The sequence below is a fragment of the Aotus nancymaae genome, unplaced genomic scaffold (assembly GCF_030222135.1).
Source record: "Aotus nancymaae isolate 86718 unplaced genomic scaffold, 86718_ANA_hifiasm-v0.15.2.pri h1tg000007l, whole genome shotgun sequence".
NCBI classification, from domain to species: Eukaryota; Metazoa; Chordata; class Mammalia; order Primates; family Aotidae; genus Aotus; species Aotus nancymaae.
Window position 1 is genome coordinate 9,321,213 of NW_026988418.1, and position 243,325 is coordinate 9,564,537.

The 243,325-nt window shown below is 40.9% G+C and overlaps 1 protein-coding gene and 4 pseudogenes across 12 annotated transcripts; 2 read left to right on the forward strand and 3 right to left on the reverse strand.

The window, feature by feature from the left end:
* Nucleotides 1-8,771: 8,771 nt before the first annotated feature.
* MAST2 (microtubule associated serine/threonine kinase 2) lies at nt 8,772-241,348 on the forward strand. 12 transcript variants are annotated; one of them, XM_012434554.3, is made up of 30 exons: nt 8,772-9,230; nt 41,004-41,151; nt 46,250-46,392; nt 114,339-114,370; nt 168,569-168,660; nt 206,220-206,295; nt 210,090-210,110; nt 211,908-211,986; nt 214,886-215,040; nt 216,952-217,027; nt 219,357-219,566; nt 224,466-224,567; nt 227,109-227,241; nt 228,069-228,130; nt 228,395-228,480; nt 228,930-229,138; nt 230,831-230,969; nt 232,828-232,960; nt 233,883-234,048; nt 234,574-234,675; nt 234,941-235,063; nt 235,235-235,344; nt 235,709-235,863; nt 236,107-236,390; nt 236,490-236,684; nt 237,286-237,512; nt 237,704-237,826; nt 239,014-239,150; nt 239,282-239,475; nt 239,758-241,348. In XM_012434554.3, the coding sequence occupies exons 1-30, from the start codon at nt 9,054-9,056 to the stop codon at nt 241,290-241,292; spliced, it is 5,424 nt and encodes a 1,807-aa protein (XP_012289977.2). In that variant the 5' UTR covers nt 8,772-9,053; the 3' UTR covers nt 241,293-241,348. The 12 variants fall into 12 exon arrangements, with proteins under 12 accessions (XP_012289977.2, XP_012289971.1, XP_012289972.1 ...); XM_012434548.2 differs by lacking the exon at nt 210,090-210,110; XM_012434549.2 differs by lacking the exon at nt 210,090-210,110 and having other exon boundaries at nt 239,285-239,475.
* Nucleotides 21,029-22,383, forward strand: LOC105705015 (Y-box-binding protein 1-like; annotated as a pseudogene).
* LOC105705016 (SAP domain-containing ribonucleoprotein-like) lies at nt 99,426-100,164 on the reverse strand (annotated as a pseudogene).
* On the reverse strand, nt 190,734-191,200 carry LOC105705017 (multifunctional methyltransferase subunit TRM112-like protein; annotated as a pseudogene).
* Nucleotides 194,724-194,801, reverse strand: LOC135273550 (small nucleolar RNA U3; annotated as a pseudogene).
* Nucleotides 241,349-243,325: the final 1,977 nt, after the last annotated feature.

Consider the following 243,325-nt stretch of genomic DNA (forward strand, 5'->3'; position numbering starts at 1 on the left):
ACTCTGTTGCCCAGGCTCAAGTGCAGTGACATGATCACAAATCACTGCAACCTCAAACTCCTGGGGTTAAGGGAGTCTCTGCTTCAACCTCCCAAGTAGCTAAGACTATAAGTATGTGCCACCATGCCAGGCTAATTTTTAAATTGTTTGTAGAGACAGAATTTTGCTATGTTGCCCAGGCTGGTCTATGAACTCCTGGCCTCAATTTCTCCTTCTGCCTAGGCCTCCCAAAGTGCTGGGATTATAGGCATGAGCCACTGAGTCAGCTAGGAAATTCTAAAAGCCATTCTTTTTATCTTGTTAGAAGCTACTGTCTTTGTTGCCATGTCAATAAAATCTTTCATCTTCATAAACATACTATCATTTGATTGGCATTTGTTCCATCTTAACTCTTTAAAACATTTATTTATTTTTATTTTTTATTTTTTTTTGAGATGGATTTTCGCTCTTGTTACCCAGGCTGGAGTGTAATGGCATGATCTCGGCTCACTGTAACCTCTGCCTCCTGGGTTCAAGCAATTCTCCTGTCTCAGCCTCCTGAGTAGCTGGGACTACAGGCATGCACCACCATGCCCAGCTAATTTTTTTTTTTTTTTTTAGGAGAGACAGGGTTTCACCATGTTGACCAGGATGGTCTCGATCTCTTGACCTTGTGATCCACCCGCCTCGGCCTCCCAAAGTGCTCGGATTATAGGCGTGAGCCACCGCGCCCGGCCTAAAACATTTAAAAAGGGTTTTTTGCCTTTATTATTATTATTATTTATTTATTTATTTATTTTTGAGATGGAGTTTCGCTCTTGTTACCCAGGCTGGAGTACAATGGCATGATCTTGGCTCACCGCAACCTCCACCTCCTGGGTTCAGGCAATTCTCCTGCCTCAGCCGGCGCTTTTATTTTTTTTAACTAACACACAATAATTATATATATTTATCCGGTACAGTGTGACATTTCAACACATGTACACAATGTGTAATGATCAAATCACTGTAATTAACATATCCATCACCTCAAACATTTATCATTTCTTTGTGTTGAAAACACAAAATTCGCTCTTCTAGCTATTTGAAAATACACAATAAATTGTTGATAATTATAGTCACCCTATAGTACTATTAGATATTTTTTCCACCTGTCTAGCTGGAAGTTTGTATTGGTTAACTACCCTCTGACTATGCCCATCCTTCCCAGCCTCTAGTAACCACTATTCTACTCTCTACTTCTATGAATTCAACTTTTTTTTTTTTTTTTTTTTTTTTTGAGACAGAGTCTCACTCTGTCACCAGGCGCCAGGCTGGAGTGCAGTGGGGCGAGCGACCTCAGCTCACTGCAACCTCCGCCTCCCAGGTTCAAGCAATTCTCCTGCCTCAGCCTCCCGAGTAGCTAGGACTATAGGCACATGCCACCACGCCCAGCTAATTTTTTTGTATTTTTAGTAGAGACGGGGTTTCACCATGTTGGCCAGGATGGTCTCGATCTCTTGACCTCGTGATCCACCCACCTCGGCCTCCCAAAGTGCTGGGATTACAGGCGTGAGCCACTGCGCCTGGCCTGAATTCAACTTTTTAAGCTTCCACATTGAATGAGAGCATGCAGTATTTGTCTTTCTGTGTCTGTCAATTTCACTTAACATACTGTCCTTCAAACTTACTCATATTTTCACAAATGATAGGATTTTGTTCTTTTATGGATAAATAGTACTCCATTGTGTGTGTGTGGGAAATTAAGTGTATGTGTATATATATATGTGTGTGTGTGTCTGTATATGTATATTCCATTTTGTGTGTGTGTGTATATATATATAGTATTCTACTGTGTGTATATTTATATATATTCCATTGTGTGTGTATATATATAGTATTCTATCGTGTGTGTGTTTATCTATACATATTCCATTGTGTGTGTGTGTATATATATAGGATTCCATTGTGTGTGCATTTATAGATATTCCATTGTGTGTGTGTGTATATATATTCCATTGTGTGTACTATATGTGTGTAGGTATGTATATTTACATACACATATATACATATGTATATCCATATACATATATACATACATGTGTATATGTGTGTATGTGTGTGTATATATATATACATACACACTATGGAATATATATATACACACACACAATGGGGTTATATATACACATAAAGAAAATGTGATATCTATATATATATCTGTATATAATATATAGATATGCATAGGCTGTTGTGAATAGTGCTGCAATAAACATAGGAGTGCAGATAATACCATTTCCTTTGGATATATACCCAGTGAAGTGCAAATTGCTGGCTCATCAGACAGCTGTGTTTTTCATATTTTGAGGAACCTCCATACTGTTTTCCATAATGGCTGTAATAATTTACATTCCTTCCAACAGTACGTAGAGTTTCCCTTTCTCCACATCTTCTCCAGCATTTTTTTTTTTTTAATCTTTCTGCTAATAGCCATTCTAACTGCAGTGAGATGTTATCTCATTGTGGTTTTGATTTGAATTTCCCTGATGATTAGTGGTGTTGAGCATTCTTTTTTTTTTAAATTTATTATTATTTTTTTCTTTTTTAAGACAGGGTTTCACCATGTTGGTCAGGCTGGTCTTGAACTCCCGACCTCAGGTGATCCACCCGCCTTGGCCTCCAAAGTGGATTACAGGTGTGAGCCACGATGCCCGGCCGCATTGAGCATTCTTTTAGGTACCTGTTGGCCATTGTATGTTTTCTTTGAGAGATGCCTATCCAACTCATTTGCCCATTTAAAAAAGTTGGATTCTTCTTCTTTTTTTTTTTTTTGCTGTTGAATTGTTTGTTTCTTGTATATTCTTGGTATTAATCCCTTGGCAGATTAAAAGTTTGAAAATATTTTCTCCCATTCTACTGGTTGTCTTTTCACTCTGTTGGTAATTTCCTTTGCTGTGGAGAAGATTTTAGTTTGATATAATAATCCCTTTTGTCTATTTTTGCTTTTGTTACTTGTGCTTTTGAGGTATTATCCATAAAACATTTGCCAAGACCAATGTTCTGGAGTGTTTCTTCTACATTTTCTTTTAGTGGTTTCATAGTTTCAGGTCTTAATATTTAAGTCTTTAATCCATTTTGAGTTGATTTTTGTATATTATGAGAGATAAAGTTCTGGTTTCATTCTTCAGCATATGGATATCCAGTTTTCCTAGTACATTTATTGAAGAGCCTTTACTTCCTCCAATGAATGTTCTTGGTGCTTTTGTCAAAAATCAGTTGGCTGTAAATATGTGGATTTATTTCTGAGTTCTCTATTCCATTCCATTGGTGTACATATCCATTTTTATGTCAGTACCATTCTGTTTTGCTTACTACAGCTTTGCAATATATTTTTAAGTCAGGTAGTGTGATGTCTCCCGCTTTGTTCTTTTTGCTCAGGTTTGTTTTGGCTATTAGGAGTCTTCTGTAGTTCCAGTGAATTTTAGGATTATTTTTTCTATGAAACATTCTGAGGAGAATGTCATTGGTATTTTGAAAGGGATTGCATTGAATCTGTAGATTGCTTTTGGTAGTATGGTCATTTTCACATTACTGGTTCTTCCAATCCATGACCATGAGATATGAGATGTCTTTACATCTTTCCATTTTTTTGTGTGTCCTCTCCAACTTTCCTCCCTTTCTCCCCCCTCCCTCACTCCTTCCTTTCTTTTCTTTTTCTTTTTCTGACAGTCTTGCTCTGTCACCCAGGATGGTGTGTAGTGGTGCAATAACAGCTAACTGCAGCCTCCGCCACCCAGGTTCAATTAATTCTTGTGCCTCAGCCTTCCAAGTAGCTGAGACTACAGGCATATGCCACCATGCTTGGCTAACTTTTGTGTTTTTAGTAGAAACGAGATTTCGCCATGTTGGCCAGGCTGGTCTCAAATTCCTGACCTCAAGTGATCTTCCTTGGCTTCCCAAAGTGCTGGAATTACAGGCGTGAGCCACTGCACCCAGCCTCTTCAATTTCTTTCATAAGTGTCCTATGGTTTTCCTTATAGAGATCTTTCACTTCTCTGGTTAAACTTATTCCTAGGTATTTTACTTTTTTGTAGCTATTATAAATGAGATTGCTTTTTAAATATTAAAAAAAAAAAAATTTTTTTTTTTTTTTTTTTTTTTTAAAGACCGAATTTGACCGTGTTGGTCAGGCTGGTTTTGAACTCCCGACCTCAGGTGATCCGCCCGCCTTGGCCTCCAAAGTGCTTGGATTACAGGCTTGAGCCACCGCGCCCGGGCTCAAGCCTGTAATCCAAGTATTTTGGAGGCCAAGGCGGGCAGATCACCTGAGGTCGGGAGTTCAAGACCAGCCCAGCCTGACCAACACGGTGAAACCCCGTCTTAAAAGTAAATAAATAGTCGGGCGTGATGACTCACGCCTGTAATCCCAGCACTTTGGGAGGCCGAGGTGGGTGGATCACGAGGTCAAGAGATCGAGACCATCCTGGTCAACATGGTGAAACCCCATCTCTACTAAAAATACAAAAAATTAGCTGGGCACGGTGGTGCATGCCTGTAATCCCAGCTACTCAGGAGGCTGAGGCAGGAGAATTGCCTGAACCCAGGAGGCGGAGGTTGCGGTGAGCCGAGATAGTGTGCCATTGCACTCCAGCCTGGGTAACAAGAGTGAAACTCCGTCTCAAAATAAATAAATAAATAAATAAATAAATAAATAAATAAATAAATAAATTTCTTTTCTGTTTGTTTGTTATGTACAGAAATGCTATTTTTTTGTATTTTGTTTTTGTATTCTGCAATGTTACTAAATTTGTTTATGAGTTCTAGGAGTGTTTTGGTGGAGCTTTTAGGATTTTCCATGCATAAGATCATGCCATTTGCAAACAGGAACAATTTGACTTCTTTCTTTACAGTTTAGATATCCTTTATTTCTTTTCTTGACTAATTTTTCTAGCTAGGACCCATTTTGACTTTTTTTTTTTTTTTTTTTTTTTTTTTTTTTTTTTTTTTTTTTGAGACGGAGTTTCGCTCTTGATACCCAGGCTGGAGTGCAATGGCGCGATCTCGGCTCACCGCAACCTCCGCCTCCTGGGTTCAGGCAATTCTCCTGCCTCAGCCTCCTGAGTAGCTGGGATTACAGGCACGCGCCACCGTGCCCAGCTAATTTTTTGTATTAGTAGAGACGGGGTTTCACCATGTCGACCAGGATGGTCTCGATCTCTTGACCTCGTGATCCACCCGCCTCGGCCTCCCAAAGTGCTGGGATTACAGGCTTGAGCCACCGCGCCCGGCCCCATTTTGACTTTTTAATCCAATTTGGAACAATTACATTTTAGGCCTGTCGTAGTGCTAAATCTTGGTATTTCTTTTCATTGTACTTTTATATTAGGTCCATTGTTTCTACTCATATCAACCTCTTTTTTTTTAAGATTTCTTTATATATATATAAAAATATATATATATTTATTTTATTTATTTATTTTTTTAAAGATGCGGTTTCACCATGATGGCCAGGCTGGTCTTGAACTCCTGACCTCTGGTGATCCACTTACCTTGGCCTCCCAAAGTGCTAGGATTACAGGCATGAGCTACCGCGCCCAGTTATTTCTTTATATTTTTTGCTGGAATACACACTTGTAATGAATTTTTTTTTCAAGAAGAGTACTCCATAGTGTTGGCTAGGGTCTCATCAAGCTTCCACCAAGTTGTGTGGGCTGTGTTCCCATCTGGGTGCTCAACTGGAGAAGGGCCTGTTTCCAAGCTCAGTCTCATTTTTGGGAGAACTCATTTCCTTCTAGTTATAGGACTGGACACTTCAGAGTTTTTCATTTTGTTTTGGGGTTGTTGGGCCTGAGGCTGTCCTAGAGGTTGTCTGTAGTTTTCTGCCACAGGGACCTCTCCATAGGCAGTTTAGAGAATGACAGCTTGCATTGTCAAGGCCATTAGGAGTGTGAGAGTGAGTCTTCTAGCAAGACGCAGTCTTAGGTAGTGTAACGTAATCAAGGAAATGATACCGCATTACTTTTGTTGTATTCTATTGGTTGGAAACAAGTCACAGGTCTCATCTACATTCATAGGAAGGGATTACGCAAAGGTGTAAAATACTGGGAAGCAGGTAGAGCAGGAGGACTAGCTGAGAGTCTGTCTGACCAATGACTCTCGCAGTCCCAATATGAAAGGTGAGAAGGTAGAATGGGTTTTGGTCTTTAAGTTACCAACACTGAGTCAGTGGATTCTCCTGCCAGAGACTGTGTTGATCTGTAATGGTGATGCAACTATGAAGAGAGGGTTAGAAATACTTTGCAGGAGTGCACAGTAGCAGCACAGCACATTGCCTGGTGTTTGTGATGGCAGTGTCCTGAGATTGTCCCTGATGTGGAGTCTGTGGGGGCTTCTTGTTTCTTCCAGTTTCATAAGCCTTTTTCTCCTATCTATGTTTAGCTCTGTGATCCATTCTATGTAGCCTTCTAATAAATTACCCCTGAGGCTTGAGATGGTCAGAGTGTGTTTCTATTGTTTGTAACCAATGATGTGACAGACCCTGTAAATGTAACTGGTATAATTGTAAGTAGTTGTCACAGCATGGATTAGTAAGAGAAGGAGAGGGAGGTAGAGGCCAGATTTGGATGGTCTTGCCCCCATAGTAAGTTTACACTTCATCTTGAAATTCATTTAACTGTTTTAAGCAAGTGAGTAACATATAGCAAGATTCTTGTGAGGGCTTTTTGAAGGATGAGTTTGAAGACAATGAAACTGGGTATAAGTGAAGCAGCTGGAAGGCTTTGCCAGTCAAGTAGGTGAGGGAAGATGAGACTTGAGGTGGTGCCAATGGGATGGAAAGAGGAGGCAGATTGAAGAGATAGTGAGGTTATAGAGGCAATAAGATTTGTTCATTTATTGGATGTGAGGGAAGGAGGACAAGGAAGGAGTCCAGGATGATTTCCAGATTTCTGGTTGAGGCAACCAGATGGATAGTGAGGAACTGGGATACGGAATTGAGGAGCAGGCTGGTGACAGGCTGTAAAAGTACATTGGTTATGTGTGTCCTCTTCTCCTCCCAGAAGGAATCCGTCACTTTTTCCACTTTTATAGGAATTTCCACACTGTCTTACTGTCTGGATCTGACAGACCTGGGTTTGAGTCCTGGCTCTGCACTTATAAGCTGTGTGATATTGAACATATTATATAACTTGAGCCTATTTCTTCAACTGTACCTCTTGTGTGTATGTGAATTGAATGCATAGTGTGTGGTATCCAGTGGGTACTCCATAGTGTTGGCTAGATTTTTTTTGAGATGGAATCTTGAACTGTCGCCCTCGGCTGGAGCACAATGGTGCAATCTCGGCTCCTTGCAACCACTGCCTCCGGGGGTTCATGCAATTCTTCTGCTGCAGCCTCCTGAGTAGATGGCATTACAGGCTTACACCACCACACCCAGCTAATTTTTTTTGTGTGTGTGTTTTTAGTTGAGACAGGGTTTCACTATGTTGGCCAGACTGGTCTCAAACTCCTGACCCTGTGATCCACCCACCTCGGCCTCCCAAAGTGCTGGGATTACAGGCATGAGCCACCACGCCTGTCTAGTGGCTATTACTACTACTCAGAAAAGGGTCAGGGAGGAGGCCCAGGACAAATGGGTGAAGGCTTTAGGCAAGGCTTCTACGTCAAAAGAGGAAAAATACAACATGTGGCAGACCAGCTGAAAGCCAGAGGGAGGCCAGGGCTGAGCTACCACCACATGTTGCTGAGCAGATGAGTCACTGCAGGCAGCAGGTCAGGCTACCCAGGCCATAGCAGACTGGGCTGGGCTCTACGCGATGACTTCATTGTATGCCTTTTTTGTCCTTCCCTTCTTCCAGAAGGAATCCATCACTTTTTCCACTTTTATAGGCGTTTCCACACTGTCTTACTGTTGGGAAAGAACAGACACGGTGGAAAGGAACAGAAGAGCCAGAATTCCATCTAGTTTGATCTCTGATTTGCTGAGTGACTTGGTGCATTTCATTTCGCCTCAGTGTCCTTATCTGTAATATGAGAATGCACAGATTTGCCTCCTAAGTGTGATGTGAGAATTAGGTGAGGGTTGGCAGGCACTAAATAAAAAGGCATGCAATAGCGTTCTATTCTTTTTTGTTGTTCTACTCTTAGCAAAGATCTCATTTATAATAGCGTTCTTTTTTTTTTTTTGAGACGGAGTTTCGCTCTTTGTTACCCAGGCTGGAGTGCAATGGCGCGATCTCGGCTCACCGCGACCTCCGCCTCCTGGGTTCAGGCAATTCTCCTGCCTTAGCCTCCTGAGTAGCTGGGATTACAGGCACGCACCACCGTGCCCAGCTAATTTTTTGTATTTTTAGTAGAGACGGGGTTTCACTATGTTGACCAGGATGGTCTCGATCTCTTGACCTCGTGATCCACAAAGTGCTGGGATTACAGGCGTGAGCCACCGCGCCTGGCCCTATAATAGCGTTCTATTCATTAGTTGTGTTATTTTGTCTCCTTCCTGATCCTGGCCCCTCTCCCCCTAGTTCCTTGAGGACACTGATCTACCTGAATTCAGTTTTGGGTCCTCAGCATTGAGCTTCGCCCGGCACAGTTTCATGAATGGATGAATGAAACAATCAGTGGGAGCCCGCAGCCGCTGCCGGCGCGCCGAGAGCCCCGCCCGCTTCTGGTCCTCGGACCGCGCGCCAGGGCCACGGGCGGGTACTTCGCGACCGTTCGCTGGCGCGTGCGCGGGAAGCGGCGCGCGGCCGGAGGTGGCGGGCAGGCTCCCGGTGCGCGCGCGCGAGGGGCGGGGCCGCCCGGAGGCGGGCTGGAGGCAAGCGGCTCAGCCGGTGGCTGGTGACCGGCCCAGCGTGTGCCGGGTGGGAGAAGGCGAGGCGGTGGCGATGCTGTCGCTTCCGTGAGGAGCGCCGAGGAGGTCGCGGCGCCCGAGGCCCCAGGAGGCTCGAAGGCGCCGCAGGCTGGGGTCGGTGGCTTCGGGCGCCCGCCCGGCCATGGTGGCTGCGGGCGGTGGTTGGCGCGGCTGCCCTGCGGCCCGGGGCAGTGCGGAGCCGGGACAGTCGCGGCCCTGACGCCCGCGGGGCCCAGCTGCAGATATGAAGCGGAGCCGCTGCCGCGACCGACCCCAGCCGCCGCCGTCCGACCGCCGGGAGGATGGAGTTCAGCGGGCGGCAGAGCTGCCCCAGTCCTTGCCCTCGCGCCGGCGAGCGCCACCCGGGAGGCCGCGGCTGGAGGAGCGGACGGGGCCCACGGGGCCGGAGGGCAAGGAGCAGGTAGGGCGGGTTGGGATCCGGGAGGGGGAACCTGAATGGAAGCCGTGGGGGAGGGGATCTCCAGCTGGAGGACCCGGGCTAGAGCGCTGGAGGGGTGGGGTCTGAATAGTTCGCGGGGAGGAGTGGGAGGTCTGGGGAGGCCGAGAAATGGGGAGTGGAGAAATGGAAGTGGTGGCCTGGGGTTGAATTGGAAATGGGAGAGTAGAAGAATGAAAAATTGGTGCAAGGGATAGTCAGGGGTTTTGGTTGGGGCGAAAGGAAGCTGGAATGTGGGCTGAGTGTGTGAGCTGCAACGAGTAAGCTTACTAAAGAGGCATTGAGGAGTTATCCATAGGAGTAAATAGTGTAAGATGGGGAAAGTCAGTTTGATATAGTGTTATTCTGTTTCCTAGAGGTTGTCTTTAAAATTATAAAAACGGATGACACTCCCAAGCATTCTCTGATTTGGTCATCATTATACTTTTGTACCAGTGTGTTCAGAATCATTGTTAAGGCTCCCTTTACTAACCATCTATTTCACAAGAAAGCACTTTTGAAACACCTGCATGTGAGCAATCTTAAGCGCAATTTTGTGAACAGAATTCGCAGGTCTAGGGTCTGCCTTTTAGTTTACGACTGAAAACACATTATTGGGAAAACACAGCAGCATACAAATATTCATGGAGTTTCCGAATGAACAGGATGTGTTTATATAACTTATTAGTCAAGAGTAGGTGTACTTACGAGTAGGGGATAAAGGTCAGTTTTATCAGGTAGGAGAAGCTGCCACTAATAGCGACAGTAAGTTTAGTGAAAGGAGAATAAGTGATCCTTGGTCTTGTTGGGTTTACAGAAAAGCGTTCTGTGGTAGTGAACTCTAGTTCCTCCTCCGCTTTCTTTTTGTTCACCTCTATTCAGGATCCTAGTGACTTCATCCTTGAATGTTTTAAGACTTCTTATAGGTCTCTTATCTCTTTCCTCTCAGGTAAATTAGCATTTTCTTTAGACACTTTTTTTTTTTTTTTGAGACGGAGTCTGTCTCTGTCACCCAGTCTTCAGTGCAGTGGCATGATTTCGTCTCACTTGAACCTCCACCTCCTAGGTTCAAGTGATTCTCTTGCCTCTGCCTCTCCAGTAGCTGGTATTACAGGCTTGCATCACCACGCTTGGCTATTTTTTTTGTAATTTTAGTAGAGACGGGGTTTCACCATGTCGGCCAGGCTGTTCTCCAACTCCTGACCTCAGGTAATCCACCCACCTCGGCCTCCCAAAATGCTGGATTATAGGCATGAGCCACCATACCCGGCCCTTTAGACACTTTTAAAATTAAATACCATGCTAGGTACCTAGCCCTTGGACTTTTTCGTTTTGTACTTCGACCTGTTATTCCTCACTGAGCCCTGAGGAGATTGCAGACTGCACCATTGACCATCTCTGCTCCTGCTTCCGGCTCCTGAGCATTGTCCTCTTGCTGTAATTTACTCCCCCATGTGCCTAATATTTGTCTTTTACATTCTCTACAGTATCATCTAGTCAAAACTTGTAAGGTGAACTTCAAGTCTAGATCCTTTCCTGTCTCAATTTACCTGGTCCAGTTGATCTTAATGCATATTTCACGGAAGAGTTCAAGATTACTCGATTTTTTCTTCCTCTTTATTTTAGGATTTTTGTGTTTCCTCATCCTTAGCTTCAGTCTCAGAGAAAGAAGTACTCATCCTCCTCTTCTAGGCTAATTTCTCTACTTATGTCTTTGATTTCATCCTCTTTTGTTTGCCTTAGACCCTTGTTATTCTCTTTGTTTTATATCACAAATAAAAACAAAGCAATATTTGCCTGAATTGTGTAACCTACCCAAACTACTTTGTTATCTCTTCTTTGCTTCTCCAGCAGCCTACTTGAAAAATGAGTTTGTATTCAGTCTTTAAGGTCACCAAAACCTTTTTTTTTTTTAAGAAGAAAAAAAAAGGAAGAAAGAGAAAGAAAAAAAAAAGAATGAAGAAGAGGAAGAAAAAGGAAGAGAAAGAGGGAGAGAGAACGGGAGTATTACTTTATTGCCCAGGCTAGAATGCAGTCTAAAAATGGGAATTGAAAACCTCTTTTTATGCCAATAATTGTGCTTAACAATGGAGACAGGAAGGAATAAGGGAAGAAAATAACAAGCAGCCAACCAATATTTCATTTAAACCTATGAAATGCTATGCAATTATTGAGGAGTGATTTACTTCCAATTATGTAGTCACTTTTGGAATAGGTGTGATATGGTACTGATAAGAATGTGTGTTTTACGTATTTGAAGTGGAGAGTTCTATAAATGTTTATTAAGTTTACTTGTTCTGGGTCTGAGTTCAAGTCCTGGATGTCCTTGTTAATTTTCTATCTCGTTGATCAGTCTAATATTGACAATGTGATGTTACAGTCTCCCACTATTATTGTGTGGGAGGCTAAGTCTCTTTATAAGTCATTAAGAACTTGTCTTATGTATCTGGGTGCTCCTGTATTGGGTGCGTGTATATTTAGGATCGTTAGCTCTTCTTGTTGCATTGATCCTTTTACCATTACATAATATCCTTCTTTGCCTCTTTTGATCTTTGTTGCTTTAAAGTCTATTTTATCAGAGATGAGAATTGCAACTCCTGCTTTTTATTTATTTATTTATTTTTGCTGTCCGTTTGGTTGGTAAATCTTCCTCCGTCCCTTTGTTTTCAGTCTTTGTGTGTCGTTGCATGTGAGATGGGTCTGGATACAGCATACCGATGGGTTTTGGCTTTTTATCCAGTTAATAATATATACGAGTTTCATACTGCCATTTGATGCTAGCTGGCTGTTTTGCCCATTAGTTGATGTTAAGTTCTTCATTATGTTAATGCTGTTTACTTTTTGATATATTTTTGGAAAGGCTGATACTGGTTGTTCCTTTATATGTGTAGTGCTTCTTTCAGAAGCTCTTGTAAAGCAGGTCTGGTGATGGTGAAATCTCTAAGTACTTGCTAGTTCGCAAAAGATTTTATTTTTCCTTCGCTTGTGAAGCTTAGTTTGGCTGGATATGAAATTCTAGGTTGAAAGTTCTTTTCTTTAAGGATGTTGAATATTGGCCCCCACTCTTTTCTGGTTTATAGGGTTTCTGCTGAGAGATCTGCTGTAAGTCTGATAGGTTTCCCTTTGTGGGTAACCTGACCTTTCTCTCTGACTGCTCTTAGTATTTTCTCCTTCATTTCAACCCTAATGAATCTGACGATTATGTGCCTTGGGGTTGGTCTTCTTGAGGAATATCTTTGTGGTGTTCTCTGTATTACCTGGAGTTGAATATTGTCCTGCCTTACTAGGTTGGGAAAGTTTTCCTGAATAATATCCTGAAGAGTATTTTCCAACTTGGATTCATTCTCTTCGTCACATTCAGGTACACCTATCAAACGTAGATTAGGTCTTTTCACATAGTCCCGTATTTCTTGGAGACTTTGCTCATTCCTTTTTATCCTTTTTTCTCTAATCTTGACTTCTCGTTTTATTTCATTAAGTTGGTCTTCAACCTCTGATATCCTTTCTTCTGCTTGATCAATTCGACTGTTAAAAACTTGTGCATACTTGGCGAAGTTCTCGTGTTGTTTTTTTCAGCTCCATTAATTCACTTATATTCCTCTCTAAATTGTCTATTCTCTAGGATTTCGTCAGACCTTTTTTTCAAAGTTCTTAGTTTCTTTGCATTGGGTTAGAACAAGTTCTTTTAATTCACAGAAGTTTCTTATCATCCACCTTCTGAAGCCTACTTCTGTTAATGGAACGCCCTCGTTCTCCATCAGGCCTTGTTCTGTTGCTGATGAGGAACTGTGATCCCCTGTAGAGGGAGAGGCATTCTGATTTTGGGTATTCTCAGCCTTTTTACGCTGGTTTCTTCCCATCATTGTAAATTTATCCACCCGTCGTCTTTGTGATTACCGACTTTCAAATTAGGTCTCTAAGTGGACGTCCAGCTTGTTGATTCCCAGCGCTGAAATCTGAGCAATCCACTGTGCCGGCCAAAACAGTGGTGTTAAGATTGATGGTGCTTTTCTGCCCGGGAATCTCCGGTCTAGCTCCCTTCTTGAGTTCGTCCTTCAATCAGCTGAATAGGCGACTCTGTCTTCCCGGAGCTCCAAACAACATCGGCCAAAAGGGGACCCAGTCCTGCTCACTCTGCACCAAGAACTGCCGCGCCGGCCACAAAAGTCGCTCTGGGGACCTGTGGGGGCTCCTCCGCTGGGAATCTCCTGGTCCGTGAGCAACAAAAATTTGTCTGAAAGTGTGGCGTCCTCTTGTTCTCTGCACTTTCACTGAGAGCTACAATCCCAAGCTGCTAGTGATCAGCCATCTTGGATCTCTCCTCCAAAACCTTTTTTTATGTGGCATTACTTTTTTTATTGAGGTTTGACAAATCAAAGGTTTCAGTCCATGAAATATTACAGAATGTATACCTGTGTGATCACAACTCACATTGGGATGGAGAACATTCCCATTACCCTAGAATGCTCCCTGTGCTTTCTCCTAGCACTACCCTTTTACAGATATAACCACTCTTTCCATGTCTGTCACTATAGATTTGTTTTGAACTAATACTTCATATAAATGAGATCATAGTTTGTACTCTTTTGTGACCAAATTCTTTTATTCAGATCATATCTTGAGACTCATCCATGTTGTTGCTTGTAGAAACAGTTCTTTTTCATTGCTGTGTAATTTTCCATTGTGTGAATGTACCGTGATGGTTACTAAAACTTATTTTTATTTTTGAGACAGGGTCTCACTCTGTCACCCAGCCTGGAGTATATTAATGCAGTCATAGCTCACAGCAGCCTTGAACTCCCAGGCTCAAATGATCCTTCTGCCTCAGCCTCCCAAGTAGCTGGGACTACAGGCACATACCACCATGCCTGGCTAATTTTTTATTTATTTTTATTTTTGAGATGGAGTCTTGCTCTGTCACCCAGGCTGGAGTGCAGTAGCACATTCTCAGCTCACTATGACCTCTGCCTCCTGGGTTCAAGTGATTCTTCTGTCTCAGCCTCCCAAGTAGCTGGGATTATAGACATGCACCACCATGCCTAGCTAATTTTTATATTTTTAGTGGAGATGGGATTTCACCAGATTGGCCAGGCTAGTCACGAACTCCCGACCTCAGATGATCTGCCTGCCTTGGCCTCCCAAAGTGTTGGGATTACAGACATGAACCACCACGCCTGGCCTAATTTTTTTATTTTTTGTAGAGGTGGTATCTTACCATGTTGCCCAGGCTAGCCTTGAACTCCTGGGCTCAAGTGATTTTCCCATGTTGACCTCCCAAAGTTCTGGGATTACAGGCATGAATGCCTGGCTTGTTTTTGAAATTAAAATATAGTACATGGCTACTTGTGAAAAGTTGTAATTGTGAAATAGTTATTGAGAAAAATATGTAAAAGTCCTGGGAACCTTTAAATGACTAAATCTGATAGCCTCCCTCCCTCATCTTCTCCGACCTCTGTGAACTACTTGTCACTGTTGATTGTATGTTCCTTCTTGACTTTTTTTTCTTTTTTCATGTTATTATATCCAATCTGTTACTGCTTCTCTGACTGCTCTCTTGTGTGTCTTTGTCTGTTTCCTCTTCCTGTTCCCTAAATGTTCCTTGAGGACATGTCCTCTGTCCTTAGCTTGATCCTTTATTGTACTCTATTTAGCAGGCTCACCCTATTTGTAGATGCTGAGGACACAGAACAAGGGTCTACAGTCCTCTTTATGGCATTGTGTCACAGAACATCCTTGTAAAGTGAGCTGAGTCTCTTTAGGTATAACCTCTTTCCTTAGCTCTGCGTTTCCATTTTTTCTTTTTCTTTTTTTTTGAGACAGAGTTTTGCTCTTGTTACCCAGGCTGGAGTGCAATGGCTCAATCTCGACTCACCACAACCTCCGCCTCCTGGGTTCAAGCAATTCTCCTGCCTCAGCCTCCCAAGTAGCTGGGACTACAGGCGTGTGCCACCACACCCAGCTAATTTTTGTATTTTTAGTAGAGACGGGGTTTCACCATGTTGACCAAGATGGTCTCGATCTCTTGACCTCGTGATCCGCCCGCCTCGGCCTCCCACAGTGCTGGGATTACAGGCGTGAGCCACCGTGCCCGGCCGCATTTCCATTTTTGTACAACATTTCCACCATAGACTCTCATCATTTGTGTTTTTTTTTTTTTTAACTTTTTTTTTAAAGACAGGGTTTCATCATGTTGGTCAGGCTGGTCTTGAACTCCTGACCTCAGGTGATCTGCCCGCCTTGGCCTCCAAAGTGCTTGGATTACAGGTGTGAGCCACCACACCCGGCCTATTTGTGTTCTTAACATTTGTGATTTTTTTTTTTTTTTTTTTTGAGACAGGATCTCATTCTGTCACCCAGGCTGGAGTGCAGTGGCACGATCTCGGCTCACTGCAACCTTTGCCTTCCAGACTCAAGTGATTCTCCTACTTTAGCCTCCCGAGTAGCTGGGATTACAGGTGCCTGCCTAATTTTTGTATTTTTTTAGTAGAGACAGAGTTTCACTATGTTTGCCAGGCAGATCTTGAACACCTGACCTCAGGTGATCCGCCTGCCTCAGGCTCCCAAAGCGCTGGGATTATAGGTGTGAGCCACCACTCCTGGCCTAACATTGGTGGCTTTCATAATTTGATAGTGACCTTGAAAGTTCATAACTTGTAATAATCTATGATTTTAGAAAGGCAAAAATTTTTATTGTATGTGTTGAGGCTGGTTGAATTCTATTTATTTGGGTAGTAAGAGCCCAACTGATCAGCCAGCATCTATATCTCATACATGACTTTGTTTTCCCTTTCTCATGACATGGAACAGTGCTTGTTATACTTTATATTATACTGGTATTTAGGAATAAGTTCTTATCAGGATGTAGGACTTGGATCTCCAGAAGGTCAGTGGTTTACTGTATGATTAAAATAGAAAAGAATAGAGTTATTTGTCTGTTGAAATATATTTCTCTCTGTATCTTTCCTTTTTATCAAACATGAAATTACATCCATGAACTTTTTTTTTTTTTTGAGTTGGAATCTCACTCTGTCACCCAGGCTGGAGTGCAATGGTGCGATCTTGGGTCACTGCAGCCTCCAACTCCCAGGTTCAAGCTATTCTCCTGTCTCAGCCTCCTGAGTAGCTGGGATTACAGGCGCATGCCACCATGCCCACCTAATTTTTGTATTTTGGTAGAGATGGGGTTTCCCCGTGTTGCCCAGGTTGGTCTTGAACTCCTGAGTTCAGGCAATCCACCTGCCTTGGCCTCCCAAAGTGCTAGGATTACAGGCGTGAGCCACCGCCCCCTGCCCACATCCATGATATTTTACTTATCACTCTCCTTTGACTCAGCCAGCCTGGCATTAGGTTCTCCTGATACTACCTTAATGAAATCTTTTTTTTTTTGAGACGGAGTTTCGCTCTTGTTACCCAGGCTGGAGTGCAATGGCGCGATCTCGGCTCACCGCAACCTCCGCCTCCTGGGTTCAGGCAATTGTCCTGCCTCAGCCTCCTGAGTAGCTGGGATTACAGGCACGCGCCACCATGCCCAGCTAATTTATTTTTTATTTTTTTATTTTTAGTAGAGTCGGGGTTTCACTATGTTGACCAGGATGGTCTCAATCTCTTGACCTCATGATCCACCCGCCTCTGCCTCCCAAAGTGCTGGGATTACAGGTGTGAGCCACCGCGCCCGGCCCAATGAAATCTTTTAAACCATTATTCCCATTGTCAATGTATTTATAAGCTTTAGTCTTCATTCTTGCAGTATCTTAATAGTATTTTCTCAGTCTTCAGTCTTAACCTCTAACATATTTCATGTTCTATTAACAAAAGATTGGAACTCATTGCCTCCCTGGCTAATGGTAAGTGCTGTATAAATATTTGTTAAGTGTTCATTTCAGTTCTCTATGTTCATATACGTTCATTAACTTATTACCCATGGAATTAAGCCTGAAGATATTCAAGATCTACTTGATACTTAGCACTTTTTTTTTTGAGACAGAGTTTTGCTTTTGTTGCCCAGGCTGGAGTGCAATGGCACAATCTCAGCTCACCACAACCTTCGCCTCCCAAGCCATTCTCCTGCATCAGCCTCCCAAGTAGCTGGGATTATGGGCATGCACCACCATGCCCGGCTAATTTTGTATTTTTAGTAGAGACAGAGTATCTCCATGTTGGTCAGGCTGGTCTCGAACTCCCAACCTTAGGTGAATTGCCCGCCTCGGCCTTCCAAAGTGCTGGGATTACAGGCATGAGCCAATGTGCCCGGCCTGCTACTTAGCACTTCTTGTTAGAAGAATCAAAGTTAGGTGCCCCTTCTCTTGGTTCCTTAGAACCCTCAGCTTTTCTTGATCATGGCATACATTACTGAAATTATCTTGTTTCTCTCATTAGTAAGTTCTTTGAGACTCAGACTGTCCCATTTACTTCTGAATACCTAGGACTTAGTATAGTATTTGAAACATCGTTATTTATTTATTAGAAGCATAGATATTTGCTCAATGAGTATCCTAATTGATTGCAAGTCAATCAAATGAATTCCTCTGAGGCTGTCTTGTTCATGGTATCGTCAGCCTCTAGTATTTTAACTGGTATGGAATAAGCATTCGGTAAGTATTTGTTTATTGTTAGGCACTTTGTTATACTTTAATTAGTCATCAGTTTGAAAGCTCTTTATTCTCTGCCTCTGCCTATTAAAATTCTACTCAGGTTTCCAGGCCTAACTCAAATGCGACAGAAACTTCTGTGAGGCCAGGTGTGGTGGCTCATGCTTGTAATCCCAGGACTTTAGGAGTTGAGCAGGTGATTGCTTGAGCTCAGGAGTTCAAACCAGCGTGAGCAACATGGTAAAACCTCCTCTCTACAAAAAATACAAAAATTAGTTGGGCTTGGTGATGTGCGCCTGTGGTCCCAGCTACTTGGGAGGTTGAGGTGGGAGCCCAGGAAGTCGAGGCTGCAGCACGCCAAGGTCGCACCACTGCACTCCAGTCTGGGTGACAGGGTGAGACCATGTCTCAAAAAGAAAGCAAAACAAAACAAAAACAAAAACAAAAACAAAAAAAGAAACTTTTCTGTGAAGTTGTTTTTCCACATGGGATCCTTGGAGGATCCTTGATTGGGCTTCAGGAAATCTGTGAATGTCCTGAAATTCCAATTCTCAAAATTCTGTGGTTTAAAAAGTGAAAGCTTAGGTTCCAACAGATTAAGTGCAAAAATGATTGGAAAACACATAGTAAGTATGTGCTTAGTAAGTAGTCTTATCTCATTTTGTTTCTGCAACACATTGTTTGATCCATTCCTGGGCATAAAGTAGATGCTGAATAAATACTTGCTGAATGAAAGGATGAGCCACCAGGCCTGGCATCGTGGCTCACACCTGTATTCCCAGCACTTTGGGAGGCCAAGGCAGGCAGATCATGAGGTCAAGAGACCAAGACCATCCTGGCTAACATGGTGAAACCCCGTCTCTACTAAAAATACAAAAAACAATTACCCAGGTGTGGTGGCACGCGCTTGTAGTCCCAGCTACTCGGGAGGCTGAGGCTGGAGGCTGAGGTTGCAGTGAGTCAAGATCGCGCCACTGCACTTCAGCCTGGCAACAGAGGGAGACTCCATCTCAAAAAAAAAAAAAAAAAAAGGATGAATCAGTGTTTTAGCACTTTCATCTTTCTGTGTTCATTTGTATTATTTCATTTCTGCTTTTAAGTTGCATGTTACTGAAGGTAAGAACTATGTCATCTACTTGGATAACTGTGGTATTTCTAGAAAAAAAAAAAGAAAAAAAAAGGAACTATGTCATCATTTTATCTAGCAGTGCAGAGCCAAAGGCTTTGCTCACAGTAGGTGCTCAGTAATTATTGAATGAATGGAGAATGATTCAAATATTTTCAATTTTGATAATTTGAGTAATAATGGTTATATAATAGGAGTAGACAAGTAAAGGAAATGGAATATTGTTGGGAATGGGAGAAGATGAGTTCAATTTTAGTTCCAAAATACCCTCAGTATGACAGAGGAATTAAAAAAAAAAATAATGGAAATCAGCACCTCTTTCCTCTGCATTGTAAGGTTAGCACATTGGGAAAAGCATAGGGCAGAAAGCACATAGAAGGGAAGCTGCATAATGTGTATAAGGAACTATAATCAGTTTGATGTTGCTAGTCTCAGAGCTTTATGTTGAAGGCATAAATGCTAGGTTAGAGACTAAAGAAGACTTGAATGTAGAGGGTCTTTAGTATAATGTAAAAGGATAATAGGCCGAGAGTGGTGGCTCAAGCCTGTAATCCCAGCACTTTAGGAGGCCGAGGTTAGCAGATCACGAGGTCAGAAGTTTGAAACCAGCCTGACCAACATGGTGAAACCACGTCTCTACTAAAAATACAAAAATTAGCCAGGTATGGTGGCACATGCCTTTAATTCCATCTACTTAGGTGGCTGAAGCAGGAGAATTGCTTGAGCCTGCAAGGTGGAGGTTGTAGTGAGCCGAGATCGTGCCACTGCACTCCAGCTTGGGCAACAGAGTGAGACTCTGTCTCAAAAAAAAAAAGATAATAAGCTGGGCACAGTGGCTCATGCCTGTAATCCAAGCACTTTGGAGGCCAAGGCGGGTGAATCACCTGAGGTCGGGAGTTCAAGACCAGCCTGACCAACATGGTGAAACCCCGTCTTTTAAAAAAAAAAAAAAAAAAAAAAAAGGATAATAAATACAGGAGCAGTATATTTGTGTTTTAGTTGGATTACTCTGGCATCTGTGTGTAGGATAGGATCCAGGACATGCTGTTTGAGACATGGGCATTGAAAAATATTCCAAGTTTTCAATGCAAAAGTTTATCAGACCTTTCCCTCTTATCCAGGGTATGGGTAAGGGGTAACTCCTGAAGAGCTGTTAACTTTGAAATACTTAGTTTCATTAAAAGTGCCGGGAGCAGAGAGCCTACAGTGGCTGAAGCAGGTTGGCAAATGTTCCCTGATGAGGGTAGGACACGTGCTGGCAGAGTTTTCCCATCTTTGTTCAACTGGATGTCTCTTGGCCTAAAGATCAGTCTATAAGCACTTTATTTTTTCAGGCCCATACTGGCTGATTTTTTTTTTTTTGTAGATGGAGTCTTGCACTGTTGCCCAGGGCTGAAGTGCAGTGGTGCGATCTCTGAATAGGTGAGATTACAGGCACCCACCACCTTACCCAGCTAATTTTTGTATTTTTAGTAGAGACGGGTTTTCACTATGTTGGCCAGGCTGGTCTTGAACGCCTGACCTCGTGATCTACCCACCTCGCCCTCCCAAAGTGCTGGGATTATGGGCGTGAGCCACCATGCCCAGCCTTTTTTTTTTTTAACCCCTAGGCACTCACAGTTGGTACTATGAGAGAAAGCCAAATATTTCAGTCAGTATGTCTCCTGTATTGCTGGTCTTAGCTGCTGTTTCATTCTTTGGTAAATTTGCCACCTAGCTTTGTACTCTCTAGGTGAAACTCCTACGGTATCTTTGTAATTATTTCATCAGTAGGTGTTGTTTTTCATTCTTAATACACATACTTGGGGTTCCAAAGGAGTTTGAAAACTGGAGTTGTTGGATCAAGGGCTATCCTTGGTGGAAGAAGAAAAAGTCCTCAAGGGAAATGGTGAGGCTAGGAGTGAAGAGCAGAGGCTAGAGGCTATTGAAAATAAGGACTTGGATTCTTGCTAGTTCGATCCGGAGCGGAGAGCGGACCCCAGAGAGCCCTGAGCAGCCCCACCGCTGCCGCCGGCTTAGTTACCATCACATCCTGGGAGGAGCCGTAGCTGCCGCAGCCGGCCCCAGTCACCATCACTGCAACCATGAACAGTGAGACCGAGACCCAGCAGCCGCCCGCCGCCCCCGCCCTCAACACCACCGACACCAAGCCCGGCACTATGGGCAGCGGCGCAGGAAGCGGTGGCCCGGGCGGCCTCACATTGGCGGCGCCTGCCGGCGGGGACAAGAAGGTCAGCGCAACGAAGATTTTGGGAACAGTAAAATGGTTCAATGTAAGGAACGGATATGGTCTCATCAACAGGAATGACACCAAGGAAGATGTATTTGTACACCAGACTGCCATAAGGAAGAATAACCCCAGGAAGTACCTTGGCAGTGTAGGAGATGGAGAGACTGTGGAGTTTGATGTTGTTAAAGGAGAAAAGGGTGCGGAGGCAGCAAATGTTACAGGTCCTGGTGGCGTTCCAGTTCAAGGCAGTAAATATGCAGCAGACCATAACCATTATAGACACTATCCACGTCGTAGGGGTCCTCCACGCAATTATCAGCAAAATTACCAGAATAGTGAGAGTGGGGAAAAGAACGAGGGATCAGAGAGTGCTCCCGAAGGCCAGGCCCAACGCTGGCCCTACTGCAGGCGAAGGTTCCCACCTTACTACGTGCGGAGACCCTATGGGCGTCGACCACAATATTCCAACCCTCCTGTGCAGGGAGAAGTGATGGAGGGTGCTGACAACCAGGGTGCAGGAGAACAAGGTAGACCAGTGAGGCAGAATATGTATCGGGGATATAGACCATGATTCCGCAGGGGCCCTCCTCGCCAAAGACAGCCTAGAGAGGACGGCAATGAAGAGGATAAAGAAAATAAAGGAGATGAGACCCAAGGTCAGCAGCCACCTCAACGTCGGTACCGCCGCAACTTCAATTACGGACGCAGACGCCCAGAAAACCCTAAACCACAAGATGGCAAAGAGACAAAAGCAGCCGATCCACCAGCTGAGAAAGTAAATGCGGGCTTACCATCTCTACCATCATCCGGTTTAGTCATCCAACAAGAAGAAATAAGAAATTCCAGCAATAAGAAATGAACAAAAGATTGGAGCTGAAGACCTTAAGTGCTTGCTTTTTTCCTGTCCCAGATAAATAGAACTATCTGCATTATATGCAGCATGAGGTTTTTATTATTTTTACCTAAAGATGTCTCTTTTTGGTAATAACAAACGTGTTTTTTAAAAAAGCCTGGTTTTTCTCAATACGCCTTTAAAGGTTTTTAAATTGTTTCATATCTGGTCAAGTTGAGATTTTTAAGAACTTCATTTTTAATTTGTAATAAAAGTTTACAACTTGATTTTTTCAAAACAGTCAACAAACTGCAAGCACCTGTTAATGAAGGTCTTAAATCATTGAAAAAAAAAAAAAAAAAAGAAAATAAGGACTTGGCCGGGCGCAGTGGCTCACACCTGTAATCCCAGCACTTTGGGAGTCCGAGGCGGGCGGCTCACAAGGTCAAGAGATCAAGACCATCAACATGGTTAACATGGTGAAACTCCGTCTGTACTTAAAATACAAAATTAGCTGGGCATGGTGGTGCATGCCTGTAATCCCAGCTACTTGGGAGGCTGAGGCAGGAGAATCGCTTGAACCTGGGAGGCGGAGGTTGTAGTGAGCCAAGATGGTCACTGCACTCCAGCCTGGGCAACAAGAGCAAAACTCCATCTCAAAAAAAAAAAAGAAAATAAGGACTTACACAAAGTGTACTGTTAATGAGATGTAGTTTAACACCTTTTTATTTTAGTATTGTACCTCATTGCTAACTCCCAAATAATACTCTTTCCTTTTTTCTGTACTAGAGCCATGTATACAATGGATGTGCAGTAAATAATTGGTGGGAAAGTTGATATCAACCTGAGCCTCCTATTTCCATGTTCATTAGGTACATTTTATCTTTACCAACAATTGTTCCACTAATAAAATCTTAGGGTTTTTTGAGACAGAGTCTTGTTGACACCAAGGCTGGAGTACACTGGCACGATCTCAGCTCAATACAACCTCTGTCTTCTAGGTTCAAGTGACTCTCCTGCCTCAGCCTCCTAAATAGCTGGGATTACAAGTCTGTGCCACCATGCCTGGCTAATTTTTGTATTTTTAGTAGAGATGGGGTTTCACTGTGTTAGCCAGTCCCATCTCAAACTCCTGACCTCAGGTGATCTGGAGTCGGTGATCTGCCCACCTAGGCCTCCCAAAGAGCTGGGATTACAGTTGAGCCACCATACCCGGCCTGTTTTTTTTGTTGAGACAGGGTCTGGCTCTCTTGCCTGTGCTGGAGTGCAAGCTGGAGTATAGTCATGCTATCATAGCTTATTGCAGCCTCAAATTCCTGGGCTCAAGTGATCTTCCTACTTTAGCCTCCTGAGTAGCTAGGGCTACAGGCACGTGCCACCATGCCTGGCTGTTTTTTTTTTTAAGTTAGAGTTAGTATCTCACTATGTTGCCCAGGCTGGTCTCAAATTCCTGGGCTCAAGTGATCCTCCCACCTCGACCTCCCAAAATGTTGAGATTACAGGCATGAGCCAACATGCCTGGCACTAAAAATCTTAGTTTTGAGCTTGCCACACTCTGACTGTCATATTATCTCCTATCTCTCCAGCTTTTACTCCTTTTAGAATTTTTTTTCAAAAATTGTGCAAGCTCTTTTGGACCTCTAGTTTATGTATAGACTAGAATACATATATATGTATATGTGTGTGTACATACATATAACATATGTATATATATATTCTAGTTTATATTTATATCTGATCTCAAGTGATCTGCCCTCCTTGGCCTCCCAAAGTGCTGGGATTACAAACGTGAGCCACCGTGCCCAGCCTGTACCCATATTCTTTGCCCTCTTAATGCTCTGGATAATCTATTTCTAATTCTATACAAGGCCAACCCCTACATCTAATTAAGAGTTTTATTTTTTGACTGGGCATGGTGGCTCATGCCTGTAATCCCAGCACTTTGGGAGGCCAAGGTTCATGGACTGCTTGAGCCCAGGAGTTTGAGACAAGCCTGGGCAACATGGTGAAACCCCATCTCTCCAAAAAATACAAAAATTAGTTGGGAGTGATGACGTGCACCTGTAATCTTGGCTACTTGTGAGGCTGAGGCAGGAGGATTGCCTGAGCCCAGGAGGCAGAGGTTGCAATGAGCCAAAATCACATCACTCCATTCCAGCTTGGGTGACAGAGTGAGTCCCTGTTTCAAAAAAAAAAGAAAAAAAGAACTAAAAAAAAATTGTGTTTTTGCAATTATCCCTCCATAACTCTTACGTCATGAATTTTTTCTATTAGATTATTCCTGTCAATTTACAAATATACTATTCTATTTCCCATCTTAAGAAACCATCATTAATCTTATACCCCTCTCATTCATTCATTTGATTCAACAAGTTTTTTTTTTTTTTTTTAACTGGGGGCAGGTGTTGGGATTATGGCAGTGAAAAAGACAGATCCCTGCCTTCATGAAGTTTCTATTTTAGTGGAGGTAATTAGTTGATAAGATAAATGAGTAAAATATGTAGTATATGTTGATGAATACTATGAAGAAAATAAAGCAGGAGGGGAGATTTTGGTTTTATTTTTTATTTATTTATTTTTTTGAGATGGAGTTTCACTCTTGTTACCCAGGCTGGAGTGCAATGGCGCGATCTCGGCTCATCACAACCTCTGCCTCCTGGGTTCAGGCAATTCTCCTGCCTCAGCCTCCTGAGTAGCTGGGATTACAGGCATGTGCCACCATGCCAAGCTAATTTTTTGTATTTTTAGTAGAGACGGGGTTTCACCATGTTGACTAGGATGGTCTCGATCTCTTGACGTCGTGATCCACCCACCTCGGCCTCCCAAAGTGTTGGGATTACAGGTGTGAACCACCGTGACCAGCGAGATTTTGGTTTTAAATAGCTGGATCAGGAAAGACATGTCTGAGAAGGGGATATTTGAGTAAAGGCCTAAATTTAGGGTGTGACAAAGAGGCATTTAGACTATTTATGGAAAGAGTGTACTGGGTAGAGCGAATAGCAAGTGGCCTAGGCCAGAAGAGTACCTCCACCTCTGAAGTTCATGTTTGAGGAACAGCAGAAGTCCAGTGTGGCTGGAGTGGTGTAAGAAGAATAGTAAATGAGCTCAGAAGGAAAGTTGGGTAGAGGAGAGCTGGATTGTGAAGAGTAATTGTGAAGGGTCTTATAGGCTGTATTTTGGTGATTACAGTTGAATGAGATAGGAGGCTATTAGAGAGTTTTGAGCAGAGGATTCACATACTCCAACGTTTTAATCTGATCTCTTTGGCTGTTGTATAGAGAATTGACTGGGAACGTGGAAGCAGAGAGAACAGTTGGGGGGCTATTGCAGTAATTCAGGCGAAAAAGCAGTGGTATGAAATAATTGTGTAAAAATAGGAGAGTGCTCTTCTTACACCTTAAAAGAGTTGTCTGTGTCTTCTGCTTTTGTTTCCTTTCCCTCTTTTTTTTTTTTTTTTTTGAGATGGAGTCTCGCTCTACTTCCCAGACTGTAGTGCAGTGGTGTGATCTTGGCTCACTGCAACCTCTGCCTCCCAAGTTCAAACGATTCTTGTGCCTCAACCTTCCTAGTAGCTGGGATGACAGGCATGTGTGACCACGCCCAGCTGATTTTTGTATTTTCACCATGTTGGCCAGGCTTGTCTCAAACTCCTGACCTCAAATGATCCACCTGTCTCGGCCTCCCAAAGTGGTAGGATTACAGGCGTGGGCCACATGCCTGGCCTTTCCCCCTATTCTTGAACCCATTCCAGTCAGCCTTTTCTTCTCCTTCTACTGGTTGCCAAGGTCAGTGCCACATTGCCAAACCTTGTGGTCAGTTCTCAGTCTTCATCTCACTTGATCTATGTATTTGACATGTTTGATTATTTCATCATTTGGCTTTTGGGATCATGCTCTCTTGATTTTCTTACTGTCTTGCTGGAAGAGTTTCAAAGGTTCAGTATTCTGCTTCTACAGCTGTTCTCCTGCTTTATGTGATTTCATCAGATTCTATTGCTTTACGTTCTGTGTGCTGACAACGCCTACATTTATTTTTCTGAGCTTGACCTTTCTCCTGAGGTCTATACTGTCTTTTTTGTTTCTTGTTTATTTGAGCGGGAGTTTTGCTCTTGTTGCCCAGGCTGGAGTGCAATGACAGGATCTCAACTCAATGCAACCTTCGCCTCATGAGTTCAAGTGATTCTCCTGCCTCAGTCTCCTGAGTAGCTCGGATTACAGGCATGTGCCGCCACGCCCAGCTAATTTTGTATTTTTAGTAGAGACAGGGTTTCTCCGTGTTGGTCAGGCTGGTCTTGAACTCCCGACCTTAGGTAATCCGCCCGCCTCGGCCTCCCAAAATGCTGGGATTACATGAGAGAGCCACCGTGCCCAGCCAGTCTATACTCTTATTATTTTTGAGACAGGGTCTCACTCTGTTGCCAAGGCTGAAGCACAGTGGCATGAACGTGGCTTCCTGCATCCTCAACCTCCTAGGCTTAAGCGATCCTTCCACCTTAGCTCCCAAGTAGGTGGGACAACAGGTGCTGGCCACTGTGTCCAGGTAGTTTTTAAATATTTTGTGGAGACAGGGTTTTGCCATGTTGCCCAGGCTGGTCTCGAACTCCTGGGCTCAAGCGATCTGCTTGCCTTAGCCTCCCAAAGTGCTGGGATTACAGACATGAGTCACTGTGCCTGGCCCTACTCCTTTTTGAATAGTCTATGTAACATTTTCATTTGGATAGCTCAGCGACCTCTCAAACTTAACATGTCTAAAAATGAACTTTTGATTTTTGCTTTCTAGTCTGCTTCTTTCCCAGTCTTCCTCATGTCTATAGATGGCACTACCATTCACTCATTTACCGGAACAAAACTTGAGGTTGTATTTGATTTTTTTCTTGACCTCTCCTTTATTCTACATTTAGTCCCTCAGGTCTGTTTGCTGCTACAGTCGTCCCTCAGTATCTCTGGGGTTTTGGGTCCAAGACCCCCTGCAGATACCAAAATCTGTGGATGCTCAAGTTCTTTATATAAAATGGCATAGTATTTGCATATAACCTATGTATATCGTCCCATATACTTTAAATCATCTCTAGATTATAATACATAATACAATGTGAATGCTTTGTAAGTAGCTGTTTTACTGTATTGTTTAGGTAATAGTGACAAGAAAAAAAATCTATACATGTTCAGTATAGATGCAACCATTCATTTTCTTTTTATCTGAATACAGTCATGTTCTGCATAATTATGTTTTAGTCAGTGATGCACCACATGTATGGTGGAGGTCCCATAAGATGATGATGGTGATGTTTTTTTTTTGAAACTATCTTGCTCTGTCGCCCAGGCTGGAGTGCAGTGGTGGGATCTTGGCTCACTGCAACCTCCGCCTCCTGGGTTCAAACGATTCTCCTGCCTTAGCCTCCCAAGTAGCTGGGATTACAGGCACCTGGCACCACACCCGGCTAATTTTTGTGTTTTTAGTAGAGATGGGGTTTCACCATGTTGGCCAGGCTGGTCTCAAACTTCTGACCTTAGGTGATCCACCCACCTCAGCCTTCCAGAGTGCTGGGATTACAGGCATGAGCCACTGCACCTGGCCAGATTATTATTTTTTCATTTAAAAAACATTTTTTTTTGTAGAGATGAAGTCTGGCTGTGTTGCCCAGGCTGGTCTTGAACTCTTGGCCTTAGGGGATCCTTCTGCCTTGGCTTTCCAAAGTACTGGGATTACAGGCATGAACTATTATGCTTCCTATAAGATAATAACAGAGTTGAAAAATTCCTGTTTCCTAGTGATGTCTAGCTTTTATAACGTTGTAGTGCAGCAGGTTACATGATCATGGTAATGCTGGTGTAAACAAACCTATTGCACTGCCACTGGTATAAAGGTACAGAACGTATAGTTAGTGTATGCACAGCACATAACACTTGATGATAATAACCAACTATGTTACTTGCTTATGTATTTACTGTACTTTTGTTATTTTAGAGTGTACCCCTACTTATTAAAAAATGTTAACTATAAAACAGCCTCAGACAAGTCCTTCAGGAGTTATTCCAGGGAAGGCATTGTTACCATAGGGGATGACATCTCATTTCATCTCCATTATTGCTCCATTATCGCTCCTGAATACCTTCCGGTGGGACAAGATGTGGAAGTGGAAGACAGTGATATTGATGATCCCAACCCTGTGTAGGCCTAGGCTAGTGTGTATGTTTGTATCTTATTTTCTAACAAAACAGTTTAAAAAGTAAAAAAAAGAAAATTTTTTTTTAATGGAAAAAAGATTACAGAATAAGGATAATAAAAGAAAATATTTTATATAACATGTTTGTATTTTAAGCTAAGTGTTATTACAGAAGAATCATAAAGTTAAAAAAGCCTGGGCATCATGGCTTGTGCCTGTAATCTCAGCACTTTTGGGAGGCTAAGGTGGGAGGATCACTTGAGCCCAGGAGCTGGAGACCAGCCTAGGCAACATAGGAAGGCTGTCTCTACCAAAAATAAAAAAATTAGCTGACTGTGGTGGCTTACGCCTGTAGTCCCTGCTATGTCGGGGGCTAAGGCAGGAGGATGGCTTGAGCCCAGGAGTTAGAGGCTGCAGTGAGCTATGATTGTGCCACTGTACTCCAGCCTGGGCAACAGAATGACACCCTTTTTTAAAAAAAAAATTAAAAAGTTTATAAAGTAAAAAATTATAGTAAGCTCAGGTTAATTTATTATTAAAGAAAGAAAAATATTATATTTTATTTCATTTTTGAGATGGAGTCTCTTTCTGTTGCTCAGGCTGGAGTGCAGTGGTGCAATCTTCGCTCACTGCAACCTCTGCCTCCCGAGTTCAAGTAATTATCTTGCCTCAGTCTCCCGAGTAGCTGGGATTATAGCTGCCTGCCGCCATGCCTGGCTAATTTTTATATTTTTAGTAGAGATAGGGTTTTGCCACGTTGGTCAGGGTAGTCTTGAACTCCTGACTTCAGGTGATTCACCTGCCGTGGCCTCCCATAGTGCTGGGATTACAGACATGAGCCACTGTACCCAGCCTAAAGAAATAAAAATATTTTAAAATAAACTTACTGAAGCCTAAGTGTACAGTGTTTATACTAGGCCTTCACATTCAGTCACCACTCACTCACTGACTCACCCAGAACAACTTTCAACCCTGCAACCTTCATTCATGATAAGTGCCCTATTAGGGTATACCACTTTCTATCTGGGACTACAGATGTGTATCACCACACCTGGCTGATTTTTGTGTTTTTTTGTAGAGGTGGGGTTTGCACTGTGTTGCCCAGGCTGGTCTTGAACCCCTGGGCTCAAGTGATCTGCCACCTCAGTCTCCCAAAGTGCTGGGATTACAGGTGTGAGCCACTGCTCTCAGCCCATTTTAAAATCTTTTATAACATTTTTACTGTACCTTATCTACATTGAGATATGTTTAGATACACAAATACTGTTGTGTTACAGTTGCCTACAGTATTCAGTACAGTAGTATGTTATATAGGTTTGTAGCCTAGTAGCAATAGGCTATACCATATAGTCTAGGTGTGTAGTAGGGTATATCACATAGGTTTGTGTAGGTACACTGTGACGTTCATATAACAACAAAATTGCCAAGGGATACTCACTTCTCAGTATATGTCTCCATCATTAGGTGAGGCATGACTGTATTTTTGGTCTGAGGTTGGCTGAATCCATGAATGTGAGGCCCACTGTATTTGCATAAACCCTACATACATCCTTCTGTATACTTTAAATCATCTCTAGATTACTTATAATACCTGATACAATGTAAATACTATGTAAATAGTTGTTATACTGTATTCTCGATTTTTTTCATTTTTTTTTTTGTTGAGACGGAGTCTTGCTTTGTTGCCCAGGGTGGAGTGCAGTGGTGCAGTCTTGGCTTACTGCAACCTCTGCCTTCCGGGTGCAAGTGAGTCTTCTGCCTCAGCCTCCTGAGTAGCTGGGACTACAGGTACGCATCGCCATGCCCAGCTAATTTTTGTATTTTAATAGAGACGGGTTTCACTATGTTGGCCTGGCTGGTCTCAAACTCGCCCACCTCGGCTCTCAAAGTGCTGGGATTACAGGTGTGAGCTACCACGCTTGGCCGGTTGTTATGCTGTATTCTTAAACTTGCATTATTTTATTATTATTATTTTCTTGATTAGCATTTTGTTGAATCTGTAGGAGAACCCGTGCATATAGAGAGCTGACTATACATTGATGTTGCATGTGACTTCTTTACCATCTCCACCAGTACTCTAGTTCTAGCCTCCATTATTTTTCATTTGGATTACTGTAAAAGTCTCCTAATTGGTCTTCTTGATTCTATTCTTACTGCCCTCCTCCTCTCCCCTGTAACATTTTACACGAGTTATCCTAAAAAAGCTTAAGTCAGAGTTTGTCATCCTCCCCCCTATTCAAAATCCTACAGTGGCTTTCCATCACAATTTAGATTCAAATTTAAAATGCTTACTTTTTCCTACAGGATTGTACATGGTCTGGCCCTTGGACTTATCTCACCTCATTTTCTTCATTCTTCGTCTTGTTCACTGAGCTGTAGCCACATTGGCTGCCTTGGTGGTCCCTGAATATGTTAAACATGCTCCTGGCTGAGGACATTTAAAAAATCATTATTGAGGACTTTTACATTAGTTTGTTTATTTTAACTTAGATATTCTTTTTCCAGATATATGTATATAGCAGGCTTTCTCATTTCTCTCTGGTCTCTCTTCAGAGACCACCTCCTCAAAGAGGCTTTCCTTGACTAGCCTTTCTAAAGTAACTTTTTTGTTACTCCTTTTCTTTTATTATTCTTGTTCTTTATTCACCTGTTATTGTCACATACTGGTTGTTTATTGTCTTTCTTCACATTAGAATATATTCTTGAGGACAGGAATTTGGGTTTGTTTTTTTCACTGCTATATCTCTAGTTTCCAGAATTGTTTCTTACACATAGAAGATGCTAAACAAATATATCTTGACTGAATACGTAGTGATTGAGATTGGGTCAAATTCTCTGAGTTCAGATTCCAGCTCTGTGACCTGAAACAAGCTACTTAAGTTCTCGAAGCCTAATTGTTCCATATTTATAGAGGAGATACTATTATCTGTTTCATAAGGTTATTGTGAGGGTTTAGTTAATCTCTGTAAAACACTTATTATGAAAGCTGATGATAATAGGAAGCACTTAGTAATGATTAATTATATTTTCAAGGTACATGCACAGAATGTGTGAATATAGAGTTCATATTTTATAGTGTTCTCATCTGCTTTTTAGAAATAAATATAATAGAAAAAGATATATTGGCTGGGCATGGTGGCTCACACCTATAATCCCAGCACTTTGGGAGGCTGAGGCGGGCGGATCACCTGAGGTCAGGAGTTTGAGACCAGCCTGGCAAACATGGTGAAACCCTGTCTCTACTAAAAATACAAAAATTAGCCAGTCGTGGTGGCACGTACCTGTAGGCTGAGGCAGGAAAATTGCTTGAACCCAGGAGGTGAGGTTGCAGTGAGCTAAGATCTCGCCATTGCACTCCAGCCTGGGCGACAAGAGCAAAACTCCGTCTAAAAAAAAAAAAAAGAAAGAAAGAAAATGATATCTTGACCTTTGATTTGTTGGTGTTACTAAACTGTTCTCTTACTTTATTCAGCTTGAATGGAGGCTTTAATTTGTGCATTTTCCCCTTTGGGCAAACTTTTATGGATTTCTGTATTAAGTAAGTGGCTTAGAAAATAGAATAGTCTCCCTAGGTTTTAGAATGTAATTAAGAACAAATTCAGCCCGAGGGAAACATGTGTTAAAATTCTGTGATACCATCTTAGTTGTACCTTTAGTGTAGGTTTCTTAAGGGTAAACCTGAGTAATAGATGCACATATCCTTTAACCATTAATTTGTTGGAGATTAATAAGCCGCATAGTTTCTCTGACATTATTTCAGCAAAGCACAAGTAATATAGTTTTGTCAGACTTTTTTTTTAATAACGGAGTCGCACGCTATCACCTAGTCTGGAGTGCAGTGGTACAATCTCGGCTCACTGCAACCTCCTCCTTCTGGGTTCAAGTGATTATCCTGTATCAGCCTCTGGAGTAGCTAGGACTATAGTCGCACGCCACCACACCCAGCTAATTTTTATATTTTTAGTAGAGACGGGGCTTTAAGTTTCTGTTTAGTGTCCTTTCATTTGAACCTGAAGATGCCTTTTAGCATTTGGTTGTAGAACAGGTGTAGTGGTGATGGATTCTGCTTTTTTTTTTTAATCTGAAAATGTCTTGATTTCTCTCTTTATTTTAGTTTTTTTTTGAATTCAGAGTCTTGCTCTGTTGCCCAGGCTGGATGTAGTGGCACAATCTTGGCTCACTGCAGCGTTGACCTCCTGGGCTAAAGCAATTCTCCTGCCTCATCCTCCTGAGTAGCTGGGACTACAGGCACATGTCACCATGTCCAGCTAACTTTGGTATTTTTTGTAGAGACGGGGTTTTGCCTTGTTGCTCAGGCTGGTCTTGATCTCTTGGGCTCAAGCGATCTGCCTGCCTCTGCTTCCCAAAGTGCTGGGATTACAGGCATGAGCCACTGCATCCAGCCTTGATTTTTTTCCTTATTTCTGAAGGACAGTTATGCTCAAGGTAGAACTCTATGTTACCCTACTCACTTCTGGACTCCACAGTTCTGATGAGATATGAGCTGTTCGTTGATTGAGGATCACCTGTATTTGACAAGTTGCTTTTCTCTTGCTGCTTTCAATATTCTTTCTTTGCCATTGGCTTTGACAGTTTGGTTATCATAGGTCTCCATATAAGCCTTTTCGAATTTAACTGGTTTAGAAGTCACGGAGCTTCTTGGATGTGTAGATTTGTATCTGTCATCACATTTGGGAAGTTTCTGTATGTGATTTCTTCATATGTTCTTTTTTTATTTTTTGAGACAGAGTCTCGTTTCGCCACCCAGGCTGGAGTGTGGTGGCACGATCTTGGCTCACTGTACCACCCTTCCTCTTGGGTTCAAGTGATTCTTGTGCCTTAGCCTTGTGAGTAGCTGGAACTACAGGCGTGCACCACCACATCTACTGATTTTTGTATTTTTAGTAGAAACAGGTTTCACCATGTTGGCTGGGCTGGTCTCGAACTCCTGACCTCATGATTTGCCCGCCTTGCCTCCCAATGTGCTGGGATTAGAGATGTGAGCTACTGTACCTGGCCTCTTTCCATGTTCTTACTGCCCCTTTCTCTTCTAGAATTCCCATATTTATATATTGTTTGTTTCACTTTTTTTTTTTTTTTTTTTTTTTGCAACAGAGTCATGCTCGTCGCCCAGGCTGGAGTGTAGCGGCGCAATCTTGGTTCACTGCAACCTCTGCCTCCCAGTTTCATGCAATTCTTGTGCCTCAGCCCCCTGAGTAGCTGGGATTACAGGCATGTGCCACCATGCCCGGTTAATTTTTATATTTTTAGTAGAGATGGGGTTTTGCCATGTTGGCCAGGCTGTCTCTAACTCCTGACCTCAACTGATCCGCCCACCTCAGCCTCCCAAAGTGTTGGGATTACAGGCATGAGCCACCAAGCCTGGCCTTATTGTTCACTTGAAGGTGTCCCACAGGTTCCTTAGGCTCTGTTTACTTCTCATTCTCTTTTCTTTCTGCTTCTTAGAATGTATAATTTCAGTAGTCCTCTCTTCAGTATCGCTGATTATGCCTTTGCATGGTCAGATCTGCTGTTGAATCCCTCATCTGAATTTTTTCATTTTAGTTATTTTTCTTTTCATTTTCAGAATTTTTTTTTTTTTTTTTTAAATTTTCTGCTGGGCACGTTCCCTTTTTTGGTGGGGGTCTCACTATGTTGCCCAGGCTGGACTCAAACTCCTGGGCTGGAAAGATCCTCCCATCTCAGCTTCCTGAGTAGCTGGGACTACAGGTGCACACTAGCACACTTGGCAAGATCTTTATATTTTATGCTAGTCGTTTATGAGGTGTATTTTGCAGATACTTTTCCTCTTCTTTAGTTTCTTCTCATTTTTTAGCATTATCTTTTGGAGATAGAAGTTTTAAAATTTGATGTTCAATTTATAAATTTATTTCCTTTAAAATTGTGCTTTATGTCTTATCTTAGATCTCTGCTTGACTCAGTTACTCAAGTTTTCTCTTGTATTTTACTATGGAATTTTTTTTTTTTTTGAGACGGAGTTTCGCTCTTGTTACCCAGGCTGGAGTGCAGTGATGCGATCTTGGCCCACTGCAATCTCCGCCTCCCAGGTTCAAGTGATTCTCCTGCCTCAGCCTCCCGAGTAGTTGGGATTACAGGGATGCACCACCATGCCCGGCTAATTTTGTATTTTTAGTAGAGATGGGGTTTCACCATGTTGGTCAGGCTAGTCTCAAACTCCCAACCTCAGGTGGTCCTCCTGCCTAAGCTTCCCAAAGTGCTAGGATTATAGGCGTGAGCCACCACGCCTGGCTTGGAAGTTTATACTTTTAGGTTTTATTAGTGATCCATTTAGAGTTAATTTTTGTGTATGTTGTCCATATATGCCTGAGGTATGGGTTGAGGTTCATTTATTTTGTGTATGGAGAGAAAGCAGAGGCTTTCGATATTGAGAAAGAGAATAGACTTTGGCCGGGCTCGGTGGCTCATGCCTGTAATTCCAGCACTTTGGGAGGCCGAAGAGGGTGGATCACGAGGTCAGGGGATCAAGACTAGCCTGGCCAAGATGGTGAAACCCCGTCTCTACTAAAAAATGCAAAAAAAAAAATAGCCAGGTTTGGTGGTGGGTGCGTGTAATCCCAGCTACTCAGGAGGCTGAGGCAGAGAGAATTGCTTGAACCCGGGAGGTGGAGGTTGCAATAAGCTGAGATTGCGCTACTGCACTCCAGCCTGGGCAACAGAGCGAGCCTCTGTCTCAAAAAAAAAAAAAGAGAGACAGAATAGACTTTGATAAGTGTGGCTGGGTTTGACTCTTGGTAGGGTGGGTCAGGAAGAATCTGCCGCAAGGTATAGAATTTCTGTACCTACTGGATTGCTGGTATATGGGGGAAGACAACCCCTAATGAGAGTTAACCTGTTTTTAGCCTGACAGACAAGTTTTTAGTGTGTACACTCCTGTTTTTGGCTGTGAATTTTTTGCCTACTTGGAATCCTATCCTTAATAGCATAGTGCAGAATAAGCACAAAACTTGCATTTTGGGTTAGTCTGAGTCTGAGATTTGTTTTGGTATTGTGGAGGAGGGAGATAGTTCTGAGTCAAGAGAGGGAGGGCTCTTGAGGACTTACCTAGGGCAATAGGAAAAATAGGCACAATTCTGTAAGCTGAATTAAAAGAGAAAGCAGTAAGCTCTTAAGAGTTCACAGGAACACGTAGAGATTGTGTAGTCTAGCAATTTTCAGTCTATTCTTTTTTTTTTTTTTTGAGACGGAGTTTTGCTCTTGTTACCCAGGCTGGAGTACAATGGCATGATCTCGGCTCACCTCAACCTCTGCCTCCTGGGTTCAGGCAATTCTCCTGCCTCAGCCTCCTGAGTAGCTGGGATTACAGGCACGCACCACCATGCCCAGCTAATTTTTTGTATTAGTAGAGATGGGGTTTCACCATGTTGACCAGGATGGTCTTGATCTCTTGACCTCGTGATCCACCCGCCTCGGCCTCCCAAAGTGCTAGGATTACAGGCTTGATCCACCACGCCTGGCCTCAATCTATTCTTAAAGACGAAATTTATGTGGCATATATTAGATACTTTATTGCTACAATAGAAAAATACAGGTTATATGTAATTTCTGGCATGTTAGCTGTAATTCCACCTTTAAAAAAACCTCACTTAAGAAAGAATATTATTATATCAATGAATTGACTTTATTATAGTGTTTACCAAGAACTTGCTGTTTAGTGTATTTAGGTTGCTGTAATAAAATACCATAAACTTAGTAGCTTATAAACAACAGAAATTTATTTCTCACAGTTCTGGAGGCTGGGAAGTCTAAGATCAAGATGCCAGCACATTAACTGTCTGGTGAGAAACACTTTCTGGTTCGCAGATGGTGCCTTCCTGCTATATATCATCACGTGGTGGAAGAGGTTAGGGGTTTCTCCTGAGGCTCTTTTATAAGAGCTCCAATCAATTGTTTAGAGCTTCACTTCCGTGACCCATTTATCTCCCAAAGTCCCTACCTTCTATTGCCATCACCTTGGGGATGAGGATTTCAACATTTCAATTTTGGGCGGGGGCGGGATGTAAACATTTGGTTGATAGCACCTGCTTTCATTTAATTTAGAAAGTAAACCATTTGCAGACTTGAATACTTTATTATCAATTTCTTTCTTTCTTTCTTTTCTTTTTTTTTTTTTTTTTTTTGAGATGAAGCCTTACTCTCTTGCCCAGGCTGGAGTGCAGTGGTGCGATCTTTTTTTTTTGAGACGGAGTTTCGCTCTTGTTACCCAGGCTGGAGTGCAATGGCGCGATCTCGGCTCACTGCAACCTCCGCCTCCTGGGTTCAGGCAATTCTCCTGCCTCAGCCTCCTGAGTAGCTGGGATTATAGGCACACACCACCATGCCCAGCTAATTTTTTGTATTTTTAGTAGAGACGCGGTTTCACCATGTTGACCAGGATGGTTTCGATCTCTTGACCTCGTGATCCACCCGCCTCGGCCTCCCAAAGTGCTGGGATTACAGGTGTGAACCACCGCGCCCGGCCAGTGGTGTGATCTTGGCTTACTGCAACCTCCACCTCCCAGGTTCAGACCATTCTCATGCTTCAGCCTCCCGAGTAGCTGGGATTGCAGGTATGTGCTACCACACCTGGCAATTTTTTTTTTTTTTAATTTTTAGTGGAGATGGAGTTTCACCATGTTGGGTAGGCTGGTCTTGAACTCCTGATCTTAGGTGATCGGCTGGCCTTGGCCTCTCAAAGTGCTGGGATTACAGGCATGAGCCAGTGCACCTGGCTGTTATCACTTTCAAATAATTTGTGACACAGTTCTCAACATTTATAAACATATCTTTGTTGGCGGCATCATATGGAAAGCTGTTGAACTAGTTTGATGGTTCTCAAACTTTAGCATGTTTCAGAATTCCCTAGAAGGCTTGTTAAAACATTGATTGTCAGTGCCCACCCTTGGAATTTCTGATTTAGTAAATTGGAGGTGGGGCTTTAGAATTTGCATTTCTAATAAATTCACAGCTGCTGCTGCTGCTGCTGGTCTGGAGATCACACTTTGAGAATCACTGCCTAAAGCAGTTTTTCAGAACCTACTTTTCTTTTTGTTATTTTCCTTCAGTAACCTGTGAAGTAAGAAGTTTTACTCTCCTATAATGTAGGAGATATCCCTTGTGTAGTTGAAGAGAGCTATTCATGTCTCCTTCAGTTTTCTTTGAGGCTAAATACAGTTCCTCTAATAGTTGTTAGAAAGTGACTGTAATTTGTGGTTATGCTAATATTTACTATGGCCATAGCAGTGTTTTGTTTGTAAACTTGTGTGTCCTTCTGTATTCCATGACTGTTAAGCGTACCACCCAAACCAGAAACCTGAAAGTCATCCTAGATTCCTTCCTGTCCTCAACTCTGTATTTTGCTTAAGAATTATTTGATTGCAGAAATAGTAGAGACCAGTTTGATCTAATTTAAGCAGAAAGGAAGAGGTTATTATAAGGGTACAGTGATATCCCATTGAAACAAAAACCTGGAGTTTGGCTGGACCTCACAAGGGAGTAGAAATGGGAACTAGAAAACTGCAAGAAGTAAGTTAGTGTGGAAGTTGGTAAGGAAGTTCTGCTTCTCATGCCTCTTTTCTTTCTGTGTAGGACTATATGTGATGCTGTCTTATTTGTGTCGTTCTCCCATCCTTATCCTTTAATGATTTCCTGAGTAAATTCAGTAATGCTCTGCTGTTTTAAAAAGTCCAGTCTAGGCCAGGCATGTGGCTGACACCTGTAATCCCAGCACTTTGTGGGGGCTGAGGAGGGTGGATCACTTGAGGCCAGGAGTTTGAGACCAACCTGGCCAACATGGCGAAAACCCATCTCTACTAAAAATACAAAAAATTAGCTGGGCATGGTGGCGCACACCTGTAATCCCAGCTACTTGGGAGGCTGAGGTACTAGAATCACTTGAACGTAGGAGGCAGAGGTTGCAGTGAGCTGAGATCACGCCACTGCACTCCAGCCTGGGTGACACAGTAAGACCCTGTTTCAAAACAGACAAACAAACAAGGTCCAGTCTAGCTGAGCAAAAGAAGCAAGACATAGAAGAGCAGAAGAGTCCACACTGACTGATTTCATTCATCCATGTAAAGTTTTTTGCACTTTATATGATTATGCTATTAGAGGTCTGGATAATGGTTACCCTTGGGGGATCGAGGGTAGTGACAGAAACAGTGCAAGGAGGCTTCTGGGGTACTGTGTATTTTCTTTCTTCCTTCCTTTTTTTTTTTTTTTTGAGACAGTCTCACTCTGTCACCTGGCTGGAGTGCAGCGGTGTGATCTCGGCTCACTGCAACCTCTGCCTCCTGGGTTCAAGCAATTCTTCTGTCTTAGCCTCCCGAGTAGCTGGGACTACAGGTGTGCGCCACCATGCCTAGGTAATTTTTGGCTTTTTAGTAGAGATGGGGTTTCACCTTGTTGGCCAGGATGGTCTCGATCTCTCGACCTTGTGATCTGCCCTCCTCAGCCTCCCAAAGTGCTAGGATTACAGGTGTGAGCCACCACTCCCGGCTGGGGTACTATGTATTTTCAATGTTTTAATCTTGATGCTGCTTAGTGGATATGTTCAATTTGTGAAAATTCATTGAGTCTATGCTTAGGTATGTGTACTTTTCTAAAATGAGTAATATACTTCAATAAAAGTTAAAAATCCTAGCTTAAACATTTACATTTCATATTTAATTTATATTTCCTTTCCTTTCACAGGTTTTGAATCAAAGAGACTTGGGATAAGCAGGGGTGTGAGCCTCTCTTTCTTTTCTCCTCTCCTGTTTTCTAGTTTCTTTCTTTGGTGTCTTGTGGCAGGGAATAGGGAGATTGAAAAGTATATGTGTTTCTCTTAATTGGTACTGATCTAATTCTTTTTTCATTGTTCTTTCTCTGGCTAAAACTGATTATTCATCCATACAGTGTAGCAGGCATCCAAATGCTTGTTCTCTCATGCAGCTGGTTGTAAGTTTTTTCTTTGGGGATGGGGTATTTCCCTCTCTACATTGCCTTCATAGAGGATATCCACTTTAGCTTGATGTCTTCCAAGTTCTCTTGATGCCTTCTTAGTTCTCTCCACCTAGAGCTTCTTGCTGTGCTTGTCACGTTTGTGCGTGGCCAGCTCTTTTTAATTGGTTACCAGCATTAGTCCAAACTCTGCTTCCTTCCCTGGTTTCTCCTTGATTCATAGGTACTGTTTCATCCTTGACATACCAGATAGCGCAAATATAGGCTGTTCCCTTGCTACCTTCTATTTTGCATTAAGTTCTATTTCCTGTTCCTTCTGTCTCACTGCTCACTCCTGCTACACTTAGGTGCCTGGACACATCAAATGTTTGATGATTCAGTGCCTCACTATCCTCCTTTATTCTTTTATTCATTTACTACCATGTTTTGAAATTGTCGTTTTTTTCTTTTCAGGTATTTTTTCTTCACCAACTTCACTCTTCTTTATATGTTTGGGCATTTGTAAATCATGTTTTGGGTAGTCACAACCAACCAATATTAGTAATTTCCCATTTTGTTTTGAACTCACTAATCACAATATAACTGTAGAGAATTTTTTTCTTTCTTTTATTAATCTTAGAGATCTGGATATTTCCTCCTTTTTTTCCCCTTGTGGCTTTTAGTATTGCCATAGTGCCAGTTACTTGAATCTTGTTTTTCAAATGGCATGTGACATGGGATCAGTTATTTTTTTATACTTCTTGTCTCTGTACTGTCTAGATCAGTTTGATGTGTTACTTATCTGTATTTTTTATAGCTTCTTTCATTGACATATAATAGATATACCTCATTGCCTTTGTTTTTTTTCTAAAGTTTCTTATTTATTATAATACTCCTGATTAGGTGGGTGTTGGCTTAAAGATGTCTACATGTTGATGATATTGTTGGACACTGCTTACTGAATGAGGAGAAAGAGGTGTTGGAGTAGAATGGAATGGACTAGACTAAAAGGAAAAGGGAAGGTTCTGTCAATGTTTCATATTGCCTGTATTTTTTCATAGCATTTTATACTTTTTATTTGAAAACCTGTATTTAGCTCCTCTTATAGGCAAATAAAGAAAGTTGTAAGATTAATTTTATCATTAATTGAATGTTAGAGGTATTTCTAGTTTTATATGACAGGTAAAGTCTACCATTCAATGATTTTCTTAAAAACTAAAATATGCGGCCGGGCGCGGTGGCTCAAGCCTGTAATCCCAGCACTTTGGGAGGCCGAGGCGGGTGGATCACGAGGTCAAGAGATTGAGACCATCCTGGTCAACATGGTGAAACCCCGTCTCTACTAATACAAAAAATTAGCTGGGCACGGTGGCGCGTGCCTGTAATCCCAGCTACTCAGGAGGCTGAGTCAGGAGAATTGCCTGAACCCAGGAGGCGGAGGTTGCGGTGAGCCGAGATCGCGCCATTGCACTCCAGCCTGGGTATCAAGAGCGAAACTCCGTCTCAAAAAAAAAAAAAAAAAACTAAAATATGCTTTTCTTTATTGGATATAGGAAAGGTATAAATAAAAGGAGAAATATAAATAAACTTAACTAAAAAGTGTACTCATTATGAATAATATATCCTATCAAAGTGTCTGTCATCCTGTGACCCTTCTCATCTATTTTTCGTTTGGCATTTTATAATCAATATCCTGTGCCCTTTACAGCATACCCAGCTTTTACTAAAAAGTATGTTTCTGTCTTTAGCTATTGAGGGGGAAGTATAATATGTTGGCATTTTTAAACTGTAATGAGTGTTGTAGAGATGTTTAATATAAAGTTCTTATACTTCAAAAGAGATATTAAAGACTTATGTCTTACTTTTTTCTTTTTGAAGGATGTGGTAACTGGACTTAGTCCCCTGCTCTTCAGGAAACTCAGTAATCCTGACATATTTTCATCCACTGGAAAAGTTAAACTTCAACGACAGCTGAGTCAGGATGATTGTAAGTTATGGAGAGGAAGCCTGGCCAGCTCTCTGTCGGGTAAATATCTGATTTTTTTTTTTTTTTAAAGAAATGTGGGACTGTGTGGTCAATATTTAAGGGTGTATTAATTAACTTGGCATCTTGACAGTTTCTTTTCTGGTAGTAGTCTTGTGTAGAACACTTATGGTAAGGCTGTCTTTCTCTCCTTCTTCTTCATGGAATCTCTGATTGCTAACCTGCAGGACCTGATAGATATTTCTTGGTTGATCACCACTACTGGTTACTCTCTCTCATTCTGATTTTTACTCTCTGCCCACTTCTGTAGACTTTACATTCTTTGCTTCTGTAGATTTTCTTTTTTTCTTCATTCTCAAAACCTAAAAACTCACAGTGGCCTCTCTACCTCCTTCAAAGAAAAGATACTTAATTAATTTAAGGGGAAAAAATTATACAAAGAAGGCACAGTATAAAAGGAAGCAATTACATTGTGGCATAATTCTGGTCAGTCAATAGAGTTTTTAAAAAAGAAAACCCATTTGATCTCAGCTAAAAATATGAGATTAGTAGAGAAGAAAATGTAATCTCACCATACTCTTCTACCCACAAATAAACAATTTTCAGTTTTCTTTTTCTTCTTGTTCCTTTCAGGGCTATTCCATTGGCCTTATTTTCCTACTCTTATATTGAAATTTTTATTTTTGCTGGTCATATATTTAGCCACATAGAGCCATTTCTTGTTTGGTTTTTGATAGCATTCTGTTCCTCTTTTAAAGGGATGTGATTATCTTTTTTTTTTTTTTTTTTCGGAGACAGAATCTCACTTGTTGCCCAGGCTGCAGTTTAGTGGTGTGATCTTGGCTCACTTCAACCTCTGCCTCCTGGGTTCAAGTGATTATCCTGCCTTAGCCTCCCAAGTAGCTGGGATCATAGGCAAGTGCCACCATGCCTGGCTAATTTTTGTATTTTTGGTAGAGACAGGGTTTCACTATGTTGGTCAGGCTGGTCTTGAACTCCTGACCTCAAGTGATCCGCCCATCTTGGCCTCCCAATGTGTTGAGATTACAGGCGTGACCCACCATGCCTGGCTGGGATATGATTATCTTCTGATTGTCATGAGTAAATTAGATTTTTGATTTTAAAATGTGGCTGAGTGTGGTGGCTCACGCCTGTAATCCCACCACTTTGGGAGACCGAGGCAGGCAGATCACTTGAGGTCTGGAGTTCAAGACATGACAAAAGCCTATCTCTACTAAAAATCCAAAGATTAGCCAGGTATGGTGATGCATACCTGTGATTTCAGCTACTCAGGAGGCTGATGCACAAGAATTGCTTGAACCTGGGAGGCGGAGGCTGAGTGAGCATCATTATACTCCAGACTGGGCGACAGAGCGAAACTGTCTCCAAAACAAAACAAAACAAAACAAAAGGAAAAAGTTTTCTTACCTGGATCAACTCTTTCTTTTGAGCACCTAACAACCAGAATATTCAGTGTTTTGTTTTGAAATGCTAAATTCCTTTTATCCTGTGAAGTAATTGCATGGATACTGGGTACATTGTTGAAATGTGGTTGTGTTTGTTCTTTCTATGGAACTTTCCAGTTGTCTGATTTTAGCCCATATTTTATGCCTTTTGGGGTGTTACTCATTTCTGAGTGCTCAGCCTAAGATTTTGCAGGGTAGACTGGTACCCCACCTTTTTTTTTTTTTTTGAGACAGAGTCTCTTCTGTCGCCCAGGCTGGAGTGCAGTGGTGCGATCTCAGCTCACTGAAACTTCCACCTTCTGGGCTCAAGTAATCCTCCTACCACTTCAGCCTCCCAAGTAGGTGGGACTACAGGTGTGCACCACCACGCCCAGCTAATTGTGTATCTTTAGTAGAGAGAGGGTTTCGCCGTGTTGCCTAGGCTGGTCTTGAACTCCTGAGCTCAAGCAGACCTCCCTCAGCCTCCCAAAGTGCTGGGATTATAGGTCTGAGCACCAGGCCAGGCCAGATACTCCACTTAATTGCAATCTGCTTCATGCTTACTATACCTTATGCCTTTCTTTGCCCAGTTCCATTGGTTATGATCCACCTATCTGCTTTAGATTTACCCCTAGTTTTTTCAGTCCCTCATTGTCAATGTCTGTTCATTTCTGTCATTCTGGCCTTTGTTTGCTTACTTTTTTTTTTTTTTTTACGACAGAGTCTCTCTCTGTTGCCAGGCTGGAGTACAGTGGCACCATCTCAGCTCACTGAACCTCTGCCTCAGCCTCCTGAGTAGCTGGGACTACAGGCGTGTGCCACCACGCCCAGCTAATTTTTGTATTTTTAGTAGAGATGGGGTTTCACCCTCTTGGCCAGGTTGGTCTCTATCTCTTGACCTCGTGATCTGCCCACCTTGGCCTCAATTGCTGGGATTAGTCACAAAAATACCCAATGTAGTAAAGATGTGAAGAAAGGGCTTAGGGGATTACAGGCATGAGCCACTGTGCCAGACCCTTCTTTTTTTTTTTTTTTTTGAGACAGAGTTTCACTCTTGTTGCCCAGGCTGGAGTGTAATAGTGTGATCTTGACTCACTGCAACCTCCACCTCCTGGGTTCAAGCTTTTCTCCTACCTCAGCCTCCTAAATAGTTAGGATTGTAGGCATGCACCGCCATGCCTGACCTTTTTTTTTTTTTTTTTTGTATTTTTAGTAGAGATGGGGTTTCACCATGGTGGTCAGGCTGGTCTTGAACTCCTGACCTTAAGTGATCTACCTGCTTCAGCCTCCCAAAGTGCTGGGATTACAAGCATTAGCCACCGTGCCTGGCCAGCTTACTTCTTGAGTCTCTTTATTTTATTTTATTTTTTATTTTTGAATCTCATTTTTATGGTGTTTCCTGGAGGACAAAAGATAAAAGCATGTGCTTAGTCTGCCGTCTTTAACTGGGAATGTTTTATGCAGCAGCCTATTGAATTATTGTAAGAGTAGTAATTAGAATTTTTAAGAGATTTTCTTTTTTTCTGTATTATTTATTTACTAAAGGACTTGTTATTCTGTTTGTTTATGTTGTTCCTTCTGTCTTTTTTCTTTTCCTCACCTTGGCAGTCCTCGGTATGCTTCATTCCTTACTGATGTATACTCAAATAGGTTTCTTCTACAGTGTTCCCTCAGGCCTCTTTATTTTGAAGAGAGAGATGATAGTAATCTTTGTATGAATAGGGTAAGTTAAGCTGACCTTCCTTTAGAATTAATAGGAGAGAAGTAGGCAGGTCATCTGGAGAAATGCACATTTGCAGAATGAAGGAAAGAAGGCAGACAGGCAGGCTCTACTCTGGGCTTATGGAAGTTTTGAGTAGAGAACCATCATCATAATCATTATTATTTTTGTGGAGGGCTTTATGGAAAGACTTTCCAGTAAAAGGGACATTTGAGTGAGACTTGAAAACTTAACTAGATTTTAAAAACATATTGTAATTTTCTAGTAAAATATGCTAGTTATAAAAAAATTCACTACAAAAATATGCATTATGTCAAAGTGAAGTCTTTCCTTTTTTAATTTTTTTATTTTTTGAGACAGCTTCTCATTCTGTTTCCCTGGCCAAAGTACAGTGACGTGGCCATGACTCAGTGACGCCTTGACCGCCTAAGCTCAAGTGATCCTCCCCTCTTCTCCTCAGCCTCCTGAGTAGCTGGGACCAAAGGCACACACCACCATGTGTGGCAAATTTTTTTCTTGGAGATGGGGTCTTGCTTTGTTGCCCAAGCTGGTCTTGAACTCTTGGGCTCAAGCGATCCTCTTGCTTTGGCCTCCCAAAGTGCTGGGATTACAGGTGTTAGCCACAACACCTGTCCTGAAATCTTTCCTTTTTTTTTTTTTTTTTACTTAGTAGCATGAAAACGGAGAAATCTTTCTTAATTTTTACTTTCTTCTATGTCTTAATTTTCTTCTATGGTTAGCTTTGTTAAATTGTTCTCCAAATGAATTGTTATCATATTTTGTTAGCAGCAAAAACAACAGTATCCCCTAAGCCCTTTCTTCACATCTTTACTACATTGGGTATTTTTGTGACTAAGATTTTGCCAGGCACAGGAAGTAGTTTCATGACTAAGATTTTGCCAGACACAGGATGTTTTCAAGTGAGGTGAGTGATTATGATAAAGCCAGGGGAAAGTACAGGGCATAATATGGAAGTGAGTGAGTGAATAAGTATGGAAAAGAGTGGAAGGAGATGAGGTCAGAAAGATAATTTGGGTTTATGGAGGGTCTTTTTCATATGCTAAAACGTTTGGCGTAATTTTTTCAAATAATAAGGAGCCATCAGAGGCTTTTAAGGAAGGAAATGACATGAACACATTTTTGTTGGTTAGATCACTAGCAGAAGTGTGAAGAATGGTGTGAATAAGGGGAGAAATAAGACCTTCACCTCAGAAAGTCATTGCAGGCTGGGCATGGTGGCTCACGCCTGTAATAGGCAGGGAGTTGGAGACCCGCCTGGCTAACATGGCAAGACCCCGTCTCTACTAAAAATTTAAAAAATCAGCCGGGTGTGGTGGTGCACGCCTGTAGTCCCAGCTACTCAGGAAGCTGAGGCAGAAGAATCGCTTGAGCCTGGGAGGCAGAGGTTACAGTGAGCTGAGATCGAGCCACAGCACCCCAGCCCAGGCGACAGTGAGTGAGCCTCCACCTCAAAAAACAAAAAAAAAGTCATTGCAATTCTCCATACTCAGTCTTTATAAGTGACTCTCTCTCAATGAGATTAAGGCAAACAGTAAACCTGAACTGAGCACATGGAGTCTGGTGAGAGCAGTATAGATTCATTGTTTGCCTGCTGGAAACTTGCACCACTAATGTTACATTGAGTTGATGAGAAACTATGTAGGCTAGAAGGGATTGAAAAACTCCTAGACTGCTAGATTGGGTGTCAGAGTGGAAGGCTGGCATGTGATGAATATTATTGAGAACATAAAATAGTTAATCCATTTTAGTGTTCCACTTGCCATTATCCTCACCACCAAGACAATCAGAATTTTTAGTGGATAGTTGGAAATTTTAATAGATTCTAAAATGGATGTGGAACAATTTTACTTTGTATCAGTATGATTTTATCCACTTGATAGCACTGTATTGGTATTTTTTCATTCATTTATAAATAAATAGTTACAAGTATATTTTCCAAACCTTGTGTTTGAAGGAAAGCAGCTGCTCCCTTTGTCCAGCAGTGTACATAGCAGTGTGGGGCAGGCGACTTGGCAGTCGTCAGGAGAAACATCAAACCTGGTTCGAATGAGAAACCAGTCCCTTGGACAGTCTGCACCTTCTCTTACTGCTGGCCTGGTAAGTGTTCATAAAGGTGGCGTTTTGCTCTATAAAAATTCTTAGTTGTCATTTGTCATTGTGACATCTGTTCTTTTTCCTTTTTAGGATTTGGAGAATTCAATTTCCCAAAGTGAAGTATGGAAAAGAATGACTTTTTAATTTTTTTGTTTTTTTTTTTAGAGATAGGATCTTGCTTTGTTTCCTAGACTGACTTCAAACTCCTGGGCTGTAACATTCCTGTTGCCTCGGCCTCCCAAGTAGCAAGGACTACAGGTGCATGTCATGGGATCAGGCTAAGAATGAATTTTTTTTTTTGAGATAGAGTTTTGCTCTTGTCACCCAGGCTGGAGTGCAATGGCATGATCTTGGCTCACTGCAACCTCCGCCTCCTAGGTTCAAGCAATTCTCCTGCCTCAGCCTCCTGAGTAGCTGGGATTACAGGTGTGTGCCACCATGCCTGGCTAATTTTTTTATATTATTAGTAGAGATGGGGTTTCACATTGTTGGCTAGGCTGGTCTTGAACTCCTGACCTCAGATAATCTGCCCCCCTTGGCCTCCCAAAGTGCTGGGATTACAGGTGTGAGCCACTGCTCCTGACCTTAAGAATGAGATTTTAATTGAGTCTATTTTGATTGCCCTCTCATCAGTGGTACTAATTGTATAGTGAGGGTCAAGAAAAAGATTCCATATGGTTGTAACTTTAATGAGTAAATTTTCCTGGGAAAGAACATTCTTTTTATAGAAATGATTCTAAATCCGGTAAAGTTGTGCTGCTTTGGTTTATAGCTCTGTGGTATACCTATTTGGTATGTGAGGATAGGGAACATGTTTGGCACATCGTGGGTACTTAAGTATATATATATAAGAATAAGGGCCAGATGCAGTGGCTTATGCTTCTAATTCTTGTACTTTGGGAGTCTGAGGCAGGAGGATCACTTGAGCCCAGGAGTTTGAGACTAGCCTGGGCAACGTAGTGAGACCTTGTCTGCACGAATAATAATAATAATAATAATAATAATAATAATAAAAAATTAGCTGAGCAAGTTGGCGCGTGCCTGTGATCTCAGTTACTCAGGAGGCTGAGGTGGGATAATTGCTTGAGTGTAAGCAGTTGAAGCTGTAGTGAGCTGTGATTGTGCCACTGCACTCCAGTGATAGAGTGAGACCTCGTCTGGGAAAAAAAAAAGCCTTTTGTCTAGGCTTTGTATGATAGGCAGGGCCTTACAAAATTTAAGCTGTGTACATTGGGTAGGTTGTTTTGTTTTCTGCCTGTTATTACAAATTCTACCCTTTTACCCTCAAACCTGCCTGGGTACTGAAGGCAGTCACTGGCTTTCTGCTCATCTCACACTGTTTCCTCTATCTTTAGGTCTAGGCACACTACTAATTTGTAGGGTACAATCACAGAAACATGTTCCAATTAAAGTCTCATCTAGACTTGAAGATATAAGCCTTTTGGTCAGCATACATGGAGTAGAAAACTTTGTCCATTTGTTCAGTATGGGAAGTGGGAGCAGAGGGGAGGAAGTCTTTGTGTAGCAGGTGGGAAGCTAATTTTTGGATCAAAGGATTTCCTTATAATACCAAAGTTTGTGACTCTTAGGCCACAGAGAGAATCAGGATCATCTGTGGAAATTCCCACTTCCTTGATTTTTTATTTTGAAATTTTTGAATCTACAGAAAAATGGAAAGAATGGTACAGTGAACACCCATGTAAGCTTTACCTAGATGGACTAATTTGTACATTTGACCATATTTTTTTTCTGTGTATATATATGTATTTTTTCCTGAAGCATTTCAGAGCAAGTCACAGACTAATTACTATGTCTCATATTTAAGTATTTCTCCTAAGATGAAGGACATTCTCCTAAACAGCTACAATATATTATCAGATCTAAGATGTTTAGCATTATTATTATTATTATATATATTTTTTGAGATAGGGTCTCACTCTGTTGCCTAGGCTGGAGTTCAGTGGTGCAATCTCGGTGCACTGCAACTTCCACCTCCTGGGTTCAAGTGCTTCTCCTGTCTTAGCCTCCCAAGTAGCTGGGATTACAGGTGGGTACCACTACACCTGGCTAATTTTTGTATTTTCAGTAGAGACAGGGTTTCACCATATTGGCCAGGCTGGACTTGAACTCCTGACCTCAAGTGATCCACCTACCTCAGCCTCTCAAAGTGTTGAGATTACAGGTGTGAGCCATTGTGCCTGGCCACATCATTTTAATAGTAACGTCTAATAATATAAAGACCATATTCAGATTCTCCTACTTGGTCTCAACATGTTTGTTAAAGCCTCACCTCCTTCCCTTTTAACCTCTGGAACCTAAAATAAACAAACAAAAACGGATGAGTATACCCTACTAGAGATTTTGATCCAGATGTCTCGAGTTAGTCACAGGCTTCTGTATTTTCTTTTCTTGTCTTGTCTTTTCGTTTCATTTCTCTTCTCTTTTTCTTTTTCTTTTCTTTTCCTTTTTGTCTTGACTTCCCTTCCCTTCCTTCCCCTCCCCTCCCCTCCCCTCCCTTTCCTTCCCCTTCTCCTCTCTTCTTCTTTTCTTTTTCTTTTTTTTCTTTTCTTTTGAGACAGGGTCTTCCTCTGTTGCCCAGTCTGGAGTGCAGTGTCATGATCTTAGCTCAACTGCGCCCTCTGCCTTGGGTTCAAGAAATTCTCATGGCTCCTGAGTAGCTGGAATTACAGGCATGTGCCACCTTGCCTGGCTATTTTTTGTTTTTTCAGTAGTGACGGGGTTTTGCCATCTTGGCCAGGCTGGTCTCAAACTGCTGAACTCAAGTGATCTGCCTGCCTTGGCTTCCCTGAGTTCTGGGGCCATAGACGTGAGCCACCATGCCTGGCCTGTATTTTCTTTAAAGTATTATCCTGATTCTAGCATGTACCTCTTTGAGAACTACTGCCACCCTGATAACAGCTGAATGTTTCATTTTAAAGTGGTATGTTGCAGAAAGGATTCCTGGACTGAGGTTCCTGGAACCTAGGCCAAGTGAACTAGAATATTCCTGAATTATTATTATTATTTTAAATTAACAGTTTATTGAGATATAATTCACCCACTTAAAGTATATAGGTCAGTGGTTTTGGTGTGTTTCACAGACATGTACAACCACCACTGTAATCAATTTAACAGTATTTTCATTACTTTAGAAACTGTATTCTTTAGCTATCACCTCCTCATTGTTCCATCCCCCTGCCCCCAGCACTAGGCAACCACTAATCTACTTTCTATCTCTATAGGTTTGCCTATTCTGTATTTTTTATATAAATTGAATCAAATATGTGGCTTTTTGTGGCTGCTTCTTTCACTTAGTCTAATATATTCAAGATTCATCCATGTTGTAGTGTGTCTTCCTTTTTATTGCAAAACAGTATTTTGTTGTATGTATATATTATATTTTGTTTATCTGTTCATCAGTTAATTCATTTCTTTCATTCTTCACCAACTTCATTTTTTTTTTTTTTCTTTTTTGAGTCGGAGTCTCACTCTGTTGCCAGGCTGGAGTGCAGTGGCACGATCTCAGCTCACTGCAACCTCTGACTCCCTGGTTCAAGCGATTCTCCTGCTTCAGCCTCCCGAGTAGCTGGGATTACACGCATGCACCACCACACCCAGCTAAATTTTGTATTTTTAGTAGAGACGGGGTTTTACCATGTTGGCCAGGATGGTATTGATCTCCTGACCTTGTGATCCACCCACCTTGGCCTCCCAAAGTGTTAGGATTGCGGTTGTGAGCCACTGTACCCGGCCTTCACCTTCATTTTCTAATGTCTATTGAGAGGATTTATCTGAGTGCTTATTTTTCCCGTATATGTAGAAATTATGATCCTAATTAGTGATTACCAGGGCATGTTCTAAAAAGGATCATACAATCATATCATTATATGTTCCTAGGGTTGGAGAAGAACTTACGTGGCGTCTTGTTCAAGATGAATTATTATTCTTAAAAAAAAAAATTATATAGAGTGAAAATCTGTTTTTGTTTTCTCTTGTGCTTTTTTTTCCTGAACTATTTATTTTTCTACTGTAACTTCAAGCTGGCTCTTCTCTTTCCATTCTCCTGCCTAGAGATTTTCAATTGGATATTTTATGTTGGGTGGCACATTTGCTAGTTGATATTGAATGCCTGTTTCTGCTTTGACCACCCGTACTGGAATAAATTTCAGTGTTTATCCTGCTGTGACATTTCTGAAAAATCTTAACTAGAATGTATTCTCTTTGGAGTAATGGGCCTCTATAGTACATGGATCCAGCCTCCAAAGAACTTCTGGGTTTGCAGAACAGGATCCACATATAACAGGACAAGCATTTAAAAATAATAAAACATAATATTTAAATAAATATTGTATTGATTATGAGTTAAATGGTAACAAAAAGGGGATAAGAAGTATGCTAGTTATAATTGTTGGGAAGATAACTTGTAGGAGGTTGGACTTAACCGGAGTCTGGGGAGTAGATAAGCAAAAGCCTTAAAGTTGCAAGTATTTTCATTTTGAGTCCATCTAGATGAGGTTTTTATGAAGAGATTTTTGTACTTCTTCATTTTCTAGTGTCTACTGAGACGATTTCTCTGAGGGCTTATTTTCCCCGTATATGTAGGAACCATGATTCTGATTAGTGGTTACCCAGCCATATTCTAAAACAGATCATAGAATCATATTTATATGTTCCTAGGGATGGAGTAAAACTTACATAGTGTCTTGTTCAAGATTAGTTATTATTTGTGTTCTTAAAAATATATATACAGTTAAAATCTGTTGTTAAAACTGGCATAGGAGAAAAACCTGCATTAGAAATCAGAAGATAAAACTCTGATACTGCTATGTGAATCTGAATAAAGACTAAACATATTTGAGCCTCCATTTTTCTCATCTGTAAAATGAAGTTAATTCCTGCTTTGCTTTATTCTGAATGTGTTAACTAGTATCTAGTTTGGATCTTTGCTTTCTGTATCTCTGATGTAAATCCACTTGCTGTATTACCATTTCTAAGACTCACTCTACCTGTCTACTGTCTTTCCATCCCCCAAGCCATTTCTTCCTTGTTCATTTCCTTTTTTTTTCCATAATTGAAATTTTATTAGTAGTGTTGATCAATATACAGACATTTCCATTTGTACACGGTTCTTAACATATCTACTGAAAATCTAAAAAGCCATGTATTGTAATTGTTTTTTAAACAGTTATTTTATTGACATTCCAGCTGAAAATTTGGAGGCAAATTTTCCTTAGGAGGCCATCAAGGGGAAAGTACCAGTATTGTCAAGTGTTACATACATCCTACCAATTTATTAATTCATAATTTAGTAGTATATGTACTACATACTCAAATGTTCAGTCTTTTGTAGCACATTAACAAAATTATCAGGAAAATAAGATTACTTTGAGTAAAGGTGTTACAGAGTGCACACAGTTCTGACAGGAAGAGCCCATGAACAAGGAGTGATTTTTGTTAGGAAACAATTCTTCTAAAAAGCAACATGAGGATAGAAGTAATCTAAAATGTTCAAGCCATGATTACTGGTAACTATTCTAACATGATACTGTGATTATAGCAAACTGGTGTAATCTTAAATTGAATTGGGAATATTTCTTTTCTTTTTTTTTTGAGATGGAGTCTCGCCCTGTCACCAGGCTGGAGTACAGTGGCTCGATCTCGGCTCACTGTAACGTCTGCCTCCTGGGTGCAAGTGATTCTCCTGCCTCAGCCTCCCGGGTAGCTGGGACTATAGGCACATGTCACCACAACCAGCTAATTTTTTGTATTTTTAGTAGAGGTGTGTTTTCACCGTGTTAGCCAGGATGGTCTCAATCTCCTGACCTCATGATCTGCCCGCCTCGGCCTCCCAAAGTGCTGGGATTATAGTTGTGAGCCACTATTCCTGGCTGGGAATATTTCTAACTAAAACAAGAGATATGATATTCTGTTGAATATTTTATCATTAGTTCTCATGTTGAATATGATATATCATTTTGGGTGCCATCTTGTTACTGAATTTCGTTGAGGTGAGATTTTCACATAACATAAAATTAACCATTTTAAAGTGTACATTTTAGTGGCATTTTGTGCATTTGCAATGTGTGCAGCCACCTTTATCAAGTTTTAAGACATTTTCACCACCACACCCTGCAAAAAAAATCCTATACCCATTAAACAGTCATTATTCATTCCACCCTCATTCTAGTGCTGGCAACCACTAATCTGCTTTTCGTATCTGTGGATTTACCTATTCTAATATTTCATATAAATAGAATCATAAAATATGTCATGTTTTGTGTCTTTTTTTTCACTTAGCCCAATGCTTTCAAGATTTTTCTACATTATAGCATGTATCAATACTTTATTCCTTTTTTTTGGCTGAATAAGATTCCATTGTATGGATAAACCACATTTTGTTTATCTGTTTGTCTGCTGATAGACATTTGGGTTGTTTCCACCTTTTGGCTATTTTGAATAGTGCGCTGTGAGTATTTGTGTACACAAATTTGTTTTGAATATTGGGTTTCAGTATTTTTGGGTATATACCTAAGAGTAGATTTGTTGGGTAATACAGTAATTCTTTAACTTTCTGAAGAACTACCAAACTTTTGGTTTGCTACACCATTTTATATTCTTCCCAGAAACATATGAGGGTTTCAATTTCACTACATCCTTGCCAATACTTTTCTGTGTTTTTGGTTATAACCATCACAGTGGGTATTAAGTGATGTTTCATTGTGGCTTTGATTAGTATTATATTTTAAATTTAATAATATTTTAGAACGGTCTGTTGAGGTGACATGGAGTATGCTTTTAAAGGAAATAACAAAACTCCAAGACTTTTATTAGAACCTTTTCTCATCATTAAAAAGATTCTTATTTTAATTTATATTATTTTTAGTTGAAAAATAATTCCATCATTCTTAATTAATTTTTCCATAGATGTTTGTTTTACCTACATCAGTGTTATAAAGAGATTCCAAACTCAGCCACTTCCCCTTTCAGTATTACCTTTCTGCCGCTGTGGTTTTGCATTGTCTACTGTGAAAGGTGGAGATATCTATGTCTATATATTAGTTGGCTTTATTGAGGTATAGTTTACATAGAGTAAAATTCACCCATTTTAAGAGTTCAATTTGATAAATTTTGGCAGATGTATATAGTTGTGTCACCGCCACAATTATGATATAGCTATATATGAATTATAGTACAGAATAGAACAGCATTCCTCAACCTTTTTGGCACGACAGACTGGTCTCATAGAAGACAATTTTTCCATGGATGGGGTAGAGGGGGCTGGGGATGGTTTCAGGATGAAACTGTTTCATCTCAGATCATCAGGCGTTAGCTAGATTCTCATGAAGAGCATGCAGCCTAGATCCCTTGTATGCGTAGTTCACAATAGGGTTCTCGCTCCTTTGAGAATCTAATGCTACACTGCTGATCTGACAGGAGGTGGAGTTCAAGTGGTAATGCTCGCCCTCATGCAGCTCATCTGCCATGTGGCCTGGTCCCTAACAGGACATGGACCCGGTATAGAATATGTCTGCCACCCCAAGTTCTCTTGTGTACCTTTGCTGTCTGTTCTCTCTCCCCAGGCCCAGCCCTTGGCAACTATTGATGTATTTTTTTGTCACTGCAGTTTTGCCTTTCCCAGGATTTCATAGAAATGGAATCATACAGTATGTAGTCTTTTGTGTCTTTTTTTCACTTAGCATAATCCTTCAGAAATTCATCCATGTTGTTTTGAGTATCAGTTTGTTCCTCTTTATTGGTGAAAAGTATTCTATTGGCATGGGTATACAGACTTTCCATTCCCCAGTTTATGACCGTATAGGTCCAGTTTTTGCCTATTATGGAGAGAGCTGCTATAAAAGTTCATATAATTTTTTTTTTGTTTTTGTTTTGGTGTGGAATATGTTTCTATTTCTCTTGGGTAAATACCTAGGAATGGGACTGGTGGAATGTATATTTACCAGTGTAAATTTATCTTTATAAATGTATATTTACCACTGAATATTTGTCTTTTTAAGAAACTGCCAATCTGTTTTTTTTTTTTTTTTTTTTTGAGATGAGGTCTCACACTGTCACCTGGGATGGAGTGCAGGGAGTACCTGGGATTACAGGTGTCCGCCACCATGCCCAGATAATTTTTTGTATTTTTAGTAGAGACGGGGTTTCACCATGTTGACCAGGATGGTCTCGATCTCTTGACCTCGTGATCCACCTGCTTCGGCCTCCCAAAGTGCTGGGATTACAGGCTTGAGCCACCGCACCCGGCCCAATCAGTTTTCTAAAATAGCTATACCATTTTTGCATTTCTACCAGTAGTTGCTCCACATCTTGTGAGTACTAGGTATTATCTTTTTTTTTTTTTTTTGAAATGGAGTTTCACTCTTGTTGCCAAGGCTGGAGTACAATGGTGCAATCTTGGCTCACTGCAACCTCCACCTCCTGGGTTCAAGCCATTCTCCTCCCTCAGCCTCCCAAATTGCTGAGATTACAGGTGTATGCTACCAGTTAATTTTTTAGTAGAGACAGGGTTTCACCATGTTGGTCAGGCTGGTCTTGAACTCCTGACCTCATGATCCACTCGCCTTGGCCTCCCAAAGTGTTGGGATTACAGGTGTGAGCCACCGCACCTGGCTATCATTTTTTAAATTTTAGCTATATTAGTGGATGTGTAGGAGTATCTCATTGTGGCTTTAATTTGCATTTCTCTAATGATTAATGATATTGAATATCTTTTTGTGTGTTTATTTGCTAATCATATATATTCTTTTTTTCTTTTTTTTTTTTTTGAGATGGAGTCTTGGTCTGTCACCCAGGCTGGAGTTCAGTGGCACGATTTTGGCTCACTGTAACCTCTGCCTCCCAGGTTCAAGACATTCTCCTGTCTCAGCCTCCTGAGTAGCTGGCATTACAGGCACTTGCCACCACACCTAGCTAAGTTTTTGTATTTTTAGTAGAGACAGGGTTTCACCATGTTGGCCAGGCTTGTCTTGAACTCCTGACCTTGTGATTTGCCTACCTCGGCCTCCCAAAGTACTGGGATTATGAGCGTGAGCCACTGTGCCTGACCACATCTGGCTAATTTTTGTATTTTTTATAGAGCCGGGGTTTCACCATGTTGCCCAGGCTGGTCTTGGACTCCTGACTCAAGCAATCCTCCTGTCCTGCTCTCCCAAAATGCTGGCTTACAGGCATGAGCCACTGTACCCAGTCTAGAAAGACTCGTATCATGAAGATGTAAATTCTCTCCATTAAGCTATAGATTTAATGCAATCCCAATCAAAACCCAGGTGGTATTTTTCAGAAAATATCAAGATAATTTCAAATGTATGTTGAAATGCAAAGGACCTAGAATAACAAAAACAATATTAAAAAGAAGACCAAAGTTAGAGGAATCAACCTTATTTTATGATTTTGTATAAAGGTACAGTAATCAGGTCAGTATGATTATTGGTGCTATAAGGATAGATATGTAGATCAGTGGAGTTAAATAGACAAATGCGCCAAGGCAATTTACTGGGGGAAAAGGTAGTCTTTATAACAAATGGTTGTTGAAACAATTTGCACAAAAATATCAGCCTCAATACTTACCTCATGCTATAGAAAAATAAATTGACCAAATGTAAGAGCTTAAGTCATAAAGTGTACAGAGGAAAACAGGAGAAAATTTTTGTGATTTTAGGTGAGGCAAAGGTTTCTTGGAGTAAAAAAACCATGACCTATAAAAGGAAAAAGATTGGCTTTTATCAGAAAAAATTTTTTTTGCTCTTGAGTATTCATTTATTCATTCTTAATGGGATAGGGACAAATTGTAGTTTATCTACAAGGGGGTGGAATGATGAGTAATACTTGTGTTAAAGGATTATTAAATAACAGATTTTGTTGTCTGTTTGGGTTTTAATATGTATTACTGCCTTCTACCTTTGGAGGTAGAAATCTAGAAGTCATGATGAGTGATATTTGCATATACCTCTGGTGGGTTTACCCATTAATTTCTACTTTTTTATTCCTACTCAATAAAATATATTTAAATGAAATCATTCTGAATGCCTTCTACTTTATAGAAGTAAATACAAGCTAGGCTGTATACTTGTGTTCCACATCCTACTCCTGTCACTTAGTAATCATATGACTCTTTGCAAATCACTGCACCTCTTTAAGCCTCTGCTTTCTCATCTTTAAAATCAAAATAATGATAAGACTTTCCTCATAAATTTTTTAGGTTGAGATGAGACAATCCACATAAAATAACATAGTGCCAGATTTGTAGTTAAATTTAGAGGCAGCCTAAAGCTGCCTTCTACATAGTGAACTATAACCTAATTTAATATGTAAACTACCTGCAGCCTAACCTGAGAGTATATTCTTGTAACAAATAGCTGAGTCTCAGTCAAGCATAACAGCCAAATTTTCAGCCAATCATATAGACTGTGTATTGCCAAAACATGTTCAAATAAGGCAAACACCTGAACTGCAGCCAATCAGTCTACTTCTGTATGTCATTTCTGTTTCTCTGGCTATAAATATAACCTGCATGCATTAGGGGATGAAACATTCTGAACTGCATTTAGTACTGAGTGGTAACTGGTTCATTAATCTCTTTGTTTTTTTGAGGCAGGGTCTTGCTTAGTCATCCAGGGTGGAGTGCAGTAGCACGGCTCACTGCAGCCTGGATCTCTGGGGCTCAAGTGATGTTCATGCCTCAGGCTGCTCCCTCCTCTATCTTTCCCAGTAGCTGAGACCACCGTTTTCATTTTCTTATTATTTGTAATGGGGGCGGGGGGTAGGGGCTCCCTGTGCTGCCCAGGCTGGTCTCAAACTTCTGGGCTCAAGCAGTCCTCCAGTCTCTGCCTCTACCTCCCAAAGTGCTGGAATTGGAGGGGTGAGCCACCACACCTGGTGAATCTGTCTTTTGCTCAATTAAATCATTAAATTTATCTTAGGTTTTTCTTTTAACAATATGAATAAAATATGTATTTTTTTCTTTTTATTAGGTACTTCAAGTAGTTATTAGTAGCAGTGATACCATAAGAAATATTTTATATATTTCTTACCGTATAGGCCCGGCGCAGTGGCTCATGCCTGTAATCCCAGCACTTTGGGAGGCCGAGGCAGGAGGATCGTGAAGTCAGGAGATTGAGACCATCCTGGCTAACATGGTAAAATCCTGTCTCTACTAAAAATTAACTGGGCGTGGTGGTGGATGCCTGTAATCCAAGCTACTTGGGAGGCTGAGGCAGGAAAATTGCTTGAACCTGGAAGGCAGAGGTTGCAGTGAGCTGAGATGGTGCCACTGCACTCCAGCCTGGGCAACAGAGCAAGACTCTGTCTCAAAAAAAAAATTTACTGACAGCGGTATAGGTTCAGAAAGAAAAGTTTTATTAGATAGAACACTGCAGCAGAGTGCAGTACAATGCTTCATTCAGCAAGAGAGGACTGAGTGTGTTGCAGTAGATTTTCCTTAGGGGTATTTATGGACCTTAAAGCAGGACATTAAGGATAATTTGGACCATATTAGTTACGTAGGTCATGATAAATCATTACATTTGTAGACATTTGGGTGCCTTGATGTTGCAAGGGTTGCACAATGAGTTTCAACATGCATGCATTCTGGAGATGTATAGAAATTCTAGTTACTTACAAATTTTGGGGAAAGAAGCCTGGTACCAGATGCTGGCTTTAGATAATAGAGAAGTCTTAATTACTTTTGAATTTTTCAGGTAAGGAGTTTTGCCTCTGGATGATCTGCTTGGTTGCCATTAGGTGATCTTTGTATTCTTCCATGTTGAACTCCCAGGCTCAAGTGATCCACCCTCCTTGGCCTCCCTAAGTACTGGGATTATAGGAATGAGCCACTGGACCTGGCTAGTACTTTTATCTGAAATTGGGAATACAAGAAAAGGAACAGGTTTTGGGGAGAAAATTAATGAGTTTGATTCTCAGATGATGACAGCTAATCTGGTATACATATCCTTTTAAAAATAATTATTGATATGAAATTTACATAACAAAAATCAACCATTTTGAAATGAACAATTCAGTGGCATTTAGTACATTCACAGTGTTGTAAAACTACCACCTCTATCTATTTGCAAAACTTGCCTGTTACTATAAATTTAAACCTTTTATCCATTAAGCCCTTTCTCCTCATTCCCCCTTCCATACAATCTGCATCTCTATGGGTTTCTCTACTCTGGATATTTTATATAAACAGCATTATACATATGTGACCTTATTAGCATAATGTTTGAATGTTCTTTCACATTCTAGCATATATTGGTACTTTATTCCTTCTTTTGGTTGAATAATATCTCATTGTATGCATCCAAAACAACTTTCTGTCCATTGATGGATATTGGGTTGTTTCCACCTTTTGGATACTGTGAATAGTGCTGCTATGAATATATGTGTACATATACTTGAGTACCTGTCTTCAGTTATTTTAGGGATATACTTACGGGTGGAATCATAAAGACATATGGTAATTTAACTTTTTGAGGAATTACCAAACTGTTTTCCATAGTAGCTAACCATTTTACAGTCCTACTAGCAGTGTACCGAAGGTTTCAGTTTCTCTCTATCTTTGTCAACTTGTTATATTCCATTTAAAAAATTATTGTTTAATTATACTATCCTGGTGAGTATGAAGTGGTATCTCATTGTGGTTTTGATTTGCAGTGCTGTAATAACTAATGATGTTGAGCATCTTTTAATGTACTTTTTGGGCATTTATATATCTTATTTAGAAAAATGTCTGTACAAGTTCTTTGCCCATTTTTAATTGAATTTTTTTTGTTGTTGAGTTTTAAAAGTTTGTTATATATTCTGGATATTAGACCCTTAGTTTTATGATTTGGAAATATTTTCTCCCATTCTGTATGTTATCTTTTTAGTTTGTTGATAATGTCCTTTGAAGTTTAAAAACGCCCTTGATGAAGTCTAACTTATCTGTGTTTTTCTGTTGTTGCTTATGCTTTTGGTTTCATATCTAAGAATCCATTGCCAGCTCTGTTTTCTTCTATGAATTTTATGGTTTTACCTCTTCTATTTACTTCATTGACTCATTTTGAATTAGTTTTTATATTCAGTGTGAGGTAAGAGTTTATTTTTTTTGCATGTGGATATCCACTTTTTAGGTGTCTTTTCAGCAGTTAGATGTCCAGAGTAAAGTAGAACAGTTTAGGGCTATAGTTGCAGACTTGGAAGCTGCGGATTAAATCACCATGAGAGAGAGTACAGGGAAAGAAAAGGAATGTAGGGTAGCATGAAAAAATTACATGTGAAAGGGTAAATAGTGTTAGACACCGAAGTATTCAATTTAGTAAGAAGTATTGCAGTTTAGATAAAGTACCTTCACTGCCTATTAACTTGAGAACTGCTGTCCTTTTCACTCTTGATTTTTCTTTTTGTAAGAGGAACTTGTTTCTAATGCCATCTAGTGTCTTTCTAAAGGTATATGAGTAATGTTAAGAGGTTTTAAAATAAAAGTTGTGAAATTTCATGAGACTTGAGCAGTTTATTAGCAGTCTTAGCTTACTCTCAAGAGCATTCTTAAGAGAGAAGTAAAAGAACACATTAATTACTTTGCCTGAACAAATTTGGAGCTGAATTTCATCTCTTTTGTGTTAATTTGTAAAGAATTTAAGATATATAACCTTAAAAATAGTAGCATCTGAATTTTTTTTCTTCTCTTGAATTTGTCTTACAAAAATTATAGACAGCCTTACTTAATTTTTTTCTTTTTGAGACAGGGTTTTACTCTGTCACCAAGGCTGGAGTGCAGTGGTGCACCCTTGGCTCACTGTAGCCTTAACCTTCTAGGCTGAAGTGATTCTCCTGCCTCAGTCTCCTGAGAAGCTGGGACTACAGGCATGGGCCACCATGCCTGGCTAATTTTTATTTTTATTTATTTTTAAATTTTTATTTATTTATTTATTTTGAGACAGAGTTTCACTCTTGTAGCCCAGGCTGGAGTGCAGTCGCGCAGTCTCAGCTCACTGCAACCTCCACCTCCCGGGTTCAAGTGATTCTCGTGCTTCAGCCTCCCAAGTAGCTGGGATTACAAGTGTCTACCCAATGCCTGGACAATTTTTGTATTTTTTTAGTAGAGACAGGGTTTCACCATGTTGACCAGGCTGGTCTTGAACTCCTGACCTCGTGATCCACCTGTCTCAGCCTCCCAAAGTGCTGGGATTACAGGCGTGAGCCACCGTGCCTGGCCAGAATGGCTATTATTAAAAGGTGAAAAAATAAGAGATGTTGCCAAGGTGGCAGTGAAAAGGGAACACTTACACACTGTTGGTGGGAGTGTAAATTAGTTCAACCATTGAGGAAAGCAGTGTGGGGATTCCTCAGAGAGCTTAAAAGCAGAACTGCCATTTGACCCAGCAATCCCATTACTTGGTATATACCCAGAGGAATGTAAATTATTCTGCTATAAAGACACATGCACATGAATGTTCGTTGTAGCACTGTTCACAATAGCAAAGACATAGAATCAGCCTAAATTAGTGACAGATTGGATAAAGAAAATGAGGTCCATGTACACCATGGAATACTGTACAGCTATGAAAAAGAACGAGATTTTTTTTTTTTTAGCAATATGGATGGAGCTGGAAGCTATTATCCTAGGCAAATTAACGCAGGAACAGAAAACCAACTACCACATGTTCTCACTTATAAATGGGAGTTGAATGATGAGCACTCATGAACACAAAGAAGGGAATAATAGACATTGGAGTCTACTGGAGAGTAGAGACTGGGAGGAGAAAATTAACTATCAGGTACTAGGCTTAATGCCTGGATGATGAAACAACCTGTACAACAAACCCCCATGACACAAGTTGACCTATATAACAGACCTTCACATGTACCCACCCCGCAACCCTGAATCTAAAAATTTTTTTAAAAAGTGATTAAGGGTAATTTCTTTAGCTTTACATTAATGGTGGGTGTTGAAAGTTGTTTTATGTGTGATTACTTCAGGTCTTTTCATAGCACCTGAGACAGCCATCTTTTCCTCTGTCACTATTTGCGTGGGAATTGGCATTGTTTGCTTTGTACGTTTAGGATTGTGTGATGGTTAATACTGAGTGTCAACCTGATTGGATTGAAGGATACAAAGTATTGATCCTGGGTGTGTCTGTGAGGATGTTGTCAAAGGAGATTAACATTTGAGTCTGTGGCCTGGGAAAGGCAGACCCACCCTTAATCTGGGTGACCACCATCTAATCAGCTGCCGGCACGGCTAGAATATAAAGCAAGCAGAAAAAATATGAAAAGACTAGACTGGCCTAGCCTCCCAGCCTACATCTTTCTTCCATGCTAGATGCTTCCTGTCCTTAAACATTGAACTCCAAGTTCTTCAGTTTGGGAGTCTGACTGGCTCTCCTCAGTTTGCAGACAGCCTATTGTGGTACCTTGTGATTGTGTGAGTTAATACCTACTAAACTTTCCTTTATATATATCTCTATCATGTTAATTCTGTTTCCCTAGGTAATCCTGGCTAATACAGATGGTATTGCTTCTGCTATGTCCTCTTTGTGTACTTTATGGTTTGTAAAGGAGGTTGAAAGAACAAAGCTCTGTTTTCTTGGCCTGTTAACTCCTTATATCAGGTCTTATGTTCCTTGTTTTCACTATTTTTATGCAGTTAATATTAAATGTGAGCCCACCATTTTAAAGTATTATACTGGTAACTGTACATTATTAAAAAGAGTAAGATACATACCTCATAAGTTGCTTCATCTAGATCTGTTTCTTCTTTTTTTCCTGTACTTTGCCTAAGCTTAATAAGTCTGCCTTTTTTTGTTTTCTGCCTCAGGATTTCCTGATTGATATTTTATATTTGTGAATACATTTAACAGTTTAGGTACTTAAAAAAAAACTCTCTTAGAGTGTTCATCTGATTTCTCATATTTGCAAAATTGTTTTACCCTATAAAGTGACATCTTTTTTAGCATATACTGTGGTGTCTTTCAGAGAGAGAGAGAGACCAGAGAGAAATCACAGTTTGTTACTGTGTTTAATGAGAGAGAATTGTCGGAAGAATTGTGAGTTAAGATATTCTGTCATTAATATATGTATCATATATATAATAAACAGTTTATTAGTAATGCAAACTCTGAAAGGTTAAACTGAATTTATTGTAGTTCATTTGGTTCTGTGATCCATTTGAAACCAATTTGCAAATTTTCAGCACAAATTGCTTATTACATATAAACATTTATCTGTTTTCAGGACCTGGGAAATAATCTTGCAAGAATGTTGTAAAGTCAAAGGTAAATTGACCATAGATAGTACCAGTTCTAAAAAAGTTTTAAAAAGTAAATAAAAAAAGATAAAAGAGGCCAGGTGCAGTGGCTCACGCCTGTAATCCCAGCACTTTGGGTGGCCGGGGTGGGTGGATTACCTGAGGTCAGGAGTTTGAGACCCGTCTGACCAACATGGTGAAACCCCATCTCTTAAAAAAAATAAAAGTTTCAAAAAGTAGATAGTACCAGTTCTTTGGCAGAGAGATATAAAAGGGAGATAACATCAATATAATTGTAATTTTGAGGATAATATTATTTAGATATACCTTTAAATTGGGGCCATGGCATCTCTGGGCTGTAGGGTCCCTTTCTAAATCTTACCTGGTTTTAAGTTAGTAATGAGAAATACTATATCCACATTGTTGTCTGGATTTATATTCATTTAGCAGACATATTTCTAGTTCCCATGAGGTATCAGTAATTGTGGTGAATGCAGGAGAAATTAAAAAATATAAGACATTGTTCTTGCTCTTAGGGAACTACTTAACTAGTAATTGTATGATTGCCATAATAGAGAACTGTATGAGGCATAATTTGGTCACAAAAGAAGCAGTAATTAGTTCTGGATGTGGGTGTGATTTAAAAGCTCAATAATGATAATGCTTAAGCTGAGTTTTAAAGAATGATTAGAAGTGAACAGGGATGTCAGGAGTGTTTGTGAGGGAATAAATAACTTTTTGTAGGAAATGAAGGAAACCTTCGTGGAAGAGGCAGCATTTGAGCTGGGCTCTAAAGGATAGGGAAGATTCAGAGTGGAAGATTGAGCCTGGGTAGGGACTTGGCCTTTCTGGAGTAGAGAACATGCAGTAAAGGTATGGTTGTTTAAAATCTTAGAAACAGCATGTAGTTCATTGAGGCTGAAATATGGAGTTATTTACTCATACTGTATATGGCAGTCATTCTGCCTAGTGCTGGCTGAATCTCAGTAAACAAAACAGACTCAGTCCCTGTCTTCATGGAGCCTCAGGGAAGGAGTGGAATGGTAGATAAGATTGTGAATAGTAGGTTGAGTAGATAGGATTAAATAGTAAATGAGTTTGAATATTAAGTGGAGGCGTTAGGACTTAATTTTTAGGTAGTGAGGAGACATGGAGGATTATTGAAATGGTTGAGAACGTTTGACTATGGCACTGAAGAGAGAGTAGAGTGGAGGGAATCTTGTTTAGATGTGATAGATGGAGTTAAAGGATAGTGTGTAAATAATAAATAAGTTGGGCCAGGCGCGGTGGCTCACGCCTGTAATCCCAGCACTTTGGGAGGCTGAGGCGGGTGGATCACGAGGTCAAGAGATCGAGACCATCCTGGTCAACATGGTGAAACCCCGTCTCTACTAAAAATACAAAAAATTAGCTGGGCATGGTGGCGCGTGCCTGTAATCCCAGCTACTCAGGAGGCTGAGGCAGGAGAATTGCCTGAACCCGGGAGGCGGAGGTTGCGGTGAGCCGAGATAGCGCCATTGCACTCCAGCCTGGGTAATAAGAGTGAAACTCCGTCTCCAAAAACAAAAAAATAAATAAAAAATAAATAAATAAGTTGGCTGGTGAGGAGAGAGATCCGTCTGTTTAGTGCTCAGAGAATGTTTTTTTTTTTTCTTCTTTTAAGACCGAGTCTCACTCTGTCAGGCAGGCTGGAGTGCAGTGGCGCAGTCTCGGCTCACTGCAACCTCTGCTTTCTGGGTTCAAGTGATTCTCCAGCCACAGCCTCCTGAGTAGCTGGGACTACAGGCACATGCCACCACGCCCGGCCAATTTTTTATATTTTTAGTAGAGACGGGGTTTCACCCTGTTAGCCAGGATGGTCTCGATCTCCTGACCTTGTGATCTGCTTGCCTTGGCCTCCCAAAGTATTGGGATTACAGGTGTAAGCCATCGCGCCAGGCCGAGAATGTTTTTTGATCTGATGAGGGCTTTTGTGTCTGCTGGTGTTCTTTACTCTCTGGTTACCTTTCTTGCTTTCCTTATCAGTTGTCTCTTTCACTTTCATTTATTTACCCAGCCTTATTCTGTCCCTTTTTCCTAATTGACTTATTTATGAAATTTATTTTAGATTATTATCTGGGACTAATTAATAGTTATCTTTTGCTTAGAAACCTCTAATGACAATTATGCTTAAAGTCTTGATGTATCTCAGAGAATGATTCCATTAACCAATAAACAAGAATGTGGTAGTCAGGATAGATCTGGGAGAAAAAGAGCTCTAAGTTTGAGGTGTCTATATATTATACAGATGGTTGACCAGTAAGCATTTGTATTTAAGAGCTCAGGAAATTTGTGCTAGAGATGTAGATTTAAGAGTCAAAGATTCATCACGTATGAAAATGGTAGTTGAAGCTATGAGTGTGGATGAGTTCACTCAAGGAAGAACATGAAGGGATTAAAAAACAAGGACACACCTTTGGGGGAACCCTTCTTCTGTTAGATGGTGATCTTCTTTAGGACAGAGATCATGTGTTTTTCAATTTAATAAACCTTTTTTGACTCCTATATGCCAGGCACTGGGTGCACAGAGAAGAATAAAATGTGATCTTTGTGCTTAGCAAGATCCCAGGCTTTCAGGATGAAGAGAGATGTGTAGTCAGCAGTGCAGAGCAAAAGATACTCTAGGGGATGAAGATAAGCTGCTCTTGATTCTTGCATCTTCAATATCTGTCCCGTTACTACCATCAGTATGATTGGATAGTTAGCTTTTTTGCTCTTATAAGGAGTGTAATCAATTTGTGGAATGTTTTATATTGCTGTATTTAAAGAAGAAACCAACTAGTCCTTTCAACAAATTAGTTGCTTTATATGTATATTGTCCTTGATTATATTTTTTCTGTAGACTAATAGTATCAAATGGAATAAAAAGCATGTTTGCCACTATGCTTTAAATGAAAATGCCTGGAGAATTGTAAGTAGGAAGATGTTTATTGAAACATACCATATAATTGCTTTTAATGGGTGATAAGAATTGATTCCCCTGCCCTCTTTTATTCTTTTGGCAACATTATTTAGCAAATATTTATTTAGTACTTCTTACTAGCGTATATGGGCATTGTTGATTATAGAGGGGTTTGTTTCCCTTGTGGAATTTAGAGCTTCATGGAGTGTCAGATATTAACTCATTTTCTAAGGAATAAGTTATAGTCAGCGTTTATATAATTATATAGCTGTAAATAGCAATGAAAGATTGAAGTTATATCAATGATATCAAAGAACCACACAGTGTTTAAAATGTGTTATACTACAAATAAAATGAATCTGGGTGTTTTGTTAAACTGGTATTTCTGTATGAAATTATGGTCCATCTCTTCTGTACAGCTACTTGTGTTCTGCATTATTAATATTTATGACAGTAAAACTTTGAGACATTTTATTGTGTATTCTATAGTTTTTCAGTTTAGGTTCCTGATTATGAATGCAAATATGAATTGCTATATTGTGCCTATTAAAGAAATTGATGGGTATCTAATCTAGCCTTGTCACTTTGACTGATTCTAGCTCCCATTATCAGCTTGTGGTAGCAGTCTGTTAGCTGCATTGTATTGAAGGGCCTCAGCTGTTTTCCCTTTAGCACAATTGTTGATGTAAATGAGAAGCATGGCTCATTGGCATTTTAGAATATCAGTTTCATGGAGAAAAGAGTAACATGCCTTGAACATAGGATACACAATCCTTTTTGTGCTTAAAGTGTCATATTAGAAAACTCTTTAGATTTATATTTGGTATTGTTTTACTTGGCACTTGCCTATTTGTATAGAGAATAGCTTAAGAATAGTCATATCCTTCCCTTAGAAGTAATGAAGACATTCTCTAGTATTTCCATATCAACTAGCATTGTTTGTAGTAGAACCAGCTGTTTATGGCATGAGTAAAAGTGTAACATTTGTGAGGTTATATCCTATGTGCTAGGGACTATGCTGAGTATTTTGAAATGTAGTAATTGATTTACTGCTTTTATTAGCCCCATGAAATAGGGTTGGTTACTCAATTAATGTGTAAGTGGAGGAAATGGAGGTTCAAAGAAGTTATGCAATTTGCCCAGGTTCACACAGATGGTTCATGATAGAAGTATGGTTTCAGTCTGAATCTCTTATACAGAGACAGTGCTCTTGATCCATCTGATGATATGTTTGTCATTATTTTGTAATCACTTTATCTGGGAAACTTCTGTCTTGATTTCACTTGAACTATTGTTGAGAAATTGTGGAGACACTTCTTCAGTGTTCTGACAACCGCTTTTTTCATCTGAAACCAGATAGAAAAAAGATAGAATGTTAGAGCAAAGTGGATTAAACTAGGCATCCTGTATTTTTATTTGCCAAACCTAGCAACCCTAAACAGGAAGGAACCTCAGAGCAGTAGAATCAAGAGACCTGGTTGGTGTTCAAATTTTGCTGCAAATTGGAATCATCTGGGAGTCTTAAAAAAAAAAATACTGATGCCTGACTCCCAGTCCCAAATTTAATTGGTATGGGGTGTGTCCCAGAGATCAAGATTTTTTTAAAGCTCCCTAGTTTGATTCTCATGTGCAGTAAAGTTTGGGAGGCTTTAAAGGACTTTAAAAAAATCTGTACATCATAGTTTATTTACCTCTTTCTCTCTTAGTAATACTACAAATATGCTGTTATAAGTATCAGTGTTCACATATCATTACATACTGATGTTTATGTCTAAGACAGAGGCTCTGAAATGGGATTGCTTTACAAGGCTGCATTCATATATTATTTTAATAGGTACTGTTGTTTTTAACAGTTTACCTTCCACCTGCAATACCTAAAAGCATTTCTTTCTTTTCTACATTATTAGATATTAAAACTCTTACGATTTTTGTATTTCTTTTTAAAATCTTGGCTGAGTGTGGCAGCTCATGCCTGTAATCCCAATGCTTTGAAAGGTGAGGCAGGAGCATCGCTTGAAGTCTACCAAAAATAAAAATAAAAAATAGCCAGGCATGGTGTCATGTGCTTATAGTCCTAAGCTACTGAGGAGGCTGAGGTGGGAGGACTGCTTGAGCCAAGGAGTTCAGGGCTGCACTGAGCTATGATTGCACCATGGCACTAGAGCCTAGATGTTAGAAAGCAAGACCATGTCTCTAAAACAAGAAAACAAATTATTTCATTCATTTAATACATTTAGTCATCTATTAATAGTCTGAAAAAACCCTGTTTTTTTTTTTTTTTTTTTTTTTTTTGTGACGGAGCCTTGCTCTGTCTCGCAGGCTGGAGTGCAGTGGCCTGATCTCCCCTCACTGTAACCTTCGCCTCCCAGGTTCATGTGATTCTCCTGCCTCAGCCTCCAGAGTAGCTGAGACTACAGGCGTATGCCACCACACCCTGCTAATATTTGTATTTTTTAGTAGAGGTGGGGTTGGCTAGGCTGGTCTCAAACTCTTGGCCTCGAGTGATCTACCTGCCTCGGCCTCCCAAAGTGTGGGGATTACCGATGTGAGCCACTGTGCCCAACTGAAAATCTATATCTTAACTGGGGTATTTAGTCTATTTACTTATTTGTGCTTACTGATATATTGGGATATTTATCTGATGTTTTATTTTGTACTCTTTGGCCTGCCTTTTCTGTTTTCTTTTGTATTGATAGGTTATTTTTCTTTTGACTTCCCCAACCCCAACTAGTTTAGAAATTATACACTGTTCCTTTTCTTTTAGTAAGGTTAACCTACTACTTGCAACATGCACATTATAGCTTGGATATTTTTGTTGTTTCTCTGTTATATTTAGGTCAAGTTTTATTTTATATATTTGTGTCCATAGTAGACTCAGTTTGTGATGTTGAGATGATATGGTTTTAAGTCACCTGCACCAGATATGAAATCATCCATCAAGTATTTTTTATTAGGTGTCAACTATATTAAGTCACTATAGTTTTTGCAAAGAAAGGCTAAGAGGAGAATTAAATATTTATATCTTCATTTAGATTATAATTTCTAAATTGGAGTATGTGATGAATATACATGGAAAGCTAATCAGCTGTTACTGGTACCATGGAGTACAACATGGTAATAGGGTTCCCCATATCCTTATTTGAAAACCTTGGAGGGAGATATATTTTAGAATTCAGAATTCTTTTGAACTTTAGAAATAATGAGGTACATATACAATATATTGCTTAACACCTTTAACAGGCAGTAAGGCAGTACCAAGTCATCAAACAATGGTATTTCTTAAGCAAAATATACGAATATTTATGCATAGTGGGATAAATATTAAATAGTCTTAGGTCAATTTTGTTGCTAAATTTATTTCAGCATCAAAATTGCTTGAAAAAAAGATTTTTAAAAACAGCTTCTTAGATTTTGGAATTGGGGCTAAAGGATTATGAACCTGCATATTGCCAAATGACTGGTTACATAGATTATATAGTATACTTAAAGAATTTGGAAAACTAGAAATCTTTGGGGTACAACAGGTAAGGAAAAAATGGCATCAGGAAATAACATGAGCTAGATTTTGGAGAATGGACAGGATCTGAATAGCTAGAAGGAATTCGAGAATATCTGTCTTGTGAGAATAGCTAGGATAAGAACAGGGGGCTAAGAGGAGATAAACCGAGTTTTGAGACCTGATTTTGTTCCTAATAGTTTTGTGACCTTGAGCATACAGGCATTTCTTTTTTTCTTCTTTTTACTTCTTTTCCTTTCTTCCTTCTTCCTTCTACTTCCATCTTATTCCCTTCCCTCCTTTTCTCTCTTGGTTCCATTCCCTGCTTTCTGCTTTTCCTTCCTTTCCTTTTCTTCCCTTACCACTTCATGTTATTCTTTTATAAAAGAAATATGATGTTTGTGAAGTACCTTGCACACTATTAGGCATGGAGGGTCCTAGTAAATGGTGGTTATTGTTTTAAAGGCACTTGACATTTAAAAAAGGGTTTCATGTAATTTCTCTTACTTATTCTTCAAGGCAGCTTGCTAAAGAACATACTTAATTGTTATATCTGATTTATAAATGAGGAAACTGTGACATATTGAGAATGTATTATTCAATATGAAATTACTCATGAGTCATAGAATTGGGATGCCAGTGCTTTCTGTGTTCTGTCACAAATCCCTGGACAAAGTATTCCTTTCCCTTTTTCATCTATCATTTCAAGAGGTTCTCAAAATATTCTTTGGCATCAGCTGGGCAGGGCTATGTGATTATGGTAATATTAATATTGGCTGTTGACTAGAATTTTCTCATTAGATCACCCCTGCATAGGCAGGCTTCTGTCTTAATGAAGGTGGTGTCAGTCCTTAAAGGCAGCATTTGGAGGTTAGAAAGTGAGTCTAGGAAAGAATCAGGATATCATGTAAAAGTGTAAAAGTCTAAGTTTCACCTCAAAACTAGATTTCATTGGATAAAGATGCCAAATGATAGCCATCAGCAAGTATAAATGGTTCTGATATTGTTTGAAATTCTAATTATGTATACTTTTCTGATCCTGCTGTGGGCCTGAGTTTTTGAAAGCAGAAAGGAAGATGAATTCCCTTCATAATGAAAAAGAGTACACAGTTTATATCATAGGAGCTCACTGTGCTGGAAAGACAGTTTTCATGTTTTCACTAAGTAGATTTAGAGGCTTCTGTAGCTTCAGTGCCCTGTTAGGGTTGGTGCTGAGGCTTAGGTGGCTCACAAAGCAGTATTTCCCACCATTCCTCAAGGCAGATATACCTAACACTGTCATCAGCTTTCCAAACTGTGTGGATTTACATATGAAGAATAGAAAAGTAATTTCTCTAGCCTGAACTGTTCTAGTAGCTGCTGCTTTTTTTTTCCTAGTAGCTTCTTATTTAATCTTTCCACATCCACTTGACCTCTTTGCAAATCATTCTCCACAACATAGCCATTTAGAAAACTGTATGTCAGATCACATAATTCTGTTGCTTAAAAATACCCAGCAGCTTCCCTTTACACAGACTGTAAAATCTATACTTGGTATAATGGCCTACCAGGTACCACTATGATCTGGTCTATATTTACTTTTCTGAATTCATCTTATACAATATGCTCCCTTCTTACTGTATTCTATCAGTATTAGTCTCTTGTTTATTCCATGAGTATTGCATGCTTGCTCTCACCACAAAAAGTCTTTGCAGTTTATTTTCCCCTATAACCTGATATACTCTGTTTCCTCATCTTTTCATGACTGATTCTACTTTTCAGATTTCAATTGAAATGTCATTATTCCTCCTTCCCTGTCACACAGTTTTCTTCATAGCAGTTATCAGTATTTGTACTTATATTTTTATTCACTTATCTTTTTATGTTTATGTTTGAAAGAGGTCTTATATTTGTCTTGTTTGTATCTTTACATTTCGCAACCAGTATAGGATCTGGCATTGAATTAAGGGACATTTTAGATTTTTATATTAAAGCATTTTATTAAAATAATTTGTGCTGACTGTGATGGCATATTTGAAACTCCGTCTCAAAAAAAAAAAGAGGATGCTATGAACATGCATGCACTATTCTTTGTATGGACATTCAATTTGTTTTCTCTTAGATAAATACCTACGAGTGGAATGGTGGGATCCTATATATGGTAGATATATGTTAAGTTTTTAAGTAGCTGCCAAAGTGTTGTCAAGTAAATTTTATTTTTCCAATGGCTAATGATCTTGAGCTTCTTTTCATGTATCTGTTTGCCATTCAGATAACTGCTTTGGAGAAGTGCTTGTTTAAATCTTTTGCCCAAGTTTTAATTGGGTTGTTTATCTTACTGTTAAGTTTTGAGAGTTCTTTGTATATTCTGGATGCAAGTTCTCTTTGTCAGATATGACTTGCAAATATTTTCTCTAACACTGTGTGGCTTGTTTTCATTTTTGTAATGTGTTCTAATATTGAAGTTCAATTTATCAGTTTTTTTCTTTTATGGATTGTGCTTTTGATATCGTATCCAAAAAATCTTTGCCTAATGAAGATCACAAATGTTTTCTTCTAGCATTGTTATAGTTGTAGGTTCTATATTTAGGTATATGGTTTATTTGGAGTTAATTTTTATATATGATGTGAGATGGGGATTTAAGTATATATATATATATTTTAAAGACGAGGTTTCACCATGTTGGTGAGGCTGGTCATGAACTCCCGACCTCAGGTGATCCGCCCGCCTTGACCTCCAAAGTGCTTGGATTACAGGCGTAAGCCACCACGCCCAGCCAAAGTTTATATTTTTTGCATGTAGGTATCCAGTTGTTCCAACACTATTTTTAGATATGTATGTATATATTTACTTATTTTAGATACAGGGTTTTACTTTGTCACCAATGCTGGAGTGCAGTGGCACAATCATAGCTCACTGTAGTCTTAAACTCCTGGTCTCAAGCAATATTCCTGCTTCAGCCTTCAGAGTAGCTAGGACTACAGGCACCTGCCAACACACCTGGGTAAGTTTTTGGAAATACCCAGCATGCCTGGGTATTTTGTAGAGACGGGATCTCCCTAGGTTGTCATGGATGGTCTCAAATTCCTGACCTCAAGTGATCTTCCCACCTCAGCCTTCTAGAGTGCTAGGATTACAGGTGTGATCCACCATACCTGGCCCCAATACGATTTGTTGAAAGGATGGTCCTTTTTCACTTAATTGCACCTTTGTCAAAAATCAATTGACTATATAGTGTAAAGGCCTACGTCTGAATCTTTATTTTGTTCCATTGGTCTATTTGTCTTGATGCTGAAATTATGCTATTTGATTATTATAGTTCTATAAGTCTGGAAGTCAGTAGTTTAAGATCTCCAACTTTATTTTTCTTTTTCAAAGTTATTTGGCTATTATAGGTTCTTTGCATTTCATATGAATTTTAGAATTGACTTGTCAATTTCTGCCACACACACACACATAAAAAAAAAAAGCCTGCTAGGGTTTTGATTGGGATTGCATTGAATCTGCAGATCAATTTGGGGAGAACTGACAGTATTGAGTCATGTGATCTGTGAACGTGGTACATTTCTCCACTGAAAAAGTCTTTAATTTCAGTTATATTTTGTAGATTTTGGAGAATAGGTCTTATGCATCTCTTATCAAATTTATTCCTATTTCATTTTTTGATGGTATTTTAAATGTCATTGTTTTAAAATTCTTAGTTTCTGATTGCTTGTTGCCAGTGTATAGAAATATAAATATTTCTTCATACTGGTTATATAGCCTACAACCTTCCTAAATTCACTTATTAGTTCTAGTAGCTTTTTTTTGTTGATTCCATTAGATTTTTTTAATGCAGATGATCATGTCATCTGTGAATATAATTTTACTTTTTTCTTCCTAATTTAGATGCAAATATTATTTCTTTCTTTTCCTTGCTTTATTGTAATGTCTAGAAGCTCCAGTGCTGTGTTGAGTAGAAGTGATAAGAGTTGGCATTCTTGCCTTGTTCCTGATCTTAAAGGGGAAAATACTCAGTCTTTCTTTTTTTTTGTAGATGTCCTTTATCAAGTTGAGGAAATTCCTTTCTTAGCTGTTGAGAGTTTTATCCGGAATGGATTACGTGTTTTGTCAAATGCTCTTTCTGCATGTATTGAGATAATAAGATTTTTCTTTTTTAATCTGCTAATTTGGTGAAATATTGATTCCTCCCCGCCCCACCCCATTGGCTGACTTTTAAATCTTCATCCAGCCTTACATTTCTGGCATTAACCCCCTTTGGTCTCAATATATCATTTTAATGTATTGTTGGTTCCAATTTGCTAAGACTATTGAACGTACGTTCTTGAAGGATATTGGTTGGTAATTTTCTTTTTTTGTTATACCTTTTATCTGGTTTTGGAGCCATGATAATGCTGATCTTATAAAATGTGTTGGGAAGTATTCCCTCCTCTAAAATATTTGAGAAGAGTGCATAGAATTGTGTAGTTTTTTTTTTTTTCCAATATGTGGTAGAATTAATTATTGAAGCCAATTGGACCTATAGTTTACTTTGTGGGAACATTTTAAAACTGTAAATTCAATCTCTAGTAGATATTAGGAAATTCAGACTTTCTGTTTTTCTTGATGAGGCTTTGTAATTTATTTCTTTCAAGGAATTTATCCATCATCTGAATTGTGAAATATATTGATTTGAGAGATATTGCTTATCTCACCTTTTTTTTTTTTTTTTGGCGGGATCGGGGGTGGTGTCTCACTCTCTCAGCCAGGCTGGAGTGCAGTGGTGTGATCTCAGGTCATTGCAACCTACGCCTCCTGGGCTCAAGCTGTTCTCCTGCCTTACCTTACCGAGTAGCTGGGATTACAGGTACTCACCACCACAACTGGCTAATTTTTGTATGTTTAGTAGAGATGGGGTTTCATTGTGTTATTCAGGCTGGTCTTGAACTCCTGACCTCAAGTGATCTGCCTACCTCGGCCTCCCAAAGTGCTGGGATTACAGGCGTGCGCCACTGCGCCCAGCCTCACATTTCTCATATATGATATTTTTCTTCTTTTTTTTCTTGATCAATCTGAACACAGGTTTATCAGTTTTCTTGAGATCTAGCTTTTGGTTTAATTGATTTATCTAAAAATTTTTACTATTTTATTTATGTACTTGTTTATGTGATTTCTGTTGTATTGATTTCTGCTGTCTTCATTATTAATCTCTTCCCTCTGTTTACTCTAGATTTCATAGTTTCTTAAGGTAGAGGCTGAGGTCATTGAAATAAGTCCTTTCTTTTGCAGTATAGCTGATTAGTGGTATACATTTCTATGTACTGCTGCTTTAGCTGGTTCCCATGTGTTTTGACATGTGTGTTTTCATTCTTATTCAATTCCTTTTGATTTCTTTGAATCATGAGTTATTCATGTATGTGTTATTTAGTTTTAAAGCATTAGGGAATTATTCATATCTAAACTTTTGTTAGAAATTTCTAGTTTACCTCCATTGTGGTCAGTCACATATATGACTTTAGTCTTTTTAAAGTTATTGATTCTTGTTTTATGGCCCTAAATATGGTCTGTCTTGGTAAACATTTTATATGCACTTGAAAAGAATACACATTCTTTTTGTTGTGTGAGTGTTTTACAAATGTCACTTAGGTCATGTTGGTTGATGGGGATGTTCAAGTATTTTTTGTCTTTACTAATTTACTATTTACTATATCAGTTGTTTAAAAAGGTTTAGAATCTCAGGAGGAACTGGATGTGCTCCTTCTGTTATGTTTTTATTTCTTAAGTCATTAATGTCCTAGGTTTGATTTTACATTAACTATATCACTTGAAGCAGATTTTACAATAAAACTCATTTTAATTTTAAGTCTTCTAGCCTTTTAAGACAAAGGAGATGTGTTAGGAATTAGAATTGAATGATAGAATTGTAGTTTCTATAAATGTTTTGAATTAATTATGTCAATATTTGGGTTAAAAGGACTCCTTTGTCTTTTCGGGCATTGGAATGTGACTGTGTGTCTTTAATAGGGTTTTAGTTTTGTTCATTAGCAAATGATGGAGAAAACAAAACCTATTCTAAAAGTAGACTACAAAGGGATATAGAAGTGATTTTTTTTTTATTTTTATTTTTTGAGATGGAGTCTCACTATTGTCATCCAGACTGGAGTGCAGTGGTGCAATCTCAGCTTACTGCAACCTCTGCCTCCCAGATTCAAGTGATTCTCCAGCCTCTGCCTCTCCTGAGTAGCTGGGACTATAGGTGCATGCCACCATGCCCAGCTAATTTTTGTATTTTTGGTAGAGACAGGGTTTTACCGTGTTGGCCAGGCTGATCTTGAACTCCTGACCTCAAGTGGTCCGCCTGCCTCAGCCTCCCAAAGTGCTGAGATTACAGGTGTGAGCTACCGTGCCTGGCCAATGTTTTACTTTTAAAAGGTGTTTGGATTTTTTCTTGTGTGTGTTTTATTTTTCTAAATAAATTAAAAACAATTTTTTTTTTAAGAGACAGAGCCTGACTTTGTCACCCAGGCTGGAGTTCTGTGGCACAATCAAAGCTCACTGCATACAGCCTGGAACTCCTGGGCTCAAGGATCCTCCTGCCTTAGCCTGCCAAGTAGTCAAGCACTCCTCCTGCCTCGGCTTCCCATTGGCCTCCCAAAGTACTATCATTACAAGTGTGAGCCACCTCACCTGGCTGGGAATTTTTTTGTTTTAATGTCATAAAATTGACCCAGCAATCCCATTACTGGGTATATATCCAAAGGATTATAAATCATTCTGCTGTAAGGACACATGCACACGAATGTTCATTGCAGCACGGTTTACAATAGCAAAGACCTGGGACCAACCCAAATGCCCATCAATGATAGACTAGACAGGGAAAATGTGGCACATATACACCATGGAATATTATGCAGCCATCAAAAACGATGAGTTCACGTCCTTTGTAGGGACATGGATGAACCTGGAAACCATCATTCTCAGCAAACTGACACAAGAACACAGAATCAAACACTGCATGTTCTCACTCACAGGTGGGTGTTGATCATTGAGAACATATAGACACAGGGAGGGGAGCACTATACCCTGGGGTCTGTTGGGGGGAAATAGGGGAGGGACAGCAGGGGGTGGGGAGTTGGGGAGAGATAGCATGGGGAGAAACACCACATATAGGTGAAGGGGAGGAAGGCAGCAAATCACACTGCCACGTATGCACCTATGCAACAATCGTGCAAGTTCTTCACATGTACCCCAAAACCTAAAATGCAGTAAAAAAAAATTATATTATAAATGAAAGACATAAAAATGCTATTAATTAATTTTCCATCTATGATTGTTTATAACTTTTTCCTAGATTTTATTTTTTTCAGCTTTTATTTTAGTGTTCAGGTTTGTTACCTGGGCATATTGCATGATGCTGTTGTTTGGATACAAATGATCCTGTCACCCTAGTACTGAGCATAGTGGTCAGTAGTTAGTTTCTTAACCCTTGCCCTCCCCTGACTCTGGTAGTCTCCAGTTTCTGTTGTTGCCATCTTTATGTCCATGAATGACCAGTGTTTAGTTCCGACTTGTAAGTATTTGGTTTTCTGTTTCGGCATTAATTTATTTAGGATAATGGCCTTCAGTTACATCCATGTTGCTGCAAAGGACATGATTTCTTTGCTTTTATGCCTGTGTAATATTCAATAGTATATATGTACCACATTTTCTTCATCAAGTCCACTATTGATGGGCACCTAGGTTGATTCCATGGCTTTGCTATCATGAATAGTGCTGTGATGAACATGTGAGTGCATGTATCTTTTTGGTAGGGTGATTTGTTTTCTTTTGGATATATACCCAGTAATAGGATTGCTGGGTTGAATGGAAGTTAGTTTTTAAACTCTTTGAGAAATCTCCAAACTGCTTTCCAGAGTGCTGAACTAGTTTACATTCCTACCAACCGTGTATATGTTGTTCCCTTTTATCTGCAGTCTTGCCAGGATCTATTCTTTTTTGGCTTTTTATAATAGTCATTTTGACTGGCATAAGATAGTATCTCATTGTGGTTTTGATTTGCATTTCTCAGATGGTTAGTGTTGTGGAGCATGTTTTCATGTTTGTTGGCTGCTTGTATGTCTTCTTTTGAGAAGTGTCTGTTCATATCTTTTGCCCATTTTTTAATGGGGTCATTTGTTTTTTGCTTGTTCAATTGTTTAAGTTCTTTAATAGAGTCTGGATATTAGGTCTTTGTCAGATGCATAGTTTGCAAATATTTTCTCCCATTCTGTAGGTTAACTCTATTGATAGTTTATTTTGCTGTGCAGAAACTCTTTAGTCTAATTAGGTCCCACTTGCCAATTTTTGGTTTTGTCGCAATTGCTTTTGAGGACTCAGTCATAAATTATTTCCCAAGGTTAATATCTAGAATGATGTTTCCTAGTTTTTTTTTTTTCTAGGATTCTTATAGTTTGAGGTCTTATGTTTAAATCTTTAATCCATCTTGAGTTAATTTTTGTATGTGGTGAAAGGTAGGGTTCCAGTTTCATTCTTCTGCATATGGCTATGCAGCTATCCTAGCACTATTTATTGAATAGGATTTCATCTTGCCGTTGCTTATTTTTGTTGACTTTGTTAAAGATCAGATGATTGTTGGTGTGTGGCTTTATTTTTGGGTTCTCTACTCTGTTATATTGGTCTGTGTGTCTGTTTTTGTACCAGTACTATGGTTTTTTTTTTTTTTTTGAGACGGAGTTTCGCTCGTTACCCAGGCTGGAGTGCAATGGCGCGATCTCGGCTAACCACAACCTCTGCCTCCTGGGTTCAGGCAATTCCCCTGCCTCAGCCTCCTGAGTAGCTGGGATTACAGGCACGCACCACCATGCCCAGCTAATTTTTTTTGTATTTTTAGTAGAGACGGGGTTTCACCATGTTGACCAGGATGGTTTTGGTCTCTTGACCTCGTGATCCACCTGCCTCAGCCTCCCAAAGTGCTGGGATTACAGGCGTGAGCCAAAAACACTGTAGCCTTATAGTATAGTCTGAAGCTGGGTAATCTCTGCAGCTTTGTTCTTTTTGCTTAGGATTGTTTTGGCTATTTGGGTTCTTTTTTGGTTCCATGTAAATTTTAGAATAGTTGCTTCTAGTTCTGTGAAAAATTACATTGGTAGTTTGATAAGAATAACACTAAATCTGTAGATTGATTTGGCCAGTATGACTATTTCAACAGTATTGATTCTTGCAATCCATGAGCATGAAATTTTTTTCTTTTTATTTGTGTGATCTGTGATTTCTTTTAGCAGTGCTTTTAGTTCTTGTTGAGATCTTTTACCTCTTTGGTTAGATGTATTCCTAGGGTTTTGTTTTGTTTTTTGTAGCTATTGTAAATGAGACTGCATTCTTGATTTGGCTCTCAGCTCGAACGTTACTGCTATATAGAATTGATACTGATTTTTATACATTGATTTTGTATCTTAAAACTTTATTGAAGCCATTTATTAGTTCCAGAAGCCTTCTGACAGAGTCTTAAGGGTTTTCTAGGTATAAAATCATATTGTCTGTGAAGGTAGTTAGACTTCTTTTGCTGTTTGGATACCTTTTATTTCTTTCCTTTGCCTAATTGCTGTGGCTAGAACTTTCAGTACTCTGTTGAGTAGGAGCGAGAGGAGTGGGCCAGGAGCGGTGGCTCACTTCTGTAATTCCAGCACTTTGGGAGACTGAGGCAGGTGGATCACGAGGTCAGGATTTCAAGACCAGCCTGGCCAAGATGGTGAAACCCTGTCTTTTTTTCAAACAAAAAAAAGGAGTAGGAAGAGTGGACATCCTTGTCTTGTTCTAGTTCTCAAGAGGAATGTTCCAGTTTTTCTCATTCAGCATGATGTTGACTGTGGATTTGTCATAGGTGGCTCTTATTTATTTTGAGATATGTTCCTTCGATGCCTAATTTGTTGAAGGTTTTTAACATGAAGGGATGGTGGATTTTATTGAAAGCTTTTACTGCATCTATTCATCTCATTTCCTTTTTTCTACTTGACCTAATAGAAAAAATTTTCAGCCCTACTTGAATTGAATTACCTGAGCTGAGGGACTGAGATTGCTCCTGGCAAATAGAATTAATGGATTGTTTTTTAAAGGTGGCAAAAAGCTCCAAACAGAAATGTTTCTGAGATGTCGGGGCATTTTGGAAATAAAGTAACGTGCATTTATAGGGAGAAAGTAAAATGAAAATATAGGGATTTACTTTTTTGTTCATTTATTTAGCCTTTTAAAAAAATACTTAAGGACGAATAGGAAGTTGCAAAAATAGTTCAGAGTCCTATGAACCCTTCACCCAGCTTTCACTGATAGTGTCATCTTGCATAGCGATAATACAACGTCAAAACCATGAAAATGGCATTCATAAAATATCATTAACTAGATTATAGCACTTATTTGAACTTTACATGTACTTGTGTATGTTTGTGTTTTGTGTGTGTATACCAGTCATACAATCTCATCCCATGAATAGATTTATATAATGGCCACCACCACAATCAATATACAGAACAGTGCTGTCATTACAAAGGAACTCACTTGGGCTGCCCTTTTATATTTGCACTCTTACCCTGTCTTAATGTTCTCGCAACCACTATTGTGTTCTCCTTCTCTATGTGAATATTATATATATTTTTTTCTTTTTTTTTCTTTTGAAGCAGGGTCTCACTCTGTCACCCAGGCTGGAGTATGGTGTTGCAGTCATAACTCCCTGCAGCCTCCACCTCCCAAGCTCAGGCGATCCTCCTGCCTCACCCTTCCGAGTAGCTGCGATCACAGGCACAAGCCACCATGCCTGACTGATTTTTTTTTTTTTTTTTTTTTTTACATTTGTAGAGATGGAGTCTCACTATGTTGCCCAGACTGGTCTTGAACTCCTGGGCTCAAGCAATCTTCCTCCCTCAGTCTCCCAAAGTGTTGGAATTACGTGTTGAGCCACTTTCCCTGGCCTTTATGTGAATATTATATAAATGGAACCATACAGTATATAACCTTTCGAGATTTGTGTCAGTAAGTATAATGTTTTTGAGAGCCATCTAAATTGTTGCACACAGTTCTTTCCCTTTTTGTGTGTAGTATTCCATTGTATGGTCACATACCATTTGTTTATTCACTCACATGTTAATGGATTTTATATATTTGTTTTTTGAATCTGCATCACTGGCAATGGATTTTTTTCTTTTTTCTTTTTGAGACGGAGTTTCGCTCTTGTTACCCAGGCTGGAGTGCAATGGCGCGATCTCGGCTCACCGCAACCTCCGCCTCCTGGGTTCAGACAGTTCTCCTGCCTCAGCCTCCTAAGTAGCTGGGATTACAGGTACACGCCACCATGCCCAGCTAATTTTTTGTATTTTTAGTAGAGACGGGGTTTCACCATGTTGACCAGGATGGTCTCGATCTCTTGACCTCGTGATCCACCTGCCTCGGCCTTCCAAAGTGCTGGGATTACAGGCGTGAGCCACCGCGCCTGGCCCTTTTTTTTTTTTTTTTTGTGAGCTGCTGCGTCCTGCCTACCCAGCATCCCTTCCGCCTTATTCCGTTAGTCAGTAACACTCTTGAAAGCCCAACCAGCTTCAAGGGGTGAGGATGTAGACCTCACCTTTCAATGGGAAGAGTGTCAATGAATTTGTGGACTTTATTTCAAAACAGCCACAACTAAGTCCTGATAAAGACTCAACATATGATACAATAAAGCTTTACCCACCCCCATGTTTGTTTGTGTGTTTATGATTTGTTTCCCACACTACAAATTCAGCTTGATGAGGGTAAAGACTCGGGTATTTTGCCTACTGCAGTGTCCCTGAGGCCTAGGACAGGGCTGAAGAATTACGTAGTGATTAGATCAGAGGAAATATCCCCCTCTCCTTTCCTCCTGTCTAGTTTAGGGCGAAGCTTCCTTCAACACCCAGCTCACACCTCTCCTCTGCGGTTTTCTTTTTTTTTTTTTAAAGAAGAAAAAAAAAGGAAGAAAGAGAAAGAAAAAAAAAAGAATGAAGAAGAGGAAGAAAAAGGAAGAGAAAGAAGGAAAGAGAATGGGAGTATTACTTTATTGCCCAGGCTAGAATGCAGTCTAAAAATGGGAATTGAAAATCTCTTTTTATGCCAATAAGTGTGCTTAACAGTAGAGACAGGAAGGAATAAGGGAAGAAAATAACAAACAAGCAGCCAGCCAATGTTTCATTTAAACCTGTGAAATGCTATGCAATTATTGAGGAGTGATTTACTTCCAATTATGTAGTCACTTTTGGAATAGGTGTGATTACTGATAAGAATGTGTGTTTTGTGTATTTGAAGTGGAGAGTTCTATAAATGTTTATTAAGTTTACTTGTTCTGGGTCTGAGTTCAAGTCCTGGATGTCCTTGTTAATTTTCTATCTCGTTGATCAGTCTAATATTGACAATGTGATGTTACAGTCTCCCACTATTATTGTGTGGGAGGCTAAGTCTCTTTATAAGTCATTAAGAACTTGTCTTATGTATCTGGGTGCTCCTGTATTGGGTGCGTGTATGTTTAGGATCGTTAGCTCTTCTTGTTGCATTGATCCTTTTACCATTACATAATATCCTTCTTTGCCTCTTTTGATCTTTGTTGCTTTAAAGTCTATTTTATCAGAGATGAGAATTGCAACTCCTGCTTTTTATTTATTTATTTATTTTTGCTGTCCGTTTGGTTGGTAAATCTTCCTCCGTCCCTTTGTTTTCAGTCTTTGTGTGTCGTTGCATGTGAGATGGGTCTGGATACAGCATACCGATGGGTTTTGGCTTTTTATCCAGTTAATAATATATACGAGTTTCATACTGCCATTTGATGCTAGCTGGCTGTTTTGCCCATTAGTTGATGTAAGTTCTTCATTATGTTAATGCTGTTTACTTTTTGATATATTTTTGGAAAGGCTGATACTGGTTGTTCCTTTATATGTGTAGTGCTTCTTTCAGAAGCTCTTGTAAAGCAGGTCTGGTGATGGTGAAATCTCTAAGTACTTACTAGGTCACAAAAGATTTTATTTTTCCTTCGCTTGTGAAGCTTAGTTTGGCTGGATATGAAATTCTGGGTTGAAAGTTCTTTTCTTTAAGGATGTTGAATATTGGCCCCCACTCTTTTCTGGCTTATAGGGTTTCTGCTGAGAGATCTGCTGTAAGTCTGATAGGTTTCCCTTTGTGGGTAACCTGACCTTTCTCTCTGGCTGCTCTTAGTATTTTCTCCTTCATTTCAACCCTAATGAATCTGACGATTATGTGCCTTGGGGTTGGTCTTCTTGAGGAATATCTTTGTGGTGTTCTCTGTATTACCTGGAGTTGAATATTGTCCTGCCTTACTAGGTTGGGAAAGTTTTCCTGAATAATATCCTGAAGAGTATTTTCCAACTTGGATTCATTCTCTTCGTCACATTCAGGTACACCTATCAAACGTAGATTAGGTCTTTTCACATAGTCCCGTATTTCTTGGAGACTTTGCTCATTCCTTTTTATCCTTTTTTCTCTAATCTTGACTTCTCGTTTTATTTCATTAAGTTGGTCTTCAACCTCTGATATCCTTTCTTCTGCTTGATCAATTCGACTGTTAAAAACTTGTGCATACTTGGCGAAGTTCTCGTGTTGTGTTTTTCAGCTCCATTAATTCACTTATATTCCTCTCTAAATTGTCTATTCTCTAGGATTTCGTCAGACCTTTTTTTCAAAGTTCTTAGTTTCTTTGCATTGGGTTAGAACAAGTTCTTTTAATTCACAGAAGTTTCTTATCATCCACCTTCTGAAGCCTACTTCTGTTAATGGAACGCCCTCGTTCTCCATCAGGCCTTGTTCTGTTGCTGATGAGGAACTGTGATCCCCTGTAGAGGGAGAGGCATTCTGATTTTGGGTATTCTCAAGTCTTTTTACACTGGTTTCTTCCCATCATTGTAAATTTATCCACCCGTCGTCTTTGTGATTACCGACTTTCAAATTAGGTCTCTGAGTGGACGTCCAGCTTGTTGATTCCCAGCGCCAAAATCTGAGCAATCCACTGCGCCGGCCAAAACAGCGGTGTTAAGATTGATGGTGCTTTTCTGCCCGGGAATCTCCGGTCTAGCTCCCTTCTTGAGTCTGGACATCCTTCAATCAACTGAATAGGCGACTCTGTCTTCCCAGAGCTCCAAACAACATCGGCCAAAAGGGGACCCAGTCCTGCTCACTCTGCACCAAGAACTGCCGCGCCGAGGTGCCGGCCACAAGAGTCACGCTGGGGACCCATGGGGGCTCCTCCGCTGGGAATCTCCTGGTCTGTGAGCAACAAAAATTCGTCTGAAAGTGTGGCGCCCTCTCGTTCTCTGCACTTTCACTGAGAGCTACAATCTCGAGCTGCTAGTGATCAAGCCATCTTGGATCTCTCTCTCTGGATTTTTTTAAAGCTGTTAACTATTTTTTTTAATTGGAAAAAAAAAATTTTTTTTTTTTGAGTTGGAATCTTTGTCACCCAGGCTGGAGTGCAGTGGTGTGATCTCGGGTCACTTCAACCTCTATCTTCTGGGTTCAAGTGATTCTTATACCTCAGCTTCCCGAGTAGCTGGGATTACAGGCACCCACTGCTAGCTCCCACCCAATAGAGATGGGGTTTCACCATGTTGGCCAGGCTGGTCTCGAACTCCTGAGCTCAGGTGATCCACCTGCCTTGGCTTCCCAAAGTGCTAGGTTTATAGGCATGAGCCCCCATGCCCTAAAGCTATAAACTTTTAAGGGTTTTGTATATTTTTTAAATATAAATTATTTGTGGGATATGTGGTTTGCAAATAACTTTTCCCAGTCTGTTCTTTGTTTTTTTTTTGTTTGTTTGTTTTTTGTTTTGAGACAAAGTTTCGCTTTTTCTCCCTGGCTGGAGTACAATGGCACGATCTTGGCTCACTGCATCCTCTGTCTCCTGGGTTCAAGCGATTCTTCTGCCTCTCAGCCTCCTGAGTAGCTGGGATTACAGGCACCTGCCACCACGCCTGGCTGATTTTTGTATTTTTAGTAAAGATGGGGTTTCACCATATTGGCCTGTCTGGTCTCGAACTCCTGACCTTGTGTCCTCCCACCTCAGCCTCCCAAAGTGCTGGGATTACAGGTATGAGCCACCACGCCCGGCTGGTTTTTAATTCTTTTTAACAGAGTGTTTTGCACAGCAAAAAAAAGTCTTTAATTTTATTAAAACATGTTTTTCTTTTTTCTTTTTTTTTTTTTTTTGTCAGAGTCTTCCTCTGTTGCCCAGACTGTAATGCAGTGGCTTGATCTTGGCTTACTGCATCCTCCGCCTCCTGGGTTCAAGTGATTCTTTTGCCTCAGCCTCCCAAGTAATTAGGATTACAGGTTCATACCACCATGCCTGGCTAACTTTTGTATTTTTAGTAGAGACAGATCTTCGCCATGTTGGTCAGGCCGGTCTTCAGCTCCTGGCCTTAAGTAATCACCCACCTCAACCTCCCAACGTTCTGGGATTACAGGTGTGAGCCACTGTGCCCATCCTAAAATTGATTTTCTGTTTCTTAAAAAAATTTTTTTCATACTACCTTTATGTGTACAGTCTCTTTTCGTTTTCAGTTGCTTTCTGAGGTTGAAAAATGTCTTTAATTTTGATGAAGTTCAGATTGTGTTCTTGGTGTCACGTCTGAGAACTTTTCACCTATTCCTAGGTTTTCTCCTATGTGTTCTTATAAAAGTTTTTTAGTTTTATATTTTATATTTAACTCATGATCCATTTTGATTTAATTTTTGCATATGGTGTGAGGTATAGGTTAAGCTTTTTTTTTTTTTTTTGAGACGGAGTTTCACTCTTGTTACCCAGGCTGGAGTGCAATGGCGCGATCTCGGCTCACCGCAACCTCAGCCTCCTGGGTTCAGGCAATTCTCCTGCTTCGGCCTCCTGAGTAGCTGGGATTACAGGCACGCACCACCGTGCTCAGCTAATTTTTTGTATTTTTAGTAGAGATGGGGTTTCACCATGTTGACCAGGTTGGTCTCAATCTCTTGACCTCGTGATCCACCCGCCTTGGCCTCCCAAAGTGCTGGGATTACAGGCTTGAGCCACCGCGCCCGTACAGCTTATTTTTTTTAATTTAGCTCATGGATGTCCAGTTGTTCTAGTATAAGTTATTGAAAAGTTCGTCCTTCCTGCATTGAATTGCTTTTCCACTTTTGTCAAAAATCAATTGGACATATTTAGGCCAGTTGCGCTGGCTCACGCCTGTAATCCCAGCACTTTGGGAGGGCAAGACGGGTGGATCACTTGATGTCAGGAGTTGGAGACCAGCCCGGCCAACATGGTGAAACCCCATCTCTACTAAAAATACAAAAATCAGCCAGGGATGATGGTGCATGCCTGTGATCTCATCTACTTGGGAGGCTGAGGCAAGAGAATCACTTGAACCCAGGAGGCAGAGGTTGCAGTGAGCTGAGATCACACCAGTGCACTGCAGCCAGGGTGACAGACTCTGTTTAAAAAAAAAAAAAAAAAATCAATTGGACATATTTGTGTTGTGTATTTCTGGGTTCTCTTTTCTGTTCAGTTCACTTATGGGACAGTCCTTCTGCCAATATCGCAATGTCTTAATTACTGCTGCTATGTAGTAAGTCTTAACATTGGGTAGAGTGATTCCTTATACTTAACCGTTCTTTTTCAAAATGGTTTTAGTGATACTTTTTTTTCTTTCTGCATAAATTTTAGAATAAGCTTTTTTGTATCTACAAAAAGTCTTGCTGGGATTTTGATAGGAATTACATTAAACCTGTAAGGAAATATGAGATAAAGGAAAAACTAAACTTATACCTGCTCTCACACTCACCACAACACAGGACACATCTGACACCACATTTGTGGGTTTTTTTCCCCCTGTACACGAAACAGCTCTCCAGCAGACACAAGCTGGGTATCTTATAATTTAACTAAACTTCAATGCTGTATGCCTGGAATAAGCATCAGATCTCACAGGCTAAGGCTCTGTCCTACAGGATTGCCCCTACTTCAGATCCAGTTTCATTCCTGGAGTGGTTTTACCTGTTCTTTTGACTGACCAAGTATAAATTGGATACAGATCAACAAGCAGATGAAGAGGCACATAGGGCGAGGCATATGGGAAGGAGCATGGAGCTTCTTCTATGCCCTCTCTGGGCTCACCATCCTCCAGGTACCTGCATGTGGTCAGGAACCTGGAAGCTCTCTGAACCTTATAGTTCACTGATTTTCATGGCGGCTTTATCACATAGGCCTGATCCCCTTCCCAGAGGATTGAGGGATGAGGTGGAAAGTTCCAATTTTCTAATGATGGCTTGGTCTTTCTGGTGCACAGCCCAGTTTAAATTCACTTCGTTAGAACAAAAGGCATTTCTGTCACCCAACAAGTTCTAAGAGACTGGGAGCTCTGTGTCAAGAACTAGGATGAAGACCAAAAATATATGTATTTTTATTATATATCACAGTATCACAATATGTTTCTAGGAGAATTGGCTTTTTTTCTATTTGATTCTTCTGACCTATGAAGATACTATATCTCTCCATTTATGTAGATTTTAAATATTTTTCATCAGTATTTTGTAATTTTTAGCATACATATCTTGTATATGTTTTGTTGGATTTCTATCTTAAGCATTTTATCTTTTTGTTTTTTCATGCTCTTTGCCAGGAACAGTCTCAGTCCCTCAGCCCTGGTAATTCATTTCAAGTGGGGTTGAAATTTAAGAGGTCAAATAGAAGTGAGATGAAACTTTTTTTGCAACTTTAAATGATGCTGTGTTTTAAATTTTAGTTTTTACATGTTTGTTGCTACTAGTATATAGAAATATGGTTGGTTTTTATGTGCCGATCTTGTATCCTGTGAGTTTGCTGAACTCATTTACAAGTTTTTCTTGTAGATCGAGTTTTTCTACATAGGCAATCATGTCATCTTCAAATAGGACAATTTTATTTTTTCCCAACTACATATTCCTTTTCTATCCTTTTGTTACTTTATTGCTCTGGCTAGGATTTAGTTAAACATTGAATTTTTTGTTCTGGTAGTGCTGACTTCAGGAGCCTAATTTGGGACTAGCAAATGCTAGTTTCACTCACTTTATCATTACAGTTTCAGATCTTCGGCTTCTCTTGGACTTCAAAGTTTAGCTTGGATTGATCTTGAATGTGATTGTATTTGCCTCTGCTGAAAGGAGGAAAAGCTCTATGTCCTGAGCATGTACACAGTGCAATATGATTTTTATTTATTTGTCTCCCTTGAGTGTGAGCTTCTTGAAGAAGACAGTTCTGAAGATACAGGGCTTGGTACACAGCAAACTTGTAATTAATGTTTGAGGCCAGGCATGGTGGCTCACATCTTTAATCCAGTGCTTTGGGAGGCTGAGGTGGGAGGATTGCTTGAGGCTAGGAGTTCAAGATCAACTTGGGGAACCTAGCAAGATCCTATATCTAAAAATAATAATAATAATAATAATTGTTTGTTGAGCAAATATTTAAATGAATAAGTGGAACAGGTATGTGGCTTCTCAAATAAGAAGTCTAGGGAAAATCTTTTCAGACAAGATAAATTGTAACTCAAGTTGAAATGACAAATGTGAGACTATTTACAATTGCACGTGCAGTTGCACATGTGACTTTGGTATCAAACTTTTTGTTTCTTTTCGTTTACTTGCATGCTTTGTAAGTTTCATGTTTTACTGACAAGACACTTTATTCTTTGAGGGTTACATATCATTTGGTTTGGTTTGCTTCTGTATGTTGAAAAAACATGTTCTGTCTTTTGAAAATATACCATTATCTAATTGGTTTTAAGTTAGGAGAATTCTAAATCATAGGTCACAATAAGTGAGCAGTTATACTGAGGAAGAGCAAAACAAACAAACAAGAATCCTGGAACCATGTTTTGTATATAAGTGGAGTGGAGTTATCCTTTAGATCTGGTTTTTTTATGTGAGTATGCTTGAATGTGTATGTCAAGAGGTTAGTGGGTTGGGCTGAGCTGGGGAGGAGATGTGTATCATGTGTAGGGAGTATAGTTATTTTAAATAATACTTTAGCAAGGGAATTAGTACTTGTTTAAATGTTCATATTGCCTTAATGTTAGCATAGCTTTTTCATCAATATGTTCAATATCTCAAATATCAAATTTGCATGAAAAAGTTCTCCCAAACCTCTAATCCTTCCCTGTTTTATTTTTCTTCATTGCATTTACCATCTTCTAACATAATGTGATTTTATGTATTCTTTTTTTTATTTAATGCCTGGCTACATACACTTGAATGTAAGCTTTAAGAGGTCAGGGATTTTTATTTATTTCTATTAACAGTTGTATATCTAGGCCCATGATATCATCTGGTACATAGAGAATACTTAATTTGTAAATGAATGAAAGGATTACTTTTAAAAGCTAGTGATTTCTAGGAGATTGGAATGAGGAATCTTAATCATAAGCCTAGCAAATGATAAAATAAAAAGTGATTTCTAGGAGATTGGAATGAGAAATCTTAATCATAAGCCTAGCAAATGATAAAATATGATCCCTATGGGATAGCAGGAAAATCATTGTCTTTTTACCCAGAGGAGCATATTTGTCTTCTGTAAAAGGCCTTTCTATTTGGAAGGAATTTTATTTGATTGACTCTCTGTTTAAACAACAAACAAAAAAGAATCCTTTGTTGATAAGCTACATAGGCTGTAAAGGTTCTAGGTTCTGTGCTTTGTGCTGGATGGAGCACCACTGTGATGGGCCTGGTGGGTCTCCTCTGAGACTGTGCAGGACTTAGATTTTGTAACTAAAGTGTTTTTTTTTATTTAACTTATTTTTTTGAGATGGAGTCTTGCTCTGTTGCCCAGGCTGGAGTGCAGTGGTGTGTCTCGGCTTACTGTAACCTCCGCCTCCTGGGTTCAAGTGATTTCTTTTCTCTCAGCCTCATGAGTAGCTGGGACTACAGGCACGCACCACCATGCCTGGCTAATTGTTATATTTTTAGTAGAGATGTGATTTCGCCATGTTGGCCAGGCTGGTCTTGAACTCCTGGCCTCAAGTGATCCGCTCACCTCGGCCTCCCCAAGTGCTGAGATTACAGGCGTGAGTCACCGTGCCAGGCCTAAAGTTGTGCTTATTTTGCTTGGCTTGCTTATCGTGTGAAGAATCTTACAGCTTTCCACAAAGGGCTAGTTATATTTTACTCACTTACTGATACATGAAAGGATAATTTATGTTAAGAAAATGTATAGATGCAGCCTATTCTGAGAATTTATGTATTTACTTATATTTCTGCAAGGTATTCGACTTTTTATCTAGTCATTGGCTGATAGTCTTCTCATACTAATAATATATAGTAAAGAAGTTGATGAAAATGTTTTATTCATCTGTTCTTGGACAAGAAACCCTATTGTATCTGTTCTTTTTAGTTAAAGCTGAATGTTCTAGTAGGAAACATTGGTTCAAGTTTCTACTGTACTGTTTCTAAGCAGGTTATGTCTCCTTCCTGGGTCCTAATTTCTCCAGTTGTAAAATAGGGCGTTTGAGGTAAATTAGCACATTCACTTTGATAAAAATTTATCTGGGCTGGGCGCGGTGGCTCATGCCTGTAATCCTAAGGCAGTGGGATGCTGAAGGGCACATTACTTGAGGCCAGGAGTTCATGACCAGCCTGGCCAACATGGTAAAACCCTGTCTCTACTAAAAATACAAAAAAAAAAAAAAAAAAAATTAGCTGGGAGTGGTGGCAGGTGCCTATAATCCCAGCTACTTGGGAGACTGAGGCAGGAGAATCACTTGAACCTGGGAAGCGGTGGTTGCGGTGAGCCGAGATCACACCACTGCACTCCAACCTGGGTGACAGAGTGAGAATCCATCTCAAAATTTTTTTTTTTTTAAATCTCAAGCAAGAATCAATGCATATATGGCCATTAGGGTAATTTTTCTTGGTAGTCCTTATGCCTAAAACCTTCCCTTCCTATCTGCTGTTTACTAGCTTAATTATTCCTCCTGTTTCATATTAGATTCTATCATCAAGTATAAATTTTACTACTCCTGACCAGGACTGTGGCAGACACCTGTAATCCCAGCACTTTGAGAGGCCAAAGCGGGCAGATCACCTGAGGTCAGAAGTTTGAGACCAGCCTGGCCAACATGGGGAAACACCATCTCTACTAAAAATACAAAATTTAGCTGAGCATAGTGGCAGGTGCCTGTAATCCCAGTTACTTAGGAGGCTGAGGCAGGAGAATCGCTTGAACATGGGAGGCGGAGGTTACAGTGAGCCAAGATCACACCATTGAAATCCAGCCTGGGCAACAAGAATGAAACTCAGTCTCAATAAAATAAACATCTTACTACTCCTCTCAACTCCTGCTATTGTTTTTGTTACTTTCAGCAACTATGTAGAGGGATCCATTCAATAATATCCTGGTGTAGTTGTTTGACCCCATTATCATTTCTAATCCACTTAGCTCTCTGCCTTGTCATACCTCTGAATTAGTCCTTCACTAAAATTGTAACTCTAGGTAACCTCCTCACTACAACATGATAAATTTTTTAGCTTCCACATTTTTATTCTTAAAGTATACCAGTTCTCAGACTTATCAGCACCTCTATTAAATCTTTTCTTCCTGTCTTTTAATCTTTATTTTCCTCCCCTTTTAGCTTAGATTCCATTGTTACTCTTTCTAGTCGATGTCATAAATTGTTTGCCCCATTTTTCGGTCAATTTATCTGGTAAAGCTGTCTGGTAAAACTTTGCCTTTGAATTCCTGTAGTCTACTGAAGAAAGCCACACAATGGAGCAGATTGGTGGGCCTATAAAATAATGCTAAATGATGTCAGTCAGTCTTCAGCACTGCTTATCAATTCTACTTTTTGTTCAGCATGTTTTCTTGTTCTTTCCATTATCTCTGTCAGTTTTTTTTTTTTCTCAACTCAAATTTGGAATCTCCTTGCTTTCTGCTGATTTCCTTTTCATTTCATGGAGAAAATAGCTATAATATGGAAGCTTCTTTAGCTTCTTTACTACTAAAGTTACAAATATTTTGTTACCTGTACCTGCTTTTTCTTTTTCATCTGTTGTTGTGGAGGAAATATTCCTTCTTCTGTCACTGTTCATGCTCTGAATCCCCTCCCTTCCTTTTCAAGAATAACTTTTTTTTTGAGAACTTTGGCTGCAAAGGGCATGGAGAGTTAAACCAAAGCTAGAAGAGTTGTCTGGATTCATTGTCTTTATTTTCTCATCTACTACTCATTGGAGTTGGGCTTCTGCTCCTACCACTCCTTCACTCCTGAAACCATTCTTACAGAGGGTACCAGTAACTCCAAGTCGGTTAAATTGGACGGCATTCTTATTTATTTATTTTTTTTGAGACGGAGTCTTCCTCTGTCACCCAGGCTGGAGTGCAATGGTGTGATCTTGGCTCACTGCCCCCTCCACCTCCTGGTTTAAGCTATTCTCCTGAGTAGCTGGGAGTACAGGCGCCCGCCACCACGCCCAGCTAATTTTTTTGGCATTTTTAGTAGAAATGGGGTTCACCATGTTGGCCAAGCTGGTCTTGAACTCCTGACCTCAGGTGATCCACCCACCTTGGCCTCCCAAAGTGCTGGGATTATAGGTATGAATCACGTACCCGGCCCAGATGGCATTCTTTAATGATGGGCCTCCAGGCAGCATTTGTTCAGTTCCTGACTATTCTTTTCTTGGCTTCTTGAATAGCGTTTGCAGTCTTGATTTCCTTTTACCTCTCTGGTTACTCTTTTTCTGTCTCCTACAGTTTAATCAGTAACTACAAATATTGTTGTAACATTAAACAAATAAAGATTTATTATCTTACAGAGAAAAATGCAAAATTTGTATAAATTTTTAGAACAAAACAAGCTTTAAGGAAACCAGGTTGTGGCAGGAAATTTTGAGCAGGTCACACACTACTGTGTTAGAGATACTGAAAAAAGTTGTATCTCATTCGTGCATGTTTCATAAATTATTATTTTCAACAACCTTCTAAGGTAGATGGTTATATTCTTGTTTATCCACAAAGGATTTGAGGTGGGGAAGGATGGGATGTGTTCAGGAAACAGTGCCTTGTTCTTTCCAATTGGAAGGCTAAGTTACAATAAGGTATTATTGAAGATAAAATCTATTGTTTCCATGTTATGGGGTGCATTGAATGCCAAGGGGAGAAGTTTTTTACTTAATTTTTTGGATAGTGAAGACTGATTGAAGATTTTTTTTTTTTTAAGATAAAATCTTGCTCTGTTGCCCAGGCTGGAGTGCAGTGGCACGAATGGTACTTCCACTTGAAACCTTTTTGTAGGCTTCCTAATGTAATGGATTGAGCCTTCCTTGACATTCCTGTAGCACTTTGTCATACCTTTGATGTAGCATACTTCTCATGTTGTGTATCATAATTACTTGTTTATATTTGGCTTCCCCATTGGATTTGAGCTCCCCTAGAGTAGGATTATTAGTTTATGGGTAATGTTGATTTTGATAATTTTTCCTTATCCCTATCTCAGTGGTTGACATGATAGGTGATTCTTGAATTAGTAAATGAATAAAGAGTTTGCATTTTGAATTTTTTGTCTGAATAACTTCTTAGAAAGCATCATTTTTATGTTTTTACTGACTATAGTGTTGAATAAATTAGAAACCATTCCTACTTCCTCTCTGCTGATACATATATTTTAGTTAGTTAAACCTATTTTGATAGAGGGGTTCTATGAATATAAAGTCCTGTTACTTTGCGGACACTCATACAGTGTATAGCATACCCTGTGCAAATCAGCTGTCTGTTCAGGTCTTGTGTTTGTTTTCCCCATAGACATAATCCAGCCGTTAGTTGTTTAAAGCAGCAGATGGGAGAAGGAATCCGTGGAGATGTGGATTTATTAGCTCTCACAATGAACGACCACACTGGTTATGCTAAGGATTAGAAGATTTCTGCTGAATGAAAGGGACATGGATCCTGTTTTTTTGTGTGTGCAGTTTTCAGCAGTATAGCAATCTCTTATGACTATAATCGTTGTAAGAAGACCAGAAAAAGATCTTGTAAATAGACTTTCCTTCAAGCCCTAGACTGTTGGTTGCGGCTGTCATAATTATAGGAGGGACAGTTTTTCTTCCTCGTTGGGTGTAGACTGAATCTGGCCTTTAGTTATTGCTATATTTACACCTTAGGTAGTACAACTGGCTGATTGTGTTCTTTATACATACCTTTATCTGTCATATTAGGAAATTTGGATTCATATCTCCTGAATTTTGTTGGAGAGTGAGTAATTATTATAGCATGTCTTATAGTTTGGAAAAAATGATTGTATTTAATTTGTTTAACCCATTTCCTAAAAATACAGTGCTGCCTTCACAAACAATTTTGTGTGTGTGACTTATTAGAAAGATTAGCAACTTTCCTTTGTGTTTACTAAGATTCTGACAATTACCATGAAGTTGTAAAGTTTAAATGTTGCTTATGGAGTGTTTAAGGGACAGAATCGTATCATGAGAACAATCTTTCACTCTTAAAATCTAAAAGATTATATATTTTGCGCCATGAATTAAGAGACAGAAGCATCTTTAAACTTGACTGAAGTCCTACTTTAAAAATGGCAGCCAGTAACCAAAGAAACAATTCTTGAGATTATTAAAGCTTGGATAAAACTAGACTTTTTCATGCTTTTAGAAGTCTGGGGAAATGGGGAGCGTTTCCTGTGACAGCACTGTAAGTGATGAATAGATGAATGAATTTGTCCATGCTCAGAACTCACAACACGTGTACTAGCCCCCTCCCACACATAAAAGAGCAGGGAAACCGACCTTAGCAATGATTTAGCTCCTGAAGAAAGAGGCTTTCGTTACTGTCCAAGAAGTGAAGACCAGCGAGTCTAGCGATAAAGAAACAAAAGAGCCCCTGACAGTATCAAAAGAATCTGACATTTGCTTTGTCTGTACAAAGGATGAAAGGAATTTTGCCGACTTAGTCAAAACAATAACTGGTTTTATATCAGTTTGAGTCTAAAATACAGGCATCAGAATAATGTGTTTTTCTTTGTATTTCTGAAGAATTGTCATCTTTTTAAAAACGTATGTGGAGTGGTTTTGTTTCTGGAAAGGAAAACGTGACATGGATTTTATAAGCTTAGCTGTAGGTGGAGACTCTCTTGTTTGCTAAACCTTTTTAATAAACAGCGAAGTCAGAATATCAAAGATTGGAATTTTTCCCCCTGGAACCTTTTGTTCTTTTCTTGGTACTTCAAATAATTTCAACCAAAGGGGCATGCATGGAAATGAAAACAAATATGAAGTCTTTCCGCTATTTGGCAGTGCTTCAGATAAGACGTACCTGTACTCCTGTGAAGAAAGACGTGACTCCAATATGAGGCAGTGATTGTATACTTACGCTGGACTGAGGGAGAACTGGTTTAGTGGAACAGTGGGTTAGTGGTGTACTGAATGAATTGTTTGCCTCTTTATCCAGCAGTAAAGAGGCACTAGTAGTTGACTGTCTGGGGAGTGGCTTTTTTTTTGTCTGATATCTATTATGGATGATTCCAGTATTCTGAGAAGGAGAGGGTTACAGGTGAGTAAAAGAAAACCTTTTTCACTGGTCTCCTTCCTTTTAGTGTCTCTTATAAATGTACTGAACAGGTTGTTATAATTTATTTAATTCATTTGAAGTAGGAGGCAGGGTGGAGTGCAGCTAAGTTCCTCTTTATTCTTTGAGGTATAGTTATAATTAGAGAACTTGTCTAAAATCTTGCTGTTTTGATAGAAAAATGCTGCTTGGGCTTATTTACACTGTATTTAGTGAACAGAGCAATTAAATCAGACCTGTATGGGATATAAGCCTAATTTAGGACATTAGACATTACTGCTGACAGATTGTTTACAGTGAACATATTCTGTTCCTGACCACCATGCTGGGCTGCCCCTCATTAAGTCACGTGTATGTGTAGTATATGCTTGATTCTATATATAGTTTTAAGAACTTTTCTAAATTATAACTTTGCATATATGCATTCCATCCACCTATTGTCTGTCTGCCTACCTACCTACCTACCTGCCTACTTATTTACCTACCTACCTATCATCTTTTCCTTCTTAAATCTGAGGTAGTTTGTTAGATGAAGATGTATGTAAGATATAACAATGAGTGAAAATAGACTGATAGGCAACCTTCAACTGAGTTTTAATGAATATCCTTAGCACTAAAAGGACGCATTCCAAATTTGATGATTATTATTTTCATGCTTTGTGAATTATCTCATCTTAGTCTTATTAGCAAAGAGCAAAGCAGCTTCTATTTAGTCTATCATTGAATGTTTTTGAGAATTGACATAATGAAGATTCTAGTGTAAATCATTGAGCTAATCAGTCAACCTGTGATGTTCTAGTCATGAAATGTAGTTATTTTTCTGGTTTTGTTTATATGACATTATTTATAAAGCACTTTTTTTGGTACAAAGCACCTAAGGTTTTTAAAATTATCATGAATTAACATTATTTTAGTTTCTTTAAAGTTCTCAGAAAGAAAATTTATAGGATTAATAAACTTTAAATTTAAACAAATTGTATTGTTTCTAGTTATTGTATGTACTTCTTTTTGATAGTGTTTAAACATTTAGAGCCCATAGGGAGCACCCACTGAGTCTTTCACAATTGTCCAGTATGACCAGAGCTTTAAAAGTCCATAACATAAACTCCAGTGCCTTATACTGATTTCCCCTGTTAGCACAATTGATTCAATGAGACTCCTCACTTGATTTCTTGGGGTGATTTTGAGAAGTATTTATACAGTACTGTACTCAGATGACCTCTCACAAGTAGTGATACATGTTCAAGTAACTGCTAATTAAAAATGGCTGGCTCTATAAGCCCATTTAGTTGCATTGCTTATTTATATCTTTGTTTCTGTTTAGTTGCCAGGATTCAGAAAGGGAATCCTATTTGTTGAATGGGAAATATTTCCCGTTTTGTGTTAAATCATTCATTTTGTCCCTGGGGCCTGAGTCAGTCTCTAATATCTGCTACCTTGTTTACTGATGCTCTTCCTCTTGAGTCTTTGTTTCTATCTAGCAGGAATTCTAAACTGCCAGATTACACAGCACTAGAGGATCTTTTCCTACAGGCTTATACTTAAAAAAATTCTCTCCCTATTTATTTTATCTTTTTTTTTGAGATGGAGTCTGACTCTGTCGCCCAGGCTGGAGTGTGCAGTGGTGTGATCTTGGCTCACTGTAATCTCCACCTCCTGGGTTCAAGTGAAGAATCCAGGGGATTCCTGGAATCCCCTGCCTCAGGCTCCCAAGTAACTGAGATTACAGGCACGTGCTACCACAACCTGGGTAATGTTTGTATTTTTAGTAGTGATGGTGTTTTACCACGTTGGCCAGCTTGGTCTTCATCTCCTGACCTCAGGTGATCCGCCCACCTAGACCTCCTGAAGTGCTGGGATTACAGACTTGAGCCATTGCACCCAGCCTATTTTTAAAAAATAAACATTAAGGTTCATTCTCCAGAAGATTGCTTTGGAACATTCTAAAACAGAGCTAATACTTGAAAAGCAGCAGTTTAGATTGTTTTAAATGGTTATATTATAATGTAAAGCTTTAAAAATAAGTTTTATTGATAGATTTACGTAAATAAACACACAAGGTAAAGTGTGCCTGGTAGTAAAGGTAATCTACTGGGTAACCTCAGATTTGAAGTCGAAAATCCATATAAATGTTTCGCCTCACTAATTGCTTTTTGGTGAAATAGATTTCCTAAAACTTTTCCAGAAAATTAGCCAAGACATAGCCTACTTTGATACCTCCAAGTTTCTCTGCAGAGTTTCTTGGGAGGTGGCAGAATAGTAAATAGTACATTTAGAACTAGTTCCATGAGAGCAAAGACCTTGTCTATTTTGTTCAAATTATAGTTCTGCCATGTTCTAGTCATATAACCATGGCCAAATTTTATTTCATTTCTGTACTTCACTGGTATATTGAGAGTAGACAGTGGACGCAGGGACTGCAGCAAAAAGACAAATTATGAGACTGTTGTGGTCAAAAAAGGCAGGAAATAATAACAGATTGGATGGGTGATGGCAGTGGAGGATGTGGAGGACTTTTATTGGCCATTTTTACAGATATATGAAACTCAGTAGCTTCCTCAAGGACAGACAAGTAGGTGTATTGGCAGGCTAGGTATATAAGTTAGGGTACTCTGAACTACAAGTAACAGAAATTTTGATTCTGAGTAGTTTAAATATTAAGTAAATGTATTGACTCACAACAATGAAGTCCAGAGGTTGGATGAGTTTCAGAGTTGGGTAATCTGGTGTCTTTGCTCAGCTTCATTGCTGTTGTGTCTTCCTCTTGTTTTGGCCTCATTCTCAAGCTTGCTTTCTATGTGGTAGAAAAAGAACTATGGCAGTTTCAGGCTGCACAGTCACACGCTACAACATCCCTACATCTTAATGGGAAAAGGACATCTGGGAGATTATGTGTGAGCATCTTTTCTTTGCACTAGAAGAGACTCCTTTGGTGTAGGAATTGATGTTGTTTTGCTTGAAAAGCTGTTCCAGTTGGGTCTTTTTTTGTGGTAAAAATTGGCTTTCATCTTACATGTACTTTTGAAGCATCTACACGTGGAGAGGCATTCGAGATTAAGTTCCTTGTGAATTGAAGGAGGTGCTTTTATATTTGCCCTATTTCCTAATCAGTTTTATGGGGGATGATTTTCTTTTAACTTTGAAAGGTCAGGGACTGGTCACCATAAGCAAATTTTTGTTATCAACTCTCTTAGTGCCATCATTTCCACATTATTTGCCCATAAAGCAGATGTAATAATCAGTCTTCATTGTACAGAGCGTGGAATTTCCCAGGTTCTGAATTGAAAATATTTTTTGTGCTGATAAAATTATTGCCTTCGGGCAAAAACTAAATTGTATAATGTTTTTGTGCACCCCCCATCCCTGCTTGCTTTTTGCCTTTGCTGTTCAAAAATGAGAGTACTTAGAGTGTCATCGTTTAGGGGTACTGAATTATTTTGGAGGATATATGACAACATAATGCGTTCTGGGAAGCATTATAATTCAGAAAGCCTTCTTGGGACTTTTTTTATTTTGCAAATTTTGACTCATAAATTATGATCATCTTACAAAATGTGATTCAGTTAATTTTTAGTCTTTAAAAACAAAATCTTCAAGAGCCAGGTAGATTTCAAACATTCCATTTCTTGAAAATTTCATTTTTAAAAGGATGATGACATGGATAAAAATATAACCTAATTATTTGCTTCTGTTGATCTACATTTGATTGTTCTTTTCTGTGGGAAGTTTGATAAAGGAAAAATTTCAGTTTGTACTCTTCGGTTTTTATTAAGATATTTTCATCAAGTCAATAAATTAGATGGCTTTGAAGGTTAAGTAATTTATCTCACTCATCCCTCTTCTGTGCCCTATCTTATATATATATTCCTATTCTGTGTTGCAGCTACACCAGTCTTTTACATTTTTTGTTTTTTTAGTCATTTTTTTCTGACATTCCCTCATTCATGAATATTTCTATCCTCCTATCAATCTTCTGATCATCCCCATGCAGTTAAGACCTGAGTACCTAATTTTTCAAATATTATAGTCATTATGGATGACTCCAGCATCTTTGCAGACAAGGATAATCAGTCCAGCCTCAGATCTTTAGAATTCCTTGACTATCTGGAGTCTGTTTTAACAACATATTCCTATAGGCTCCAGGTATTCTGTAGAGGGAATTGCTTGATTCAGAAATCTTATAGTAATTTACAGTTACATCCCTTGATCAACTCTGAATTAAATTCTGGTGGTCTCTATGTAATCCTAGATTACAAATTGATGGTCTGCGGACTACTTCCTATAGATATATTTTATTTAGCCCTTTGGAGATTTAAAGAAAAATTGACCAACACAGTCTCTACCAGTCCCCTTTTGTTTTATTCTCTGCTGCTTTATATATTTACTGAATTTCATCGATTCTAAGGTTTACAACTTTTTAATAGCTTTGAAATAGTGGGGTTACTCTTCATGGTGTGTTATACTTTAATTGGCAGGGCTTATTTTTGTTTTGCATTTTTAAAAAAAGTTTCTTACTGTTACATAAAGTAATAGTATCTTTTGCAATTGATAGTTACTCAACTTTGATAAAGTACAGCATATTACCTTACTGGCCCATTAAAGCATTTGAGTTTGCAACACTTATGTCTCAGTCTAAAGACCTCTACCTTTTTTTTTTTTAATAGCTCTCTCCCTTTTCTTTTTCTAAAGTCTCGAAGATCTCTGTTCCTTTGATCCTTTTTTTTCTTTTTTTTTTTAATTAAGCAACATAATCAAAAACAGAAACACAACAACCTTAAAGCTGAAACAGCAATAAGTCAAACTGCTGCTGCAGTTCACGGATGTACCTGGGGTACATGCTCCCTCATTGCGAGGCAGGATGTAGGCACGTGACTGTGCATTTAGGTATATATGTGACCAAGAAGAATCAGAGAAATGGAAAACACTGGAGAACAGAAAGTAACAAGAACTCTTCATCAGGCAATCCCAAAGTGCTCTGCTCTTTTCCTCTTCTTTGCCTCTGTATCCTCTGTGGTTCCAGTTCCAGCTGAACTTGTGACGATCCCAAATTGTTCCTTCCTCTTTTTCAGTTTCTCATCATCTTCAGACTTTCTGGAGATTGAAGAGACATTCAGACCAAATCTTTGAGCTCTTTCCTTCAGCTTATCCAAGTGAACCATAGGTTTGTTATCAGATGACAGACCTTTTGTTGGAACTGAAGAAATCCCAAACCTAGCTGCCTGAGCAGCTTTCTTACTCTCCAAGCTCACAGGTACATTGAATCATTGGCCGCCTTCTGCATTCTCTCAGTCTGTGGTATTTCAGATGTAATTTTCACCACTTTCTTCTCTGCTGCCACATCAACAGTTTTTTCAGGGGATTCTTCCTCTTTGACAGGGAGCTCTATAGGCTTTGTTTCTTTTTCCTCTGTTTCATCTCCCAGTACATCTTCATTTGCCTCCTCTTCAGCATGTTCTTCAAGATATGCCTGGAGTCTGTGGATAAGATCTTGCTTTATTCCCTTGGTCTCCAAACCATGAGCAAGACATTCTTGCTTTAGTTCAGCAAGCTTCAGCTTATGGAGCTCCACTGTCTCAGTCGCCATCTTGTTACCCCTCACTCCACATTTTTTTTTTTTTTTTCGAGACAGTTTCGCTCTTGTCGCCCAGGCTGGAGTGTGATGGTGTGATCTCGGCTCACTGCAACCTCTGCCTCCTGGGTTCAAGCGATTCTCCAGCTTCAGCCTCCTGAGTAGCTGGGGTTGCAGGTGCCCGCCATTATGCTTCACTAATTTTTGTATTTTTGGTAGAGATGGGCTTTTGCCATGTTGGCCAGGCTGGTCTCGAACTCCTGACCTTAGGTGATCTGCCCACCTTGGCCTCCCAAAGCGCTAGGATTACAGGCATGAGTCAGTGCGCCTGGCCTTTGATTCTTTTTATACCTATTTGAGGTGCCTTTCTGTATCATCTGATATTATTTTATTTTTTCTCAATTAATTTATTTGAGGCATATAACATTTGTGAATTTTTTATTATATAACCACTTTCACACATTGTAGGTAAACCGAATTCAGGATTCAGTTTTTTAAAATGTTCATGTATATAATGTAATTTTCTATTTTTCATCTTGTATTTGGTGAGGTATATATTTTTAAGAGTTTGTCCATTTTGTGTTATTTTGTTACTTATTGAGAACAATTCGTTTCTATATATATATTTTAAACCTTTGCTGAATTTGTTCTTCTATTCCTCTTTGGATTTCTAATATTGGGTATTAAGACTCTTTTTTTCCATGATCAAATATCAGTGGAATGCCGGGTACAGTGGCTCATACCTATAATCTCAGCACTTTGGGAGTGCCAGGTGAGTAAATCACTTGAGCCCAGGAGTTGGAGACCAGCTTGGGCAGTATGGTGAGATGTCTCTACAAAAAAGTTTTTTAAAATTAGCTAGGTATGGCGGTGCACACCTGTAGTTCCAGCTATTTGGGAAGCTGAAGTGGGAGGACCACTTGAGTCTAGGAGGTTGAGGCTGCCGTGAGCCATGATTGTGCTTCTGTATTCCAGCCTGGGTGACAGTAAGACCTTGTATCAAAAAAATGAAAATAACAACAACAACAACAACAAAAATTCAGTGGAAGATTTTTGTTATTGTTGATAGTTTTTCTAGAAACCAACTATGCCTTTATTTCAACTTTGTCATATCAATTTGCTTTTGGTATATTTTACAAATGGCATATAGTAGGTTTTCTTAAAAGAAAAAGTCTTGTTTGTAATGATAAATTTGTCTCTTTACCTTTATTATGATTAATGATATATTTGGACTCGTTTCTGCCATATTATTTTTTGTATTCCATGTCCTACATATCCATGCCTTACTTTTTTTTTACCCTTTAAAAATATTGGTAGAGTTTTTTGTTTTCTTATTTTCTATCTCTACTGGTGTGTTAGAACAAATTCAAACTTTAACCCTCTCCTAAACACTACAAGTACTCCTTATCTCTTATTACCTCCCCAAACTTATTTGGCCATGTAATCAAAGCGCTGAAACAGCCCAGTTTAAAAAATAACAGCAACAAAACTATGAAATTCACAGCAACCAGAGGTGACCCAGTTTTCCTGAGCCAGCATCATAAGAAAGTTCTGTTTTAACCCTATAAGGAGAATAACTTTGTAATGAATAATCAGTGTTTTGTTTCCTATTGTGCCTTCTTTCACTGTTGTAATTTGGTCCTTTGACAATGGTGTTATCATCAGTAATGGATTCTGAGTAGGCCCTAGAATGTTCACCACTCTTACCCTCACCCCAAGCAGTGTTATGTATGTTAGTTACACTATGTGGGTTTAATTATGAGTTATATAAAGAGACATATAATCTTTTAGTGGTAGAGAATACCTTTTTTTCCTCCTTGATTCTTTTTTTTTTTTTTTTAGACAAATTCTCACCATGTTACCTAGGCTGGTCTCAAACTCTGGGCTCAAGTTAACCTCCCGCCATGGCCTCCAAAGTATTGGAATTACAGGCATGAGCCACTGCATCTTGCCTCCTTGATTTTAAATGTTAATTGAAAAGTTATTGTCTCCAAAACCCAATTCTCTATCCATTTCCAATGGGGTGGATTATTGGGTTATGTTTCTTAGAGTTTGTTAATTTCCTTCTCTGGGAAGAGTGCCGCTATTACAGTGGGGATCAATATATATTATGTATAGTGTGAGAATTCAATAGAAAGGGAGATTCAGAGTCCCAGGGAAGGAGCTGCCTCAGACAGAGACAGCTTTGACCCATAGTCATCTCCATGCTGGTGACTGTTGACATAAAGGACAAGGACCAGCCTTGTGACTCTTGGCTTGCATATTTACTTGTGGGGGTAGCAGTTTGGACACTTGGCCTTTGTCTTTTCTTTGGAAATATTTTTTGGCTTTAGTCATTGTGAATAATGAGTAGTACATATAGGCGGTGATTCCCCATCTGTGTGAATGGTACCATTTTGTGTGTGTGTGTGTTTTTTTTTTAGATGGAGTTTTGTGCTTGTTGCCTATGCTGGAGTGCAATGGCGTGATTTTGGCTCACTGCAGCCTCCTGGGTTCAAGCGATTTTCCTGCCTCAGCCTCTTGGGTAGCTGGGATTATAGGCATGCACCACCACACCTGGCTAATTTTTGTATTTTCAGTAGAGACAGCATTTTACCATGTTGGTCAGGCTGGTCTCGAACTCCCGACCTCAGGTGATCCGCTCACCTCAGTCTCCCAAAGTGTTGGAGTTACAGGTGTGAGCCACCGCATCCAGCCATGAATGGCCCCATTTCTTGTTTTATGTAATGCCTTTAGAAGTTTGCTTTGTGGTCAAGTGAAAGAGAGTGACTGGTTATTTCTCTAGGATTTAGTATGTACAGCCTTCTTTGTAACTTCAGATTATAGTTTAGTATCTTTTATTTTGTTCAGTATAGTCAAACATTACTAAAGCTCTTTGGGAAATATCATCTTTGGCAGAAAGTATCAAAGTGTATAGATTTGAGGGATCCAAATGGTAATAATGAAATTTTAGAGACTATTAAAACAATAGACATTGAATATTTGGGGTGGAGTGATGGGGGTGGGGTTAGTTTTTAGAGAATAGCGTCTTATCACTTAGCTTTAGAGCTTTGGTGGGTTAGATTAGAAAAGTGCAATTTCTTCTTCTTATTTTTTTTGAGACAGGGTCTTACTCTGTCACCCAGGCTGGAGTGCAGTGACATGATCTTGGCTCACTGCAACCTACACCTCCGGTCTCAAGTGATCCTCCCACTTCAGCCCCCTGAATAGTTGGAACTGCAGGTGTGCGCCATCACTCCTGGCTAATCTTTCTGAACTTTTTTAGTAGAGATGAGGTCTCATTGTGGTGCTCAGGCTGGTCTTGAACTCCTGAACTCAAGTGATCCTTCTGCTTTGGCCTCCCAAAGTGCTGGGATTACAGATGTGAGCCACCATACCTGGCCAATTTATTGTTATTAATCCAAAGTGTCTGTCTTTAAACTTTCAAGTGTATTTTTTTAAATTCAAGCCTAGGAATAACTTTTGTGAGAAAGGCAGACTAGGTATTTTTATCTCAGATGAGCAGGTAAGAGTAATGAGGTTTAGAAAGGTTTAATGACTGACCAAGATTTTATAAGGAAGTAAGTAGCAGAATTGTGTTTATATCTTTTCCTGGCTGAGTCCTAGGTTCTTTATACCATGTAGAAGTATCCTGTTAATATCATTAAGCTGTTCATCAAACGCAAATGAGAATATCACATTATTTATAGAAAAAACTTTTTTTGTTTATTTGTTTTTTTTTTCTTCTTGAGACAGTCTCTTTCTGTTGCCCAGGCTGGAGTGCAATGATGTGATCTTGGCTCACTGCAGCCTCTGCCTCTTGAGCTCAAGTGATCCTCCCACCTCAGCCTCCCAAGTAGCTGGAACCACTGGCATATGCCAGTATGCCCAGCTAATTTTTGTAGTTTTGTAGAGATGGGGTTTCACCATGTTTCCCAGTCTGGTCTTGAACTCCTGAGCTCAAGCAGTCCTCCTGCCTCAGCATCCCAAAGTGCTGGGATTACAGGTGTGAGCCACTGTGACTGGCCTATTTTCATACACATTACTTTATTTGACCTTTACAACTGCTGTATCTAAGCCTTTGAGGTAGATGAAATCCCAGGTCACACAATTACATGTTTTTGAGCCATGACAGAAACCTTGTTTTCCAAACTTTAAATTTTATGTTCTTGGCCAGGCATGGTGGCTCACACTTGTAATCCGGCACTTTGAGAGTCTGAGGTGGGCAGATCACTTGAGGTCAGGAGTTCAATACCAGGCTGGCAAACAGGGCAAAGTCCCATCTCTACTAAAACTACAAAAATTAGCTGGACGTGGTGACGCAGGCCTGTAGTCCCAGCTACTCAGGAGGCTGAGGCATGAGAATCACTTGAACCTGGAAGGTGGAGGTTGCAGCAAACCAAGATGGCGCCTCTGCACACCAGCCTGGGTAAGAGAGTGAGACTCTGTCTCCAAAAAAAAAAAAAAAAAATTGTGTTCTTTCCCACATTTCTTAATATTATTGTAAAGCATAAATACTTTATCATTGTTACCAGTTTTCAGGGTGATGCCATAGGAACTTAATGGAACAAGGAACAAGCAAATGATTAAGAAAAGTAAAATATGGCCGGGCGCAGTGGCTCACGCCTGTAATCCCAGCACTTTGGGAGGCCGAGTCGGGCGGATCACAAGGTCAAGAGATCGAGACCATCCTGACCAACATGGTGAAACCCTATCTCTACTAAAAATACAAAAATTAGCTGGGCGTGGTGGCACACGCCTGTGGTCCCAGCTACTCGGGAGGCTGAGGCAGGAGAATTGCTTGAACCTGGGAGGCGGAAGTTGCAGTGAGCCGAGATTGTGGCCACTACACTCCAGCCTGGCGCCTGGTGATGGAATGAAACTCTGTCTCAAAAAAAAAGAAAAGAAAAGAAAAGAAAAGTAAAGTACATTAAGATTTCATTGGAGTATCATAGCTACATATATACTGGTTTCCCCCTGGTCTTGAACCTCTAGATAGACTCATGCTCAAGTGTGAGTAAGTGGAGATAAAATACCATAACACCCAAAACAGTAGTAAAGGTGAATTTGCTACATGGGAAAGGCATAATTTTTTCCAGCAGATTTATTTGCTGCCAGAGCTGAAAAGGATTTTGTATTTGGAAATAATGGTCCTTTTAAGACTAGTTAGTAAATGGTATTAGCATAGATTTTCTTCTGGGTAATATTTTTCTCTTCTTAAAGCATTCTGACTCTCCATGGAGTAACTGCCAGCCAGGAGATTGTCAGTAAATAATATGTGATAATACAGCATATTCTTCCCCTAGTAAAGCTTCTTGCTGAAATTATTGCAATTGATAGTTTTCATCAATGCAACTCCAAACTGGTAGACAGGACCCTATTGTGTGCCTTATAATGATAATAACAATAATAGTATGAACCATTTACTAAGTTGATTGATTCATAGGTTTTTTCATCCGTTATTCATTTGGTGTCTACTAGGCTAGGTATTCTACTGGGTGCCAGGAGTATCCTTGTGAGCAAGACTAATTCCTACTCCCCTGGAGCTAACAGTCAAAGAAAACAGATAATTTAGCCAATAATTATAACAATGAGTAAAGTAGGTTTGATTAAATAATTCAAGTAATATTTGGGTAATATATGGAAGGAGGCTAGGGAAACTGTGTAGAAAAACTTCCCAGAGGAAATGAAGTTTAAATTTAAGCCCAGGAATATATAAAAAGAGATAAGGAAAAGTAATCCAGGCCAAGAGAACATAAGTGTGAAGACCTGAAGGTAAGAGAAAGCATGGCAGGTCTGAGTCCAAAACTCAGAATTGTGCAGATGATGCTGAGGAGAGAGGCAGTGGGAGCCAGGTAGTGCCCTGTAGACTACAGGAAGGATTTTAGACTTTATCCATTGCAGAATTATAAGCGAGAAAGGACCCATTTAAAAAAGTTATTTTTGACTTCAGTATTTATTTTATTAAACCCACATGGGTTATCACTTAGAAAACGGGTACTACATATGATATTTACACTGTTACAACATTAATCAAGGGTGTCAAAACTGAATGAAAGGGAGACCAATTAGGAGGATGTCATAGGATGATGGTGGCTTGTGCCAGGGGAAGTAGAAGTGAATTGACAGATTAAAGATAGGTATTTTGGAAGTAGAATTGGCAGAGCTAGATGAATAATGGATGTGGAGAGTGAGAGAAAGTGAAAAATTAAGAATGACCCTGGGTTTGGTAGTACCATCATCAAAATAGAAAACAGAAGAGGAGAGAGACTGAGTAGAAAGGTAAGTTGAGTTTTAGATGTATTAAGGACAGGGTAGTTGTATGTACAACTATAGAGGTCAGCAAAAAGATATGGGATAGAGATACAAGTTTGAGATTCATCTGTAAAATATATAGAGAAAGGAGAGTATACAATCAGAACTTTAAGGACAGTTGACATTTAAGGGTCTAAGGTGATGAAGGATGAGCTTGGAAAGATGTTTAAATGGTGTTTGGCAGAGATAAGAGGAAAAACAAGAGATTGTGGCTTCATGGCAAGAAAAGTCTTCCAGGACAGAAAAATAAATGGCACTATCAGGTGCTGCTGAGCAGTGGAGCCAAGAAAGGTGGGTGGACTAAAAATGCAGTGAAACTTCATTATACATACACTACTGGCAATGTGGCAGGAATGGTTTAAATGGGGTGGTAAGGTCTGGGGATATTTTTAGAATGTTGAAGATTGAGTAGGAAGTGAGAAATTAGAGACATTGGATGTAAATAACTCATTCAAGAAGTGTGGTTTTGAAGGGAATTAAAATTGATAAGGCAATGTTGAAGAGGGATGTGTAGTTATTAAGGGAATTTATTTCCTTTTCTCAAGCTGGAATAGATTTGAATGTGTTGAGAAATCAGGAAGATCATTAAGAACATGAAGAATCAAGAGATAACTAGTAGATCAGAGAAGGCTGAATGGAATGGGCTTCACCTGATATTGTAATGTATTGTCAGATATTACTAGCCTAGTTGCTAGAAGGTTATGAGTAAAATAATTTATGGTTATCTGTCTAAATGGGAGTGCTCTTACCTCAGCCAAGCTTCCTGATTGTGTGGCTTTTCTCCCCAACCTGCTGTGAATATTCCTTGGGAAAAGGAGGATTGGGAAATCATTGCTCCTTGGACTACCTTTATGTGGTTGGAGGCCACTTCTCATTCCACTGTGCCTTAGTTGGTACAGAATGTACTGATCTGGAGTCCTGGACATCAAATGAAGGCTTTTGTATAGGTGTAAGGAAGGCAGAAGAGATGAATTTCCACAGATGCATTTCTGTGCCCCTTAAGAGATACAGAGAGTGAAATACATGCATTTTATGAAATTTTATTATTGTTAGTCAAAACTATAGTCTACCATGTTACCCATTTAAACTATTCAAGAATTCAGAACTGTCACATAGATTCAAAGAATAAATATTTCCAGTTTTATATAGATTGTTTCAGAAAGTAGAAAAAGAGGATATATTACCTTAGTACATTTTATGAATGTCTTCGTCTGTTCATGCTGCATGAAAAAATACCACAGATTGGGTAATTTATAAAGAACAGACATTTATTTTCTCACAGTTCTGGAGACTGAGAAGTCCAGGATCAAGGTGCTGGCATTTGTCTGGTGAGCCCCTTGTTGCTGTTTCCTCTCATGGCGGAGAATGGAAAGGCAAAAAGGGCTGAAAGCTGTGCGAAGCCTCTTTTAAAAAAATACTTTTTTTTTTTTTTTTTTTTTTTGAGATGGAGTCTTGCTCTGTTGGCCAAGCTGGCCTCAGACTCCTAGGCGTAAGCGATTCTCCTGCCTCAGTCTCTTGAGTAGCTGGGACTACAGGTACACAGCACCATGCCTTGGCTTAAAGCCTTATGCAGTCTTTAATCCCATTGGCAAGAGAGGAGGCCTCATGACCTAATCATCTTCCACAGGCCCCACCTCTTAATACTATCACACTGGAATTTAAAGTCCAACGTGAATTTTGGACGGGACACAAACATTGAAACCTTAGCAATGAGAATAATATGATGTCAAAACTGGACAAGAACAATTTGAGAAGAGAAGGTATATTGGCCCATTTTACTTATTAACATACAGGCAAATATCCTAAATAAAAGTTTCTAGGCCTAGATACTTTTATTAGTGAAAACTATTAATATTTAAGGAAGAAATAGCACCCATCTTACACAAATTCTTTCAGAAAATAGAGAAGTAAAGAACAGGTCCCAGCCAGTTTTAGGAGACCGGCATAATTGTGATACAAGAATATGACAAAGACATTATAAGAAAATTAGAGATTATTACCCCTTATGAAAATAGGTACAAAAGTTATTAATAAGATACTAGCAAATAGAATCTAGCAATGTATTTGATGGAGTTAGCCCAGGCATGATGGCTCACACCTGTAATCCCAGCACTTTGAGAGGCCAAGGTGGGTGGATCACCTGAGGTCAGGAGTTCAAGACCAGCCTGGCTAACATGATGAAACCCTGTCTCTACTAAAAAATACAAAAATTAGCCAGGAATGGTGGCACACGCCTGTAATCCCAACTACTTGGTAGGCAAGGCAGGAGAATCACTTGAACCTGGGATCAGAGGTTGCAGTGAGCGGAGATTGTGCCTCTGCACTCTAGCCTGGGTGACGGAGCAAGACTCCATCTCAAAAAAAAAAAAAAAGTTGAGTTTAACTCAGAAATACAAAATTAGTTTAATCTTAGAAAATCAATCACTGTAATTTGCCACATTAACAGAAGAGAAAAACTATGTGAGCATTTCAGTAGATGCCGAGAAAGTATTTGGCATAATCTATATCCATTTGTGATAAAGACTATGAACAAATTAGGAATAGAAGAGAACTTGATCAACCTGATAAAAGTTATCTATGAAAAACCTATTACTAATATAATATTAAATATTCAAAATGTTAAATGCTTTTCTGTTAAGATCAGATGAGAAACAAGGCACGGATGTTGAGAAACAAGGCAAGGATGTCTACCACTTCTTTTTAACATCTTATAGAAAATTCTAGAAAATAGAAAGAAGTAAAGCTCTATTGATAGAAGATATAGTTCATATAGAAAAATCTTAAGGAATGTACAAAATGGTTATGATTAATAATGAATTTGCCAAAGTGGAGGATACATGGTCAGTGTATAAATTAATTACATTTCTATATATATGCAAGCAATTGTAAAATGAAATAAAAGTTTTTACTTATAATAGCTTTAAAAATCTACTTGGGGATAAGCTTAATAAAAGGAATACAAGGTGTTTTTGTTAAAAATGATAAAACATTGCTTAGAGTAATTAAAGAACTGGGTAAATGGAGAAATACTATGTTCATGCACTGTAAGACTTGATATTTTGAGATATCACTTCTTTCCAAATTGATCTATGATCCCAGCAGGCTTTTTTTTTTGGGTAAAAATTAGTAATCAGATTTAAAAATTCAAATTGAAATGTAAGAATCTAGAATATTTAGAGCAATGTTGGAAAATAACAAAGTTAAAGGACTGTACAATCCGACTTATAAAGATACATAATCATGACAGTGTGGTGCTTGGGTGCGGCAGAAAAAATAGATCAACTCGATGCAATAGAGATCCCAGAAATATTTCAAAAAATCTGTTCCTAACAGATTTGTTTTCAGTAAATGGTATTGAAACAAGTGGATATCCATATAAAAAAAAATGAAGCTTAATTTCATCTCACATGTTACCTCAAAATTAATGTGAAATGGATCAGATCATAGGCCTAAACCCAAAAGCTAAAACCATAAAACTTCTAGAAAGGAAATATATGAAAATATGATTGTTTCCTTGGGGTGGGTAAAGTGTTTCTTAGACAAGATAATGAAGGTATTAACCATTAAAAAGAAATCAGCAGGTGGACCTTCATCAAAATGTAAAATTTTCACTCATCAAAAGGTACCACTGGCCAGGCGTGGTGGCTCACACCTGTAATCCCAGCACTTTGGGAGGCTGAGGCAGGTGGATCACCTGAGGTCAGGAGTTCGAGACCAGCCTGACCAATATGGTGAAACCCTGTCTGTATTAAAAATACAAAAATTAGCTGGGCATGGTGGTGTGCACCTGGAATCCCAACTACTCAAGAGGCTGAGGCAGGAGAATCGCTTGAACCCAGGAGGTGGAGGTTGCAGTGGGCCGAGATCATACCATTGCACTCCAGCCTGGGCGACAGAGCGAGACTCCATCTCAAAAAAAAAAAAAAAAAAAAAAAAAAAAAAAAAAGGTACCACTAATAACTTCAGTAGGCAAGCCACAGAGTAGAAGAACATATTTACAAAACATATTTGACAAAGGACTTGTATTTAGAAGATTATGAAGAACTCTTACAATTCAATAGTAAGAAGATAGCCCAATTCTTAAAAAGGTAAAAAAATTTTAAGATACTTCACAAAGGAGTATATACTGATGGCTAATAAGCACATGAAAAGATATTTAACATCATCAGTCATCAGGAAAATGATTAAAGCCACAATGAGATACCTCTATACACCTAAATGGCTAAAATATAAAAAACTGATATCATATATTGGCATGAATGTAGAACAGTTGGAACTTTCTTATTAATGTGAGCGTAACATGTATTAGCTAGAACGTGAAGCAGTAGAAACCCTCATACATTGTTAATGGGAGTGTAACATGGTATAATCACTTTAGAAAAAGGTCTGGTAGCTTCTTATTATGTATCTACCCTGTATCCGAGTAATTCTACACTTTTAGGGATTTACGGAAGACAAATGAAACATAGCTTGTCAAAAGATGGTTATAGGAATGTTAATAGCTGAAAAATGGAAATGGAGAAAGAATAAATTAAGTGGGGTATATTCATATTGCTATTGTTACCTGCAACAACATGGATTAATCTCACAAATACTATGCTGAATTGAAGAAGCCTGTGTAAAAAGTTTTATATTTGTATCGTTCCATTCATACTAAGTTTTGAGGAAGTAAAAGTAATCTGTGGCGACATAATGAGAATACTATTTGCTTGGGGCAGGAAGATAGTGGTTTGTTGGATTTACCAAGAAAGGACATGGTAGAACTTTCTGGATTGATGGACATGTTCTATATTTTGATAGAGATTTGGGTTATCTGAGTATATGTACTTATCAGACTTATCAATTGGCATACTTAAGATTAAGTAACTTAAGATTTGTACAGTTGAGTGTTTGTAAATTTACCTAGAAAAACACTCAAAAAATTGTAATCAGATACTGAATTTAGCAAAAATAATTTTACAAAATAAATGACTTTTACAAAAATAAGGCATATTAAACTTATTGTGAAAAGTAAACTGGCTGGGCATGATATTTCACATCTGTAATCCCAGCACTTTGGGAGGCCAAGGCAGGAGGATCACTTGAGGTCAAGAGTTCAAGACCAGACTGGCCAACAAGGCAAAACCCTATCTCTACTAAAATTACAAAAAAATTAGCTGATGTCAACAAAAGAATACATCTATTATAATGTTGAGAATAGACTGTAGCGGGCCAAGGGTAGAAGCAGGAATGGGATACCAGTTAGGAGACTGCTGGGAGGCCAGGGAAGAGACCATGGTTACTTAAATTGCAATCTCAAAACCCAACAGGTTTAAAAAGAAAAAACAACACAAAAAAAACTCCTTTAAGCAGTCTAACCTGAACTCTTCTTGTGGCAGAATTGAACTGAGACTCTGGAGATTTTATCACATTTATTGTGACTATTATACATTTTGCTGCAGAATTTTAATATACTTAATGTATTTTGTTGCTGTCCCCATCCTTGTTGGGAATAATTTTATATACTATTACTTTATTTATTTAATTTTTTTTGAGACGGAGTCTCGCTCTGTTGCCCAGTGTGAAGTGCAGTGGTGTGATCTTGGCTGACTGCACCTCTGCCTCCTGGGTTCAAGTGATTCTTCTGCCTCAGCCTCCCAAGTAGCTGGAGTTACAGGTGTGTGCCACCATACCTGGTTAATTTTTGTGTTTTTGGTAGAGACAGAGTTTTACCATGTTGGCCAGGCTGGTCTCAAACTACTGACCTCAGGTGATCTGCCTGCTTTGGCCTCCAAAAGTGCTGGGATTATAGGCATGAGCACTACACCTGGCCTGAAATATTACTTTAATAAAACCCTCCAGGCATTTCAATTTCTGAAACATGACCAGAGTTTTTGTTTAAGGAATTGGAACCGGGTGGGGTGGCTCACGTCTGTAATCCCAGCACTTTGGGTGGCTGAGGGGGGTGGATAGCTTCAGCCTAGGAGTCTGAGTTGACCAGCCTGGCCAACATGGTGAAAGCTCATCTCTACAAACAATACAAAAACTAGCCAGGCATGGTGATGTGTGCCTGTAGTCCCAGCTACTTGGGAGGTAGAGGTAGAAGGATCAATTGAGCCCAAGAGGCTTAGGTTGCAGTGATCCGAGTTCGCACCACTGCACTCCAGGCTGGATGATAGAGCAAGACCCTGTCTCAGAAAAAAAAAGGGAGAAAAAGATTGAGTTCAGAAGCATGTCTGTGGAGATAGTGAAAAATGGTTGGATTCTGGATGGATTTTAAATTTAGAGCCATTAAGTATTCCTGATGGATGGGAATATGGGCTATACAAAAAGGAGTCTAGCTGTCCAGAGCTTTGGTCTCAACAGCATGAGTAGCGATCATCTTGAGATGAAGAAAGGCTGTGAGTAGATAAGTTTTGGTGGAAAGGACAGTTTAGTTCAGTTTTGGACATGCCGGTTTTGAGATGTTGAACAGACAGTCGGTTATGAGTGTTTGGAATTTAATAGACAGGTTTGGGAAGAACAGCACAAAGTATTGGAGGTGGACTGGGTGCCCTGGCTAATGCCTATAATCCTAGCACTTTAGGAGGCTGAGGCTGGAGGATTGCTTGAGCCCAGGAATTTGAGACCAGCCTTTGCAACATAGTGAGATGCTGTCTCTATAAATTTTTTTTTTAAGTGTTGGAGGGGGAGAGTGAATTGGTACAGTCATTTTGGAGAGCAATTTGGAATATCCAATACTTTATGACTCAGTAGTTCAACATCCAAGAAGCTTTTTCTACATGCGCACTACTAGGAAACAACTACAAGAATATTTACAGGAATATTGTTTTAATGGAGAAAAAAAAGATGGAAAGAAAATTAAATTTCCATTTACTAGAGAATAGATAAATATTGATATATTCATAGACTGGATCACTATCTAAAGATTAATGAACTGAAGTGAAATATATCCACTTGGGTGAATCTCCCAGTTTTCATAATGTTGGCTGATGTCAGCAGAGGAATACATATAATATAATACCATGTATACACAATTTTAAAACATTTGCTCTTGTTACCCAGGCTGGAGTGCAATTGTGCGATCTTGGCTCACCACAACCTCCGCCTCCTGGGTTCAAGCAATTCTCCTGCCTCAGCCTCCTGAGTAGCTGGGACTAGGGGTGTGTGCCACCATGCCCAGCTAATTTTTGTATTTTTAGTAGAGATGGGGTTTCACCATGTTGAACATGATGGTCTCGATCTCTTGACCTCATTATCCACCTGCCTCGGCCTCCCAAAGTGCTGGGATTACAGGCGTGAGCCACCACGCCTGGCAACAATACTAATTTTTTATGAATCAAGAAACACATATGGAAAATATAAAAAACAAATTAAGAATGTTAATTTAGGACTAGTGGGTGGTGGGACTTGATACACTTGGAAAACAAGTCACAGGGGCCCCAACTGTTATTGTAAAGGTTATTTTTTATGCCAGTGGTGTGCGGAGTCATCTCTTTGTTATATTATTTCCTATACTACTTTATTTGTCTAAAATATTTTCTAATTATCACCCACTGCCCCTAATCCCATTTCATTCCTTCTGTATGCTTGTCACTATGTCCTTTACAATTTAGCAGCAGTTAACGGCTGGCCTAGAGTGCCTGTAATCTACACTGGGGAGATGGTTCCATCTAGTGGGAAAAATGTTGCACATATTCCATGGGACATTTGTTTTAGGAAGGAAGAATAGAGTTAATAGTTTCCTGAGTCCTATTTATTTCACAAAAATTTAAGAGACAAAGAAAGTTTTTATTTAGAAATAAAAGGCCTTTTCCATTATTAAGATAATGCTGTGGATTTCCTAAGAAATTTAGGTAGAACAACAGGACTCAGATGGGTTCTTATTTCTAACTTGCATATGTTTTATTTTTCAGAAGGAGTTGAGCCTTCCAAGAAGAGGCAGCTTGTAAGTAGATATTTATTGCCATTATGACCATGATCTCCTGCTTAGGAACCCCTCTTGGGAACATTTCCCACTATCACGTGGAGGAGTCCCGCTTAGGAATATTTCTTTCTGTGTGCTCCTGTCTGAGCTAGGGAAGCCAGCAGGCCAGCTGATTTCTCCCAGTAGGTCAGATATTCCCCTGTCCCCATTCCTCCCAACCTCCAAACCCGTTCCCTGTCTAACATAGCATTTTGGGAAAGTTACAACTTAAATATTCATCACAGTCTTATACTTGTGCTTTGGGATTTATTGAGTTTTAGTAGACTCAAGCTAAGAAGGCAAGAATATTAAAATGGAAACCCTTTGGATTTACATCTATCCCATAACATGGTATGAGGAGGAGACCAGCTTTTCTGATAAGTTGAGGCAAGGGCAGCTAAGTTTGGAGACTACGTTGAATAGAATAGGTCCCCAACCTGTTTGGTTTTTTTCTGGCTTCATGGTTAGGGGAGATTAATAAACAGTCTTTGTCCCTGGATTTTAATTTCTTATATTTTCTTGAACTGCGTTTCCTCTAGGAATTCTATTGGGGCAGTATTAGAAATTTGGCTAATCAGAATTACCTGGAATGCTTGTTAAAGTGTGGAGCCTGAACTTAATGCATTAAAATCTCTGTGTTGGGGCCCAAGAACCTGCACTACAACATACTCATATTTACCATGATTTACTAGTAAAGTTACATCTGGAGAACAGTAAGGAAATAGAGCGATGATAAAACAATGGCTTTTAAATTTTTCCTTAACAAAAAAAGACGTAATTAAGGAGGAGGTCACAACAGTATTCATATTTATTTATTAAGTATACTTTACATACACATTATATGCAGTTTTTAAATGTATGAAACTCTAACTGCCTTAAAAATGTTTAATTAATAAGCATCAGAAATAGGTTTTCCCTCCTCTTTTTGATAAAGTAACTCACATTTAAACAATTGATCACTCAGTAAATACACATTAATACCTACTCTGGGCTGGGCACGGTGACTCACACCTGTAATCCCAGCACTTTGGGAGGCTGAGGCAGATGGATCACCTGAGGTCAGGAGTTTGAGACTAGCTGAGACTAGCCTGACCAATATATTGAAACCCCATCTGTACTAAAAATAAGAAAAGTCAGCTGGGTGTTGTGGTGTGTGCCTGTAATCCCAGCTACTTGGGAGGCTGAGATAGGAGAATTGCTTGAATCCAGGAGGTGGAGGTTGCGGTGAGCCAAGATGGTGCCACTGCACTCCAGCCTAGGCAACAGAGCGAGACTCCATCAAAAAAACAAAAAACAAAAATTCCACTCTGTGCTGGGCAGAGTGATCTAAATTCTGAGCCTATAAGTTCAGTTAGATAAATTCTTCTCTTTGGAAGAGCTTAAGTAAGTCAGAAGTTCTTCAGTTCTTTAATATTAACAATATCCTTTCTTATCTCTAATATTGGAGGAGTAGAAAAAAGTTTTGTTTTGGAAGAAAACAAGGAAACATGGGTACTAATATAGGCTTTGCCGCTAAAAAATTATGTGTGGCTTTAAAACAGGAACTCCTGCTTCTGGACCTGAATTGCCATACTTGTGAAATGAAGGGATTGGCTACCTGATCTCTATGCTTAGTCATCTCCCCAAACAATTGAAGTTCCATGGTACCTCTTGTACATGGAGCTGGGCAAGTCTTTGCAGGGAGTATGCAATTGGAGGCAAAGTATTGCTTAGCATTTGTAGTAAAGAAAACAGAAAGGTAAGAACCACAAAACAGATATTTGAATACGTTTAATTACTACAAAATTTGTTGTGTGGAGAAACTGATGTTAATAAAATGAGTGACTTACTATTTGCCCCATTGTTTCTTGTCCTCATAGCCTGATCTTGAAATTTTTAAAGTTTCTATACTTGTCCTTTAAGTCTTGGTCAGAAGGAGGGGGCATTATATTTGCCCTGTTTGCCTCTTTTTAAGTATACTTTTATAATGGCTCCACAATTGCACTCCAGCCTGGGTAACATACTTCATAATGGCTCTCCCAAGAGCAAATCCTATGGTGTGCTCGTTCCAGGTTATGAAGGCCCATATCCTTTGACATATCTTTCATGTGCATAGAGAAATTTAGAGTTTGCCTCTAGTTTGGTGTTCTTGTCCTTTGAGAGTATTTTTGTTAATTAGTTTTTGAGGCTCTCAATTGCTATGCTTTTCCACATAATATGTTAGTTGCATTAAAACAGACAGGAACTCATCAAATATGGGTGTCTAGACTTTTGTGATAACTTGGCATTATACAAAATACAAATTCTTCCACCCAACAAGTAATTCCTCCAAAGTCTCCAAATCGGTAAGTGGAAGTATAACATAAAAATTCAAGCTTGGGTTTGTAAGTCAGGCAGATGTGGGTTTCAGTCTTGGCACTATCACTTACTAGCTATTTTTTGGTAAAATAAGTTACTATATTTTTGTCTTTTTGCCTCCATTCACTTTATCATTTGCTCAAATTTGTCCATCCATGCATCCATCATACTATATTATTTTAGTTCCAATTATATGTAGGCACTATGCTAGATACTGGAGATAACAAACAGTAGTAAATAAAGCAGACAAAGTCCCTGCATTCATGGAGTCTCCATTCTACTTAAGAGAGACAAAAACATATATTGTATGTCATGTGGTACTGAGTGCTCTGAAGAAAAATAAAGCCAGATACAAGATAGGAGGATGTGTGTTTCTGTAGGGGTAGGGGTTGAAATTTAAATTTTAAATTGTATTGTCCAGGCTGGGTTTGGTGGCTCACACTTGTCGTTCCAGCATTTTGAGAGACCAAGGCGGGAGGATTGCTTGAGTCAGGAGTTTGAGACCAGCCTGGGCAACATAGTGAGACCCTCTCTCTACAAAAAAAATTAAACAACAAAAAAAATTTGGATTGTCCAGGAATTAATTTTCTCATTAAGGCAACATTTGAGCAGAGAATAGGAGTGAATGGAATGAGTGATGTTGAGATAGAGATAGATCCATAAATATATATGTATATATTTATATATGTATATGTATCTATAAGTGTATATACACACACACGTTTATAGTAACATTGGTCAGATTAGGGAAGAGAGCTGTTGAATTCCAATATGCAATATGCAAACATCATCCATGCCTGCCACAATAAGGGCTTTGTTGGGGCAAGATGATTATGAAAGTTCTTTTGGCCTGGCTCATAACATTTATTTCAGACGTAGCTTCCTGAAACTAAATCATTTTCATTTTTAGAAAGCTATTTCATATTTAAACCCATCTGGGTATTTTTTTAATGCATTAAAAAATCAAGTTTGAATATCAGACCTAAGGGAGTTGATAACCTTGTTCAAAGTATACATATCTGTGGAAAGAAGATTTTGAAGTTTGAAGTTACTTGTATCTGTTTACCCAAGCTAGAGGAGTTTTATATTTTGCTTTTTTATAATTGAAGCAGCTCTGAATGGCTTTTCTTGCCCAGCTCTATGGAGGGAGCCTCTTTTTGGCGATTCCTTTCAAATAGGATTGTTTCTTTTGCTGTCGTTGTTGTTATTTTGTTTTTTTTTTTTGTGATAGGATCTCATTCTGTAGCCCAGGCTGAAGTGCAGTGGTGTGATCTCGACTCACTGCAGCCTCGCTCTCCTTGGCCTCAGGAGATCTTCCCACCTCAGCCTCATGAGCGGCTGGGACCACAGGTGCCTGCCACCATGCCTGGCTAATTTTTGTATTTCTTGTAGAGATGGAGTTTCACCATGTTGCTCAGGCTGGTTGGAATTCCTGAGCTCAAGCTATCTGCCTGCCTTTGCTTCCCAAAGTGCTTAGATTACAGGCATCAACCACTGTGCCTGGCGATTGTTTGTTTTGTTTGTGAATTTCAGCACAAGTATCTAGACCGTACATTTGGGAGCTTAATGTAAATAATGCTTATGTCTCCAGTTACCCTGAAAGTAAAGCTTTTCTAATACTCATTACAATTAAGATAATTTTCCTCATATTTCATGAAATGTCTTGCTTTATTTCTTAGAGGCTGTGAGTAGTCAATTGAGATAGGAGTGGAGAGGTAGCTGTTGGTTGCATTCATGGGGTATATGTATATGTGTGTGTGTTGATATTATTGACATTGCTGGCTTGTAGTCTTTAGAGCCGTTGGGGATAGTTAACCTTTTGTCAGCTTACTCATGTGGGCAGTGGACTTGGATACCAGATACTGGATGAAAGTAAATGTCTGGTGTCTGCAGTGATAGGCACTGCACAGTGGGCAGAGAGGAGTTCTAGGCCTCAGGGATGCGATGTGTCAAGCTTTGCCCCTATGAAACTGACAGTGTCGTGTACTTTCCCATTCTGATGCAACTTGATGCCTGGATCAGTACTTCTGGAGAATGTGCTAAAAAGAGATACCACCTGCTGCATACACATAGTAAACCCTTTGTTGAGGTATCAGTGGTAACTGATATAGGGCTTTAGTTTTTTTGTGGGGCTTTGAAAATCAGGAAATTTTGCAACCATTTAGGACTCTAAAGGCCATAGTAATAGCTTTGTGTTAACATTTAAGACATGTTTTTAAAAAATTGGTCTTATATAGACCAATAAAAATAATTTCTCTTTCTTTCTTTCTTTCTTTTTCTTTGAGATGGAGTCTTGCTGTTGCCAGGCTGGAGTGCAGTGGTGCGATCTTGGCTCTCTGCAGCCTCTGCCTCCCAGGTTCAAGAGTTTCCCCTGCCTCAGCCTCCTGAGTAGCTGGGACTACAGGTGTGTGCCACCACACCCAGCAAATTTTTTGTATTTTTAGTAGAGACAGGGTTTCACCATGTTGGCCAGGACAGTCTGGATCTCCTGACCTCAGGTGATCTGCCTGCCTTTGCCTCCCAAAGTGCTGGGATTACAGGCATGAGCCACTGTGCCCAGCCTTCTTTCTTTATACTACCACTAGTATGTCCAGATAGTCCCAGCCATTGTAATCTCCTGCCTCTGCTACTGCCATAACCTCCTAATTGGTCTTTTTTTATCTGGCATTGCTCATCCTCAGTCTACCTATCTATCATACAATAGTCAGGAAAAGCTTTTAAAATGTGGATTTAATTATTAGATGTTAATTTAAAATTCTTTGGTGATTTTTTTTTTCTTTGAAACAGAGTCTCACTCTGTCACTCAGGTTGGAGTACGATGGTGCGATCACAGCTCCCTGCAGCCCCAACCTTCCTGGGGTCAGGTGGTACTCACACCTCAGTTTCCCAAGTAGCTGGGACCACAGGTGCACGCCACCACACCTAGCTAAATTTTGTACTTCTTGTAGAGATGGTGTTTTACCATATTGCCCTGTCTGGTCTTGAACTCCTGGGCTAAAGCTATCTGCCTGCCTCGGCCTTCCAAGGTGCTGGGATTACAGATGTGAGCCACTACACCTGGCCTTTGATGAATTTTTTCTTACTGTTAGGATCACACCTGACTATACAATGTGGTTGCTATATTTGTCTTCATGTTTTACACAATATGTTCTCTGTGCCTGGAAAGTTCTTTTTCCATCTATACCAGTCTAGTTTCTACTGATCTTTCAAGTCCCAGCTTATATTTCACTTCCTTATGAAAGGCTTTCCTGACCTCACCCAGACATTGCTGATTGTTGACTAAGTTGGGTTTCCCAGAACATACTTTCATTAAACCCTCTACTTTTCCTTCATAGCTCTTACATCAGTTGTAAATAAAGAACTGTTTATCTGCCTTCTCCCATTGTGTAATATATTAGTATTAGCTCAGAATGCTATAATACCACGTTTAAATAAAAAAAATTTATTTTCCCCCAATTATGCAAACTAGGAGTCCAAGAAGGTGACAGCATGCTAGGTTTCTGGTAAACCTCTCTTCCTGGCTTGCAGAGAGTGGCCTTCTTGCTGTGTTCTCACATGGCCTTTATGTGGTACACCAGCCTGAGGATAGGGGGATGGATTTATCTCTTCTTTTCTTCTTCTTTCTTCTTCCTTCCTTCCTTCTTCCTTCTTCCTCCTTCTTCCTTCTTTCTTCCTTCATCTTCAAGGTCACCAGTCCTATAGGATTAGAGCCCCACCCCTATGACCTCATTTAACCTTAATTACTTCCTGAAGAACCTATATGGAAATATAGTCAGATTGGGGGTAAAAGCTTTAACATGAATTTTGGGGAGATGCAGTTTAATCAATAGCAGATGGTAAGCTCCTTGAGGTCAGGACCATGTACATTACAGTATGCTGACTCCAGGGCCTACTATAGAGTTTAAAACAAATTGGCAATCATTGGAGCTTGTTCCAAACATTGGTATGGTCTGGCACAAGCATATATAGAGAGGTATACATGTTTAATCGTTTAGAATAGAGCTACCAAATTGTAAAAGAAAATAAATGTCTTATCCTCCTACCTCTAGAAATATAGTTGCATAATAGCATTTTGAAATATGTGTAAAGCTATTGATTTTTTAAAAATAGGCACATGTTGGCTGGGTGCGGTGGCTCACGCCTGTAATCCCAGCACTTTGGGAGGCCGAGGCGGGTGGATCACGAGGTCAAGAGATCGAGACCATCCTGGTCAACATAGTGAAACCCCGTCTCTACTAAAAATACAAAAAATTAGCTGGGCATGGTGGCGCGTGCCTGTAATCCCAGCTACTCAGGAGGCTGAGGCAGGAGAATTGCCTGAACCCAGGAGGCGGAGGTTGCGGTGAGCCGAGATCGCGCCATTGCACTCCAGCCTGGGTAACAAGAGCGAAACTCCGTCTCAAAAAAAAAAAAAAGGCACATGTTAAATATTTAACTCATTATTAGTAAGGAAATCTAGCAGATATATCCCAGTTCAAAGAAGTGAAAGAAGCATACAGTGATGTGTGTTGTGTGTATGTGTAGTGTTGAAATAAATTTATTAATTATTACAAAATTGAATTTTTCTTTGGAGAGAAGGGGAGTCAGTTGTACCTCCACTGTACAGAACTCACCAGCATGTCTATAGATAAACATTATTTTGTGGACCAGATGTATTGGCTCACACCTATAATCTCAGCACTTTGGGAGGCTGAGGCAGGAGGATCACTTGAGCCCAAAAGTTTGAGACCAGCCTGGGCAATGTAGTGAAACCATGTTTCTGCAAAAAAATTTTTTTTTAATTAGCCAGATATGGTGGTGACTGCCTGTAGTTTCAGTTACTTAGGGGGCTGAAATGGGAAGATTGCATGAGCTTGGGAGGTTGAGCCTGCAGTGAACCATGATTGCAACACTGTACTCCATCTTGGGTGACAGAGAGAGACCCTATTTCTGTATATATATATAAAATTTCACATAGCATCAGTTACCTACAACTTACAGAGTTGTAAAGTAGCTCAAAGACCGTAAAAGACTAGAATCAAACTGGAAGAGTATTCTCTTAACAATGCATAGGTTTTTATTGGGAATATCCAGTAACCTTTTTTTTCTTTTTAACTTTTCCATTTTTTTTTTTTTTAAATAATCTCCTACCTTTTCATCTAAAATAATCTGAAACATTTTTGGTCACAAAACAAGGGTGGTCTCATTAGGCTTGGCCTGATTATTTGCATAGTGTAGCCAGAATATTAATTTACCATAAGGCCTTCTTAAGTTTGCTTTGCTGAAAATTTTTATAAAGAATCTCAGATTGGACTTTTAAAGGCCTCTATTATTTGTATTTTGAGGCTAGGAAGGCAAGCCTAAGAAACTCTCGATCATATTTCACCTGTAATTCTTATAACTTTGGGTGAATTCCTAAGGGTCCTGGACCTTCCAGGAAGTGACTTCCTGGAAGACAGACTGTCTGTAGATCACAGACAACCATATGTAAGTCTGGACCCTGTAAAGCTAGATAACAGGCCAGTTTCTTCAGGAAGATTTTGTTAAGTATTGGCTCCATAAAGTCAACCATAATTCCTTAAAAGTGATTTGTTATACCTGATCAAATGAGCATGATTTTCAAATGTCACCTTTCAGGCAAGCCCTTTGTTGCACAATCATTTTTTACAATTATATTCTGGTCAAATGGAGAACAGAATCTTGTTAGCCCTATTCAAATAACTATATTACCTTGAACTGTAAGGAGACTCGGTAAGACTTTCTTAGTTCTGGGTTAGGGGAGGGTCAGTGAGAATCAGATGTGATTTAGGAATGTTTCATTTTACAGGAGCAAAGTCTGTTTAATTGTTAAAGGTTATAGATAGCCTAACAAGGAATACAACTGGCTCCCTTGCATATTAGAAAATGGACATTAAAATAATATTTCAAACAAATTATTATAATCATTTCTTATAGTTCATTCAATTCTGTGTACATAATTCTCATTTCACTGGATCTTAGGTTAGTAGTCAGCTTCTTAACTAAAAAAAGTTATGGAAATTCTGACTCAGTTCATTGGTATGGTCTGAAAGTTGTCCAGTTGTCCAAGCAGTGCCATTGGAAGCCTCTCTATTCTTTAATGTGTCAGTAGTTTTAAAATACTTGCTGCAGGCCTTTTCCATGGATCACTGGGACAGCTCTTCTTTGTTGAAGACACAAACTTTGGCTTCTAGTTGATTGCAGAATCTTCAGACAAGCCTTAGCACAAAACAGAATTGGTCTGTATTTGACAGAGACTCATATCATAAGAAAAATGCTGGTGGCTCATGCTTGTAATCCCAGCACTTTGGAAGGTCGAGGTGGGAGGATCACTTGAGCTCAGGAGTTTGAGACCAGCCTGGCCAACATGGTGAAACCCGTCTCGACAAAAATATACAAAAGTTAGTTAGGCATGGTAGCGCACACTTGTGGTCCCAGCTACTCGGGAGGCTAAGGTGGAAGGATCCCTTGAGCCTGGGAGGTGGAGGCTGCAGTGAACTGAGATCATGCCACTGCTCTCTAGTCTGGGTGACAGAGTGATACCCTGTCTCAAATTAAAAAATTAAATTACACTGAAAATTTTATTTTAGTATTTTCTACACATAGGATCTGATTTGGGAAGACAAATCTTCAAAGAATTACTAGTGGAAACACTTAAGATAGGATTGTTGTGCTTGAGAAATAATATCTGGTTACTTATTTAACCTAAGTGACAGTAAAACATTTATAAACAAACATAGAAAGTAACACAATTTTAAATAACTGTAGTTTTTTGTATGAAGAGTCTTATGCTTGCTTGATTAATTAAGGACATAAGTCAGCATAAAGCACAGAAAATTTTTCTAGCAAGACACAAAAAATTGCTGTCTAGGCATATTACACAGCATAAAAGAATACATTTTAATATTGTAGGTAATGGCAGTAAACAGTAAACCAGGGACATGGACTCACCAAAATTGAATAAATTATTTGCTAAGATTTTAACTAGTTTGTAGCTTTTCAGACTCAAGTATTATAAACCATGACAGTCAAAATTCACAGTCCAAGTTTTGTCCTTCATTAGTTTTCATATCCTGGAACAAACTTATGCTTTACTTGAGGACAAGTTTTAGGGGTCCTCAAGGTCAGAATTAATTTTATAATGAGTACTAAGATGTTGTTAAGATGCAGTGCATTTTTAATGTTATCACCAAATGAATCAGTATTTTGTAATGTCTCAGTTTCCATTTTCAATACTGTAAGTATTGATAGTTATATTCTATAGAAACAAACACTTTGGGGTCCTTTGTTTTGTTTTGTTTGATGAATTTTGGCAAATGTGTGTACCCATGTAACTACAACCATAATTAATAGATAGAACATTTTTTTACCCCTAAATATTCCTTCTGTAGTTTGGCAGTCAATCCCATCTTTCAGGTCTTGGCCCCAGGCAACCACTATTGTTTGGAATTACTGATTAGTTTTGCCTGTGGTAGAATTTCATATAAATGAAAATAACAAACCACCTGCTCTTTTGCATCTGGCTTCCTTTATGTTTCAATATTTCCTGTGTGACTGTACCACGATTTGATAGATATTTGGATTGTTTCTAGTTTTTGAATATTATGAATAAAGCTGCTATGATCATTCATGTATAAGTTTTTTTAATGGGCGTATGTTTTCATTTCTCTTGGGTGTATACCTGGGATTGTTCAGTCCATAAAATCAATACCCCACTCTCTGCTGCCATAGATGGGAATAACTTATCCCTAAATAAACAAAACAAAACCCTGTTATGTAAAGGAACATTGAAATTAGAAATGTAGAGATTCTGTAAACTTCTGTGTTCATCTGGGAGCCAACTTCAGATTGACACTTCAGATTTACCTGTGGGGACCAAGCGCTGACGTACTTGGATGGTCCACATGAGTGTGACTCACAGGTTAATTCTTTGGGCATTTGGTGGAAGACTTCCAAAACTGTGTAACAGACAGTTTTTCAAAAAATAAAAAATAAAAACAAAAAATCATGGCTTTCCTCCAGATATAAAATGAAAGCATTCAAAGATGAAAGAAAAACAGCACGTCATCAGTGAAGAAAACAGGCAAATATTACAACCAATTTCAATATCAATTTTTATACAGTTGCAAAATCTAAAAAATGATAGTTGAATTAATACTGCACATGTCTAGGGGTTCATCTATTTAAATGAGCAATAAAGTAAAGGCAAATTCATAAATTATTAAAATATCCATACTTTGGCTTTATTTTTTTTAGTAAAATTGTTTATAATCAGTAATTTCTTATAAATTGTATTCTTTTAATAACAATGCCAAATGAAATAGACTTTCTTGAATGTCTATATTTCTTAGATTTTTTTTTTTTTTTTTTTTTTTTTTTTTTTTTTTTTTTTGAGACCGAGTCTCGCTCTGTCGCCCAGGCTGGAGAGTGATGGTGCTATCTTGACTCGCTGCAACCTCTGCCTCCCTGGTTCAAGTAATGCTTGTGCCTCAGCCTCCTGAGTAGCTGAGACTGCAGGCATGGGTGCCACCACACCTGGCTAATTTTTGTGTTTTTAGTAGAGACAAAGTTTCACCATGTTAGCTAGGCTGGTCTGGAGCTCCAGACCTCAAGTGATCCGCCTGCCTTGGTCTCCCAAAGTGCTGGGAATACAGGTGTGAGCCACTGCACTCAGCCTCTTAGATTTCTGTTTTAATGTTTACCGGTTTATAGGGTACTGCAAAGGACAGAGATGAAGAGATGCATAGGGTGAGTTACTGGAGAAAGGGCATGGAGCGTCTATGCCCTCCCCGGGCATGCCACTCTCCAGTAACTTCCACGTGTTCAACTATCCTGAATCCAGGAGAGGAAATGTTATATTGGGGTGTAGGAGGGGAAGACAGGCTTCCACTAGAGAGTGTGGAAGGGGACTCCAGAGGTAAAATCCAGGATAGACAAAAACAGTGTTTGTGGAAGGGAATCCAAACATGGAGTTCAAAGGAGTATGGAAGAAGGGGACTTTTAACCTGGGAGGAACCCCCACCTTCTCTAAGTCCCTAGGCCAATGAAAGGAGTTCCTTAGAACTTCTGCTGGAGTGATTGACTTTTTGTTTCTTCCCATGCCCGTGAAATTTAAACATAAACCGTTAAATCTCCCCGATGGACAGAGATGGGAGAGGGGGCACGGCGCTGGGAAGTTCTTGCGCTTAAAACTACGCCCCCTTGTGGACCCGGAAAGTGAACACATTCCCTCATAACCATTAATTGTTAGTCCAGTACATCATATTGTATGTATGTCTCCCAGGATGAGGCCATTCAGGTTTGCAGGTTTCCTACAATCTTATTAAGTTCCAAAATCGAAATTGGCCTTAGTAAACAGACAATTTCATACTTTCATGCATCTGTAATAATTGAGCTTGAGACAGCGTCACCTCTTTTTCTTAGACTCTTTTGGGTTGTTAACATTGAATTTTCCTCAGTTAGTAACCCTAACTCATTTATTCACTTGTTTACTCTCAGCTACAATTTTTCCTTCTCTCCGTTTGTACCCAAACCTTTTCACATTTGAAAGAGACATTAGAATCTCTCTTGATCTATATAACCAACCTCCAAAGAGGATGGTTTCCATTTACCTTGGAATTACTGTCCATGAACCAGGCAGCTCCTGGTCAGTGTTTTTTGTGTTTTTTTTTTCCCCATTAAATTCTATTTAGAGGATATTTGCTTTGCTGAAGCAATAGAAATAGAATTGGTCAAAAATATTTTCTTTTCTTTCCTTTTTTTTTTTTTTTTTTAAGATTCAGGGGTACATGTGCAGGTTTGTTACATGGATATATTGTATAATGCTGGGGTTTTGGCTTCTAGTGAACCCATCAGCCAAATAGTGAACATAATACCCAATAGGTAGTTTTTCTATGCTTGCCACACCTCCTTTCCCCTTTTGGAGTCCCCAGTGTCTATCGTTTCCATCTTTATCTCCACATGTACCCATTTTTAGCTCTCACTTATAAGTGAGAACACATGATATTTGATTCTCTGTTTCTGAGTTATTTCATATAGAATAATGACCTCCAGCTACATCCATATTGCTGCAAAGGACAGGGTTTCATTCTTTTTATGTTTCATAATATTTCATGGTATATATGTACCACAGTTTCTTTATCCAATCCACTGTTGATAGGCTAGGTTGATTTCATGAGTTTGCTATTATGAATAGTCCTGCAATAAATGTACCAGTGCAGGTGTCTTTTTTGGTAAAGTAATTTCCTTATGATGTCATAAAGCCCAAGGGAAAAAAAGTTTAACAACTAAAAAAATTTTTTTTAAAGATTTATTTTCTTGGCCGGGTGCAGTGGCTTATGCCTGTAATCCTAGCACTTTGGGACACTGAGGTGGGTGGATCATGAGGTCAGGAGTTCAAGAACAGCTTGGTCAAGATGGTGAAACCCCGTCTCTACTAAAAATACAAAAATTAGCTAGGTGTGGTAGCATGCGCTTGCAGTCCCAGATACTTGGGAGGCTGAGGCAGGAGAATTGCTTGAACCCAGGAGGCAACAGAATGAGACTCTGTCTCAAAAAAAAAAAAGATTTCTTTTCCCATGGGTAGATACCCAGTAGTGGGATTGCTAGATCAAACTGTAGTCTATTTTTAGTTCAGTGAGAAATCCCTATACTATTTTCTGTAGGGATTGAACTAATTTACATTCCCACCAACAGTATATAAGCATTTCCTTTTCTCTGCATCCAACATCTGTCATTTTCTATTCTGACTGGTATAAGATGGTATCTCATTATGGTTTAATTTGCATTTCTCTAATGATTAGTAATGTTGGATTTTTTTTCATAAGTTTGTTGATTGCTTGTCTTCTTTTGTGTCTGTTGCCTACTTTTTAATAGATTTGTTTTTTTCTTATAATTTAAGTTTCTTATAGATTCTGGATATTAGTCCTTTGTTGGATGTATAGTTGGCAGATATTTTCTCCCATTTTATGGGTTGTCTTTTTACTCTGTTGATTGTTTCTTTTGCTGTACAGAAGCTCTTTAGTTTAATTAAGTCTCATTTGTCTGTTTTTGTTTTGGTTGTATTTGTTTGAGGTCTTAGTCATAAATTATTTGCCTAGGCCAATGTCCAGAAGAGTTTTTCCTAGGTTTTGTTTTAGGGTTTTATAGTTTCAGGTCTTATATTTAAATCTTTAATCCATCATGAGTAAATTTTTGTATCTGGTGACAGATAGGGGTCCAGTTTAATTCTTCTGCATATGGTTAGCCAATTTTCCCAGCACCATTCATTGAATGGAGTGTTCTTTCCCCACTGATTATTTTGGTCAACTTTGTTGAAGATCAGTTTGCTGTAGATGTACGGATTGACTTGTGGGTTCTCTATTTTATTTCATTGAGCTATGTGTCTGTTTTTGTAACAGTACCCTGCTGTTTTGGTGACTGTATTCTTGTAGTATAATTAGAGTGAGGTAATGTGATGCTTCCAGCTTCGTTATTTTTGTTTAGGATTGCTTTCACTATGTGGGCTCTTTTTTGGTTCCATATGGATTTTGGAATAGTTTTTTCTGATTCTTTGAAAAGCGACATTGGTAATTTGATAAAAATTGCATTGGGCAGTATAGTCATTTTCATAATATTGATTCTTCCTATCCATGATCATGGGATATTTTTCCATTTTTTTGTGTTGTCTGTGATTTCTTTCATCAGTGTTCTTTAGCTCTCCTTGTAGAGGTTTTTCATCTTGGTTGAATGTATTCCTAGATATTTTATTTTGGTTGTGGCAGCTGTAAATGGGATTGATGTCTTGATTTGATTCTGAGCTTGAATGTAGGTGTATAGAAATGCAGCTGATATTGAGCATTAATTTTATATCCTGAAACTTTACTAAAATTGTCTATTGGGTCTAGGAATCATTTGGAGATATGTTTATGGTTTTCTAGGTATAGGATTATTTTGTTGGTAAACAGATATAATTTGACTAACTCTGCTCCTATTTGGATGCTTTTTATTTTTTTCTCTTGCCTAATTGCTCTGGTTAACACTTCCAGTACTATGTGGAATAGGAGTAGTGAGAGTGGACATCCTCGTCTTGTTCCACTTCTTAGGGGGAATGTTTTCAGTTTTTAACCATTAGGTATGATGCTGTTGGCCTGTGAGTTTATCATATATAGTTGTTATTATTTTGAGGTATCTTCCTTCAGTGCCTAATTTGTTGAAGGTTTTTAATCATGAAGTGTTGTTGAATTTTATCAAATGTTTTTTCTGTGTCTGTTGACATAATCATATGTGTAAGGTTTGTTCTTGGGTTCTTGCTGAGTTTAAAAGGAAGAAACTGAGGCCAACACAATAAGATCCAATATAAAGGAATTTATTCAGGCTCCCGGGCGAGGTTCTGCGGTCCGACAGGAGGGGCCGGAGAAGTCGCGCGGACTCCTCTCAGACATGGGGTTTTATAGGGAGTGAAGGAGCTCGATTGGTTGTGGGAGAGCAGGACTACTATTGGGTAAGGTTACAAGCCTTTGTTTGCATACAGGACTTGGCTGCTATTGGTTAGAATTACTCGACTGCTATTGGCTAGAAAGACTTGGCTGCTATTGGCTAGAAAGACTCGGCTGCTATTGGCTAAAATCACAAGACCCTGCTTGCATACTGGGTTCTTTAAGGGAAGGCCAGGCTGTGCGAGAAGGGGAGAAGGGAACATGCCCGTGTTTGTCCGAGCTTTTGGGAAAAAAGCGGGGGTGGTGTGCGTCCGAGCTCCCGGCGAGGCGATCAGCCTTACAATGTGGTTTTTGGTTTTTATTCTATTTATGTGGTAAATCACATTTATTGATTTGTGCATGCTTAACCATCCTTGTATCCCAGGTGTAAAACCACTTGATGATGATCCGTTTATCTTCTTGATGTGTTGCTGGATTCAGTTTGTTAGTATTTTGTTGAGGATTTTTACATTCATGTTCATCAGGGATATTGGCCTGTTTTTTTGTTTTTTGTTTTTTGTTTTTGTTTTTGTTGTTGTTGTTCTGTACTTGTCAGATTTTGGTATCAGGATGATATTGGTTTAGTGGAACGAGTTAGGGAAGAATCCCTCATACTCGATTTTTTGTTTAATGGTTTCAGATTGGTACCAGTTCTTCTTTGTACATCTGATAGAACTTGGCTGTGAATCCTCTGTGAGGCAGAGATTGCAGTGAGCTGAGGTTGCACCACTGCACTCCAGCCTGGCCAACAGAGCAAGACTCTGTCTCCAAAAAGAAAAAGAAAAAAAAAAAAAAAGACGAAAATATATAGCACTAAATGCCTAACATCAAAAAGAAAGATCTCAAATTAACAACTTAACATCATAGCTATAGGAAGCAGAGAACCAAAAACAAGCCAAACCCAAATTTAGCAGAAGAAAAGAAGTAAGAAAGATCAGGGCAGAACTAAATGATATTGAGGCCAAAAATATGACATAAAGGAGCAACAAAACAAAAAGTGGGTTATTTCAAAGGATGAACAAAATTGTTAAACTGCTGGATAGATTAACCAAGAAAAGAGAAGATTTAAATAAGCACAATCAGAAATGACAAAAGTGACATTACAACTGATATCACAGAAATACAAAAGATCCTCAGAGACTGCTATAACAACTCTATGAGCATAAATCAGAGAAACCTAGAAGAAATGAATAAATTCCTTGAAACATACAAACTCCTAAGAATGAACCAGGAGGAAATGGAAATCCTGAACAGACCAATAATGAGCTATAAAACTGAATCAGTAATTTAAAAATCTACGAACCAAAAAAAAGCCCAGGACCAGAAGGATCAAGTGCTCCTCAGCCTCTTGAGTAAGTAGGATTACAGAAACGCACCACTACGCCTGGCTAATTTTCATATTTTTAGTAGAGGCAGGGTTTCACCATGTTGCCCAGGCTGGTCTCAAACTCCTGAGCTCAAGCCATTCTCCCACCTTGGCCTCCCAAAGTGCTGGGATTACAGGCATGAGCCACCGTGCCTGGCCTAAACTTTAGTCTTAACAGTGCTTTTGTTGTATTCTGGAGATTTTGGTATGTGGTGTCTCTATTTTTATTTATTTAAACATTTTTTTTGATTTCTGCCTTAATATCATTCTTTAAAGTCATTCAGGAGCAAATTGCTTAGTTTCCATGTACTTGTGTGGTTTTTTAGAGTTTCTCTTGGTATTGATTTGTAATTTTATTCCATGAGGTCTGAGAAGATGGTTGATATGATTTTGATTTTTAAAAAATTTATTGAGACTAGCTTTATAACCAAGCATGTAGTCAATTTTAGAGAATGTTCTGTGTGCAGATGAGAATGAGTTTAGAATTGGATTCTTCCTGAATTGAGTCTTCATGTGAGAAAATAGCCCAGGTGATACCTTGCTTGCAGCTTTATGAGACCCTGAGCAAGGACCTAGCTAAGCTGTGCTTGAATTCCTGAATCAGAAACTGTGAGATAATAAATGTGTATTGTTTTAAGTGGCCAAGTTTTTGCTAATTTGTTATGCAATATGAAACTAATACATCATGAAAGCCCATTTTCCCCATTTTCTTGCTTACTTACTTGCTTATTTATTTGTTTAGAGACAGGGTCTCAGTTGGGGCTCAATTGCTGTGTGCTACTGTTAGGAATAGTGCACTAAATTATGAGTACCTTTAGAACCTTGAATTAGAACAGGAATAAATCAAATAAATGGATGCTTGACTCTGTTAGGAGATAATACTTTCTTAGGCATGATATCTAGACATTGATGTTATTTGACAGGAAGGATGTAACAGTTAATTTGTCTTGTCTTTTATTTATAACACCTTGTGCTGCTCAAATATTCCATATTCTCAGGCAGAGTTCTCTAAAGTTTGTAGTTTCACAACCCATAAATGGCATTCTGACATAGTTGCCTCTTGGAGTTTTGCTCAGTTGCCAGGCTGGAGTACATGGTGCAATCTCGGCTCACTGCAATCTCCGCCTGCCAGGTTCAAGTGATTCTCCTGCTTCAACCTCCCAAGTAGCTGAGATTACAGGTGTGCGCCACCCCACCCAGCTAATTTTTATATTTTTAGTAGAGACAGGGTTTCACCATGTTGGCCAGGGTGGTCTCAATTTCCTGACCTCGTGATCCATCTGCCTTGGCCTCCCAAAGTGCTGGGATTACAGGCATGAGCCACCGCACCCAGCCAGTTGCCTCTTTTTTTAAGGACATAGGAAGAAATATGTGGACAGACGTTTTCCTGTGGTCTGAACAGTACAAGTCACAAGAATGGATTTTTAGGGTTCTACTTTGCCAGTGTGGAATCTTATGATAGAGGAAACCCCATTTCTTTAATGAATTTGTTTTTTGTGTTTGTGTTATTTTTCAGGATCTCTAAAGTGAGAAGCCCATAGCAGAGGCCTTTCTTCCCTGGCTCTACAGTCAATAAATAGATGTATGAATGAATAAGAGAAGGCAGATGTTTCTTTTGCCATACTGCAAATTATTGAGCCCTGTCACCAGTCCCAGGGAAATGTTAGGCCTTCCTAGTCCTGGCAAAGCTACAGGAATATTGGCACCAATGGATTCTAATGCAGCTAACAAGAGTACTCTGTGTGGGAATGTGTTACCTGGAGGTAAAAGTAATATCATCTTTGGTCAGATAAAGGATGTAAAATATGGCTTTCATTCTCTAAAAATCAAACAAATATTTTCTCACTTTAGCATTGTTTAAGGAACTCCATGCTTTCTCTCCTCCACCCAAGGAATACTGCTTTGCAATAGTACTGCTCTGTAATATATGCAGAGCAGGCTAGAGAGAAATTCTGTTGTCAGAATTTTCTCCTGAAAAGTAGAGCACAGTGATTTATAACATTGGAAGCTAGAGTTAGACTGCTTCAGTTTACCAACTTGGCTGAAGACAGGAACACTTGTGGCTAGTATAATTCATATATATGTAATCAGGCACCCAACATATTGAGGAAATGCTACTTTCTACTTAGCACTGGTATGATCTTAACAATAATTGGAGTAATAGTACATATATCATATGACTGTGATGATTACTACATAAGTATTCATGTGTAAAATGCTTAGAATAGAACCTAATAAATAGGTAAGCACTTAATAAATGTTGGTTGCTGGTGTGTCATCATCATCATCATCTTCATCATTATTGTTATTTATTCAGTAGCCTGGTCTCGGCTTTTAGAGAATTGGAGAATATTGTTTAGAAATTTAGGGTTCAACCGTAACTGCAAGCCTTAGCGGGGGACGGGAGGATAGACCAAGGCTGGGGCTTTTGGCAACTGATCTTGATACTATCTGCTATCACAAGGCTTTCCAATGTGGGATCCAGTACTTGTTTGAGAGCTGCAAGATTTCTGAGAAGGTGTTCTAGTTGTCTTTAGGGCCTGCTACTGAACTGGGGAGGGAGCTGAGAGGGCTGAGTAATTGGACTAATACATGGAGAGGAAAAGTGAGGGCCTGTAGCTACGAGGTGGGGTGAGTTTGCTTGGGTAATTAGAACTATGGCTTTCAAGCTTTTTAGACTTTGACCTCAGTAACAAATAGAGTTTGCATTATGACCCATCACTTATGTGTGCTTTTGTATATTTGTGAAGCAGGAGTGGCCTGCCTCGAGAAACAGACCTCTCAGACACTGAACTAGAAAAGGAAGAGGGAGCAGCAAGGCTTTATGTTTTGTCCAAACGGCCAAGCTCCCATAACGAAGAGAAGCTCTGCCTTTATATAGGCTTATACTCTAGATGTTACATGTGAAAGGATCTTAGGTTTACAGCCTTAGAAATGACAAGTGAAAGGGTCTTGGGTTTACAGCTTTAGAAATCACATATGAAAGGGTCTTGGGTTTACAGTTTTAGGAATTACATGTGAAAGGTTTCTGGTCTTGGAGGAGTGGGGTGGGGGTTTGATCTTGTCTAAGTTAAAACAGTGTCTTCCAGAGAGATTCTCCCATAACAGGCCTGCTATCTTAGGAGCAGTCAACCAGCATTTTCTTCTATTGAAATGCAGTGTGGAAGTCAAGAGGGAGGTGATCCTAGATGCCTGGATCTCCTTCCTCATTTGCATGTATTTCAGTAATGGATGTCATAAACACACATTTCAGAAAACAGTGCTTGCCTTTACTGTGTGGGAATGACTCTGATATTTTCTTTCTATTCTATTTCATTTGTATATGTACTTTTTGTGTGCAGGCAGTTTCCCTTTTTAGAAAATGTTGATCCTGACTTCCTAAATTGATATCATGTCTTAATAAGGAGGTGTGACCTGACTTCTTAAATTGATATCGTGTCTTACTAAAGAGGTGTGACCCGCATTTTAAAAAGCACCGGTTTGCCTATGAATTAGTCCTTTGAACATTACCATAGAAAAAACAGCTTGACATACTTTGTCATCTAGGTGAATGAGAGAAGCTTATCAGAGCAGGGCCTCTGAAGCAGGGGATGAGACTTGCTTCTCTTTGGCTCTCTTAGCTGCCAGTGTTTAGCTCCACAGTTTACTTGATCACTTGGCTTTCTTGAGTCTAGGTTCTTTTTCCCAGATGGCTTTCTATTTGTTGAAACTTATCTCTTCCTTTAGACTGTGAGATTGCTCCAAGAGGGCAAGACCTATAGTAATAGCTAACACTTTATGGTGCTTTCTCTGTGCTAGGCACTTTGCTGTTTTACATATATTAATCCTCACCACAGCCTATATATTGGTACCTTAATGATCTTTATTTTACAGGTGGGGAAACCAAATCATACAGAAGTATGCTTAGCTTACCCTTCAATAGAGGTCTTCTGCAGCTTACCTTAAACATTAATGGATGAAATTAAACTAGTTTCTGGGCTTATTTTCTTAATTTTCCTTTTGGCTTTTCTTACCACAAATATATTCAAATGATTAGAGAGTAATAGAAATTGAATAAAAAATGGTGCTGAACTTTATCTGAAGAAGTACAGTTTACTTAAACTGGTCAAATTCAGCATTTGAATAATAACTGTGCTTTGAGACCTAACATTAAAGCCCTGTCGTCATCCCTCAGGCTTGGGTTTGAGAATGAATAATGTTGTAGAAATGCCCACAGTCTTAGCTCATTATTTTACCAGTTTGGAATCATTAATCTTTCTTCCAGTCCCTTGCCCACTGCAACAGCTGTTTAGCTTTGCCCTTGCCTTCTGGGTTAATAGTATTTCTGACACAGTGTGAGTTTTCAAGTTGCTATGTATAATTTCTGCCAGTCTTTACTGCCACCAGGCCTCAGGGTTGGAAGTTGCAACTGATTTGTGGGGGAGGGAGTTTGATGCTTGTCACTGACGCAGGAACAAGGTGCTTTCTGTAGCTCTGATTTGTTGCTGGCTGAGTGTGAATGATGTCAGGCAGATCAGAGGACAGCTGATTCATTTGGGATCTGGAACTTGTCACTGCCCCACTGCTGCCTCCTGGGCTCTTAGGTCTTTTGTCGGGGGAGGGGAGGGGTAGTCTGAAGATCATGTTTTTAGAGAAAAGTACTTTGATTTTTGCCATAAGTTTGGGAAGCTTTTATAATTTCCTTTGGCTGACAGAACTGCATACCCTTTGTGTGAGAGAACTTCCTACCAAGACTCCAGTATGAGGGCAAAACTTGAGTAGCCAGAATGATGAAACGGAGGCGAGAGAGACTGGGAGCACCATGTCTGCGGATTCAGTAAGGAGGCTGGGGTCTCTACTGGAAACTGGCAGATGTCAGGAAAAAAACTAATGCCAACTAACACAGCTTCGTTTATTTGAATGAAGACTGTTTTGGAGATACTTGTCAGGAAGAGGGCTGAGCTGGCTTTATTAATTCAAGGTCAAAACAGTGGTCCTTGGCAGGGAAGGATTCCAGTTCCAGAAACTGAGTTAAATGTCATTTTAGGGGTTCCTAAAATGAATATTTCGAGAACTGGGTAAAAAAATGAAGACAATTATTTTCTTGCCTTGAAAGCAAATGTTTATTTAAAGTTAGTGTCAGAGCTGCAAATACAGGCCCCAAGAATGTGAGAAGCAAATGGAAATGAAAAGTATCTCCTCCTTTGACTGGAGAGGGTATTGTATTTCTGCCCATGGCCTGTGAGCTCAGGACCTCAGATCTACCCTTGCAGATTCAAGCATGGGACCTTTAGGGTGTGACCTGAACTTTATTTCTATATTGGCCAATATACAAATAAACTTTATTAGGTGAGAATTTCAAAGCTAGGAGTAGAAGGCTTCCACTTCAGGGTAACTTTTCCAAGAACAGCTCAGGCTTATTTAATGAAGAAATGCCAAGTGAATTGATAGTGAATTAGAGAACCAGTGAAAGAAGAGACCTAGAATCCATTTCAGCTCAGTTGTCTGTCTTAAACTGCCTTTGTTTAGCTCACAGGGCGAAGGGAATGTACTTCAGATTTTCTCCCCAAGTAAACTGCTTGCTCTAAGACAGACAGGCTTCTTCAGTGGGCTTCCTTTGTGATGTTGCCCTTCAGTGTCTGTGGATGCTTATTGATTGAATTAATGATTCTACTAGACCTTGAGGAACAGGATGTGTTTGAAGTATATAGTTGGAGTATTGACAAACTTTTAAAAAAACCTTTTATTCCCATACTGACACAAAAGTAAAAGACCATTTAAAAAGAAACTTCATCAACTAATGTGTTATTTAAAGTAAAGTTCACTTGTTAACAAAATTAAAAATTTTTAAATGGAATTTGTAATTTAAGAAAATATAAATGGTCGAAAATCACGGTTTTGTTTTTGTTTTTGAAAGTGTCTTACTTTATTACCCAGGCTGGAGTGCAGTGGCCCTATCACAGCTTACTACACTTTGACCTCCTAGGCCCAAGGGATCCTTCCACCTCAGCAGCTGGGACCATAGGCATGCACCACCAAGCCTGGCTAATTTTTTGATTTTTTATAGAAACAGAGTCTCTCTATGTTGCTCAGGCTGGTCTTGAACTCCTGAGCTCAAGTGATCCTCCTGCCTCAGCCTCCCAAAGTGCTGAGATTACCACACCTGGCAAATCATGCTCTTCAAATGTTAGTACACTGCTGCTGGTAATCATTGTATCTGTTTTACTGACTTTGAGTTAGAAAAATAACCCCTGAGGATCTAATAAGTTGTTTGTATATCACCTTTTCCTTTTTCAAACAATCCTTATTAGACTCTAGACCCATTGTATAACTAGTTTGCAGAGTAATAATTAGGGGAAAAAATAAAATGAAATTTGGTTTTCATAGATTCTTATAATATCAATTGTATGTTCAACAAAATGGCTAAACCTCATTTTATGTGATAAGACTTAAGACTTTCAAAATTTTGTTACAAACATATTATTCAGGTTAACAAATAAGTACTGTCTAATGTTCTAATTAGCTCTCACATATATAAGAGAGAGTTTAACTTTGAAATAGTTCTTTGGAAGAGTAAAAATTCTTTTTGAAAATGAGAAATTAAAATTAATATTTTTACTTCTTTTAACTTTAAAATGTTGAGTTCGTGGAAATGTCGGCCTAACTGCAATTTTAAATAGCTGTCTGCCCTTCTGTTCTCTATCCTGTTACACCCCCATTTTGTGTACCCACCTGAGAAATAAACTGAAGACCACTAGAGTGATAATGACTAGGAAAGTGAAGATTTCCTTTGAATATATGTAAATAAGCAAAAGTGGAAAGTATCCATATTTATAAACAGTCAGAAGTAACAATACAGGCAACTAACAATGTTACCATTTTGAAGTAGATCATGTACTTATGTGATACTTAAGTAATTTTTTACCTTGGAAATTAAATATGGTGTGTGTATAGAAAGCCTTGCCAATAAGGGAGCAAATTAAATATTATGAAACTGTCCATTATTTTTATCATGTGTTGTTTCTACTAATGGCAACAAATTAGAAATCTGTATTTATCACCTATCTGTTTTAAATCTAATGATCTTATTTATTTAATAATCAATAGGACTTAACATATCAAAATGGCTAGATTGTTTTTAATGGGAAAAAATAACCGGGGAATCTAAAATTAAAGTAGAAGCAAAATATATAGTTAACTGACATTATCTGATACATTAATTAGAGAAAAGTTAGCTAAATAAATTGGTATTGTTGTAGATATAATCAATAATTTATAAACTGTTGAGAATGTTTTACTCTTGGGGACATACGCATTTCTTTAGGAAGTTTTAGTCATTCAACATTAAATATTACCTGTTGGCTGCTAATTGATGAGTTGTAGTAAATTTGCAGTGTTTGGTTTGCCCAGAAACCAATTTTAAATACTTTGGGCCGGGCACGATAGCTCACACCTGTAATCCCAGCACTTTGGGAGGCCAAGGCGGGTGGATCACGAGGTCAGGAGATTGAGACCATCTTGGCCAACATGGTCAAACCCTGTCTCTACTAAAAATGCAAAAAAAAAAAAAAAAAAAAAAATTAGCTGGGCCTGGTGGCACACACCTGTATTCCCAGCTACTTGGCAGGCTGAGGCTGGAGAATTGCTTGAACCCAGGAGATGGAGATTGCAGTGAGCCATGATCCCACCACTGTACTACAGCCTGGGTGACAGTGTGACACTCTGTCTCAAAAACAAAACAAAACAAAATTAGTTGGATGTGGTTGTAATCCCAGCTACTTGGGAGGCTGAGGCGGGAGAATTGCTTGAACCGGAGGGGCGGAGATTGCAGTGAGCCAAGATCGTGCCATTGCATTCCACCCCGGGCAACAAGAGTGAAACTCCGTCTCAAAAAATAAAAATAAATAAAGAATAAAAACATTGAATAGCCAAATCTTAAATGTTGTATTTTAATTTTACAGATTAAGTTTTCCTTTGTTGTCATCCTATATCAACATTAGTACTGAAGTATGATATTGGAGAATGATTTTTGACCACTTACTTTTCTTGAGCTTTTGCCTAAACCAAGTCACTTTGAATATGTTTCATTTTGGTTGAAAAGTTATCACTGACCTTCTTTTTTTCCTACTGTGGTACCTTGTCAGTATCTCTACCCTTTGCCGAGGAGCTGAAGTAAACCAGCACATGTTTTCACCCACATTTGCTCCAGCCCTCTTCCTCACTAAAGTCCCATTTAGTGCTGATTGTGTCCTGGCTACCTCTTCTCTTGCCTTTTTCCTGAATCCACGAGCACACAGCAGTCCTGGCAGTCCTTGTTCCAGCCGCCCATTGCAGTGGAGGTAAGAAAACCTGCTGTGAATCTGGGTCTTGACAATTGCTTCTGGCCAAATGGTAAAACCCATACCTTACTCCTTAATAATGGGGAGAAATGGAGTAAGAGTCTTGGTTCTGTCACAGAGAAGAGTAAAATAAATATCACAGATTTCTGTTGTATGTCAGGAGAAAGGAGGGTAGCTTATCAGTACTTGGATTTTTGAAGCTATTATAAGTTATGTGCCCATCCTGATCATCGGACAGCCTTGTGAACTATGATCTGTGACTACCCCACAGCGTGGCAGAATGCTAGAACTCTCTGAAGAGTCTTTTTGTCCAAATCTCACATTTTACACAACGGGAAAATTTGAGTCCAAAATGAGTTAAATGGTTTGTTCAGGTTCTCCCTTCTCTCATTCTTTCTGCCTTCCTTTTTATATATTCAACATTTTTTCATTATGTACTATGTTCTCGGACACTGTTTTAGGCATGGAAAACAAAGCAGTGAACATAAAACAATAAAATCCCTGTCCTCAGGGAGCTTAGATTCTAGTGGAGGAAGAGAGACAAGTTAATGAGTAAATAGATAACATAGCAGATAGCCATAAATACTACTGAGAAAAATACAGTAGGATAAAGAGAGTAGAGAATGTGGAGGCCAGGGCTTGACATTTTATATAAGGTGGTCAGGGATGTCCTCAGTGGTAAGATGACATATAAGAAAAGACCTAACAGAAGTCATGGAACCTGAATGGAGATATTTGGAAGAAGAGCGTTTCAGGCAGAGGCAACATGAAGTGCGAGGGGCCTGATCCAGGATTGCTCCATGTATTCTTTGTGCAGCAGAGTCCAGTGGTGCTGGTACAGAATAAGTTAGGTGGTGAGTGTTAGGAAATGAGGTCTGAGGAGTAGTGGGCAGCCAGATTAAAGAATTTTGAGGCTTTTTGAAATGGAGTTTTGCTCTTGTCACCCAGGCTGGAGTACAATGGCATGATCTTGGCTCACTACAACCTCTGCCTCCCAGGTTCAAGAGATTCTTCTGCCTCAGCCCCCTAAGTAGCTGGAAGTACAGGCACCTGCCACCACGCCCAGCCAATGTTTGTAGTTTTAGTAGAGACAGGGTTTCACCATGTTGACCAGGCTGGTCTGGAACTCTTGACCTCAGGTGATCCACCTGCCTTGGCCTCCCAAAGCACTGGGATTACAGGTATGAGCCACCATGCCCACCCAGGACTTTTGTTTTAATGCTGAGTGAGATGAGTAGCCACTGAAAGGTTTAAATAAGAATGTCATGATCTGATGTAGATCAAAGGATCACTCTGGGCTGGGCGCTGTGGCTTACACCTGTAATCCCAGCAGTTTCGGAGGCCAAGGCAGGCGGATCACTTGAGTTCAAGACCACTCGGGAGATTGAGACCAGCCTGGGCAACATGGCAAAACCCCGTCACTTCAAAAAATAAAAAAATTAGCTGGGCATGGTGGTGTGTGCCTATAGTCTCTGCTACTAGGGTGGCTAAGGTGGGAGGATGGCTTGAACCCAGGAGGTGGAGGTTGCAGTGAGGTAAGATCACACCACTGCACTCCAGCCATGGAGCAAGACTCCAAACAAACAAACACCACTCTGTGTCTCAAATCAAACAAACAAACAGACACCACTCTGATTATAGTTAGAAGACCACTAGGTAAGAGACAATGGTTATTTGAACCCATGATGATTGAGATGCTAAGAAGTGGTCAGATTTGGGGATGTATTTTAAAGGTGGAATTGATAGAGGAGGAAAAGTTATCCAAGGATTGAGCTCTGGGACAAGTTTTAGAGATTGGGACGATAGTAAGGAATTAGACTAAAAAGTATTAGCTATTCAGGAAGAAGGACCAGGAGAAGTATCTTGGAAACCAATTGAAAAAAAAAAAACTATTAAAAAAAAGGAAAGTGTGATTGATCAATAGGTATTTGTTAAGCTTTTTGTTAGAAAATAATAACCGGAAAAACTAAAAATTTAAGTGAAGCATGATGTATCATGCAGATTTAAGTGACATTATTTAATACAGGAGCTTAAATTCCATAGACAGTTTGGGACAGTGATTGACGTAGGACAATGTTAGAGGCTAATTTCTCCCAAAAGGCACCTCTTCCAGAGGTACTAGCCCTTGGCATATGAGGCTGAGAAAGATTGTAGTTGGTAGTCCCTACAGCTTAAGATGTACCCAGTCTTGGCACATGGTTTTGAGTGTCTCTTGATGACACTGGTCTCAGAACACACAACCTGGAGCAACGTCTTACAGTTTTGGGCATGAAAACTTGTTGAATTTCATGTTTTTTTTTTTTCTAGACTTGTTCATATGTTTGATTACTGTATTAGTGCTTCATTCCATTTTTTTTTTTGTATCTATGGTATGCAAAGTGCCAGTTCATTGATATGACAAGATGATTTTAGCTCATTGTTTGCTGGATAGTTTTGTATTCCTTTAAACATTCTCGAGACTCTGGGATGCAGTTATTTGGAAACTGTTTGATCCTTTGAATGATTACTTTTAGGCTTTGTTTGGTGAGACCAGGGCATCACTTGAGGCTAATTTTTTTCTTACTACTGAGGCAGTACTTTGATTACTCTATTTGATGCCCATGTATTGTGAGTTTTTTCCACTCAGGCTGATGGGAACATGAATGATTCTAAGGGTCCTTTGTGAACTCTGAAGAGGGTACCTGCTCATTTTCTTGGATAGTTTCCTTACCCACATATGCTGATAGATACTCATCTAAAAATTCAGAGGAAGTCCTTGCAAATCTCTAGAGTTCCCTCTGTATAGCCCTCTCTTCTCTGGTACCCTGCCTTGAAAATGCTAGCCACCTTAGCCTCTCCAAATTCTCAACTCTGTCTTCTCAACTCAGGGAGACTGCTGGGCTCTTTTTGAGTACCATCTTATTTTGCTGCTTCCTAGGCAGGTTCTTCAGGTAGTAAGCTGGGGCAGTCTTTTTTTTTTTTTCCCCTAATATTATTTATTTTTTTCTTTTCTTTTCTTTCTTTACTATCACTCTTAGGATATGCTTAAGTTACTAGCTAGGGCAGTCTTAGGGCCTACTTTGTGTGTTTCCCCTTCGGTCCAGTGTCTGCAAACTATTGTTTCATATATTTCATCTAATTTTTTTATTTTTAAGGTGCAAGGGTAAATCTGATCTCTGATTTCCCATAATGATCGAAAGCAGAAGTTTAGTCTCGCTAATATTTTGAGCTCATGCTTCTATCATCAGTTGTGATTATTGCTTTATGAGATTATTGGTTGACTGATTCACATGTTGCATAAGCCCAGTAAAAGCAGATTATTTTTAAATTATTTTCTCTTGCTTAGTCAAGAAAAGTTGGAAAATGAAATATCAAAAGAATAAGAATAGGTAACATTTCCTGAGCATTTACTATTATTAATATTTTTAAAATGACATATGTGGTTAAATTTAATTCTCAAAATGCTCTGATGAGGTGGGTGACACATGTTCTTTTTGATGAGGTGGATAATCTGAGTAAATCTATTTTATAGATGAAGACACTGTAGTACAGAGAGGTTAAGGGAGTTATTAATAAGCAGTAGAAACTGGCATTCAGCCCCACAGTATCTTACTCCAATGTGGTCTTAACCCCTTGGCTGTTGTTACAGGATTCTGGGAGGTGTTGCTTTTCTAGCTGGAAACCTCTGTGGCTGGTGGCACCTTTGCCTGAGTTTTGCTCAGGCCTGCTGGGCCTACTTGGCCTGGCATGCTGCACTTGGCTTAAGCTACCAGCCTGGATCCCTCGCCTCTGAAGAGACTGGTGCAGAATGGTAAGGGGTGTGTGAGCAAGTGAGTGTAGGGTCTGGCCACTGCACACAGTCAGGCATACCAACTTCTGCGGGCAGCCAGGTCCAGGGGTTGGCATGGGTGCCAGCTCACTATGAGGCTGCATCGGAACCAGGTGCACTGCAAGCAGCTTCCACAGCTGGCACCGGGGAATGCAGTGGTGCCCAGAAGCTTGAAGACTCTAGGAACCATCGGGCCCCAAAGGGAGAGTCTCAGCTCAGGCTCAGGGAGCTCTCAGTTCTGGTCTCTCTGAAGGGCTGCAGCTCTTCTCTCCTTCTCTCTTCTCTCCTTCTTGTCACCCACAATGTGGGGACCAAGGGACGTGTTTCAGCTCTGTTTGTATTACAGCTCTTTTGGCCCTGCCATTTGGCAGGTCCCTAGTTCTTGTCCTTCATCCAGAAGGAATGAGGTACACAGACAATTAGAGGGTGAACAAGACGAACGGGAGCTTTATTAAGTGACAGAACAGCTTAGAGGGGACCTGTAGTGGGTAGCTCCTATCTGTAGGCAGGTTCTCCCATTGAGTGTTCAGCTCTCAGCAGAGAGGAGGCCCTGGAGTGGGTGGCTCCTCTCTGTAGGCAGGTCATCTTGTTATCTCGCTATGGTCTCTCCCTCCTCTCCCCAAGTCTGGCTGAGTCCAGGGGTTTTTCTGGGCTCAGGGAAAAGCACCACAAGTTCCCCTGCGGTTTCTGGGACTGGCGACCCAGCCCCCAGGCTTCAGTACACCCCTCAGCCTCCTTCCCGTGCTTGTCAGTGCCCAAAGTCTGGAAGGAGCCAAGGTGGCAAGGGGTTGGTGTGTCAGCACTGCCCCAAGCATGTGCACATCCAGCCAGGCTGTGACAGCTCCCAGGCTCGGCCCCAACTTTCTGAGATTGGAGTGGGCATCAACAGAGTGGAGAAGCCAGGTAGCAGGAGTAGACAATTCTGAGCCTGCGAGGGGCAGGGGGACTTCCCTGCCCGAGAGTTCAGAGATGCCTGAGTTGGAAGCTGTAGCAGGACAGCGGCACCTGCACCCAGGGAGCTCCCACCCGGCCAACTCAGAAGGGGCGGGGCTCCTGCTCCCTTCTCCTGGCCACCCCCCACCCCAACTGACTTGTCTGATCATGCAGCCCCACCTGTACTTCTCTCCCACTGGTGGATGGCTCAGCTTGGCCTGGCCCCATCATAGTGGCTTTCAGGGGTGGGTTCCCAGGGCACTGGGCTTGTGGGAGGCTTCCAGGGGAGGGTTCCAGGGACTGCCCACCTTGGCCTCTGCATCTGAGGACCTGTGACCTGCACCTGTACCCCACTGCAGTCAACGTCATGGCAGTGACTGCTTCATGGCAGTGACGGGCTGCCACTGCCATCACTGTAATGTTTCTGATGAACCATATGTAATCGAGAATTTATTTAATAAATTTACAAACTCTGAGCACTTACTAGCTCTCAGGCACTGTTCTTAGCATTTTAAAACGTGAAGATCATTTGCTCCTCATGCCAGTTCTATGAAAGATATTATCATGTACTTATTTCACACTTGAGGAAGCCAGGGTGCAGAGAGATTAAATAAATTGCTCAAGATAACACAGCTGTGTAAGTGGCAGAACTGGGATTGAAACCTGGGCAGTCTGGCTTTAGAGATCACATTCTTAACAGCCACACTATTCTGTGTCTCCATCTGAGATATTTTCCTTATGTAATATCATATGTTCTGAACTGAAGTTGTTTTTGCAGCCTTGGGTCTTTTTGTTTCCCAAGGTGATGTATTAATGACCTTGTTTAATAAATCCTCCAATCCTGGGGGTGGGAATTGGTATTCTCACAGTTCATTGTCACTTCTAGATCATTACCTTTATTACCTTCTTGAAAAAACCTCTGTTCTTTTTTTTTTTGAGACAGTCTCACTCTGTCACCCAGGCTGGAGTGCAGTGGCATGATGTTGGCTTACTGCAACCTCCGCCTCCTAGGTTCAAGCAATTTTCCTGCCTCAACCTCCCTAGTAGCTGGAATTACAGGCACCTGCTACCATGCCCGGCCAATTTTTGTATTTTTAGTAGAGACAGGGTTTCACCATGTTGGCAAGGCTAGTCATGAACTCCTGACCTCAAGTGACCTGCCCACTTCAGCCTCCCAAAGTGCTGGGATTACAGGTGTGAGCCACCACACCCAGTAAAAAATCCACTTTTTTAGGTCTGTATCATTCCATTTTACCCCTGCTCATTACTCTTATCTATTAACTTAGTTTTGTTCTCTGTACTCAAATTCACAGTCCAGGTCAGAATCTGTGCTTAGTGAAGACAGTGATGAACCTCCATTCTATAATATCCATATGATGAACCTCTTACTGAAATTATTAAGCAAATAAGCAAGTAAAGTAGAAAGATGAGAAAAGTGGTTCCAGTAAACAATGTGCATAAGTGAAGAACTGAAAATTGAGTGCTACCAGCAGTGAATTTGACTCTTGAGTTCCAGTAGAGAGGGAACTAGGAGAGGGCTTCCACGGGCGGGATCCAGGGACTGCTCACCTCGGCGTCTGCACCTCAGGACCTGTGGTCTGTGCCTGTACTCCACTGCAGCCAGAGTCATGGCAGTGGCTATATTAGGATGTCTTTTATCTTTCTCTCTCCCTCTCTCTCTCTCTCTCTCTCTCTTTGATGAATATAGCTATTACAGGCTGAATTACGTTCTACTAAAGTTTGTATATGTTGAAGTCCTAACCCCCAGTACCTCAGAACATTACTGTATTTGGAGATAGAATCTTTAAAGGGGCAATTAAGGTTAAATGAAGTCATTGAGATAGATCCTAATCCAGCATGACTTGTGTCCTTACAAGAAGAGGGGATTAGGACACAGAGCATAGAGGGAAGGCCATGGGAAGACAAAGGGAGAAAGTAGCCATTTACAAGCCAATGAGTGAGGTCATAGAAAAAACCAACCCTGCTAATACCCTTATCTTGGACTTCTAGCCTGAACTGTGAGGAAATACATTTTTATTGGTTAAGTCACCCAGTTTGTGTTACTTTGTTATGTATGGCAGCCCTAGTAAACCAACACAGGTATTGAGGCATGTGGCTGCATTGCCCCAGAGGGTTGGAAAACAGTGTCCCTTTGCATCATAGTATAGTGAGGACTAGCCCTGCTCAAGGTCTTAACCCTCCTTGTTGCCCATAATAATTTGAAGGACAAGATACAGTATTGAAATGATACCCACTCTAGCTCTATAATACATTGCATATTATGCCTTGATTAGAAGGAATGAGTCTGTTATAAACAGATGTTGATGCTAGCTCTTAAGTGTCTCAGATGGGTATGGTGAACCTTAAGAAGCATAATAAATTTGATTGTGATTTTGGTTGAATTAAATAACCACTAACCTTTAGCCCATTTGTATATCCTCTAATAAAATGATTCCAGCCTATTGATTGGTACTCAGACATGGTGTTACATTTTTAGAGTAAGAGTGCTAGATTGACTTTGTGTTGTAACTGGTGTCCTTGAAGAGAGGAGGCAGTTGTGTCTCTGGCTATTCACTGGCCCAGCTGTAGGCCTGCTGGGGATAGAAGTTTGATGTTAAAAACTTAATGGAACACAGAATGACTTAGGTTTTGAATCAGTTTTGAGTTGCCATAGACTTTGTCAGCCCTGAAGTAGGAGCACTTGTAGCAGGAAATCTTTAGTAAAGTGATTTTTATATTGGAAGCATTCTAGCTTTAGCTTACTTTCTACTGCATAGGAATTCCTTCCATACAATGTCTAGCAAAAAGCTATTCAGCCTTTGCTTGAACATCCTGAACAACAAGCAGTTCACTCCCGAAGCTTTCATCTGTTGGTACCAGTTTAGCCCTCTGGCCCCTCCTATGTCACATGTATAAGAGACTTTCAGTAGACTTGTGTAGCAGATGGACAGGCGTTCCTTTGGGCCTCCCCCAGAACCAGGCAGCTTTGAAACACCTTTTTGGTAGTGTCAAAGTTATTTCCTGCCAAAGAGAAAGCACTATTTTCATTTTACCAACACCTCCTTTTTTTGTCTTGTCTTTTTTTCAACAACTGCTTTCAAAAGAGGAACATTTCCTCTTTTCTTGTTCTTATCCTGGACCTGCAGCATAGTGGTTGTAGGCAGATTACTACACTTCTTTCTACCTCAGTTCTACATCATTAAAATGTGACTCTTAATAGTACTTCAAGGTTTGTAGTGAGAATCAAATGAGTTAGTGCATCTATAATTGTCTAGAGTATTACCTGGGCTGATATACTGGTTATTTTGCTGCTGCCATTGTTGGGAAACTCAGATGTTGCTAATCCTTAGCACTTCATTTTGCTTCCATTGCTTTTTTTCTTTGCTTGCATTAATTTTCTCATGTTCTTATTTTCCCTTGGATAACTCTATGTATTACCCACCATATGTCCGTACTGCGGAAGCTCTATTAGTGGCAATGGCAGCTGGGTGCCCTCCTTCTCTCTCATGCAGTCTCACTAATTGTTTCTGCTGAAAACTGGCCTGTTGGGGCTCACCAGGACGTAGACTGAAATGAAAAATACTTTGAATTACATTCTTTCTAAAAGACCATTTTTTAGCAATGAGGAGTTTTGAGTCCATCAAAGCAGTTTTAAGGTACTTCATTTCTCTTATAGCAGGGAAGGAGCATCTTAAGAATGTCTTGAGAATATCTACAAGAAGTGATTCTCTTGTTAGAGAAGGGAAGGTTTTTTGATTTTTTTTTTTTTCATTGAAAAGGTAAAGTAATGAAAACTAGTAGCTGTGATTTAACTTCAGGAACCCTTATATGTGACAGTTTTTCATAGACCCTGGCTCCAGGTGACCCTGCATAAAGATATAATTCTGTATGGCTAGATGCCAAATGCTTGCTCTTGCCTAAGAGCAGGAAGCTGAAGCTCTTTAGAATACTTCTATTTCTAGAACTAGGAAAATTTCGTTTACTAAATTTAACTTTGTATTATGGAAAACATCTCAAAAACATTCAAAAGTGGAAAGACTCATACTACCCCAGTATCGTCTACATTGTCAGTTCATGGTATACTATCTCATCTACATCCCCACCTGTTTTCTTTCTCTGTCTCTTGATTATTTTGAAGCAAATCTCAAATTTTATGTCATTTCATCTATAAGTATTTGTATCTCTAAATATAAGGACTCCTTAAAAATGTAACCACAATATTTTTACCACACCTAAAGCAATGAATAGTTTACCAATATCGTCAAATATCCAGTTAGTGTTCAAATGTTTTTTGCAGTTGTTTTTTTGGAATCACTAGCCAAACTATGTCAGTACAGTCAGTGTATTAGGTTAAAATGTCTCTTAAGTAGGGTGATGATACAATTTAGTATCTAAACTAGGAAACTTTTGATAATGAAAGAGGATTCTGTTAATAATTATACTGGGACAACAGACATAAACCTATTAAATAAAATAATTGGGATATGTGGTCACTCTTCTTTTTTGTTTTGTTTTGTTTTGTTTTGAGACAGTCTCTCTGTTGCCCAGGCTGGAGTGCAGTGGCATGATCACGGCTCACTGCAACCTTGAACTCCTGGGCTCAAACAACCCTCCAACCTTAGCTTCAAAAGTAGCTGGGACTATAGAATGCACCACAAGCCTGGCTACTTTTTTCTATTTTTTTGTAGAGCTAGGATCTTGCTACGTTGTCCAGACTGTACTTCAAAGTTTATTTTTATCTAGGATATTCTCACCCTCTCTTTTTTTTCCTTGCAATTAATTTGTTGCAGAAACCGATTATTTGTTCTTGTAGACTTTCCCACATTCTGGATTTTGCTGATTGCTTCCCTGATAGGTTTTCTAACATATTCTTATGAGCTCTATATTTCCTGTAAGCTGGAGGCTTGACCTGATTGTGGTTTGGTTAAGTTGAAGGGATGGGAAGAATGCCTAATAGTTGGTTCAGTGTACATTTGTCAGGAGGCAGGTAATGTCAAGAATCTCTCTTGTTTTGTTAGTAGTGACCATTGATAATTATCACCTAGATTAACTATTTTCTTTTTTTGGATTAACTATTAGGAGTTTCCAAAAGATCATATTCCTCTTCCCTTTATTAACTGCAGTGCTTACACAAAAGAATTTTCCCATCATTATCTATTTGTTTACCCTGAAGTTACAAGTAAGTACCCTTACTTGAGTCAACTTAGCTTAGACTCTTTCCTGAGTCTTCAGCCTAAAACCTGAATGTCCTTAGTTCCTTTGTCAGTGTTTCATACCTGCTGATTACTGCTTTGTAGTGAAGATTGTTTGCCCAGAGCAGTGCAGTGGGGAGTTGGTGGTGGTGAAGCCCCTTGGACTTTGCCATTTAACTAGCTAACTGATTGCTCAGCTGAGGAAAACCTTGGCTGCTTCTTCTGGCACGTGTAGAAAGAGGAAGTATTTGTAGTAGTCATCCTTGTTATATAGACCCTGGGACTCTGAGAGGTGAGAATGGATCTAGAAGGCAGCAGCCTTTCTTTCCTGTCCCTGCATGCCACAGGAGGAGGAGCCATTGCTGATTCTGATGACCTCATTTTGGTAGATAGGATGGGCTCAGGACTAGAGAGTCCTGCTGTTAAGAAACTAGCATACTAGAGTAGAATCAGAGAAGCAATTAATTTACAATGATAGATCCTTGGCATAGAAGAATTAATTTTTGTAGCTTTAATTGTTTGTTAATGCATACATATGTGTGTGTGGGTAGATTAGATAGATAGATAGATAGGATATATATATATATGTTAAAAAATATATATATATATATTTTGGGATAAATTCCTAGAACTGGGATAGCTGAGTCAAAGATTAAATGTACATGTAATTTTACTAGCTAATGTCCAGCTTCCCTCCACAGTCTGTGGTTATACTATTTCACATTTTCATCAGCAGTTTAAGATAATGTCTGTTTGCACACAGCCTTGCCAACAATATGATTGTCAAGCTTTTGAATTTTTGCTAATCTAAGAGGTGAGACATGGTATCTCAATCTAACCAAGTAAAAAGTCATATTAAAATAGTCCTTAAGGGTGTTTTTGTTTTTGTTTTTTTAAATTTTATGTGAAGGGAATCCATTTTCCTGTGCTGGGAAGCTGAGATAGTTTCATTTATTCATTCGTACATTCAACTACGTACTAGGCCCGCTGAGCAGGAGAAGATGCCCACATAGGCAGTAGGAAACTTTGCAGCATGAGGTAGAGTAAAAGGGATGCTTTTATTTAATAAACTTTCAGCCCTATTCAGCTCTATTCAGTCATTCCCAGAACTTTTCAAGTGATTTCTCTGGATGTTAGCAGAAATATTTTTTTAATCTCAAAATTCCAAGAATAGTTCAAAGAGCTTTTCACTCCACAAACCAGGGGTCAGCAAAATAAACCCTATGAACCAAATGTGCTGTAGCCTGTGTTTATACAAGCCACAAGTTAATAATGAAGTTTACATTTTTAATGGATATTTACAAAAAAAACAAGGACTATATGACAGAGACCACATGTGATCTGCAAAGCCTAAAATACTTACTATATTGGTTTTACAGAAAAAGTTTGACAGCCCTTGTCCTAACCTGTACAGAATCAGTTCCTGACATGTTATCTCATCAGCCCTGAATACTTCAGTGTATGCTTCCTACAGAGACATTTTTATAACCACAATACAGTCATTAAAATTAGAAAATCAACATTAATAAATACTACCATCTAATCTACAAGTTTAATTCATATTTCACCAAATGTCCCAGTAATATTCTTTGTAACAGAAGGCTCTGATCCAGGATCATGTGTTAGAATTTTACTGTTCTTCTTCTATCTCCTTCAATCTGATGCAGTTTTGTAGTTATTTCGTCAACTTTTATCACCTTGATACTTTTGAAGATTACAGGCTACTTTATTTGGTAGGATGTCCTTTTATTTGGATTTGTCTGTTATTTATTTCCTCAGGATTAGAACCAGGTTATGAGCCTTTGGCAGAAATATCATGAAAAAGTGGTATTTTCTTCCTCCTCCTCCTCCTCCTCCTCTTCCTCTTCCTCTTCTTTCTTCTTCCTTCCTTCTTTCTTCTTTTCTTCTTCTTCTTTTTTTTTTTTTTTTTGAGGTAGAGTCTCACTCTGTTGCCCAGGCTGGAGTACAGTGGCATAATCACTAATTCCTGGGCTCAAGTGATCCTCTCACCCCAGCCTCCTGAGTAGAGTAGCTGGAACTACAGGCATGCACTACCATGCCTAGTTAAGTTTTCAAAAATATTTTTAGAGACAGGGTCTCGTCGTGTTGCCCAGGCTGGTCTTGAACTCCCGGGTTCAAGCAATCCTCCTGTGTTGGCCTCCCAAAGGGCTGAGACTACAGGCATGAACTACTTGCACCCAGCAATGTTGTATTCTTCTCATTCCATCCTTTTAGATGATACCAGTTTTCATTTTGTCCCATAACTATGAAGTTAAACCTTGATCACTTTATTAAGGTGATGTTTTGCTGCTGTAAAGTTACTCTTATTCCCTTTGTAATTAATAAGTATTGTATGAGAATGTTCTTAAAATTATGTAAGTACTCCTTCCTCATTAAATTATAACCCCTTGTTTTTAGGATTGATTGATATTTCTTTGTTGTTTTATTATACTACACTGGTCACTAAATGGTGTTTTTACAATTTCATAATTCTTTCTATACCTATCAGTTGGCATTTCACCATAGCAAAGACTTTAACCTCTCTCTATTTATTTTTCCAATATTTTATTATACTGTATAAATGCAGTGAACTTTTGGCCGGGCGCCGTGGCTCACGCCTGTAATCCTAGCACTTTCAGAGTCTGAGGTGGGTGGATCACTTAAGGTCAGGAGTTCAAGACCAGCCTGGCCAACATGATGAAACCCCATCTGTCAAAAATACAAAATTAGCCTGTTATGGTGGCTCATGCCTGTAATCCCAGTACACAGGAGGCTGAGGCACAAGAATCGCTTGAACTCAGGAGGTGGAGGTTGTAGTGAGCCAAGATCATACCACTGCACTCCAGCCTGGGCCACAGAGTGAGACTGTCTCCTCACCACCCTCTCCCCAAAAAATTCAGTGGATTTGTCTTATTTGATAGGCTATATAATCTGTTAATACCATTATATTTTTGATGCTCAAATTGTATCATATCTGGTCAAGAGAAGTTTCTTCATGCTGGTGTTTGTGTTTTTTTGATGTCTCCATCATTCTTTGGGAACTACAAAACTTTCTGCCCTGAGAAGATATTCTGAGCTGGCTTATTTTGTACCCTCACTAGCCCTTGAGTTAGCTTTTTCTCTAGGCAGCATAATTCTTTTTAGTGGAGAATGCTTTTTAAAAGCCAAAATACGGATCAGGCATGGTATAATCCCAGCACTTTAGTGGGGCTGAGGAGTTCAAGACCAGCCTGAGTAACTTAGTGAGGCCCCATTTCTTTAAAAAAAAAAATTAGCCAAGTGTGGTGGCACATCCCTGTAGTCCCAGCTATTCAGGAGGATCATTTGAGCCCAGGAGTTCGATGTTGCAGTGAGTTATGATCACATCACTTCACTCTAGCCTGGGTGACAGAACAAGACCCTGTCTCTTAAAAAAAAAAAAAGGCCCAAAATATTAATGGTAGACATGGTTGCTGATATTAGGTTCACTGTTCCCAGGGAATGTATACGTGTAACACACATCTTTATTTCTTGATTTCTGTTTATTGAAAACTATAAGCTCACACTGATACCTTCACTTTCAATTCCAGTTTGGTTCTAGTTTTTGTTTTTATATTTGTAACTTCCTTCTTTGAAAGTGAGAACTCTGACCCCCGTTGTCCTTGATATATATACTTTTTATTACATGGGTAAATTGGGTGTCATGGGGGTTAGGCGTACACATTATTTTGTCACTCACATAGTGGACATAGTGCCCAATAGATAGTTTTTCAATCCTCGCCCTCCTCCCACCTTCTACCCTGAAGTAGGCCTCAGTGTCTATTGTTCACTTCCTTGTATCCATGTGTATTTAGTGTTTAGCTTCCACTTATAGGTGAGAGCATGGGGTAATTGGTTTTCTGTTCTTGCATCTGTTTGCTTAGGATAGTGGCCTCTAGCTGCATCCATGTTGCTATAAAGGAGGTAATTTCTTTTCTTTTTTTTTTTTAAGACAAGGTTTCACCATGTTGGCCAGGCTGGTCTTGAACTCCTAACCTCAGGTGATCCACCTGCCTTGGCCTCCCAAAGTGCTGAGATTATAGGCATGAGCCACCACGCTGGCTTTTTTTTTTTTGCTTTTTTTTTTGCGTAGGCTGCAGTGCAGTGGCATGATCTTGGCTCATTACAACCCCCACCTTCCAGGCTTAAGCAATTCTCATGTCTCAGTTTCCCAAGTAGCTAGGATCACAGGTGTGTGCCACTACACCCAGCTAATTTTTGTATTTTAGTAGAAACAAAGTTTCACCATGTTGGCCAGGCTGGTCTTAAACTCTTGGCCTAAAGTGATCCACCCACTTTGACCTCCCAAAGTGCTGGAATTACAGGAGTGAGCCACTGTGCTCAGCCAATTTCATTCTTTTTAATGGCTGTGTAGTATTCCATGGTGTATATGTACCACATTTTCTTTATTCAGTTCTCTGTTGATGGGCACCTAGTTTGATTCCATGTCTTTGCTATAGCAAATAGTGCTGTGATGAACATGTGAGTGCAAATGTCTTTTTGGTAGAGTGACTTATTTTCCTTTGGGCATATTTCCAGTGATGGGTTTGCTGGGTTGAATGGTAAGTCTACTTTTAGTTCTTTGAGAAATCTCCAAACTGCTTTCCACAGGGGCTGGACTAATTTACGGTTCCACCAACAATGTACAAGCATATCCTTTTCTTTGCAGTCTGACCAGCATCTGTTATTTTTTGACTTTTTAGTAATAGCCATTCTGATTGGTGTAAAATGGTATCTCCTTGTGGTTTTGATTTGCATTTCTCAGATGATTAGTGATGTAGAGCATATTTTCATGTTTGTTGGCTGCTTGCGTATCTTTTGAGAATGTCTGTTCGTGTCTTTTGCCTATTTTTTAATGGGATTATTTGTTTTTTGCTTGTTCAGTCAAGTTTTGTTTTTTGTTTTGTTTTTGTTTTTTGTTTTAATAGATTCTGGATATTAGACCTTTGTCAGATGTATATTTTCCAAATATTTTCTCCCATTCTGCAGGTTGTCTGTTTACTCTGTTGATACTTTCTTTTGCTGTGCAGAAGCTCTTTAGTCTAATTAGCTCCCATTTGTCTGTTTTTGTTTTTGTTGCAATTGCTTTTGGAGTCTTCATCATGAATTCTGTCAGGGCCTATGTCCAGAGTGGTATATTTTAGGATTTCTTACAGGGTTTTTATAGTTTTAGGTTTTGCATGTAAGTCTTTGATTCATCTTGAGTTGATTTTTGTATATGGTGAAAGGGTTTAGTTTCAACATTCTGCATATGGCTAGCCAGCTATCCCAGCACCATTTGTTGAATAGGGATTCCTTTCTGCATTGCTTGTTTTTGTCCATTTTGTCAAAGACCAGAAGGTTGTAAATGTGTGGCTTTATTTCTGGATTCTCTTACCTTTTCTCTTGGTCTGTGTGTCTGTTTTTGTGCCAGAACTATGCTGTTTTGGTTACTGTAGCCTGTTGGTATAGTTTGAAATTAGGTAGGAGACATGATGATGGATGGGACAAATTAGCAGGGGGCTATGTCTTGAAGAGTCTTGATTGTCATACTCATCACTGATTTGGATATTTATTTATTTATTTGACTATAACGGTTGGAGGATTTTGAACAGCAGATTGATGTGATCATCTAATAGTTTGTCAGAAGCATCCTAACCAGAGTGATTCCATTTTTAATAAAGGCCAGATAAAGCCAAACCTCCTGGGTTACATTCCCAAGGGGTTGGGCACTGTTGGTCACAAAATGTTTAGGGTTGTGGGAACAAGTTAATGATGCTAACTAACTAAAAGATGCAGAACTTATTAATGTTTTGTACTTTAAGAACAAACAGCATTCTTAGTTTAAGAATAGGTTTTGCTTTAAAGATGATAATGCACTCATGAATTTTTGCTAACATCAGTAGTAACATAGGGAAATAACAGTACTAATAGCCTGTCACAAGCTGCTCACAAGCCTTTGAAATGAAGTACACTATGCTTAACAACCTATATAAGCAAGCACTGTGTTTAACGTAGGGGCATTCCTTTTCTTGAATTCTGAGGATGTCCTACTTTGTAATAGAGAAGTCTCTAATAAATTTAACTATATTCTGTGACATCTTGAATTATTTCCTGCGTGAGATCCAAGAACCTGCTCTCAGGGTCTCAGACAAGACCTCTTTTTCTGGTGACAGTGTTCTTTAAACATGCTACTATAGCTTGGATTTGAACCGTGATTGTATCAACTAAAATGCAGAATAATTACCGCCATCATATTCTCCTACCTAGGTAACATTGCTCCGTTTATTGTACTATTTACATAAGTGTAAGCCACCCACATTTTAAATTTAATTTTTATTTTGTTGAAGAAATTTGTGAATATAATTTCAAAAGTCCGTTAGCTCTTTAAAGTTAATAAAAGAACTTGAAATTCCCTTACCCTATTCCTATCATTCTTCATTTTTTTTAATCGAAACTAACTACTTTAAATTTTTACCTATTTCAGTGTCAAATTATTGCAACTTAATATTATTTCTAATTGAGTCATTGCGCATTAGGATTATATCTGTTTTCTTTTGTGACTTTTTGTTTTCCTGAGGGTAATAATTGTCTCACTTTTGCATTTCTTTATATTCTATGGAGCATCATTTATTCACCCCAAATTTTCTATCCAACTTGCAAAATGTTTTTCAGTATATTACATTAGTTGCTTTAATCTTCTAATCTAATCTTCCTCTTACCATACTCCATCCTTCTAGAAACATTTCTTCTAGAGCCTTCTCATTTTTTCCTTCAACCTAGACTGATTGTTTTCTAGTCCTCTTGCATATTTATTTGCCATCATGGTATTTCCAGTAACTCTCTCTGCTGTGGATTCTGAATTTCATAGATCTGCTTTCCTCTTGGAAGCCTCCTAAGCTTCTGTGCCACTGACTACCTGTGCAAAAATACGTTACTTGAGTTCTCTTCCTCACGTATCTAAGTGTCTTCAGCTGTGGACCTCTGAACACCAAGTATTGAATATACTTGCACCTTTTTGAGTATTTTAAGTGCCTGATAGAACCTTGCAATTACCTGTCATTAAAAAATAACTGTGGGCCAGGTGTGATGGCCCCTGCCTGTAATCCCAGCATTTGGGGAGGCTGAGGCAGGAGGATTACTTGAGCCCAGCAGTTCACAACCAGCCTGGGCAACATAGTGAGACCTTATCTCTGTGAAATAATAAACAAAATTTAGCCAGGTGTGGTGGTGTGCATTTGTATTCCCAGCTACTCAGGAGGCTGTGGTTGGGGGATCACTTAAGCCTAGGAGGTCAAGTCTACAGTGGACCAAGGTTGCACCACTGCAGTCCAGCCTGGATGACAGAGTGAAACCCTATCTCAAAAAGACTGTGTTTCTGATCACGACATGTGACTAATAATGCAAAAGAAATTAAAAAATAAAAAAATTGAGAGTAAAAGAAAAAACAGAATAATAAATAAAAACAACAATAAAAATGACCATGATAGTGATCTATTGAAAGTGGGGGCCTGGTCCTTATGTAGCATCTGTACCCATGGCTGCCTCGTAGAAACTAAACTGTGTTCTAATCTTTTCCACTATGGAAATTTGGGCACAGGCCAGACAGCTAAGCAATTTATTGAGGGAGGAGGTAGAAAAGGATTGTTACTAGCTGGGCACAGTGGCTCATACCTGTAATCCCAGCACTTTGCAAGGCGTATCATGAGGTCAAGAGATTGAGACCATCCTGGCCAACATAGTGAAACTCTGTCTCTACTAAAATACAAAAATTAGCTGGGCATGGTGTCACACACCTGTAGTCCCAGCTACTTGGGAGGCTGAGGCAGGAGAATTGCTTGAACCCAGGAGGCGGAGGTTGCAGTGAGCCAAGATTGCACTACTACACTCCAACCTGGCACCTGGTGACAGAGGGAGACTCTGTCTCAAAAAAAAAAAAAAGATTGTTACTAATACAGGGTTTAATCTGTATTAGTAACAGATTAAAGTTTGTATCAGTACCTCATTAAACTATGTATGTATTGGGTCAACATATAAAGTGATTACAGGACACTTTGTATATCCTTTCAACCACTAGCTCTCAAAGCAACTGGTCTAGAAATGTAACCTGTGAATGGGCTTATAATTTGGAGCTCCCAGAGAAATCCAGAGGCCGTGGGAACTAGTAAAGACAAACCAAATATATCACAACTTCCCAGACAGTGTGTAATCGGGGGCGGCCTATACTAACTAATTCCAAGGCTCATGTTTGGGAGGGCCTCAGTAGTAGAAGTGTACTCTATTCAGAGAAAAAAATCTTAGTCTCATTGGCTGCTTTCCTTTGATTACCAAAAGATGTACTGCTTTAAGAATGTATTATGAAACCATTATATCCCTTTCCTTAATTCCCCAGTCTCTCCCATTCATTAATTCTCCAAATAATAACCATGTGTCAGGCACTGTCCTGGGCACTGGAAATATAGCCTTGCCCAGAATCTGAGGCAGTGCCCAATCTAAGGTTTTTAAATTTTTCTCCTATCTCTTTTACCAGGTTGATTCTATTAGAACTGTGTGAATACCAACTGCAAATAATCAAAGGCAGAATAATCTAATTTTCTTGGTGGTGGGCAAATTTACTAAGGTGTGGTGGAAATTTCTTTCCTCATCTTGAGATTGGGGATGGAGATAGGTTCCCTGCCATGAAGAGAACTTCCTCCTATATCACATAAATTATTCCAGGGGAGGAGATTGTGCTGGCTTATATTTGGTCAATTTCCCCTCTCTCTTTATGTCTTTTCTTTAAAACTCTTGATTCCTTCCAAGTGATCTTGGTCTACTAAATTCATGATATCTTGGGCTTGGCATTTGAGAGGTTTAGACCTGTGTTTGTTTCTTTTCACTGTAAGTTTTAACTGTTGCAGGAACATGTAGCAGAGATGTTTAGATTTGGCTGGTGTAATCTGCTGGGGACTGAATCATGCTTCCTTTCCATTGCTGGTGGTCTCTTCTGATATAATGTAGTCAAAGGATTCAGGATTGTTCAGTGTAGAGATAATTTGTACCTCTTTATTTTTTGTCTGGATCAAGATAGCTCTCTCCCCACCACCCTCCTTTTTGTGGAGAACAGGGTCTCACTATATTGCCCAGGCAGATCTCGAACTCCTGGGCTCAAGCTATCCTCCCACCTCTACCTCCCTAAGAGCTGGGATTACAGGCGTGAGCCACCGCACCAGGCAAGATAGCTCTGTCTTTATTGTGTCCTGATATTGGGCTGGTAGTGGCAATAGTAGTCAAGGTGGTCACAACTAAAGAATTTGGTGGGAACATACCATTTCCTTAGTCTCTATCATAGCAGGCCTGCTCCCCAGTATTTGTGCCTGTGTCAAAGTTTTGCTCCAGTCCATAGGGTACTTATTGCTATCCTCTCAACCCTGAAGTTAGGCCATATAAAATGTGCTTGATTTTTCAGGATACTTGACTTTTAAATCATTTGAGGATGAAGCACCACAACAAGAAAGTCCCAGGGTAAAGAAAATTTAAGTTAGATTAGGCCTTCAAGAAACGTTATTACTTTATCTTTTTTTTTTTTTTTTTTTTTGTTATTACTTTATCTTAAGGAAAGCTATGTAGCATTTCTTTGCCTCCGGTTCCGTGTTCAAATAAAGGGGATAATAATAGTCCCAACTTCATAGGGCATGAGATACTATATGTAATGGTTTAAACCAGGGTTGTTATAGTTTTACCAACCAATCTTTTGGCTTCCCTGTGCCATATTGGAAGAAGAATTGTCTTGGGCCACACATAAAATACACTAATGATAGCTGATGAACTTAAAAAAAAACAAAACAAAACACAAAACACCTCATAATGTTTTAAGAAAGTTTGCAAATTTGTATTGAGCCTCATTCAAAGCTGTCCTGGACAGCATGTGGCCTATGGGCTGCCAGTTGGACAAATTAGCTTTAAACCAAGCCCGATTAGCTCTTAGTAATTGTTAGGTATTATCATTATTGTTTTAAATACATAGCTAATTTTACCAGAACATAAGAAAACCCTGAGGGACCAGAATCAAAGGGACCCAAAACAACACCTAATCAATGGGAGTAGAAGTCCTAGCCAGAGCAGTCAGGCAAGAGAAAGAAATAAAGGGTACCAAATAGAAAGAGAGGAAGTTAAACTACCCCTGTTTGCAGATGACATGATTCTATATGTAGAAAACCCCATAGTCTCTGCCCAAAAGCTTCTTCAGCTGATAACTTCAGCAAAGTTTAAGGATACAAAATCAATTGCTAGCAGAAAGCACTAACATTCCTATCCACCAACAGCAGCCAGGCTGAGAGCCATATCAGGAAGGCAATCCCATTCACAATTGCCACAGAATAATAAAATATCTAGAAATACAGCTAACCAGGGAGGTGAAAGATCTTTAAATTGTGAGTTACAAAACACTGCTCAAAGAAATCACAGGAGACACAAACAAATGGAAAAACATACCATGCTCATGGATAGGAAGAATCAATATCATTAAAATGGCCATACTGCCTGAAGCAATTTATAGATTTAATGCTATTACTATGAAACTTCCAAGAATATTCTTCACAGAACTAGAAAAAACTATTTTAAAAATCATATAAAGCCAAAAAAGAGCCAAATAGCCAAGGCAATCCTAAGCAAAAAGAACAAAGCTGGAGGCATCATGTTGCCTGACTTCAAACTGTACTACAGGGCTACAGTAACCAAAACAATATGGTACTGGTACAAAAACAGGGACATAAACCAATAGAACAGAATAGAGAGCCCAGAAATAAGGCCACACACCCATGACCACCTGAGCTTTGACAAACCTGACAAAAACAAGCAATGGAGAAAAGACTCCCTATTCAATAAATGGTGCTGGGATAACTGACTAGCCATATGCAGAAGACTGAAGCTACATAGTACCCCCTCCTTTACACCATATACAAAAATCAACTCAAGATGGATTAAAAACTTAAATGTAAAACTGTGAAAACCCTGGAAGGCAACCTAAGCAGTACCATCCTGGATACACGAATGGGCAAATATTTTATGACAGAGACAGTAAAAGCAATTGCAACAGAAGCAAGATCTAATTAAACTTAAGGGCTTTTGCACAACAAAAGAAACTGTCAACAGAGTAAACAGACAAACTACAGAATGGGAGAAAATATTTGCGGACTGCATCTGATGAAGGCCTAATATCTAGCATCTGTAAGGAACTTAAACAAATTTACAAGAGAAAAACAACCCCACTACAAAGTGGGCAAAGGACATGAACAGACACTTTTCAAAAGAAGACATATGTGCGACCAACAAGCATATGAAAAAAAGCTCAATATCACTGAGCATTAGAGAACTGCAAATCAAAACCGCAATGAGATATCATCTCACACCAGGCAGAATGGCTGTTCTTAAAAATTAAAAAAATAACAGGTGCTGGCAAGGTTGTGGAGGGAAGGGGAACACTTATACACTGTTGGTGGGAGTGTAAATTAGTTCAACTATTGTGGAAAACAGTATGGGGATTACTCAAAGAGCTAAAAGCAGAACAACCATTTCACTGAGCAGTTCCATTACTAAGTATATACTCAGAGGACTATAAATCATTCTGCCATAAAGACACATGCATATGAATGTTTATTACAGCACTGTTCACATTAGCAAAGCCATGAATCAACCTAAATGCCCATTCATGATAGATTGGATAAAGAAAATGTGGTACATATATACCATGGAATACTATGCAGCCATAAAAAAGAACAAGATCATGTCATTGCGAGAACATGGGTGGAGCTGGAGGCTATGATCCTAAGTAAGCTAACACAGAAACTTTTATTTTAAAGAAATAAAAACCAAATATTGCGTTTTCTCACGTATAAGTGGGAGCTGAATGAAGATAATTCATGAACACAAAGAAAGTAAAACAACAGAGAGTTCTACTTGTGGGTGGAGAAAGGGAGGAGGGAGAAGAGTAGAAAAAGTAACTATTGTGTACTAGGCCTAATACCTGGGTGATGAGACAACCTATACAACAAACCCCTGTGTCACAAGTTTACCTATATATCCTTCACATGTACCCCTGAACCTAAAAAAAATAATAATAATAATAATTATGGGAGCAGGCTTTGAAGCTTCCAAAAATGGGGTCAGGGAAGAGATGTGCAAGTCTCGATAACCTTGAGGGGGAAAAAGAAGAGTTCTTGGTTTGCTTAGAGTGAGCAATTAGAATTGAGACTCCTTACATACAATTAGGACCCTCAAAAGGCTTCACCCTCAGTGCAGGAATGGACTAGGAAAACCACTGGCATGTACAGATAAAAAGTACTTTCTTTGTCTCATCTGGATTTTAAATAGGACTTTTAATAAAGAAAAGATATCTCCCTAGAAAATTTCTACCTGTAAGCCTTCACTTACCTGAAATTTGGGGTTGGGGCCCATCCTCTTTGTGTGGTCTAGAAGCTGGTTCTGGGCTGGTAATAACTGTGGCTCATCTCTCAGAAACAAACAACACTTCCTTTAAGTGACATACCCTCAAATGAGGTAGCATAGGATTTTCACAAATAAAGTTTCACTGAAGGTAAATTTATAGTACAAAATTACAAACCAACCAACCAATCTGTCTTAAGTGAAAATCAATAGATAAACAATTTGGAACTTCAGAAAGTAGGATTAGAGGCTGGACGCAGTGGCTCACAACTTTCTTCTTAATAGTTTGGATGGCTGAGATGAGTGAATTGCTCATCTCAGGAATTTGAAACCAGCCTGGGCAACATGGCAAAACCCTGTCTCTACAAAAAATACAAATATTAGCTGAGTGTGGTGGCTCATGCTTGTAATCCCAGCACTTTAGGAGGCTGAGGTGGGAGGATCGCTTGAGCCTGGGATACTTCTTAGAGCTTACTCTAGAAGAGAAGAATCAGACAATAAACATAATTTATGTAGTAGGTTAGAAGGTGACAGATGCTATAAAAAAAGGTAGAGCAAAGGCCATTCTGGAAAACAGAAAATTGGGAAGGTGGCATTTGAATAAAGTCTTGAAGGAGTGAGGGATTTTTGCCATTGTGTGGTTGAAGGAAGGACATTTCAAGTAAAAGGAACACTGGTCGTAGTTGCTAGAAGTGTCTATGTAAAATTAGCAGCCTGTAGAAGGTTGTGAGCAGAGGAATGAAATAATCAGATGTGTGCTTTAAAAAGAATCACTGTGGTTTGCTTATGTTAAAAACAGCTTAGGGTAGAAGACAAGAGTAAACCAGAGAGACTAGTTAGGAGAGTATTGAAATAATCTAGGCAAGCAATAAATAATGTATCAATAATAATAATATAATGGATGGCCAGGTGCGATGGCTCACGTCTGTAATCCCAGCACTTTGGGAGGCCGAAGAGGGTGGATCATGAGGTCAGGAGTTCAAGACCAGCATGACCAACATGGTGAAACCCTGTCTCTAGTAAAAATACAAAAATTAGCTGGGCGTAGTGGCATGTACCTGTGATCCCAGCTATTCAGGAGGCTGAGGCAGGAGAATAGCTTAAACCAGGGAGGCAGAGATAGCAGTGAGCCAAGATCATGCCACTGCACTGCAGCGTGGGCAACAGAGCGAGACTTTCTCTCTCTCTCTCTCTCTCTCTCTCTCTCTCTCTCTATACATATATATATATATATAGTCGGATAAGTAATAATATCTCCCTTTATTGGGGAGAGAATATGTATTTTTCTCCCACTTTTACTTCCTCATTTTAATCAGGACATCATCTTGGTTGTTACTCTGAAATATTATAGCATCTGGAAATGCTTGACTGTAACCAGCTCCACATTCTTCTTTATATTGTTTATACTTATTGAGACAAAGTGATCTTTTCCTCATTCTAAATTCTAAGAGGTGTCTGCCAAGTACTATCCAGTCACGGAGTGCTCGAGTTCCTAGGAGCAGCTATTACTCTGGGATTTGGAGATTGGAGAGGCCTAAGGGATCTGCAGCCAGGCATCCTATTCCACACACTTTGTTGCTTCACACTGAGAATCAGGCTTCCTAAGTAAATTTACAGCAGCTCTTGCAGGGGTCAGATTTTCTGAGTGCCTGCTAGTTGCCGGAGGGAGGGGTTTTTGAAGGCTAGAAACAAGCTACTACTCTCCAAATATGGTTGCAATTCATCATTGTCACAGAGAATGCACAGTGTGCCTTAGCCCTTATTCACTGTTCACTGAGGTGACCATGGTGAGGTATGTAAGAAAATGCCAAGTCTCACTCTGAGTAACCAAGTGACTGGGATGATTTAACACCAGTCTTTGCATGAGGTAACTCAGGGGGCTTCCAGGCTACCCCGCATTAGCTAAGAAGCGTACCTGACTGCGCAAAAGCTAATACTTCATCTTATTGGAATAAAAGAATTAAGACTTGCCCTTTATCTTCTTAGGATCCTGGGGAAATGGCCAGAGCCTGTTGAAATGGAAAAATTATCCAGTTCCTTGTTGTGGATCTCAGCTGAGTCATGGTATCTGTAGCAGAGTGTCTGACCTTTTTTCCCTCTGGCAGCTGTTAAAGATTTGCCAAGTGAGATTATGTGTACCTTTATAAAAAGTCATGTGGCCTAGAAGATCTTTAGTGTTTTGGCTTTTATTTTAAATTTTAAATAAGGTTAAGGCAAATGAAGATGGAATTATCTGTCCCTGAATTTTCAAGACATTTTCACTTTCATACTCAAGGATTTAGATAGAACAGTTTGATTTACCTTACATAGGCCAGGTTTATATATATCCTTTTTATTTTAATCCTTGTAACAAATCATACTCATTCATTTAACAAATATTTATTGAGAGCCTACTGTCTGCCAGGCAGTGTACTAGGTATTGAGGAATGCAGCAGTACACAAAGTATAAAAGCCCTTGCTCTCATACAGCTTAATTTCTGATGAGAAGGCAACAAAATGAATGTGCAAAATATATATATAGTCACATATATATTGGGGATTAGTTCCAGGACCCACACAGTTACCAAAATCTGCAGATGACCAAGTCTCTTTTATAAAATAGCATACATAATATTGACATGTAATCTACATGCATCTTCCTGTATACTGTTAAGTCATCTCTAGATTATTTATAATATCTAATACAAAGCAAATCCAGGCAAATAGCTGTTATACTGTATTTTAAAAATTTGTATTATTTAAAAGTTTTAAAATATGTCTTCCATCCATAGTTGGTTGAATCCATGGATGTAGAACCCACAGATACAGAGTGCTGACTGTAGTATGTTAGATGATGATAAGTGCTAGGAGAAAAATATATCAACTAAGGGGGATAGAAGTTTGGGAGGGGTTGCAGTGATCCGGGGAAAATTCACTGAGAAGATTGTACTTGAGCAAAGACCTGAAGGAGGGGGAGAGCAAGCCTTGAGGTAATCTGGGAGAAACATGGGCAAAGGAAATATCAATTGTAAAGGCCCTGAGATGGGTGGCATGCTTGGCATTTCTAAGAAAGGCGAGGAGGCCTGTGTGACTGGAGAGTGAGTAGGAGGGAGAGAGGTCATGGAGAATCCACCATACAATGCCTTTTAGGCCATTATCAGAACTGGCTTTTTTCCTCAGTGAGACAAGGAGGATTTTAAGTGAAAGAGTGGCATGATATTGCTTACATTTTAAAATTTTGGGGGGCCGGGCATGGTGGCTCACGCCTGTAATCCCAGCACTTTGGGAGGCCGAGGCGGGTGGATCACGTGGTCAAGAGTTCGAGACCATCCTGGTCAACATGGTGAAACCCCGTCTCTACTAAAAAAAAAAAAAAAATACAAAAAATTAGCTGGGCATGGTGGTGCATGCCTGTAATCCCAGCTACTCAGGAGGCTGAGGCAGGAGAATTGCCTGAACCCAGGAGGCGGAGGTTGCGGTGAGCCGAGATCGCGCCATTGCACTCCAGCCTGGGTAACGAGCGAAACTCCGTCTCAAGAAAAAAAGAAAAAAAAAAAAATTTTTTTTGTATGGTTTTATTGAGGTATGATTGGAATATAATAGACTGTGATAATGAACAGAAGATAATGAACAGATCTGTAACTCTCAGAAGTTTCCTCATGACTATCTATAATCCATTCCTTGCTTCTTATTGGGCAACTATTAATCTGCAGTCTGTCACTATAGATTAGTTAGCATTTTCTAAAATTTTACATAAACAGAATTGGATCAACTAAACAATTTGTCTTTGTGAGTCCTACCAATGAAATTTCTTAATTGTGGTTGGTCAAATTCAAATTTTATTTTATATTTTATTTTACTTTATTTTTTTGAGATGGTGTCTTACTCTGTCACTTAGGCTAGAGTGCAGTGGTGCGATCTCAGCTCACTGCAACTTCCGCCTCCCAGGTTCAAGCGATTCTCCTGCCTCAGCCTCCTGAGTAGCTGGGATTACAGGTTTGCACCACCATGCCCAGCTAATTTTTGTATTTTTAGTAGGGACGGGGTTTCACCATGTTGGTCAGGCTGGTCTCGAACTCCTGACCTCATGATCCACCCACCTCGGCCTCCCAAAGTGCTGGGATTACAGGCGTGAGCCACCATGCCCGACCTCAAATTTTATTTGTTTAGTGGTTCTACTTTTGAGAAAATTTGTATTTCACTTCTCCTAATGGATAGATGTTTATTTCAAGATACATTGCAACCTATTGTCAACACTTCAAACCTGCCAATCATTGACTCCTTGAAGCAGTGTAATTTGTTATCTGTGCCTCCTAAATATTCCTCATATCACCAGCCCTTACTGTGGGTGGTAATTTGTTCACTGCAGTTGCCAATCAGCATGCGTCTCTCTTTGAAAGGAATATTTTTTCACAGAATCCAACATTTTCCTGAGTATGTGGCTTCATCTTCCCTTGTTATGGTCTGTGGAAGTCACACAGAGAGCAACTACTGCTGTTGTTGGAATTTCAGTCCATACTATGGTCAGTGTCTTCAATTTCTGTCACAAGTATCCAAGCATTACTTTGAACTACCTCTGATACAGCTTAGTGGTTTAGGTCATTACTTGCAAATCAGTGAGTCCTGTTTTACCCATGAAATCAAGTATCATTGTAGCCATGCTCTGGGGAGAGAAATAGTGGGCTTTTGGTATGGTGGATACACTCATCAGCCAGCTATTGGTTATTTGGAAATTGTTGGTGACTGTTCTGCCCAAACCCTGCCACCTATTTTGCAATGTCTAGTTGAGCACAGTTCATACCACATCTTGGCATACATACCCAAAACATCTAATGTTTTTGAAATAAATGCAAAGCAAAGTGCAAGACCATGAAGGAATTCATCGTAATATGTTGGACTCATATTTGGTTAAATTTATGTGGTGTGATTGATTTGGAAATAATGTTTTTAATTCCCTTTTAATGCATGTGTCAGAACAATTTCCTGTTAAGTAACAACATTATGTTTAACTTTTGATTTTAGTATATTTTAGTTTAAATATCCAGGGACAAATTTTTTGATTGAATACATCTGAGAGGCAAATTGTTCAACTCATGCATGAAATCATACAATGTACTCTTTTTTTTTGTCTGGCATCTTGCTTTCAGCATAATTATTTTTGAGATTCATCCACTGTGTAAATCAATTGTTCATTCCTTGTTATTGCTGAGTAGAATTCCATTGTATGGATATACATTGATTTACTTGTCATTCATCTGTCGGTGTATATTTTAGGTGGTTTGCAGTTTCGGTCTTTCACAAATAATTAACAATATAGTTGGATCCTGCTATTTTATCCAGTCTGACAGTCTCTGCTGAATTGGCTGTTTATTTAGAACATTTATATTTAATATGATTATTAGTGTGATTGGGTTTTAATCTGTCATTTGTTTCCTAATTGGCCTAACTGTACTTGTTCTTTCTTCTTTTTCTGGCACAGTCATTGGCCTTGACCTCCCGTAGTCAAGCAGTCGTCCTGCCTCAGTCATCCAAGTATCTAGGACTATAGGCACGTGCCACCATGCCCAGCTAATTTTTAAAATTTTTATTTTCTGTACAGATTCGAGGAAGGAAAAGGGGTATTGGAGGTTTGAGGAGAAGATGTGACTTAGTTGTCTTGGAGAGTGAGCAAGCACATTACTCTGGTAAATGTACTAAGATGGTCAGGCAGTAATGAGGACCCACTTGATGTTTGTCACTGTAAATATAAAGATACATCAGCCAGCATGATTCTGGGTTTTTCTTCAGTCACTCTAAGTTCCCAGATGCAGTTGCAAAATAGATGGAAAGTGTTTGTAAAGAGTTGGGATTTCTCTTTGGAGAGACTTTGGTGTCCTTGAGAGGTAGCAATGTTTCACTTGGAGCTAGAATTTAAAGCAGACATTCAGAAAAGAAGTTGGAGATATAGGCAGTTTGCTGATGACATAATGAGTTCAAGGAGGTGAAGTACAAGCTTTTCTCAAAGGTTCAGAGTAGTGAGAGACTGTCAAGTTAGAGAGTGGGTGGCTGAGCATTCCATGGTGACTGAGGTAGTTAGGGGCATGGGCATGATTGGATTCCTCCTGATGGTTTCTTAGGGGAAGATGGTTATCATTTCTAAGGATAATCTCTTTCTAGAGATTGATCTCAGTCCTTCTATCGGCCCTACAGAGTCTAGCTGTGGCCTTCCCCATTGCTTCTATAACCTACTTATTTTTCTGTCATTCTCCCCTCCTGTTATCCACTCTTGACTTCTTTGCCATTTCTTGAACATCCCAAATTTGTTCTTGTCTCAGTGCTTTTACTTTTCTCCCTGCCTCTCAGCTCTACTTTTGTCTGAGTCCCTCATATCATTCAGCTCTCTCATCAGATTTCACTTCCCTAATCTGTACTCCCACACCAGGCTCTTATTTGTTTTCTCCTCTCTCTCTCTCTATCTCCCTCTTTCCCTCTCTGTCTTTCTCTCCCTCTCTCCTCTCTCTTCTCTCCTCTCTCTCTTCCTCTTCGTTTTCCTTTTCCCACAGCACTGCTCACTTCAGTTATGAGGACAGAGACTGTTCTTTTGTTTCCCTGCTGCTTCTCTCCTAAAACACTGCCTAGTGCAAAGTAGGTGTTCAATAAATATTTGGATGGATATAAATGGCAACAGAATGAGACCCCATCTCAAAAAGAAAATGATAAATATAAACTTCCCTAATGCCTTTAAAAGATAGACTTTCAAATAAATTATACTGACTTTTCAGTAATAGATGTTACATGAAATGGCTTTTCATCATCATCTGGTTGTCTCCAACCAGAAGAAAAAGCCTCAGCATTAACATGTAATGGAAAGCATGGAAATCCAGTTTTATAGAAGAAACCCGGGCCTGTTCTGACATTCATTCTGAAATGAGAATATTACTTAATTCACAGACTGAACAGTTCTAAAAATAATAATTTCATAAATTAAGTCAATATTCTCAGGGGATTCGTAGACAATATGAGAATATTTTGATTTGTGTTTTTTATTTTGTAAATCAATTTGCAGTGGTCATTCTTCATGAGATACTGTTTAGAACATGATTGTTGTACATAGGGAGCTCCTTGTGTTTGCCTGGGAAGCAAAACTAAACATTGGAAAAGCACGATGACAATACAAGATGAAAGTCAAGGCAGTGCCAAAAGTTATTCCAAGGTGGAACACAGTGGTTTATGGAATCTAACTGGTGCTGAGTGTAACTGCTGACCCAGTTCAGGTTAAAGAAGTATACTGTGCAGCTCATGGAATGGTGTCACTCTTTTGTTCCTTAAGGGCCACTCAAGGTCTCTGGGCCCATGGTGTGGCCCTATTATAACTCACATTTTGTTTTCATTGCAGTTGTCGGACAAGTAACCGCAAGAGCTTGATTGTGACCTCTAGTACATCACCTACACTACCACGGCCACACTCACCACTCCATGGCCACACAGGTGAGTGCTTGAAGGTTAAGAAAGGTTGAATGAAAGAGTGGCTGCAGATGCCTGATTTCTTTTCTACTTCTCACGTTTTGCAGTTAAGTATATTACATTGTCACTTTACTTGGCTGACTGAAGCATACATAGCTCATGGATTTGCTTTCTGTACGAGAATGAGTTAGCCAGCTTTTGACTCTTAGTTGTTTCTTACCTTGTTGTCTCAACATTCCTGTTAGTCTTGTATATATCTTGGAGCCAGCTATGGGTCCTGGGTTTATGGCCTCTGTTGTAGTGTGTTACAGCTCCATTCATCTTGGGCCATTTGGTGAGGGGTCCATTAATATTTTGTCCTACCATGCCCAAGGATTAGGGCTTACAGAGAGGGTTTTTTGTCTCATGGGACTCTTGTTAACCTTTCCCCTCTTAGATTAGGAGATAACAAAAGCAAGAGGAGTGTTTGTTTGTTTTTAAATAGAAATGAAGTCTCTCTATGTTGCCCAAGCTGGTCTTGAAATCCTAGGCTTAAGTGATCCTCCCACCTTGACCTCTAGAGTACTGGGATTATACGTGTGAGGCACCACACCCAGCTTGGAGTATTTGTTTCATAATGATACTGACATTACATATTGGAATTACAGCAAATGACCTCATGGATTCAGGCTGCTCCACCTGGAATGTGGACTCTTCCTGACAGTGTAAGGACTGATTTACATGGCTCTGCAGAATATATAAAAATTACAAGGCAGCTGGGCACAGTCACTCCCGCCTGTAATCTCAGCACTTTGGGAGGCCGAGATGGGCCAATTGCTTGAGCTCAGGAGTTTGAGACCAGCCTGGGCAACATAGCAAAACCCCATCTCTACAAAAAATACAAAACTTAGGTGGGCATGGTGGTGTACGTCTGTAGTTCCAGCTACTAGGGAGGCTGAGGTGGGAGGATCACCTGATAGCTGAGCCCATGGAGGTCAAGATCATACTACTATACTCCAGTCTGGGCAGCAACAGAATGAGACCCTATCTCAAAAAGAAAAGAAAAAAACAGTATATGAGGCTTGCACATATATTGATTCTGGCACACTCTATTTCCCAGTAGAGGGGCCGAAGAAAGACCTCATCGGAGTTAGCCATGTGTTTCTGTGTAGAAGATACATTCTTGCATTCCAAGGGAACTAACCACAGGACTCAGCTTTGCTGAAAGGGCTGCTGCACTACTGTGCAGTTCATTGCTACACTATTTACAATGGAAAGAAATTGACAGTTAGTAGAAATTGACAGGCTTAGAACTGTTCAGAGCTTGCTGACTGGGCATAGAAAGCCACGGTCACTGTTGTCCTAAGCCTGGACCTTGTCTGTCATTGGGCATTAAAGGAGGGTATCAAAGCAGTGAAACAGGTCAGCATCATGCTGAATGAGTTTATTCTCCATGGATTTGTTTCCTTGTTCACAGTTTACTGTCTTTGGAGGGAGAAACTGAGGGTGCAGGTGGAGTATTTGAGGGCTCTGAGAGTCTGGTGATTCTGAAACTGAACGTTGTCCTTGGGAGAAGGATCTCACCTTCTTTGGCTCAGATTCTCTTAGCCTAGAAGCCAGCCTTTTAGTGTAATCATGGCCCTTTTCCAAGAATGAGTAAATCTCTCAATCACTAGCTGTCACTTTAGAAGACACCACCGAGAGAACAGGGATCCCAGGGATTGGAGACATAACCTTTAAAGCAAAGCTCTCATTTTGCTTAGGTGCTTTCCTCTAAAAAAAAAAAAAAGGGTTGACTGAAATTAGCTGGATTAGCTCAAATAGCACATCCTGGATTTTTAAAGAAACTCAGCTTACATCTGACTTGACCTTTTTATCATATAGAAATAAATTTAACATGTCTAGACCTTGGATATAGTTACACAACTGTAATGTGAGTACTGGGCAGTAGTTATTACTGGCTGCTCTTCTCTGAGATGATTATCTCTCTATTTAGATTCCCCACAGTTAGCATTTAATACTAAATCTTCCCTACTCAAGCAGCTTTGATTGAGAACACCACCTGGCCTTTTCAACCTGCCTGGATCTGTATAGACTCCAGCTTTGAGTTAATGTGTGTAAAATGCTTAGAACTTTACTAATGTTAGTGTCATCTTTATTATCTCTCAGCAAATCACTACAGAGAATCTAGCGGGCAATAATGGACATAAAAGCCCAATTCGTGACTGTAGACTATACTTATCAAGCTGCTGAGACAGGCAGCACTGATTATTCCACACAGATCCCACTTGACATTAGATTATATCCTCAAATCTTAAACATCCTGAAATTTACATCCACAGGATGTGCCATGACCCTTTACCTTCACTTTTAAGTCTTGAATCTGTTGAATAATATGAGGCTTGTTAATTTGAAAGTAGGTTCATTTATTCCATACAGTTCAATTCAGTATTAAATATCTATTACATAAGTAGGTTATAACGTCAGAAATGTCAGTTCAGTAGATACATACCCAGCCATTCTGGAAATGGAAACTTCATAGTTTTTTTTTTTTTTTTTTTGAGATGGAGTTCGCTCTTGTTACCCAGACTGGAGTGCAATGGCGCGATCTCAGCTCACCGCAACCTCTGCCTCCTGGGTTCAAGCAATTCTCCTGCCTCAGCCTCTCGAGTAGCTGGGATTACAGGCATGAGCCACCATGCCCAGCTAATTTTTGTATTTTTAGTAGAGACGGGGTTTCACCTTGTTCACCAGGATCGTCTCGATCTCTTGACCTCGTGATCCACCCGTCTCGGCCTCCCAAAGTGCTGGGATTACAGGCTTGAGCCATCGCGCCCGGCCCAGTTTTTTTTTTTTTTTAATTAATAAACTTTATTTCTTAGAGTAGTTTTAGGTTCACAGCAAAATTGAGGAAGATACTGAGATAAACCATACACCTCCTGCCCTAACCTATGTGTAGGCTCCCCATTATCAGCTCCCTATCAGAGTGCTGCATTTGTTACAGTTGATGAGCCTACACTGACACATCACCCAGGCACTGGTTTACCTTAAGATATACGTTCTGTGTGTTTGGGCAACATTATCATGATATATATTTACCATTATAGTATCATACAGAGTCTTTTCACTGCCCTAAAAATTTTCTGTACTCTGCCTGTTTATTCCTTTCTCACCTTAACTCCTGGCATCCAGTAATCTTTTTACTGTCTCCACAGTTTTGCCTTCTCCAGAATGTCATATAGTTGGAATCATACAGTGTAGCCTTTTCAGATTGGCTTCTTTGACTTAGTAACACATACTGAAGTTTCCTCCATATCTTTTCATGGCTTGATAGCTCATTTCTTTCTAGCACTGAATACTATCCTGTTGTCTGGATATACCACAGTTTATTTTTATACACTCACCTACTGAAGGACATCTTGGTTGCTTCCAAGTTTTCGCAATTGTGAAAAAGCTGCTATAAACATCTGTGTGTAGGTTTTTGGGTAGACATTAGTTTTTAACTTACTTAGGTAAATTAGGAGCACAAGTGCTGTATTGAATGGTAAGAGTATATTTGATTTTGTGAAACAAACGAACAAGAATCTCTCAGGCCGGCCATGGTGGCTCATGCCTGTAATCCCACACTTTGGGAGGCCAAGGGGAGTGGATCACTTAAAGTCAGGAGTTTGAGACCAGCCTGGCCAACATGGTGAAACTTCCTCTCTAAAAATACAAAATTAGCCAGGCATTGTGGCACTCGCCTGTAATCCCAGATACTTGGGAGGCTGAGGCAGGAGAATCACTTGAACCTGGGAGGCAGAGGTTGCAGTGAGCTGAAATCACACCACTGCACTTCAGCATGGGCAACAGAGTGAGACTCTGTCTCAAAAAAGAAAAGAAAAGACGAACTTCCAAACTGCCTTCCAAAGTGGTGGTACCACTTTACATTCCCATCAGCAGTAAATGATAGCTCCTGTTGCTTCACACAGTCTTGCCAGCATTTGGTGGTGTCAATGTGTGGATTTTGGCCTTTTTTTTTTTCCCCAAAAGGCAGGGTCTCACACTCTCATTTAGGCTGGAGTGTGGTGGTGCAATCACTGCTCACTACAGCCTTGAGCTCTTGGGCTCCCAGATTTTGGCCATTCTAATCAGTATGTAGTGCTATCTCGTTTAATTTTCAATTCCTCGCAGGGCATGGTGGCTCACACTTGTAATCCCAGCACTTTGGGAGGCCCAGGTAGGTTTTTTTTTCTTTCTTTCTTTTTTTTTTTGAAACAGAGGAGTCTCACTCTGTCGCCCAGGCTGGAGTGCAGTGGTGTGATCTCGGCTCACTACAACCTCCACCTCCCTGGTTCAAGCAATTCTCCTGCCTCATCCTTCTGAGTAGCTGTGACTACAGGTGTATGTCACCATACCAGGCTAATTCTGTATTTTTAATACAGATGAGGTTTCACCATGTTGACTAGGCTGGTCATGAACTCCTGACCTCAAGTGATCCGCCCACCTCAGCCTCCCAAAGTGCTGGATTTACAGGCGTGAGTCACTGCACCTGGCCTTGCATATAACTTTTGACTGCCCAAAAACTTAACTACTGTTAGCCTGCTGTTGACCAGAAGCCTTACTGATAAGTTGATTAACATATATTTTGTATGTTTTGTGTATTATATACTATACTATTAAAATAAAATAAGCTAGAGAAAATGTTATAAGAAAATTGTAGGAAGAGAAAATATACTTTCGGTTCATTAAGTGCAAGTGGATCATTGTAAAGGTCTTTGTTCTCATCATCTTCACATTGAGTAGGCTGAGGAAGATGAAGGGTTAGTCTTGCTATCTCAGGAGTGGCAGCGGCAGAAGAGGTGGAGGAGATGGAAAGGGAGGCAGGAGGAGCAGGCAGATTCTGTAACTTTTACTAAAAAATTTATGTATAAGTGGACCTGCACAGTTCAAACCTGTGTTGTTCAAAGGTCCACTGTAATCCAAATCAACCTTCAAATACCACTATACCACTTTGCCTTTTGACAATAAAATATACCTAAATCCTCTCTTCAGCACCTTATAACTTTGCTGTCATTCATTTCACATATATATAAGCATATGTGTGTGTATATAATATATGTAAAAGCATAACTAATCACATACATTGTTGCTGTTACAGGTTAAGCACCTCCAGTCCAAAAATACGAAATCCAAAGCACAAAACTTTTAAAGCACCAACATGAACCTCACAGGAAATGCTTGTTGGAACCTTCTAGATTTTGGGTTTTCAGGTTGGAGATGTTCAGCTGGTTAGTATAATGCAAATATTTCAAAATCAGAAAAAAATTTGAAATTTAAAACACTTCTAGTCCCAATCATTTTGGATAAGGGATACTTATATTATGTTGAACAAACGTATCTAGTAGCCATATTAAGAATAAGAAAAATAACTTGGCTGGGCATAGTGGCTCATGCCTGTAATCCCAGCACTTTGGGAGGCTGAGGCAGGCGGATCACCTGAGGTCAGGAATTCAAGACCAACCTGACCAACATGGAGAAACCCCATCTCTACTGAAAATAAAAAATTAGCTGGGTGTGGTGGCCCATGCCTTAATCCCAGCTACTCAGGAGAATTGCTGGAACCTGGGAGGGAGAGGTTGCAGTGAGCCAAGATTGCATCATTGTACTCCAGCCTGGGCAACAAGAAAGAAACTCCGTCTCAAAATCATAATAATAAAAAAAAATAAGTTTTTAGTTTACCTTCATTTCTTTTCCAGTGTGCTTGCTTGTTTCATGTAGAGTTCAGTTTCTACCCTATATAATTTTCTTTTTCTCTGAACAACATCTTTTAACATTTCTTGCAAGGCAGATTTACTGGGAAAATCTTTATTTCTTCTTCACCTTTGAAGTATAATTTCACAGGGTACAGAATTTTAGGTTGCTTACTTGTTTTTTTTTTTCTTTTCCTTTCTCAACACTTTTAATATTTCACTATCTTCTTGCTTGTGCGGTTTGTGTGAAGTTGGATGTAATTCCTGTCTTTGTTCCTCTGAAGGATAAGGTGTTTTTTTCCTCTGCCTTCTTTCAAGATTTTTGTGTCTTTGGTTTTCTGTAATTTGAATATGATATGTTTAAGTGCAGTGTTTTTTTGTTTTTTGTTTTTTTCTGAATTTATCCTGCTTTGTATTTTTTGAGTTTCCTGAGTTTATGGCTTGGTGTCTGACTTTAATTTGGGGAAATTTTAGTCACTATTGCTTCAAATAATTCTCTTCCTTTCTCTTTTTCTTCTTGTATTCCTGCTACATATATATTACACCTTTTGTAATTGTCTCACAGTTCTTGGATATTCTGATACTGATTTTTTTTAGTCTCTTTTTCTTTGCTTTTTAGTTTTGGAAGTTTCTATTATCATATCCTCAAGCTCAGAGATTCTTTCCCCAGCAATGTTCAGTCTATTAGTGAGCCCATCAAAGGCATTCTTCGGTTTTGTTGCAGTGATCTTTAACATTTTCTTTTGATTCTTCCTTAGAATTTCTATTTATATTATACATCTGTTCTTGTGTGTTGTCTACTTTTTCCATTAAAGTGCTTAGCATAATTAATCATGGTTTTGAAAAATTCCTAGTCTGATCATTGCAACATTCCTGTCATATCTGACTCTGGTTCTGATGCTTGTCCTGTCTCCTCAAACTCTGTTTTTTGCTTTTTAGTGAGCTTTGTAATTGTTTTGTTAAAAGGCAGACATGATGAACTAAGTAAAAGTAACTGTAATGGGCCGGGCGCGGTGGCTCACGCCTGTAATCCCAGAACTTTGGGAGGCCGAGGCGGGTGGATCATGAGGTCAAGAGATCGAGACCATCCCGGTCAACATGGTGAAACCCCATCTCTACTAAAAATACAAAAAATTAGCTGGGCACGGTGGTGCGTGCCTGTAATCCCAGCTACTCAAGAGGCTGAGGCAGAAGAATTGCCTGAACCCAGGAGGCGGAGGTTGTGGTGAGCCGAGAACGTGCCATTCCACTCCAGCCTGGGTAACAAGTGAAACTCCGTCTCAAAAAAAAAGAAAAAGAAAAAAAAAAGTAACTGTAATAAATAGGACTTTAGTAATGTATCAGTGAGATGTAGGGGAGGAGAAGTGTTCTATAGCAGGGATCCACAACCCCTGGGCCATGGAACCAGTACTGCTTGTTGCCTGTTAGAAACCAGGCCACACAGTAGGAGGTAATCAGCAGGCAATCAAGGGAAGCTGCATTTGTATTTACAGCCGCTCCCCATCACTCACATTACTGCCAGAGCTCCGCCTCCTGTCAGATCAGCTGCGGTATTTAGATTCTCATAGGACCACGAATCCTATTGTGAACTGTGCATGTGAGGGATCTAGGTTGCATGCTTCTTATTAGAATCTAATGTCTGATGATCTGTCAGTGTCTCCCATGACTCCCAGATAGGACCTTCTAGTTGCAGGAAAACAAGTTCAGGGCTCCTGCTGATTCTATATTATGGTGAGTTGTATAATAATTTCATTATATATCACAGTGTAATAATAATAGAAGTAAAGTACACAATAAATGTAATGTGCTTGAATTATCCCATAAACCCCCCGCCTTCCCACCCCCTGGTCCATGGAAAAATTATCTGCCATGAAACCAGTCCCTGGTGCCAAAAAAGTTGGGGAGTGCTGTTCTATAGTCTTGTGACTAGGTCTGTGTTTTGATGAGCCTTTGTCCCTGGACTGTGAACTTCTCCAGGGCTTCTCAGTTTTTCCCCTACACCGTAGCTGGTACAGCATGGTTCTTGGCTGCTGGAGTTGGGTATTTCTTCCTCCAAGTAGAGCTGGCATTGATAACATCCCAGCGAGTTAGGTGTGAACAAAATAGTTTCTCTCAAGGACAGGCCTCTTTAAGAACAGAATACTCTGCTGTGTATCAAAACAGTTCCTTTTTCCTTCCTCTTGCTGGAATCATGGGATTTTCTTTAGTAGTCACTGTGAGGATCCATTAGGGATCCTCTGGATAAAACTTACAAAAATATGCCCCCCCGCACCACCCCGCCCGTGACTAGATTCCCCTGGAGTTTTTAACTCTCAGCATAATCCACACTGAGCCTCCAGCAGTTCCTCAGTTAGAGTTCGGGTTTTCCTCCCTTGGCACTGGTTCCCATGGAGGTTTCTGCTTAAGAATTTCTGCTCCAGTAAGTTGTACTTCACCGTGTCTACTGTCTCTCTGTCCAGTTTTGGGGGCAGCGGTTCATCCTGTGATGTCACTTAGCTGACAGATCTAAGAAGAGTGTTTTGTTTTTTGTTTTCCAGTTTGTTCAGCTTTTTACTTGTTAAAACAGAGTGGCAGCTCCTAAGCTCTTTACATGCCAGGCTAGAACTGGAAGTCAGTTTATTTATTTTTATAACTTGTAGGGTATTTCATTGTATAACTGTACCACAGTTTGTTCATTTTCTTATTGGTGGATATTGCATCAGTCTGGGCCCAGTCAGGAGACAGATAATAGACAGTGATTTAAACAAGTTTTAATAAAAGTAATAAAAATTATGACAATAAGAGAGTAACTTTACTATGTAAGAAAACCCCGTAGAGTGCCATAGAGCTGAAGGGGAGTTCTCAAGGAAGAACTAACTTGGAAGGAGGACTTTATAGGCTGGATTCAGACCTTTTTGTAGTTGCAGCCCACTGGATGGCAGAGATGTTTCCTGGTTTGCCCAGACCAGAGCTGGTCCACAGTTAACTAACAATCAGGGAAGAGCCCTCTGGAGCACAGGTGAGTCTCAGTTAGTGGTCAGGCCTAGAGAGAGAGTGGAGGTGCTGCTGTGAGCACTTTGTGTCCTCAGGAAGGACGTGAAAGACAAATCCTGGGGTCGGGGGGTTGAGCAAGCAAACAGAGAGAGTCAATGGGGACAGGCCTGGAGCACACAGTATCGTTGTAGGTAAGGCAGTGGAAAGGTAACCTTCAAGACGCTGGTTAAAACAGGTAAGGTTGTGGAAAGGCAGAGCAACCCACATACCTACATTCCCATACCACTGACTGATAATGCAGTTGCTAGAATTAGCACCAGGAGCCTGTTTTTCCTGCAGTGTGCCTCCAATACCCTCTACTGAGAAAGTTTATCATTATGCTCACTGTAGAGGATAGATGATGCTTAAAGAAATTCTCTCCTTTATCTCAGAGCAGGTATTAAAGGATTAATATGGAGCTTAGTGGCATTAAATTGATAACCAGAACAGACATTAAAATTGTTTACCTTTTCCCACTATTATAGTTATCAGTGCTATGGAAACATCCTTCTTTATACTCTTTTTGTATATATGTACGCAGACTTCTTCTGGCATATATATGGAGGCATGGAATTGCTGAGTCTTGGAATAAACTGTATAAATTTTTAGGAATAGGAGTAATAGGTCAGAAGGCATGCGTATTTTAATGATGTTTGTTACATATCATCAAACTGATTTTACACGAGTATTCTGGAACCAAGAATCTGCCTTCCATAAAAGCATTCAGTCCCTATCATTCAAGGTCAAGATCAAGCCCCCATGTCAAGCAGGAAGATCCAGCTGCCAATTCCAGGTGAGGCCTCCCACTGTGTGGAGGATGACAAAGATCATAATAATGCCAACTGTCAGTAGGAGTCCACAGACCTCAACCCACTGCATCTTCTGTGGGTTTGAAGCTGCCAAGGAGGACTCAACCTTCAAGACACTGGTTAGAACAGGGTTTCACTCACAGAAAGTATAGATACAGCCAAATCAAAGTCTGTGATGTGCACCAGTGTCTCATGGCCATTGAGTCCCTCCAGTGACCTGCAGCATGATGGACTGACTGCACACACCCTTTTCATGCTACTGGCAAATATCCCATTCCCATCCTGTGGTGGGTAGATACACTGGTGGGGCTGGCCGTGTGCCATATGACGCACACACTTAAGCAATACAAAGAAGTTTACCGCTTGCCCAGAAGAGGGGAAAAGTTTCTCCTAATAAGGAAGAAGAATCTGGGGCCAGTGACAGCTTGGCACACAGCTTCCTTATGAGGGAAAGTTCTAGACCCAGGGCACTAATTGGACAGTCTTGGAGACAGGGGCTAGGTCATATGATGGCTGCATCCCTTATACCCAGTAATCTACCCCTCTTTATTCCCTGACACTTGCAGCCTCCTCACCTCTATCTGCCTTGAATCTACTTGGGCTAATTTCATTATCCCCTACTCCTGCTTATGCCCATCGCCACAGGAACCCTCAGGTTACCCATATCCTGTAATCTCCTACACGCTTAATTCATAAAAACCTCTGAACATTTGCTGCTCTGTCTTATCCCTCCCTGACTCTGGAAACCCTTCCAGTGTACCTTTTGGAGTTCCAGTTCTTTATCAGCAAAATCTCTCTCCTAATCGGTTCTCTAAACATTCTTTCTTCTTCTTGTTCTAGAGGAATCATAGGGGAAGAGGGAGGGCTTAGAACACCGATTATCTGCAGACTATACAAGTGTTAGCCCTTTTCTCTCTCACAATCTCAAAGTGTTGGGTCTAGTAGTAAGGGTAGCTGTCCTCTGTCTTTTCGTTATTTTCGCTGTCTTCTCACTAATCTCCCCATACTTAGAATCTTATATCATTAATTTGTATCATTTAATATCTATCATTGCAACTGTAAAACTCTTCATACATCGCAATTGTAAAAATTTTAGCTCTTGACTCCTATTACTTTCTTCAGTTCTACTCCTGTCTTATTTTTTTTCAGTCTGTTTCTGAGCTATAATGTGTCATTCTTGATGGTTTCAATGCACTTACAATCGATCATTCTAGTTCTTAGGACTTTCTGTTCTTTGAACTCCCGTCTTCCAGGGAACCTCTCTACTACCCTACCTCAATCACTTATGCCCTAGATATCTGTACTTTAGACCTGGTCTCTATAATTTCAATTTCCTTCTTCCTGCTCTCTAAGCACCACCTCTAAGCTTTCTATGGCTTGTGTCATCTAGAAACCCCACCTCTGAAAAACAGTAATTTGATCCTGGGACCTTTAATCCTTGAGAACCTTCGGTAACTATCTTGCGATGTCCTCCAGACATCTGTGTGAGTAACTCAGTATGTTTGTCTTGATTTCAAGGAAAAAACAGGGCTAGAGATACAAATTTTGGACTTTGACCATATAAAAAGATCTTGAAGCTGTGAGTCTAGATGTGATCACTTAGGGAGTAAACATAGATAGAAAGGACTAAAGGTACAAGGACTGAACCCTGGATCATTCCAGTTTTCCAAGATCAAGAGAATGAGGAGAAACCCAAAAGGAAAGAGGAAAACTTAGACAATATGGTGTCTTAGAAACCACATAAAAAGATTATTTCAGGAATAGCATGTGATCACCTGAGCCAAATGATACAGACAGATCAAGTGACAGGAAGTCTGAGTATTGCCAGTGGGTTGTAGCGATGTGATGTCAATGTTGACATTGATTAGCTGTTTTGATGGAATGGCAGGGGCAAAACCTAATTGGTGAGTCGAGAAAGAAAAGGGGAAAAAAAAATGGAGATAACCAATTTGTTCAAGGAGTTTTGCTGTTAGAAAGAGCAAAAATAAAATCCAAAGATGGGTGGAGGGATCAAGAGAGTTTTCCTATTTGAAAAAGGTAACAGTGTCTACATACATACCCTGATGGAAGTGATTCAATAGCAAGAGAAAATCTGATAATGCAAGATAAAGGAGAATGGCTGACACAGTGTCCTTCTATAGTTGAGAGGAGATGGGATCTAGTAAATAAGCAGTAGATTAGCCTAGCCAGGAACGCAAACAATCCTCCCCTAGGAATAGGGGAGGATGTGGGGAATGCAGCACAGATTATGGTTGGGTAGATGAGGTAAAGACAGCTTATTGAAGTTCTTCTCTGATTAGTTGAGGCCAGGTGCAGTGGCTCACACCTGTAATCCCCACACTTTGGGAGGCCAAGGCAGGAGAATCACTTGAACTCAGTAGTTCAAGACCAGCATGGGCAACATGGTGAAACCCCATCTCTATGAATGATACAAAAATTACCTGGACATAGTGTTGCATACCTGTAGTCCAGCTACTTGGGAGGGAGGCTGAGGTGGGAGCCTGAGGAGTTTGAGGCTGCAGTGAGCTGTAATTGCACAGAGCTGTGATTGTGATTGTCTGGGTGACAGAGCAAGACCCTGTCTCAAAAAAAAACTTTTTTTTCTCACTGAAATGGAAAGTGAGGTGATTAGCTGAGAGCCTGAAGAAAGAGGATAAGGTATGACATAGTCTTTTAAAAGGATGGGAGAAAGGATACACTAAGAAGTATGGTCTGATTTCCAGTAGTATGAAGAGCCAAATTTAGTGATCATACACATAAAGTGAGACTAGTCAGCTTTTCTATGTGGCTTTCTGAAACTTCTCAGGCTAGGATTTTGGAAAGATTGTGTGAAGATACTGAAATTACTCCTGACAGAAGGCATGATAAAGAGAATGTCAGTGATACAGGCACAAAAATATTTAAAGAGTGAGGGGGATTTCCCAAAAGTTTGTTTGTGACTTTAGCAAGGAGGGGTAATGGTTGTTGTAGTCTGATGACATCATTTCAAACCTGGGTATTTTTACGGAGAACAGAGGGAGAATGCCAGAAGATGAAATGAGCCAGCAGGATATCCCCCACCTCTAGGTCCAGTGGTACAAAGGTGTGAAATCCAACAGCCATCATTTGAGAGAGCTGCAGAGGAAGCTGCATCCAGAGGGGACAGTCACGTTTCAACCTGTTCAGTATGTTAAGGGCTGTACTAAATGTGTGTCCAGGGTGCTCGGGAGTACAAAAATAAAGATATGTAACCCAACCTAGTCATTAAGCAAGGTGTTCTTTTTGGAGTTAACTCATTAAATGAGGCAGAAAGGTCATTCTAAGATCTTACGAAATAGCATTGTATGTTTAGGACATTAAAAGTCCAGAGCATTGTAGTAGCCCAGATACAATAACTCATGCCTGTAATCCCAACACTTTGGGAGGCCAAGATGGGAGGATCACTTGAGGCAAGAGTTTGAGACTAGCCTAGGCAATATAGTGAGACTCTGTCTCTATAAAAAGAAAAAAGCCAGGTGTGTAGCACACACTTTTAGTTTCAGCTGCTCAGTCAGCTGAGATGGAAGGAGGATTGCTTGAGTACAGGAGGTCACAGCTGCAGTGAGCCACAGTCACACCATTGTACTGCTCTCCAGCCTGTGAAACAGAGCAAGACTCTGTCTCAAAAAAAAAAAAACAAAAAAAAACCACAGACCTTAAAAAAGTACAGATTATATGTTACTAGATTATAAGCTGCTATATGCAGTGCTAAAGGGATGAGATATGAATAGTCCATGGCATGGACTCTTTTTTACCTGAGATCCATGGACCCTGAGTGGTTTTAGAGGTGCCATAAATCTCATAAAATTATAGTCCCAGTTTTGTATGTATGTTCATTTTCTTGTGGAGGGAGTTTATCAAGATTTGCCAAAGGTTGTTTTTTAATCTAAAAACTGATTTTTTTTTGAAACAGAGTCTCTCTCTGTTGCCCAGATTAGAGTGCAGTGGTGCAATTTTGGCTCACCGCAACCTCCGCCTCCTGAGTTCTCTCGTGCCTCAGCCTCCAAAGTAGCTGGTTTTTTTTTTAATTTTTATTTTTTATTTTTAGTAGAGACGGGGTTTCGCCATGTCTCGAACTCCTGACCTCAGGTGATCCACCCACCTCAGCCTCCCAAATTTCTGGGATTATAGGTGTAAGCTACCATGCCTGGCAAAACCTGAATACCCTTTAAGGCTTAAAGAAGCAAAGAGAGCCGGGAGCAGTGACTCACGCCTGTAATCCCAACAGTTTGGGAGGCCGAGGTGGGCAGATCACTTGAGGTCAGGAGTTTGAGAGCAGCTTGGTCAACATGGCAAAACCCCATCCCTACTAAAAATACAAAAATTATTCAGGCATAGTGGCACATGCCTGTAATCCCAGCTACTCGGGGCCACAAGGTGTGAGACAAATGCAAGGAAAAGTCTGGAAAAATTAAAACCACATTGTTCTAATGGTGATTACCTGTGAAAAAGAAAAGTAAAAAAGAAGCTTTCACCTTTTACTCAGTTTGCTACTGTTTTTGGCCATAAGAATTTGTGAATTGTATGATTAAAAATGTTAAAATAAAAGTTATTAACAGAGGGCAGTGCTGGCAGTTAGAAGACCCGTTAAGAGGCCATTGCCATTATCAAGATGTTAGGGGAATATTTGAAATAAATAAAATATTTGAATGATAATATGTAAGAGGTTAAATCAGTGGTGTATGGATTGATTGTCTTCAGATTCCCTGAGTGATTAATGACGTGTGTTGATATCCTTAACTTAGATAAGAAATACTAATAGGACGAGTAGAGTTAGTGGGAGGAAGACGAGCCCAGGATCAAATTTATACATATGCAGACACTTGATTTATGACAGAGGTGGCACTATAAAGCTGTAGGCAAAATCCACTGAATATTCATATGGAGAAATTTAAAAATGGCTTTTCACGAAAATAATCAATTCTAGATGAATTATAATTTTAAATGTGAAAAGTAATACAGTAACACTTTTAGAAGGTGTACAGAAGAAAATCTGCATGCCCTTAAAATAGGGAAATTAAAAAAAAAGGATATAAAGGATAAGATTTCTAAATTTGACTACATTTAAAATGAAGAATTTCGCCAGGCATGGTGGCTCATGCCTGTAAATCCCAACACTGTGGGAGGCCAAGGCGGGCAGATCACCTGAGGTCAGGAGTTTGAGACCAGCCTGGCCAATATGGTGAAACCCTGTCTCTACTAAAACTGCAAAAATTAGCCAGGCGTGGTGATGGGCACCTGTAATCCCAGCTACTCGGGAGGCTGAGGCAGGAGAGAGAATTGCTTGAACCCTGGAGGTGAAGGTTGTAGTGAGCAGAGATCACGCCATTGCACTCCATCCTGGGCAACAAGAGTGAAACTTCGTCTCAACAAACAAAAAATAAAAAAGAATAAGAAGAATTTCTAGTTATTAAAAGGTACTATGAAAGAAGTGAAAAGACAAGCCACAAGGTGTGAGAAGATAATGTGACACATAAAAGTAACAAAGGCCTTGGGTTCAGAATATATAAAGAACTCCTGAGCCCAGCACATGTGGCTCCTGTAATCCCAGCACTTTGGGAGGCTGAGGTGAGCGGATCACTTGAGCCCAGGAGTTTGGACCAGCCTGGGCAACATAGTGAAACCTCACCTCTTATATTTTATAAAAACAACAAAAACCTGTAAATCAATAAAATAAAATGATAGTATGATAGAAAAATGACCAAGGGACTTGGACAATTCATACAGAAGAGGTCTAAATGATTAATAAATGCATGAAAAGATAACTTACTCTCATTAGTAATTATGAAAATGCAAAATAGGCTGGGTGTGATGCCTCACACCTGTAATCCCAGCACTTTGGGAGGCCTAGGTGGGTGGATCACTTGAGGCCAGAAGTTTGAGACCAGCCTGGCCAACAGGGCAAAACCTTGTCTGTACTAAAAATACAAAAAAATTAGCTGGGCATGGTGGCGTACACCTGTAATCCCAGCTACTCAGGAGACTGAGGCATGAGTATTGCTTGAACCTGGGAGGCAGAGGTTACAGTGAGCCAAGGTCATACCACTGCATTCCAGTTTGGGCAACAGAGCAAGACTGTCTCAAAAAGGAAAGAAAGAAAATGCAAAATAAAATCACAAAAAGATATTATATGACCACCAATAATGGGTTAGAGTGACAAAACCAAGTATAGATGAGTATGCAAAACAATAGGAATCCATAAGCGTTGCTGGTGAGTGTATAAATTAGTGCAACTATTTTGCAAAGCAACTTGGCATTTTCTTACATAAAGTACGGAAACAGACAAACTAGAACACAAACGTAAACATATTATATAATCTTATTTCTAAGGAATGTCCAGGATACATAATTTCATAGAGGCAGAAAGTAGATTAGTAGTGGCCAGGGGCTGGAGTAGAGGGAAATGAGAAGTGACTGCTAACAGGTAAAGTTTCTTTTTTGGGTGATAAAAATGTTCTGGAATTATATAATGATTATGATTGCATAGCTTTGTGAATGTACTAAAAACCCCTAAGCTACACGCTTTGTGGTAAATGTTACATGTGAGTTATATCTCACTTTTAAAAATTGTATGAGTAGAAAAACTAGAGTGTTTAGAAATGCATATTTAGTTGGTAAAGCTATAAGGAAATGATTATCATAATATTGACTTTAAATGGGGTAAAGGGAGGGGTTTTGATCAGGAGGGATTTTGGAAGATGGCATTGTGCTTGCTATATAATTATATTCCTTTATAACTAGTTAAACTGTATAAATGAATCAGCTGGTTCAGGGTCAACTGACTGCTCCCAGTTTTGTTTGTTTATAACTTGTTTTTCTGGGATGAACGATCACTTACCTTTGAAGTGTCTGCTCCAACTGCTAAAATCGCTTCATAAAGTGGAAAAAGCTTGCTTACTAGGCTGCTGGATTTTCTGTCAGATTTTGTTTTTTGTGTGTTTTTTTGGTCCTGTTGAGCCATTTATTGCTGTCCTCAAGGAAGGATTCTTCTCAATAGTGTCATTCTTTTCTGGAGCTAGAACTATGAATGTAAGTCATCAGTAACAATCAGCTGGACACAGGGACTCACACCTATAATCTCAACACTTGGGGAAGCCAAGGTAGGGGGATTGCTTGACACCAGCCTGGACAACATAGTGAGACCCCCATTTCTTTTAAAAACTAAAAACTTATCTAGCTTTTTCCACTTTATGATAGCTCACACCTGTAGACTGCTTCTCAGGAGGCTGAAGTGGGAGGATCACTTGAGCCCAGGAGTTTTGAGGCTGCAATGAGCTGTGTCTGCACCACTGCACTCCTGGGTGACAAAATAAGACCCTGCCTGAAACCAAGACAAACAAAAAAATGTAGCTATTAAAAAGAATGAAATCATTGATATAGCTGGAGGCCATTGCCCTAAGTGAATTAAGGTGGGAACAGAAAATAAAATACTGCAGGTTCTCCCTTATAAGTGGGAGCTAAACAGTGGGTACTCATGGCCATAAAGATGGCAACAGGCTAAGTGCAGTGGTTCACACCTGTAATGTAGCACTTTGGGAGGCTGAGGTGGGTGAATCACTTGAGGTCAGGAGTTCAAGACCAGCCTGGCCAACCTGGATAAACCCCATCTCTACTAAAAATACAAAAATTAGCCTGGTATCGTAGCACACACCTGTAATCCCAGCTACTCGGCAGGCTGAGGCAGGAGAATCACTTGAACCCAGAAGATGGAGGTTGAGGTCGTGCTACTGTGCTCCAGCCTGGGCAACAGAGCAAGACTCTGTCTCAACACAAAACAAAACAAAAAAGATGGCAACAAAAGACTGGAGACTACTTAGAGGGGGCAGAGAAGGAAGGGGTAAGAGTTGAAAAAGTAGCTATTGGGTTCTGTGCTCACTACTTGGATGATGAGATCAATCATACCCCAAACCTCAGCATCACACAATATACCCAGGTAATAAACCTGCAAGTGTACCCCCTGAATCTCAAATGAAAGTTGAAATTATTTTTTATGTGAATTTTTAAAGAATCAGTTTAAATATTTTCTTCAGGATGTTTTGTTGTTTTTGCTTTTGTCTTTTGAGACAAGGTCTCACTCTGTCATAGGCTGTAGTGTAGTGACAGAGTCACGGCTCACTGTAGCCTCAACCTGGGCTCAAACAATCCTCCCAACTCAGCCTCCCGAGTATCTGGAACTACATGTGTGCACCACCATGCCCAACTAATTTTTAATTTTTTTTGTAGAGACAAAGTCTTACTGTATTGCCCAGGCAGGCCTCAAACTCCTGAGCTCAAGTGATCCTCCCATCTTGGCCTCCCAAAGTGCTAGGATTACAAGTGTGAGCTACCATGCTGGCTTAGAATGTTATTATAACATAATCTTCCCTCCCCTAGAATAAGACCAATTTGAACTGTAACTGCCCAATGGATTCTCCTTGCCCACTCCCCAGATAGAGCCAATTTATTAAAACAGGGGAATTGCAATAGAGAAAGAGTTTAATACACGCAGAGCCAGCCAAACAGGAGACTGGAGTTTTATTACTGAAATCAGCCTCCCCAAAATTTCTGAGGCTAGGGTTTGTTGTTTTTGTTTCTATATTTGTTTTTTGATGGAGTCTTGCTCTGTCGTGCAGTCTGGAGTGCAATTGCACAATCTTGGCTCACTGCAACCTGCACCTCCCAGGTTCAAGCGATTCTCCCCCCTCAGCCTCCTGAGTAGCTAGGATTACAGGTGTGCACCACCACACCTGGCTGATATTTGTGTTTTTTGTAGAGATGGGGTTTCACCATGTTGGCCAGGCTGGTTTCAAACTCCTGACCGCAGGTGTAAGCCACTGCACCCAGCTGAGGCTGGGGATTTTTTAAGGATAGTTTGGTGGGCAGAGGGCTAGGGAATGGGGAATGCTGATTGGTTGGGTTGGGGATGAAATCATAGGGAGTTGAAGCTGTCCTCTTGAGCTGAGCAAGCCTCTGAATGGGGATCACAAGACCAGATAAGCCAGTTTACCTTGCCTGGGTAGCAACCAGCTGGTCCATCAGAATGCAGGATCTGAAAAATATCTTCAAAACCAGTCTTAGGGTTTATAGTGATGTTATCTTTAGGAGACTCCAGGAGATTAGGAATCTTGTGGCCTCTGGCTGAATAACTCCTGAGCGGTAATTTTTAATCATGTGGCTAATTTGTCAGGTTTTAAAAAGTGGTCTGGTCCCCAGGCCTTCAAAGGTTTTTCCCAGTAGGGGCTGTTACCATCTTTGTTTGAAAGTAAACTAAACTCCTACTAGTTTTGGCCCATGCTCAGAATGTACAAGGGCAGCTTGGAGGTTAGAAGCAAGATGGAGTTGGTTAGGTCAGATTTCTTTCACTATCATAATATTCCTATGTCAGATTTTTCTGTCATAATTTTGGCAAAGGCAGTTTCAAAATTCTTGATTTTATTCTGTCACAAACTTGAAAATGGTAGTAATTTTGACCTTTTAAGGTGAAGTGTATGTTGGAGAAATAGGGAAAACCCAATAAAAGTAGCACACATTTTTAGGCCTTAGTATCTGTGGTACAATAAAGAATTTCTGTGGTCTTTGTTCCAGATTTAGGCACAGAGTCTCTGAAAACTTTCGAATTTCCTGAAACATAGGATTGTCTTGTTATACTTGTGAGGTGACTCATGGTAGGCCCCTGGATAGTTTCAGAATGGGGACTGATCACTAAAAAGACCAACCACATTATTAGAAGGTTAGGATAGAGCCCAGGAGATTGAGTTCAGTCATTTAGCCAATCATTTAATCAGTCATGACTATGTAATAAAAATTAAAACTCTAGACAACCTAAGCTCAGTAGAGCTTCCTGGTTGGTGAACACAGGAGGGTGACACTCCCAGAGTCCACAAGGAGAGGGTACAGGAGCTCTACTTCCCCTCCCACACCTCACCCTGCCTTTGTGTATCCTTTATAATAAAACTGTAATAATAAGTATAGTGCTTTTCTGAATTCTATGTGTTGTTCTAGTAAATTATTGAATGTGGGAGGGCTGTGGGTACTCCTGAATTTGTAGCTAGTCAGCCAGATATGCTGGTGGTCTTGCTGCACCCCCCCACCCCCCACTGCCCCCACAGACTTATAGCTGGTGTTGGAAGTGAGGCAGTCTTGTCGAGGACTTTGCTCTTAACCTGTGGGGTCTGTGCTGACTCTGTATGGATGATGTCAGAGTTTAATTGCAGTATACCCCGCTTGAGGTAGTGTCAGAATTGCATCTTCTGAAAAGTCTGCAGAGCCTGGCCAGTTGGAAAGAATGCTTGTTTATTATATTGTTGCTTGCAGTTGGTGGGAATTCATCATTACTTCTCCTTGCATTACAGATGCCTTTTGCCAAAGATTTCTATCACATACATAGTGGTCTGTTTTTTGCTATGTCCTGGCAATAAATCTATAACTTGGAAGCCATTTCTTTTCTCCAATATTGGCCATATTTGGTAATGTAGAATGTTGAATTGTGAATCAGCTCTGAAAAATCCTAATAAACAAACAAATGAACCTTAAAAATTGATAACTTAATAAGTACAATATTTACTTTATTTATATTAGAACAAAGACTTATCATATGATGCCTCTCATTCTGGTAGGTGTCACCAAGGATTCAATGTAAGACTCAGAAAAGTCTTTGACATGGAAGGTGTGTAAACCAAGCACGTTCTGATTTCAATATCATGGCCTTGTGGAAACCCTCATCATTTTTGATTTGGCTTATCAAAGATACCCCCTAACTCCTTTCCTTCTCTATTCAGTCTATTCTAAATTTTAGAGTAAGACACTTTTTTTTCCCTTTCTTTCTCTCTTTCTTTTTTTTTTGTTTTTTTGTTGAGACAAGATCTTACTCTGTTACCCAGGCTGGAATGCAGTGACATGATCACGGCTCACTGCAGCCTCTACTTCCCAGGCTCAAGCAGTCCTCCCACCCCAGTCTCCCAAGTAGCTGGGACTACAGGTATGCACCACCACACTCAGCTTTATTTATTTATTTATTTATTTTTTAGTTTTTGTAGAGATGGAGTCTATGTTGCCCAGACTGGTCTTGAACTCCTGAACGCTAGCAGTCCTCCCATCTTGGCCTCCCAAAGTGTTAGGATTACAGGCATAAGTTACCTCACCCAGCCCAATTTTCTTTTACAAAATGTATTCCAAATATTCCAACTTTTTCTGTGCTAACAAGTGATTTTTAGTAGTATGCTCCCTAGGAAATTTGGGGTAGGAGGCACAAACACTCTTTTTAGGGTGAATGTGGTATTTTAGCATTGAGTGCAAAGGTAGCTACAGTTTAAATTTGTGCAATGGAGAAAGCAATTTGAAGATGGATGTTTAGAAATGTTACCATCTATATGTATTTTGGGTAGAGAAATATTATGCCTCCTCTAAAAACTGATAAGCCTATCACTTGAAAACATTGGAAACAGAGTGTTTCTAATCCTCCAAAAGAAAGGTTCAAATTTAATCTATTGTTTAAAAATATAAAACTATAATACCTCTTCATTACTTTCAAGAAAAAATGCTGATGGCACAGAAGATAGAAATTTATCATCCTTTGGAGGGAATTGAAAAACAAGTAACATGATTTATTAAATAGAGCCAACAATACACTTCATCCATTATAAGCTACATATCTTTGTGAGGATTATTTTATTTTATTTTATTGAGACAGAGTCTCACTTTTTCAAGCAGACTGGAGTGCAGATGCAGTGTCATGATCATGGCTCACTGCAGCCTTGATCTCCTGGGCTCAAGTGATCTTCCACCTCAGCCTCCCAACTAACTATGACTACAGGTGCCCAGCTAATCATGCACACCACCATACCCAGCTAATCATTTTTAAAATTTTTGTAGAGACAGAGTCTCACTGTGTTGCCCAGGCTGGTCTTGAGCTCTTGGCCTCAAGTGATCCTCCTGCCTCATCCTCCAAAGTACTGAGATTACAGGTGTGAACTATCATGCCTGGCCTGTTTTTTATCTATAATAAAAGCAAGTTAAAAATCTAAATTAAAAAACCAAACCACAGAAGGGTTTAGACTTAAGATTTTTAAAAATATGAGCCATTTGATTAGGTGCAGTGGCCCCCACATGTAATCCCAACACTTTGGGAGGCCAAGGTGGGAGGATCACTTGAGCCCAGCAGTTCAAGACTGCAATGAGCTGTGATTGAGCCACTGCACTCCAGCCTGGGTGACAGAGCAAGACCTTTTCTCAAAAAAAAAAAAAAAAAAAAAAAATCAATAAAAGTGAATAAATGAGTACATAAATGTGAGCCATCTTCAATCACATTGCACTCTAAATGACAAGGTGAAAAATTTTGTACCAAGAATACGTAGGGTATTTAAAACATTTGTTTTACTTATTGTATTATTTTTTTTTTTGCTTTTGAACCGTTAATGAGAAAAAAATGTATACTTTGGAGCTCAAGAGCACCGTGTGTTTCATGTGTTATTGGGTCAGGGTTGGGGATACACATGGCAGAATTTGGAAACAGGGTATACACAACGAAAATACACATGGTCATAACAAGAAAAACTGGCTCCTGGCACAATCAATTCTCAGATTTGTCTTCACTCAGCAGCATGTTGGGGATCCCGCGGCTGATGGAGAACATACGTGCAGACTCCGGGCGCTGCAGGGTGCCCTCCACTACTTCCACCTGCGGGCGGGGAGGGACAGAGCTGAGCACTGGCAGCCTCAGTGTGGGAGGCAGGTGGCCCGGGAAGCAAGTGATGGGCTGCTTCTCACCTCCAGCAGCAAGTGGTGCATGGTCCTCAGAAACTCTTCATTTTCCTCATACCCCTCAACCGGCCCTTTAGGCACCTAGATCAGGTGCATGTTATCAGCCACCTACAGGAATGCCGCCCGTCCCACTTTGGATATCATCGGTGCCACGAATTGGGGGTTGAACTCCATGGGGCAAATGCGGACCTCGGTAGCCTAGAGGCGCAGGGGGAAGCCATGGGGTCCCACCTCCCACACATGTGAGCTCAGCAGATGGTAGGTGAGCACTTTCATGTCGCCGCACGAGCTTTCTTCAGGCTGGAACCCTATATTTATTCTTAAACAAATGTTACTGAGATAAAATGGACATACAGTATTCAAAGTATAAAATTAGATAACTTTCTTTTGGTTTTTGTTTTTTTGTTTTTGAAATAAAGTTTCACTCTGTTGCCCAGCCTGGGGTGCAGTGGCGCACAATCTCAGCTCATTGCAACTTCCGCCTCTTGGCTTTAAGCAGTTCTCTTGCCTTAGCCTCTGTAACCTCCACCTCCTAGGTTCAAACAGTTCTCCTGCCTCAGCCTCCTGAGTAGCTGGGATTACAGGCTCCTGCCACCACATCCGGCTTTTTTTTTTTTTGGGTAGAGATCGGGTTTCACCATGTTGTCCAGGCTGGTCTTGAACTCTGGACCTCAGGTGATCCACCTGCCTTGGCCTCCCAAAGTGCTGGGATTACAGGCGTGAGCCACTGCGCCCAGCGAGCTTTTAACCTATGTAGATACATCTGCAACCATTACCACAAAGTTATGAATATATCTGTCATCTCCGAAAGTTTCTTAGGTCCTTTTGTAATTACTTCCAGGCAACCGCTGATGTGCTTTTTGTCACTCATAGATTACTTTGGATTTTGTAGAATTTTATCTAAATGGAATTATACGGTATGTACTCTTTTTTTGTCTGGCTTCTTGTCCTTTGTATTTCCATATGAATTTAAAAATCAGATTATCAAACAGGCAGCTGGTATTTTTATTGGGATTGTGCTGAATGTGTAGATTAGGAGAGAATTGACTTAACAATATCGAATCTTTTAACCCATGAACATGCTTTGTTTTTCCACTTATTTGGATCATCTTTCATTTCTCTCAGCATGTTTTGTGAAGTTCTTATGCATCTTTTGTCAAATTTATCACTAGGTATTCCATATTTTATGCAATTATAAGTTGTATTATTTTTCATTTCTGATTATTTACAGTATATATAAATATAGCGGATTTTGTATATTGATCTTTTATCCTGCAGCCTTGCTAACTCTCCTATTCCAGTAGCTTTATTGTAGTTTCTGTTGTATTTTCTGGAGATACTCATGTTGTTCATCAATAAAGACAACTTGCCTTATTCCACTGGGCTGGAACTTTCAGTACAATTTTGAATAGAAGGGGAAATCGTAGACATTCTTGCCTTGTTCCTCATCTTAGAACAGTTTTGTCTTTACTAATAACTATTGTGTTAGCTTTAGGTTTGTCATAGATACCCTTTATCAACTGAAGAATGTGTCCTGTTCCTAGTTTGCTAAAAGTTTTTATATTTGTTTGTTTGTTTGTTTGTTTATTGAGACAGGGTTTCACCATGTTGGTCAGACTGGTCTCGAACTCCTGACCTCAGGTAATCCACCCACCTCAGCCTCCCAAAGTGCTGGGATTACAGGCGTGAGCCACTGCTCCTGGCCTTGCTAAAAGTTTTTATTAAATATTATTGTTAAACTTTTGTCAAATGCGTTTTCTATGTCTAATGAGATGATTTTTTTTCTTGATTAGCCCATTAATGTAGTAACTTATATTGACTGATTTTCAGATTTAAACCAACTAGAATTCCTGAGATAAACGTTACTTGGTCATGTAGTATTTGCTCCACGCCCCTCCATTATTTAGAGAATATTAGTCTGTATTAGTATTTTTATATGTTGTTGTATTTGATTTGCTGAAATTTTAAGACGTATGCATCTATATTCATAAGGGATATTAGTCTGTAGTTATCTTATAATGTCTTTGTCTGGTTTTGGTGGCAGGGTAATACTGACCTCGTAGTTATGAGTTGGAAAGTATTCACTCCTCTTCAATTTTCTGGAAGAAGTTGTGTAAAATTGTTATTATTTGTCTTATATGTTTGGCAAAATTTTCCAGTGAAGCCTCTGAACCTAGAATTTGTGAGAAGGTTTTAAATTATAAACTTAATTTTGCTAATGGATATAGGACTATTTAGGTTATCTATTTCTAAGTGAGCTTTGGTAGTGTATATCTTTCAAAGAATTTTCAGTCTCCTAAGTAGTCAAATTAATTGACATAAAGTTGTTTATAATATTGCCTTATTCTTCTGATATCTGTAGAATCCATAGAAATGTCAACTTTCTCATTCCTGATGTTCATAATTTGTATCTTGTCTCTATTTTTTTTTCCTGATTGGTCTGTCTATGGTTTTAATTTTATTGATCTCAAAAACCTGTGTATGTTTTTTGTTTGGTTTTTTTGGTTTGTTTTTTGAGAGACAGGGTCTTGCTCTGTCGCCCAGGCTGGAGTAGGGTGATACAAACATGGCTCACTGAAGCTTTGACCTCCTGGGCTCAAGCAGTCCTCGTACTTGAGCCAGGACCACAGGCACATCACCATACCCAGCTAATTTTTAAATTTTTTGTAGAAATGGGGTCTCATCGTGTTGCCTAGGCTAGTCTTGAACCTCTGGATTCAAGCACTCCTCTTGCCTTGGCTTCCCAAAGTGCTGGAATTAGAAACGTGAGCCACCATGCCTGGCCTTGTGCATGGTTTTATACGTTTTGTCTCTTGTTTTCCAGTGGTTTTTTTATTAATTGATTTCTGTTTTTGTCTTTATGATTGCCTTTCTTCTGGGTTTCATTTGCTCCTCTTTTTTTAATTTCTCAAGGTAGAAAGTGAGGTCATTTCTTTGACTTTTTAATTTTAATTTTAATTTTATTGCACTTTAGGTTCTAGGGTACATGTGAAGAACATGCAGGATTGTTGCATAGGTACATACATGGCAATGTGGTTTGTTGCCTCTATCCTCATCACCTTTATCTGGCATTTCTCCCCATGATATCCCTCCCCAATTTCCTACCCCGCACTGTCCCTCCTCTAGTCCCCCCCAACAGACCCCAGTGTGTGATGTTCCCCTCCCTGTGGCCATGTGTTCTCATTGTTCAACACCCGCCTATGAGTGAGAACATGCAGTGTTTTTCTGTTCTTGTGTCAGTTTGCTGAGAATGATGGTTTCCAGATTCATCCGTGTCCCTACAAAGGACACAAACTCATCGTTTTTAATGGCTGCATAGTATTCCATGGTGTATATGTGCATCTCAATGTAGTTTTGATTTGCATTTCTCTAATGACCAGTGATGGTGAGCATTTTTTCATATGTTTGTTGGCCTCGTATATGTCTTCTTTTGTAAAGTGTCTGTTCATATCCTTTGCCCACTTTTGAATGGGCTTGTTTGTTTTTTTCTTGTAAATCTGTTTTAGTTCTTTGTAGATGCTGGATATTAGCCCTTTGTCAGATGGGTAGATTGCAAAAATTTTTTCCCATTCTGTTGGTTGCCGGTTCACTCTAATGATTGTTTCTTTTGCTGTGCAGAAGCTCTGGAGTTTAGTTAGGTCCCATTTGTCTATTTTGGCTTTTGTTGCCATTGCTTTTGGTGTTTTAGTCATGAAGTCCTTGCCTATGCCTATGTCCTGAATATTGCTTAGGTTTTCTCTAGGGTTTTTATGGTGTTAGGTCTTATGTTTAAGTCTTTAATCCATCTGGAGTTAATTTTAGTGTAACAGTGCTCTACACGTTCAGAGAAACTTCTCTAGTAACAAACCATAGAAATGATCCCTGAAAGTATAGTCTTGAGGTCATTTCTTCTTCCTTTTTTTTTTTTTTTTTGTAGAGACCAGGTCTCACTATGTTGCCCCGGCTGATCTTGAACTTTTGGGTTCAGGTGATCCTCCCACCATGGTCTCCCAAAATGGTGGGACTTAGTCCTTCCATTCTAATATAGGTAGGTAGTGATAAAATTTTCCCCCTAAGAACTGCTTTAGTGATATGACATGTGTTTTCATTTTTATTTAAAGAGACAGAGTCTTGCTCTGTTGCCCAGGCTGTAGTGCAGTGGCCTGATCATAGCTTACTGCAGCCTCGACTTCTTGGACTTAAGCAATCCTCCTGCCTCATCCTCCCAAGAGCTGGGGGCCACAGGTGCCTGCCACCACATCCAGCTAATTTTAAAAATTTTTTGTAGTGACGTGGTTTGGCTATGTTGCCCAGGATGGTCTTGAACACCGAGCCTCAAGGGATTCCCACCCCTTGGCTTCCCAAAGTGCTAGATTTTCAGGCATGAGCCAGCACACTCAGCCTCTAGTTTCCCTTTTGATTTCTTCTTTGACCCACAAATTATTCAGAAGTATATTGTTTAGTTTAGAATATTTTGAGATTTTCCAGAGATCTTTCTGTTACTGATTTCTAATTCAATTTCACTGTAGTCAGAAAAAATATTTTATATGGCTTGAATCCTTTCAAAATGTATTGAGTTTGGTTTTATGACTCAGAATGTGATCTTTCTTAGCAAATGTTCCTTGTTCACCTGAAAAGAATGTATATTCTACTACTGTTTCGTAGTGTTCTGTGTCAATTAGGTTGTTTGTTGTTGTTCAGGTGTTCTGCATCCTCACTGATCTTCTTCCCCATTTATTTAGTAAGTCATTTACATCAGTATGAACTAATAGGTATTTATTATCTAGATCAGACTATAATCCATTAATACTTTATTTTTTTGCTTAAGTTGTTCCACTTTTGGCCATCGAGATCCTTGCAGTTGTCTCCTTTTCCCTCTTGACATACATCAATTTGGTGTTTTCGTTTGTTGTTTTATCCCTTCCTTACTGTCTGGCATTATAAGATATTCAAGACTCATGCTGTATATTTCTGGCCCCAGTCCTAGAATCAGCCATTTCTCCCAAAAAATCTGGATTTTAAAATTGGAGAACAGTATTACAAATCAAGATATGGGTACTAGGTATGCTTGTTTCTACTGAGGTGCCCTTTTTCTAGTCACTCTTAACTGATTGATCAAAGAAATATGGTATGTGTATGTATACTAACCTGTGAATATCCGCATATCTATAAATATTTTTATATGTAATTGTATATATATTAAACATGAATTCTTCTTGATGTCTCTGGCTCTAATCCAATATCACATAAATCCCTTCTTCTCTTTGCTGATCTGTAAATTTCCACTCCAACAATGTGAAACCTGGGTCCCACCATCCACCATCTGTATACATAAATTACTCAGTTCCAGTATACCTGCATAGCCGTATTAAAGTTATTAACCCATACTCCTTGAGAAACAACTTTATCAGCTTGATTTTAGTACTTACCTGTAGTTCCTTTGCTCTTTAGGCTTACAGATTTCATTTATTTCCAAAATTTCTTAGGTCAGCACTTTTCCCTTCACCCTCTTCAGTGATGTTGTTTCATATATTTAGATTCTCTTGTCATAGTCTACATTCTTCTCTGGGATCCCTGACCTCATAAGGTATTTTTTTGTTGTTTTTTCTTTGTTGTTGTTGTTGTTTTTAGACGGAGTCTTGCTCTGTCGCCAGACTGGAGTGCAGTGGTGCAACCTTGGCTCACTGCAACCTCCACCTCCCTGGTTCAAGCCATTCTCCTGCCTCAGCCTCCCAAGTAGCTGGGACTTCAGGCGCACACCACCACACCCAGCTCATTTTTGTGTTTTTAGTAGAGACGGAATTTCATCATGTTGGCCAGGATGGTCTCGATATCTTGACCTCGTGATCCACCCACCTCAGCCTCCCAAAGTGCTTGGATTACAGGCATGAACCATCACGCCCAGCCATAAGTTATTTTTCTTTTAATTTGCCTTTAGAGGTGACAAACCAAGGCTTAACAAATTTTTTTCCTTACATCACTCTCAATGTTATAAAGCTCTGTATGTTCTGACAAATGCATAAATGTCATTTATTTGCCAGTACAGTATCATACAGAGTAGATTTATTTCCCTAAAACAGTGCACAGTACTTCACCTATTTCTCCCTCATCTTCTGCCCACTGGCACCATTGTTCGTTTTACTGTCTCCATAGTTATACCTACCTTTTCCAAGATGTTACATAGTCAGAATCTTGTGATATATAGCGTTTACAAATTAACTTCTTTCACTTAGCAATATGCGTTCAAAGTTCCTGTCTTTTTGTAGGTTGATAGCTTGTTTATTTTTATCACTAAATAATATTTCAATGTATGGATGTGCCACAGTATGTTTATTCATCATCTATTGAAGGACATCTTGGTTGCTTCCAGTTTTTGGCAATTACAAATAAACCTGCTATACACATTCATGTTCAGATTTTTGTGTAGACAGGTTTTCAACACAAGTGAGTAATTATTTAGTGCAGTTGCTGGATTGTGTGGGAAGACTGTGTTTAGCTTTTTTTTTTTTAATATATATTTTATTGCATTTTAGGTTTTGGGGTACATGTGAAGAACATGCAGGATTGTTGCATAGGTATATACATGGCAGTGTGGTTTGCTGCCTTCCTCCCCATCACCTATATCTGGCATTTCTCCCCATGTTATCCCTCCCCAACTCCCCACCCCATGCTGTCCCTCCCCTAGTTACCCCCTACAGACACCAATGTGTGATGCTTCCCTCCCTGTGTCCATGTATTCTCACTTTTCAACACCCGCCTATGAGTGAGAATATGTGGTGTTGATTTTCTGTTCTTGTGTCAGTTTGCTGAGAATGATGGTTTCCAGTTTCGTCCATGTCCCTACAAAGGACACGAACTCTTCGTTTTTTATGGCTGCATAGTATTCCATGGTGTATATGTGCCACATATTCCCTGTCCAGTCTATCATCGATGGGCATTTGGGTTGGTTCCAAGTCTTTGCTATTATAAACAGTGCTGCAGTGAACATTCGTGTGCATGTGTCCTTATAGTAGAACGATTTATAATCCTTTGGGTATATACCCAGTAATGGGATTGCAGGGTCAAATGGAATTTCTATTTCTAGGTCCTTGAGGAATCACCACACTGTTTTCCACAATGGTTGAACTAATTTACACTCCCACCAACAGTGTAAAAGTGTTCCTATTTCTCCACATCCTCTCTAACATCTGTTGTCTCCAGATTTTTTAGATCGCCATTCTAACTGGCGTGAGATGGTATCTCAATGTAGTTTTGATTTGCATTTCTCTAATGACCAGTGATGATGAGCATTTTTTCATATGTTTGTTGGCCTCATATATGTCTTCTTTTGTAAAGTGTCCATATGATTCGCCCACTTTTGAATGGGCTTGTTTTTTTTCTTGTATATCTGTTTTAGTTCTTTGTAGATGCTGGATATTAGCCCTTTGTCAGATGAGTAGATTGCAAAAATTTTTTTCCCACTCTGTTGGTTGCCGGTTCACTCTAATGATTGTTTCTTTTGCTGTGCAGAAGCTCTGGAGTTTAATTAGGTCCCATTTGTCTATTTTGGCTTTTGTTGCCATTGCTTTTGGTGTTTTAGTCGTGAAGTCCTTGCCTATGCCTATGTCCTGAATGGTTTTGCCTAGGTTTTCTTCTAGGGTTTTTATGGTGTTAGGTCTTATGTTTAAGTCTTTAATCTATCTGGAGTTAATTTTAGTGTAAGATGTCAGGAAGGGGTCCAGTTTCAGCTTTCTGCACATGGCTAGACAGTTTTCCCAACAACATTTATTAAACAGGGAATCCTTTCCCCATTGCTTGTTTTTATCAGGTTTGTCAAAGATCAGATGGTTGTAGATGTGTGGCATTGCCTCTGAGGCCTCTGTTATGTTCCATTGGTCTATATCTGTTTTGGTACCAGTACCATGCTCTTTTGATTACTGTAGCTTTGTAATATAGTTTGAAGTCAGGTAGTGTGATGCCTCCAGCTTTGTTCTTTTTGCTCAGAATTGACTTGGCTATGCAGGCTCTCTTTTGGTTCCATATGAAGTTTAAGGTGGTTTTTTCCAGTTCTGTGAAGAAGGTCATTGGTAGCCTGATGGGGATAGTGTTGAATCTGTAAATTACTTTGGGCAATATGGCCATTTTCACAATATTGATTCTTCCTAACCATGAGCATGGAATGTTTCTCCATCTGTTTGTGTCCTCTCTTATTTCGTTGAGCAGTGGTTTGTAGTTCTCCTTAAAGAGGTCCTTTACGTTCTTTGTTAGTTGTATTCCTAGGTATTTTATTCTCTTTGTGGCAATTGCGAATGGCTGTTCGTTCTTGATTTGGCTCTCTTTAACTCTGTTATTGGTGTATAGGAATGCTTGCGATTTTTGCACATTGATTTTATATCCTGAGACTTTGCTGAAGTTGCTTATCAGTTTCAGGAGATTTTGGGCTGAGGTGATAGGGTCTTCTAGATATACAATCATGTCGTCTGCAAATAGAGACAATTTGACTTCCTCCTTTCCTAATCGAATACCCTTTATTTCTTTTTCTTGCCTGATTGCTCTGGCTAAAACTTCCAATACTATGTTGAATAGGAGTGGTGAGAGAGGGCATCCTTATCTAGTGCTAGATTTCAAAGGGAATGCTTCCAGTTTTTGCGCATTCAGTATGATATTGGCTGTTGGTTTGTTGTAAATAGCTTTCATTATTTTGAGATACGCTAGTTTATTGAGAGTTTTTAGCATAAAGGGCTGTTGAATTTTGTCAAAGACCTTCTCTGCATCAATTGAGATAATCATGTGGTTTTTGTCTTTGGTTCTGTTTATGTGGTGAATTACGTTTATAGACTTGTGTATATTGAACCAGCCTTGCATCCCGGGATGAAGCCTACTTGATCGTGATGGATAAGCTTTTTGATGTGCTGTTGCAATCGGCTTGCCAGTATTTTATTGAAGATTTTTGCATCTATGTTCATCATGAATATTGGCCTGAAGTTTTCTTTTCTTGTTGAGTCTCTGCCGGGTTTTGGTATCAGGATGATGTTGGTCTCATAAAATGATTTGGGAAGGATTCCCTCTTTTTGGATTGTTTGGAATAGTTTCAGAAGGAGTGGTACCAGCTACTCTTTGTATGTCTGGTAGAATTCGGCTGTGAACCCATCTGGACCTAGGCTTTTTTTGGTGGGTAGGCTATTAATTGCTGCTTCAACTTGTTTAGCTTTTTAGAAACAGCCAAACTGTCTTACAAAGTGACTGTACCATTTTGCATTCCTACTAACAATAACGAGAGTTCCTGTTGTTCCCCATCCATTCTAAAAGGTATGTATGAGTATCCAATTGTAGTTTTAATTTGCACTTTCTTATGGCAAATGCTGTTGAGAATCTTTTCACTTGCTTGTTTGCTGTCTGTATATCTTTGGTGAGGTGGCTGTTCAGATCTTTTGCCCATTTTAAAAATTGGGTTGTTATTGTTGAGAGGTAAGAGTTCTTTGCACATTTTGGTTACAAGTCTTTTCTCAAGTATGTGGGTTTTTTTGTTTTGTTTTGTTTTGGGTGTTGGGGCTTGGCTTTGCTTGTTTGTTTTTGAGACAAGGTCTTGCTCTGTCTGTCACCCAGGCTGGAGTTCAGTGGTGCAATCACAGCCCACTACAGCCTGAGCTCAAATGATCCTCCCACCTCAGCCTCCTAAGTAGCTGAGACCAGGTGTGTTAGGCTACCACACACAACTAATTTTTAAATTTTTAGTAGAGACACTGTCTGCCTGTATTGCTCAGACTGATCTTGAACTTGTGGGATCAAGCAGTCCTCCATCTTCAGCCTCCCAAAGTTCTGGGATTACAGACATAAGAGCTACCGTGCCCAGCCAAGTATGTGTTTTTTACAGATATTTTCTCCTAGTCTATGGTCTGTCTTTTTCATTCTCTTAACAGTACCTTTTGCAGAAGTTCTTAATTTTAATGCAGTCTAGCTTATCAATGTTTTCTTTCATGGTTTTTTACTTTTGGTCTCATATCCTAAAAATTCATCGCCAAACCCAAGGTCACCTAGACTTTCTCTAATGTTATCAACTACAAATTTTATAGTTTTGTGTTTTACATTAAGGTAAATCTTACAGTAGGATCATTTTCATTACCCTTTTGAGTTAATTTTTGTAAAAGGTTGTATTTAGATTCATTTTCTTGCATATGAACATTCAGTTGTTTCAGCACCATTTGTCAATGAGAATATATGTTTTCTCCATTGAATTACCGGTGCTCCTTTGTCGTATATCGGTTGACTATATTTGTATGGATCTGTTTCTGGGTTCTCTGCTTTGTTCTACTGATTTATGTATCTGTTCTTCTACTAGTACCATGTTGTCTTGATCGCTATAGCTTTATAGTGAGTCTTGACGTCAGGTAATATTAGTCCTCTAACCTTATTCTTCTTCAGTATTGTATTGGGGCATTTAGACTATTAACATTTAATGTGGTTGTTGATGTAGTGATGTAGTTTATGTCTACCATCTCCCTATTTGTTTGCTAGTTATTCCACCTGTTTTTTTTCTTCTTCCTTGATCTTTTTTGCTTTATTTGGGGTTAAGTGTGTATTCTTATTCCGTTTATGTCCTTTATTGGCTTATAGGCTATAACCCTTTATTGTTTGGTGTTTGCATTAGCATTTATAGTATATGTCTTTAACATATCCCTCATATCACTCTTCAAATAATATTATACCACTTCACATACAGGATAAGAATCTTCCATTTCTCCCCTTCCAGCCTTTATATAGTTGTTTTCAAAATTTCGATTCTCATGTGTTGTATACCCCACACTATTATTTTTATTTAAACATTTACTGCTTTTAAAAGAAGTTTAAATAATAAGAAAATGTCATGTATCTTTTTCCATGTAGTTAACTTTCCCATTGCTCTTTATTCTTTCATGCAGATCCATATTTCCTTTTGCTTCTGCCTAAAGGATATTTTTTAAACATTTTTTTTGTAGTGTGGTTTGCTGTTGAGAATTTTATTTAACTTTTTTGTTTGAAAAAGTATTTATTTTTTATCTCTGTCTTTAAAAAATATCCTTGCTGAGGCCTGGAGCAGGGGCTCATGCCTATAATCCCAGCACTTTGGGAGGCTGAGGTGGGAGGATCACTTGAGGTCAGGAGTTCAAGACCAGTCTGGCCAACATGGTAAAACACCATCTCTATTAAAAATACAAAAAATTAATCAGGCATGGTGGTGTGTACTGTAATCCCAATTACTCCGGAGGCTGAGGCAGGAGAATCACTTGAACCCAGGAGGTGGAAATTGCAGTGAGCCAAGGTCACACCATTGCACTCCTGCCTGGGCAACAAAGCGAGACTCCATCTCAAAAAAAAAAACAAAACTTTTTTTTTTTTTTTTTTCGGCTGGTACAATGACTTCTGACACTAACTACCCCAAATTAGGCCACACTTTACAAAGGCCCAGTCCTCTACAGAACTGCCCTCACTTTAGATACCAAGCAGAAGTTTGGAGGTTCCCAAGTCACCCATACTTCTGACAAAATGGATACAAATTTGAAGTTTCTTACTACCTCCTGAGTTCAGTAATTCACTAGAATGATTCACAGAGCTCAGGAAACCACTATACTTAGGTTTACAATTTTATTGTGGCAAAAAAGATAAAAAGCAGGTCCAGCCAAAGAAGACATGTGTAGGACAAGGTCTGGGAGGGTCCCAAATGCAAAGCTTCCAGTGCCTTCTCCCTATGAAGTCAGGATGTATCACCCTCCTAGCACATTTATGTATAACAGTACATACAAATTATTAAGCAGGGAACCTCACAGGAGCTTTGTGTCCAGAGTCAGGTTTCATTGTATAGGCATGATTGATTGACTCATTGGCCACATGACTGAACTTAATCTCTAACCCCTCTCTACTTCAGATTTATGTCAGACTCAAAGCCCCAACCCACTTTTTTCTTTCTTTTTCTTTTTTCTTTTTCTTTTTTTTTAAAGACAGAGTCTCACTCTGTCGCCCAGGCTGGAGTTCAATGGCACAATCTTGGTTCACTGCAACCTCCGCCTCCTAGGTTCAAGCAATTCTCCTGCCTCAGCCTCCCAGGTAACTAGGATTACAGGTGTGTGCCACCACGCCCAGCTAACTTTTGAATTTTTAGTAAAAACAGGATTTCACTGTGTTGGCCAGGCTGGTCTGGAACCCCTGATCTCAGGTGATCCACCCACCTCTGATTCCCAAAGTGCTAGGATTACAGGCGTAAACCACTCACTGCACCAGGCCTCAAAGCCCCAACCTGCTAATCACATGGTTGGTCTTTCAGGTGTGACCAGCCCACATCCTGAGTTATATCATTAGAATAAAGTATCAGGCTCCATCATGAATAACAAAAGCGTTCCTATCACTTGGGAAATTCCAAGGATTTAGGGGCTCCTTCCCAGGAACTGGGCACTAAGTCCAGTCAAATTCTTTACTACACAACAGCTGGGTCTAGAATTCTAGGCAGGAGGATAGCCATATCTTCCATAATTTATAAATACTGCTCTGCTATCTTCTTGCATTGTTTCCAACGAGAAATTGCTATAATCCTTGTCTTTGTTCCTCTGTATAATAAATCTTCTCACTTCACCCTATCTTCTCACTTCACACAGCTCCACCAAGCTCTAGCCACTCCTAAGATTTTTCTCTGTAGTTTAAGTTTTGAGCGATTTGACTATGATGTAGTTTGATGTAGTTCTCTTCCTCTTTCTCGTGTTTGGGGTTCTTAGAGATTCTCAGATTTATGATGTTACAAGAAAAACTTGGGACTGTAAATGTCCCACCTAAACTGGGAAGGAGCCATGAGACCAAAGAATGACTCAGACAAGTTCAGCTTGATGAGTAGATGAGTTTTTTCAACTTAAATACAGGGCACTCCTGGACGGCAGCAGGACAGCTCTAGAGATCCATGCTGCTTCCTGTCTCTAAACTGCTTTTTTTTTGAGTCAGAGTTTCGCTCTTGTTACCCGGGCTGGAGTGCAATGGCGTGATCTCGGCTCACCGCAGCCTCTGCCTCCTGGATTCAAGCAATTCTCCTGCCTCAGCCTCCCAAGTAGCTGGGACTACAGGCGCACGCCACCATGCCCAGCTAATTTTTGTATTTTTAGTAGAGACAGAGTTTCACCATTTTGACCAGGATGGTCTTAATCTCTTGACCTCGTGATTCACCTGCCTTGGCCTCCCAAAGTTTTTAAAAATTATTATTATTATTTTTGTAGACATGGGGTGTTCACCATATTGCCCAGGCTGGTCTCAGACTCCTGGACTCAAGCAATCCGCCCCGCTCAGCCTCCCAAACTGGGATGACAGGCATGTGCCCGGCTCCCTCTAAACTGCTTTTAAGCTAATTTCCTGGATCTTTGTCTACTGTGTTTGAACAATGAGACTGCTTTTCTTGGGAGGTTCTCAGATACTCTCTGGGATGTTTGGTTGGTTCTCAGGGATACCTGCTCCTCAGCTGGGTACCATTGCCATGGCCTAGACTTCAGGTTTCAGGCAGTGAACATATGCACCCTTAAGTAATCTGGTAAAGGACCCATCACACAACATATAGATATATGCTTTTTATCAAATTTGCAAAATTGTCAGCTATTATTTCTTCCTCTCTTTTTTTCTGTATCCCCCACTTTCCGTTCCCTCTGCTTGAAGTTCTACAGGTCAGTGGTGCTGTTTAGTTTTTGCCACTTTTTTTTCCCCTCTTAGTGTTAGTTATTTCTGACATATGTGTGTGTTACATAACCCTAGCTCTACTGTGAGCACCTGGAAGATTCGTTGTACCTCTGTAACCAGCCCAGTCCTTGGAAGGCTAGTCATTGTCGGATGCTCCTGTCCAGGCATCTCCTTGAGGCTTTAGCTGGGTAGATTTGGGTACCAGTAAACAGCATCTGACTTTGTATGCCAAGAATCAAACTATGGGTATTTGTTAATCTTTGCATGAGATGACACTATCAGAAAAGAATAGAATTTAAAAAAAAAAAAGCCTTGATGCTTCTGAGGAGCCCTGATCCTAATTAACTCCTGGCTAAGGAAGTAGCTACTCAGGATCACTTCCTTTAGATCCTGGTGCCCACTAGCCAGAAGATGGGGAGAGGTCATAACTGATAACCCTAACACAGAGCGTGAAAAACCCAGAGGTCATGCAAAGTTGAGAGCAGATTCACTGGATGAGTTGTGTATTTTATGCACCTGGTGGTGAGAGCAAGATGAAAATGTCTCTTTCTAATTATTTCAACTAAAAATAATGCCATTATATAATTGATACAGAAGTGCTGCTGCATAGGGTAGTAGGGGCACTGATTGAGAGACTGGTTTCTACTAGATCAATATAAAAAGACATTAAGTGCTATATAAGCCCTATTGGATAGAGATAATGGGAAACAAAAGGGTAGGTTTTGGGCACCTTGGAACATCCCTATCCTGTGCAGGAAACATACTCTCCAAGAAAAAGCCAGGGCATGTTGAAGTACCAGGCCCCTGGGAGGTTAGCACAGAAGTGAGGAGGTGGACAGGGGCTAGAGGGGTGCCAGCACAGCATGGAGTATGGTGCTTACTTCAACATGGCCTTTTGAGTAGAGTCATATTAACAGCTTCTGCCAGCTAGGGGCTGCTATGCACCAGCCCCCAGCTAGAAGATAGCCCAGAGAAGTATGGCAGGCTTAGGTTTAAGAACTGTTGGGATTAGTACAAAGGTAAACTTAGAGTTTTGTTCAAAGCTTCTGAGCTTTAAGTTAGCAAGTTACAGGGGACACGTGAAAACTAGTAAGACATGATGGTTTGCTTTGTAGAGTTGGGGGCCTTGATTATGAACTGTCTTAAGGGTTACTACTATCCTGAGTCCCTACCTGAGAACCTCTCTTTCCCCTTAAAGCACACATGTTCCTGGTTTAGCCTTTGGATACACTGCAGAGATATATATGCAAGAAACTTTTGGATTAGGGGTCCTATTTCCCTTTGAGAAAGCATGAACATTTGGCTCTACCTTCTTACTGAATGAACTCATTAAGCCTTCTGAATGTTGGTTCACTTGACAAGACAGATGGAAGTCTCAGGTGTGTTCCTAGGAGGGCAGGAAATAGTCAAGTTGCTGCTAGATCTAGAATGGATGTCTGAGACACATGAGTTTTTATAGGAAACTTGGTAACAAGGGAGAAAACCTGGGCTATGAAACTTTTATGGAAAGATACTCATTAAACTGATAGTGGGCCTGAGAAAATAACCATATATACTAATTGCCAGTGCTAGGGGAAGATTTCTTGCCTGAAGGTCATGTCAGCTGTCCTCAAAAGCAAACCTCACAGAGTTTTGTTTCCTTTCCCACCCACAGGTAACAGTCCTTTGGACAGCCCCCGGAATTTCTCTCCAAATGCACCTGCTCACTTTTCCTTTGTTCCTGCCCGTAGGTAAGTTGATAGAAAACCTTTGGGACCAACACATGTGGCACTTGCATGAGGGTTAATTGAATGTCAGATTCCTCCTTTAAGTGTCACTACTTGTTCCAGTGTATTACCTGAGGCTCCCATCCATCAAAACTCTCTCTTTGCTTTTCTCTTCCAGGTTGTAATCATCGTGTTCTGGTTTTGCTTTGTAGGTGCCCCGTGTATTTGTGTTTGAATGTTTGAACAGGAGAGTAGATATTAAGTAAAAGGAGATTTACTTTTATAATTCACTTTTTTTCAGTCCCTGATGTCCTGTGGATATGTTCCAAAGCATTATACTCTCAATTGAGAGCTATCCTAGAGTGATCAGTGAGAAAATAACCTCTCCTCCAGGAGGACTGAAAGTTATTCTCTTTGTCCCCTCTAACTCAGCTAGTTTAAAGGGGCTGGAAGGGCCATCTGTGCCTCTCTCCCTGACTTTGAGCTGGAGTTTGTGTGGCGGATAAAGAGACTACAGGGACTTCACTTTTCCTTCCAAGTATTTAGAAAGATTTGGTGCGGCCGGGCGCGGTGGCTCACGCCTGTAATCCCAGCACTTTGGGAGGCCGAGGCGGGTGGATCACAAGGTCAAGAGATCGAGACCATCCTGGTCAACATGGTGAAACCCCGTCTCTACTAAAAATACAAAAAATTAGCTGGGCATGGTAGCGCATGCCTGTAATCTCAGCTACTCAGGAGACTGAGGCAGGAGAATTGCCTGAACCCAGGAGGCGGAGGTTGCGGTGAGCCGAGATCGTGCCATTGCACTCCAGCCTGGGTAACAAGAGCGAAACTCCGTCTCAAAAGAAAAAAAAAAAAAAAAAATTTGGTGCATACAGAACCATGCTTATAGTCCTCTCATCTCTCTCCCCTCTTCAGAATGATATAAACCTGTCTCTGGCCCATGGCAGCAACACTGACAGCTCTGCCTATGGCTGGACTATGACCAGGCCTTTGGAGAAAGCTGAATGAGATTAATCCATTCAAATCACATACCTAGGCTCTGTACACATATGATTTCTTTCTTTTTTTTTTTTTTTAATTTTTTCACACATGATTTCTTGTCAGAACTTTTTTTTTTTTGAGATGGAGTGTTGTTCATCGCCCAGGCTAGAGTGCAATGGCGCAGTTTCGACTCATTGCAACCTCCACTGCCTGGGTTCAAGCAGTTCTCCTGCCTTAGCCTCCTAAGTAGCTGGGATTATAGGCATGTGCCACCACCCCCAGCTAATTTTGTATTTTTAGTAGACTTGGGATTTCTCCATGTTGGTCAGGATGGTTTCGAACTTCCGACTTCAGGTGATCCACCCACCTCAGCCTCCCAAAGTGCTGGGATTATGGGCATGAGCCACCGGGCCCAGCTCTTGTCAGGACTTTCCTAAGATTCTTTGGCAGGTTTATATTTATTATATTTTATTTTTTATTTTTAAAATTGTTCTTGGTTAGAGTTAGTCTGGTATAAGACCTGCAGAAAAATTATGGTTCCAGATTTGTAACCTTTAAGGGATGGAGAATGTAATAGCTGGAGGCCAGGGCAGTTTTTGTTTTTGTTTGTTTGTTTGTTTGAGATGAAGTCTTGCTCTTGTCCCCCAGGCTGGAGTGCAGTGGCGCAATCTCGGCTTACTGCAACCTCCACCTCCTGGGTTCAAGCAATTCTCCTGCCTCAGCCTCCCAAGTAGCTGGGATTACAGGCACCTGCCACCATACCCAGCTAATGTTTTTTATATTTTCAGTAGAGACGAGGTTTCACCATGTCGGTGAGGCTGGTCTTGAACTCCTGACCTCAAGTGATCCACCTCAGCCTCCCAAAATGCTGGGATTACAGGCATGAGCCATCACACCTGGCCAGCCAGGACAATTTTAATACTTAGATTACTTTTTTTAAAAACACATATTAGGAAAAAGGGAGGCTCCTGGAAACAGTGTTAACTCACTGTTCCAATGATAACCCAAAAGAAATTCATCCTCTTTCCAGGATTCTTTGTAGCTGAAAAGAACATGAACAGGTTGAGGGAAGTTTGATGGCTGACTTGGGTTTCCCCTCATCAGCCCACTTGCCTTATTCAAAACAAATTTTATCCAAGTTTGTTCCACGGGCTCATCTCTCCTACCCTATGAAACTTCCAATTTGTTAAGCAAGGATCCAGATAAGATCACTTGCAGTATAAGAATATGCTGGATTAATGCATTTGTTTTTCCAACCCAGCTGGAAAGACTTATCCCACACTTCTTGCCTGGACTGTATGTGTATGAACTGTAGTCTCAGAGTAGGTACAAGTTGGGACAGCAAGACCTGTGGTGAGATCCCCATGGGTGGCATTGAGTTATTTCTCATTCATTCCATAAATATTTGCTGAGCACCACTAACTAGGGCCAGGTGTGCTCAGCTGGGTGCTTAGTTATGTATTGGTAGCAAAACAGATATAGTCCTTACTTCCCTGAAACTCAGGATCTGAGAGAGTCTGTGTACTGGTTGTTTCCTTTGTAAGGAATGCTATTCCCTCTGCTCTTCCTTTAAGTAACTCATTCTTACCATTCATGTCTCATCTTAAATATAACCTCTTCAGAGAAGCCTTCCCTAAACATTCAATCTAAAGGGGCCTCCTTGTCATTCTCCATCAAATCATCCAGTTTTATTTTCAAACTAGTACTTTTCAATTCCTGATATTTTCTTATTTGCATATTTTCTGTCTCACTTCAACCACAATCAAATCACCTTTAATAGCGATACCTTCATTTGTTGAAAGCTATGTATCCTGGTGGGGAGACCAATGAGTAGTGGGAGAGAAATACCAACAAGTATATGGTTATAAACTATGATAAGCATCATAGAGGGAAACAGCATGATGTTGCATGAAAGAACAGGAACAGGAAGAGGGCCAGGCGCAGTGGCTCATGCCTGTAATACCAGCATTTTGGGAGTCCAAAGCAGGCAGATCGCTTAAAGTCGGGAGTTTGAGACAAGCCTGGCCAACATGGTGAAACCCTGTCTTTACTAAAAATACAAAAATTAGCCAGGCATGGTGGCGCAGATCTGTAATCCCAACTGCTCAGGAGGCTGAGGCAGGAGAATCACTTGAACCCAAGCTGTGGAGGCTGCAGTGAGCCTAGATCGTGCCACTGCACTCCATCCTGGGCAGCAGAATGAGAGTCTATCTCCACAAAGAAAAAACAAAAAAAGAACAGGAAGAGACTAAAACCAGAGAATCTCCACTGGATGGCCATGTAAAGCCTCTCTAAAGGATGAGAAGCAGCTGCCACGTTAGGTGTGAGGACCCATTCGAGGCAGAGGGAACAGCCTGTTCCATTGATACCGTGTGTCTTTAATTGCCTGGGTTTATGAGTAGAACCAACTAGGAGGCTTCAGGACCTGATTTTTGCCACTGAGACCCAAATAGGTCTGTGCTAGGTGGCATGACATTTGAGTCATGTGTATGGAACATGGATCTCTGGGCTGTCCTCTTATAGAACATAGTAGAAAAAGCTGCTAGTTATTGGTATGGGTGGGGAGAAGTGTTTCAAGCCTGCCAAACAGATTGATCAGGAATTGTTTGTTTCTGGTTATGAGGTCAGGCTGGCACTTTGGAGAAATCAAACAAAAGACAGATTGAATGAAATGCTTAGCCTAGACCCATTGGTCCTACAATTTCACTTCAAACTATCACACATTCCTAAACAGAAGGAATGTGTCAAGCTAGACCAAATACCAAGGTTCAAAAAGACCCCTCTCTCTGGTTCCTTTGGTTCTCACTATAATGTGTATTTTTTTTTTACTACAGCCATAGCCACAGAGCCGACAGGTAATAGAGGGTATAATGGGAAGAGGGGCTGGGAAACTGCTATGCATGGCCAGACAGTATGGTTTGTGATGTTGTGGTTGGTGAAAACTGGTTGTGATGATTCTTCTCTGACTGTGGGTGTGAACATTGGGCCTTTTCTATCTTGCAAAGAGGCCCAAAGGGATCTCCCTCGACCTGCTGGAATCAAGGCTCAGAGCTCATATGCTTAGAGGTAGGAATTGCTGAATATTTCCAAACTTCTGAGCTTAGGGACAAGTCACCCTTATTCCCACAACTTTCCTCAGTCATTCAGGTGACTGTGGTGACCAGATAGAGGAAATAAAGGCATCATGTGGTGGCATTTTGTTCCTGACTCTGGTGGCCCCTGCTGTTCATCATACAGAGAAATAGCTGCTGTGCAACTGACTTTTATTTCCGTTTAAGGGGAGGAAAACTCACATGTGCAAAAATATATTTGACAAAGGTTTGGGAAATCCATCCCTGAGTTATACTTGTCTCATCTTTGCTGATCTGTTTTCCTGGAATGGACTTGCTTTATTGTGTAGTGCTCCCAGGACCCAGCAAAGAGGTCAAAAAGAACATCCTGTCTGAGTACCTTCCTGGATGCGTCTGAATCTCAGAGACTAGGTTCCAGCAGAGTTACAGCCTATATGTGCTGCTACCAGGGTAGCATGAAGTTTGAGTCATATGCATGTGGCATGAAACCTTCAGCTTAGGAAAGCTGCTAGGTATCGGTGAGGGTCGGGGGGAGTGCCTCAAAGGGAGAAGCTCCAGCAAGATTTATTCCTCTTTTTGCTTCTTCTTCTCCCTGTGCCTACCATAACCATGAAGCCTTGAACAAATCACCTAAATCTTAGTGGTTTTCTCTATAAATTGTAATATGAACTTGCAAAGATCCTCCATTGCTGATAGTCTAAGGTTCTGTGAGTAGCACCAAAAAAACTTTGTAGCTAACTTCAACCAGAGCAGGCTGTACCCTCAAGCTCTACAAAAAAGAATATACTACATCCCACAGTCCAGGCAAAGAATCACATGTTCATATTATAAATGTTTCAAACTAGATATCTGCTTGATCTTTCCCCTCTACAGTAAAGCAAATAACTGGGGGAGGGGTTAGTTTGTTTGTTTTGATGAGTGCTTTGGGGAGCATCCTTTTGAGAGCAGCAGGAAGCCTCCCCCAGAGTCTCATGTACAACCAAGGATATGTTACCTCCCTTCTCATTCGTAAAGTTACTGTCGCTCTTTGACAAATATTCCCAAAGATTGGTTTTATGGGTCCTAATGGCTCCTAGGCAGCCTGTAACTATTTGCCATTGATTAATGCTCAGTTCAGACCCAGGTGGTGGTCCACTTCTTCCTGTTGTCAGCCAGTGGCCTGAGAAAGACCACAGAACCCTTTACATGGAGCTTTCCAAAATGGAAATAGCTGCATTTCAGTGGCAATTCTATCTTGTGAAGATACCTGTAGCTGGAATCCTCTGTCATTGTTTCTCTGAAAGTAAGTTGACAGTATGAAAATATTTATTCCAAAACCACAGTGTTGTATGACAGATGTTCTTATGTTATTCAAAGTCATGGACTCTTTTATAGTCAGAGATATCTGTCTTTGCAGGAAAAACAACAATAGGCCCTCTGTAGGAGAGAGGAATAAAAGCATGTACTGGACTGAGCAGTAGTGTCTTAAGGAGGAGCCCTACAGTGAATTAGCTGCCCCAAAATGCTGATGAACAGACAGGCAGGTTGTAGGTCAGCATAGAGTCCTGTAGAAACTGCCTAATACTTTTTTCTTGCATACAGGACTGATGGACGGCGCTGGTCTTTGGCCTCTTTGCCCTCTTCAGGATATGGAACTAACACTCCTAGCTCCACTGTCTCAGTAAGTAGTCAAATCTATGGCCATACTTCCTTCACCCTGAGAAAGTACTTTCCTTTGGGTTATCTAATGTTACAAAATGGTTCTCAGCTTTTTCTCCAAAGGCAAACTCAAAGAGATTGCTTAGAGATGATGCAGAGTGCACCAGAGGGCTGGTGTCCCTTCCCAGCTATAGCCAGCTCCATAAGTGCCTTCAGAAAGGATGGCTAGTGCCCTCTCTGGAAATTGGTTACTTCTAGTGGAGGCAAAGGAGGGCTTGAAGATGAACTTTTGCTTTGACAGTGAGACCAAATATGGGGGCTCCTAAGCACACTTCTCCTACTCCTGCATGCTTATTTCTAGAACTGGAACCAAGAGCAGATCACATTTCTTAAATCCAAAAAACTTAGTAGACTTTCCCCTCTTTTTTACCTTTTTCTTTCAAAAAAGGGATGAGTGATTGTTATCTGATATCCAAGTTTGATGCATCTGAAGCAAAAAGCTGGACCTGTCACTAAAATGTTTATTTATTTTGGAGAATGTTTTAGCCTGAAACACAAGAGCTGTACTAATTGCTGCTATGCACAATTGACCCTTAAGTAAGTCCTCATTGAGCAACTTTGTTTTTTTGAAACAAGAGAGTATCACTCTCACCAAGGCTGGAGTGCAGTGGTGCATTCACGGCTCACTGCAGCCTTGACCTCCCGAGGCTTAGATGATCCTCCCACTTCAACTTCCTGAGTAGCTGGGACTGCAGGGGCATGCTACCAGCCTATAGCAGGCTAATTTTTATATTTTTTGTAGGATGGGATTTCATCATGTTTCCCAGGCTGGTCTCAGAACTCCTGGGCTCAAGCAATCCATCTGCCTTGGCCTCCCAAAGTGCTAGGATTACGGGTGTGAACTGTCACACCCAGCCGAGCAACTTTTTACTAAAACCACAGTGCCGTGGTTGGCCAACTTTTTCTGTAAAGGGCCCTATATGGAGTGTTTTAGTCTTCGCAGCCCATACAGAATCAGACCGTAGACCTGCTGACCGCATCCCCATTTCTTGCAGCATTCTTCAGGTCTTCCCTGCTTAGTGTGCCTTTATTCACGAATCTTGAGCAGGGAAAAGGAGTACATTTCCTTTCCCAACCTAGATATTACTATCACATTAATCCAAAGATGTCACTGGTCTTTGGCAACTGTTAAGTTTAAGATCATTCCCTAGTAGACATGCCCTTTCCCATAACTCTTTACTAAAACAAGTGATTTTTTTAGAACCAATGTAAGAGTTTCATGTATGTATAAATATTCCTTTTCTGCAAATTTTAATAGACTTAGCCCAGTGCTCTAGCTTATTAGGATTCTTTAAAACACCAGTTTTGCCCACTGTAGTTTACGTTGCCTCACCAGTTTCGTTAGCTATAGATGGTGAGAATACTTTTTGCAACTCTGATCCAAATCATTTATTAAAGTGTGGCCAAGAAATAACCCTGTGGAGACATCTCACTCACTATTTATAAATTCATGTATTATAGTATTCTATGAGAGAAAATATTTACTGTTAGCCAAAAAAAAAAAAAAAGCTGATTTCTCACTTAGTATTGATCCTATGACGACAGAGTTAATCTCAGTGTGGTGCTTTAGCTTTGATTCTTAAATGGATTTAGATATTTAAATCCATTTAAATATGGATTTAGTCTAAAACACAAGCGCAGTAGCTCAGGCCTATAATCTCAGCGCTTTGGGAGGTCGAAGCAGGAGTTCCAAAAGGCCAGCCTGGACAACACAGCAGGAATGTCTCTTACAAAAAAAAAAAAAAGAAACTGGACCTGGTGGCATGCACCTGAAGTTTCAGCTGCTTGGGAGGCTGAGGCATGAGGATCACTTGAGCCCAGAAGTTTGAGGCAGCAGTGAGCTATGATCACACCACTGCACTCCAGCCTAGACAGCAGAGCAAAATCCTGTCTCTAAAAAAACAAACAGGACAGGTGCGGTGGCTCATGCCTGTAATCCCAGCACTTTGGGAGGCTGAGGCAGGCAGATCACCTGAGGTCAGGAGTTCAACACCAGCCTGACCAACATGGAGAAACCCCATTTCTACTAAAAATACAAAATTAGCTGGGAGTGGGGGTGCATGCCCGTAATCCCAGCTACTTAGGAGGCTGATCATTTGATAAATAGAACTTGGGCTGAAAGTGTTCAACTTGCCTGTATTCTTTGTCAGTCTTATCAGGTAAGGGGAAATTCCCCAGTCCTGGGACTGAATGGGTGCTTCAGCATTAGCTGCACCTGTGGAAGTCCTGTGCTAGCACAAGCACACTCCCTCAGATGGCGTGTTGAGATTGGCAGTGGGCTGTTGTCAGGAATCCTCAGTCATTGAGCCATGTTTAGAATTCATGAGTGTATTCAGGTCAAGTCTAATCTTCAGGTTCAGATGTAAAAGTAATTTTCTTCCCTGCTGGTGTCCCTAGAGTCTGGGCACAACCTTCACAGATCCAGCAAAGACATTTTTCCTCCAGATAATAGCCAAAAGGAAACATTGCTGAGCTGCCCCCAGGGTGGCTCTCTCAAGATTGTGGACTGGAGAACTTAAGAGGATGTTATTTGCAGCTGGGCACACCTAGAACATGTCCCAAGTGAGGAAGCATGATTTATTAACTACTTTTGCAGTTCTAACATTTCACGAAGGTCTGGGCCCAACTCCCTGCACAACTCCTGAAGAACTCTAGTATATTGGGTTCCTCAGGGCTGAGGGCTCTGAAGCGCTGGAGAAGAAAAAGATCATGCACAGGCAAGGCTAAGGGAGTAGAGGAAAGAAGACCTGCTTTGGGTTTACAGTGACTGGGAAGTTCCCTGACCATTTTCAGTCCTTCCCCATTCCTGGACTGCCCTGGGACATGTCTTTAATGCTGCCTCTTAATGTTTTCCCCTCTAGTCATCATGCTCCTCACAGGAAAAGCTGCACCAGTTGCCTTTCCAGCCTACAGCTGATGAGCTACACTTTTTGACGAAGCATTTCAGCACAGAGAGCGTACCAGATGAGGAGGGGCGGCAGTCCCCAGCCATGCGACCCCGCTCCCGGAGCCTCAGGTGAGGGTGTTCTCTGCCCACTGTCCCAGTGGATGTGGATTTCAGTTTGTTTGCATAGCACAGGGATAGGCACACTTGTGCCATAAAGGGCTAAGACTGAATATTTTTAGGCTTTTTATAGATCATATATCTCTGTCACATTCCTCAACTCTGTTGTTGTAATATGAAAGCATCTACAAATAATATATAAACTTTATTTACCAAAAGAAACAAAAAGGGTGGCAGACCAGAGTTGGTCTGCAGGCTGCAGTTTGCTAACCCCTGGCATAATACATTGGCCAGCTTGAGTGAGTCAAGTTCAGCAAAGCCCAGGCCCTTTTTGGCTTCAGGTACAGCTCAACCTATCACCCCAGGAGGTATTTAACAATTCTGTCAAGTGATCCCTTTCTTATTCCCTTTAAGGTAGTTAGCAGCAAATATATACTTTAGATTACATCTGGTAAAAGGAGAACAATGGTATCATTCATTCTGATGGTTGTCTGGCTCCAGAACCCATAGGCCCTGGGTATATGAGCTAGGCCAGCTAAAAAAGTTGCTGCTGAAGGCAGGTTGCTGGCATGGGGAAGAAGCCCATTTCAAAAGCAGAATTAAATGTCCATTTGAATCTGTCTTTATGAATCACCTGGGCACATCTTCATCAAACCAAACAAACCTTAACAGCTGCTGATTAATTTTCTATTCTCATTGGCGTTAACTGGTAAATTAGTGCCAGAATTTTAGATTAAAATGAACATGACTTTAATGACTGAGCTCACTTTTGCAGGGTCCCTAAGAAGTAATTAACTGGCTAATGTCTGCAGTGTAGGATCCCAGAGGAGCAGCAGTTCCTCCCAGAAAGAATCCCCTCAGGTAATGCTGTCACTGCACCAGGAGTGACAAGGAGTAAGCTGGGCTAGACCACAATGACTGGTTCAGGTTTAGAGATTGATGAAGATAATGACTGGGAGTTCAGTGCAAAAGGATCAGGCATACAAACGAGCAGGTGTGATCCCCAGTGCCTTTCTCTGTCTCACAGAGGAACACCTGAGTCTTGGTGGTCTCAACAACCCATACATAGAGAAGGGTACCTTTTAGGCCAGTTGAGATTGGGAGGCCCACAGTGTTGCTCAGAGAAACCCCTGCTATATTACTCTTAAATCCTTGGTAATGTGCAACAGAACAGCAGGCAAAACATGGCATGTTCCAGGGAAGAAAGACAGAGTGGAACAGTTGTGAAACTAGCACATCTGGGATCGTGTGTCAGGGGCAGTAAACTGGGTAAGACCTATATATCCGTTTAACTATGTGGCTCCAATTTTGAAATCCTTTAAAGAGATATAATCACATATGAGCCAGAGGGGGAGATTTAGGTTATCAGGGAAGATAATAAATTAAGGCAGAAAACATACTGGCTCTCTTCAGTAAATGACCCAGACTTACAACAGTCTGGACTAGCCTCATTCATCCCCCAGGTCAGAGCCCAAGTTAGGTCCACTGGCTGCAGCTAGTTTGGAAAAAAATGTACATGTGCACAGTCTTCCTTTGGTTGCTTTGGTAGTTGTTTGATTTGCTTTGTTCCCACGAATATGCTGGGACACACCCAACCCTGTTGGCAAAACTAAGAGGACACAGAGAATCCTACTCTGGGGGAGGTTATCCTGGGAAAGCCACCAGTGAGCTTAGGAGTAGGTCCCTTTCTAGGTCTTTCTAGCCTGGCAGAAGTCTGTGAAAACCAAGCCTAGCTCCATATGGTACCATTTTGAACTGAACAAGGAACACTGGAAACTCCAGGAATAAGAAAGGCACTAGAACTCAGTACCCATTAAGGTGGGTGTATGTAGGCTGCTGCAGACAGAGTCTCTGGGGATGGCCATCTTTCTCCTTGTTAGTTCCATAGCGCTAAAGTAACACAATCATTTCTTTCTTTTTCAGTCCTGGACGATCCCCAGTTTCCTTTGACAGTGAAATAATAATGATGAATCATGTGTACAAAGAAAGATTCCCAAAGGTAAGGATGCATTTAAAAGGAGAGTGGCTATGCCCCCCAGGGTGGCTGCCTATAGCCAGCCCCAATGGGAAGACTCTGGAGTGAGGGAATGAAGTGCTACCTCCAGAGATAACCAAGAAGAAGAACAGGAAGCCAGGAGGCTGTGGACACAGCACAGGGGCTTCCAGACTACTTGAGAAGGAGAAAGCAGGAAACTATGAGTTTGGGAACTGCATTTGCAAAGCCTCTATTTTTTGTACTATCCAGAAGTAGAGTTATCCAGAGGGGAATGTCAGAAAGGTATCCCACAATATATTAAAGAGGAAAAAAGAACTGGGTGCTTTATTTCTCAATGTGCTTGTGAGGATCCATGAGTCAGGGTTCACTCATTACAGGATTTGCCATCTGATGGCACCTCCATTTGATAGAGATTTCTTAAGCAGCACATCATTACCAGGTGTCAGAGAGTACACAGACAGAAGTAGGCTGCATTGGCAAGAAGGCCAGAGAGCAGTAGAAGTGGGAAACAGATCTCAGAGTTGCTTGCTAACATTTGAATTTTTATTTTCAAGCAGGAAAATGCTAAGGGAGGAAAGTAGGTTGGTATCCTGAGATAGCTGAGAAGTACCATTCACAGCTTTGTTGTTTGGCTTGAACCTCCTTATATATGGAACTAGGACCTTGTTTCCCATTTGCATGTCTTTTTTTTTTTTTTTTTTTAAGAGTTGGAATCTTGCTCTGTCACCCAGGCTGGAGTATAGTGATGCAATCTTGGCTCACTGGAACCTCCGCCGCCTGGGTTCAAACAATTCTCCTGCCTCAGCCTCCTGAGTAGCTAGGACTGCATGTGCCACTACAGCCGGCTAATTTTTGTATTTTTAGTAGAGACTGGTTTTGCCATGTTGGCCAGGCTGGTCTCGAACTCCTGACCTCAGGTGATCCACTTGCCTCAGCCTCCCAAAGTGCTGGGATTATAGGTGTGAGCCACTGCGCCCAGCCCTATTTGCATGTCTTTTTCAACACCACATGCCTGGTACACTCTGACCTGGCCTTCTGAAGATAGGCCCTATTCCTGACGGAGAGAAGATACTGGACTGCAGAACCTGTGCCCTGTGGTCTGTGCTCTCTAGCTTTGGAGTGGGCGCTAGAGAAAAGAGTGAGGAAGGAGGCAGAACAAACAGCTAGGAATTCATTTTGCTGTACATGGTGCTTATGAAGTTTGGGAGTATATAATGTTGAGAAATGTATCTCATCCGTGTCCTCCTCCTCCTTGTATATTAGGTGTTTTTGTAGCATTGGATGTTTGTGTTTATAGGCACGTTTCCAGTTCCTTCCTATTGGATGAACTATTGTTAGAGAAAATGTGTTAAGATTCCTTCACTTCCTTCTTCCTCCTCTTATTCCCACTCTTTATCCCTCTTCCTCTTTCATTCTCCACATAGACACACCGCATATATAGGTATGTAGGTATACATTTGCCTAAACACACACTGGAAATCAGAAATCACCACCTGGTGGCAAAAGAAATAAGTCAAGAGTCTTAGATAGACAACCAGGAACTCGTTCACAGATGTGTATTTGTCATTTTGTCATGACTGTGTAGTTAGGTCCCTAAGAGGCTTTGGAGCCAGACCTCCATTCTCCTCTTCTGGAGATCAGGTCACAGTCATGTTCCTATCTATAAGTTCCCCCCATTCCAACTTGCCATTTGTGACCAGGCAGTTTCACTAAGCAACTCCCCGAGAACCTGCCTAACTCCCTTGGGTCCTATAAGTAAGAGGACCCTGAGATAAATGAAACTCTCTCTGACTTGAAGGACTTCCCAGTTTAGAAAACAGCAGTGCACATACACTAAGTTTACACAGTTGGGAGGTCTAGGGGAAGAACAGAGGAATGGAAACCGTAGTTTGCCTGGGGAAAGGCAAGACTTCCCAGAGGAGACACGATGCTTGAACTGAGATTAGAAGGAGAATTAGGAGTTTGCCAGGCAGGCTTGGCAGGGTGAAAAAGCCACACATAGGGAACAGCATACAGAGGCATGAAACAGCATAGTAAAGGAGGAAGATAGCAAACACTTGCTTGTCCTTATAGCAAAAGAGCTTGCCCTGCAGGGAGTTAAGGAAGATGGGCAAGGCCAGGTGAAAGAGAACCTTGAATATAAAGCAAAGGCATCTTGACTTAACTTGAAGGTGATCTTTTAATGTCTTCAGTTATCAGGTTTCCCAAATGCAGTGTAAGGAAACCAGGATTACAGGGAGCCCATTATTCTGCTATTTCTAGATCCTTCAGGCTTAGCTCCGACTGAGCTGGGACTAGAAGAGAAGTGTTTCTTTCTTGCTTTTCTTCCCAGGCCACTGCACAAATGGAAGAGCGACTAGCAGAGTTTATTTCCTCCAACACTCCAGACAGTGTGCTGCCCTTGGCAGATGGAGCCCTGAGCTTTATTCATCATCAGGTGATTGAGATGGCCCGAGATTGCCTGGATAAATCTCAGAGTGGCCTCATTACGTCACAGTACTTCTATGAACTTCAAGAAAATCTGGAGAAACTCTTGCAAGATGTGAGTGTCCTTGTGCTGGGGTTCTGGTAAAACCTCCACCTGGTATTGGATTCATAATCCCAAGCTAGGATCAGGGCATTAGTGGTATTCTCAGTCTTAACAGACTGCTTGTTACCCACCCTCACGGGTAGTGCTGATGAACTTAGATTCCTCCTCAGTTCCCTGCAATACTGAGAGAAGCCTGCTTGATATCAAAAGAACTCACTTCTGTTCCATTTCTAAATCCAAAGTTGTATTACTCTGCGTGAAGCTCCACCATTGGTAGTATTCATAAGTATTTGACTAGGAGGTTTGTTACACAAAGCCAAAAAGTGGCTCCAGTGGCTGGAATGGGCTCCATTCTACTGGAAATACTGATTTAAGCAGAACCTTCGGACTGTTTATCCTCAGCCAAGGGACAGCAGGTATGACGCTTGCACTATGGGTTTAGCCATTTGCTTGATGAGAAGTTCTGCAGTTGGGAATTACATGCTTTGAGACCTGATCCTCCCCCGTGTGAAAAATCTCTGGGAGGCTAAAGCTAAAGTAATCCAGAGATGACCAAGACCAAAGCATATGAGAGTTCTTAAGCACTGCTTCCTGCACTAGCATTTCCTTTGCTATCAGCCTCTTCAGTACACTCCGACCACAGCAGTCCATATTATTCATTAGTACAGTTTGAGGGAGAGAGGATGTGCCTGTCTCCCCAGAGCTCATCATGTCTCTAAAGAATTCTTCAGTCCAGAACCCCTTATTACTTCCAGACCAAGACCTCTGTCTAGAGTAGTACCAGCTGAGCTGAGGGCCCAGGGCTAATCATCAAAAGGATACCAGTGTGTTCACCTACAAATAAGAAGGAGCAGGGAGTTTAAACACATTTTCAGGAAACAGTTGAATCTAGAGAAAGGATGACCAAAGATGATCATGATTACTGTTGTCAAGTAGTGGAAAGTTTCTCATATATAAAAGAGAGCAGATTGTTCTCAGTACCCCTGAAAGACATAATTAGTCCAAAGGGCATGAGTTACAGTGAGAAAGGTTTTGATTTAATAGGTGAAAAATTACTTTCTTCTATAAAAATGTCTTTTTCTGATTTCAAAAGAAATACTTAAAATCAAACATTGTAGAAGTATAATTTTAGAAAGCCAGAGTCCCATGAAAATCGCTGGTAGCTGTTAGTTTCTGTTAAAGAAAAGCTTTCTGACAGTTTGCCAGCAATGGAAAGGGGTACTCCAGAGACATTTAGGAATCAGGGATTACTGTATCAGGTAAAGGATTAATGTAAAGTAACTTCCAAGTTTCCTGGTACGTTTAAGATTGATCTTCTAGAGCCTTGCCCAAAACCTTTAGGCATTTCCCCAGACTGACTGCTAATTGGGGTAGGTTGTTTGATACAATAGGAGCACTGAGTTTGGAGCCAGTTTGTTCGTCTGTTCCCTAATTTGCGAGACCCTTGGAATGTAGAAAAGAATTCATTGCAGGCTCTATCTTAGGGAATTTGACATCAATAGGGTTACAGACCTATCAACATGTACTTACAATAAAAATAATCACTGTTATTACACTAAGTATATGAATTCTCTCATTTCCACTGACTACAGTACAACGTGATGATGAGCACCAAGGAGAGGTAGATTCTGAGCACAGAGGAGGATATGCTGAGTCTTCATGGAAAGTTCAGGGAAGGTTGAATCTTAACAGACAGGTAGGATAAAGCTAGGAAACAGCATAAACAACCTCTTGGTTGGGCACAGTGGCTCATGCCTATAATTCTAACACTTTGGGAGGCCAGGGTGAGAGGATCACTTGATCCCAGGAGCTTGAGACCAGCCTGGGCAACAAAATGAGACCCCCTCTCTACACTAGCCAAGTGTGGTGGCATGCACCTGTAATCCCAGATACTCAGGAGACTGAGTTGGGAGGATTGCCTGAGCCCTGGAAGCCGAGGTTGCAGTGAGCTGTAATTGTGTCACTGCACTCCAACCCAGATGACAGAGTGAGATCGTCTCTAAATAAATAAATAAGTAAATAACCTCTCAAAGGTGTAAAGAAACTTGGTATAATCCAGAAATTGCAGATGAAGTAGTTTGGCATGACTACAGTAAAAGATGCCCACAGGGGAAAAGCTGGCAGATTAATTTTTTTTTTTTTTGAGACATAGTCTTACTCTGTCACCCAGGCTGTAGTGCAGTGGTGTGATCTTGGCTCACTGCAACCTCTGCCCCCCAGCTTCAAGCAGTTGTCCTGCCTCAGCATCCCTAGCAGCTGGGATTACAGGCACCTGCTACCACGCCTGGCTAATTTTTGTATTTTTAGTAGAGACAGGGTTTCACCATGTTGCCCGGGCTGGTCTCAAACTCCTGACCTCAAGCGATCCACCCACCTCAGCCTCCCAAAGTGCTGATACTACAGGCATGAGCCACCGTGCCTGGCCAGCTGGCAGATGAATTTGAATAATTAGACTGGGGGCCAGAGGCTGAAGGGCCTTGTGAGGAGTTTAGATTATATCATGAATGCAGTGGGTATCATCTAATATGGCAAATTGGAAAATGACCTGATCAGATTTTAGAATAATAAAAATCAGTAACATTTATTAGTTACTGTATATTATACTGTTATTAATAGTATTTAATACATGCTAGACACTACCTCATTTAATTTATCTGATTAAATCTTCACAACCGTGTAAGGAAGGTACTTAATATTATTTCCTAAGTTTACAGATGAGGAAACTAACTTAGCTCAAGATAACTGATTTTTTTTAAGTAGCAAAACCAGGACCCAATGCCAGGTTTGGCTTATTCTAGAGCCTGAGAGCATACATTTTCAAACGTTTCATCAATAGACATTGACTGACATCTGCTGTATAGGAGGCACTCTGCTAGGCTTAGCATTTGAGGAAAGAAAAAGACATAGAGCCTCTTTACTCACTAGGCCCAGCAGTGTAACTGTAGAGACAGATAGCTCATTATGACACAGCATGACAGTACCATGTGTTATGCACTAACAGCCAGGAGAATATGTTAAAGAGAGCAGTTACTTCTTTTTCTTCTCGTGTGTGTATATATGTGTGTTGGGAACAGGAGACAGATGAGGCTTCACAGAATTGATGATATTTGGGCTACATTTTAAAAGAATAAATAGGATTTCACCAATGCTCAACCTCTCTCTTAATTTCATAACCAATACTTTAAAAAGAGAAAAGTCCTCATATACTAATTTTCCTTTCCTTGTATCCTATTCACTACTCAATCTTCTGCCTTCCAGTTTCCCTTTCCACCATTCCGCTAAAACCATTCAGGCAAAATTCACCAAGGAACTAATTGGCCAGTTGCCAAATCCTGTGGCCACTTTGAGTCCCCATCTTCTGCCACCTCTCTGTGGAACACAGTGAATACTTCTTAAACCCTCTTCTCCCCTCGTTGTCAATTCACCATTCTCACTGGTCTTGCTGACTCTTTACAAGTTCCTTTGCTGCCCATCTCTTCAGTACTGGTGTGTCACACAGCACCATCCTGCATGTCTGTTCTCCCCTTTCCCCTTTCTCCACACTCTCTCTGATGCCTTGCCACCTGCTCCCATGTCTTCAGATCTTCAGTTGTCATCTCTATGCTGAGGACTCCCACATGTGGCTGCCCCTCTTCTGAGCTTCAGATCAGTACACCCAGCTGCCCACTGGACTCCTCCACTTTGACTTCCCATATTGGTTTTTGTTCTTTGGTTGCATGTAATAGAAATATGACTCAGAATAGTTTAAACAGTAAAAGGAAACATAAGAGTAAAAGGGGTGGGTCTTAGAGAATTAAAGCTAGGGATATAACCAGGACTTAAGAAGAAACCAGAACTAGAAACCAGAAGCTCCAGGAATTTCAGGAAGTCTTCATTTCTCTTTTTCTGTGTGCATCTTTTCCTCTAGCTCCATGATAGATATGGCCATCCCTTTTCACAGTTTCTTAAACAGTTCTGCCACATTGACATTAACAATTATCTTTCTATCCATTTTTAAATTCCTAGGCAACTGATCCTCCCTGGTCAGCTATTACAGGTGAGAGGGAAGGTGCAGCCACACAGTACAAATGTGGCTCCTAGAAACCAGAGCAGTTCTCAGGAAAAAAGAGAAAGGCCTCTGGGCCAAGCAGATACCCAAGAGACTCTCTCATGTAGGTGCCTGCAACTCTATATACCCAAAATTGAGCTTATCTTTTCTGCCTAGCTGTTCTTTCTCTAAAACCAAATACAATATTTCTTTACCTATCCTCACCTAAATGTCTTATCATCTTAGAGTTCCCATTTCACTTCTTCATTGAAATTTTCCTAGAATTGAAGTTGTAGTTGCCTTCTATTTGTGCTTCTTCACCCCTTAATCTGCTTCTGTAGTAGCCCAAGTCTGTCCACTTGTCGGCATTCTTCTGCCTTGACCTATGCCTTTTTTATCTGAATTATTAGAGTTGCCTGCCAGTGGGTTTTCCTGCTTTTAGCCTTGCCCTCTTAGTGTACCCTCTACACTGCAGCCACAGTGATCCTTCTGAAGTACCTTTCTGATCATATCACTCCTCAGCTTTGAGGTCTCTATTCCTTACAGTCTAGAGTGGAAAGTGAACATCAGTGAAGGCACCATTGAGAGTTGCCCATTGAGCTGGGGTCTGAAGGGTAAGTGAGGCTTGTTGGATGTAGGAGCAGGTACAACTATATGTCTGTGTGACATTCCTTGGTGTTATGTAGTATTCTAAAGCTCAGATGGTTCCTTGTAAGCAGCTCTCTCCCTCTCATAGTCAATCAGCCTTCTGAGTTTCTTGCTTTCCAGAGCTCTCTATGCTACCAAATTGTTTCTTCCTGTAGTCAGCTCTGCCCAGTCTAGTCCTGCTTAGCCCAACCATACTGGGCCAGTAGATTGCTTAAACAACCTTCTTTTCTCTGTAGGCTCATGAGCGCTCAGAGAGCTCGGAAGTGGCTTTTGTGATGCAGCTGGTGAAAAAGCTGATGATTGTCATTGCCCGCCCAGCACGTCTCCTGGAATGCCTGGTGAGTGGACTCTAGGAAAGTCGGATGGGCAGATTTGGAGGAGGGCTATAGAGGAAGTAGCCTGCTGACAGCAAAACTGTGGTGCCACCCACCACCATTTCTGTTGCTTAGTCCTTATTTAAATATGCTTTGTGAGCACTGGGGGACTAAACAGGTTTCTGTGAGGACAAATGTATGGTCCTGAGGGGATGTGTCAGGGAGGAGTATTAGTCTAGCCCATCCCAACATGAGCAGGGCTCACATCAGTGGGGGCCTTGGGGGTAAGGAGCATCAGGAGCATAGCCCAGTTTAGTCTGCACAAGTTGAGTCCTTCATTTAATCTTCAGCAATACTTTACTGAGTACCTACTTCGTGCTAGACACTGGAGATACAGACATGAATAAAGCACAGTCTCTGATCTCAGGATGTTTCCTCTACAGTGTAGTTGGGGAACATGAGGCATGAGGACATGTAAATAGTAATTATAATAACTGCAAGAAGTATTGCAGCTGAGGTCAGTACACGGCACACCAGGAACCTAGAAAGGGAAGTGCTTTAGTCTTCCCTCGAAGGAACATTCAGTGAATGTTCCCTGGGGGACACGATATCAGCAAAATCCCAGATAAGGAGCATGGGAAGGAGCATTCAGTGGGGCACAGGGTGGGTTTGAAGAAGTGCTGAGGGGTAACCCTGGAAGGTAGGTTGTGACAAGGTCACGGAGGGTGTTGGGTTCTTAGCTCTGGAGTTTTGCATTACTCTTATGGCCACTTGGAGGCACCAGAAAATTTAGGTGAGAATGTGACATGGTCACATTTACTTTTTTCTTAAACAATATTATTAAGATATAATTTACATAAGGCCGGGCGCGGTGGCTCACGCCTGTAATCCCAGCACTTTGGGAGGCCGAGGCAGGTGGATCAGGAGGTCAAGAGATTGAGACCATCCTGGCCAACATGGTGAAACCCCATTATTACTAAAAAATACAAAAATTAGCTGGGCGTGGTGGCATGCACCTGTAGTCCGAGGTACTCAGGAGGCTGAGGCAGGAGAATTGCTTGAACCTGGGAGGCGGAGGTTGTAGTGAGCCGAGGTCATGCCACTGCACTCTAGCCTGGCGCCTAGCGACAAAGCAAGACTCTGTCTCAACAACAACAAAAAAGATACAGTTTACATACAATAAAATATATCCCTTTGATTATATAGTTCATTGAGATCTAACAAATATACACTTTTAGAATCATGGCCACAGCTGAGATAGAGAATATTTCTATTTTATAAGTTCCTTCGTGCCCCTTTGAAGTCAGTCCTCTCATCCTCCTGCTCCCAGACAATAACTTACCTGCTTTGTTTCACTAGGGATGGATTTGCCTTTTGTACAGTTTCCTAGAAATGAAACCATGTTTCTGTGTGGTTTCTGTAGTATGTATGTACTGACTTCTTTCACTCTGCATGTTTGTGGAAATTCATCCATGTTGTTGCATGTATCAGTAATTGGTTCCTATTTATTTCTGTGTAAATATTGCATCAGATTTAGTCCTAAGAAAGATTACTTTGGCTGCGACATGGATAGTGAATTGGAAGACAGGGCAAGATAAGCCAGGGACATCAGGGCAGAGGTACTCAAAGCAATTCTTGTGCGATGGGGTGGCCAGAACTCAGACATTGAATGGTAGGATAACAGAGAGAAAGAGGTGGATTAGAGAGGTATTTATGAGAGAGATATTCTGACCAGATAGGAGCTAAGGAAGAATAAGAAGTTAAAAGGACTTCCACGTCTGGTTTAGGTTATATCCAGATAGGCCCAATTCTCCAAAACAGTGAGACCACAGGGAATGAGAACAAAGTTCAGAGCTAGTGCTGTGATCGAGCAGAGAGCCTTTCCCTCAAGAACATGAAGTGCTTGGCTGAGCAGGGGCTTGGAGTCAGACCTGGACTGAATGTTGGTTTTCTGTTCCTTCCTACCTCTGTGATTATGGACACATCAGTGCATCCCTGTGAGCCTTGATTTCCTCAGTGAGATCGAAGAGTTGCTAGAGGGTTTAACCCAGTGTGTAGCCCTTGGTAGGCACTCAATTATTATGTGCAGACAAGGACTATGCTTTTCAATGGATCTCCAGCCTCTAGCACACAGGAAGTGCCTGATAAATATTTGAAGGTATGCTTGCATCAGTAGGGCTGTGCCAAAGCTCTTATGAGCCTTAATTGAGTGTGTGCCAGGACTGCTGTGGACTGGGCATCTGAACACACCTGACAGTGCCACCTGGCTGATAGAAGGCATGGGAGATCAATAGGCTGAGCTCTCTTGAAAGCAAAACCTCTAGTTCTTATTGCCAGGAAGACAGCGTATGCTTAGCATGTCCAATCTGGAGGTGACCTGGTTGACATCTTTGTCCCCATTCCTGTGATCCCCGAATCATGTTGTTTCTGAGTATTCAGGGGTGGGAGTGTCCCATCACAGAGAAAATCTTGTTCATCTCACTCTACTAAATGCTGTAAAACCAAAGAGGCCAACAGCCTTCACTTTTATCTGTCACCACTGACTACCTCTCTCCCTTGGTACAGGAGTTTGACCCTGAAGAGTTCTACCACCTATTAGAAGCAGCTGAGGGCCACGCCAAAGAGGGACAAGGGATTAAATGTGACATTCCCCGCTACATTGTTAGCCAGCTGGGCCTCACACGGGATCCCCTAGAAGGTGAGCATGCTGTCTGGTGACTACAAAGAGGCTCCATTGCCGCTGGCAAGCTCTAACAGCAGGGAAGCTGCTTGGAGAAGAGACTTAGCTTGGACATGGACACAACATGGCCTCGGTGCCTCAGGATTTTAGGAGATACACTGTGATCTCTGTGACAAAACAGCCTTTCCTTTGGAACTGCTGTTCGCATCTGCCTGACAGATCCCAGCCTGGATTGCGTCGGCCTGGCTGAGTTGCATTTAGAGTCTCAGATCCAAAGAGGTCAACAAAAAAGGGCCACAATCATATTTGCAAAAATGGTCACCTCCTCTGCAACTTGCCTCTCCTCTTGGCCACCTTACAAATCTTCCTGTGTCTTTGGGGTGGTCCAACACAGGGCTTCAGAGGATATCGCCATTCTTCTGGGCTTCCTGCTGAACCCCTGCAGGAACCATGGGCTTCCAAGTCCCTGGTCTGCAGGTATCCTGCTCCTGCCTTCTGTGCTTCCCAGCCCCATCCAGTGAAGCAGTCTTGGCTAGCAGGATGGGAACTAGTAGCCCAGATTCAGGCTGTTTTCCAGGAAATGACCCAAGTTTATAGAATTTGCCAGACCCTGTGAATGGCAATGGACTTCTAGAAATGGGGAGCAGTAGGATTTGGTTTGTTTCCTGATCCAAAAGCTGGGACTACATTGGGTATAGTGCCACAGGACTGAATTCACATCCCAGGCTGATGCAGAAAGCATTAATATACCTACCCTACATGCACCTGTTGTATGATCTGAGGGTACTGCTGAGATACCTGACATTGCCACATGCACTCTTCTCTTGTCTTTGTTTTGTTTCCAGAAATGGCCCAGTTGAGCAGCTGTGACAGTCCTGACACTCCAGAGACAGATGATTCTATTGAGGTAAAACCCTGAGCTCCTGCCCCATTCCTGGAGCCTGGGCCCTCTGAAGCAAAGAGCTATGAATTCTCTTTAAGAGAATATCTGAAGGAGGGATGGGGGTATTGGTGACAGCAAACACTGTCTGAGAAGTCATTCTATTCCCAGAAGAATGGTCAGGAGAGTACGCTAGAGCTAAGAGCTGAGAAGACGCTAGAACCACAGCTTCCGCAAGGATATGAGCTCTGAGAAGCATGCCTGTCTCCTGCCTTTTCCCTTGTCTTCCAGGGCCGTGGGGCATCTCTGCCATCTAAAAAGACACCCTCTGAAGAGGACTTCGAAACCATTAAGCTCATCAGCAATGGCGCCTATGGGTAAAGGCAGGAGTCAGGGTGTGGCCAGGACTGAAGCCAGGTCAGCCCTTGGTCTCTTCCATGTGAGAGTGTATGCTGCCCAGTCCTCTGCGCAGATGCCTCAGGGTGCATTTTCTCACTCCCAGAAGCCTCCTGGGTGGGCAGGAGTTCAGATTCCTCTGACATCTGAGCATTGTTCCTTTCCCAGACAAGATTCCCACCCCTCTTACTACCATGCATCCTCCTCTCCCTGAGCTCTAGGGAAGCATTGAGCCGTGTCATCAGGACATGGTCTATCAGGAAGTTTAAGAGTTTTGTGGGCCAGGGAGTCCCAGATCCTTCTCATTGACATGCACACCCCTGCACCCTTGTTCTGTGCATTAATTAAGTTTTGAGAGAAGGCAGTTTGGGTGGCAGAGAGCACAGCTCAGGTGCTGAGGGTCCATGGTGGGCTGGACTGTGTTTCCCAGGGCTGTGTTCCTGGTGCGGCACAAGTCCACCCGGCAGCGCTTTGCCATGAAGAAGATCAACAAGCAGAACCTGATCCTACGGAACCAGATCCAGCAGGCCTTCGTGGAACGTGACATACTGACTTTCGCCGAGAACCCTTTTGTGGTCAGCATGTTCTGCTCCTTTGAGACCAAGCGCCACTTGTGCATGGTGATGGAGTATGTTGAAGGTACTGAGGCAAAGGTGGCCTGGCACAAAGGCCAAGGCACAATCTGAGACTTAACCTTAAACAGGGACCAGCAGCTTTGTACAGAGGTGAAGTTTCAGGGCCCAACTTTCCAGTCCCTCTTTGGTATTGCTCTCGGCCTCAGGATTACTGAGACCATTTGACCATGGTGGGCACAAAGCTCCCTGCCTCGACCATGAGAGGCACTCTGAAACAGGATGTAGCAGGCCAGCAGCTATAGAATGTTGCACCCCAAAGCCTGCAGCCCTCTACTGCTAGTATCAGACAGCAACAAAGGAGGCAGCAGAGCTGTAAAAGCCCAGGATTGGGTGCTAGGAGGATTGCATCTGGACCCTCAGAAGAAAGGAAAGCCATTAATCACCCTGACTGGCTTGCAAAGGGGACATTCCTTAAAACCATGTTAAATGCTCTGGGAGTGGAACAGAAGAGCAACACAGGGCATAGTTCTGGAAAGGGGCAGCAGCTTTGCCAGTGGCCTTCCCTCTCACCTTTTCACTGTGTGTACAGCTTCCAAAGATATTATGCCTACATCTTGAGGCTGAAGCAAAACAAAACTCTGTTAGTGTTTAGTGGGTACATGCTGGGAGTTTATAGTGTTACTTTACTCAGAAACTAAAAGAAAGCCAATAGGAAGGAAGTAAAATGAACAAATGCTAATGTCTTGGCCAGATGTGTTTACAGTGTGCAGTATTCCTGTCCTAAAATATTAGGTTGGTGCAAAAGTAATTGCATTTGTGCCATTACTTTTAATAGAGGGCTGGGTTCCTTCCCTGTCTGGCCTGAAAAATGGCCTTGACAGCTATCAGCAGATTCACTTTACTTTCCACCCTCCTCCATACCCTGTGTATTAGTCCATTTTCACACTGCTAATAAAGGCATACAAGAGACTGGGCAATTTACGAAAGAAGGTTTATTGGAGTTACAGTTCATTGTGGCTGGGGAGGCCTCACAATCATGGCAGAAGATGAAAGGCATGTCTCACATAGTGGCAGACGAGAGAGAGCTTGTGCAGGGAAACTCCCCTTTATGAAACCATCAGATCTTCCAGGCATGGTGGCTCACACCTGTAATCACAGCACCTTGGAAGTCAGAGGCAGGCAGATCACCTGAGGTCAGGAATTCGAGACCAGCCTGACCAATATGGCAAAACCCCACCTCTACTGAAAATGCAAAAATTAGCTGGGTGTGGTGGCACACACCTGTAATCCCAGCTACTTGGGAGGCTGAGGCAGGAGAATCCCTTGAATCCAGAAGGCAGAGGTTGCAGTGAGCTGAGATAAGCCACTGTACTCCAGCCTGGGCGACAGAGCAAGACTGTGTCTAAAAAAATATTAATAAATGAAAATAACCATCAGATTTCATGAGACTTGTTCACTATCATGGGAATAGCATGGGAAAGACCCACTTTTATGATTGAATTTTCTCCCACTAGGTCCCTTCCCACAACACATGGGAATTATGGGAGCTACAATTCAAGATGAGATGTGGGTGGAGACACAGCCAAACCATATCACTGTGTCTCCCACCCATGCCAGCAGCAAAAGGGCTAGAATAGAGTCTCCAGCACCAGGATATTCCATGAAGCTGTCTCTGGGACCTCAGAAACTGCCAGATGGGAACTGACTAGAGTAGGGAACTGGATCCTTTCCTCATGGTAGCCTGGGCTTATTGCAGGGGGAGACTGTGCCACTCTGTTGAAGAATATTGGGGCCCTGCCTGTGGACATGGTGCGTCTATACTTTGCAGAAACTGTGCTGGCCCTGGAGTACTTACACAACTATGGCATCGTGCACCGTGACCTCAAGCCTGACAAGTATGTCTACTCTCTGTGTCCCTTGTCCAGGGTCTCCCTCTTGGGTCTCTAGATAAATGTTGGCAAGCACAGTAGATCTAAATGTATCCAGATGGCTACTGGGAAAACATGTCTCTGTGTGTGTCCAGCTAGGCCTAGTTCTCTAGCCCCCCGACCCCAGATGCATATCATTGCCTCAAGGTCTGGCTGGAGCATTATAAGGCTTCAGTGACATAAGAGTCACTGAGGAGCCCCACTGAAGAAACCAAGAACAAAAGAATAAGCACATGTCGTAGATGGCTGAACAAGTGTCCTGACATTTACTGACATCTACTCTGTGCCAAGCACTATTTTCTGGGTTTTAAATATAGTCCCTGGCATGTAGAAGTTAAGTCTACAGTGGGAGACAGAAATATATGTATATAGGCTTCTTCTCAGAGGGTATTAGTCAAGTGGAAAAAGGTAGGAGACCTGCTTTCCAAAGCAGGAGAGCAGAATGTGCAGAGGCACACAGGTGCAAGAGAACATCACTTGTTCAGGAACTACAAATAGTACAACATGGTGACAGCTTAGATGGTGAGACAGTAGTTAAGAGAAAAGGTGAGAGAGGCAGGTGCTTGTTCATCAAGGGCCCTTTTGTTATATTTGAGTTTTATTTTAAAGGGGCCTAGAGAATCTTCGAAGGGTCCGTTAACCAAAGATATGATAGAATGGCATACCCAGATTGTGGTTTAGGTTTAGAAAGCTCACTCTGCTGGTGAAGAGAGACACTGAGACCAGGGCAAAGACAGCAATGCCTGCAGCAGAACAGGGAGTCAGGATAGAAAGAAGAGAGGTGTAGCATGGGGAAGGAGAAAGGGAAGAGGATCAGGTTGGAGTGGGGGTAGGAAGGGAAGCAAGGAAACAGAAGGAGGCTGGGATGTCTTTCAGATTTCCAGCTTGGGACTGTTGCAGGGTGATAAGCCTCTGTGGGAGAAAGTGGCTTTGACATTAGACAGACAGACCTGAGTTCAAATGGCCACTCTTCTTGTTAAGTCTGAGTTTGAGTCTATTAATTAAATTTCCCTGACCCTAACGTTCCTCCTTTCTAAAATAGGGATAATTATACCTACCTTTGATGTGTTACTCTAGAAAACCTTTCAGGGGCCAGAATATTTTTACAGCACCACAGAGCTTATAGATAACAGAAATTATTGTTTTTCACTGAGAAAGGGAACCAGTTGGGAGGTATGACTTTGTTTTGGACAAGTTGAATTTGTGGTGCCTGAAAGACATATGGACAGTTGGGTAGGCCTGGAGCTCAAGAAGGAAGTCAGGGCCAGAGGTACTATTTGGGGAATCATTAGAATAAAAGGGTGGCAGGGTAAAGCCTTAAGAACAAAATGAGTGGCTCAGGCGGAGTATATGAAGGGATCTTAGTTTCTCCCAACCAACCCTCTTCCTAAGAGCAGCCATGGACATGGAACAAAATTATGTGCCCCCTGCCCCTCTCCCTGAAACAGGAGTATTATGGGCCACTCAGGTCGGGAGAGGGGACTAGGAATGGCTACAGCAGCTGCTTTAGGATGAGACTGAGCTCAGTTCTGTAGAAGAAACTCTTCCTCAACTGAATGATTCCTACCCCCAATATAGAATACAGTTAGGGCAATAAATAGAAATGGAGTTGCGGGAATAGGCAAAAGGCAGGTTTGTTGCTTGTGTAGAATGTAACACTCACATAGCTAGAGCGATTTACTTTTTCACACCTGCCTGTCCCCCTGCTGAAGCTGTTTCACAGTACCCCCATGGAAGCCTGAGTGGGGAAATTGGGCATATACTAAAATCAGTACTCTTGGAAAACCAGGAATAACTTCATAATTTTGTGTCTCTGGTCTCCCAGCCTCCTAATTACATCCATGGGGCACATCAAGCTCACTGACTTTGGACTATCCAAAATTGGCCTCATGAGTCTGACAACGAACTTATATGAGGGTCATATTGAAAAGGATGCCCGGGAATTCTTGGACAAGCAGGTAAGGAAGGGTAGTTGATATAGTGGGGGTTAAATTCTAGGCCCTTGGCCTGGCACAGTGGCTCACGCCCATAATACCAGCCCTTTGGGAGGCTGAAGCAGGAGGATCACTTGAGGCCAGGAATTCAAAACCAGCCCTGGGCAACATAGTGAGACCCCATCTCTACATTTGTACCCACATACATACATTCCAGGCCCTAGAAGAAGGCCTTGGGGCCATATGCTTACCTTGTAGCTAGATGTTAAGATTGGGGAACCCCTATCTTTTCTACCTTTGGGTTCCAGAGAGGCATTGATATAGGTAGCACATTTGGAAAGCAGGATGAGCCATGAGAATCATATGGATATAAAATCCAAAGTCATCTTCCTCCTCAGGGTTTGGAGAAAATAGGTCATGTAACTGTTCAGCACAGAGTTTCATATGAGATCAGTCTCGAATCTCCCAGCCTGAGTCAAGGACAAGGCTCTCCTGGAGCTTGTGGTTCTTGGAACACAGCTCTGAATTTCCACTGGGCTGTGGCCCAGTGTCCTGAGAGGCAGCCTCTGGATGTTCCCTGGTTTAACATTTCAGGTTGTGACTGTTCACCAGTCCCTGTAGTAGTTATGTGACTCGTAGGGTCTGTTCTGTTAGAGGCTGGAGTGCATAGGCCACTTGTGGGATCAGATGCCAGAGGTGGGTGTTGAGGGCTTAAAGGATGGTAATTCCAGGCTAGAATGAGACTTTTTTGTTAATTAGGAAATACTATCAAACAGTGCCAACTCTTGTTCCCTGGGGCTCCTGTTGATCTTATTCGTTAACTAAGGTGGGCTGAGTCTTCATTCAGAGACTCTTCTGTTCCAGAGGTGGGAGCATCCCCCTCTCCAGCTGTCATGCCAGTGAGCAGCCTCAGGAGGCTAAGCCAGCCTGGCCTTTCTGTGCCCAGGTATGCGGGACCCCGGAATACATTGCGCCTGAGGTGATCCTGCGCCAGGGCTATGGGAAGCCAGTGGACTGGTGGGCCATGGGCATTATCCTGTATGAGTTCCTGGTGGGCTGTGTCCCTTTTTTTGGAGATACTCCGGAGGAGCTCTTTGGGCAGGTGATCAGTGGTAGGTATTCTCCCCCTGGCCCAGTGGGGAAACAGTGTGGATCCACAAATATGATGTATGCCAGCAGCTTGTGAGACCTGTGAGCTCTTGTTCTGAACTCAGGGTGTGTGTGTGATGTCCGCTGCTTTGGGGGTGGGTGCGTCTGTTTCTGCCTGTACATACACGTGCATGCTGTGTCCCTGGGGCTTCACATATCTCCCCTCTATACCTGTGTGTTCCTGGTTGTTTGTGCACATCCCATGAGTGTGAGGGGTTTGTGTGCGTATTTTGTGGAGTATAAAAGCAGGGTAAGCTGGAGCTTCAGGATAGGGGAAATCACTGTTTTGCAGTGCCCACTTTGGATCAAAGATCAAGCTATGATCTAGGAACCTATAGAATTTAAGGACTGGGGTCTCAGGCAAGGCTTTTGGGGCTCTGGGCTGGGCCCTTTTTGCCTCCTTTCCTTACACTGTCCTGGGACCCTCTTCTACATCTCTCCACTCTACCCACAATTTCTCCTTTCCCTCTCACCCATGATGACTTCAGATGAGATTGTGTGGCCTGAGGGTGATGATGCACTGCCCCCAGACACCCAGGACCTCACCTCCAAACTGCTCCACCAGAACCCTCTGGAGAGACTGGGCACAGGTAGGACAGGCCCCGCTAACTTTTCTCACTACTTGGAAAAGAGGTAAGGGAGACGAGGTTCCGAACCCTGGAGGTTTGGGCTTCAGTTATGGGCAGCCCGTCTGGATCCTGACACTCTGCCCTGCTCCCTGTAGGCAGAGAAGGGAAGATGCTTGAGCTGACCGCCTAGGTACAGCTTCTCAAGGTCTGGCTTCTTACTAGATGTGCTGACTTGGACTCCATGCAGCTCATCCTATCCCCTTGCCCATGCCCTCCCTGTCCACAGGAGGTGCCTATGAGGTGAAGGAGCACCCATTCTTTACTGGTCTGGACTGGACAGGACTTCTTCGCCAGAAGGCTGAATTTATTCCTCAGCTGGAGTCAGAGGACGATACTAGCTATTTTGACAGTAAGGCCGCCAATTGGTGGGGTAGAGTATGGGTGCTACCCATTTGCCTAGAAATACCTATGTACACTGAACTTGGCATTGGGAGCAACTTCTCAGGGCTCTGCTGAAATCTAATGGGGTCAGAAGGAGGCCACCAGCAGGACTCTGAAGTGTCCTTTATGTGTGTCCCAGCCCGCTCAGAGCGCTACCACCACGTGGACTCGGAGGATGAGGAAGACGTGAGTGAGGATGGCTGCCTTGAGATCCGCCAGTTTTCCTCCTGCTCTCCAAGGTTCAGCAAGGTGTGACTGAGGAGACCCAGAATGGGCACAACAGGCTGGAGGATCAGAAGAGGGCCTGTCAAAGGGCACACCTGGGGCAGGCTCAAGGATTGGGGATGGGGCCACCTCTAGAAAAAGAGGAGCAGAGGATTGGGGCTCCATATAGCTATATATAGGTGCTTCTAGAACCACTGTAGCCCCTGACATGAGATGCCAAGTCAGATCAGTGGAATAACTGCTTCCCCAAATATTCAGCAGGGATGTGTGGAGGAGGGAAGGAGCCAACTGGCTCAAATTCCTGGGTTTCCGATGCCAAGGATGTGTTTTGCCACTTGGGAGGTACGGATGCCAGAGCCCATCCCCAATGCATCCCCTGTCCCCACAGGTATACAGCAGCATGGAACGGCTCTCGCTACTCGAAGAGCGTCGGACGCCACCCCCAACCAAGCGCAGCCTGAGTGAGGAGAAGGAAGACCGCTCAGAAGGCCTGGCGGGGCTCAAAGGCCGAGACCGGGGCTGGGTGATCGGCTCCCCTGAGATGTGAGCACACAGAACTCACCCAGGGTGGGCGACAGCTATCCCTGCATTGTCACAGATGATGAGAGAGATTCTGATGCTGGGGAAGAGTGCAGGTGGCAGTGAGGGGGCATTCATAGGGTGGCTCCTGGAGGAATGTCTGCAGAGGAAAGTTCCATTACTATAACCCTTGTGTGCCCCAAAGGAGGTCTGGTGGCAGGAGGGGGACCACGTGGGCCATCTCACCCCAGGCCTTGTGTCTCATAGATTACGGAAGCGGCTGTCAGTGTCTGAGTCATCCCACACGGAGAGTGACTCAAGCCCTCCAATGACAGTGCGACGCCGCTGCTCAGGCCTCCTGGATGTACCTCGGTTCCCTGAGGGCCCTGAGGAGGCCAGCAGCACCCCTAGGAGGCAGCTGCAGGAGGGTGTATGGTTCCTGACACCCCCTTCTGGAGAGGGGGTATCTGGGCTTGTCCCTGAACGCTCTGGGGAGCAGCGGCTGAAGCTGGATGAGGAAGCTGTTAGACGGAGCAGTGGTTCCAGTCCAGGTACGGCCCAGTGGGCGGCCAAAGGACCTAAGCTGGAGGATACTGCAGGGTAGGCGTCTCAGCGGCATCACGGGTCTCACTGCTCACTTGGACCCACAGCTATAGAGACCCGAGGCCGTGGGACCCCGCAGCTGTCTGAAGGAGCCACGGCCAAGGCCATCAGTGACCTGGCTGTGCGTAGGGCCCGCCACCGGCTGCTCTCTGGGGACTCTATAGAGAAGCGCACTGCTCGCCCTGTCAACAAAGTGATCAAGTCTGCCTCAGCCACAGCCCTCTCGCTCCTCATTCCTTCGGGTGAGGCCCCTGGGGAGCTGGGATAAAACTCACAGGAAGGGCCTTGGAATCTCTAGGCCTGTGGCAGGGTTCTGCATGTGGCAGGTGTGTATGTGTGTTAAGCAGTGATTTAAGAGACTGTGGTCCCTGAAGGTGTGTATTGGTAGCTGGGGTTGTGTATACATGTGCCAGAAGGCAGGGTAGCGCCATGTCACAAGTGCAGGCTTTGGGGCAAAGAGCTCATACTCAAATCCTGGCTTCATCACTAAAGGGCTCTTGAGCTTGAGCCAGTTGCTTAACTCCTCTAAGCCTCAAGTTTCTCATCCAAAAATGTGGACATAATAGTGGCCAGCTCATAGGTTAATTGTGACATTTAAATATGTGTGACGAGCTTGTATAGTCCCTGATACACACATAAATGCTTTCCTCATCACCTCATCTCAGAGCTGGATATGTGAGAGGGCTTCACAGGTCAGGGGTTGTGGGGAAAATGGACCTGGGCTCAGGTTCTGTCTGTGACAAGAGTTGTGCTGAAATCAACAAACTGGACCGGGGGCCACACTGGGAGCATGACCAGGCCAAGGCCCTCTGACCCACTAAGTCCTGGCTTCTCCTTCTCCAGAACACCACACCTGCTCCCCGTTGGCCAGCCCCATGTCCCCACATTCTCAGTCGTCCAACCCATCATCCCGGGACTCTTCTCCAAGCAGGGACTTCTTGCCAGCCCTTGGCAGTGTGAGGCCCCCCATCATCATCCACCGAGCTGGCAAGAAGTATGGCTTCACCCTGCGGGCCATCCGTGTCTACATGGGTGACTCCGACGTCTACACCGTGCACCACATGGTGTGGGTATGTCTGACCATCCAGAGCTGCTGTCTCCCAGCTTCATCACCCTTCCAGCTTCCCCTTCGTGGAGCCCATCTGTCCCTGCTCGGGGGTCAGAGGGTGGTGGTGAAGGGGGTCACAGTTTAATGTGCAGAACCAGGCCCTATACTTCATGTTCAGGCTCCAGTGTGAGTACTGTTCTCTTCCTGGTGCAGCACGTGGAGGACGGAGGTCCAGCCAGCGAGGCAGGGCTTCGTCAAGGTGACCTCATCACCCATGTCAATGGGGAAACTGTGCATGGGCTGGTGCACACGGAGGTGGTGGAGCTGATCCTGAAGGTTAGTGCTGGGTTGGCTGCCCGCATGGTCCCTGAATGACCTCAGCCTGTGAGTCTGTGACAGCAAGGTAGTGGGTGAGTTGGGTGCACACACATCTACACTATGGATGTAGATACACACAGGCTAGGCGCAGTGGCTCATACCTGTAATCCCAACACTTTGGGAGGCTGAGGCATGTGGATTACCTGAGGCCAGAAGTTTGAGACCAGCCTGGCCAACATTGAAACCCTGCCTCTGCTAAAAATAAAAATTAAAAAAAAAAAATGGCCGAGTGTGGTGGCTCACACCTGTAATCCTAGCACTTTGGGAGGCCAAGGCAGACGGATCACCTGAGGTTAGGAGTTCAAGACCAGTGTGGCCAACATAGTGAAACTCTGTCTACTAAAAATGCAAAAATTAGCCAGGTGTGGTGGTAGGTGCTTGTAATCCCAGCTACTTGGGAGGCTGAGGCAGGAGAATCGCTTGAACCCAGGAGGCAGAGTTTGCAGTTAGCCGAGATCGTGCCACTGCATTCAAGCCTGGGTGACAGAGCAAGACTTCATCTCAAGAAAAAAAAAGTCCGGGTGCGGTGGCTCACGCTTGTAATCCCAGCACTTTGGGAGGCTGAGGCAGGTAGATCACGAGGTCAGGAGTTCAAGACTAGCCTGGCCAATACAGTGAAACCCCATCTCTACTAAAAATACAAAATTAGCTGGGCATGGCGGCAGGTGCCTAGTAATCCCAGCTACTTGGTAGGCTGAGGCAGGAGAATCGCTTGAACCCAGGAGGTGGACGTTGCAGTAAGCCAAGATCGTGCAACTACACTCCAGCCTGGGCAACAGAGCCAGACTCCGTCTCAAAAAAAAAAAAGATGAAAGTACACACAGAACTTGAATGTGGCCAAGAGATTTCTCCACAAGGTAGCACCCTCACTTTCTTAGGCCCAGGGATCCTTCTGAGCTGTGGGTAGGGCTGCAGAATGGGACAGGTTAGCCTGTTCTCTACCTTCTAACCCTTAAACCACTCAGGCTCCAATAGGAGCCATTCCTCGTCTGTGAAGACAGAATATAGGCCTGTAGTTCAGATGTGTTGGTGCAGAGGCAAAAGCTGGAGCTGTGGCATAGCCATGCTGCGGGGAAGGACTGGGGATGGGGAGGGGCAAGAATATGGCCTCCAGCTTAGCCTAGGCCTCATGCTATGCTCCCCAGAGTGGAAACAAGGTGGCTATTTCAACAACTCCCCTGGAGAACACATCCATTAAAGTGGGGCCAGCTAGGAAGGGCAGCTACAAGGCCAAGATGGCCCGAAGGAGCAAGAGGAGCCACGGCAAGGATGGGCAAGAAAGGTGAGCCAGGCACAGTCCAGAGGATCTACTCTGGGCCACGTGAGTGCTGTACATGCCGGGTGCCTTGGCCCTGGGCCCAGTGTGTGTTGTGCTCTCTGCACCAACTCTGCCTTTGACCCTTATCCCCACAGCAGAAAAAGGAGTTCCCTGTTTCGCAGGATCACCAAGCAAGCATCCCTGCTCCACACCAGCCGCAGCCTTTCTTCCCTTAACCGTTCCTTGTCATCAGGGGAGAGTGGGCCAGCCTCTCCCACACACAGCCACAGCCTTTCCCCCCGATCTCCCACTCAAGCCTACCGCGTGACCCCCGATGCTGTGCATTCAGGTATGAAGGGCTCCCTGCAAATCAGAGACAACCCCTGAGAAATAGGAAAGTTCCTAGGCCCTATATGCTCCTCACAGATCCCACTCTGAATCTCTCTTTCAGCCCACCCCCCTGAAAGATCCTGCAGTCTCAGGGAGGAATTAATTGATGGGAAAGGGGGTAGCTTGGTTTCTGGGACATCACAGGGCTAAGCCCTGTCTTGCCCTTCAGTCACTTCTAACAGCTAACACTGCTCTGCTTTTGTCTGTCTGTCTGTCTGTCTGTCTGTCTCTTTGTACAAAGTGGGGGGGAATTCATCACAGAGCAGCTCCCCCAGCTCCAGCGTGCCCAGTTCCCCAGCCGGCTCTGGGCATACACGGCCTAGCTCCCTCCACGGTCTGGCACCCAAGCTCCAGCGCCAGTACCGCTCTCCACGGCGCAAGTCAGCAGGCAGCATCCCACTGTCACCACTGGCCCACACCCCTTCTCCCCCACCCCCAGCAGCTTCACCTCAGCGGTCCCCATCACCCCTGTCTGGTCATGTAGCCCAGGCCTTTCCCACAAAGCTTCACTTGTCACCTCCCCTAGGCAGGCAACTCTCGCGGCCCAAGAGTGCGGAGCCACCCCGTTCACCACTACTCAAGAGGGTGCAGTCAGCTGAGAAACTGGCAGCAGCACTGGCTGCTTCTGAGAAGAAGCTAGCCACTTCTCGCAAGCACAGCCTTGACCTGCCCCACTCTGAGCTAAAGAAGGAACTGCCGCCTAGGGAAGTCAGCCCTCTGGAGGCAGTTGGAGCCAGGGGTGTGCTTTCTGGCAAGGGAGCCCTGCCAGGGAAAGGGGTGCTGCTGCAGCCTGCTCCTTCACGGGCCCTAGGCACTCTCCGGCAGGACCGAGCCGAACGACGAGAGTCACTGCAGAAGCAAGAAGCCATTCGTGAGGTGGACTCCTCGGAGGATGACACGGAGGAGGGGCCTGAGAACAGCCAGGGTGCACAGGAGCTGAGTGTGGCACCTCATCCAGAAGTGAGCCAGAGTGTGGCCCCCAGAGGAGCAGAAGAGAGTGGGGAAGAGGATATTTTCTCGTCCAGAGTCCCCAGGAGCCAGGGCCCAGTGGTCCCAGGTCTATTGACAGGGATTACGCTGGGGCCTCCCAAAATGGAAGGTCCCAGTGGCCCCCAGAGGAGGCTCAGGAGCCCACAAACTGTTGAGGAGGCTGCCAGCTCCTCCTCACCAGACCCCAACCTGGGTAAGTCTGGAGCTACAGACCCCATCCTTTCTGAAGGCTGCTGGAAGGCTCAGTGCCTCCACACCCAGGCACTAACAGCACTTTCTCCCAGCTCTTCAGGACTCGCCCCCACCAGCAGCCTCTCTCCTCCCACCTCCACCTCTGGGAAGCCGGGCACGTGGTCCTTGAAATTCCATATTGAGGGCCCAGACAGGGCATCCCCAAGCAGAAAGGCAACCATGGCAGGTGGGCTAGCCAACCTCCAGGATTTGGAAACCACAACTCCAGCCCACCCTAAGAACCTGTCTCCCAGGGAGCAGGGGAAGACACAGCCACCTAGTGCCCCCAGACTGACCCATCCCCCTTGTGAGGATCCCAGCCAAGGCTGGCTATGGGAGTCTGAGTGTGCACAAGTAGTGAAAGAGGATCCAGCCCTGAGCATCACCCAAGTGCCTGATGCCTCAGGTGACAGAAGGCAGGACGTTCCATACCGAGGCTGCCCCCTCACCCAGGAGTCTGAGCCCAGCCTCCTCTGGAGGGGCCAAGAAGCAGGGGGCCATCAAAAGCATCAGGAGTTGGCATTGGTGCCAGATGAGTTTTTAAAGCAAACATAGCAGTTGTTTGCCATTTCTTGCACTCAGACCTGTGTAATATATGCTCCTGGAAACCATCTTTATGCCGTTTGCTTGCTTTCCTTTGGTCAACCCACATGTAACTAGGTCCTGTGTTGCTGCTGGGAATATAGTGGTGAATAAAATAGTTTCCACCATCGGGGAGAGCCACCTAACCCAGCTTGACTTCCCAAAGGCTGTGACATTTGAGCTCAAACATGAAGAATAGATGATAGGTAGTAGTTCGCTAGGTGTGGAAGAGTGGAGGTTGGCTTAAGAAAGCATCTCCAGACAAAGTTTAGCACATAAAGTATACCTGGTATATTCAAGGAACCAAAGACAATTCAAAGTAGAAATGGGTCTGGCAAGTGAGGCAAGGGCTATGTATAATGGTTGTCTAGAAGCTTTGACTTTGTGAAGGTGATAGGGAACCAGAAAATACCATGTAGCAACTAAAATTCCTTCTTTATAGATAAGGGAACTCAGGCTTTCATGCCCATGGTAATACAGGGTATTGGGTAGAACTGGAGTTAGAACCTGGGTCTCCCTTGTTCCAGAACTTATATGTGTCTCCTAACTTGGAGTGCCTCAGCCAGGAAATGAGGAGAGGAAGAGGTGGGAGGAGGCAGAGTTTAACTTTGGGTGTATTTGAGATACAAGAGAAAAGACAGAAGCAGCAGCCAGAAGAGAGTCATAAAGTCCACGGGAGGAAAGAGTTTTAAAATGGAGAAGTTACTTGATAAAATGCAGAGATGAGGGTGAGATGAAAACAGAAAGTTGCCAATTGTATTTAGTAATAAGCCCTTCCTGGGCTGTTGCAGGTAGGCCTCAGCACTAGCAGTGGACATCGTGTGCATCCCTCACTGAGTAGAACTTCATTTGATGGATAGCGTAAGAGGAAGGGGAAGACATAAATGGAACCAGTGCCAGGGGAGTCAGGAGGTGGCATCACAGGGCAGGCAGTGGGGCTTGGTAGAGTACCAAGGCTTTGAGTGTCTCCATAGTGATGGAGGACTTGAGAAACTGTCTTGCACTGGTTATTGCACTAATCATCTCACAATCCAGTGCCTAGGTCTGAAGAAGAGGCGTTAGGAAGCCTGGAGATGAAAATGCCTCTGGGCCATTGTCTGTGAAGGCTGTGGCCACCAGAGGGCGTGCTGTATCCACAGTGGCAAAGCCTATCCAGCTATTTGGCCCCTCAGCCTTCTAATCCTCTCTTCACTTCTTCCTTCATTTCATTCACAGCAGACCCTGGGCTAATGTACTGGGACCTGGGCAGACAGGTCACAGGTTGTGAGCTGGAAGATGGCAGGGGCATGGCTGAGGGAGTGAGTGCCCCATGCATGTAGGGATCTGGTCAGAAGCACTGCACACAGGTGAAAAGGACGTTGGGAACTGCCCTCGTGGAGGATTGGAAATGGGAAGAGGGAGTACAGAGATGCTAAACATCAAACATCCTATACCACATCAGGCAACTGCCGCAAGTGTTAGTGGTGTTCCCCTTGAGAAACTGGTGGTTTTATCCTGAGGGTAGTGAAGAGTTAAGTGGTATTATCATTTGTTTTAGGAAGACCACTCTGACTGTAGTATAGAAAGGCTGGAGTGGAGTGAGTGCACCACAGAGAATAATGTGTGACCCATTTTGGTGGTCTGAACTAGGACAGCAACAGTGAGGAAGTAAGGAAGGAAAGGGTGGGAAGCTGTGACACCTAGATTTGGGAGCCATCAGGAAGTCGAGGGCAGTTAAAGCTACAGGAGATGAGGACTGTTCAGGGAACATGTGCAGAATGAGAAAGAAAAAAGGCCTGAGATACTGGCACTAGCAGAGGGGAGAGAGCCAGTGAAAAGAAGCTGAAGGTGGGGAATGAGATCCTGAATCAGGGAGAAGCCAGACCATCTTATTTTGTAATTCACCCTAAGACAGCGGAGACTTATTTAATGTTTTACATAGGTTCAGATTTGTATTTTGAAAAGATGACTGGTTGCTATAATGAGAATGGATTTTAGGGGGACAAGAATGGAAGAAGGGAGCCTTC

Bases quoted from the DNA above. Each gene is read 5' to 3' on its own strand.
- MAST2 (XM_012434554.3), top strand. From the start codon at position 9,054: ATGAAGCGGAGCCGCTGCCGCGACCGACCCCAGCCGCCGCCGTCCGAC. The intron at 236,391-236,489 runs GTACGGCCCAGT...TTGGACCCACAG, and splicing joins GAGCAGTGGTTCCAGTCCAG to CTATAGAGACCCGAGGCCGT. The intron at 236,685-237,285 runs GTGAGGCCCCTG...CTCCTTCTCCAG, and splicing joins CTCGCTCCTCATTCCTTCGG to AACACCACACCTGCTCCCCG.